General features: G+C 43.4%; 3 protein-coding genes and 4 long non-coding RNA genes across 10 annotated transcripts in view; 5 read left to right on the top strand and 2 right to left on the bottom strand.

Annotated features, from left to right (window-relative positions):
- Positions 1–6,696: 6,696 nt before the first annotated feature.
- On the top strand, positions 6,697–15,703 carry LOC310758430. The gene is made up of 3 exons (XR_014545775.1): positions 6,697–6,744; positions 7,651–7,697; positions 15,646–15,703. It is a non-coding gene; the product is annotated as an uncharacterized lncRNA (long non-coding RNA).
- Positions 15,704–16,313: 610 nt separating this feature from the next.
- Positions 16,314–32,964, top strand: LOC310758407. The gene is made up of 7 exons (XR_014545744.1): positions 16,314–16,380; positions 17,652–18,495; positions 21,542–21,639; positions 26,408–26,532; positions 26,962–27,104; positions 31,157–31,215; positions 32,788–32,964. It is a non-coding gene; the product is annotated as an uncharacterized lncRNA (long non-coding RNA).
- Positions 32,965–77,633: 44,669 nt separating this feature from the next.
- Positions 77,634–122,397, top strand: STUM (stum, mechanosensory transduction mediator homolog). Of its 2 annotated transcripts, none has more exons than XM_083604644.1 (3): positions 77,634–78,175; positions 111,110–111,298; positions 114,743–122,397. In XM_083604644.1, exons 1-3 carry the CDS (start codon positions 77,968–77,970, stop codon positions 114,781–114,783), a joined length of 438 nt encoding a protein of 145 aa, XP_083460770.1. In that variant the 5' UTR covers positions 77,634–77,967; the 3' UTR covers positions 114,784–122,397. The 2 variants fall into 2 exon arrangements, with proteins under 2 accessions (XP_083460770.1, XP_083460771.1); XM_083604645.1 differs by having other exon boundaries at positions 77,635–78,175; positions 114,643–122,397.
- Positions 122,398–133,496: 11,099 nt separating this feature from the next.
- ITPKB (inositol-trisphosphate 3-kinase B) lies at positions 133,497–216,462 on the bottom strand. Its single transcript, XM_083604486.1, has 8 exons — positions 215,525–216,462; positions 208,008–209,902; positions 148,324–148,423; positions 147,222–147,435; positions 142,997–143,201; positions 140,667–140,768; positions 137,014–137,085; positions 133,497–135,856 (listed from the first exon to the last, which is right to left on the bottom strand). The coding sequence occupies exons 2-8, from the start codon at positions 209,703–209,705 to the stop codon at positions 135,641–135,643; spliced, it is 2,607 nt and encodes an 868-aa protein (XP_083460612.1). The 5' UTR covers positions 209,706–209,902; positions 215,525–216,462; the 3' UTR covers positions 133,497–135,640.
- Positions 216,463–239,556: 23,094 nt separating this feature from the next.
- The window catches only part of PSEN2 (presenilin 2), a 27,660-nt gene continuing 16,715 nt past the window's right edge, over positions 239,557–250,501 (top strand). The window contains exons 1-4 of one of the 3 annotated variants that reach the window (XM_083604571.1): positions 239,557–239,749; positions 248,485–248,658; positions 249,699–249,931; positions 250,245–250,386. In XM_083604571.1, the coding sequence (XP_083460697.1) occupies positions 248,515–248,658; positions 249,699–249,931; positions 250,245–250,386 (519 nt within the window). In that variant the 5' untranslated portion in view covers positions 239,557–239,749; positions 248,485–248,514. Of the gene's footprint in view, positions 239,879–248,484; positions 248,659–249,698; positions 249,932–250,244; positions 250,387–250,501 lie in introns of all 3 variants that reach the window. The other 2 variants (XM_083604572.1, XM_083604573.1) reach the window with 2 other exon arrangements.
- On the top strand, positions 249,941–250,221 carry LOC310758437. Its single transcript, XR_014545782.1, has 2 exons — positions 249,941–250,098; positions 250,145–250,221. It is a non-coding gene; the product is annotated as an uncharacterized lncRNA (long non-coding RNA).
- LOC310758422 overlaps positions 250,402–250,501 on the bottom strand; it is a 39,834-nt gene continuing 39,734 nt past the window's right edge. Inside the window, exon 3 of the long non-coding RNA XR_014545767.1 lies at positions 250,402–250,501. This exon is cut by the window's right edge and continues 2,648 nt beyond it. This is a non-coding gene — a long non-coding RNA (uncharacterized lncRNA).

Genomic DNA, 250,501 nt, shown 5'->3' with positions numbered 1-250,501 from the left:
CTTTGAATCCCCTGACTTACCTCCCCTCCCTCCCCTGGTTCCTTTGTATTATTTTCATTTATGCATGTCAACAAAGAATCTTTATCTCTAATTACCTCCTAATTTAAACATTGTCCATAGCGTTACAAGTCTTTTTAAAATCCTTCTAATGTATTTCCTTACATTGCTTTTGTATATATGCAATAAACATTTCCAGTTAGTTTAGACATTTTTGCATATTCCATTAACTAAATTTGCCAGTCTTCCTTAGTTGGGATATCTTCTTCTTTCCAGTGCTGGGCTAGCAGTATTCACACAGCCGTTTTTGCTATACTCTTTATGTAGATCAGCTCCTGTAATTCCTAATAGAACAGCTTTTGGTTTCTTAACAAAGGTTATTTTAAACATTTTTTTTTCCAATTCATTATATATCATTTCCCATTTTTTAAAAATAACCTTACATTGCCACCACATATGACACGTAAATTTTATGATTTTTACGAAACATCTCAGTGCCTTCCAGTGGCCTTCCGGATATTGCTCGACTACAACTCCCATCATCCCTAACTATTGTCCCTTCTGAATGGAACCAATAGGAGTGGAGTCTAACAGCAACTAGAGGGTTACAGGTCTACTACCGTATAGAACAGCCCTTGATTTAGCACCAGCTTCAGAAAACTTCCTGCAGAGACCTTCAGAGTTGTTCTCCCACACTATTAGGCAGAAGACAGCAGCTTTCAGTGCTAATGTCACAGGCTACTGGTTTTTGTATGTACACACACACACACACACACATATATATATATATATATTGGAAAGCAACCAAAATGGAGACAATGGAGTGCACCTCCGGGGGTGACGTCAACGTGCTGCGTTAGTAGCACCAAAGTAACATGCCTAGGGCACAAGCCTGGGCAGAGTGTATGAAGGTCCAGACAACAAGACTCACCTCTCAGCCTTGCTGATGTAATCAAAAGGAAATCAGAACGGTATGTTTGGCACCAGCTTAACTGCAGGAGTTGCTGGGAGGAGGCATACAGGGTGCCATCCAACCATCTTGGGGACTCTACTCCGGATTTGTGTAGGCTTTCCTTCTTGGCCTCTTGAAGGGATCACGTGAGGTAGCAGAGGTTAAGGATGAGAGTTCCTTCTAGATGGGCTACCTTCCCAGGTTGATAAGCCCCACCTGCTCTTCACTTAAGCATGTACAGAAACCATCTTCTTGACCTTGGGACCCACTGTTAGTCTCATCCTTTGGTCCCCACCCTGCACTCAGCTCTCACTTGTGGCTCCTGGAATCAGTCGGTATGCAGCAGCGGTCACTCCCCGACAATGGTGTCAGCTGGCCGGCTAAACTAGCTGAGGGTAGCCAATGGGTCTCAAACCTTTGGTGAGTTAGGGACTTCCCCTGCATGCTTTTGGATAATATAATTGTTGTAGCACCAAATTATTATATGTATTTGTTCAGGAAATACATGGATTAGGGAATTGGAAACTTTCTTTACAATCACCTTGATTTAAACCAGTCTGCTGAGGACTTGATCTAAAATGCATTTCTTATGAGAGTAAAAATGGACAAAAGAAAGGCAAAGCATGCAAGGCAACTTAAAATTACATGTTCTCACTCCCAGTGAAAAGCTTCAGTTCCCAAAGGTGCTTGAACATAACTTGAACTGATAAGGTGACCTAAATTCAGCAGACGCAGGCTGCCCTATTTATAAAGATCTGTCATTGAGAGAGAACCAGCAGATGAGTTTTCATGATGCATCTGTTAATTCAGGTAGGAACTGTAATGGACTCTTAACAGAGGTTTTATGGATAGAGAATTATTTGGGGGTGGGGTTGTGTTCATTGCTTAAACTAACTAACTAATGAATATTATAAATAGGGAAATGCATTAGCGGATTTGTTTGATTTGGTATTGTGAAGGTAATTGTGTATTAATGCAAATATTATAATGCAAATATGCTACTACTGCAAATAACAACAGTAACAGCCTGTCACCAGTATACAGGTTATAGGATTTGGGTGAAGAACAACTTGTAAATAATTGAAGTAAGTAATAAATAAACCTGACCGTGATAAGCACACCAGAGGGTCATCTCACTCCCTTTCTCTACCATGAACTGATCAGTCAGGTGCTATATAGGAGGCTGGGAACCATTCTTGTGGAATCAACTAAGCATCAATGACAGATGGCCATCCAACCTCTGTTTAAAAACTTCCATTGCAGTCCCTCACCTTCCAAGGGAGTCTGTTCCACTATCAAACAGCTTTTACTGTCAGAAAGTTCTTCCTGATGTTTAGTCTGAATCTCCTTTCCTGAAACTTGAATCTATTGGTTTGGGTCCTCCAGAGCAGGAGAAAATAAGCTTGTTCCATCCTCCAAGTGACAGCACTTTAGATATTTGAAGATGGGTATTCTATCTCCTCTCAGTCTCCTCTTTACCAGGCTTCACATACCCAACTCCTTCCAACGTTCCTCATAAGGCTTGGTTTCCAGACCCTTGATCATCTTGGCTGCCCTTTGCTACACATGTTCCAGCTTGTCAATATCCTTCTTAAACTGCGGTGCCCAGAACTGGACAAAGTACTCCAGGAGTGGCCTGACCAAGGCAGAATAGAGTGGTACTATTACTTTCCTTGAATATACATGAAATAAATACACCTGCCATCCCCTGTATGAAGAGTCCTGTGACACTCCAGAACCAAAGAAGCATGCTCTGTTTTCCTTATCTGAAGAACCCCATAGGGCAGGCATAGGCAAACTCAGCCCTCCAGATGTTTTGGGACTACAACTCCCATCATCCTTAGCTAACAACCAGTGGTCAGGGATGATGGGAGTTGTAGTCCCAAAACATCTGGAGGGCCGAGTTTGCCTATGCCTGCCATAGGGCATACTGCAGGCACTCCCTAATCTAGATATGCCTGAACACGGAGCTATTTGGGACACAGAGTCTGGCTTGATGGCATCTTCTGCAAAATCTGCCTATGTTGGGAAGCGGAGAAATTTGATTATCTCTGCACTAGATGGCACCACAGCTACAGTTAAAATGTGGCACATATAGGAAACACTCCATGGTGAAAATGGAAGAGAGTCACTCTTGTATTCACATTCCTTCCTAAGGGCCAAAGGACCACCTTTGTTGAATATGACTTTGCATTGGCAGGTGTGAGTTTTTCTAAAATGATAGCAGGGCAGGAGCTGGAAGGAGAGAAAAGAGGGGCAGAAAATACCCATTGCAGTGCAGAGGAAAATGGTCTAATGGTATTTTCACTTTTGCCATGTTCCAGATCTGAACTGGCCCCTCCAAGGATGTGATTTAACATTGATAGACACATGCACAATATGTAGTTTGGCCAAGGACATAAGTTCCAGGACGTCATTTTACAGGGATGGATTACTTGGGATGCAGGAGTATACCTGTGATGCGTGGTGTTTTTGTCATTTATTTTTATGTGTAAATATACAAACCAAGTAAGGGGAAGCAGGCAGACTCCCAGAGAGGCATCTGCTAGTCTTTGAAGCTACATCAGAGGCAACAGCATATGCCTGTATCTATCCAAGGCTACGTCATGCCAACCAGCAGCAAGCATTCAATCTGTTTTTCTCATCATTGCTTTTTAAAAATCATGCTTTGTTTTTTTTAAAAAAAAGACGTCAAGGCAATTCACAACAATTAGGTGAAAAGTTAAATAAGAGCTATCAAAAATACCAACACTACATTAAAAAAACACCCTCAAATCATCAATGTAAATCAATGAAATATCCTGACGTTAACCTGGAATCTCTTGTAGCTTGAAGTTATTGGTTTGGGTCCTACCCTCCGGAGCAGCAGAAAACAAGCTTGTTGCATCTTCCACGTGACAGCCCTTAAGATATTTGAAGATGGCTATCATATGTCCTCTCTGTCTCCTTTTATCCAGGCTAAACATCCCCAACTCCTTCAATTGTTCCTCATAAGGTTTGGTCTCCAGACCCTTGATCATCTTGGTCACCCTACTCTGCATATGTTCTAGCTTGTCAATATCCTTAAATTGCACTGCCGAGAACTGGACACAGTATTCCAGGTGTGCTCTGACCAAGGCAGAATAGAGAGGTATTATTGCTTCCTTTGATCAGGACCCTATAGTTCTATTGATGCAGCCTAGAATAGCATTAGCCTTTTTTTACTACTGTTTATTCATTTAATCTTGTGGTCTGCTAAGACCCCTAGATCCTTTTCACAATATACATCAGGAGGCTTAGTTTGGTCAGAATTGAGTCTACACATCCAGAGTTAACACTAAATACGACTAAACAACAACAACAAACTTTACTTCTGGTCAGTGAGCCACAGTGAGGCACGAAAATTTGTGTCCTGGTTTTTTTTAGACTTGTCTGCCCATGTACTATATGAAACCAAAGGGGCACATTGGTTGCCAGATGTGATTTTTTTCAGATCTCCTACCCACTATTTCTCCTCCAGCTCCAGCCACCTGAGAGAATGTCAGAGCCTTAAAGGGCCAGCCCTCTGGCCTGAAGGTGAGCCCTACTCTACAGCCTTCCTTCTGGTGTGTTCCTGTCATTGCTGGACTGACAATGTGGCGTGGGTGGCATCTGGTTCTTCAGGGGGTCTCAAGGGTGCAGGATCTGGCCTTATAGGCCCTGGTGATCTGAAAGGTTCCTCTGAAAATTCTTAACCAACTGCCTCAGGTGCAGTGGTCTTCCTCAGCCAGCTCTGAGCCCTGACCCAGACCTAGCTCCCCATCTGGTGCCCCTGCAGCTTCCATCTCTGTGCCCAAATCAGTGCTGGGTACAGGGGTCATGGAGCTTTGAATCATTTGCTCCTCCATATAGTCGTCTTCAGCCCATATGCGCAAAACATTTTCATTATATTTTTGTTATTTGTCTTGGGAGGCTCACTTTAGTGCCATATGATGCCTCTTGTCTTCCAAGTGTGTTTTTTGCAGAGGACATCGCTGCCCTTCCACAAGGGACTTGTTATATTGATGAATAAATTAGGCATAAAGATCTGTTTCTCCTGCTTCCTAATTATAGGCATACAGCTGTTTCCTCTCTGTAGACATGCACATTCTATGCACATCAGATTTCTGAGATACAACCACCCCTCCTGTTTGTAAATTTAACTGCTAAGAAGTTGTAGTGAAGGCAGTAGAGTTATTGGCCTGTATGTGGCGTTAAAACCCATGATCCCAGTGTCAATAAGGCTGCTCCGGGTCGGAGGGTCCACAGTATCCCTGGTGAGAGATGGGGTAGCATCCCTGGATGTTTCAAGATTGTGACTTGGATCCAAAATATGTGTACCATCTGGACATAGCTGTCAACTTACAGATTTGAAAATAAGGGACCAGCAGCCTTGAAAATAAGGGACCAGCAGCCAAAATAAGGGACCTGCAGCCTCACCTGTTCCAGGCACTCCAGTCTTCCTGTCCTCCTGCAGTCTGGTCAAACTCATGCTGGTAGCTTCGAGAACACTGTCCAACCAACTTTGTAACCAGAGGTTCCACTGAATAGAATCTGAATCACATGCACCACAAGGCCTATGCAGCCTCAACTTAAGATGGCTCCCCGGCCTGGCTTTGCACTGCAAAGTTTGCAGCAGCACGTGCAACAAAATGGCGTCCAACATTCAAAAAACCCCTCAGCTTGCATTAACTAGCCACACACAAGGCATGCAAGCTCCACCCCCCAGTCGTTCTTAGACTTCTTATTGGGTGAGCAACACAGCCAAGCAACACAGTTGGAGCCTCCCTCCTCCCTGGCCGGCAGGGAGGGAGGGAGAGGAGCTGCTTCCTTTGAAATTTAAGGGACATCATTTAAGGGACATTTAAGGGACATCCATCAAGAAGGGACAGCAGCGGGACATGGTGCTGGAATAAGGGACTGTCCCTTCAAATAAGGGACACTTGACAGCTATGCATCTGGAGCATGTGGGTATTTTGTATACTATTTTTTTTTATTACTGTGTTGGGTATTACTTTCCTTCCTGTTTAGTTCTAAGCTGGTTTTTTTAAAAAATTGTTTTATACACATTTGAATGGGCTTTTTTTTTTTTTGTTTCTAATATATATATTTGAACTGTTAGTTGTTCTCTTGAGATGTTGTGAGCCTCTTTGGGCACATTTTTGTGGAAAAGTGGCATATAGATAAACAGATGATAATGAAAAATAAGCACAATATTACAAAATGGCAACCAGTCTCCAGTGAGCTCTTTTCAAAGGAAACCAGCCATTGGTAAGCACTGTGCTCATGGAACTTTTTCAGCACTATTAGAATTGGGGTGTACATCACAAATGTCCCTATGGGAAAACAATACCATATAGCAGGGCTTGGAGAGGCAACTTTTTGGATGTCACCTCTCTGGGGTTACTAACTGATCTGGGCTCCTCTTGTATCTTTAACAGTGTCTTTAGCAGCAGTTTCTGATGGAGAAACTAGCCCCATTGGCCGTCACTGACAATTCCCATATTGTGCTTTCCTGTAGTTGAACTGTGGCTCATTCTTGGTCCTTGTCTAATCACCCACTATATGACTAATCTGCATCATTCATTAAAAGGGCCATAAATTACTGTTGACAGGGGTGGGAAATGTGTGACAGCGACACTAGCTTCTGTTGGTTTTCAGTGACAAGCTTTCGAATCTAGCAGTCAGTGTGATTCTCTTCATTCTGGTTCAGGAGCTGTTGGTTGCATGGAATGTCAGACAAATCAAGTGAAGATGAACTTTTCTGCTGGCAAAAGAAGCTGAACTTTGGGGTGGGGGTAGAGGAATACAGAGTTCATGTTTTATAACTCCTTCTTCACCTCGTATCCTATAGTTTATGATATTTGAGGTGCCTTTCTATAGACCACTGAACTCCAGTTTAATCAAACAGAAGCATAGGTGACTCTTTACAGGGACCAGTTTGAAACAGAAGACACCCAGAAGTATCAGTGGATCAAAGTAAGAAGATCTAGTGATGGCTTGTGGGACTTCAAATAAAATAAATGAAAATAATAACATTGGCTTTCTCTGAATTTAAGCAGGGCTAACCAGGGCTGACTAGGATCAGACACACACAAAAAGAAAACTTACAGGATCCCATAGAGTGGGTTTGCCTGGCCTTCAGTCTGGGCCCAGTTTGACCCCCTTCTATGGGACCCTGTAAGTTACCTCTTTGGCCCTTTTATCGGCTCATGTGGGACCAACATGGTTAGCTGGTCTTGATGAATACTTGAGGTTCCTGACCCCTATGGTTGTAAATTGGTACCTCAGGTTACATACGCTTCAGGTTACAGACTCCGCTAACCCAGAAATAGTGCTTCAGGTTAAGAACTTTGCTTCAGGCTGAGAACAGAAATCGTGCTCCAGCGGCGTGGCGGCAGCAGGAGGCCCCATTAGCTAAAGTAGTGCTTCAGGTTAAGAACAGTTTCAGGTTAAGAACGGACCTCCAGAACGAATTAAGTACTTAACCCGAGGTACCACTGTAATGGGCAGTCATTTAATTTTATCCTCATTCTACTTTTTAAACTGTATTTTAATCAATTGTTTGCGTTTTAATGTATTTGATATTTGATGTTAGCTGCCCTGAGCCCAGTCTTAGCTGGGGAGGGTGGGGTATAAATAAAAATTTACTTATTTACTTACACTCCAAGGAATGGTGTGAAAAATTCTTCCTCTCTCATAAGACTAGGACTAGAAGACATCAAATGAAGATGAATGTTGGCAGATTGGGGTGAGACAAAAGGAGACGCTTCCTCCCACAGTGCATAGGAATTTGCTCTTGCAAGAGGTAGTGAGGGCTATTGGTTGGATGGCTTTAAAAGGGGATTGGACAATTGAATGGAAAATAAGGCTACTAGACACAATGACTGAGTTGTACTTTCACTGAATACCAGTGACAAGTGGGGAAGTGCATAAGAACTAGATGGGTCATTGGCTGATCCAGCAGGCTTCTTGATGTTCTTATGAAACAGTAATAAATGCAAGCATAGGAGGAGACCTGCCCGTACCTCTGCTTATATTAAGAGGTGAAATGGTGATGATGATGATAGCAACCACTGTGACCCACCAGAACAATTCTCTCTCTTTTTTAAAAAATAAATTTTTATTAGATTTTCCCACCATAATAACACAAACCACAAAGCAGATAAATACACAAAAACAGAAAAGGAAAAAGAGAAGAAGAGAGAGAGAAAAAAGGGAGGGGAAAAAAGGGGGGGAAATAAACAAATAGACAATAATAACAAACTTAATTCTTCACAAATCCAACTTTTTAAACATCTTGGTTGACTTCCTCAAATCCCTCCCTTCTGAGTTTCCTTGTAATTTAAAAGTAACAGCTTTCCAATATCATTATTAAACTAAAACAATTTCCAATTATAGTCATCTTATTCACTTTTCTTGACATTCTGAACCCCATTTATTTAATTATAACTTAATTTGTCCTAGGCCTATTTGTTTCTTTCAAGTAATTTCTAATTTTTTATATTACAATATTTGTTCAAGTAGTCCTTGAATTTCCTCCAGTCCTCTTGAAGCTCCTCTTCTTTCTGGTCGCGGATTCTTCCAGTCAGGTCAGCTAGCTCAGAAAAGTCCATCATCTTCATCTGCCAATCTTCCACTGTTGGTAGTTCTTGTGTTTTCCAGTTTTTAGCAAGTAATATTCGAGCGGCCGTTGTGGCATACAAAAATAATTTAACATCTTTCTTGGGCAATTCTACACCTGTTATTCCAAGGAGAAAGGCCTCTGGTTTCTTAATAAATGTATATTTCAACATTTTTTTCAGTTCATTATAAATCTTCTCCCAGAAGTCTTTCACCTTGGGACAAGTCCACCACATATGGAAAAAAGTACCTTCTTTTTCTTTACATTTCCAACAATGTGATAAATCTTTGCTAATTTTACAGGGGTCAAGTACCATCTATACATCATCTTCATAATGTTTTCCTTTAACATCGTACATGCAGTGAACTTAACCCCTTTCCTCCATAGCCTCTCCCAGTCCTCCATCATTATATTATGTCCCACATCCCTTGCCCAATTAATCATGACCGATTTAACTTGTTCATCCTTTGTATGCCACTCCAACAACAAACTGTACATTTTAGACATATTCTTATCATTAGTATCTAACAACTCCGTTTCCAATTTGGTTTTTTCTGTTGCAAAACCATTTCTCTTATCCATCTTATATAATTCGTTAATTTGATAATATTGCAACCAATTCACTTTATCTTTCATTTGTCCAAATGGTTTTAATTTAAAACCTTCCTGATTCTCTAACAACAAATCTGAATACCTGAAGCATTTGTTTTCCATATTTAACTTTTTTTGAGCCTGTGCTTCCATTGGTGAAATCCATTTTGGTGTTTTTCTTACTAAGAGATCTTTGTATCTAGTCCATACATTGTATAATGCCTTTCTAATTACATGGTTCTTAAAACCCCTGTGGGCCTTTACCTTGTCATACCATAGATATGCATGCCATCCAAATCGATTATCCAGTCCCTCCAAGTCTAACACATAATCATTCTCTAATTGAATCCAATCCTTGATCCAGCAGAATGCAGCAGCTTCAAAGTATATCTTCAAATCTGGCAGGGAGAAGCCCCCTCTTTCTTTTATATCTGTAAGTAATTTATATTTAATTCTGGGTTTTCCCCCCTGCCAGATAAATTTAGACAATACCTTCTGCCATTCTTTAAAACATTTGACATTATCAATGATTGGTAAAACTTGAAATAAGAACAACATCTTCGGCAATACATTCATCTTAACCACCGATATTCGGCCCATCAATGAGAGTTTTAGATTTGACCATACCTCAAGATCTCTCTTGATTTCATTCCATAATTTTTCATCTTTGTAAAGATTCAAGTTCTTTACTGATAAATTCACACCCAAATACTTAACTTTTTTCACCGAAACAAGGCCTGTCCTTTCAAAAAGGTTTTTTCTTTCCTCATTATCTAAGTTTTTTTCTAAAACTTTGGTTTTGCTCTTGTTTAATTTAAATCCTGCTACCTGCCCAAACTCTTGAATCAGCTCCAGTGCTTTCACTGCACTGGTTTCTGGATCTTGTAAAGTTAAAACCAAATCATCAGCGAAGGCTTTTAATTTATATTGCTTGGATCCTACTACAATGCCTTTAACCTCCTCCTCTTTCCTCAACATGTTTAACAAAACCTCCAGAACAGAAATAAATAGCAGAGGGGAAAGCGGGCACCCTTGCCTGGTTCCTTTCTCAATTCTGATTTCCTCTGAGACCACATTATTAACTATGATTTTTGCTTTTTTTTTCCAAAATAGATCGCATTAATACCATTTAAAAATTCCTGGCCAACCTCCATTCTTTCTAGATTTTTCATCATAAATAACCAAGAAACATTATCAAAGGCCTTTTCAGCATCAATAAACATTAACATTGCTTTACAATTTCTTTTCGCTTCCAACCTTTCTATTATATCAATTATATTTCTTATGTTATCTTTCATATGTCTCCCAGGCAGAAATCCGGCCTGGTCCTTATGTATATACTTTGATAGAACCTTTTTTAATCTATTGGCCAAAATGTTTGCGGAAATTTTATAGTCCATGTTAAGTAATGAGATTGGTCTATAATTTTTTACATCGGATCTATCTTGATCTGTTTTTGGAATCAGAGTGATAAATGCATCTTTCCAGGTTTTGGGAGCTTTGTCCCCTCTTAGAATCTTATTACACACATCTGCCAATGGTTGAATTAGCCAATCTTTAAATATTTTATAATATTTTGCAGAAAGACCATCCAGTCCCGGGGCTTTGCCTAACTGCATTTTATTTATTGCCATCTCAACCTCTTGTCTCGTAATCATGCCATTTAGTAGGAACGTTTTATCCTCGGGAATTTTCTGCATTTCATTCGCCACAAGAAATTGCTCAATTTTATCCTTATCTTCTTTACCTTTTTTATACAGCTGTTTAAAGTATTTCTGAAAACATTTTCTTATATCTGCAGGGTTTTCCATAGATTTTCCATCAGATACAATGTTTGTAATAGTACTTTGCTTCTGTCTCTTTTTTAATTGCCAAGCCAACAATTTCCCACATTTATTTGCAGATTCAAAATTTCTCTGTTTCATCATTTTAATTTTCCATTCTATTTCCTGGTTAATAATTTGAGAAAATTGAATCTGCAATGCTTTAATTTCTTTTGGAATCTGTTGACTCTTTGGCATTAATCTTAAACTTTTCTCTTTGTCTTTTATTTGAGACAGAATTTTCTCTTTTTTCTCATTCTGTATCTTTTTCCTTATTGAGTTCTGTTGTATGAGGAAACCTCTCATTACTGCCTTACTTGCATCCCAAATGACTCTTGTTTCAACCTCTGTGTTCATATTTAGTTCAAAATAGTCTTTTAGACTCTTTTGGGCCTTACTAATCATCTGTTCATTCCTCAACAACTCATCATTCATCCTCCATCTAAAGGAACCCTGCAGGTATAATTTCATCTCCAAAACCACTGCATTATGATCTGAGCAAGTCTTAGGGCAAATTTCTGTTTTAGTAACCTTAGGAACCAAATCTCTGGATACCCATATGTAGTCGATTCGCGATTACAAAGATTGATTTGAATTTGAGAAAAAAGTGAAATCTCTCTCCATTGGGTTTCGTAGCCTCCATATGTCCGATAAATCGTATTTATCAGTCATGTCAAAGAAAATCTTTGGTAGTCTGCCGGAACTTGGATTTTTCTGTCCCTGTGTTTTATCCATTAATGTTGATGCTACTCCATTCAGGTCTCCCATTAAAATCAATTTGTAATCCATATAATCCATGAGTTTTAAGTCCAGATTCTTAAAAAATTCCACTTTGCCATCATTTGGTGCATAAATTCCCAGCAAAAGAAATTTATCGCCTTGTGCCGTAATTTCAACTGCAATGTACCTCCCTTCCTCATCTTTAAACAACAATTTGGGGTTCCATTTTTCTTTAACATAAAAAACCACGCCTCTTTTTTTCACTTTGTCGGATGAAATAAATTCCTGCCCAAGTTTCTTATTTTGAAGAATTTTTCTATGAAGTCTTATAACATGTGTTTCTTGTAAACAAATTATATCCAAATTCTGTCTTGCCAATATGTGATAAACTTGGTTCCTCTTAAAACGTGAATTTAGACCATTCACATTCCAGGAGTAAATTTTCAATGACATCCTGATTTATTAGGGGCCCACTGCCCCTACCCCTGATGAAGGAGAACTTTCCAGTCCAAGCTCTTTTGCGTTTTTCTCCAAAAATCTTTCTTTCTCTCCGACAGTTGTTATTCTTTGTTTCCTTCCTTGAAATTTAAAAGATAGTCATTCCGGGAACTCCCACCTGAAGAAAATGTTCTTTCTTCTTAGGGCACTGGCCAAATCCGTATAATTATTTCTCAGGGCCAAAAAGTATGTTGGGATATCTTTAAACAGAATTATTCCCTTCTCATCTATCTTTAAACTTTTTTTATAATGGTGGCCTAAAATAATGTCTCTCTGCTCTTTAGTTTTAAAAATCACCATACAGTCATGTGTGATCTTAGTATCTTTTTTAGGTCCAAATCTGTAGGCCTTGTCTATCCAGAAATTTAATTCTTCTTTTGAGAGGCCCCAGTACGCTGCAAATTCTTCAATTAACCAATCCTTCAAATTATCCCGCTCTTTCTGTGGTACGCCCCTCAATCTCAGATTACATTCCTTCTGTTTTAGCTGCAGAGACGCAATTGAAATTTGAGATTGTCGCTGATTTTCCTCTAAGTAAGGAATTCTCACAGTTTCCAAATGCTCCAGTCTTGAGTCATATGCTGATACATCTGAATTAACTTGCGTCAAATCTTGCCTTAATTGAGCAAAGTCACTTTTTAATTCCTGTATAGACTTTTGATTTCCTCTTACTTCTGTTTTAATTTCCTGAAGCAATTGCAACACAGAGTCCTCAAAAGACGGTGACTTAGAATCCCTCCTTGCTTTGGTTCTTGTTTTCTCTGTCCTCTCTCCTTTCTCTCCCCCATCCATAACTTGCAGTTCTTTTGTTCAAGGTCAGTCTCAAACACAAAGGGGGGATAAGGAGACAGACAGTTTCTCTTCTCAAGCCTCTCCACCAGTCATAGAATCATAGAATCATAGAATCATAGAATCATAGAGTTGGAAGAGACCACAAGGGCCATCGAGTCCAACCCCCTGCCAAGCAGGAAACACCATCAGAGCACTCCTGACATATGGTTGTCAAGCCTCTGCTTAAAGACCTCCAAAGAAGGAGACTCCACCACACTCCTTGGCAGCAAATTCCACTGTCGAACAGCTCTTACTGTCAGGAAGTTTCTAATGTTTAGGTGGAATCTTCTCTCTTGTAGTTTGGAACCATTGCTCCGTGTCCGCTTCTCTGGAGCAGCAGAACACAACCTTTCTCCCTCCTCTGTGTGACATCCTTTTATATATTTGAACATGGCTATCATATCACCCCTTAACCTCCTCTTCTCCAGGCTAAACATGCCCAGCTCCCTTAGCCGTTCCTCACAAGGCATTGTTTCCAGGCCTTTGACCATTTTGGTTGCCCTCCTCTGGACACGTTCCAGTTTGTCAGTGTCCTTCTTGAACTGTGGTGCCCAGAACTGGACACAGTACTCCAGGTGAGGTCTGACCAGAGCAGAATACAGTGGCACTATTACTTCCCTTGATCTAGATGCTATACTCCTATTGATGCAGCCCAGAATTGCATTGGCTTTTTTAGCTGCCGCGTCACACTGTTGGCTCATGTCAAGTTTGTGGTCAACCAAGACTCCTAGATCCTTTTCACATGTACTGCTCTCAAGCCAGGTGTCACCCATCTTGTATTTGTGCCTCTCATTTTTTTTGCCCAAGTGCAATACTTTACATTTCTCCCTGTTAAAATTCATCTTGTTTGTTTTGGCCCAGTTCTCTAATCTGTCAAGGTCGTTTTGAAGTGTGATCCTGTCCTCTGGGGTGTTAGCCACCCCTCCCAGTTTGGTGTCATCTGCAAATTTGATCAGGATGCCCTTGAGTCCATCATCCAAGTCATTGATAAAGATGTTGAATATACCAGTCAACAGTCTCTGTAACTTGTAATCCTTTCTTAATTCCCCAAAAGTTAATAACACAGTCACAATTTACAATTTATATCTGGGGGTAGAGGTACTGTTTAAAAGAGAAAGGGAGAAGAAAAACCTTTGAGTTCGGGCAGCTGCAGTTACTCCCCCCCCCCCAAGTAGGAAAACGAAAGTTGAAAGTGTCCTTTTCTTTACGACGTCACAATGAAGTCTAGTCTTCCCGACTGAGAAGTCTGCTTCCACAAAGAAAATACCTCGTAAATCCAAACTGTCTGCAAGGATTAAAAAAGTCTGAAAAGTATCTCCCCCCTGCTAGAAGGAGGAATACAAAGGTTAACTTGAAAGTCTTTAGAAAGTAGTAAATTTTAGATCACGGCTTCGGCTAATGTAGCTGTTTTGTCTCTTAATCAGAGGAAGGGACTGACCTCCGTTGTTTTTTTAAGCCCCTGTCCATTCCAAATGAATGTCCAAATTTTTAATATATTACTCACTCTTTTCCAATCATAGTTGCTTGGAGAAATTGGCCGCTCACGATCGCCGGACTCAGAGCTTCATGCGATGAAGGAAGCGAGTCTGTTCCCAAGTGCCTCCGTCTCCAACCCCACCCGCTCTCCGAGCCCTTATCAAGAGCTTACTGGGGGGGGTGAGGGAGTCGTTCCAGGCACCGCAGGAATACCAAGTACTCGGAATGCTCAATCCAAGGTTTTTAAGGGGTACCGCGTCGCTCTAGCGGTTTCCCCAACCTTCAAAGCACCGGTGCTCTTTCCAGCGAAAGAGCTCACCCTTCCAGCAGAACGGGCAGCCAACACGGAAGTCCCACCAGGACAATTCTCAATAATAAAATAGATTTTCAGGATTCAAATAGCTTCTCAATTCTTTCAGAGGAAGATCCGTCAGTCTTTGGCAGGGTGACTAAAAAACAACAACCCATCCATAGTGGATAACATTAGCCTTATGGTTTATTATTTCATTTCTAATTAAACAAAAAGTCTCTGTTGTTCCAGCACAGACTTGAATGGGTCACAGAGATTATTTCTTTGCAGCGGGGAGAAAAACCATCAGTTCCATTATTTGAACATGGCTATTATATCACATCTTGGTCTAAGCATACCTAACTTCCTCAACCGAGCCAGTGTGGTGTAGTGGTTAAGAGCGGTAGACTCATAATCTGGTGAACTGGGTTCGGGTCTCCGCTACTCTACATGCAGCTGCTGGGTGACCTTGGGCTAGTCACACTTCTCTGAAGTCTCTCAGCCTCACTCACCTAACAAAGTGGTTTTTGTTGGGGAGGAGGGGAAAGGAGATTGTTAGCCACTTTGAGACTCCTTAGGGTAGTGATAAAGCAGGATATCAAATCCAAACTCCTCTTCCTCTTCCTCTTCCTCTTCCTCCTCCTCCTCCTCCTTCTCATAAGGCTTGGTATCCTGACCCTTTCATCATCTTGGTCACCCTCCTCTGTACATGTTCCAGTTTGTGAATACCCTTCTTAAACTGGGGTGTCCAGAACTGGACACAGTAGTCCTGGGTGGGAGTGTTCCTACATACAAAGGTGCATGGTTCTTGGTGACAAGACTTGTATTCTGCACCTCTTGATTTTAGTTCTGCCGCCTCCTCTTCCTGCGGAGTCTCTTCCACTGGTTGGTTAAAGACTTCCTCCTTGTGATGGCCTGGGAATCTGATTCAGAGGCTGAACCGGAGGAATCCCAGCCTGCACAGGAGTCCCAGCCTCCAGGGCCGGCTGAGCCGGGGCAGGGCCTTGAATCTGAAGCGCCTACACCTGTGCCAGATCCTCAGGAGCAGACACCAGATGAATCCACTCTGGCTCCGGAGGTGATTGAGGACCCATTGCCTACAGGTGCGCCTCTCCCAGCCCTGTCAGGGGAAGGTGAGCCTCCCCCTGGGTCCAGTAACCCTCCAGCCTCTCCTGAGCTGCAGAGGCTCAGGGCAGAGAGGCGGAGGGAACTGGGTTCTCTCAGGAGGAGTGCTCGCCTTAAGGCCAGGAGAGGCTGGTCACCTGTGGGCCGGGACTGCCCCTGGCCTCAGAGAAGATAAAGGCCAGTCAGCCCGGTCCCAAGTTGCGGGAGCAACGACGTTGGAAACCTGTTGCTGCCAGCACCCAGACCTGTTTTTCTGGAGTTCCTGACCACGCCCGGCTTCTTGCTTTGGACCCCGCTTCCCCCTTGGTGGACAGTCTCCAGACCCTCGGCCCAGGACCGGACTTTGACCACGCCTCACAGTAACCCCCCCCCCGGGACCAGACACTCCTCCTGCTCTCTGCAGGAGAGGCAATGAAGAGAGCCATTAGTTCTGATTCCCTCTCTTTAGTGTCATAAGGTGAGGACTTCTGTCCTCTTTTCCTGGTCACCAGCCTTCAAGCCCCTCTCATTCTTCTCCTCCTCCTCCCCTATCCGGGGCTGCCTAAGTAAGTCAGATCCTCACAGAACCCAGGGGTCCATATCATTATCTGTCCTGAATTGATCCTGTCATTCTTTTATTAAAAGGGTAATGCTGTGTTTTGATTGATTTCCCCCAAAATCAACCTTGATCCAAATGAAGGGGGAAAACACAGTCCAGACACATTTTAAGCCAAAAATCTGTACATAGCCTTAGTTGTGCTAGAACAAGTGAGTTAAATAAGATCACGATTTAATGAGCAGGAAGCAGAATATCTCAAGGAGGTTTCCAAAAGTCTTCCTGGAAGATGATACCATCCAGAAAGGTCATGTCTGAGATTATGAATCCCAAAACCCTGTGAAAATTGGGTTGGAATGCCGGTTTTTATTATCTTGTTTATATTAATGCTGGAGCTCTGAACTTCACTGGTACAGGTTATGGAGGAGGCAGGGAGAATTGTTTCCTGAAAGAAACAAAACTTTGGCTCCCTATAGGTGCTGGGAATGGTCAGTGTTTCTAATTCTAAGGACAAGCTGGCATGAGGCACATGCAACGGGGAGGCCAGGGCATGTAGAAAATAATGTGCCCTATAGGGAGAGTGCTTTGGTGTGGCTTACAGGCTCACAGCCATTTTGCAGTTTCCATAGAAACACGGAGGAGATTTTGAAACAACTTGCTGTGAAAGTTGACAAATCCATGAAGCATTGCCTGCCAATGCCCTTGTGGTGTTCGAGTGCATTTAACTCTCTTGTTTTCATGTGAGGTGAATGGATGTAATACAAACTATCAATTAAAGCCTTTTGAAAGTTGGAAATAAAGAGACTAAGTGGTTTTAAAACAACAGAGGGGCGGAATTGTGGGACGGTATCTTTACTCTCACAAGAGCAAAGAACGGCTGTATTCACAGATCACGTTAAACCGCAGTTAAGCTGGGTTTAACTGTGGTTTGAGGTAAACGAGCAGCATGCTCAGGAATTCCTGCATCACTTCTCCCCAGAGCTTGGCCTTGGCAGGAGCAACAAAGTACAAGTCTTGGATTGTAGTATCATAGGAAGCTGGGCTCATGGTTTGTCTCCCCCAGACAAACTACATACTGTTAAGACAAGAACAAGTGTTGATTACTGTTTACAGTTCTTTGGAGAGAAGCAAACGACAGCTGTGAGTATGGACGACATAGTAATCCAGGGCTTGTTGTGTTTTGTTCCTTCCAGTGCAGTGTGGTGTGGCCGGGAGCTAAGAAGAGTCTGTCATCGCTCTCCCAAGCCAGTCCGCTAGCATTACCATTTCAAATATAACCAGCAGTGTGCTTTATAGTAATTGCAGCCTGTGTTTTTGATCTGGTGAACTTCAGGGGCCAACAAGGCAGAACTATTTATTTGCTGTTTCAATGTTTTATGAGTTTTCTTTTATTATAATGAAGACAGCAGGAGGTTGAGTGGCTGGCAGGGTCTAGCCGAGAATCCATATTTCCAAGTCTATTTTTGAGCAGACACAAAAGTTGGATTTCATCTGAAGCTGCAGGCGCAGTTATTATGTCTCTGGAGACATGGCAGGCCTGCACCTGCTTGACGTTAAACAATGCAGCTTGATTCAGCGGTGTTCTAGAACTTGCCAAACAAAGAGTCTGGCGATCTCTATGGAGAAAAGGAATACTGTTGGCTACACACGATGGCTATATACTATCTTCCAGATCAGCAGGCCTCTGAATAATAACAGCTCCTAGGGAGCAGTTAAGACGATTGCCCTCATATCTAGCGAGAGAGCTTTTCATGCTCTTCCTCATCTCCAGAATCCCAGAAGCATCTCTTTGGCCGCTATAGGAAACAGGATTCTACTCAAGTAGACAGACCTTTGGTCCAGCAGAGTTATTCCATTTTCTTAATCCCTCTGTACTAGTTTAAGAGACCCTCTCCTCCTGTGTATAACATACTCCTAAAACAGCCTTGCAGATAAATAAACAAACCCACAAAAGGTACAAACTCCACCTAGCAGGCTGGAATGGATTACTCTGCACTGGTCAGACTTTCCTTCCTCCATGTCTAGTATAGAAACCAAGTAGGCTGGTGAAGGAAGAATAGAATGATCCACACCTCTTCTGCCAGGCTGTTCACTCGCCTACATGGATTTTTGGGTCGCCTAGGGCTACCAAGTACAGGACATGGGTGGCGCTATGGGTTAAACCACAGAGCCTAGGGCTTGTCGATCAGAAGGCCGGCAGTTCAAATCCCTGCGACGGGGTGAGCTCCCGTTGCTCGGTCCCTGCTCCTGCCAACCTAGCAGTTCGAAAGCACGCCAGTGCAAGTAGTTAAATAGGTACCGCTCCGGCGGGAAGGTAAACAGCATTTCCGTGCACTGCTCTGGTTCGCCAGAAGTGGCTTAGTCATGCTGGCCACATGACCCAGAAGCTGTACGCCCGCTTCCTCGGCCAATAAAGTGAGATGAGCGCCGCAACCCCAGAGTCTGTCACGACTGGACCTAATGGTCAGGGCTCCCTTTACCTTTACCTTAGGGCTACCAAGCAAGTTGTGCAATTTGAGGCTGCCCTGATCTATTCTGTGCCCCTGTGCAGTTAAAGTTGCTGGCTGATATACTGCGCTTGAGCCAGATGGATGCAGAAGACAATACAAACCTTTGATGAACAGAATACAGAAGTGGATATAAAATGTCAGCAGCAGCAATAGCACTAATGCAATGCAAAAGAAAACTGTTGAACTGGATTAGTTTGGGGGGGGGGCGGGGAGAGAGACAATGATCAGGCAGTTCTTTCAAAAACTCTCCTTTGTGGTTACCTAACATACCTGGAATAAACTCCCAATTACGAGCTATTGCAGCAACATCTACAGGACCTCAAGAGGCTCCCAAATGACTAAACTACAGCCAAGGTCCCCTGGCAAACATAACAACAAAAACAAGGCAACAAACCAGAGGCAGAAATCTTTTAAGAGAGTTAAAATAGAAGGCTGCATTTTTCTTGCCCCTCAAGGGTTTCCAAATGCTGCCCCAGCAGCTTCCTAACACTTTATTTCAGCAACACTTTGAAGCTCTTTAAGAAAATTGGGATAAATAAGTGGCGCTGTTTTTTCAAGATTGCAGCCAATAAGCTAGAACTTTTCCTACTTCCCTGCAGTGATTAAAGCCTGTAACCACAGCAAACGAAATGGCTATATAAATCCAGATTGCAAGTGTTACCTCCCTATAGGCAAGAAAATTAGAAAGGAAGAAAATCCCAGCCTAGTAACCCCTCCTCTGCAACCACAAAACATTTCAGCCAGAAAAACATAAGAAGTAATGAAGCTGTTGCACATGTTCTCTGAGCCGTTGCTTTATTTTCATCTGGCTGAACTATTAAGCGAGATTACATGACCCCCCTCTGGGCATGGAAAGATGTGGAGGGAATCGTGAGCAAGCTCTGCTCCCCTGTCATCACCTGCACATTCAAGCCAGTGGCAACTGATGCCCATTGGAACTGGTGAGCTGGAAGGCAGGGAGCCAAACAGTAGGCAGAGCCAGAGCCAATGGCAGGCAGAAACCAACTAATTCTAGCAGACCCTCCAAGTGTCCCTATTTTCCAGGGACAGTACTGGATTTACTTAAGGCATCTCAGTTTCTGATTTGATCCCAGAATGTCCTGCTTTTCTTTAAAGGTAAAGGTAAAGAGATCCCTGACCATTAGGTCCAGTCATGGCCGACTCTGGGGTTGCAGCACTCATCTCGCTTTATTGGCCAAGGGAGCTGGTGTACAGCTTCCGGGTCATGTGGCCAGCATGACTAAGCCGCTTCTGGCGAACCAGAGCAGCACACGGAAATGCCATTTACCTTCCCGCCAGAGCGGTACCTCTTTGACGTGCTTTCGAGCTGCTAGGTTGGCAGGAGCAGGGACCAAGCAATGGGAGATCACCCCGTCACAGGGATTCAAACCGCCAACCTTCTGATCGGCAAGTCCTAGGCTCTGTGGTTTAACCCACAGCGCCACCCATGTCCCATTTTGCTTTTCTTTAGGATGTCCCTATTTTCATTGGAGAAATATTGGAGGACATGGAATTATGCAACCCCGTAGCGGTGGAGATAAGAAACTATACAACCTCTAGAAGACATCTGAAGGCAGCTCTGTATAGGGATTTTTAAAAAAATATATTTAGTTATGCTTTTATAACTGTGTATGTTGGAAGCCTCCCAGAGTGGCTGGACAACCCAGTCAGATGGCTGGGGTATAACTAATAATAATAATAAATAATAATAATAATGGGACATCCCTATTTTCATCAGTGAAATGTTGGAGGGTATGTTCCAGTTTCTGCCCCCCTCCTCCTCCCTGTTTAGTTCTATAATGGCAACACTGAGTGCCACAGCCTGGACTGGATGCAAATAAGATGGCAGGTGGTGCCTGTCTGGAGGCAAAGCAAGTTTGGTGGAACAATACCCAATTTGCCCTAATGGACTAGGCTCCATGTACTGTAGATGCATGGGTGGATGGATGTGCATAGAGACCATCTATTTGAAGAGTGACCGTTGGCCAAACGGTCTTCCCCTGAGTGGAAGCCACACCCCAAGCAAGTTTTATTCCCTTTGTTGTAGCTTCACTGCATGGATGTCAGGAGGCATCTTGGAGATGCAAGGAGATGTGGCAGTGCACAGCGAAAATGGAGCTGGCCTGCCCAGCTCCGCAACCCCCTCCATACGTTATTTCAACACATGGAAGAAGTTGTGTTCTCCCCGCATCCTGTGTTATTAAAGAACACCCATATTAGACTCCCCAGACGATATGGCATATACATTTTGTTTTGGTCGGGAGACGCATTATGAATGCACCAAGTAGGAAAATCTGTAATACATCTCATCAAAGCATTGAAGGAACAGAAGGACTCTATTGTCTCTCAGATGGCTGCATAGTTTCTTAAAAAGCAAAGGGTAACACTTGTCTGGCTGACACACTAAGCAGGGAATATTTCCAGCTCAATTAAGCTTTAAGGGTTGATTAAAAAAAAAGTTATGTGGGACATGATTTCAAATGCAAATAAGGGCACTTGCAAGCTGTCGTAAAATTCTGGACATTAGAATGTCTGACTGCAGGCAACTTGTTGTTTAATGCTTCCACCCTCAGTGGTGGTTGGTGTTCCTCGTGGGGCTGCTCACAGGGTTGCTGCCAAGTTGTTCTGGTTTTCTCTCCATCCTTCTCCCTTGCAAAACTACCGTGGGCACGTAAGTATTGCGATTTAAGAAATAGCACCTAACTAAACTAAGAAGCGTCTTACTCTGGTGTCCCTTACAAGGGGTTCCTGGTGTCACAATTTCTAGGGTTGGTTCAATGCCAAAGAAACTGTACGTTACTCAGAAATAAGCCCCACTGAATTCCATGGGGATTGCTCCCTTAGAAGTACAGGATTGTAGCCTAAATTTGTTAATCTTCAAAGTGCCACGCAGTACTGTTAACAAGGGACCTGTCATCCCATAGATTTCCAGATTTATGGAAAAGGTTATTGTGCTTTCCCATCTTACTCACTTCTACATCTTTCGCTTCTAGAATGTGGACTTGATTTAGAGATGATTTGAGAGTTATTAATGAGGGCTTTGGGGGATTAAACTGATTTGGGGCAAGATCTGTTGAGAAATTAAATGGGGGCAAACAAATTGTAGATCTGGAGCAGGATGCCAGTTAATTGAAGATTAATTGAATAAATTGCTGAATTGGATGCAACTGTCCGGCTGCCTTCTATATAACCTTTACATTCTAAATATTCATCTATACATATAAATTAGCACTTGCAAATTTGTGTCTATACCTCTCCCCTCCCAAACTTTGAAGTGCTTAGCAACCTCCCTGTTTAAGATAATTTAAAAAATCTACTTTGCAAGATAAAATATTCTATGGTTCTAACACCAACATGAGTAGTTAAAGCCGCAATCCCAACCCCACTTACTTGGGAGTAATCCACATTGAATTCAGTAGGACTTATTTCTGAGTAGATGTGGTTAGGATTGCATTTTAAGTAGTTGGCCACATCCGTTTTTCTCCTGCATTGACAAATTTGTCTTTTCCATCACATTTTGGGAATTCATAGCCATAAAATTAAAAATCAAGCTTTTGTCCTGTGAGTCAAGTAAAACCTATATCAAGGGTGTTGCAGAAAATAACAGTTCCTGTTTGGGTATATTTTTAACATATCCAATGCTTCCCCCACCTTCCTCCTAGCAACTACTTGATGAAAATGAGCTGTGTTGGAAACACACTGTGGAAAATGACTTTCTGGAGATTGAAAAAAAGCCCCTCTCCTGGAAAAGCATAGTTATTATCTAAAAGTAGTTTTGTTACACAGAGTGTGCCTATAGAAATTTTAACACAAAGGTCGTCAACCGCCCGTACATTGCCAGCATGTGAACAATTTAATTGCAATAATGACAACGTGCTTTCTCTAAAGAATAAATTGTAGCTGCAGTAAACGAGGTCTTGCAAAAATAATGCAACTGAGCAACCATAACAAACAACTATTGTGGCAAGAATAATCAGGTGACCCTGTAGTTAATTCTGAATCCTGCTTATGTGACCTTTCAGGGATGAGGGGCTGGGGGTGGATTTGACACCGAGAAACTGAGATCATTATTCGCGGCTGGTTATTAGAGTGCAAAAGCAGGATTCTGCCATCTGCTTGACTAGTTTGCTTTCCACCTCGATCCTCCTGTGGGGATTGCGGAGTTCCAGCCTTTCCCCCTCTAGCTTGCTAGACACCAAATGGACTGCAAAGTTGTAGGCTGAGTAAAATGAGGACTGGCCCTTGTCTGATGGCATCTCAAGCTTCTGTTTGCTATCTTTGTTTATCACAGTTGCCCCCTTGGAACAGGGAGGAGAAGAGAAGGTTCTGTGGCAGCAGAGAGGGGGGAGCAAGTGGCTGTTTTTACAGATCACTTTGCTGATCTGGGGAGCCAGTCCAAACCACTAGGCTGAGGTTTTCTGACAATCCAAAGGAATACATGTTATGCTATAAATAATTAAACAAACAAACCACACATATATGATTTCTTTTTGTTTAGTCGTTTAGTCGTGTCCGACTCTTCATGACCCCATGGACCAGAGCACGCCAGGCCCTCCTGTCTTCCACTGCCTCCCGCAGTTTGGTCAAACACATATATGATATAACACCACAAATGAACAACAGATAGAGTACAGTGGAACCTTGGGTTACAGACGCTTTAGGTTACAGACTCCGCTAACCCAGAAATAGTACCTCGGGTTAAGAGCTTTGCTTCAGGATGAGAACAGAAGTTGTGTGGCGGCAGCACAAGGCCCCATTAGCTAAAGTGTTACCTCAGGTTAAGAACAGTTTCAGGTTAAGAACGGACCTCTGGAACGAATTAAGTACTTAACCTGAGGTATCACTGTACACTTATTCAAAGACAGGAGAATAGTGACCACTGTGACATCTCTTTCTTTTCTTTTACTTTCAGAAGAAAAATACAAATACTTTCAAGCAATGCAAGCAAGTGTGGGATCACCTTAAGAAAATTTATTCTCCCTTAGAGGCAATGGAATTGATTAATAATGTTTAAAATGAACCAAGAACTGGAGCTACCCCCATCCTGCATGTTTAACTGATGCACACATTTGTCACTGCGGGAACCCTCTTATAAGATGCATTCTTTCCTGTGTCTGAGGGTTCCCGCAAGGACAAAGGTGTACCTCAGTTAAAAACAAAAGGAAGTTTCCTCCGCTTCACAATAATTTTCAAAATTATTAATTTGCAAAATGCTGTGGATTCAATTAATTAATGTAGCACCCATGTGATTAATCAACTCAGCTTTCTTTGTTCAGGTGTCAGTTTACACGTGTGGCTTGACAGCTGAGATGTGCATTTTCAAGACCCACCTCATTCCTCTAACTATAACTTGTTTTAACTGTTTTTAATTCTGCATTTTAAATTGTCATAGTCCACTCTGGGACATGTTGTTGAAGGGCTGGTAATAGGTTTAATAATAACAACTAGAGGCTGTTGTCCCTGTTTGCTCTGCTTGCCAGACCCACCTACCTGCCAACCCCTTTCCCTCACACCTGGCCAACTCCTACTCCCTTTATAACTGACCAAACCCTACTCCCTTTATGTTTTGCCCACTCCCTGCCTATCCCCTCACAATTCACTCCAAACCACTTCCCTTCCCTCATAGCTTGCCTCAACCCACAGTGCCTCACACTTTTAGAGGAAGGTGAGAAGCGCTTTTTAGAGGAAGGTGAGAGGACTGTTTGCCAAACCACTCTTTGAAGTGCCTTCCACCCTCCTTTAAACATCACTATAGTGATATTTTCCCCTCTGGACTCTGCCTGCATTGTTTAAGTGACTTTGCGGACACCAATGTAAGCTTAGATTTGATGGTTTTGTGGGGATCCATTGTAAAAAGCATGCGAATTCAAGAGAATCCACTTGAGTTCTATGGGATCCCACTTTTATCCTAACTACGTGGAAAAGCAAAAGGTGTTTGTCTCTGACTCATGAGCTTGTTTCCTCACCCCCATCTTTCTTTCTGCAGGGGCTGCTTTCTCTCTGGGTTTTTGCTCACTCTCTGTCACCTTATTTTTTCTCTCACACACAAGCACCTCTGTCATTCCCATCATTTTCTCCCAACTAGCAGCCAATCACGCCATCTTCTTCCTCTACCATCCTCCATTAGGGAGATTTTCGGGCTGCACTAACTTCCTCCCCGACTCCCTTGGTTGTCATCTTAACCCCGTACTCTGTTGCCCTATTCTTCCCCCTACCCTGTCATAAGAATTGTCTGCTGGATCAGACAAACAACCCATCTAGACCAGCATCTATTCTCACAGAAACTGACCAGGTGCCTATGGAAAGCCCCAAACCATGACCTGGGGTCGACAGCACTCTACACACTTGTGATTTCCAGCAACTAGTATCAAAGGTGCACTGCCTCCGACAATGAAGCAGAACATACTCAGTGTTGCTAGAAGCTCTTTATAGACTTACCCTCCATGAATTTGGTCAATCCTCTCTTTAAAGTCATCCAAGTTGGTGGCCATCTGCTCCACCCCCATCACTGTGTCTTCCTCTCCCTGGTCACTTCAGACACTGCCTGTTCCCACTCCCACTCGTGAGGCAGCTGCAGCAGTATCCCTCTCCTCTCTCACAATTTTGCTGAATGTGTCAGCCACCATCTTTATTTCTCAAGAATGCCTCTGGCCCCCATTACTTGCCTCTTTAATATCCTCTCTTAATTGCCTCAGTGTCAGTTTCTGTTCCCGCAGGTGGGGGGTGGTGGCAGTTTTAAGTACTGATTTCCTCTTGTAGTTTCCCCCCTTTTATTTTTATAACAAAATAGTTATTAAAAACAGCACTTTAGTTGTTTTTATCACCTATAACTGAAGCACTTAAAATTACAGGAAAACATCTGAAAAGGAACCTAATATCAAAAATGTGTTCACTCAATTATCCTTGATTGTATTTTACTGTGATTGACTGGCGTATGACTCAGGAACTTCTGTATTGCTCTGCATTTATTTGCTGTGACATGATGTTTTATAATAATATGAATGTTATTTATTCATTTATTTGATCCATTTCATTCCAGGCTTTCCATTGTCTAAATGTGTTAGACTTTAATTATGGCTTCTATTTAAGCTGGTAAAACGGCAATACATTACAATACAATGACTAATGGAAACATAGAATCACAGAATTGTAGAGTTGAAAGGCGGAGAGTTTAAAAGCTCTTTTTGCCCTGTGAGATCTTACAAGAGCATCCCAGAACTGGTGCTGGGTCCTTGTCGTGGGTATGTCTATTTTTATTATGAGTAAAGATTATCTAGTATGTCCCTAAGGACAGCCAATTAAACCTTTTACTTCATAAGCCAATTTCTTGGTCTTAAAAAATAATTACCATAGACACCAATATTTCTCTTAAAATTATTTAAGATTTTATTGATTACAACAGGTTAATTCTTTTTGGTTTGTTTTTGCTCTATGTCTAGGATACTGAATATGGAGCAAGGTTATTACATAAAGATAAGATACATTACCAGAACCTGGAGCAGGAGAACCTTCCTCAGACGCAGCTGAGTGCTGAAGGAGTCTGCCCTTACAATCTAAACATAGGGTATATATACTCATAATTCACTGAGAGTGAGAAAGGAGAGTGAGCTTTGAGAGTGGTAAATAACATTAAAAGAGGCACCCCCACATTCCACAGTGCAGAATATTAACTATGGGATGCGGATAGGAGCCTACTTTACCCAAGCCCTTGTATCAGAAGAGAAGTATATACTGTATGTTCATGTGGTTCTGTCTAACCTACTAGCATACAGTAATTCAAGGTGAGCTATTAGAGGTTAGGGTATTAAGCATTGAATATATCTGTCTATAATATGCAGGCAGGGGCATGCTCCAGAGAATATGAACTGAGAATGTGAACTGAGAATATGAACTGAGAATGTGAACTGAGAATGTGAACTGTCTTCTTAGCTTGATACTGCATGAGGCAGCTGTTCTATGAGTCACACTAATTTCCGGTGCCTTTTTTGAACAGACTGGGCCATCTGCGCAGACGCGAACTTCCTGGAACAGAGGAAACAGCCGGGCCAGCCGTAGGTGGGTGAGTGTGACGATTCATCGGTCCCGGAAGGGAGGACAGAGGACCAGCACTAAAGTGTTGGATGCGGTATCCCTCAGGTAGGCGAAGGATAGTACCAGGGGGAAGATTGTGCTCAACCCACTGTCGTGTGGCCGATGGGTCGGAGAAATCGGTAGGCCAACGCTGTGTGTCAGGGACCGGATCAGGACTAGAGGGAGCAGAAGGTTGTTCCTTGGATTGATCCGAGTGATCTGATGTCTTGTCCTGTGACATCCTATACAGCCCATGGCAAGTTGGGGAGCTCAAATATAAAATACAAATCTGTTGGGCACCCTTCCTTGAGGGGAAGGGCCATGGCTGAGTGGTAGTGCATCCACTTTCCTTGCTGATGATTCCTGGTTCGGCTCCTAGCATCTCCAAGTAGGGCTGAGAGACACCTTTTTTCTGAAACTGAAGAGTGACTGCCAGGCAGTGTAGGCCAGGCACAGGGAATCTTTGGCCCTCCAGATGTCACTGAACTGCAAATCCCACCAGTCCTGGTGGGGAGAAGAAATACATCTGAGTGGAATTTTCTGGTCTGTGTTAGCGAAATTATTAGAAATCCCTAAGCCCTGACACCAAATGCCTCCTTATCAGTCCTACAATGCCAGTTCTGGTGAGAACCAATGAAATACACTCATAGTCGAGTAGTGATTTCAGACTCAACAGACACCTGAGTTTGGGATTATTTTTAGAGGTTTACCGAAGGTTTCACTTTGAAAATAAACAAAATCTGAGCCTGTCGGTAAGGAACCTACTGAGAGCCTGAAGGAGACTCAGGAGAGTTCTCCAGGTAGAAGAGAAACCAGGTCTGAAGCAAAACACAGTGTAGTGAATACTTGACAAGATTACTTCAGCTACACATGTAGTGTTAGAGAAGCTATTCTGTTTGAAGAACCCAAAGGGAAGTGGTGCCTTTCTGTGAGGATCATCTTACCTCTTAGGACATATCCACACTACAGATTTGAATCAGTTTAACAGCCATTGCCTGTCCCCAAGACAAGGGACAAGGGGAACCAATGGCCCTCTAGATGTTGTTGGTCTCCAGCTTCCATCAGCTTCAGTTACCAGGATGATGGGCACTTTACTTCAGCCACTTCTGGAGGAGTTTAGTTCAGCTACTTCTGGAGGTCCTCTTTCTCTGAGCTAAGGATCTCCAATAGAGGATTCTCAGCATCAACCTCCCAAAGCTCCCATTCCCCACGTTTCTTGATGAGGACAAGCCGTAATTAAAGGTGGGGTAGAAAGAATATAGGGTGGTAGCATAGACAAGACCTTTGGATGGAAAACGTGCGCATAGAAGCTAAGCCAGGGAGAGGATAATAAGGCTCGTCCTCTGCCTTGCCGCAATGACAACACAATAGCCTTGCAAGAAAATTATGTTTGCTTTGATTTATGCCACAAGTGTTATTTGTCTTCCCCTTGTGCCTCATAATTACTAGCAGTATTACGACAGCTTACTGGGTTCTCTTATTTAAAAAAATTAATGTCGAAGTGGGGCATAAGCTCTGTTGATTGTCAATGCAACATGACAGAAAAGCCACCCAGGTAACCGAATGCTGAGGGCACAATTGATTTTCTGCCAGAGAGTCTACTGTTCTCTCGCTGTGTTCTCTTTTAAAATGAAAAATACAAGGCCTCTCCTCATGTTTTATTGTTGCTGCTTTTCCTCAGAATTGAATTTAATCCTGATAACTCAGATGTTAGGTTGCATATACTCCTTTGCTGGAAGAGAGCTTAATAAGTCTGTTGGCTATGAGCAGGATGCTCCCTTCCAAAAATCCAGATTAACTATAGCTCTGAATTCTTTACAGAACTTTTAAGGTTATCATTCATTTTTATGTATAACCTTTCCCAAGTGCAAAGTGCTGTTAAGAATTTTTAAAAATGGAACAGCACCGACCTCATTTCATGCTGAAATTCGCTTGATGATGATGATGAATGAGGGCGAAAGCCTTGCTGGAAGCGTTTTGCCTCCCCTCCCCAAACGTAACACTAGAACTCGTGGCCATCTAATGAAGCTGAATGTTGGGCAGACAAAATAAAGTATATGGCGCGTGGTTAAGCTATGGAACCTGCATCCACAAGAGGCTTCAAGCCTAAAATTAAGAGGACTGAGAAAAATCCTTTACAGAGAATGGACACATGTTGCAAAATTTGTTAAGAAGAAGAAGAAGAGAAGTGTTTGGATTTGATATCCCGCCTTTCACTCCCTTTAAGGAGTCTCAAAGCGGCTAACATTCTCCTTTCCCTTCCTCCCCCACAACAAACACTCTGTGAGGTGAGTGGGGCTGAGAGACTTCAGAGAAGTGTGACTAGCCCAAGGTCACCCAGCAGCTGCATGTGGAGGAGCGGAGACGTGAACCCGGTTCCCCAGATTACGAGACTACCGCTCTTAACCACTATACCACACTGGAACCTTAAGAGGTTCCATAGCTTCATACAGTGTGTGGATGGTGGAAATATTCAGAGATAGTAATTTTATTTAGTTTCGGTGAACAGGCTTGCCAACTGCCAAAAAACCCAACCCATCCTGGCATGATCCTGTAGCTTTAAAGCCATCCTGATGTGCAGAAACAATCGGGGACGTTTTTCATAGCATTTAGGTAGGCATTATAATATCCCGGAAATAATAATGAGTGCCAACTGAGCTGCTGTTAAAGGCACAGGAACAGAGACTAGTTAAAATATTGGCTAACTGTTAGTGAAGGTGGAAAAAACCTCTTAAGGTGAAGAAATAAAACTATTTTTTTCTGAATTGCTCAAGAACACATGACTCAGTCTAGAAAGGAACAATGCTATTCCTAATGAAGCATTTGTCTAGTTTATGATATATACCCCTATGCAAAGGGCCAATGTGGGAGGGAAGGCACCACTAAAATCCCATTTAATACAGGATTTAATATGGTTTAATAGTGTTATGCTTTGAGCTGCGATAAACAGTCTCCCTGAATGAGCCAAAACAATAATAAACTCACAGGGTCTTACTCTGAGCGGGAAGCTCAGTGGGAATTATTTTTTAATTAAGGAGAATTTGTTTCAGTTTAGCATGGAGCAAATACTGGTGACATGTTTCTGATTAATAAGGGTCAATGTAGTTGTAAGCAGACTCCACCTGCCTGCATTAGCTTGCTTTGGAGAACATGAACATGCTGATTTGTCAGTCTTCTTAGATATGCTACCAGCATTATTTTTCTGGCTCATTCGTATGCAAACGAAGTGTAAAGATGAGCTGCTTAGTGGATTGGCAGGAAGAGGCAGGAAGGGAGACCTTGAAATGTAATTGTTGGTGATACCTTCCAAATAGGGAAGTATGGCACCTTATGTGGTGGTGGAAATATGGTTCACTAGTCAAACTTTCTATTCATACAAGGTTGTAAATAAACCTTCAGTGCAAAATATCTGGGAGCTCTGTCTAAAGACACAGCAAAACAAAACACAAGCTACATATTTTCATAGTGCATCAAAAGTGGTAGGGAAAAGAACCTACACCGGAATATTTCTGGTGTGAAACGTTTTGTGATATTTGCTGGAAGCTACAGACCATGCAGATTGCTGCTTATGCCATGTGACCACCCCAAGGGTGGATAGATGCAAATCAACTTAAATGTGGAAGTGTGTGTGACAATCCTGATAGCGTCAAGAGCACAAACCATCCTGAATGTATATAAAAAGCTCATCTGGAAAGGCCCTATAGCTTTAAAACTCATTCAAACACATCATCCACCCAAGATTCCTGGCCACTCTAGTTTGCTTAGAGTTTCTGGGGATGGAAACTCTGAGAGAGGTAAGTTACGCTCCCCAGGATTCCTGGAGGGAATGAATGTGCTTCCTAAGTCAGGCATCCTAAGGCAGGTATGATTTTTCAATGTGAGTATTCATCTAGGCTAGGTGAATGGAATGTATGGCCTATCTTTAGATTCAACTTTTAACCCATCTCAAGTGCTTTATATTCCTTGTACCTGAGTTATTCCTGTCTTAAATTCCCCAGTGTGATATAATCAATTATAAACTCTAAGAGCATGAAGAATGGATGACTGTTGGAATGAATGCTGATTCTGCCTAAACTGTTGAAAATAGAGCTGTAGATGTTTTTTTTTTTTCAAATAAGAACTGTGCCTTTTACATCATCATCATCATCATCATCAAGTAGCAGAGTAAAAACATTAGGTAAGAGCAACCTTCCTTGCAAGTTGTAGGTTAACAGACATGCCAGAAGAGGTGTGATTGGCTGAAATGGCACATTCCAAGGCAGCTGTCTCCCCTGAAAGGACAGTAGCATTCTGGTAAGATCCCTGCAAATAGGTAAGATCCCTTGCAATCTTGTCACATGCCAGGGAACTTTAGACAAAAAGGAGGAAGCCTTGTCCTTCTGAGTGAAACGTTGGACATTTCAGGACAATAGTGACTTTGGAAAAGAATGGGAACCTTTTACAACTTATTTGCAGAAACAAAAAACAACAACCATGGACTCGTTGGCAGGATTTAAATATACATTTACAATTTTATTTACGGAGAAAAAGAAATATAACAGGTGATAACATAGTATTATGTACAAACAGCAGAATGTAACATTTGATGTAATAAACCAGAAATGGAAGTTGGGGGAAGTCACAGGGAGGGGGGGAAATTGGAAAATGAATGTTAAGTAATGACACTGGATATTTGTTATGAGAAAAGAAAATCAATAAAAACTATTATTATTATTATTACTTTTAAAAAGAAACTTTGGACATTTCAGCATTAATTAAAACAAGGTAGGCTATGTGGGAGTCCACTTAATTGCAAGCCAATCTGGGATCATCTTCTATGATGAAGGGTGAGATAGAAATGTTATAAAGGTATTATAATAATATAATTAAATTGCTTGGGGTGAGATTTGCCCTATGGGCTTCAAGCTGGCCAGCCCAGCCCTAGAACATTTATCGCTCACAATATGGCTGTGCTGGAAACCCCAAGCAACAGTGAGACTCAGAGAAGCACAGAGGCACTCCAAAGAGCTGCCAAACACGCCGTGTGTGCCACTCATGATCCACCAGGACTCTGTGAGCTGCTAAGGTTCCTGATGGTGCTGGCAGGCTTGCCAGGTCCCCCATGAGTCATCAAGCAAGTGCGGAGCAGCTGCTTGGGGAAGAGAGTAATTCATGGGGAGCCTGTCTCTTGATGACAAGCTGTGCTCTTGCTGTTCCTAAGGGCAAGCACCGCCTCGCTCAAGACACTGGGGATTTGGCAAATCCTGTAGCAAGAGAAAAGGCAGGACAGTCAGGGGCAGTGAAGATACAATTGCCCCGTAGTTCAGAGAATCTCTTAAGCTGTTTCTTGTTTTGGAACAGGACATAAAACTGGCTCCAGATTCATGTGGACCTCAAGGAAAGAAGCTGTTGGTAGGGACAATCAGTCTGCTTTTGCAGGTTATTTAATTCATGTCTATTTTATCCCATTTCTAGGTTGATCTGCCATTTAAGAAAAAAGTTCACACACAAAATCACAATAGCCTTGAATGCATTCTTCGTAAAATAGGCATTTTTGTATGCACACACAAACACACATTTTAACCTCAAATACTGATTTCAACATGTATTTTACTACTTTGTGGAACTGAGAGTTGTATCACAGAATCCAAAGAAGTATACAAAAATCAAAGGACAACTGTTTAGTCCACGAAGAGTGAATCAGGTTGGTTCACTTAAAAATGAGGAGAAAACCCTGTAGCTAACAATAGTTCTTCCTCTTTGTCCCTAGATATGTGAGAAAATAAGACTGCCTCTGAGAATGTACAAAATGCTTTTCCTACTGTGGTGTAGCCACAACTGGCCTCAAAACATCTAAGAATGGATAAGGGAAGATATTTCCAGGGATAAGGCTGGTACTTCTAGACAGCACCTGAAATTTCTTATTAAACTGATACTTGTAGACCAAGCTAAAGATTACTATTGATAGTATGCATGGAAATCTCAGCCCAAGCTTGCACGCTAGTAAGGAAGAGGGCAGAGACCCATGGTGGGTGCTGGTAAAACCTTGACCTCGCTACTGCATGGTGCTGGGCATGACAGGTCAACTGCAGAAATAATAGTATAAAACAATTATTTGAAAAAGCACCACATAATGGCTATGCTCCACCCTCCACAGTTGGAGACAGCTTCTGAATACCAGTTGCCACAGGAGGGGAGAGCGCTCTTGTGCTCAAAGAGCCAGTGTGGTGTAGTGGTTAAGAGCAGTAGTCTTGTAATCTGGGGAACCGGGTTCGAGTCTCTGCTGGGTGACCTTGGGCCAGTCACACTTCTTTGAAGTCTCTCAGCCCCACTCACCTCACAGAGTGTTTGTTGTGGGGGAGGAAGGGAAAGGAGAATGTTAGCCGCTTTGAGACTCCTGAAGGGGAGTGAAAGGCGGGATATCAAATCCAAACTCTTCTTCTTCTTCTTCTTCTTCTTCAAATCCTGCTTGCTGGTTTCTCGCAGGCCTCTGATTGGCCACTGTGAGAGCAAGATTCTGTTGTACATTATACTCTTATTGACTGATTTTACATGTGTTGTCACCCAGCTCAGCCATCACACAATCCACCTGTAAAATTTTAAGCTGCATTTCCTATACTTTGCAGTACCAGCCGGGTCAAATGTTGGATTGAGGCAATACGGGTTCAAATCTGTACTTAGCCCATAAACTGTGTCTGTTGCCACAATAACAGGGTTATTGTGAGGGTAAAACTGGGAGCCCCAGGTGTCACCCTGAGGCCAAGCTCCTTAGCAGAAGGGGGAAGAGAGAAATATACACAGTAATGTACTAAAAGTGGGATATGGAACACAATGCCTCAGATGGCCAGCCATTGTTTTGGGTTTTATTTATGGCCTTTGAATGCTGCTCCTAGGGTTGCCAAATTCCTGACACCCGCAAAGTTGTTGAGCTTTTTAAAGGAAACCTAATGATTTTAAGCTTTTTGAGCTGTTTCCATCGTGTTGCCATACATCTGGGTTTTCATTTTGCCAATTCGGCAAAATTCCCCCTGATGCCATTTTTACACCTGAAAACCAGGACCAGTGCTGGCTTTACATATAAGCTAAACAAACTATAGCTCAGGGCCCCACTCTCTTGGGGCCCCCAAAAAAAACTAAAGGGAAAAAACCTGGATGTACATTTCCAAAATATAAGATTTTAAAAAATGGAATAAAACCTACATACACCGACAGTGTTTTGTGTTGTGTAGGCTCCTATGATGTAAGTAATGGGCCCCGCCTGCTAGCCTGCTCCCTAAAATATCACTGGTTTGGTCATTTCTGTATATAAGGTGCCTACATTCTACTTGGACTAATTGCGTGTCAACATGTGCAAATGGCTTTAGATACCTATTAGTTCCATAAATTACCATATAGCATATATTCAACACAAAAACAGAGATAATTTGTTGTTGACAAAGGACAGCTGGACATATAAAGGGCCCCATTACCTTCAGTAGCTTAGGGCCTCATCAAACCTGACCAGGACATGTTCCTGATCCCGTAACACAATGTTCTCTGGGCAGCTTACAATAGATAAGCATGAAAGCAATTTAAATGCAAAATAACATATAAACCCATCAAATCCAAAGCAATATAAACACATCAAAAGCAAAACTCCACACACTCTCAAACTTAAAAAAACAAAGATTTGACCCACAGATCCCTAGGCATTCATCCTTTGCCCCCCAGCTGCTGGGTGCCTCATTGTAGGCAGATGGTTACTCTGGATAAGGAACACAGGAAGTGGCCTTACCCCAGGTGTGGTGTGGCTGGGGAGGCAAGGGAAGAAGGGTGTGTGGCATTGGAAGAGTCTGCATTTGAATCCTCAGACCTGAGATTCTGCTCCCTGCCCCCCCCCACTGCATTAGTGGAAGGACAGATCGGTGATAACCTATCACCCTCTAGTATTTGAACATGTTAATTTTCCAAACAAGGGGTATGCAGGAAGGGATCTATAAGTCCTAATTTCATTGATGATATATAATTTGTCCTCTTCCTCCTTGGAGCGGATCGTTGCAGTCGACGACGCTAATGCGAATGTGTCTCTTGTTCAATAGAAGGATTCCTTTTGAATAGCAAGTAGGCTATTCTTCCTTCGCGTTGACCTTGTTTTTGAAATACTGATAAGGTCTGGCATGTTTCTAAGCTCCTCCCAATCATTTCAGGATTCATTTCTCCCGTTTCGCTTGGGCTTCATACATGCTATTACTTTAAAGCGCATTTAAAGCATCTTCTGCCCTCCACCTGAGTTCTGGGCACTGTCATTTGTTAAGGGTTGATGTGAATTGTAACTATGAGAGCGGTCAACTACAGTGTCCAGAATTCTTTGAAATGTACTTTGAACGTGCCGTAAAATTACACTTGACTACACAGCCGTCCTCTGTAGCTACTGTATGTCAACAGAATCTGAAAGGGCTTTATTATGTTTCCCTTTCCTTGACATCTACGCATGTGCATTGTTCTTCATGGCATTTGTTTCTTGCCTAGTCCTTGCTGTAGCCAAGAGCTCTGAGCCTTGCTCCAGTGCAAACATTTAAGGACTGGGATTTATTTTTGAACAAATAAAGCCTCCCTTTTTGACCAGCTTCACATTTACACCAATGGGGTCTCAACTGGCAATGGCTGATCAGGAAAGAGAGTTTGAGGTCATGGCAGATAGCTCAATAAAAATGTTAACTCAGGGTGTCACAGCTGCGAAAAGGGCAAGGTCTGTGTTAGGGGAAGAGATTGAAAACAATACGACCAATGTCATAACAATTTTATACATATCTGTGGTCTGGCCACAGTTGGTATACTGTACACAACTCTGGTCTCTGCATCTCAAAACGGATAACGTTAGAGCTGGGAGATGCATAAAAGGGCTACCAAAATGATGCAGGGACTGGAGCATTATCCCCTTGGAAAATGCACAATGTTTTAGTTTGGAATAAAAGGTATGTAAATTGGGACACGAAAGAAGTTTATAAAATGTGTGATTTTGAGAAACTGGACAGAGCTGTGGTTCTTCCTCCCTCCCTCCCTCCCTCTCATAACAGTGTTGTTGTTTAGTCGTTTAGTCATGTCCGACTCTTCATGACCCCATGGACCAGAGCATGCCAGGCACTCCTGTCTTCCACTGCCTCCCACAGTTTGGTCAAACTCATGCTGGTAGCTTCGAGAACACTGTCCAACCATCTCGTCCTCTGTCGTCCCCTTCTCCTTGTGCCCTCCATCTTTCCCAACATCAGGGTCTTTTCCAGGGAGTCTTCTCTTCTCATGCGGTAGCCAAAGTATTAGAGCCTCAGCTTCAGGATCTGTCCTTCCAGTGAGCACTCAGGGCTGATTTCCTTCAGAATGGATCAGTTTGATCTTATTGCAGTCCATGGGACTCTCATAACAGTAGAACCTGCTTTTTATGACGATAGGCACGAGGTGACTCAGAAATACAACAAACAACACCCCGCCCAATGATAAACTGATGGTGTGGCCTTCAGCCTCTCAGCCCACTCTAATGATTCTTTCTCTACATTACATGGTCATTCATAACCTGTCCCATCACCTGCCTGCTCCACCTTGTCCTGAGATGCCTTTTTCCTCCTCCAGATCTCTATCTCAAGGCCATCACAGTAAATGTGGGCAGGTCTTCTGGGGTGAGATGGAGGCAGGGCAGGTGGAAAAGGCAAGCGTAGGCCCATGGTAGAGATCTGCCAAAGCATCTGAGCAACAATATTTCACTGAAGTCATCTTTCCATGACTCTCAAAGGACAGCAGAGGCAGAACATGCTGTACATTTGTACGATGTGCTGAGCTATTAGCAATATTTATAAAAGGATTCCAGAGGGGAAGAGGCTGATTAAAGACGATGTCGCTTGCGGTGCAGCTCATTGTTTTGAAGGAAGCCTGCAGTAGGTGGGTGGATGTGTGAGGGGGAAGGACTGATTGATGCAAAATGTCCCTTCTTCCCAGGGTAGATTCTCCTCCACACTCACACACCGATAATGCACCATGGAATGTGCATTTGATTTTGTCCTGTACAGCACAATCACTGTGTGGTGCTTATTATTCAGTAACAATAGCCAACTAACGGTCAAGGTTGAGAGAAATGACTTTCAGGCCAGAAGAGCATGGGAAAAGTGGGATCAGATTAAGGCCTCTCTAGCTTAGTCCGGGTGGCGCTGTGGGTTAAACCACAGAGCCTAGGACTTGCCCAGTCAGAAGGTCGGCGGTTTGAATCCCCGCGATGGGGTGAGCTCCCGTTGCTCGGTCCCTGCTCCTGCCAACCTAGCAGTTTGAAAGCATGTCAAAGTGCAAGTAGATAAATAGGTACCGCTCTGGCAGGAAGGTAAACGGCGTTTCCGTGTGCTGCTCTGGTTCGCCACAAGCGGCTTAGTCATGCTGGCCACATGACCCGGAAGCTGTACGCCGGCTCCCTCGGCCAATAAAGCGAGATGAGTGCCGCAACCCCAGAGTCGGCCATGACTGGACCTAATGGTCAGGGGTCCCTTTACCTTTACCTTTAGCTTAGCATATTGGGGGTGGGGAGGGCTTGGCCCCCAGGAGTTGGCACCCCCGTCCACAATCATCTCATAAATTCATAATACTAGAACCTAGGATTATGGATGCTAGGATATTGCAATGAAGCTGAATGTTGAAAGATTCAGGATAGACTAAATACTGTAAACTATTTCCACATGCAGTGCATAGTTCAACTATGGAATTCACTCCCACAAAAAGTAGTGATAACCACCAACTTGGATGGCTTAAGTAAAGGATTGGACAGATTCATGGAGGGTACAGCAATCAGTGGCTACTAGCCACGATGGCTATGTTCTGCCTCTGCTGTCGGAGGTAGGATGCCTCTGAGTACCAGTTGTTGGGAATCACAAGTGCTGTTGCCCTCAGATCCTGCTCAGGGGCTTCCTGTAGGAGCATCTGGGTGGTCACTGTGACAACAGGATGCTGGGCTAGATAGGTCTTTGGCTGGATCCATCAGGACTTTCGTCATGTTCTTCCAGATTTCTGTGCGGACGTCAGCCCCAGCAATCCCTTGCTTTAAATGCAAGTTCTGCTCAAGAGGACTCTTCTGGGTTCACTGGGACCTCTTCGCTGTTCTCCCTGTTGCATGTGAACAATACTTGAAACAGAATCTCACTCCTAAAAATGAAGTGCTCTCAACAAATGATGCTCAAATCTAAGGACTTAACCAGACAAAAAGTTTGTATGTGTAGCCAGTGCTTTTTCTTTCTTTCTGAGGGGACGCAGGGGTACTCATACCCCTAAACATTTTGTGAATGTAAGTTTGGCCTCATTGAGGGGCAGTATTTCAATATGAGTAGGAAAATGAGAGTACCCCTAAACATTTTTTTAAAGAAAAAAGCACTGTATGTAGCACTATAACCCAATACACACGATCTGTTAAATTTCTGAAGTGTAGGTTAGAACCAACAGAGCTGTTAACCTAATGGTCATGGCGTTCCATCCAGTTTTTAAAAAGAGTTGGCCTGTTGATGCAACGTTGGTAGCTAGAGAGAGAGAGGAAGTGGAAGTGGAAATGACTTTTTTTTTCATACATTGCTTTGATTGTGTGGTTAGATTTTAATTGGATCATCTGGCTGACTTGGATTGCTTTCAGGAGCTTTAGATGTGATATGATATTTTAAAGGACTGTAAGAGCACTTCCAGACGGCTGCTTCCCCCGCGATGGCAGAACGAAACAGGAAGGGAGGGGAAGAGATGCACTTGGGTTTTGCACCACAGTTGATTGTGTCACCTCTGTGGATCTTCCATTCCATTTGGATTAGTAATAAGCATGGGGATTACAGTTGTCTCCTACTGGATTGAAAGTGCTAGACATGTTGATGCGGTGTTCCTGAAGCTGTTCTTCCAGAAGCTTCTATGTAAAGGTCCTCTAACAGAAGAAAAATGCAAATGGCCATTGGGACTTCCTTTCAAACCCAGCTTGCATCAGCTCCTTGCATGGCAAAGCCTGCAGTTGTTGCCACTACAACTCTGAACTAAACAGCACAGGCTCCCTTGCAGGACTGAGTGGGAGAATGCAAAAAATAATAATATTGCAGCTACTACATCTTCAACCAAACTGCGGGAGGCAGTGGAAGACAGGACTGCCTGGCATGCTCTGGTCCATGGGGTCACGAAGAGTCGGACACGACTAAACGACTAAACAACAACATCTTCAACCATGGGGACAGATGTGTCTTTTGATGTGTACAGGCATGCTCATTTACATCCGAAGTCTATTAGTCATTACATGGAACAGCAGTTGGATCAGGACCTTAGCTCACTGTGGGTTGTTTTTAAATATTTGGTAATTTCCCATAGATTCTAGAGCAGGGGTGAAAACCAGAGTGGCCCTTTAGATGGTCACCAACTCCCATCAGCCCCAGCCAACATGACCAACAACACAGTCAACAACCAGGGAAGATGGGAATTGTTGTCCAACAATATTTGGGGCCCAAGGGTGAAGAGCACTGTTCTAGATCTTCTAAATCTTAGACCTGCTTTCCAGAGGTAATCTCTCAACAACTACGCCATCTTTTTCCTAACATCTCTCCTATCTTCCAATAGTTAACCATCGTTGTCTACCAAGTACCATTTTAAGCTCCCCTCTTGCTACATGAAATGCAAACTCACCCTAGGCACTATTCATTCTCCATTTGAAATCCTGTTTCAGATAGGCACCTCCTTTCCTTTACAGACCCAATTCCTGTAGGGTGAGAATGTTATAGCTATGAAAAATGAACCAGCTCATGCCAGGTACCCTGTGAGAGTTGTGGAAGAACTGACAGAAAAACACTTTAAATCAACACTGCAAATGCGGGATTAGAATGAAAAGGTGACTAGAAACTGTATTGATTATTGCATAGGAAAGACGAATGTTTGTGATTTTCTGTTTGTCGGAGGCGTGTTTGTTTTTCTGCCAAAATTTATATGGGGATTTTCTAGGCAAGTATCCCTTTAAATCAAGGTTATGCTCCTCACACCCTGCTTCCCTGTTAATTGACTATAGCTCTACCAGCTTGGCTTCAAAAGACAGGGGAAATGAGCCAACCCCCTTATCACACCATAGCCTAGGCCTCTGCAGGTCTATGCAAGTTTTCTAGTCTCATTTTACCGAACCTCTGGGAAAAAAAAACCATTAAGAGATTGAGCCATTGCTGCAGAGCTGCTGCCATCCTCCTTCCTCTGCATCTCCCCCCTCTTTTCTCCCTAAAAAACATTTTTTTAAAGAAAAAAGTTTGAAGTTACTACAACTTTAAACTCCCCCACAGCAGATCACGACAGCGGCACGGATGCTGTCACAACTGCCCTAATCAGAGTGTCCCACTCTGAGGGAAGGACTTTCCCCCTTACAGGTTCTTCTTAAAGTGAGGGGGGATGAGGTGAGTTTTGGCAGGTGGGAGGAGCTAAGAGACCAGCTAACTGAGGCAAGTGTTTGGCCCGAGAGGAGAACAATCTACCTGTAGCACTTGCCTCGCTTTGCCTAATGGAAGGGCTGGTCCTGTCTGAAAATATAGATGCAATGTGGCAGTTTCATGTGTGGAAGTCAACTTTTGATGATGATATCCGCCGCTGAAGCCCTATCTGCACTATACAGTGGTATCTCGGGTTAAGTACTTAATTCATTCCGGAGATCCGTTCTTAACCTGAAACTGTTCTTAACCTGAAGCACCACTTTGGCTAATGGGGCCTCCTGCTGCTGCCGCACTGCTGGAGCACGATTTCTGTTCTCATCCTGAAGCAAAGTTCTTAACCCGAGGTACTATTTCTGGGTTAGCGGAGTTTGTAACCTCAAGCGTATGTAACCTGAAGCGTATGTAACCCAAGGTACCACTGTACATTTAAAACCGTATCATATTGCTTTAAACAATCCTGGCTTGCCCCAAACAACCCTGGGAACAGTAGTTTGTTAAGGGTGCTGAAAGTTTTTAGGAGATCTCCATTCCGCTCACAGAGCTACAATTGTCTGAGTGGTTTAATGATCTGCGAATCGTAGCTCCGGCATGGGAATAGTGGTTTCCTCACCAAAATGGATGGATTCACCTGCCCCTTCTTGCCAGGTCTGCAAGCACCTTTGCTCTTGAGTCCCAGGTGACAAAGAGGGAGGATTTGGGTTCAAGGCAGAGATCAGGATATGGTTGACAGGGTTATGAGGAGGCCCAAATGACTTTAGGCTGCTCTTGGGATTATTGCAGGTTCTTCCAGGTCCTCAGTTGAAGTGAGGTTCTCTCACACCTCTTCCTCAGAGGAGGCCTCTTGAGGGTCTGTGTTGGGTGGGATTCTGACAACAATCCTTTGGAGACTTGAGATGTCTTTTTAATTATCCCCCCTGTCGATATAGCTGGAATTCCTAGCAGCCTTGTTGTAGGACCTGGGGAAACCAGCAAAGGATACCTCCAGAACCTTTGCATAGAAAACAGCACCCCTGAGCTGTGCGAAATTTGCCTCTGGACAAGACTTTCTAATTCTGAACAGAGGGAGCCATGGAAGCTCACATTTAATTACACAAGTCATTAAAATGGATTGAAATCTGCTTATTTTGAATGCTCTTACTTCATTTGCATGCTTTTCATCTGAGCCCGGTGTTTGTGCAGAATCTTGGAACGGTTTGATGGCAGTCGAAGTGCAAGCGAGTGGGAGCATATGGTAGGAGAAGATGCCATGAAGGAGAGGAGGAAGAAAGGATGGCTCATCCTATTTTTATGCTCTTCCAGGCCCAGCAAAGGCTCCACCAGACTGACTAGATTCTATTGCTGTTTTGCAGTGGTTCTATTCCTTCCTAGAGGGGCAAGCCCAGAAGGTGGTGCTGGGGGGCTCCTGTTTGACGCCATGGCCATTGGCCTCAGGCTTTTGTTCTGTCACCCATGCTATGTAACATTTACATGAAACCACTGGAAGAAGTATTCCAGAGTTTCAGGGTTCAGAGTTATCCGTATGTTGATGGCACCCAGCTCTAGTTCTCCTTTCCACCTAAATCTAAGGAAGCTGTCTCGGTCCAGCTGGGAGCCAGCATGGTGTAGTGGTTAAGAGCGGTGGACTTGTAATCTGGTGAACCAGGTTCGCGTCCCCGCTCCTCCACATGCAGCTGCTGGGTGACCTTGGGCTAGTCACACTTCTCTCTGAAGTCACTCAGCCTCACTCACCTCACAGAGTGTTTGTTGTGGGGGAGGAAGGGAAAGGAGATTGTTAGGCGCTTTGAGACTCCTTAGGGTAGTGATAAAGCAGGATATCAAATCCAAACTCCTCCTCCTCCTCCTCCTCCTCCTCCTCCTCTTCTTCTTCTTCTTCTTCTTCTTCTTCTTCTTCTTCTTCAGTGAGGGTGAACAAACTGAAACAATCTAGGCATAAGTGCTGTTGGTCAGTTGGAAGGCAGAACAGGGAATAATAATTCAGCCTGTGCTGGATGGGGTAACACTCCCCCAGAAGATACAAGTTCACAGTTTGGGCGTGGTCCTGGACTCAGCCCTGAGTATTGGATGCCCAGGTCTTCCGTGGTGGTCAGGAGTGCATTTGCACAGTTAAAGCTTGTGCACCAGCTGCACCCATTTCTTGAGAAGCCATTTCAATGGAGCCCAGCGGTGGAAGAGTGCAGGGATTTTGCAGAGATAAGAAAAGAAGAGTTGTTTCTGTCGTGTGTGGAGGAGGATGACTTAAACACATTGCAGAGTTCCCAAAAAATAGACCAGAGGCAATTGCCAGAGGCAAAAGCAGAGCTTTTTGAAGGCAAATGGGCATAATGGTCACAGATCAAATACATTCAGGATTAGCACAGTTAATAAAAAAATCCAGTTGCAGTACTTACAATAAAACTTACAATGACTTATAATAAGACTTAAACTTAACACTAAGCATACAGAACAGAACACCAGAACAAAGAGACAGAAGGAGAAAATGAGTGAAACCCAGGATCCTTCGAGTCTTATTATTATAGTCAGTATGACCTTGGCAGAAAGATAACAGAACCAGTTTAAACCAGCTGTATTCAGCTTCTCAGAAGGAATAACCCAAACAAGAACCTTCTGCCTGTTTCTTTCACATGGATAGAAAACTTCTAGATTATGGTTGCACGTCGAGGTCCCCCAGGCCACCCCAATAACTCACACTTCACATATCAATTTTTGTTTAAGGTTTTTGGCATGAATTTGGCCACAACTTTATTTAAATATACACACATGAGTGGTTGCTTAGGCATTGGTTACAACTATCTGTCCTTGCCCCAGGGACAGAACTGACCTCCGGATTCCAGCGGAAGCCAGTCAGGGGGACAGAACTGACTTCTGGATTCCAGCGGAAGCCAGTATAGGAGAACCATATGGGGAGAAATGAAGCTGAGCACCAGTCCCTCATCTCTCACCCACATGCCCCCTGGGGCTTGCACGGCCCAAGTCCGATGCCAGGGACTAGGACGAAAGGGATGGCAAGCCCCTGGATTCCTTTAACGGAATTCCCTTTCCGCACCCCTCCACCAACCAATTTTAACCAATGCCTAACCACCAACCTTACAAGTTGTGACTATTTTCTACGCAGTAGCAAAAACCAAATGGCAACAGCCAATCAGCCAAATGGACAAAATTCCTACCAGGCCCCTGCCCCAAGGCAGACGACCCCATGACAGGCATAGCAAGGTCAGAGGACAACGAACCCCCCCCCCTTTACAGGGAGGGTGGGCGGGTGATCTGGTGCACGCAGTCCAAGAGAAGGCCTCAGGCTGCGAGCCCTGCATTTAAGACCTCTGACCCCTCCCACACTTTAGCAACATAACATTCTCCCCAGCAACACTCCCTGCCCAATCACAGCATGTGGCCAATTTGCCGAACAACAGTGGGGTGGCCTTTTTGGCCCCCACCGCAACACGTGCCCTCTATTATGGAGAACATGCTTTACCAGATGTCCCCGTTCCCGGGGACAGTCCCCAGATTTACAAATCTGTCCCCTGACAAATCCATCCCCGGAATGTCTCCGGATTTCATTTAATGTCCCTGGATTTATATTTTAAGTGTTGTAGATTTATTAGTAGGGAATGAATGTTGCATGATTGGTTCAACGGCACAAGACACATCATATGGGGACTTCCAGTGAGGCAACATGGTGGGCGCCACGGCAGTGAGCAGCTCCTGAAGCTACCAGGCTGGCTCCAGGCTGCTGAGACTGCCGCTGTCACCGCCACTACTGAAGGGGAACCAGGGATGGCCAGCATGTCAACTGGGGGAGCCACTGACTCCCCCATGACCCAAATCAAGCCGGGAGCAAGAGCACCCGGCCACCTGGCAGACTGCCCAGCAGTGCTCCGGGGCCAGGAAAACCCCGGAGCCAACACAAAAGGAAAGGGGATCAAAGAAGGAGGACAGACAAAGAAGAAGGAGAAAAAAGAAAGAAGCCCTGGCCTACCCATGCTGCTGCACCACTGCTGAGGAGGAGAGGTAGGAGAGCACTGGGAGGGCAAGGGCAGGTGGCCGAGCACAGGCCCAACCTGAGCCTACATCCACGGTGACTAGTGCTCCGAGAGAGCAGGGCGGAACCCAGAGGAAGGCCATGTGACAGAGGAGAAGATATTAAAAAATATATGAAGAAGTAATAACTTTTTTTTCTCTTTTCCAATAAAAAAAAAGTATCCCCAGATTCATTTAAAAAATCTGGTGACCTTATTCTAGAACATTCTTGAATTAATCAGAATAGGAAAGATATCTACACATCAGATCAATACTTTCTGTACTGAGAAATGCAAACTGACAGTTCCGTTGTCCGGAGAGGTTACTTCTTGGTTCGCATGGAGAAGCCATTTTCAGTGGAGCCCAGTGACTGAAGCATTCCCACTCTTCCCCCTTGCACAAATGTGGGGACCCTCAGGCCCAAGAGTTCAACCCTCCAGAATTGGCCCTCAGAATCGCCCCAGGCCATAAGCTTCATTGGCCCTGCTTTGCACTCTGAATGTTTTTCATTGCTTAGAGGTTTTTGAAATATCTTGCCAGATAGGAAGATCCCTCCTCCCCTTCCCCTGTGCATTGGTCCAGGGAATTTCCCAACCCCTCCAAGACAATTTTGGGGGTGAAGGCGGCACACAGAGGGAGGGGGGAACCCTGTTGCACAGGGGCTTCCACTGATGGGACCTCGTAGTTGAATTCATCCTTAAACAGTATATCAGTGCTTTGAAATAAATAAGCTCTTAAATAAACAAATGCTTTTTCCCTGGCTGGAAAGAGTCCATGAATGCTGATCATGCTTCTTGCTTCTCTGGATGGATGGAGAATAGAGAGTGGTGTGTGAAAATGTGTAGAAACTAGGCTACTGTTCACATTAGTTGCTCTGCTCACCACTGGCATGTGGCCCTCAGAATGTTACCCAGAGGGAAATGCGGCCCTTGGGCTGAAAAAGTTCCAACCTCTCCCATTATGTGTCATTTTAGCCCAGAAAACCTGAATAAGGCGAAAATTGCCTTTGGAATTAGTTTGCTGTGCTTCAAGAAAATCCTTGGGGCATCTGGGTTTTTCCCCAGCTGGTGTTTGTATGAGTCAAGATTTCCTTTATGAGTAGATGTAGGAAATTCTGAGCCTGACATTAAATATTCCCTTAAAAGGGGGGGGTGCAGTGGGAGCTGGATTTGAGTGACGATAGTCAATTAGAGCCTTTTACCGGAAAAAGTCTATTAACTAAAGCAGTGACATTTCCTTTTGTTGAAAGCTGGTATTTCCAAGACTCTGCGATAAAGGCTAATAGGCAGTAATCTAAGAACAAAGGAACAGAGCCTTATGCAACCGTGTTCCTATGTATTTATCAAAAATTTCTTCTGCCTTATGGCTGAATAGTAGTATTAAAGTTCATCTCACCTAGAAACTGTGCAGTAAAGTGAAGGAGTCTGGTCCAAGTCTAAAGTGCCCATGGCTGTTATTTCCAAAGGTTTCTGTTTGTTCATATGCGTAGTTTTGCTATGACTTGTCCTGACAGTCACCTGATCTTGTGTTGGATACAGGTGCAGAGAGCTCCATCACACGAGGAGGTCAGGGTTCTAGTCAAGCTAGGATTCTTTTCTCCTGTGGAGGAACCCTGTGCCCATACTTCATATGTGCGTGCATAGAGCCTCTTCTCATACATGCCAGGCAGAGAGGCACATTGGTGGTGGGGGTGAGGTACTGCAAGCCCCCCTCATGCACTGGATGCATGGAGGGGCAATCCAGGGGCGGATTTGGGTCTTTCAAATTTCAGCGGCACTCTGCACAAGCCCAAAATTTGGCGCCTCCTGCCTCTCTCCTTCTGTTATGCTCAGGTCTCTATGTCATAGTTGTGATGCCCTGCAGTGCCCCCTAGGCTTGGCGCCCAGTGCAGCAGGACCAGTTGTGCTGTCCTAAACCTGCTTCTGGGTAATCTGAAAATTACAATACTACCTGGAGATGCTGGAGATTGAACCTGGGAACTTCGACATGCACTCTGCCTGCCTCTGGTTTACAACATCTATGTTACTGAAGCTGCGTACACACTACACCTTTAAAACACATCCCAAGCACAGTTTCCTCTGCAAAGAATTCTGGGTAATGTAGTTTACCCTTCACAGAGTTACAGATCACAGCAATCCTTAACAAACTACAGTGCCCAGAATTCTTTGAGGGAAAGAATGTTCTTCGAATGTGCTTTTAAATTATAATGCTTACATTGTCTCTGATTGATCTCGGATCTTGGGATAAGTTGAATCAAAAGAAAAGAAACAGAAACAGGAGTATCTGCAGAAGCCAAAGGCTATGTATTCCCCATGACATTTCACCATAATGCCAGAAGCCTCCTACTATAAGCAGAAGATTTAAATGCCAGAAGCAAAGAAGCCAAAATACTCTCCTTCCTATGTCCAGTAATACTTCTGCAGCATCCTTGTGCATCAGTGCCACTGTTATATCAAAATGTTAATTGGTCAAGATTTCATCTTTGCTCATCAGTGACTGGATTAATTAATCCTTATCCAAGTTCCTCTGCCAAGTTGCATGGGCAGCCAGCCAGACTGTGCAAAGCAGAGGCATCATTATCAAGCATGCAATGGGTCAGAGACCGCAGGAATTTTGTGTCTATGGCCTACTTTTCTCTGACAGACTTTAACATACATTAGGCCATGGAAGTGGTCCCACAAGATGGAGAGGCAGCAACCCACTAGGATGGCTATAAAAGGGTTAGACAAATTCATGGAGCTATCAATGGCTACGAACCTTGATGTTATGCGCTGTATTATGGAAGACCTGAGCTTGTTGTGGGTCTTCCTCTGAAAACATGTTTCTGATAACAGGTGGTTCTTCCTTGAGACATGAATAAAAAGATGTCTGAGTTGCGTGGAGTTATGGCATGAACTCCCAGTTTTGCCCAGTCTGTTGCTAAAACATCTAGGGATTTAAGGACCCCACTAGAGGAAGCCCTGCACAAGAACTTCCACTTGTACAACAGGGTTTTCCCACTGTGCCCCCCACAAAATTGGCTCTGGTGGGCGGGGGGTTCAGGAGAACAGAGGGAGGAGAGGGGGGAATCATTCCATCTGGCAAGCTGAGCTCCTTGCACAGACAAAACATTCATAATAGCTGATGCCGAGCTCCCCCTGTATACTGCAATTTTTGCAGGGACGTTATCCACAGGGCATTTTTCGTGCGGAAATAAGAGGTGGCAGGAAAGGATGGGAGAAGTAAAATGTCACATTTTACAGAGCAATTTTTTATGAGGATTGCTCACATGTTAGACTGAACATAGTCACAATCTGTAGCTGCCCAGGCGCAATGTGTAGTGTAGTGTAGTGTAGTGTAGTGTTAAAGAGCGGTAGACTCGTAATCTGGTGAACCGGGTTCGTGTCTCCACTCCTCCACATGCAGCTGCTGGGTGACCTTGGGCCAGTCACACTTCTCTGAAGTCTCTCAGCCCCACTCACCTCACAGAGTTTTTCTTGTGGGGGAGGAAGGGGAAGGAGAATGTTAGCCGCTTTGAGACTCCTTCCGACAGTGATAAAGCAGGATATAAAATCCAAACCCTTCTTCGTCTTCTTCACTTGTTGATCTGCACAGTTCAAATGGATACGTACACAAGTGTACAATATGCACATTGCATGAGACCTGTGAATAACGGTATGAGTGCACAGCTTAACTATTTGTGTGGACAGGTATGCTGATCAGTTTAATGTGACCTGTGAACACACACACCGTTCTCTGCATAAAGAGGAGAAAGTGTTCACTTAAAATGACAATGCCTTCTAAAGCTACACTTGCAGAGAAAGCAAATGACTAGTATAGGGCTGTCTTGTTAGGCACTAGTAATATCTTGTTCTCTCTTATTAAGAAAGAAGAAGCTCTTTGCCAGACTTGAACATTTTGTTCTTTTCTGGGCACAGTAAATGTGACAGGTATAAGATGTGGCTCCCATTTTGCAAGATTTCTCCAAGGGGTGGGAAAGAAGGCCTGTTGGGATGACTTTGGTCTCAATTTAAATAAATATTCCTTGCTAAGAGCCTTGAAATCAAGTTGAGAAAAAGCAACAAAAAGCAAACAAATAACAACGGAAAAGGGCTTTAAAAAAATTGTGCCAGGTGAATCCTCTTGAGGTGTCTATATCACTCCATTTCCATTCTTTATGTAGTTTTGGAATCACTATGCAGAATATGCTTGCGCGTAGGCACACATATTGAGGATTGCTACAAATAAAACCAGAATGTTTGGTTGTGAAAGGGTTTTCTCTTTTTCTTTTTAAAGGCCGATGGGTAGACTTAAAGGATGGGCTTTGCTCAGGTTGGAGGTCCGATTGATTGCCAACTTAGGGTCCAGAGAAAAATTTATTTTAGCTCTGGGTGGCTTGCAATTGTGGGTTATGGCTTGGCTTTGTAGATCTTCTGAGATCTTGGAGGTTTCAAAGCAGGACTCCCAAGGACTAGGCACATGGGTAAGCAAACTAAGGCCCAGGGGCCGGATCCAGCCCAATCACCTTCTAAATCCGGCCCACGGACGGTTCGGGAATCAGCATGTTTTTACATGAGTAGAATGTGTCCTTTTATTTAAAATGCATCTCTGGGTTATTTGTGGAGCATAGGAATTTGTTCGGTTTTCCCCCTTCAAAATATAGTCCAGCCCCCCACAAGGTCTGAAGGACAGTGGACCGGCCCCCTGCTGAAAAAGTTTGCTGACCCCTGCTCTAGCACATATCTCCTGCACCACCATGTCTGCTAAAGGGATCACAAGCTACCTTGGATTACCCAGAGGTACCACTTAGTCTGCATTACAAGTATTGCTCACAAGCTGACTTAGCTATACTTCTAGCCTGTTGCTATTTTGGGAGTGGGGTTCAGCCACATGCTGGTACATCCCAATTGTGAAATTTCAGTTGATTGGGAGGTCAAACCAGCAATGGACCTGCTTCTCCCAAAAGATCAAACATTTTGTGATAAAGAGAGTGATGAGAAAATGCACTCCATAGTGTTATAATACAAATCTGCTTGACAATTTCCCTTGTTCATTTAGACTCTAAAACATGCCTGCCTGCCTGCCTTCCATAGCATCTTTTAGGTCAACTGCTTAGCCAACCTTGTGTCCTCTAGATGCTTTCGCTTTTGAGGTCCAAAACATCTGGATGGCATCACTTGTGCTGTTTTAGATATTTGAAAACTGCTGTCACGTCCTTGTCTGCATCATATTTTCTCTCTGCTGTGCACACTTCTTAATTCTAGGATTTCCTTTCATGTGTACACCCTAGGCGTTCAAAACCTGGCATTATCTTTGGGCCTTCTGTCTGAATTCTTTCAGTTTATCTATATTGTTCTTAAAACATAGTGATCAAAACTGGACACAGGATCCCCACAGACTGCTTTCTTCTGATGCAGATACTCTGGTTTTGTGAAAGTTCTGAGACCTCATAAAACGATGTTCCGAAGGCAGGCGGGAGTCGGGGAGGGAATCCATTTTGCAAGAACTGAGAATCGCTGGCCACTTTCATCCTTTAATCTTCTGAATGAAAGCAGATGGGGTTCAGTGGAAAAACAGACAGGATTCAGTTTGGCCCTTACAATGGAAGCTGGATGTACTGCCTGTGATCAGATGCCTACCAGCACTGTGGGTGGTGGGCACAGAGATGAGTGATTAAAAATTATATCCATTTCAAAGGGTCGAAAGCCCTGGTGATGATATTGAAAGAAGCAAAGCCAAAAGGAGAAAGAATCTTACATCAACCAGTTAAGGGGAGGGAGCTGAGGGACCTTTTCTGCTGAAGATCAGGGTAGAATCAGAGAATCATAGGACTGTAGGGGACCTTGAGGGTCATCAAGCCCAACCCATGAAATGCAGGAATCTTTTGGCAAATGCAGGGTCTGAACCTGAGATTAAGTGCCTCATGCTCTAGCGACTGAGCTATAAATAATGCTTTAAATGAATAAATAAAAATGGTGCCACAGGAGAACAGGATATTGTAGCAAATGCAGGATCAGGTGCAGGAAGAACAATGGAAAAGGCATAATGGGGGGGGGGGGAGAAGCTACTTTTCGTTCCCTAGCAATATGCTAAGCATTTAACTTTCTATTGGGTCAGCTGCTAGATCACAGGTTATAGAGACATGCCTGCTGTGTATGAATGAATACCAGGGATGGCAAATGCCTGCTGGTTTTCTTAAGGAACCATTTACAATGGTACTGTAGAATAGATTCTGAGGAGCAGCAGCCTCCAGTTAGCAATTTTAAAGGATTAGTATGAGGCACCTGTAACTACAGAAGGAGGCAGTCATAAGTCCCCTCTGATGACACAGTTAAACTCAGCAGTTCCCCATTTGCAGTGCTCAAATGACCAGCCTCCTGGCCTTTTGCCAGAGCTCCCTTTTCTGCGGAGGACACAATTTAGCTAAAATTGTAGGGAGTAAATTCTGAGTCCAGTTTCACCCCCTCCCCACAACTCAGTCACAAAAAGATGGCACAGATTTGCATAAAATTTGCATATGCTTTGTGTCACATGCAAATTTGTGTCCCCTTTTGCAAGTGGAAGGCCATACACATAGTAAAATGCCTGACGGACAGAAAGTGAACAGGAAAAACCTTTGCCATATATATGTTAGAATTCCTGCTCCGTGATTGCAGTCATGGGATTGTTGTCTTTCACATGACATGGTATGTTTTGACTCCACAGAGTGGGAAGTGACGGAGACAGGATGTTTGTGTTACTGTGTTCCATGAAGTGGGACTGTTGGCCTTTGTTCTTTCTCTTTGCTGTCTGATGCTAGAGAGAGAGGGAGCCATGTTGTAGTGCTCCATGTGTGCTTATATGTAAATAAAGTAGATTAGCCAAAATGCTGAGTTGCTGAGGTCTGTTACGCAAGCTGCAAAGACTCTGTGGATCCCTAATTGTGCTGATGTCTGTTGGCATCAGTCACTGTGATGTTCGGGCAGAAGAAAGCTTTTGACGCTCCCGAACGAAAGACCAGGAGGGTGAGAACATGCCAGTCGGGCATGTGTCTCTGTCAGGGTCCTACTCGAGAGGAGGCTGAGCTCCTGACAATATATCCATACTAGAAAAGGGGGGTGTATGGAGTGTTAGGGGAGGGGAAGTACCTCTGGTGAGGGACACATTGTGCTCCTTCTGAAGTAGTCTGCCCACCTTTTGTCCCCACTTGAGCAGATAAGTCCAGTAGTGGGTCCACCAGTCAAGAAGGTGTTTTCTGCACATGCTGTAGAGGGAAATGAGGGGTCGATGGGGCTCATCAACCTGGGAAGATAGCCCATCCAGGAGAAGGAAAATCTGATATTAGACTTCTGCTGTCTTGTGGGATATCCTTGGGAAAAGAAAAGGCTAAGGAGTAAACCCTACACAAATCCAGAGTGGAGTCCCTAGGAAGGATGTACGCCAACAACTCCTGCAGCCAAGCTGGTGCCAGACATATTGCTCTGCTTTCCTTTGGACTACATCATTGAGGCCAAGAATGGGGGTCTTATTCTTTGGGCAGCCCAGGACCTCCATGCACACTGCCCAGGATTGCACCCCGGGGAAGTCACTTTGGTTTCACTTCTCCCCTGGCAGCACACTCCATTGTCTCTTGAGACAGATAGATGCCAACTAGAAAAGGCTTAACCTGTTGAATTTCTGCCTGCCACACAGCTATATGAGAATGGTTGGTTTCTCCAATGGCTCCTAAAGGAATAATCAGTAAATTCCAGAAAAGGATGTACTGTATCCGTTTGGTACCTGCACTTATTGTGCAGTAGTATATGCAGAAAATAACTTATAGGGAATACTTGATCTCAGATGAATGCCACCACAGGAAAGATGCATCCTAATTGTTAGAAAAAAAAGGAAAATGAGACAGAAGCTGGGAATGTGCACTAAGGGGAGGAGGAAACAGCAGCTCTTTATAACCATAGACATTCCTATTGCCTACTGTCCAAACGCCTCACACATCACTCTGACTTCATGCATTGGCAAAATACACCGAAAGGAGCAGCCAGGCTGGCTTACGTCACAGTACCTGCACATTTTGCTTCTTAACTTTATTTCTAGGAGGGCTAGAGACTAACTTTTTTAAAAAAATAAAAAGAAAACTCATGGGAAATCTGTACCCACCTCTTGGGGTCCCTGATGTTTGACATGGCTGGAGGCTACTTGCAGTCTTCTGGCTTTCCATGTTGTTAGAAGAGACGTCGCAAATAGCTGTAATTTTCTGCTCCTAGAACAAAAAATGCTGTAACTGTATCCCAACAAGCAGCAGGACTGCATATAGAACAGGTTGTGTGTTTGTAGAATGGGTAACAATGTATAATCAAGACCTGCCTCTATAATGGTTATGAACTCGCTGATAATTATAAGGAGGCTTATATATGGGAAATCTTATTTTACATGGCTCTAATCATTTAAAAGTATGCTTAGATTTTTTTATTTTATTTTTTAAAAAAGAACAGATCTAATTTCAGTGTTTTCAGTCAGGTTACAATTGATATGTCACTACTTTTAACAATACAAGAGAACTGGTATGTGAGATGTGTTCTCCTGGAAATAAAACAGGTTTTATGTGTGACTGGAGAGGTTCTTTTTCTTTCTCATGTAAATGTGGCAGTGGAAAGGAGAAAGAGCTATACGAACACCAAAGAAACAATATTTCCTTATTGAAAGCACTTTAATTTGTCAGCTAAGTTACTGTGCGAATAGACTTCACAAAAGCTACAATAGTTTCTGTGCTATCATGATTCACAATTCTGTAATGGGTTAACACAATGCCTTCCCTGCTATATAAAGATCCAAGTGATGCATTTTCAGTGTGGGGTGAGGGGAATATTGTACCTGATGGCAGTAGAAACATAAAAGATAAGCCAAAACTTTGAAAGCACAATTGCTGCCATGGGTAATAATCCACCTGCATTTTATGCATGCCTTCCCAGAGGTTATATTTTATCTGGGAAGGTCAACTAGAGTGGGTCTAGCAAACTAGGATGAAGTACACTTGAGGTTTCTGCTGAAACCTGTTGAGATGAGCAAGAGAGTGTCACCATTAACACTGCTGTGAGACCTCCTGATATAGTTAATGCTCGATTTCACCTCAAGCTCTGACCTTATCAAAGCAACACTGTTGGGGCATTCTGCTCTCCTGTAAAACCTAAGCTCACTTATGGCTTATGTGTGTGGTACGGAAGCTGTACTACCCAGGACAGGATGGGGTTGTGCAGAGTTGTTAAGGCAGCAGAGAGCATTGTTGGCTGCCCACTTTCTACCTTAGTGCAGATTTATGCCACAAGGTGCCATAGGAAGGCACTGGGCATAGTAAAAGATCCATCGCATCCTGGCCACTGTCTCTTCGAGCTCCTGCCGTCGGGACGGAGATACAGGACGATGAAGACAAGAACGAGCCGTCTTAAGAACAGCTTCTTCTCCAGAGCGATCTCAGCCCTGAATGGGAAGCCTGGACTTTGAAAGTCATCTAATCTTCCTTGCTGTACTATACTGTATTGTTTTAATTAGTGTTTTTATGGAGCAGTCAAGTAATTTCGTTGTCCCTGAGAGGGGGCAATGACAATAAAGATATTATTATTATTATTATTATTATTATTATTATTATTATTATTATACACAAGCAGGGAGAGTGAGTGCCATGTTCTCTGGCCTCAAGCTCCCGTCTGGCTCAGACGAAGACTTGGAGGAGGAATCGTTCCCCACTCCAGGATCTTCCAGCCTAGAGGACATGGCTTTACCCAACTCCTTAGGTTCAGAACGCCCCCACCCACTTTGGCTGCTGCCGCCCCCACAGTCTTCACCACTCCCCTGTGCTGAAGGAGGCAGTGGTTGCAGAATCAGACAATGGCCCTTTATAATAATAATAATAATAATAATTTATTATTTATACCCCGCCCATCTGGCTGGGCCTCCCCAGCCACTCTGGGCGGCTTCCATAAAAACCAAAAATACAATAAAATATCACACGTTAAAAACTTCCCTGAACAGGGCTGCCTTAAGATGTCTTCTGAATGTCAGGTAGTTGTTTATCGCTTTGACATCTGCTGGAAGGGCGTTCCACAGGGCGGGCGCCACTACCGAGAAGGCCCTCTGCCTGGTTCCCTGTAGCTTTGCTTCTCGCAATGAGGGAACCGCCAGAAGGCCCTCGGCGCTGGACCTCAGCGTCCGGGCAGAATGATGGGGGTGGAGACGCTCCTTCAGGTATACTGGACTTTAAGAAACGCTCCTTCAGGTATACTGGACTTTAAGAAACACAGATAGCTCCTAAGAGGGAGTGGGATTAACAGCCAGTTCAAAAGGCCACAGCATGCTCCTGAGACAATGTTCAAGTTCCAGTTAGCTCCTGCCACAGTGATCTGTCCATGGTCCTGAAAGGCGGTGCTGTGCCTGTAATCCCTCCTGCATAGTTTACCTTGATTTTGCTTTACCATTGATTCTGTTGGACTTTGTTGGACTTTTCTTTGGGTGGTCTTCTGGATGTGTTCCTGCCTTTTCAGTATGTGGCTGTGCTTCAACCTAGCTTTCCCAGTTTGGTGGGAACCTTGAGCTGAGCTAGGACAGGATAGAAGGGATGAATGTGCTAAGCTCCAGCACCATCACAGTCCCTGTCACCCTACAACTCAGGGATGCTCCTTGCTCAGTCCTATATAATTGGTCCAGGTATTCTATGTAGGAACAACCAGCCAATGCAGGAGAACAGACAGCAAGAGTCTGATCAGTTGCTTATGGTGGGAAAATTAAAGCAGTTCTAAATGCAGAGAATACGGGGCAATATAACAAATAGCAAAATGCCGCCCTGGAGCAGAACGTCACCTGCCAACTTGTCTCTGCTGCTGTGCCTACATGCCTCGCTCCTTTCCCTCTAAAGATCTGGCGGTGATGCTTGGTGTTGGGAGAGCAGGTGAGCAACCACACCCACTGACTGCTACTGCATATGCATCATAGTCAGGAAAATCATAGACACCTGTACTTGGCTGGAATTTGATAAGAGCTTGAAATACTTTCACACAGGAAATAACTATTATGGATACCATGATGCCACATTATCTTTTTTATATTAAATATGGATTCTTTACTCATTTAAGTTTATACATAATTATAGTGTCCCAGATTTTATTAATCCGCAGCTGTTTAGAGGGTAGCTTTGGAGACTTCCAATATATGTGTGGTGTAGTGGTTAAGAGCGGTAGACTCGTAATCTGGTGAACCGGGTTCGCGTCCCCGCTCCTCCACATGCAGCTGCTGGGTGACCTTGGGCTAGTCACACTTCTTTGAAGTCTCTCAGCCCCACTCACCTCACAGAGTGTTTGTTGCGGGGGAGGAAGGGAAAGGAGAATGTTAGCCACTTTGAGACTCCTTCAGGTAGTGATAAAGTGGGATATCAAATCCAAACTCTTCTTCTTCTTCTTCTTCTGTATACAGGTTTGTCACTGTATAAATTGCTTAACAAGGTCTTGATAGAGGACTAAAATGATGAAGTAGGATAATTTTGGACGTTACCTGCATTTTAATGTGGAAAAAATCCTGGGAGTAATCAGTAACCATGTCCCAAAGCTGCTGTACTATTCCAGCCAAAGATGAACGTATGAACCAAACTATGCCTCTTCCAAACTATACTGACTATAATTGGTCATTCTGGGTGCTCTTTCTGTTTCAAATGCATTTTTAAAGCTCGTTATTGTTGTCAACTTTCTCCAACTCTAGCAGAAGTCCTTTGCAGATTCTTCTGACCATCTGTCCTGGAACAATATGCCAGATTCATATATATCTGAATTTTGAAAAACCTCTTTACTCTGATCACATAAGAATGTTTTTAACACATTTACTACTACTTGAAACAGCTCAACAGGCAGATTGTGGAGCTGCATGAAGCTAGAAGGTGATGCCAAGGAGTTACTTATGCAAATATTTAAAAATAACTTGTATTTTGTCCAACATTCAGGGATGGGGCACTTGTGGCCTTGCAGATGTTGTTGATACAATGTCCATCATCCCTGACGATTGGGATGGGACTGATGTTGTTGAGTCCAACAACATCTGCCCCATCTTTGATGCATGGCATAAGCAGTGTACCACTAGAGGTTCAATGACACATCCAAAAGCTATAGTACTAGACACACTAATCTGGGAGTAAGTCCCATTGAATGTAATGGAATGCACATCCAAGTAGAAATACGTGAGAGTGCACTGTATGTCTCAGGTGTGAAAATGCCTTGTGAAACAAATGCTTGCAGGTTGCATTTAAATCCAGGTCTTACAGTGTACACATTATCAACTACATTAGTGGCTTTTCTCCAGCGTCTATAAGATGCAGGAACCACATTTAACAAATATATTTAAAATATTAGGAATTTAGATTTCTTGAGTGAATATGATCTGCAAAAATCCAAATCATATAAACAGGATGAGGTAGGGCTATATACAAATTGCTTAGGTTAAGAAGCTCGCTGAAGAATTAATGCTTTGTCATTTGAGCGACGTAAACTATAACCAGTTGCAATTTATACCCTCACCTATTCTGTGTTAGTGACCTAAAATGGTAGAGAATGTGAAATGCATGATTTCATAATGTCAGCATACACATTTTACCATGGTGGGAGAATCCTCAACATATAAGCATGCCATTTTTGCTTTCAGCCCCATGTTTCTTGCAATGTAGTATTTGCTCATATAAACCATATAGTATATAACTATGCTACATCCCTGTAGCTTGATCCTATGCATGTAAGGATTACAGACTCAGACTGGTGCCTGTTCAGGTGAAAAATTATTGAAATTAGGCTATAGGAGGGGGAAGCAGTTGGCAATTACTAAACCTGTAAAAGAGTGAAGAAATACTCAGAGGAAATTAAAATCACCAGGAGGAAATCTGCAGATATTTCCAAGGCCTACATATATGACCTGCAAAACGAATGAGACAATTAATTGTGGAATAGATGCATCCCAAAGGATGCACGGTAATTCTCAAGAGTAATAGAAATTTCATGAAAACTAATTTTCCTGGCTCTAAGGGTAGTAAGCAAAAATAAGTCAGGATGAAATGCCACTAGCAATTACAGAAGCTGTTCATCCTGAAGAAGAAAGTGGAAGAGTGTGTCAGTAAACATTTTGGGATACAAATTGGCAACAGGAGAACATAATTAATACTTCCACATAAAGAGGAAGTCGTGACAGGGGAGGTGCTTGAGGACACTTGATAGAATTGGTTTTCCTGGCTTCCTTTTAAAACCTATTTTAATCTACAGTATGGAAAAAATACTTTGTTTAAAATGAGTTGCATATAGCTTGAAGCCCCATTTGTCAGTTTTCATTTACAGTGAAAAGTAATAAAGGCATTTTACCTTTTGGTCATTGGTGAGACATTTAGTTGTGAAACTTGGAAGTTGGGAAGTGTGATTGCAGATGGGAGCAAAAACACAGAATGTGTTAGTAGCAGAGGAGTTGTCTGCCTCCTTTTGAGATTAGATGTCCCTGAGCTCTGGGGTACACAGCAGCTCATCAGCTCCCTCCACTGAATCCTCACTAGTCAGTCAAGCAAGCAATCTCCTTTCTGAGGTTCACTGCTGTACCTTCATTCCCTGGCTTTCCTAAGTAATTCACTCCAAGGAGAAAGATTCTACATAGAGCTGATGGGAGCAAAAGTGCTAGTGGGAAAGGGGGGGGGATGTTAAGTGGGAAAAAATGCTTCCCGGTCCCAAAGAGCCAGGGCTTTTTTCAGCCAGAACTCACAGGAACTGAGTTCCAGCACCCCTTAGGTAGACACCACTGCCATTATAAGAGAACAAGGAAGGCATTCATGGTGAGTTCTGGCACCTCTTTTTCTAGAAAAATAGCACTGGAAGCATCCAATTCCAAATCACAGCATATTTATTATAAGTCTATCTATTTCTAGGCCTTCTCGTGTAGAACATTATTAAAGCCTTTGCTCTCCTCTTTTTCCCCCCTTTAAGGTGCAAAAATGCAAGGCCAAAAACAAACCAGTTATATATTTAGCTCCAAGAGGACTACACTAAAAGTCTACCACACTGACACCATGTTTCATTAAGAGAAAGCACCTGCAGCCTTTAGATTAGAGGTAAGGCCTTTACTGGGTTGTGAATGAGATCACCCACCATTTTGATCCAATCAAGCCACAGGGAGAAAATGGGTGGGGTCTTCTCCCTGACTTCCTGTCACAGAGCTTTCTGTTTCCTTTCTAAGCCCCAAGTCTATCCACCTTTGGGGAGAGAGGAAGTAAGGCTTATTTCCTGTTTTCCCCGCCCTCTCCTCTTTGAACTATGTAACTAACCTAGATGCATGAGGTTGGGGCTCCATGTCCATACTCCATGTTTGAAGATACTTTCTGTTTTTTGTACTCAATAATACCTTACCTGAGTTGTTTCTGCTGCAGTACTGAACAATGCATGAGTGAGACCTCTGATTACTGTAAGTAAAGCATTTAAACTTACTTAAGGTCGTAGTCTATTCACTCTGATAGGGGCAGAGATGGGGGAGCACATTGTGAGCACTTAATACTAGGCTATTTAAAGGTCTACCAACCTATATTTTCCATGCTTTGCAAATGCTGAATAGATTTCTGTTGCTGGGAGCTCTTTTGGCTAGAGAGTGAGTCAAGCCACTCGTTTTTGAATTCAGGCAGCCAGCCATTTTTCTTTTGTGGGGCTTCATGGGACATCAGGATTAATTGGTATTCACCAGTTATTTCCCAACATATTTGGAGCCACAGCCTAACAGACACCACCACCTTTGCAGAGGTGCAGTAGTTTACAACTAAATACACCCCACCCTTCACAGTATGCTAAAAGCACATTTTAACCTCTCTCACATGCTGCTTGTGACATATATAAATGTTCATGTGGGATGAATTTTAAAATTAAATATCCATTTCTAGCTGATTTTAGCTTCTGCATTGCAGGCTGATTTAAGCTAATGTGTGAAAATGTTCTAATGCTCACTTCCCCTTCCTAGCCTCTCCAGATCTGGCTTGAAAGCAAAAACATCACTGACTTTTCTATTTCCTATTCCAGTTTGATAGAGGACTCAAGTTTCCTCTTTGGTTTAACTACCAGGCAGCTGGCACCAGAACATCTGTACATAAATTACCTTCGTAATGGTTTTCAATTGACGTGAACTTGTACAAAAATGGAGCGAAGCACATGTTCTTCAGTTTCAAGGCTTTCTTAAGTGGGTGCCAAATAAAATGCAGCTTTTCATCTTGTCTGGATTGTCTTTGCTTTTACAATAGAAAAACAATAATTTATAACTATAGTTGTGTGCATTCTGCATTTTAAAAAGGCCCCCAACGGGAGAACTCACAAGATCCATCTGACTTCTTGCAGTATGCATTTTTTGAGCCACCAGGAATGAAGCCACCAACTGACTGTCTTCAAATTGGTTCAGTGCATTTTCCTTTGAGCTGGAGGTCAGTTGGGCAACCTTTTATGTCCTCCAGGTTCTTAATGCCATAGGATGCCTTCTTCAAGGGGCAGTAAAGGATGTTGTAGAACATACCTACAGGAGGAATAAGATTTCCCCAGAAACGACTTCCGGAGGCGGCGCGACCGGTAATGGCTGCCTTCTCCGAGTAAGGAGAAGGGAGCTCCGCTGTAAACGGGTCGTCCGCTACGGCGAAGCGGAGACCCACTCAGGAAAACCACAGGTGGCAGAAGCCTGTGGTCTCGGGACCCGGCGGGCGCCAGAAGCAGCCCCCAAAACGTTGAAGGGACCCCGTAAGGGGCTCCGGATCGCGGAGGGGGTAGCGGCGCTGTGGGTCGTTGCGCAAACAGCGAAGTGAAGCCGCATTGCTGTTGCCGGTCAGCGCTGTCCTTTCTTCCTGCAACTTTTCTGAACTTTGGAAACTACAACCCGTGAGTAAATTTGGACATTGAAAACTTTCTGAAACTTTTGTCAACTTTCTGAAACTTTTTGAGAACTTTATGAAACTTTTAAAACTTTTCTAAAAAGTTGAAATCTGGCTGAAAACGGAGTGAGGATAAGCAGGAAGCCCATCTCCCGCTATACTGAACTTTAAGCAAAGAGCAGGAGGAGTGGAGACAAAAAGTTATGCGTTAACTAAATGCTGGCACCCTGTTAAAGCAGTTTTCTGAGTGAAAGACTTTGAGCTATTGACTTTTGCTGGTCATATTCGGGGTGCACTGATATCCTTCTTCTGTGGCACCAGTGGATTATAAAATAAATAAGAATCTCTGGTGCTGGAGCTGCCTGGATGAGCACCAGTTTGCAACTTTGGATACATTGAATTCAGGTTTTGAAACATTCTGAGTTGGAACTGGATACTTTGAAACTGTTGCAGTCAAGGCACTGTAAGAAACACTGTTTTGCTTTAAGTTTTACTCTGCTAAAAATAATACATTGTGGAGGCGATAGACATGGATTTAAATTTATAAGTTTAACTTGGATTTGATCTTTTCCCTGAAGACGTATTAAGCTCCCTCTAGAGGATTTTGGACTTACAGCAGTGACTTTGTTTTACTTTCCCTTTCCCGGCTTCTGTTTGACTATTGCATCTGGGACTCTGCTTTCTCATGGGAACAACTTGGATTGACCTTGGATTACAGATAACTTTGGAATGAGTGGCGCAAGGAGAAGAGGAAGGACTAAACAAACAACTCTAACTTTATCTGCAGCCTCACAGCGTAGATCTTCTGTGCCGGCCTTGCCTTCCACTTTGCCTCCAGACATAGAGGCGGCCTCCCTAATACAGGCAGGGGAGGGTGAGACAGAGGAGCTGCACCTGGGAGATATGGCTTCAGGGACAAGTAGCTCTGTCTTGGAGAAAATTTTGGAGAAACTGGAGGCTCTGGACAAGAAGGCTGATTTGCATACAGCTAAAATTGAACAGAACACAGAAAGCTTGAATAAGCTGACTGGACAAGTTGCACAGAATGCCCAGTCTATTGGAGAATTAAAGGAGGCTGTAGGTGAAAATCGTAAACTGGCTGAAGATACTAGTCAAAGATTGGAAGAACTTGAGAAAGAAGTAAGACCACTCAGCAAACAAGTTGGAGAACATCAGATTTACTTTTTGATGACAGAACTGCGAAACAGGGAGACCAACTTGAGGATACGGTCAATACCAGAGGTGGAAGAAGATAATTTTATTGAATTTCTAACTAAGGAATTTGCCAAGTTTTGGAAGTTAGAGGAAAAAGACTTTAAAATTGTATCTGCTTTCAGGCTTGGCAGAGTCAGAAGGACAGAGAAGCCCAGAGATTGTTTGATAACACTGAGATCAAAGGAGGAAAGGGACAAGATTTTGGGCCTGCACTACGAAAAGTCACTAGACATTTTGGGCAAGAGAATTGAAATCTACAAGGACATTCCTAAGCAGTTGCTCGACCTTAGATCTAACTACACGGAATTGGCAAGACTGTTGAGAAGCAACGCAATTATCTTCAGGTGGGAGTTTCCACAAGGATTATCCTTTACCTACAGAGGGAGAAAGATCAAAATCAAAACAGTGGAAGATAGAGACAAGTTTTTGGGAGCACACGGAGAAGACCTCCACAAAGGACTTGGATTGCCAGCGCCAGAACTTCCAGGGGAGCCCGCCCCCTCGGATCCTCAAGGACCGGAGAACAAGGTACCACCCCAGAAAGAATAACCAGACCTATCCAGGATGTCTCTGCAGCTTTTGAGTTGGAACATAAATGGCTGTAACAGTCCCGAAAAAAGGTCTAAAATTTTTCATATTTTAAAAAAGGAACAATTGGACATTATATGCTTACAAGAAACACATGTGATTAGGCTCCATAGAAAGGTGTTAATAAATAAAAAGCTTGGTCAAGAATTTATATCATCGGATACAGTTAAAAAGAGAGGTGTAGTGATCTATGCAAAAGAGAGCCTTTCACCAAAATTTCTCTTTAAAGATGAAAGTGGAAGAATCCTCGCAATAGAAGTACAGTATCAAGGACAAAAAATTTTGATATTAGGAATTTATGCTCCAAATGAAGGAAAATCGGATTTTTATAAGAAGTTGCACGAGATCATGCTGGATTATCTGGATTACAACAACGTCATCATGATGGGGGACATGAACGGGGTCGTATCAACAAATATGGATAAGTCACAGAACCAGAACATTACTAAAGAGGGAAGACTACCTAAGACCTTTTTTGAAATGACTGACAATATGGACTGGGTTGACATCTGGAGAGTTAGAAACCCCCTGGGAAGAGAAGGAACATTCTTTTCTGAAGCTCAACTGACTTGGACACGAATCGACCAAATATGGATAACTAGAAGTCTGGCACCTAAGGTGAGGAAGGTGGAAATCTGCCCCAAAACATGCTCCGACCATAACGCCTTGAGAATGGATATGACATTGATCCCAATCGGCTCCTTTAGATGGAAGATGAATGATGGCCTGTTTAGAGATCAAAGAATTGTAAAGAAGGCCCAAAAAACCTTAAAGGACTATTTTGAGATTAATTTGAACACTACGGTGGAAAAAAGAACTATCTGGGATGCAAGTAAAGTTGTGATGAGAGGGTTCTTGATTCAACAGAATTCCTTAAAGAAAAGACTGCAAAATGAAAAGAAAGATAAAATTCTGGAAAGTATCAAAGAGTTGGAGAAGAAGTTAAGATCTAACCCGAAGTCCCAACCGATTCTGAGAGAAATCAAACTTTATCAGGCGCAATATTCCAAGCTGATAAATCAGGAAATAGAATGGAAGATTAAAACAATGAAACAAAAAACTTTTGAATCGGCAAATAAATGTGGGAAACTGCTAGCTTGGCAGTTGAAAAGGAGACAAAGATTAAATACAGTAACAAACTTAGAGGTTGAAGGAAGGAACATTCAGAACCCGGGAGAGATTAGAAAGTGCTTCCAGAGGTATTTTAAAAAGTTATATACTCAAGGGCCACAAGATGAAATAGAGATTACACAATTTTTGGAGAGAAATGGATTAGCAAAGCTGTCAGAAGAAAATAGAACAATTTTAAATGGCAAAATAACACGACAAGAGATTGAACAGGCCATCCTGAGTCTGAAACAGGGCAAATCACCAGGGCCAGATGGACTGACCTCTAACTACTATAAGACATTGAAGGATTATTTGATACAACCTTTGCTGGAGGTCAGTAATGAAATAATGGAGGGGAAGAAGGCGCCTGAATCGTGGAAAGAAGCATTTATCACATTGATTCCAAAGTCAGAAACTGAAAAGACACAACTTAAGAATTACCGTCCCATCTCCCTTTTAAATGTGGATTACAAAATATTTGCAGATGTTTTGGCACGAAGATTTAAGAAAGTTTTAAGTGAGATAATCCATAAAGACCAGGCAGGCTTTCTCCCGGGCAGACATATGTTTACTAACACAAGGAACATCATAGACATATTGGAACTTTTACAAACAAACATAAACACTAAAGCAGTTTTAATTTTTATAGACGCGGAGAAAGCCTTTGACAACATTTCTTGGAAATTTATGAAGGGGAATTTAAAAGAAATGGGAGTGGGACGGGGGTTTGAGAACGGGATTGAGGCAATATATTCAGAACAAAAGGCTAAACTGATAGTTAACAATGTGGTTACAGAAGAGTTTAAAATTGAAAAAGGTACACGACAAGGCTGCCCGATTTCCCCATTACTGTTTATTTCGGTTCTGGAAGTGCTCCTGAATATGATTAGGGGGGACCGGTTGGTGGAAGGGATTCAGGTCGGAGCGAAACAATATAAACTTAAAGCTTTTGCAGATGACCTAGTTCTGACATTACAGGAGCCGGAGTCTAGTTTGAAAAGAGTACTACAATTGATTCAAAACTTTGGTCGAGTGGCAGGATTTAAGTTAAATAAGCAAAAAACTAAAGTTTTGGGGAAAAACATGACAGATATTGAGTTGGAACAGCTTCAGAAAGAGACAGAACTAAATGTGGTTAAAAAAGTTAAATACCTAGGGGTAAACATAACAGCAAAAAATCTGAGTTTATTTAAAGATAATTATGAAAAATGTTGGTCAGAGATTAAGAGAGACTTGGATAGTTGGTCAAGACTAAAACTTTCTTTGTTAGGCCGAATAGCTGCCATCAAGATGAATGTATTGCCAAAAATGCTATTTTTGTTTCAGACACTGCAGATTGTAGACAAGACAGAGTGCTTCCGGAAGTGGCAGAAAGATATTTCTAAATTTGTCTGGCAGGGCAAAAAGCCCAGAATCAAATTTAAAATATTAACAGATGCGAAAGAAAGAGGGGGCTTTGCCCTGCCAGATTTAAAGTTGTATTATGAAGCTGCAGCTTTCTGCTGGTTAAAAGATTGGTTACTTCTTGAAGATACGGATGTCTTGGATTTGGAAGGTTTTAATAATGCGTTTGGATGGCATGCATATTTATGGTATGATAAAGCTAAGATAAATAAGGCCTTCAAGAACCATATTGTCAGAAAATCAGTTTTTAATGTCTGGACAAAATATAAAGACTTACTGGAGAATAAAACTCCGAGGTGGCTGTCACCCCTGGAGGCTAAGGCTCGGAAAAGAGCCAATATGGAGGCCAACTGGCCAAAATATTGGGAGATAATAGAAAAGGATGGTGACAACTGGAAATTGCAGAGTTTAGAAAAGATGAGAGACAAAGTGCGAGACTGGTTACACTATGCTCAGATTAAAGAAGTGTTTAAAAATGACAAAAAGCTAGGATTCCAAGTGGAAAAGTCAAAGTTAGAAACTGAACTGTTAGAACCTAAGACTAAGGTACTTTCAAGAATGTATAACTTGCTGCTGAAATGGAACACACATGACGAAATGGTAAAATCAACAATGATAAAATGGGCGCAGGATATTGAGTATAATATTATGTTTGAAGATTGGGAAAGGTTGTGGACCTCTGGGCTGAACTTCACTGCATGTAATGCGTTGAAGGAAAATGTGATGAAAATGATGTATAGATGGTACATGACCCCTGTTAAATTGGCTAAAATATACCATTCGTCCGATAGCAAATGTTGGAAATGTAAGGAAAATGAAGGAACATTTTTTCACCTCTGGTGGACCTGCCCTAGAGTGAAGGCCTTTTGGGAGAAGATATATAATGAATTAAAAAAGGTGTTTAAATACACCTTTACTAAGAAATCAGAGGCCTTTCTCCTGGGTATTGTCGGCCAGAGTGTGTTAAAAGAGGACAGAACATTCTTTTTGTACGCAACAACAGCAGCAAGAATATTAATTGCCAAGAATTGGAAAACTCAGGAGCTACCCACTGTGGAAGAATGGCAGATGCAACTGATGGACTATATGCAATTAGCCGAGATGACCGGCAGAATTCGAGACCAGGGAGAAGAAAGGATGGAAGAAGACTGGAGGAAATTTAAGATTTATTTACAAAAATATTGTAATTTGGCTGAGTGCTGAATTGGATGCCAGTGCAGACAATTGTCTACCATTAAATTAGATTTAAGGCTGAATTATATGTCAAACCAAATTAAGATTATTAATTAAGATGAGTTAAATGATAATTTGTTTGAAATTAATTTAATAATGATGTAAGTGTATGCGGGAGGTGTGGGGGAGTCCCATGTAACAATTGAGAGATGTTAAATGGACAATGATAAGTGCTTATCTAATATATGCTTTATTTGAAAACTTTAATAAATATATTATAAAAAAAAAAAAGATTTCCCCAGAAACTAAGTACAGTCAAACATTGGTTCCCGAGTGGTTTAGTTGATGAACAAATCGGCTCCCGGTTGCTGCAAACCCGGAAGTGTTCGGGTTTGCAAACGTTTTCCGGAAGCTGAAGTCCAACACGGCTTCTGCTTGAGTGCAGGAATCTCCTGCGGCCAATCAGAAATCGCACCTTGGTTTTCGAACAGTTTCGGGAGTCGAACAGACTCCCGGGACAAATTAAGTTTAAGAACCAAGGTACCACTGTATTTACAGCGTATTTTGGTGTACTGGGAAAATGGTATATCTCAGCAATGAAAATGTTGTCTTGGATACAGAAGCCTGGATCCCCTATTAAAATCAAGAGCAAGTGTGCATTTCATGTGCTAAAAGCCAAACAATAAAACTTAAAACCCATTGCCTTTGGAAATGTGTTTTGTTTAAAAAAACCAAAAGGGAAAGGTAAAATACTCAGCCCCAAACTAAATACTGCGGCATCAGATCTGTCCCAATGAAATACAAAGTGGAGGCACAGTGGATGTCTTCCAAGTTTCATAGTTCAATTTTACAGCCATGAAAGTGCAAAGGCACCTTTGGCTGATTTTAAGGACAGGCAGGCAAACTGAATATAATTTTCAAGTGGGGGAATTTACCTTTCAAATACAACATAGCTCAGGCAACTTATTTCACTTTTGTTGTTGTTTAAATTTTTGCCAATGTGACAAGCAGTGGCAGTGTTCCTAGATGGCTCTGGGGCCATTTCTCTCCACAATGTGTCATTGCAAACAGCAATCTGCCGCCTTCCCCAACAATGCCAACTTGAAGGATATAACATTGTAGCATCCTTCTGTAAAGGTATTGTGGAAAGTGGGGGGCGTCGTCCTGGATTGGGCTGGGAGTGTTACTGGGGCTTGTTACAGCATCAAAAGGAAAAGGAAAGAAATCAACTTTATTTTCTCTGAAAATAAAGTTGATTTCCACCAGCTAAATGAAGACTGTTGCTATTTTATTTCCCCTGCTTTTCATTCCCCCATCCAGTTCAATGGAAATGTTTAAAAAGCCAATGGCAGTGGCAAGCCAAGGCACTTGGCTGCTAGAGACAAAGGACCAGTTCCTGGCTCTAACCTCTATACAGGCAAGAGGACAGTGCCCTCTGATGCATTTGGAGAGCAGGGTATATGTCTATCCATCTCTCCCACCTCACAAATTCTGCTGCCTGAGGCAGCTGTATCATTCTGCCAAATGGTGGAGCCAACCCTGACAAAATGTTTGCTCCAGTGCCACAAGCAGATGGGAGCTGACCCTCCTGTAAATAGAGTGGTACCTCAGGTTACAGACGCTTCAGGTTACAGACTCTGCTAACCCACAAATAGTACCTTGGGTTAAGAACTTTGCTTCAGGATGAGAACAGAAATCGCAGGGTGGCAGCGGGAGGCCCCATTAGCTAAAGTGGTGTCTCAGGTTAAGAACAGTTTCAGGTTAAGAACGGACCTCCGGAACGAATTAAGTTCTTAACCAGAGGTACCACTGTAAACCTATAGAAGTGGTGAAACCTTGTCCAATGCAGCATAGCTCCCCTCCCCTTTCAGTCTTTACTCAAGAGTTCTTAAAGGAACAGAGGCCTTGTATCAGATGGAATATGACAATCTTAGTGGTCTCATTTTATTTATGGACAAGTTATTTGAACCTGTGCTGGCTTCTCCACAGTGATGAAATGCAGAGCCTTCTCCTCAACTAAGAACATCCATTTCTCGAAGGGCAAAACAGAAGTCCCTAATTTTAGTTTCTCTCCAGGGCAACTACATTTGTTACTCACAGCTGATGCTGTAATGGCTATGTTACTATATATATCTATAAGATTGCCTTGCTCCCATGTGAACAGAAATAATTAACTTACTGCAGTAAAAGCAATCTAAAGTTATGGAAATTAGATCACTCATGTAAACAAAGACTGAAAAATACTAGCAATGGGGTGACTCCGATGTGCAAACGAAGGTGGGATATTATGGGATATGTAGCCCCCTAAGGGTTTGTCAGCAAATATGCCACTTACTGGTCGTCCCCCCCAATAGCATTCCTAATTTGTTATGTGCTGCATTTTGGTCTATTTTGGTCTTTCTCAACTATGTAAATCTGCCTTGGAAAGAATTAAAGATCTTTGTATGATATGTATGCCTTAAGAGGGCTTGCCCTTTTTGCGCTCTAGTTGCGCTATGCAGTTGTTGCTATTTTGATTTGTATCTAGCACTCCCTACATTCCTGAGCAATAAGAAATTCAGAAGGATTTCTAGTGATTAGTTTCCTTTAGAAAACAGAGAACTGAATACTTATGGGATGGTGTTCAACTATGGCTTCCCATCAGTGCAAGGATTTCCACTTGCACAATGAGACTGTACCCCCCACTCACCCCTGCATGGACCCCCATGTCCTCCCCAAATCAATTTTAGAGGGCTGGGGGAACCTCTAGAACAGATTTGGGGGGGGACGACTGTCATTGCACAAGAAGAAATCCTTGCACTGACGAAAGGAGACACTTAGCATTATGTTGGATTCCACCCATGGGGCCTTTACCATGCCTATTTATTTACAACCAGAGGTTATTAGGAACAAATGAGCTCCTAAAAAGCAGACAGATGAGATTTCAATTCTGCATCAAGTTCCCAAAAAGAGTACTTACATCCCATAGATGCCTGTTTTAGCCTGCTCCAACTAAAAATTATCTGCCTCTTATCCCTGCTCTCAACTGAAGATGTAAACTGCCATCTTTTCTAGAAGAAGTAATTTCATACTTAACCCTACAGGTAAGTTGTCCATTCCTAGAAAACAGCTTGACAAATTATCTCCTATTGGGGGAATGCTGACCAGTTTGCAAGCAACTGGCTTAACAGAGGATGGGTGCTTACCTTGTGCCTTTAACAAAAAGGAAGGCACTTCACTTCTTAGATTTGGATTAGCTGTTATTTGCATTTCCTTGCAGCTCTTATTTTGGGAAATGCTTTTACCTTAAGCTTTGCATTTAGTGTAATTTATTTGGTTTGCTTGCAGTTTAAAATCATATCTGTGCAGCAAGCAGTCTTGCTTTGGTTTGGTGCAGTGATAACTGTGCTGTCCCAAAGGACATTTAGTTGCAATGTTCAGTTTCTATCATCTTTGAAGGTTTCCTTCTTCCTGTAAATCACTAGGGGCCGTATACTTACCATTTCTCAGATTCTAGAGGTCAACACCTTACCTCCTGTGCCATCAAGGCAGAATTTACAAGGTGAACCAAATTACTGTGTGGGTAACATAACATTGCAAGCCGAAACAGCTTACTCAGTATGTGATCAGATCTTCTGGGGAACCAGTGCAGCTTCACTAGGCTCTGCCAAGTCTCATCTTATTGCTATCTCATCTTCCTTCGTGATGTTGCCACTCTCATACCTAGAGAAACCTAGAGTTCTCTTGAAGCCTAGAAAACTCTAACATCTCTTGAATTATAATGAAAATAAAGCCAGTTGCAAGACAAACCAAGGCCTTTACTATACTGACACACACTCCCGAGACCTAAGATTTGTTAATGGCATAAGCCCCATTGAACACAGTTGAGTTTACTTTTGAATAAACATGCCCAGGATTGCACAGCACATGTGACAATTATATGAGCCTGGATCGGGCTAGTTTATTAAAAGGCAGGGAGCTCTATAGTAATACAATATGATTTATTAACATAGCCAATAATATGGAATTCCAGATGTCATTTACTTTTGGGGTGGACAAAATTTTATTTAATAAAAATAAAAAGGTAGCTCTCTAGATAATTTGCAGGTGACTGGCAAGGCTTTCTGACTCCCTTTTGTTTAAAAATGACAACAAAAGGCTTCATTCAACCCCTCCAAATTGGTCTGCTGAAATGAAAAAAGCAGGGATAGGATGGGACCAGGAATAGATTTTGGAGCAAAATAATTGTAAATCCAGTTTATGATACTAAAAACTAATTCCTGAGCATGTGCTCAGAGACAATGTATATCTTTTGCACCAGGCTTCTATTAAAAAAAAACAAAGTAGATCCCAGAATCCTAAAGTCTGTCTAGGCCTGTTTTACTTTCTACATATTGAAAATGCAACCGATCATATTGAATGGACTTTTAAAAATAGCATGTCCTAATGAATTATCTCATTATATAAATATCAATCTGCTGGAATATTAATAAACAGTTGTCAGAATCATTTAGATTGCCTTATGGCACGGGTGTCAAACACAAGGCCCGTGGGCCGAATCCGGCCCGCCAGACCTCGTCATGTGGCCCGTGTAGCCGCCGCCGGCCGCCAGCCTTCACCTTTTATTCTCGCTTTTTTTTTTTGACACAAGAAAGCCGCCTCTTCAGCGCATGCGCGGCAGCCTACAAGCCAGAGAACGTCTGCCCTCTAGCGGCGCCGGACGTTCTACACAGGAAACCTCTACTTTACAGATACAACCGGCCCTTTGAGGGTGACCAAACTGCTGATGCGGCCCCTGATGAATTTGAGTTTGACACCCCTGCCTTATGGGGTCCAGGAGCCTATACATTTTAGTCACTGTTATTTGTTGTCGTGATTGAACCCTTGGCAATTGTGACAAAAAACACTTTTCTTCTGTCATGGCAGGTTCAGGAAGGGACAGAAGAAGTCAAATTTAACGGTGCTTGTGGATTACATCACAGTTTCCACCCAGAATCCTCTAATTTCAAAACTAATTCCATATCATTCAACTGTTCAGACACATTTCTACTACAAATCAGAACTGCTTAGAGGGGAAGTCCATTTTTATAATTGCATGCTCTGATATAGAGAAAAATCTAGTTCCATATGTATTTTTATGTATTTATTTTACAAAATAAGTAATACTGCTTACTTGATAGAAGACCTCTAAGCAGCTGATAAAAAACCCTAAAAATAAATTAGTCGCAAGGCTTGGCTGAATTACACATTAATTATAAACTAGTTCTCTAAAAATTCAATTCTAATTCAAGCTAAGACATGATTAGCCATTTTTCAGTCTAATTTATTTCAGTGAGAGACTTAAGTATGCACTCTCCCTTCAATCAATGGGACCTAAAATGGGTTAATTTTGGATGGATCATGTACAAAGTCTGCTGTGGTTTGATAGAACATCTGCAATTCTGTCACCAAGTCTTTAAAAAAAATTCACAATGTTGCTATTTACAGTTTTTAAGCCAATATTTTAACAGCTGTAAGAATATTATTATAAAATGTAATCAGAGCAGGAAAAGGGATATTTATGTGGGGGTAGCTAATATATCTAATTTGACCCTGAATATCAGGGCTTACCCTATGAATGCACATTAAGACAAAATGTGCACCACAGACACTGTTTAGAGTTGGTTCACACACCGGCTGGAATGAAGAAGCTAGACATGGTGAGGGACAGAAGCAGGACTCAGTCTTGTGCATGCCTCATGCAGTAAGGACATTGTTGTGAGACTGGGCATAAAAGCGAATGATATACGGTAGTTAATATAGCTTTAATTTATTTATAAGATTTATATACCATCTTTTGTTTGAATGACCCTCAAAGTGGCTCACAATAAATTGTAATAACACACACACACACACACACACACACACACACACACACACACAAACACACATACAGACCCCCCCCAACTCAGCAGTGAAGTGATGAACCCAGTGTTTACTTCCCTTCAGCTCTACAGTCCCGGGGCAACCATCAGTTGGAGGTAAGTGTCCTTTATGGTTAGGGCAGGAGAAGAAAGCTCCCATCTGCCCTGCCAGCATGGCCAAAGGTCAGGGTTGATGAGAGTCCAACAACAACTGGAGGGTGCAATTTTGGCTATCCCCAGACCAGAGTATGTTTCACTTTTGCTCTGCATTTGTAGAGCAATAATCTATTATCTGTATACTCTTCCCATCCTAGAAGAAATGGATGGAAGGGTTGTCTGGACAGAGTTTAGGTTGACATGGATATACTCAAACATATGCCTGCTGGCTAGAATGACACTCTGTAATGCCATGTGGTAGCAGGGCGGGCACAGTTGTTAGGCAAGGTGAGGCCGCTGACTCAAGCAGTGCCCCTATGGGCACCCCAGCACCACTGCTGTTGGTGGAGAAGGAATGCCAGCATCAACACCTATTTCTGGTGAGATCACACCAATTTCCAGCAAGATCTCACTGAAATTATGTGATGTTGCGGAGGGGATGAGATCTCATGAGATCTCACCAGAAATTGACATGATCTCACCCCAAATCAGCACTGATGCTGGTGCCACTTCTCCCATGGTGGTGAAGGCACATGGCAGGGCAGGGCAAAGAAGGATGTGCAGCTACTGTGTGCCTAAGACTTGTTCCTGCACCGCATGGCATGTAGATTGTGTACAGCACTAACAAAATCCCTGTGACTTTACCATATCAAAAATTAACTTGAGCACAAAGCCTCTAATTTCTGTAAAATTGTTCCCATCATCACACTCTTTTGTAAATTAATCTTTTAAATTGGTTAAACGGATTCACAGCAGATGATTTAAGTCAAAACTGCCTTGAGCTGAATGGAGGGCCTGAATTCATTTTGCACTGTTTGCTACCAGAGAGGTTCAAAATTTGTGTCATGTATACACAATTATTCATGTTTGTGATTAATGCTTGTAATAATTCCTTTGATTTTTGTTTTAGAAGTTCAGCCACATCTTCTGCGACCAACATTGTCACCATTTCAAATAACATACACTTTTGTCTTCTATTAACATTCTAGACAGCAGGCAGTGTAGTGAATTATAATTATCCATCAAGTGGGAGGATTCATTTTATATCTCATGATACCAATAGGTGTGCCTAGTGTCCATAGATGTTGGGGAAAGCAGCAAAAGCACATTTGGTAAGCTGAAGGGGAGTGCTTCATCAGGTTTAAGTCCATACATCAAAGCCTCTATTCCCAAAGAGGGGCTGCTTTCATGCATTGCAATCACTTTTCACGTACAAAAACAATGAAATCACATAAAATACCTTCCTATATTTTCCTGCTTCCTCTCCCCAAGTGTAAACTTTGCATAAGACATTATTCAGTGTCTTAAAAGTGTCACTATTATAATATACTCACTTATTGCAATGGCAATAAACAATTTAATGAGGAATTCCGTACTCGATAATGTTCCTGTAGCTAGACACACAAGGAGTGGGGAGGAGAGAGGGATTGGGAGAAACAATTTAATTATTGTTTCTTTGTATACGCGGTACTCTTGAAAATTAACCAACAAATACATTAAAATCAAGGGAATTCATAGTCCTGCTGTATTCTGCCTTGGTGAGACCACACCTTGAGTACTGTGTCCAGTTCTGAGCACCACAAGGGTCTGGAAACGGAGCCTTATGATGAATGTTTGAGGGAGCTGGGTATGTTTTGCCTGGATGAGAGGAAACTGAGAGGAGATATGATAGCCGTCTTCACATATCTAAAGGGTTGTCACATGGAAGATGGAACAAGCTTATTTTCTCCTGCTCTGGAGGGTAGGACTCAAAGCAATAGATTCAATTTACGGGAAAGGAGATTCAGACTAAACATCAGGAAGTACCATATTTTTCGCTCTATAGGACGCACCCGACCATAGGATGCACCTTGTTTTAGAGGAGGAGAACAAGAAAAAATATTCTCCCCCTCTCTGCTCAGCGCCCCTTCGGCGAAGCGGCAGGAGAAACGGAGCCCCTTCCATTTCTCCTCCTGCTTCTCTGAAGGGGCACTCTGCAGCTCTCCCTCTGAAGGGGCGCTGAGCAGAGAGGGGGAGAATTTTTTTTCTTGTTCTCCTCCTCTAAAACAAGGTGCGTCCTATGGTCGGGTGCGTCCTATAGAGCGAAAAATATGGTACTTCCTGATGTTTAGTCTGAATCTCCTTTCCTGTAAATTGAATCTATTGATTTGAGTCCTACCCTCTTGCTCTCCCGGCTTCAGCAAAAGGAACCCAAAGCCTTTGGAGCGCAGCGTGAGTTTCCGCTGCACTCCAAAGGCTTCAGGCAGCTATCCCTGAAGCCTGGAGAGCGAAAGGGGTCGGTGCGCACCAACCCCTCTTGCTCTCCAGGCTTCAGCGAAAGCAACGCGGAGCCTCCGGAGCGCAGAGGGACCGCTCCGGAGGCTTCGCATTGCTATCGCTGAAGCCAAGGAGCCTGCATTCGCTCCATAGGATGCACACACATTCCCCCTTAATTTTTGGAGGGGAAAAAGTGCGTCCTATAAAGCGAAAAATATGGTACTTTCTGACAGTAAAAGCTGTTTGACAGTGGAACAGACTCCCTAGGACTTTGTTGGAGGTTTTTAAGCAGAGGTTGGATGGCCAACAGACACGGATGCTTTTGTTGAGATTCTTGCATTGCATTGGGTGGGACTAGATGACCCTCAGAGTCCTTTCCAAATCTACAATTCTATGATTCTAAACATCCTCTATTTGAAGAGCTGTTAGCTCCAAGTCCAGTTTAACCGTAAAAAAAAATTAAGAAGGGAGAGCAGAGGCGTTAAAATTGCTCATCAGCTGTTGGAAACACAACAACAGACTGAGCAGGCACAAAGATCACCTGGTGACAGTCTTCCTTACTGTGATGAGAGCTATTGTTTTTCTATTTACATTACAGTAATTATTTCTGAATCTGCACCTATAGATATACCTTTAGCACATACACATTTCATGCAAATCTGTGTCCTCTTTATTGCATTTCCTTTCTTTTTCTACAGTGCTTAAATGGCCACCTTACCACTCCGGGAAGCCACCAGTGCCTCTGCTAAACCTGACACGGACTCTTCTGTGAAGCTAGAGTGAGGTGCAAAGGACTGCATAATTTGTGCCTACTCTTAAGGTTGGAAAAGATGCGTTTTCAACAATCTGTGCAGAGGACTCTCTTTTTGCAACAGGGAGCCAACGGTTACAGTTGCATGGAAAGAGCTCTGTGTGTACAGTGGTACCTCGGGTTACATACGCTTCAGGTTACAGACGCTTCAGGTTACAGACTCCGCTAACCCAGAAATAGTACCTCAGGTTAAGAACTTTGCTCCAGCATGAGAACGGAAATCATGCTCCGGCGGTGCGGCAGCAGCAGGAGGCCCCATTAGCTAAAGTGATGCTTCAGGTTAAGAACAGTTTCAGGTTAAGAACAGACCTCCGGAACGAATTAAGTACTTAACCCGAGGTACCACTGTATACAGTTGCATGCATGCAAGCTCTACTTCAGAACAACACCTTAAAATTGAGGTCTGAGGCTGTCAAGTTTAGACTCTTTTATTGTTTTAAGATACAGTGGTACCCCGGGCTTCGGGCAGATATCCGCAAGCCTCTGGAGCCCGCGGGAGTTCCCCGCCGGGCTCCCAAGGCTTGCGGATAGCAGCCTGTTCTGGGGGCTGGGGTCGAGGGAAGCTCGGGCTTCCCCCGCCCTAGCCCTGCGCCTGGGGGGGGGGGAATAATTTTTTTTCTTTATCCCCCCCCCAAAAAACTAGGTGCACCCTATGGGTCGGTGCGCCCTATAGGGCGAAAAATACAGTATATATATTAAAAAGATGAACATATGAAAGTTTGGCGTGTGTACAGTGCATGTGATCCCACTCCACCTACATGCACATATACAATATCTGAAAATGGCTCAAAGGATTTAATAATACTGGTTAGCTAGCCCCTGCTCTGAGTATGGGCGCAAGGATGTGCTTGCCAAACAGCCCTTTCCCCCAAATGCATGTTCTGTTGAGCCTAAATAGAGGAATCAAATTTTTTTTACACATGCCTCCATATCAGAAAACATCTTCCATTACATCATTGGTGCCTCGGGACCAGTGGAAAGCCAGTTTTGCAGTGGGTTCCTGTAGGTAGCATGTGCTCACAGTGAACTAGACATATGTGCACTCATCACACATGGCTGCACACATATGAGGTAACAGTAATTTTTATGCAAATATGAGATTTATATAGGAAACCCACCTTGTGTGAAACAGCCTTGAGAGAGCCCTTGTGGGTGTATATGTGCATTGAGATGAACGGCTGTGTGGGAGAAAAACCAAGAAAATTCATGTGCAAAAGTGTAGGTGGGCCACGCTTGTGTTCTAATATGTGCCAGGGAAAAAAGCATGTGCGCGACTCCAGAGCAAATAGTATATTCTGGGACATCTTAGCTAACATATTAAATCCTTTGATGAACTTCAATTCCTTTTTACTCACCCCATGCAATGTGATGCCAACAGCCATTATCCTATGTTGCTATAAGGAACACAACATTGCTCTGTGACTAAAAAGCTGCCTACAACACTATAATGACAAAGACACCTCTAAGGTGCTTGCATATCCAGGCTCAAATTCTTTCTCTCCACCCTAGTTCAGAATACATGCACATGCTGACCCATTACCACCTTACAAAGGACCGCTACTTTCAGTAATTTGCAGCACAATCAAAAGCTTGTTTACTCAGATGTCAATCCCATCCCTAGGATATCTGTTTTACTGTGGCAATTTTGATAGCTGTCCACATTTTGCTGCACCTTAAGGTGTGTTCCCATTTGTTGCTTCAGACTGCAGCTTTCATTTACCTTGTGGCATAGCCATACCCTACTTTTTATTTTGCACACTGCCATACTAGCAATGGGACGGTGTCTTCCAGCACACCCAAGGGAAGCAGTCTAGCTTAGGAGGTACAGAAAAGGCTGTGTGGCACACATGGCTCTGTCCTGCAACAGAGAGGGGCGGGTGGCAGTTTGAATCCGCATGACAGGGTGAGCTCCCATTGCTCTGTCCCAGCTTCTGCCAACCTAGCAGTTTGAAAGCACACTAGTGCGAGTAGATAAATAGGTACCACTGCGGCAGGAAGGTAAATGACATTTCCATGCGCTCTTGCTTCTGTTATGCTGCGCCAGAAGCAGTTTAGTCCTGCTGGCCACATGACCCGGAACGCCAGCTCCCTCAGCCTGAAGCGAGATGAGCGCCACATCCCATAGATGCCTTTGACTGGACTTAACCATCCAGTGGTCCTTTACCTCTGCTTGAGACGGTCACCTTACTCTGGTCAATGGTTGGGCCAGCCCTGTTACTACTGTCCTGCTTTGCTCCAGCAAACCCATGCAAGGAAGTAGAAGCTGCTTAAAATACCTGCTGCCACATGGAGACTGCCCTGCAGCAAGCTCTATGTTTCCTATACGCCACTACTGCAAAGTTCGTCACATTATCTATATGTACATTTAGCTATTAATACCTATACAAATTTTGTGTATATCTGAGCCCTCCTCCTGGTGATGGATTGCCTCTCTCTTTCGGCAATGCTTAGGTAGCTATGGCGGGAAATGTATTAAAGTTGCCTTTATGAAATCCATAAAACCTCCCCTGACTCCCTCCCCTTCTTTTTTTAAACAACTCATGGCTCCCCTGTGGCTTTTTAAAAAACGGTAGCGGGTGGGTATCGCAAGATGTTTTCTATCATTTGAGCGCTGGATTGAAGGAAAGCGGGGAGAGCGCGCGCGCGCTAGTGAGTTTCTGTGCGGTGAGGCGCCTGAGGACTTGGCGGGAGGGAACCGGCGGGCGAGGCCGGCACCGCGCGCTTTTCGCCGGGAAGGCCAAGCGCGTGCGCGGTGGCGCCGGCCAGACCCCTCGGCGTGCTCGAGGCGGCGTGTGTGAGAAGGGGGAGCGCAAAGTGCGTGAGCGAGGGAGACGGGGAGCGCGCTCGCGCCGTCTCTTTAAGCCGCTCACTTGGGAGCCTGGGCGCGTGTTGAGCGCGGCGCCTCGCCTGGCGCGCCGCTCCGCTCTCCCTTCACTCGCGTAGGGGAGCTTCCTCAGGCAGCTCCGGCTCCTTGCTCCGGCAGAGACCCTTCGCGGGGCGCGGCTCTCTAGCCTCTCCCTGCCCCCTCCCTCCCTCCCTCGCTTCAACAGGCGTCATGGACCACGGCCCCAAAGAAGGGGACTCGGCCGGGGCAGCTGCCGGCGACGCCGCTCGAGGGGCTGCTGCCGCCGCTGCCTCCTCCTCCGGCGGCGTGGTGGTGCAAGTGCGGGAGAAGAAAGGACCCCTTCGCGCCGCCATCCCTTACATGCCTTTCCCGGTGGCCGTCATCTGCTTGTTCCTCAACACCTTCGTGCCAGGGCTAGGTAAGCAGCCCCTGCGCGGGGCGCCTCAGCCGGGGGGGGGGTGCGCGCCCTGGGCGGGAAATGGGACGCGCCCAAGGCGTGGGAGGGTTCCTGTGGCTCGGGGGAGATCCCTCTTCGGGCGGGCTGGGATCTGGGCGAGCGCCATGTGCCAAGGGGCTGCCCTTGAAGGCCGTCGGGGCGGCTGCTTGCCTCACAGCGCCTCGGGAGAGCGGAGCCTGGGAGCAGGCACCCGCCTTCGCGCCCTCGCGGCTACTTTTCTTGACGAGCAGCGGCCAATTAATTCCCTGCAACCTGCTGCTCTCGGTTACTTGGGAGATGTGAAAGTGGGTCGCCGATGTTAGATCGCAAACAAGTTGCTCGAGCGGCGGGCAGAGGGAGACGCAAGTAAGCTGGCGGGAAGAAAAGTACTTAATATGGGCAAATGAACCCACATAGGGATAGGTTAGCCTCCTTGGACAACGTTGCCTTTTCGCAGCTTGGGATCGGGGACAGGGTGGGCTTCTTTGCCCCTTCTTCAGCCTAAGATGAACCCTGCTGGATCGAACCCAAAGTCCAAATCTAGCATCCTGTTTTCCCAAAGTGACCCAGCGGATGCCTTCTGGAAGCCCACGATCTCATTTTGTACAATCTCATTTTGTTGCTCTTTGCCACCTTTTACGCGCACGCACACTCACTCGCGCGCGCATTACTCCGAGGTACGTTGTCTCTGGACACGGAAGCTTTCCTATAGCCATCCTGACTACTAGCCATGGATAGCGCTTGCCCTCCATATTAGGAATAGGTCTTAAAATTCTGTCCAAGGCATCGAAACTGGTGGCCGTCGCTGCAACTTGTGGCGCTGAATTCCACAAGTTAATGATGCGAGCGCGTGTGAAGAAGTGCTTTCTTTTGTCTAGCCTGAAGCTGCCGCCGATCGGTTTCTTCTTCTGCCTGCAGCCATGGTAATGATCATCAGTACAGTATTGGTGTTTTGAGTGTGAAGCTCAGGGCTGCAGTCTGCATTCCAGGACATAATCCAGAAACCGCAAGGATAACATTGGTGATTCTGCATCCCCATGTCTGCCAATCTTGTTGGGACCTTTGCAGATAAAGAGAGGCGGAAGCAACTTTGGGTTAGCATATCCCCTACCTGCAGGACAGACTGCTCACTGTCGGCTTCCCCGCTTGTTTTGTTCGCTGAATTCTCATTCAGGAAGGGGCCGCTCTTCCAATGATAGCCTGCAAGGTTTTATGTATGCAAGGAGGAAGAGGTAGAACTTTTTCAAGGGGTGAAACATACCGGTATTCCTCTTGAGTGGGAAAAGGAGCCGTATAGCTTCTTTGATCAGCTCTGAACAGAAAAAGAAGGGCTGAGGGAAGAGCAAAACTGAAGAATCTACAGAATGTCTCATGGGTGAGGCTACTGAAAGGAGCTACAAGCTTTTATAGGAGCAAATATTCAGTGAAAACTAGCTTTCCTGATATGGAGCTGCAAAAGGGGATTTCTATGGATGCAGTAAACTGCATTTCTACCTGTGGTTGGAACAAAAGTGACCATCTGACAACAGGATTAACTGTTTTCTTCCCCCAAACACCTGTAGGCATTCAGTTTCATACAGGTGAAACTTGGAAAATTAGAATATCGTTAAAAAGTTCATTTATTTCAGTAATTCAACTTAAAAGGTGAAACTAATATATGAGATAGACTCATGACATGCAAAGCAAGATATGTCAAGCCTTTGTTTGTAATAATAGTGATGATCATGGCGTAAATGAACTTTTCCATGGTACTGTATTCTAATTTTCCGAGTTTCACCTGTATGTATTTTCTCTCAGCTGGGATGCCTTGACTTGTAAACCCACTTGTATATACTTTTGGGGAGAATATATGGTGGGGAATTAAACAGTACACTGAAAAGGATGCTGCGTAGTGGGGCAGGGTCATGGTGGCTTAGCGGCAGAACACATGCTTGGCATGTAGAAGATTCTAGGTTCAAGCCCCAGCATCTCCAGGTAGAGCTGGGGGAGACCCTGGTCTGAAACCCTGGAGAGCTCCTTCCAGTCAGTGTAGACAATGCTGATCTAGATTGACTCCGAATAAGTGAGAAATAAATTATAGTGATAGTCAAAAAGATGACTGAATGCATAAATGATAAATAACCCCTTCTAAACTGAGAGCTGGCAGAGCCCCTTCTGATTGCGAGGTGACTAGCTGTCATTCAGTTGTACAGTGTTGAGTGAAACGAGGTGTTAACAGATGTTGCCGTTGTTAAAATTACATTATATATATATTGTGTGTGTGGTGTGTTGCCACCTTGTAAATTGCTTTGTAGCCGGAGGATGTTGCTGCAGAATAGGCGCTGTGGGTGGATTTTGGAGGACTCTGGACTTACTGAGATATCAAATACGTTCTCCTGGCTAACTTTACTGGTCTCTGAATGGTGAACTGAGAGAAAAAAAGAAACTCTCACTTATCCAGTTTGTATTCTACAGAAGCAATACATGTAGCAGTAACTGGTTCTCCACAGCACCCTATCAGCAATAATATTAGCAGCCCTGTATCGGGAAGCTTTTTAATGTGTGATGTTGTGTAGTGTTTTGTATATTCTGTTGGATGTCACCCAGAGTGGCTGGAGCAACACAGACAGATGGGTGGGGTACAAATATTATTATTATTATTACTAATTGCTGGTAGTAGCAGTATTAAAGGATTTTAACCATTAGGTCTTTAGCTTGGGATGCACCTATCAATGCAAGTGGCTAAGACCCTATATGGGTCTTAGTTTGTTTCTCTTTAATCCATTGTGCACTAGCACCCATTATCCCTTTTATCCCACACCACCCCCTTTGTTCTCACAATGACCCTGTGATGTAGACTAAGCTTGAGACAAATTCCATTATCAAGAACTGGAGATGTGCCCTAGAGAGCCAGTGTGGTGTAGTGGTTAAGAGCGGTAGACTCGTAATCTGGTGAACTGGGTTCGCTTCCCCGCTCCTCCACATGCAGCTGCTGGGTGACCTTGGGCCAGTCACACTTCTTCAAAGTCTCTCAGCCCCACTCACCTCACAGAGTGTTTGTTGTGGGGGAGGAAGGGAAAAGGAGATTGTTAGCCGCTTTGAGACTTCTTAGGGTAGTGATAAAGCAGGATATCAAATCCAAACTCTTCTTCTTCTATTTATTTGTTTGTCCTGCTTGAAGGGTCAAAACAGTTGCATTCTTCCATCACAGTCTAAAATCTGTTTCTGTATGGTTTTTTTAAAGGTTAATTTTCAGGGATATTTAAAGGTTTATATTCTTGTGAGGGGGCATGCTCCCTCACCCTGTGCATGGTGGTTTAGAAGTAATCTCCATTGTGTTCACTGAAAACTCACTCCTAAGAAACTAGGCATAGGATTGCCACCTTAAATTAGTGTTAGAAACTCAGATATATTAGCTAGGCACCAAATTGTTCCTGTAAGCAAAGTTACAGTCACCAAAACGGAATGTCTAGTTGCCATTTGGGGATAAGACAGCTCTAAAATCTTATTTTTTAAATGATGGACTGACTGTGACTGATTATCGATTAAACATCTGGCTAGTTCAGATGACTACTTGATCCAAGGACAGTCCATATATATATACTGTGAGCAGGGGAGTGGGTTGGGGTAAGCGAAGACAAGCTGTAACAATTAACTATAACATTGTTCACTGCTCCTACTCAGGCTGCACAGAAAAAGCATTTAGGTTCCTGAAATTCATTCCAATTGTGCAGATAAAATATAACTGGTAGAATTCTCCAGGATGTGATATTGGTGTGTGAAAACCGCCAAGATCCAATGATCCCCAGGCATGAACCTCCAGATGGTGGAGATATCAGGCACAATCCTGGCACCCAGGCATCTTCACTTGGTCGCAAATGGTTGATAGCCAGGTGCAAAATGCACCTGACACCTGGCTGATTTCAAACACTGCCTTAAATCCTTGCCTTCTTCAACATGACTCACCTTTTGTTTGATCTGGCTTTTTTCTTAATTCTGTTACAAAATGAAACACTGTTGCTATTTTGTATGTTTACAAAGGTGTCCTTAAAACACACACACAAACACACACACACACACACACACACACACTGCACCATACAGACTGAATCAGCAATACTTGTTTGCTTTTCTGTCATTTTTCACCTCTGAGCACAGTCACAGGGAAGGAAGCAACAGAATGTCACTTTAGTTGCATCAAAATTTTCCGCCTCTTGGAGTAAAAGCACATTTATGCTCCATATGCTGAAACAGGAATTAATAGCTTGTACTTTACTCAATGTCTTTCACTTGTTTTTAAAAGTAATGATGGAAATGCCACAATGTGAATATTTAAAGCGTCTGGGAAATGAAGCCAAAGCTCTTCTCATATCTAGCTACCTCTCTTGTGCATTTGTACCAATACAATAACCCAATTGTGGAAGCTGTAGTCATTTAAAACAACCTTTGTGTTCTAGCAGTATGTTTTTGTACTATTTTAGCTGCTTTTATCATATATTTGTAAATCACCTCCAGATGCATGTTAGATAATAATAACAATGTTGTTGTTTAGTCGTTTAGTTGTGTCTGACTCTTCGTGACTCCATGAACCAGAGCACGCCAGGCACTCCTGTCTTCCACTGCCTCCCGCAGTTTGGTTAGACTCATGCTGGTAGCTTCAAGAACACTCCAACCATCTCGTCCTCTGTTGATAATAATAAAAAAATAATAGAACAGTAATAATAATTTAGAAAGTATATAGGAATTCTCACATTTTCTTTTCAGTGTGCTCTAGCGTCAAACCTGTACTAGAACTGTATATAGAACTGTAAAGTTGGTAGGGATCTCAAGGGTCATCTAGTCTAACCCCCTACAATGCAGGAATCATTTGCCCAATGTGGGGCTTGAACCCGCTTTCCTGACATTAAGAGTCTCATGCTGCACCAACTGAACTATCCCGAGGAATGGATTGTTCGTTTCAATTCTTCATTTGTGGTATCTCTGCTAAGCCACTGAAACCAACCTTTTACAAAATGGTAATCTGTTAAAGTATGGTGTGTTTTTTTAAATATGCAATGAACTAAACCCACTGTGCTCTCTGCATCTTGAAACAAGAAATCTATGAGAATCTGATCGCACATACTTTGGATATTAAAATTGAGGTGACAAGTCATTTCTGAGAAAGTTAGCTATTGGGAGGGTTTGCACATTCGCAAAGAATGGCTGTGCTTCTTGTATAATGGACAAAATAGGGACACGTGACTCCCCAATCTAAGAGCAAATTTCCTCAGCAATGCAGGAGGGAGGAGGCAGACGAAGAAATCATCAGGTGTTTGTTTGAAGTGTGTGGCTTCTAATGTATTCAGCTCCATTTTATTAATGTTGTGAGCTGCTTTGAGGATTTCAGATGAAAAGTGAAAATAGAATCTAATGAATAAACCCACTTCATCCCCAAGGGCAGAAGTACACATAGTCTACGTAGCTCCCAGTTGGGAGGTGGTGATTTACGAACTTGCTGCCCAGGGCTAAGAATGTTGAGTTGCTATTTCTTTGGAACTAGGAAGGCTAGTGGCTGTCTGAACACTTGACTAATAATCCCTTTCAGGGGTGCCAACTTGAATAAAATAGTAGCGGGGGGGGGGGAGGTAAGCCCCGCCCTGCACAATCGATCACATGATGCGGCACTTGCACACCATTTGAATGGCAATGCTCATCAACTTTGAGGGCCCTGACCCCCTAAAATATTTTATTGCGGGGGCAGAAGGGACCTTGGCCCCTGGGAGTTGGCTCCTATGATCCCTTTTAAAAAGGTGTGTGTCCCAGTCTTAATATACCTCCAGGGTGTAATCTTTTATATGCTTACTTGGTGGAGAGGGTTGTGGTGGGGGAGCTGCATATATTCTTGGATGACACGGATTAGTTAGATCAATTCTTCGCAAAGAGTGGAATGTTGACATGTGTTTTAATCTGGTTTTTATCTTACTGTTGATTTTAATTTTTTTAAAAAACCATTGTAAATAGTTGATGTTTTTATTACACTCAAGCAGTGAATAAATCTTGTGAAATACAGAGATAAATACACACTCACATCATAATTTGTTCTGGCAATGATTTTAACGCCAAAGCTCTTGTCTTTATGAAAGTAAAAGCAGCCACCCATGAATTTACATAAAATTATGCATGTACATATAATATGACTTGAGTGTCTTGTGATGAAAGATGCTCAGCAGTGTGTAGTTATGACAGAATGTAACGTTAATTAAAATTATTTCAATAAAAAATGTCAACTCCAGGGATGAGAGCTTTATTTTATTCTACCTCTAATGGCATAGTGGTGTGAATTTAAATGACTCAGTGGTGTGACCTTCTCCTCAGTTAGTTTAATTACTTCTGTTTTAAACAGAGCCCTTCTTAAAGTTTTTTCTGTCCCCTGGCTAAATTTGAAATCTCTTCCATTATGTTGAACACATCATTCTACGTTTGGGGCGGGGGAAAGAATCCTGACCTGGGAGAAAACGTAGGACACGCAACATACCCTATATATGTTCTTACTATGCTATATACTATGTAGAATTGTGCTAGTTATACAATTGGCATATTTTAACATCACTGCACATTGAGCTGACATTTTTACTGTCCACCATGGATTGAAGGTCTCTTGCCTGATTGAGGTTGCAATCTTATACCTACCTACTTTGAAATAAAGCCCAGAACTCAGAGGAACTTCTGAGTAGTCATGTAGGGATTGCACTGTAAGCCACTGCCAGCCCTGGACCCCATCCATTCATATGTGAAATGAGTTTTAGTTTGTACCCAGCTAGGAACTGAGAAGAAGACTTGACTGTGCCCAATAGAGATGCTTTGTGCCAGTCATTGTGGGAAGCAGATTTGGCACCCTAGTATGCTTCTGAGCCAGTACATTACCATTTTTGCCTCCTATCCCACCCTCCTGTTCCTTGAAGTATGTTCACCCATGGACACATTGCAGACAATGCCTTTCAAAAATATTGTAACTAAGCGGCAACTTACTTTGCAGCATAGAAGTTCTCTTTGGCTAGGGGTGGCAATTTGTGTACCCCTCCTCAGTTTTTAAACATAGAACTGAATTAGGCCATCGTCATGAGGTAACAAGCCCTCCTCCCCTGTGGTGTTACAATCGCCTTCAGCAGGAAAAGCTTTGATCCATTTGACTCTAATCAAGTATGTAAGGGTTTAACTTCACTTATTGACCTACATGTATAAAAGGGCTTTCTTGTTGTCTTCAGTGAAGAATACCCTGTTCAGCTATGAGTCTTTCTAGGTAGGCATGAGGGAGTCATAATAACTCAGGCTAATCTTCCTTGGGCAATGTTATGGGAATAAAATTACAACAACAACAACAATTTTATTATTTATACCCTGCCCATCTGGCTGGGTTTCCCCAGCCACTCTGGGTGGCTCCCAACAGAATACTAAAAACAGAATAAAACTTCAAACATTAAAAACTTCCCTAAACTGGACTGCTTTCAGGTGTCTTCTAAAAAGTCAGATAGTTGTTTATTTCCTTGACATCTGATGGGAGGGCGTTCCACAGGGTGGGCACCACTACCAAGAAGGCCCTCTGCCTGGTTCCCTGTAACTTTGCTTCTTGCAGTGAGGGAACTGCCAGAAGGCCCTCAGCGCTGGACCTCAGTGTCCAAATATTGCACCCTTTACTGTAGATAGGCAAGAGCCAAACTTTGAGTTTCAGATAACCAAGTTCCTGCTTTATGATGCTGTAAAACCTATGATATTTACTTGCTTGTTACTTTCCAGGCTGAGTTTGTATAATGACTTTTTAAAAGATCAGTTCCATGCCATGTTTTTGCATAACCTGAGTATTGTAGTTGTTTCGCTGCACATTGTGCAGAGATTGTAACTATAACAACTTTAAATCTCTGGAAATAAAATACTAAATTGTGAATTTTAATGAATGGAGTGCTGTTGATGTGGATTAGAGAATGAACACACGTGGGAAAAGACACTGCTGGGTATCTGTTAATCTAATTCATCCTTTAATTTAATTGAGCCAGATGCATTACAAAGATTAAAGTGAAGGTGAAAGAGGATGAATAGTAGGGAAAGGGAGGATTGTTTTATTAAAGTTTGGTTTTGAAAAATGTTCACACATCTGCCATGGCCCAGTGGTGCTCATATACTCTAAACTAAGAAACGGGGTTCACTTCAAACACAGCTAGCCTGGAAGCTGAGTAGGCTTGTGAAGGAGGAATGGAGAATTCTGTCCTTCTGCTAGCCTTCTTGCTTGTCTTTGTGGACTTCCTGGTTGCCTGTGGCTACCAGGCAAGCTGTTAAAAATAAAACTACTATAGCAATCTAGGAATCTAGTTACTAGATTCTAGTACCAGGGATGTTCTGCAATGAGAGCCACATTTGGAGTACATTATGAGCATGGTGCCTGTTCTGTTTTGCAAATCTGTTTGTATAAATTTGCTGGCTATTTTCATCAGTATGGCAGATTGCAACTACAAGTCCTTGATATGTTGCAATTATTACTAGAACTAGGAACAGTATCTTGACAAGTTCTTGAGGATGGTAAAAGTCAGCATGCATTTGTAACAGTCACGAACTCTTAGCTGCAGGATTATAAAGCCACTGGCTAACTTTAGGATGAGCCAGTCTTCCAGTTTGAATTATCTCATGAATGCAAGTATCTTTTAAAAACAAAGAATTATAAGAACATTCTAGCCTAACCTATGTATGTTGACTCAAAAATAATATGTATTTGGAAGGGCTTTTTGCAACATAAACATGGATAGGATTATTGGACCTTCTCCAAGAACTGGACTGGGTTTGTTAACTGTTTTCAATAACAAAAAGGGCTGCTAAGCAGAAAAGTGTATCCCACTGCAGATTTATAGGACTGTTGAAAAACACAAAAACTTGGGTTTTAATGGAAATTCCCACATAAAATTTCAGGACTAATCAATGTGAATCACTATTCTAGACTAGGCTAAAAGTTAGAATAGTTATAGTTTTGCAAACTATTTTACATAATGGTGTGAAGATATTTTGTAAACAAAATAGGTCTAATGCAATGTGTTTTCTAAAATTTACTAACAGTTTAAAATGATCTCAGCCAGAGATTTGATAAACTGTCAATCCAACCCAGTTTTGTGTTTTTCTGCATGCAGGGGGGCAGGCAAGTGTTTACGTGTATTCATAAAAGAATGGATTTCGGATTTCATAAATGGGTCTTGTTAATTTGCTATTTTTAAAATACTTGTGAGACCTTTCCTGTTGCCATGACAATTTCCTCTCCATAAACATGATTCTGTGTATCTCTTTGTGCACCTATCTTACATTCCTTGATAAGAATACAGGCACCCTACTGAATCAGACCAAAGGCCCACCGTTGGACCAGCATCTTCTTCTCACAGTGGCAACCAGATGCCTATAGGAAGCCCACAAACGGGACCTGAGTGCAACAGCACTCTCTTTATCATGCTCCCCAGCAACTGGTTTTCAGAGGCATACCATCTGCAGTTCTGGAGGTAGTAGGCTGACATCATAACTAGTGGCCATTTGATAGGCTTATTCGTGAATTTGTCCAATCCCCCTTTAAAGCCATTGAAAAAAGGTAGCCTTCACTATATCTTCTGGGAATGAGTTCCATAGTTCATGTATGCACCATTTGAAGAGATCATTTCCTTTTGTCTGTCCTGAATCTTCCACTGGATGTTTCCAAGTCCTAGTATTTCTTCATAAAGTTATGCATTCAATTTACCTCCACCACCATCCCACAACAAAAAAAAAAAACAGGTCTGGGGGAACTTTTTGGTCCAGTGGACCAGATCTTTATGTCCCCATCCTGTGGGCCAACTTTGACAGCATGTGTCAGCGAGTTCCTAGTGGGAAACTTGTTCTGGCATCCAAACGAAGCAGGATTTAACTCCTCTCTCATCAGTTCCAGCTGCAGGAACCTGCTGTGTCTCCATTTCTCCCACAGCTGACATCACATGTTATGTCAAGGGTGGGGCAGGTATGTGGGGTTTGGGGAAAAGGCCTTATGGGCTAAATTTGGCACACGGGGCCAGAGGTTCCCCACCTGTTCTAAACAAAAAGGCCCAGATGTTACAACCATTCCTCATAGGGGAGTTGCTCCAGCTCCTTGGAGAGCAGCAATCATAGCTGTGCCCAGTATTCCATGTGTGGTTGCACCATAGATTTGTATGATGGCGTTGTGGCATAAGCAGTTTTATTTTCATTCTCTTTCCTAATGGTCACTCGCATGAAATCCACCATTTTCACAGCATTTTTGTCAAGCTACCAATTATGACTTCAGGACCTGCCATCTGTCCAGTCACTGCCAGTTGAGTATATGTGAAGTTAGGAATTTTTTTTGCCCCAGTATGTGTCACTTGGTGTATATTAAACTGCTCTTGCTATTTAGCTGCCCATTTACCCTTGCAATTCTGTTTTTATTCTTGCCACAAGTCAATAAAATTGGCTACCTCATTTCTCTCCTATACCTTTCAAGTGATATATAGGAAAGAAGCATTACATAGTTCAGTGGGTGTGGGGCATGAGTCCATTAATCTTTCAGAGATTAGTTAGAGTACCTTATATGCCTATGCTTGGTAGTAGCTCTTTGCATCTGGATTGTAATATTGTTGAGTATGAGTGGTTAATGTATGAGTGGTTGATAGAGACAATGTTTGAGGTAGTGAATGTTTGTAGTGGCTGTGTGAAGTAGATTGTGATGAGTTTGGGATTGTATCTCCCTCTCAGCCTCTAGGTTCTCACCCAGTAACTCCAAACAAGCTCTCAGCTCATCCACAAAAGTCTCACAGCAAGGAGAGTTCCCAGAAATGGCAGACATCACCCTAGTCTCCCTAGACATCAGCCTAGACTTTCTTTTTGTGGACAGGCCCAAGGTGGATGGCACTTCCTCAGGCTGTGTCCTATTCAGCTGCACTCTCCACACCCAGAGTCTGGAGGGCTGCATGAAATTAGGCTGCTGTGGGTTCCCTGCCGCTGTTCAAATTGTTCACAATTCTAGATGTTCTGATGAGAATATTTCAGGCGAAGTATTCAGAAATGGCCTATAATAAGCAGTGATGTGAACAAAGTTGCATATGAGTAATATTAATATCTCAAAACTGTTTCATAAGGATACCCCAGGCAACAATCCATCAAATTCCATCATTGCTACCACCTCCTCATATACTTAATACCTGTCTTGGATTTGATTTACTGTGTCACTCATGTAAGCATTGAGGCAGCTGGAAAAGTCCACCCTTCTATTTTCATAGCAGAACAGTTTAAGTGTATAGACTCAGGGCAGGGAACCACAGGTCTGGGGGGGGGGGCACTGCCTCTCTGTCAGGTCCCTCTCCACAGGCCTCAACTCTCACCAGTTCTGCCCTGCACCCTGCTCAAGTACTTTTACTGATTTGGAATGTGATAATGGAGATATGTGTATCTGTAGAAACCCCATGGCTGGAATGCAGCCTGGGCAAAGAGTTGCATTTGTTTTGTATGCCTATCCAAACCCATTTTTGCCACTGTCCCTGACCCCCACTAGCATGCCCCCCCCAGCATGTAGTTCATGAGGGAATGTTGCCCTTGGTTTCCCTACTGCTGCTGTAAAGAGAAAGCTAAGCCTTGTTAAATGTGACGAGGTGCAGTGCTCAAAAACCAGAGACACTCCCGTCTCCATGAATTAGCAGAGGACTGAAAGCTTAGCCGACGCATGGAGAGCTTTTACCATGCAAAGACCACACAGAAACAAAAGGCTTTCTTCAGCACAGTTTACTGAGGTTTAAAATGTACAGCTCATGTTGAGATACAGCAGGGTCCAAAATGTAGCTCTTTAAAGCCCCTTGCCCACACACAACTACATTTGAAATAATAGCCCTTTTAAATATGGTGGGACATCTTTACCAAGGGTGCCAACTTGAATAAAATATTGGAGGAACCAGGTAAGCCCTACCCCATATAACTGATCACAAATTGGGGCACACACACACCATTTGAATGGCTATGCCCATGAACTGGAGGGGAGGGCTGACCCCCTCAAATATTTTATTGGGGGGGCAAAGGGACCTTGGCCCCTAGGTGTTGGTTCCTATGGTTCTTAGCATATTCTGTTTACCATGGTGATCTCCCCCTCAGGTCCCCCTCTGGAGTGTAAGTACTAAGTAAGGGATGGGAAAAATTCCCTTGCAGAGAGACACCGTCCTTTTTTCATTTGTAAGTTTTTAACAGCTGCCTTATCTTAATAACAGTGAAAGCCAGAAACTTGTGGTTAGCATAAACCAGACTTCCTTGTGTATGCATTTGTAAAGAAAACAAAACTGTACCAAGATTGGAGGAATGGAATCTAAAATATTGCAAAAATGGAAAACGGCTGAGCAAACTCCATCTGGAGCTGAGGCAAATTTACCACTTCATGAATTGATGATGACCATAAAAGGGGGACGGGAAAACCCTATTCTAGAGAGTCATCTGTTCTGGACATGAATATGACCCCAACACAGGAGGAAATAGTACTTGGGTCTTGAGAAATATGGAATGGAATGAAAGAGAAGGGGAAAGCTCTGATACAATAGTTTGTTTAAGTGGTTAGTCCCCCGGAGCCATTGTTTGCTAAATAATGAAGATGCCTGTCTTAAGACAAACATAATGTGAAACTGTAGTTTCTCACAATAGAATAGTTTAATGATAGAGCACATACTCAAGTCCCAGTTTCAGTCGCTGAATCTCCCAAGTTATAAGAATCATGTAACTGATGATGGAGAAAGTGTATTTCCGGCAGGAATCCTGGAGAGCCCCTGCCAATCAGGGCAGCCATAACGGGAGTGAGGTGGTCGGTTTTGCTAACACCTTTGTACCAGTTGCAATAGTTTCCTGTGGTTTTCTGAGCACAATTTAAAATGCTCAATTTCAGCCTTTAGCACCTTAAACAGTTTGGGCTCAAGCTATTTGTTGAATCACTTGCACATGTACCAGGTTTCTTGCACATAGAGGCCTAAAATGGAGGCCCTTCTTGTGTATCTATAAGGTTGGTAGCCACAAGGAAGCAGAATTTCTTTGCCTCACATCTTTGGCACTCCCTGCCAGTGCATCTACCATAGGCTGCCATGCTTCAAGGATTTTGGACTAGCTGGCTTATTCTTTTTGTTAGCTGAACTATGGTCGCTATTGCTGTGGGGGAGTGTTGGTTGACTGTATTGGCTTTTACTTTGAGAGGTTTTGATGCTTTTCGTATTTTTATGGTTGTGAGCCACCTTGGATTTTCATTGTCCCGAAAGGCAGCCTAGAAATATTTTAAAATAAATTAAACTGAATTAAAATTAAATTAACATTGGGCCCAAGTTGAGCTGAAGGAATTAAAAAAGAATATACTGTATGCTGCTACTTCTTAACAGAGAACCTGATTGTGAGTTGTGTTTTCCAAGCGAGCAAGTAACTAAGCTTGGAAATCCAAAAATAATGTACTGCAAAATTTACTCTATTCTTCACCTAACAAGAAGAGCTTAATTTTTATTATTTTAGGTACCTTGCATTGAAGTTCTGTAGAATAATTTGTGTAAAGGAGGTTGGGTGGGGGAATAAAATCTTAGCAACGTTAGGCTTCTACCAGTGATTGACAGGAGGTTTGCTAGGTAGTGGGTAGAAACTGCCAGTTGCAAGTCGTGAGTTACAAAGAAGGTGGATTAGTAGGCTTCTACTATTGATAATTAATCTATATAGTAGCATATGACGGTCCCAAGTAAGTGCAGATACCTGCAGTGCTTAAAATTAAAATAGATGGGGGCTGCAATTCTAGACACATTTATCAGGGAGTAAGCCCCACTGAGCATGCTGAATTTACTCTGAGTAAATTTTGTGCTATGGGGATTGGTAGTGGAGAGACAAATGAGCTAGATATTCTGCATAGAACGCAGTGTCCTGAGAAGCTTAGGTTTTGGAACCCTTAGGCCTGCAAATTGGCAATCAGTAATATGAAATCCAAATATGGAATAGATGGGAGGTTGGGTCTTTAGTGTTAAGACCAATTTATGTTTTATTGATTGTTAAGAAAATTATGTGTATATGGTTATTCCTGTGTGTAATTTGGTATTTGTGTTTTTTCTTTCTTTTTTTCTTGCTGTATCAGTAATAATAAAAAAGACAGAAATAAAGACAGGGCAGCAAATAATGGCTTGGAAAATGGTGATATCTAATTAGAAACACAAAATCTAGATAAATCATTTATTTGCTGGCTACATCTACTCCTAACTTCCACGCTTACTAGAAACTGCCATTTTGTGGTAGCTGTTTCTGATAAGCACCTGAATCTAATTTTGTTCCTTTAGGGCAAACCCGAGGCATTACTTTTCGTACTCAGGAAACGAAACCAAGATTCCTCTACGCCTGTATTTGTATTGCGAAAATCATATACCACGTGTTAGGTATTTCTAATACATAAAAATAAATGGGTTGGGGGGGAGTTAGCATGAGATGCTAGGCTGATTAGTGTGAGTGGTCATTATTCGGGGCTGAGTTCTCTCCTCAAGGTCCCCAGAACTTAAAAATTTATGCAGCGAAAAAGTGGGGTCCATCTTGTTTTTAGGTCATGAGCATATAAATGCATGCAGATAAACTTGTATGTCACCATGCAGTACACAACATGCCATTTCATACTCTCTAGCTGCTGGGACATAATCTTGACTTTTAAATTGGTGGCAGACAGGTTTTTGCAGAATAAATGAATAAAGTAGGCAGGGTAGAGCCTTCAGCCGTGTATAATAATGAGTCTTGGGAAGCTATATTTACAAAAACGGAGTTTCAAACTTGTACCTATTTTTATCTAAGGAGAGTAGTGGTCAGGATGTTAGAGTTCAGTGCTATGCCTTAGGCCTTTGCCCATCTCTTGTATAACAAAAGCAAAATAAATTCTGCAAAATAAGCAATTATTTTCTCAGTTTCTTGCCTCGGGTTTTTTGTTTTAATGCAGAAGGTACCTACTCCAGAGTTTAGACTCTGTGGGTAGCAGCTACACCAACTACTTTTGTTTTCTGCTTGATCAGGTAGAATGGAGCATGGATACCAGAGCCAAGAGATGCAAAGCATACATGCTTTGCTCAAAATCCCCAAGGGCTTAATCTGCAGACTATTGCAGACCTTATCAAGGTGCGTAGAATGGCAGTGTGCCCAAGCTCCAGTTTGTTCATGAGATCTGTTCACCAGAGGTAAGATGGCAGAAGTGGGTCTCCTAAGGCGGGCAGTGCTGAACCGCAGTCACTCTTTTAAAATGGTTCTGGTTTAAGGAGTTGCTTACCCCTACTCCACTTACCAGAAGCCTCATGTTCTTCTTGCCTTTCCCCACCACACTTCTGAAATACTGGGAGGGGCCTAGGATGGGCAACCACTAGGAGCAGTGTGCTACATTCCACACTGGCTGTCCATGCTCTCCCGCACTGTCTCCTTTCAAGGCTCTGACAGAGCCCATTGACAGTGTTATGTACTGAAGTTCTCACCCTGGGCCAGCAGGGGGATACTGTAGATAGTTTTCACTCAGGTCCACATATGCAAATAAGGGATTGAAAGTGATGTTCAGCGATTGGATAGTTACAGAAAGTTGTTACAGTTGTGTGGTACTGGAGCTCTATATAAGCAGGCTGGCTGAACCCTTCAGTTCTGTTCTGGCCTGTGAATAAACAAGAGCTGTTTGAAGAATCGCTGTGTCGTCTGATATGTTCACCCACAACTTAACAGACAGCATTGGTAATGTGTCCATATTTGTAATGGCTTTAAATTAAAAAGGCCTGTTTGGGGCTTTAATTGACAGCAACCCATAAGCAAGTAGGGAAAGGGGAGCCTTGCTTGACTCCTTCCATCCCTGCCCTGCTTGTTTATGAGCGTGGCCCCAGTTACTAGGCTATTAGGTCAAAAACCCTGGTAGATTTATTTTTTATTTATTGCCTTTGAATCCCACCTTTCCTCCAGGGAGCTCAAAGTGTGAACAAGTTTTCTCTTTCTCCCCATTTTATCTTCACAACAACTCTGCAAGGAGGGTAGGTTAGGCTGGGAGTGAGAGACTGGCCCAAGGTCACCCCATGAGTTTCATAGCCAAGTGGAGAATTGAATCCTGGTCTGCCAGGTCTTAGTCCAACACTCCAACCCCACTGGCTCTCTAGATCTGCTTCCTATTGTCATAACAGTTTAGCCCTGGAAGAGGATCAATGAACATCATGCTTTTGCAAAAAGAAAGGGGAAGATTGGGATAAAGAAGAAGAAATAAGCTCTCAAGGTAATCTTTATTCTCCTTAACCTGTACAAGAATCCTACTGAATGGGCAAATGGAGCATTATGGGGTTGGGGTAATATTTTCCCCCTCCCTAATTATAATTCTGGTGGCTGTTCCTGTGCTGTGTGTGACATTGGTGTGCACAGCAACGTGCAGTTAGCCCAAGTAATAGCAGGCCCTTCACTAGAAGGCTGCAAAGTCAATGCAACCTTCAGCCTGTCTAGTGAGAATAAAAATGAAGCTTAGATAAATGTGCACACACAAAGCATTTTACTGGAGGGGAAAAAAAGTAATAATTTTAAACGCAATGTTTAAAATTTGAGTTTTAAAGGCACAGTTGGGACTTGTTCCCTAGCAACGGTTCGCATCTAATCCTTGTGAATGATGCCAACGTTGTAAAAAAGCTGCCCTGAAGAATAAAGCGAAGGGAAGGAGGCTAGGAAAAAAGCTGGCTGGGTACAAGGAATTGTGAGAATCTTTCAGAGTTTGACAGGCTCTGCCAATGCAGAGAGGACAGGAGTATTACTTGTTAATAGGCAGCTGAAAGCCAGTTCACACAACCATTATGGCTACTAGCCATGAAGGCTGTGTTATATACCTCCATTGCCAAAGTCCATTTGCCTCTGAACATCAGTTGCTGGGAAACCCATGTGGGAAGAGTGCTGCATTCAGGTTCTGCTTGTGGGCTTCCCATAGGCATCTGGTTGGCCATTGTAAAAACTGGAAGCTGTGCTAGATGCGTATTTGGCCCCATCTTTGGCTTTTCTTACCTTCTGCATTGAACTGCCCCAGTTGGCACCTGCTTCTTATTTGTTGGCTGCAAGCCGTGCGACTCCTTCTCCATGAACAGCAGCTTCCATGCTTCCCACCTCACACCGAAGTTGGCTTGCAGTGGTGCAAAGAGCCTGCAGCTTCTGTTTGTGGTGTACATTTGTGCCTCAAGACTGGAACTGCCACTGGCGAATATTCTTTGTGTTGCATTCATTTATCTGGGGGAGAACCAAGTTCACCACTTTGAGCTCCTTGGAGGAAAGGCGGGATATAAATTGGAAAAAATAAATAAACGTACATAGCACTGTTCTGCCAATGTGTTCAAGGTGGTTTATAAGCTAAAATAACAGCATGCAAACTGACAGCCACAATGCAAAATGGGAAGCTACCAGAAAACTCACAAACAACAGAAGGCTGTGTGTTTATTTCAGTTAATACATATATAATCACAATTACAGGGTGTAGGTATTAGGGGGTTTGCGTTATGGCTTCATGGAAGGCATAAGCTTTGAGGAGGGAGTTAAAAGAAGCAAGAGGAGCAAAAGAAGCATCACGTAATTTTTCCAAATGAAAGTGTGGAGTCATTTGAGAACAAGGAGAGCTTCAGAGAGCTGAGGGTGCTGGGGCTTGAAGAGAGAAGGCCATGAGAAGAGATAGATCTTGATACAAAAGTAGAGAACAGTGCTGTGAAGATCTTACAGCTCAGGTGTTGCACAACTATTATATTATCACCTTTGTTAATGGTTATAGTTGCATGACAGTGATTGAAGAAGGCCAGCTATCAAAGGGTAAGGGTTAGGATTGATCTGTGAAAACCAAGTAGAGAGCTCCTTGTTTGCAGCGCTGTTCACGTTTCACTGCAGCTATTGCAAGTGTACGGTGAAGGGGTGTACGAAATGAGAATTGAGTTGCAAACTCCGTGGGAGGTAGGGATGTGGGAGAAATTCAATTCAGCTCATACTTAAAGGCGAATCTCTCAAATCTGAACTTTCCAAAACAATGTGAGAGCTGAAATGCAACCATCCTTCCAAATTCACCTACCCTGTGGAACACCCTCCCACCAGATGTCAAAGAGACAAACAACTACCAGACTTTTAGAAGGCATCTGAAGGCAGCCCTGTTTAGGGAAGCTTTTAATGTTTAATAGACTATTGTATTTTAATTCTGTTGGAAGCCGCCCAGAGTGGCTGGGGAAACCCAGCCAAATGGGTGGGGTATAAATAATAAATTATTATTATATTTTTATTATTCCTGTGTGGCCAGGAGAAGCGCTTTGCTAGCATTCAGATTTATTCCTGGCTTGCTACATACAAACCAGAGATTGACCCAATTTTGTAATAAACCACCGTTTTTAAACAAGACAACTTCAAAACATGGCTTCTAAATCTGGCTTATTTAACTCTGATAAAGCATGATCTCTGGTAACAACTATTTGGGATTCTTTGAAAGTGAAACCAAACACTAGCAAAGTCCTTGAGGCTGAGGCATTGTTCCAGCTTGTGCCTGAAGCACTAAACCAGAGATACCCAGGTTGGTGCCCTCCAGATGTTGTGAACTACAGCTCCCGTCAGCTCCAGCTAGAATGACATGGTCAGGTATGACAGAAGTTGTGCGTTAGTTTAGTGATGTATAATTTCATGGTTCTTCCTAATGGGTTGCTCTGCACACCAACTGTTCTCTGGTGTATGCTATGAATTCAGAAGGAGAGGTCCAGGAATTAAGAAGTGGGTGTTGAGCTATTGGTAATTGCTTCCTGGTGACTGATGGACTAGCCCTTGAGTGATGTTCGTTGTCCTCTTTGTCTCAGAAGCCCCACTGACATCAACTAAAATTTAGTGTCTTCAGTCCCATGTTGTCAAATATTCTTCCAGCAGAGGTTAAGCAGGCATCTTTGATGCTAATCTGAACTGACATTTGATCTAATTAAGCTTTAAAAATTGGGTTTGTGAGGAAAGATTGGGGCGGGGGACCACATGCTCGGACACGGAGCGTTAAGACGCAGACCTCTGCATGGAAAGAGCAGAGGACAGGTAAGTGTGGATAAACCCCAAGGAAAGTTGCAGGGGCATTTGTAGGGGGTGGCTCATGAATAATTCTTAGTTATTTTGTGGTGCACTTTGAGTGTCTGGCCCTTCCCCCTGTGTTTGGAAATGTTTATTTTTTAAAGCTTTGTTTAAAAGGCTGGGTGTCCTGGAAAACACAAAACTGCTGAGACCATGGCAGCCCGCAATCTTGATTTCCTAGAGGTATCTATACATATAAATTAGCACATACAAATTCTATGAAACTTTATGTTATTGGCCTATGACCCTGACTCCTTAAGTACCCAGCAACACCCTAGGCAAGCTGTAACACAATTTTCCATTTTCGCCCTTGAAAGTATGAAATCTGAGTGTGTTCTAGTCTGTACCAAAGCCAAGACACTTTTATTGGTGAAATTGTCCTAGTAGCACTGGTGTATCTATGACCCTTACTTGGAACAGGCAGATTTTTCTGTAGAACATAATGTGCATTAAAATCAAGGTAACATTTCAGAGCTACATTTAGGGATTTAAAAAAAAAAAAACTTTTGAATGACAGCTTTTGCTATCAGATCAATCTTTGTAGCAGATACGGCTAAAAATACTTGTCAGCATGTGTGTAGAATTTTACAATGCAGGGATACAATGCTGCATCTAATATAACGAGTAGAAGTCTACTTGGTGTGTTTGTGTGTGTGTGTGTGTGTGGTTGTGGTGGTCAGATGGGAAGAAAATACCTCTTTCTGTTCACAGAACAACAAAGAAAATGCAGTTGAATTAACTTCAGCGCCATGGTTATTTGATATTTACATTCAGCCCTAGAGTAACTGCAGAACAATTCCAACCCGCTTACCCACCCTGGAACCTTAGAGTGAAAGGCAGGTTATAAATTAATAATAATCATCAGTGCTTTTTTTCTAAAAAAAAATATGTTTAGGGATACTCTCATTTTCCTACTCACTTTAAATACCGCCCCTCATTGAGGCCAAACTTAGATTCACAAAATGTTTAGGGGTACGCGTATTCCTGCATACCCCCAGAAAAAGGACTAATAAGAATAATAATAAATATTCAAGTTGCAAAGTATGTAGGAAATTAGTCAGATTCACATGTTACCCTTGGTATTTGTAGCCACATCCTTTCTGATGCTGCCTTACCTTTCACACCCATGTGTGTAGATCTGAGCCATAATGGGAGTCCATGCCACACCTTTTTTTCATTCTCCCTGTGAAATGTGTCCTCTTTTATAGTGACTTCACACATTCCTTTTGGAAAGGACGCAAAACAAATTGTGAAGAGGCAGGTGTCTAAGGGTAGAGAAGGTGGAATGTGTCCCCATCGTTGATGCAACTAAGCTGATTCTCCTTCACCTTATTTAGTTGTATTTAGTTGACTAGCTGAATCAAAATGAAAAGGGGATATACATCTGAAAGTTGGTCATCTGCACTGCGTTTCTTTCAATGGGATGTGCATCCTCATTTCATCTAACTTGTCACTGGTTGATAACTATGTGTGACTAGAGTAGGTGGTGAAACTGCCTCTATAATCTAGCATGGCAGGGAGCACCAGCCCAGTTTCTTGGGCTTTGGGAATTCATTCCTTCTGCTCTTCCTCCCATACTTGGACATGAGGGACTGTGGGAGGGTTATTGGTCTACATAACTTTTTGAAGACATCTGAAGGCAGCCCTGTATAGGGAAGTTTTTTAAATATTTGATATTTTACTATGTTTTGTATATGCTGCAAGCCACCCAGCCAGATGGGTGGGGTATAATAATAATAATAATAATAATAATAATAATAATAATAATAATAATTTGTCCTCAGTGACATCATTGTATAGCTGCCAAGCACTATGCACTATGGGCAGTCTGGCCAATTGGATTTATTTTGGTAACTTTGACCTAAGTCTAATTTTCATATTTTAGATAATGAAGAGGTTAACGAATGAGAAGTGATATCAAATATTAAAACACATTTGCCCTGGAGTATGCAAAAAAACCAACAACCAGGCAAATACCATTCAAATGAAAGGAAGGTAAACCAGGTACATGAAAGTTGTATATCTGTATTTCAGTCTGCATCCTGGAAGATGGATTTCTATTCCACACATTTGTTTTTACTGCTAAACAGTTGTATACTGTTAAATGTTCATACAAATGGAACATTCCTATAGCTGCGATTCTTTCTTTCTTTTTAGCATGCCCAACAATGGATCCTGAAGCATATCTTAATTTTTTCATTAATCAGTTTCCATTCAGTGTTGAAATTCTTCCAGTAAGCCAAGCCAGATATATTTATGAATATGTACAGTTTGTCTGGTGATGCTGATAAAGGTCAGGCTTATAATGACCTCTGGCTTTAAATAAAGAAAACAACTGATAAATATCTGCCCCCTCTCTTTTGCTTGAGTTTCCTTAACCCTAATAGGAAATCTTCATTTCAGGACAATCCACTAGAATGGGTTGTCCTTTTTTTGTTTGTTTATATTGGAATATGTGGCATGGATTAGTTCTAGACTGGGCTGCCTAACAAGCAAGCATATACTTTCCCCATGTGTGTATGTATGTGTGGGTGTATTTTTGTACATTAATATTTTTTTCTTAGTCTCATGTTTTACTATCTGCCTTGCCTTTCAAGTGGCCTGGGCAGGATCCTAAAGTTGTAAAGCTTCTAGTACGTTTTAGGCACAATATAAAAAACAATGCATATATAGGTTTTTCTAAGATAATGTTTGTGCAGGTTCCATAATTTCTGAGCTTCCAGTGTAGTGTGTCCTTAGGGGGAATGAGGTACACACTGGAATAGCCAGCAGAAAAAGGGTTCTCAGTGCACAGGATAGACCTCCTAAAAAGATTGCATATATAGGTTTTTGGTTTGGGGGTGGAGGGGAAGCTTTGTAGGCAAGATGGAATCTTTCAGTACCCTATAGGGTATTTCACAGTCAGTAATTAATTCAGGCAACCTTAAAGCAGATCCTTCATAGGAAGAAACATAGGAATTCCAACCTTATTTTTTGTGTTGCTGATTCTTGAGGCTGGGGGTTATTTGCAGGAAAGACTTCCTGGTGTAGAAACGATTAAACATCTTCTCTTGCAAGCCCCCATCCCCAGTTCACATGACATTTCTGCAAACACAGCATGAGTTTGCCAAGATATAAAGTTCTGCCCTTGAGCAATTTCTTAAATCTACACTTTAATGTTGATCCTGTATCCTTTTCTAAGAATGCCCTTTTCCAATGCCCTTTTACCTTAGAAATTAACTTTCACTTTTTAAAAAGTACTTGCATAAAATAAAAGCCTTTATAAGATCAGTGGAACTCCAGAACTGATAACGTAAATGAATGCTTTACAGTTTTGAAGGACTGGGACTACAGTTCCTAGTATCTTGCAGAATCAAACTGATGTGACCCAGATAATGCATTGAGATTTTCATCTCTAAAAGTTGATCCTCCTAGGCTTAGTCACTAAGTCTGAGGCTGTTCACTTCCAAGTCTTTCTGGTCTTACAGGCCATTAGGGTTGACATGCATCCAGAATTTTCCAGACATACCCAATACTGCAGTTGGAAGCAATGTCTGGGCAGAAAGCGACAAAAATGTCCGGGGAAAATCCAGACATATGGCAACTCATGTCGGCAGTGTCGTTTTTGCAGATTTTCATTTAAAATAGCTCTAAAAGTCAGTTTTGTTTGCGATTTTGCCAGAAATCAACAACTTTTGCGTTCAGATTTTCACTTTGTGAAATATAGCAACCCTAAAATAATGCATCTACTCATACTTCTTAGGAATCAAAAGTCAAGAGGTGAGTTGCTCAAGAGCAGAATGCTTCTGCCCACCTTTCTTTTCTGACCCTTCCCTGTAAAAGATGAAAACCAATATTGGGGACAGAGAATCTAAGATATAAAAAGATTAAGAAGTTTCATGGGGGATGTAGAAGGTCTTGGAAGGTCCACACAAAATTGGATTGCTGCACAAATTAAAAGTAAACGTAAGCTAGCACAGTGGAAGCATAGGTCACACCCTGTGTGTATGAAACTAAAGTGTGTATTGATATTCTTTATATTAGTGAGTTGACTTTTTCCCAGCCAGGGTGGGTTGGGGCATTGTGCTGGTTGTCCACTGCATTGAAAAAGCCTCATTTAAAGTGCTTATCTATAAAGTATTTCTAGGACTGCCTTTACCCGCATGAACCTAGATGCAAAGATCTTCATTGGTAGCACTCCTCTGAGTCTTCCCATCTTCTGACATTAGACAGGGCAGCACTGGGGAGACGGCCTTTTCAATTGCGGTGCTCTGGATGCAAAATGCCTCCCTAGGGAGGCTTGACTGGTGCCAAACTTGATGTTCCTACAGTGCCAGGTGAATGCTTTTTGATTTCCCCAGCCCTTCCAGCATGCCATCCAGTTATACCTTGAGACAGTTCAGTTCTAAAAGGCGGCCTGTAAATATTTCAAATAATAAATTAAATATTAATGTTGCTGGCAATTTTTTTTTTACTGGCTCTGCTATTTTTTTTGCTAATATTTTTGGAAGTTTTTTTTTTTAAATGGCTCCTACATTATTTTGGGAAGCAGCTTGGAGCATTATTAAATGGAAGGGGGCATGTAAGTGTGGTTGTTTTTAAAGCAAGTAGGCTATTAGAGCAAAACTGTAAAACTGTGTGCTCATAATCAGAGCAGTGGGATGTCTGTCAGTAGAAAACGATTGAGGTCTGTGGGCTATAAAAAGGGAGAAAATAGAAACAAGCTCCTTTATCAGCAGTGAATTGTAATAGGACAGACATTTTGGGATCTGATGGCTGTGATGGGCTATAAGCCATAGAATGTCATCTGGGCTGTTAGTTTCATGAAACAGAGACATTTAGATGGCTGATAATAACCACAAAGGGGCTGCAGGGAAGGCATTGCTCTCATGCAGAAAAGCAGATACAGGAACTATCCTTTAGATTACATGCTCTGGAAATGGATCTCCTAACATTAATTCTTCTGTGTTTTATTGTTGCTGCCAGCTGGGCTGTTGACTTTTGGGAGAAGAAGCTTTGCTTTAGCAACATACTGATGCGGGTTCTCTAAAAGTCCATGGCCGTGCCTGATACCCACATCTTTGTTGTTTTCCTTTTAACCCATGTTTTTCCTTGCTAACGCAGAAAAAAGGAAGAGTCACTAGGCGGCATATTTTGGCTGGAAGTTCTTGGTGTACTTGTTTTTGGACTTGGAATTCTCCCACCACATGGATTTGAGATTTATATCAAGTGAAGAAACACAGAACATTGTAAGGTTTTAAGATAAAGAATTGCATCTAGAAATCACTGCCATGGGGGTGAGGTACCTCAAGGCTGGGGGCTGAATGTGGCCCTCCAGATTTTTCTATCTGGCCCTTGGGGCTCTGCCCCAGCAGCAGCCCTCCTCTAGGGCAGCCCACATTGGCCCTGCCTTGTTCAAATGCTTTTTCCTGTCATCATGTGCCCTTGCACTGTCATAATGTATTTTACTTACCCAGCTGCGTGTGTGTGTATATAAACCTCTGGTTTGTATTTGGGTTTTTTTGCATGGCTGGACTGTAGCCTCCTGAACAAAAGTACAGTGGTACCTTGGAAGTCGAATGGAATCTGTTCTGGAAGTCCATTCGACTTCCAAAACGTTTGGAAACCAAGGCACAGCTTCCGATTGGTTGCAGGAAGCTCCTGTAGCCAATCGGAAGCAGCAGAAGCCACATTGGATGTTGGGGTTCCGAAGAACGTTTGCAAACTGGAACACTCACTTCCGGGTTTGCAGTGTTCGGGAGCCAAAACATTCGAGTCGCAAGGCGTTCGTCAGCCAAGATGTATGTGTCACTTTGACCTTCAGACACAGCTACCCCTGGCATGTGATCACCATGTGGTCCTGGAGCTGAAAAAGGTACTCCATCCTGCACAATCGGGTTAAATGTATTTGTTGGAAGCCAACCAAAATAAAAAGATTTTGTGGCACTTCTGGAAGAGATACAGACTTGACTTCAGAGGGAATCTAGTCACAGAACTGTGCCCTCTCCATTCTCAGTCACCATTCAACAGAGGTAATCAGTCAGCCACACATTAGCAGTAACCAAGTCTGCTGGACAACACAGCATGCTGCTTTTTCATACAGTACCAACATTTTATTTTAAATAATGTGGTATTCTATTGGCATTTGAAATATACTCGGAGTTGAGTGTGGATTTCATGCTCTTTATTCAGCTCATAGTAGTGAGGAATGAAAGTTCCCCCACAATATCTGCTTTATATACATTATTTACACAATGGGCCGCACGTGATTGGCTAATTCCGAGATTCTCCTGTAGGCCAATCAGGTTGCAGATTCACTTCCACCTGGAGCTGGATTGGGTGGCTCCTGCAGACCAATCAGACTGCTGCATTTTGGATCCTATTGTTCTAGGACCAATCAGACTGCTGCATTTTGGATCCTATTGTTCTAGGACCAATCAGACCGCTGCATTTTGGATCCTATTGTTCTAGGACCAATCAGACTGCTGCATTTGGATCCTATTCAACTCAGTACATAAAAGCATTTTAAAATGAATATTGTAGCATTGTGGGGCTACTCTCAAGGCTGCCCCAGAAGCTGCAGTTAGAACAAAATTTGGCAGCAAAACTGCTCACTGGGCAGCAAAACTGCTCACTGGGGAAGAAAGGGCTAAGGAGCAAAGCCTACACAAATCTGTAGTGGAGTCCCTAAGATGGTTGGATAGCGCCTTGTATGCCTCCTTCCAGCAATTCCTGCAGCCAAGCTGGAGTATTGCTCCGCTTTCCTTCGGACCACATCAGCAAGGCCCAGAGCGGAGTGCTGTTGTTTGGGCTGCCCAGGACCTCCATACACACTGCCTAGGCTTGTGCCCCAGGGAGGTCACTTCAGTGCTGTTAGTACAGCAGTTTGACTTCACCCCCGGAGGTGCATTCCATTGTCGCTCGAGACATGGATCGCTACCACAGCAACAACAAAGAACTATCTCTCTTCGTGCCATTTTCTTTCAGGGATGGATAATTTGCTGACTCCAGGACTATTTAGATGCTCATTCTTTTCCTGCTATCCTACTCTCTCTCGCTCCTTACAACTCTCTCTTCAACTAGAGTTGAAGCTCTGGGATAGGCTGGAAGCCGGAGGTCATGATGAAAAGCGATGGCTGCTGCTGCCGCACTATCCTGCGCATCAGCTGCTGGGCAGGGAGGCTGAGCAGCCTAAACAAAGCCCCGCTGTGCCTTTGGTGTCTTTGAGGCTTCCTCCGCTCTCACTGAAATCCTCTTTGAGCTCTGTGGAGGATCTCCTCGTGAGCCACAAGGACTCTCCAGCACTCTCCTGCTATTTCCTGGTTTGGATCTATTAATTAATTCATTCATTCATTCATTCCCCAGTGCCACGCATATACATGATCATTGTGCAAGTCAATCGCACGTAAGTGGGGTGGATGCCTGTATTCAGTATGTTCAGTTCTGACATTTAGTGTAAAGGCTTCTGCGATACAGCTTATATTAATAGGGAATTCAAAATAACTCAATATCAATATTTGCTTTTTGAAGGGACATAGGGATGAAGCCAGCAGAAGCATAAATTCTGAAATCTTTATTCAAACTTTGGATTATTTATTTTAATTCTTTCTAGCATTTCTCTTTCACCTTTACATTACATATTTATTTTAAAAAGTGCTCAAGGCTGCTTGTGTGTGAGGAGACAATGAGGCACAGGGTACGGCTCCATTCCAAAAAAAAAAACCCACTGTGCTCTGTTTACTTTTGACTGATTTTGTTTTAAGAAAGACACCTAGATTTATATCAAACAAACCCCCGGAAAGAGGTTTTAGTATCAACACCTGGAATCCATCACATCTTTTCAGGTACTTTTTTCTTCTTGGGTTCCTCCCCACTTTCCACTTCACTTAATAATTTATTTTTATCTGCATTTCTTATGGCACTGACTCTTAGAGATAATAGAATCATAGGATTGTAGAGTTGGAGGGGACCACCATGGTCATTATTCCAACCCCCTGCAATGCGGGAATCTTTTGCCCAATGTGGGGCTTGAACCCATGGCCCTGAAATTAAGAGCCGCGTGCTCTGCTGACTGAGCTATCAATGTTTTAACTCAGTTTGTGATGTGCTTTCCTTATGCACATCCCTGTGCCATTTATGAAGGCCTGCTAAGTGATTTGATAGCAATCACTGAAAAGAGCAACTCCAATCAAGCCCTTGACTGAGAGTTTGGAGTACAAACCTTGGACCAATCAATAATAATAATAATAATAATAATAATAATTTATTTATATCCCGCCCTCCCCAGCCGAAGCCGGGCTCAGAATGTCTAACAACAGTAAAATGATACAACATTCTAAAATCATTTCATTATAAAATTAATTCAAATCAGATTAATGGCAACCATTGGGCTAGAGTTCTGTGAGGATTGCCAAAGGAGGGGGTCAGGCTGTGCCCTGGCCAAAGGCCTGGTGGAACAGCTCTGTCTTGCAGGCCCTGCGGAAAGATGTCAAGTCCCGCAGGGTTAACTCAAGAGGAGTTAACTGTTGCAAATAACCTTCAGCCACCAGATAGACTACTTTTAGTCAAGAGCATGGTCAGTTTTGGAGTGACTCTGTCAGTGCCTCACAGTACAGTGGAATCTCGGGTTACGTACCGTCCTCCTTATGAACGCTTTGGGTAACGAGCTCCGCTAACCCGAAGTAGGTGCTCCTGGAAGCAAACTTTGCCCTGGGATGCGAGTGGAAGTCATGCGGCAGCGGTGTGGCAGCAGCGGGAGGCCCCATTAGCGAAAGTGCACCTCAGGTTAAGAACGGTTTCGGGTTAAGAATGGACCTCCGGAACGAATTAAGTTCATAACCAGAGGTATCACTGTAGATGATACCTGAGAGATCTGTTTGTCAGTGCAGTGATAGTTATGACATCCTTTTTCAGCCATAAGTGGCCAGGAAACAGCAACCATAGGGAATGTTCCTATATGGTAAGTTAATAAAAACAATAATAATACTGAGGCAATTCAGGACAGACAAAAGTAAGTGTGGCTTCACACAGCACATACATCTTGCTACCACAAGATGTAGAGGATTAGCCAAATTGATAGGAAATAAGGCTACCAATGACTGCTAGTCGTGACAGCCATGTTGCCTCCAGAATCAGAGACAATATGTACTATATCTATGGAATATGGCTACTTTGACTAGTGTGCCTCTGAGTACCACTTGCTGGGGGGTGGAAGTCGTGTTCAGCTCTTGTAAATATTAGGTTAGCCACTCCGGGAACAGAATTCTGGATGTGATGGGGAAGCAATCAGTTAATGGAAAGCCAAACAACCCCCGTGTACACAAATCTAGATGAATGCTCCCTGTTGTATAACCTCCCTGAAAACAAATAGGAACAGGTGCTCAGAGAATGGGCATTTCTGCAAGCAAATAGGGTTGAATGTTCAATAAACAGGTCATCTTAAGGGGCCCTTACCATATCATTACAGCTGATAGTTGAAAGAATCTATCCTGGGGTGGGCTCATCTGTGATCAGGTAGTTCCTAGAAGTTATTTTTTTTGCACAATATTACACAGTAAACGTGGGTGAGTCCAACCTTTTGAAAGATTACTTCTTCAGAGGCTAAGTGTGGCTCATCTGTACCACACAAGTGTGTGTGTGTATGCTTATGAAGCTATGTTTTTTTAGTGCTAAAACATTTGCAGGTCTACTCTCCAGCGTTATGTGGGAATGACAGAATGCCCTGCTTGCCTCTGGATTAGCTAACGTTAGTATACCAATAAGAATAACATTTGAAGTGCTGGTGTCTGAAAAGTTCATTAGAGCTGGAGCCAGCATACCCAAGAAAATAACTCCTCTTGGGAGGGAGTCTGCTTACATGAGCTGTGTAAGGGCGACACTCGTGGAAGATCACTTTTCCTTCTCTGTGATTTGTGGAGGTTAGGGGAACAAACATTTATTTATATGAGTGAAGCCTTTCAGAAGAGTCTGCACCAGCGCTTGCCATTCTAACCTGCTGTGACCGTGTGGGGAAGCAAGAACACGAACATTTAGAACAGCAATATAACCAAACATGGTATCAAGTAGAAACTGCAGCACTGGGTCAAAGAACCAGAGAGTTGGCTCACTGCCAGTGGCTGAGTCATTCAGTAACACCTACCACTACGTTAGCAATTAGGTGTTGCATTTTGCATCTCATTTACCTCTTTTCCCAAAGGTATAACCTTCAGTTTGTGAAGTAGTATGTTGCCTAACTGGAACCAAACAAGAACATGAATCTTTTTAAACTTCCACATGACTTTCCCCCCCCCCCTTCCCTCACTCCAAGGTATAAAGAGATGTTTGTTTATGAGGTTGGTAATAATGGGACACATTTTTTAAGACTGAATTTCTATACAGGGATCAACAATATTTTTGGGCCAGTAGGTATATCTCAAATTTTGATTGAGTGCTGTGGGCATCAGTCACAAAATGGCAGCTGTGGGGGGCATGAGAAAAACTATGAACCTTGCCTTCTGCAATATAAAACTTATTCAGCAACTCTTCTGGTTTATCCACAACAGGAGACTCATGGCTAAGCCTCCTTGCAAAGTTTTCACATTTGCCTTTTGGTGGTGGTGGGGGGGTTCTTTAACCCACCCAAACTTACTGTGTAAAAGGTAAAGGTAAAGGGACCCCTGACCATTAGGTCCAGTCGTGGCCGACTCTGGGGTTGCGGCGTTCATCTTGCTTTATTGGCCGAGGGAGCTGGCATACAGCTTCCGGGTCATGTGGCCAGCATGACTAAGCCACTTCTGGCGAACCAGAGCAGCGCACGGAAACACCATTTATCTTCCCGCCAGAGCAATACCTTTTTATCTACTTGCACTTTGACGTGCTTTCAAACTGCTAGGTTGGCAGGAGCTGGGACAGAGCAATGGGAGCTCACCCCGTCGCGGGGATTCAAACCGCCGACCTTCTGACCGGGCAAGTCCTAGACTCTGTGGTTTAACCCACAGCGCCACCCGCGTCTCTACTTACTATGTAGTATTGTGCAAAAAAAAACAAAAAACAAAAAACTTCTAAGAACTACCTGGTCACAGCTGAGCCAACCACAGGAAAGATGCGTCCTTGTCGATAGAGGAAAAGGAGCAAGCTATGGAGATGTCAAGGACTTGAAAATAAAATGAAAGCCGTGAAACTGCACTAAAGCGCAAGGGTGGGGGTTTAGCTCTTTAGGACCCCTGTGTTTCCTATTGCCTGATGTCCAAACAATTCACTTACCAAACCCAGCTCTGATTTCACTCACTGATCACTGAATTTCAAGTATTGTTGTTGTTAATAATTTATATGCTGCCCATCTGAGTGGGTTGCTCCAGCCACTCTGGGCAGCTCCCAGCAAAAAGTAGTAAAAACACAATATGACATCACACACTTATAAACTCCCAGGCTGCACACATGGTCATTTAGGGGCACAGTTTAAAGCAGCTTGGTCATCTTGAATTCCTGATTCTGCCTTTAAAAATTCTGCTTTTTGTTGTTGTTTTTCTCATGAAAATTCACCTGCATTTTAGTGCACATTTCCCCTTATATACATGTTTGTGTGCAATTTTGCCTACTTTTGCAAAACGATTTTGACAATTAACACATTCCTATGTATATTCTGCTAAAACACGCATTTTTATGCACACTTTACCCTAGTATGTGCATTTCTTTGTACACATTATGTGTCTGGAGAACTGCACCGCAAAATTGGGAGATGGGTGGAATTCAAAGAACGGCTGTGTTTTGATTCGCTTATTGTTTCGGGAAGTGCGAATTAAGTAAATTCATATGTAAATATTAAGTGAATTGAATTTCTTCCTCCCACCCCCCACCCCCACCCCCGCCTACAAGCAGGCACTGCTTATAAAATGCATCATCTCACCCATGGGCTTCTACAGCTGTTCAGTCTTGTGAAAATGAAGCCCTCAAGGATATTGTCTCATTAAAAGAAGAGTCTCCCCATCTTTTCTTCCCACTACCACCTTCCAGCTTCAATACAGAGTTGCTTTCTTCGACCTCAGCGGCTCCCACCCACTCTTTTTCTCTGCAGTGCTTCTAAACTAGCTTGAGGAGAGTTTGGAGTAAGTGGGAGTTGGAAATAAAGGCAACAGCAGGAAAAGAGGGGGGGGGGTGTCTTGAGATATTATACAATAGAAGAAAGCAACTTAATTTGAGTTTGCAAAAGGTTTGAGGTTTTTTAAACGGGCAGGGATAGCACAATTTCCCCCCTCTCACTGGTGGGAGTTCTTAGGTAGGTTGTCTTTCTCAAGAGGCCTGGGAGACGAGCATCCACCTCCCCCAAAATTAAAGTGCTTGAAGCTTCACATCCAACATTGCTTTCACCTCTGCCTGATCACCCACCTGCCTCTGTGCTATATTAGGAAATGAGCACTAGAAGATTGAAGTCTCCTCTAATACTATTTTTCCAGGACAGTTGAATTAAAACAACAATAACCGAAAGTCATAGCAGCAATAAAGAACCTAAAGCGCTAGATTAGTCCATGTCTTCACCCTAATGTTGTGTATGTTCCTTGGATGCTTAGATATTTATGATATCAGTAGACAGTAGACTGTGGATTTGATGGGTTTGCCATGGCTGAAATTTATGGAGGCAGAGGTGTCCCTTCCAGTCCATTGATTCTGCTTTTCCATTTCCTTTCCCAAAAAGTTTAAGGTGTCCCAACAATTCCTTCAGGGTTGGTTTTTTTTTTTTTTAAACCTATTGTATGTTTTGTACCACTTGTATCAAATGCACCATATCAAAAACATGTTCCTGTAAAATGTATCTTCTACGGGCAGAGTATTAACCTTTGTGAAGGAACAAAATAAAAAAATTCCTTCCAGTAGCACCTTAGAGACCAACTAAGTTTGTTACTGGTATGAGCTTTCATCTGCACGCACACTTCTTCAGATACTACTTCAGATAAGTGTGCATGCACACAAAAGCTCATACCAATAGCAAACTTAGTTGGTCTCTAAGGTGCTAACTGGAAGGAATTTTTTTAATTTTATTTCGACTACAGCAGACCAACATGGCTACCTACCTGTAAAATTAAAATTGATTGTGACCAAGTGACAAAGAGTTCTTCATATAACACAACTACAGAGCCCTGTGTTTTATTAACATGATCAAACACATTTGGGGATTCAGTTTTACCTGCAAAAGAGTTATCCATTCCCTGTACCTGCCAGCCTTCCCTGGTAGAGGAGGATAGCCAAGCTGATCAGGGGTCTGGAAACCAAGTCTTATGGGGAACAGTTAAGGGAGTTAGATATGTTTAGCCTGGAAAAGAGGGGATAGGAAAACCATCTTCAAATGTCTAAAGGGCTGTCACATGGAAGATGGAGCAAGCTTGCTTTCTCCTGCTCTGGAGGGCAGGACCCAAAACAATGGCTTCAAGTTACAAGAAAGGAGATTCCGACTAAACATCAGGAAGAACTTTCTGACAGTAAGAGCTGCCTGACAGTGGAATGGACTCCCTCAGGAGGTTGCAGAATCTCCTTCCTTGGAGGTTTATAAGCAGAGGCTAGATGGCCATCTGTCATGTAATGATCTGGTTAAGATTCCTGCAGTTCAGAGGGTTGGACTAAATAACCCTTGGGGATCCCTTCCAACTCTACAATTCTATATAGTTTTATGGTATGATTTTATTACACACACTTGATCTTAGCCAAAAGGCCGAGAAGCGATTTTATGTACCACTGTTGTAAACTGTGGTGGGTTTTTAAAAAATAAAATAAACTAGCAGTATGTAAATGAAATAATGAAATGAAATGACGCTGGTTTGATATGTTCTCGTTTTGTTTGGCATGCATGTGACCCTCTCCTGCTTCCTTCCACATCCTCACTGATGCTCTTTCTTTCCACAGGGACGTTTGTGTCTGCCTTCACGGTGTTGTGTGGCGCTCGGACTGACCTCCCCGACAGGCACATCTGCTGTGTGTTCTGGTTGAACATTGCAGCAGCTCTGATTCAGATCCTCACAGCGATTGTGATGGTTGGCTGGATCATGAGTATATTTTGGGGAATGGACATGGTCATTCTTGCCAGTAAGTACAGTTGCAATAGCCTCTTTTTTCATTCTTTTTATGGGCATCCGCTTGCAGAAGTTCACCACTTTGCCATCTGGCAACAACAAGCTAAGGCTATTATCTTGTGGTTTGTCCTGTTGGTGGGATCTGATTACAAGGGCTAAATATAGGATTTGCATCCTTGCCCCATCCACTCTTCCTTCTCCTTGATAAAAGGCGCACGGTTTGAGCTACTCTGCTCTCCCAATCGGGTGCAACATCAGGATTAACAGAACTGCTTTTGAGAGGGACATACCCCACCTCAAAGTGGGGCCAGAATTTTTGAGTGGGAAGAGTTCATGCTTGGAGTTCCCCACTATTTAGAGCAGGGTTTCCCAAACTTGGATCTCCTGGTGTTTTTGGACTACAGCTCCCATCATCCCTAGCTGGCAAGACTAGCAGTCAGGGATGATGGGAATTGTAGTCCAGAAATAGCTGGAGATCCAGTTTTGGGAAACACTGATTTAGAGTGTCAGCTAGGTGCTAACGGGTGGCAGACTCCTGATATAAAGGATTTGTTCGGAACCGTGATGGCTATGCCTGCATTAGGGAGTAGTAATTAGAGGTTAATTTGCAATCTTGCAGTCCACTTTTCAGCCCCAGAGTAATCGCAGGTCTCTGAACCTGACAGCTATTACAGGGCTGCTATATTTTTATGATTGTACGGAGCTTCAAAAAGCCCATGCCCACGTTTGTTCTTCCAGAGAGCCACGGCAACACAGGTCTGCCACCTTTTCATGTGTGAAGGTGGGTGGACAGCAACTTTTGATAAGAGACACACAATGAATTAATAGAACCAATTATCTGTCTAAAACTGTGCCTGACTAAGCCTTCTGTATGCAAGCAGCTCGTGTATCTTTCTTTTTCTCTTCTTAAGAAAAAATGTTCATTTTGTATCACTCGTGTATGTCAGCTGGAAAGAAACAGATCAGAAAACAAATTTGGCCTATTAGTGAACCCAGTTTCTGCCTTCTTTCTAAGTATTTTGATCATTTCATTGGACAGGAGCTGGAAGGCCTCTAGAGGGCATGCAAATGAAGGGCTTTGCCATGCCTCTGTGCATTCAAGCATTCATTGTTGCTATTAACAATAATGAAAAAATAAGAATAAAGGACTTCTTACTCACTTTATACAATAAGGTCTCCATGGTGGAGTACAGCAATATAAAAATACAACATTCAAATCTTGTTAAAGTAATTTACAATCAGATGCACCTTCAGGAAGGGAATTCCACAGTTTAGGAACTGCCACAGAAAATGCCTTCAATGGCATCCACTACGTGAGGGCACGCAATGTGAATCTATGTGCTGATGTCCATGTGTGGAAGCACCACACAATGAAGTCTTCCTGTTACACTACCATTTCAGAAGGAAAATATCATGTTTCAATGACTTTTTAATTTTTCATCTGCCCCTGGAAAGCTAGCAAGAAAGATGACCTTACCTTTTTTGCACATTCTAGCTTTCTGCTTGCAGGAGGTTTCTGAAATGAAGGAGCATTGAAGCTTGCTACCTACCTCACACCAACCTTCTGAAGAGGCACAGACCCAGAAATGATGCATTGTGTGAATTTCCAACCACATGCATTTGTTTTCACTTTCTGTCTGAGAGGTAGACCTAATGTTAAGAGAATGTGCCTATTTAAGAGCTGGGAAAAGGCAGCTCTGCATTGGGGCTTAAAGTTCCGCTTGATGAGACACCTGCCATTTAAGGCACCCTCTTTTCCCAAGGCTTTCTGTGATTTCAACTCAAACCGTGTTGGATACTGTGACATACAGCCCTCCACTTCTCGGTTATTTGCCCTTTTCCCCAGGTGGTGTTGCTGTCATTGTTCTCTGTTTACAAATGGGAAGAAGAATCACACTGAAGTTTGCAGTTTCTGTACTAGCAGAGAGGGCCAGTCAACACGACCATACCTCCAATATTTCTTGGGAAAAAATTGGGGCACCCCATAGCCACCCCAGATGGTGCCCCTGCTGCCAGCTCAGATACCATCACTGTACATGTGAAGTTATGTTTCTTTGCCCTGATGTGTATCACTTTGCCCTTGCTTCCAGTCAAGTGTGCTCAAGGTCTTAAAAGTGAACTTTGTGTAGTACTGTTCTATACCTTCTGCTTTATGTCCACTTCTCTTAACTAAAATGCATGCGTGACATAGTTGTGCTGCTAAGTAAAGTTGTGCTCCATGCACCAAGTCTTATTGTCTTAGCTTGAAGTAGGCACAAGCTTTTAAATTTATAATTTTGTCATGGTTACTTCATTCATAAAAACCAAATGTAAGTTCTTGCAATTTATGGAGCTGGGGGGAAATCCTCTATTAGTTTTGCAAGCCCATTCCTAATAGTAGTAAATTTCTGTTTAATTGCTTATCACTTTACTTGCTTGTGTTTTTCCATTATTGATGTGCTTTGAATATTCCTGATAGTTACGTCTTTCCTTTTCTCTCTTTTTATGTTTCTTTCACGTTCTCTAAATGAACAACAAAAGTTTCACAAGGTATGTTTCTCCCACACACCTCTTTTTCTTATTTTTACTGTACACTAGGAACTTAGTATTGTGTTTTCTAAGGTAAAATCCATCAGAAATCTAGAGTATAAGATGGGCTCCTCTTCCCAGTTTATAACTGGGATGTGCATGTTCTACATGCTCAAATTTCTGACCCTGTGAAGTAATTTTGCTTTCCTTCACTTGGTTATATTTTACTCCCTGGTAGTAATGCTTACGTTTTTGTGGGATAATGTAAAAGCTATTCTAATATGTTCAAGTGTTATACGACCAAAGATTTTCTCAGGTTTCAAATGTTCTTGTTGCAGACTAGTTTTTGTTTTGTTGTTTTGTTAGGAAATCATTAGAAGTGCACTGAAAGACTCTTATCATGTAACATTTGGCTCACTTGGAATGTATTCCTAAGTGGCCCAGTAACCACTTGCGTATGGAAGAATTATGCTGGAAATAGTTAGCCGAAATAGTAGTAGTCATGTTTTGCTCATTTAGCCTTATGTGAATTTTATCTGTTTAGTCTTAATACAAAACTTCGTAAAGAAACAAAAACATGCAGATAAAAGCAAAAAAATTGTGCACTCATTGCAGTCACAGAACTACGCAATGCACACCGTCTTGCACAATGATCCCTCTGAAGATGCCTTCCACTTCCTCTGTTTGATTTATACCTTCACACCAGCTCCATGCAATCCCACAGGCGGCTGGTCCCTTGGAGTCTTATGGCTCAAAGGGACCACAAGAGTATTACTGGTATTATTTTGCATGATGGCTTTCACTTGAGTTTCAACTACAAAATAACCTGTGGGAACATTCTTCTTCTGCCTCTCACAGGGTACAACGAATATAGGATCCCTCAGCACTTGTGATGCGGTTTGGCACCAACGAAGCACAAAGATAACTTCGTTTTTGTCCTTCTTTTTCCTCTGTCCAGCGGAGCGGAGGTGCAGAGCGGCAGAGAGTGACCTTCACTGATCACTTTGACAGCCAACTCCACTGTGAAGGCGCTGCCCTGTGGATTTTCGGACTAGCACAGCCAATGCTCCGGCGTGACAGGCAAGCCATTCCAAAAGCGGGAGGGGAGCCATTGGCTAGGCTGAGATGTCACCAAGGAGGATGGCAATGGAGCAAAACATCAAAGGAAAGGGACCTGCTAGCTAGAGATGTTACCATTCTCTCCATCTGCAGGTGGGGAACACTTGGAAGCATTTCGCCTCCTTTGTGACTTGCTGAGGAAACGGCTCTGGTGTGAATATCAAAGAAGCAAATGAAATATTTATAGATACATTTATAGATGTAAAAGCAAAAGTTGGATGGGACAACCTGTTTCCCAAGAGACAACCCTTGACTATTTCTTGGGTGCAGGAGGGTTCAAGCTGAGGCCTTTCTTGCTCTCTTGAGTGTGTGTGTATGTAGTTTTTAATGGTGCTCGTTGACAATCAGTTTTCCTCAGCCATCCTGAGATTTTGCTTGCTGCTTTTGTACGTTCTATGTCATTGTTAAGGTGATTCAGGCTCAGCTGTTTCTGCATCCTGCCATCTTCTGCCTGCTGAATGCTGAAAACAAGTTTGGATCTGTTGTCAGCCAGGACGGGAGAAGCTGGCTCTTGCCAAGATCCATCATCACTCCTTGGTTTTAGGAGGGTGCTTTGTTCTGTGGTGGGAGTGGGAGGCACAGTTTCTCAGATATTCTAATAACAAATCTTTCAGTCTTGTTGTATAGTAAGTGGAGAAAGAGCGAGTCTCCCCCTACCAGCTCCCTGAGAAGACACTGCCACTAAATGTTACTGTACTCTGGAAACGTGTATATACAACAGATTGCATTCTGTAGCCCGTGTGCAGTAGAGCTGTGGCTTCTGTCTGTTTCCTAGCTTATGTGCCCAACACTCCCAGGGTGCACACAGATAGTCTTACATATATTCTAAGCATTAATTGGGAGAAAGGAATCAACCCTGCACCTCAACATTCCAAGATGAGAAAAGGAAGAAGAAGAGTTTGGATTTTATATTCTGCTTTATCACTACCTGAAGGAGTCTCAAAGCGGCTAACATTCTCCTTTCCCTTCCTCCCCCACAACAAACACTCTGTGAGGTGAGTGGGGCTGAGAGACTTCAGAGAAGTGTGACTGGCTCAAGGTCGCCCAGCAGCTGCATGTGGAGGAGCGGGGAAGCAAACCCAGTTCCCCAGATTACGAGTCTATCACTCTTAACCACTACACCATGCTGGCTCTCAAAAGGAAGTTAAATTTACTGTCCTTAAATCTGTGAACCAATGCCATCACTGTTTAGAGCTTCTTGGGCATTGTTTGCCCTCAGTCACCTCTAGCCAGGGCTGATCAAAACCCCTGATCTCAGGTTCAGGCTCATAAGGTGTAGATTGGTTGCACTGGGGAGACCTGGGTTCAAATCCTTGATTAGCCATGAAGGCCATTGGGTGAATTTGGGCCAGTTAAACTTTCTGCAGTCCAGTCTTTGTCACAGGGTTGTTGTGAACACAAGATAGAGGCAAGGGCAGTGTATGTGTGTGCAAACCATGAGTGCCACCTGAGATTTTGGAGGAAGGACAAGATAAGCATGTGATTTGTTAAATGGCTCCATGTTTTTTCCTACGTGTTTTTCCATTATGAAAATGATTAAATGAAAGGATGTTCATTTATATGGTGTTAACTTTCCTGCTGGTGGGGAAACATACTTTTTGCTTTCAGCAACTGGAAATCACTATTGGCTCTAAGAGAAAATGTAGCCAGAGTTCTGTGGGGGTTCTTTGACCGCTCAGCAATGACACTTCTGGTTCGCCCACAAGCCAGCCAACAAGACCTACTGTGGTGCAATGGGTCAGTGCATCTGGCTATTAACCAGAAGGTTGGTGGTTCAGGCCCACCCAGGGATGGCTGTGGCCACGATTCCTGAATTGCAGGAGGTTGAACTAGACAGCACTTGGGTTCTCTTCCAACTCTACAATTCTATGATTCTATACTTCTAATTGTAGTTCAGCAACATCTGGAGGACCAAAGGTTCCCCACAATGTAAATTCCCCACAATGTAAGTTCCCCACACCGTAAAATCTGGCTGGGTTTCCCCAGCCACTCTGGGCAGCTTCCAACAAAATATTAAAAATACAACAAAACATCAGACGTTAAAAGCTTCCCTAAAGAGGGCTTCCTTCAGATTGGAACAGGTACAAAACAGACCGGTTTCTCTGACTGATTCAAGCAAGTAAATCTAAGCCACAGAATGATGGGAGGAGGAGAATGTGTGTGTGTGTGTGTGTGTGTGTGTGTGATGTCAGTAGCCAGTCAAAGGGGAAACTACTCCCTGCCCCGAAATGCAGTTATTACTTGGTCCCCGATTATGAACCAAAGGATAGTGAAAGTATCCTATGTTAGGGTTGCATTCACAGGCATGCACAACACATGTCATTAGAGCGTGCACCCAGGTCACATTTTCAAGGAACCTCTGCTGCTCCCTTTCAGGTCCAGTTGGTAAGATCATCAGCACCAGTGCCATTACAAATAATTACTGAAGGTAATCTGTTTCAAAAGGCGTAGAATATATCATTTATATTTATTTAAAATATTTTTAGCCAGCTTTTAAAGCAACATCTAGAATTGAAATGTAAACCTTGCAGAGTATATGTAAACTTTGCCAAGTATCTGTTTCACAGGGAAGAGTTTGCCAGCTGGGATTCATTAGACACTGGGCAATACTCTTTCCCCCCCAAGGCTTGGTTTCCCTCTGCCAAGCTTAGGGCAGCTCATCTGGCAGCAGCCCCACTCCTGAATCGAGTTTGGATCTGGTGTGCTTTACTTCACCTTAAGTTAAGCCTGGGTAATTTAGGCTGGTTTCCCATACAGTCATTCCTTGGTTGTCAAACGCCTTGGTACTCGTCCATTTTGGCTCCTGAACGCCGCAAACCTGGAAGTGAGTATTCCGGTTTGTGAATGTTCTTTGGAAGCTGAACATCCGATGGGGCTTCCAGGGCTTCCGATTGGCTGCAGGAAGCTTCCGATGGGAAGCCACGCCTTGGTTTCTGAACGTTTGGAAAGTCGAACAGACTTCCGGAACGGATTCCGTTCGACTTCCGAGGTACCGCTCTACTTAGGTTTGATCCCTAAGAAAGGGGTATAGGACAACTTGCAAACAATGGCTGGTTTGGGACTATTGTAGACAGAATGGGCTATCAAAAGCCATCAGCCAGCATGTTTACTACGGATGGGGAAATATTTTATATTCCTAGAGGGCAGCCCTGCACTGCTGAAGCAGGAATCTGAATTCCAAGTTAGCAGCAGAATCCAGCCTCTACCTTGCGTTCTGAAGTGCAGTGGGTTATTGTCACTGTTATTGTTCTCTTTTTCAACATGATGCCCTACAACGAATTAATGTATCACAACCAGTTATTGTTTGGTATATGTGAGATATATGAAGCACTGCTTCATTAAAATAAAAAAAAATGAATGTTGATTTCCATACAGTTTTAATGCAATTAACAATAGGTTGGGCAACAGCACAAAATTAGACAGAGGGGGGAGAGAAGGAAGGAGAAGGGGGGACGCCTTAGAAAAGAGGGGATGTAGGGAGTCATTGCTGATATAATCAGCTTCAGTAAGGATGGAAATGCCTTGACTTCCTCTTCAGTCCATCTCCACCACCACCACCACCTTGGCTACTGCTGTACATGTCTGCTGGTGACATCAAACCCAGGCATCTACTGCAAAGGCAGAACTTGCAGAAGCTGGCCAAATTCTCTTGGCATGCTGGGTGCTGCTTTGAGGCTGCCTGTTGGCAACCCCTGCCTTGGATGCATTTGCCAATTCATGTGGCCACAGCCCAAAGGCAGGTTGCATTAGAGCATGAGAGGGAGTAGGTTAAAGGCTAAAAGCACTGTCAGCACAGTAAGCAGGAGGCTCACAAAATGTAACTGGGCAGGTCTACGCTGCTTAACAAGGCCACAGAGCATAGTGTTGGGCATTCCAGGTTTGCTGATGTAAAGATAGCTGTGGAGGGAAGATACTTGAAACAATGCCAGAATATGTGGGTGTAGTTTTCCCTTGAAAAAAACAACAACCTTCTCTGTCTGACTGACATGACAATTACTCGTGGAAAAGCTGGGAAGGCTGATGTCTAAGCCTTTCCAATGTGTTTTGAGGATAACCATTTGTCAATGAATATGGACATATACCTAGATTCTCTGAATGGATGTTTGGGGCCTGGCTGGAGTGCAATCACCAGAAGACAAGGATGGTCACTGGTGCTCCTCTGTATTCAGCAACCGTGCAAAGATGAACACTAAAATGTAGAAGTTCTAGCTGGTTTGGTTTATTTTTAAATTGTACTCAATGTTTTTCTGTAGAGCCACCTTCTTGCATTTGATAGTTTTCTCATATGTTTAGTCCCCACTTTTATTATTATTATTTATTCATTTCTATAGCACAGATTCATAATGAACTATATCTATGTGCAGAATCTCAATTAAAACCAAAACAATATAACAAATAAAATCAAAGCAGAATGCATTAAAGAAAGAGAATTAAAAAATGGGTCATCTGACAAGAAGCTTATGAAAACAACAAATCAGTTTAATAAGAAGGCTGCCTCACTCAAATACTGATTGGTGCCTGGAGCTCATTATTTATTATACTGTCTTGATTTCGTTAGGTAGAGAGTTCCATAACCCCAGTGCCACCACACTTAACTGCACAATTTCTCGTGAAGGACAATGTCAGGCACTGGCAAACATAGGGCAATATGGTGATCTCTTAATTACATTGGCTATCAGTGCTGTAAAGAGTGGAATATTTAGGTTCAGTTTTTTTAATTGTTAGAACAACTCTACAGTAGAAGAAGAAAAAATGAGTCTGGCGATATCCGAATTGGAGACTTTCAAAAGGGTTTTATCTACATTTAAATTTTATAGGCTGCTTTTTGAGCTCAAAAGGCTTACAAAAAACATCATTAAAAAGTCATTAAAAACACAACACAAACTCATAAATGACCATCAGTTTATATTGTATTAGAACAGGAAGCAGCTCCAGTCCCCAGATGTTTCATGTCATTTTTTAAAATACAGAGTTGAAGTCATGCAGGCTTTGTGACTTTCTCGGGAGAGGGAATTCCATGATATAAGTGCTGCCACTGCTTTAGGAACTCGGTAATCTTGTCTTCTGCCAATGAGCTGGCCTCAATCCGTTGGTCCCTACCTCTACGCCTTTCGACCCCTCTCCTACAGCCAGTAGTACAATTCCCTTGTACAGTATTATTTCTAAAATTCGAATGTCAAAGTTTCAACATTCAGAATATCTATGGTGCTTTTTGCATCATGATCTTCAAATATTAAAAAACTGGCTTTTTAAAAAAGAACCATTAAACACATTGTGTCATTCCCAAAGGCTATATATCTGACAAGGGAGCTTTAGGGCTCACCCACACCTTCCACTGTGCCAATTTCTGCTTGTCCTGTGCTTTTGAGGCATGGGACCGAGCCGTTTTGCCTTTGCTCTTCTGCTTTCCCATGGAAAACCCACGCTTTAGTGCTAATTTGGGGCAGGGGGAGCCCAGCAATCTGCAGGAAACCCAATTGCCATTTGTTCCAATTCATCGCTGGTTTTCCCAATGGAAAGTGGTGGGGCAAATGGAAGTGTGACTGAGCCTTTACTCTCACAATTACTGAGCCCTTAAAGGTAAAGGTAAAGGGACCCCTGAGTCATGAATGACTCTGGGGTTGCGGCGCTCATCTCGCTTTACTGGCCAAGGGAGCTGACGTTTGTCCACAGACAGTTGTTCCGGGTCATGTGGCCAGCATGACTAAGCCACTTCTGGCGAACCAGAGCAGTGCACGGAAACACCGTTTACCTTCCCACCGGAGCGGTACCTATTTATCTACTTGCACTTTGACGTTCTTTCGAACTGCTAGGTTGACAGGAGCAGGGACCGAGCAACGGGAGCTCACCCCGTTGCGGGGATTCGAACCACCGACCTTCGGATTCGCAAGTCCTAGCCTCTGTGGTTTAACCCACAGCGCCACCTGCATCCCAACTGAGCCCTTACTTACTTTCAATTGGTTTCCTAAAAGGCATGAGATGGATCTACATAGGAAGAGCATTGCCGCATCAAGCCAAAGGCCCAACTAGGCTAGAATCCTGGATTAGATGCTTAGGGGAAACTTGCAACTGGGACTTGAGTGCAACAGCGCTCTCTCCCACATGTGATTCCCAGCAACTACTATGCAGAGAGAGGCTTGCTGCCTCTTGACAGTGGAGTTGGAACATAGCCATCACCCCCCCCCCACATACACACACACCTGTGGAATTTCCTGGCAGTGTGGACCTTGAGAGATCTACATCCTGAATGACCCAGGACAGCACAGGAGTACAGAGTTTGGCTGCCTTCAGAAGAATTGGGTGCTTTTTTTTTTGTCATGTGATTTTGTATGTTCTAGCAAGCAGGATTAATCAGGGGACAGTTGCTATGGAAATTGCGAACTCTTAAGGGCTGGCTTGCATCTCCCAAGAATGCATCCTTTTAATTATGCTTATGTGTTGGCTGCTTTTATTGCTTTTAACAATGTTGGCAAAGAGTGTGATGCATAGTACAAACTGGTACGGGGATGTATAATTTGTATGTAAACGCTATTGTTTTGGGGTTGTTGTGGGTTTTGTTTTTTAAGAACAAAGCCCAACTGTGTTAATTCAGTGTCTCGACAGCTTGACTGAAACACAGAACGAACCAAAATTCTACAGAATAGTTTAGCCTAATGCATATTGGATTTTGCCTGTAGTTCTTGGGTGGGGGTGGGGGGAATTATCAACCTGAATTTGAGTGTCCAATCAAGTTAAATTAATGATGCCTGAATCTTTCCTCACGCTGTTAGCCATTTGAATAAGGATCTAGAGTTGCCAAAGGAAAATAACAGAATTAGATTTTTCCCCCTTAGAGCTCCCACAATTAAGACATGTAAGTGGAGTTTGGGGAGGAGTGCAGAGAGAAGAAAGGCTGTGGTGCATCTGCAGCAGCACAACCAGACGCCTTCATCTGCCCCAGCTGCAACAAAACATGTCTGCAGCCACAGCAGGCGCTCCAACCCTCCAACAGATTGACTTCACCCCCAAAGGCGCACTCCTCCATTGTCTCCTAAGACAGACAGATGCCAACTGGTTCTATATCTTCATCAATGGAAAAGTCTTCATTCAAAACCAGAAGAGCAGAAGGAATAATGCTGAGTCCAGTTTATTTATACAGTATACCACATTTTCCACAACTACATATGTGGCCAAAGTGATTTACAGAAAGCAAGAAAAATGCATCTGTACAATAACCATAATGCACTAATTATTTTTGTCCATTTGGGGTATGCAATCCTATTCCACCCTCAGCCTACCCAAGAAAGCCCTCCAGACTTATTACAAATTAGCTTTCTTTCCTTTAAATTATTTGAATTATTTTGCCTAAGCAGGAACCACCCAATCCATCTTGGATTCTATTACAATTCCAGAAATATACCATATGCTTAAATGGGAATTGGAAATTCACGCTGATTCTTATTTTATTTTTACATTTGTTCCCTTTATGAATAATAAATTTAGCTGTGACCTTTCTGATGGTCTTTGGTCTTTGGTGGTTTGATGTTTTCTCAGGGGGGTTGTGATGTGGGTTTCTTTCAAATGGTTTCAGTCTCTTATTTTTTAATCTCATAGCTGTTGCACTTTTTAAAATATATATATATATGTTCGTTTCAGTAGGTGGGATCATGCCAATTAAAAAAAAAAAAAGTCTAGAAGTATTTGGTCCTGAACTTGTCATCAAGTGGATTCCTCAGCTCGGTATGAAATGAAGTTGTCTCTTTCCTAGTGGCAAATACAGCATAATGGGGCTAGGGAACCCTTGGAATTATCTGTCAGAAAAAGCAGCAGTAATACTGATCAGGAAGGAGGGGCAGAAAGGGCAGGAACCAGATCCAATCCCTACCAGAGGTGGCTTTAGAGTGATGCCAACCATGCAGTTGTATTGGACACTGCCCTGCAGGGGGTGCCAAAACAATTGTGCAGAACAGAGTGCGAGAGGCGGGGGACATTGCATAGAGTCCAAATTCCGCCACTGCTGGTCAGCCCCTATCACTAATTTTCTGACAGCAATGCATAAACATAGGTAAAGTTAAAGGACCCCTGGATGGTTAAGTCCAGTCAAAGGCAACTATGGGGTTGCAGCGCTCATCTCTCAGGCCGAGGGAGCTGGCGTTTGTCCACAGACAGCTTTCCCGGTCATGTGGCCAGCATGACTAAACTGCTTCTGGTGCAACGGAACACCGTGCTGGAAGCCAGAGCGCACGGAAACACGGTTTACCTTCCCGCCGCAGCCATACCTTTTTATCTGCTTGCACTGGCATGCTTTTGAACTGCTAGGACAGAGCAATGGGAGCTCACCCAGTCATGGGGATTTGAACCGCCGACCTTCCGATCGGCAAGGCCAAGAGGCTCAGTGGTTTAGACCACAGCGCCAAAGCAGCTAGAGACGGGGGAGGCCTGCACATGGGGAACCACCAGATGCTGTTGTGCTCCAGTTTCCATTAGACCCAGCCATCATAGCCAATGATCAGGAACGATGGCTGTTAAACAGCAGCTGGAGAGCCCCCCATCCTGGATTTAGAACATACCTTAGACCAGCTCCGATGATTAACCCGGCTCAATATTCCCTCTCTGACTTGCAGTGGGTCTGCAGGGTCTCTTTCTCAGCACGTGGTACCCAAGAGTCATTTCTAACTGCAGATGTCAGGGATTCAACCTGGCGCCTTCATCATGCAACGCTTGTGCTCCACTACTGCGTTAATGTGCCTCCTCACATGCCATTGGTACCACCCACCCTCACTTAGGTTGTGCACCCCTTAGTGGCTTAAAATGCAGCTAAGGTCATTCTTTTCTACAGTTCAGATCCAAACTGGTTTGAAGGGAAAGGTATAAATGGACAGTGGACGCTCAGGTTGCGAACGTGATCCATGCGGGAGGCACATTCGCAACCCACAGCATTCGCAACCCACGGCGCCGCGTCTGCATATGCACGGGTTGCGATTCGGTGCTTCTGCACATGCGCAAAGCGCGATTTAGCGGTTCTGCACATGAGCAACCGCCGAAACCCAGGTCCGTAACCAGAAAAAAGTGTCTGTAACCCGAGGTATAACTGTATTTCATAAGAAAGAGCAGGATAGATACAGGATAGACGTGGATTGGGGCTAACATACGTACACCAATTCCCAAACCAGTGGGGGAAACTGAATGCAGAGTAAACAGGAGTGTGAACACAACTTCTGCCAGGGATGCACATGCTGAATCCTTTTGCATGCAAACATGCCTCCTAGCTGGAACGGAGCTGTATGTTTTAAGATCATTATTTTACCTGTTTATACTTAATTTCCCCGGTGCAAGTCAAACTGTCACATCACTCTTTCCTTCTTTAAGCAAAGGATTTGTTCCTTTTGCTTGAATATCTAGTACCTCAAAGCCATTTGGGTGTTTATAGCATTAATTTGTGCAAAGCTGACTAGAAATATAGATGCTTCTGCTGAAAACTCACCTCTCATGAAAAATTCACTGAGATTGGTGAACAGAGTATGGATCAGCATTAGAATGGAACTCTGCATTTCAGGCTGTGATGAGCTGAATATATAGACCCGGTGCTGGTGGCAATTGAACTATGCCAGGCATCGCAATGGAGGGGTTCTATCTCCAGCTATGTGCCATGTTTGTTAAAATGGAACAGTTATTAGCAGCAGGAGTGACATTTATTGAGCTCTGCCTAGTTATATTATGTTGTTAATGTCTCCCTGCTGCAGTCCTGCACTCACACACAAATGCCACAGCCTGCCTCTTTTAACTGCCATATGGCATTATATCGTCTTCTTTTTTATGTGCTTGGCAGCTAATGTACCATTTTTATGACTGCGTAGAACTGTTTTGATTTGTGAAATCAGATGTGACATGAGACATCTTTTGCTGCATGGGCAAAGGTTAATGAATGCACTAATTTGCAAAAAGGATAAAAAGAGTGTGCATGTGTATGTTTGTGTGCGTGCGCCAGAGCCCTAATGCCTCCTTCCCATAGCCGGCCAGCCCTCCTTGCCCACTTTTGAGAAGGCAGCGCGAGGACGCCAAATTTTGGGCTCACACAAGGCACCATAATACCCAAGTCCACCACTGGCAAATGTTCCATGCTCAGACTATACTACTAATAATTGTGTCTGGCATTTTGTGCCCCAGATTCAGTGTTCTGTTTGGGCTAGAAATACCTTAATCACTTGTGGGTCTTGGTCTTGGATGTGAACATTAAACACACACACACACACACACACACACACACACACACACACACACTGGAAGGGTGGGATCACACCTACTGGAGCTGCCCATATGCATTCAGCAAAATTTCAGCACAGAGCCTATAGCTGTTCAAAGCAATATCTTTTAATGCACATATATAGTACAGTGGTACCTTGGTTTAAGAACAGTCCGGTTTAAGAACGATTTGGTTTACAAACTCCGCAAAAGCGGAAATAGTGTCCCGGTTTGAGAACTTTACCTCGGTCTAAGAACTGAATCCGAACGGTGGAAGGGCACCAGTGGCAGGAGGCCTCATTAGGGAAAGTGCGCCTTGGCTTAAGAACGGTTTTGGTTTAAGAACGGACTTCCAGAACAGATTAAGTTCGTAAACCAAGGTACCGCTGTATAGGCTTTCTGGCAATGTTCTGCTGAACATGTGAAGAGGGGTATGTCCAGCAGATACAGTGCTGCTTCTCCAATGCTAGCATTCATGGTACGCAAAGGTCAGCGCAGGGCTTTTGCATCACCCCATTTTGGAGTATGCTCTATTTACAGATCTTTTTGGTAATCAGGTTAAATCAGAATGCAATTAACCCATATTTTAGGGCTCTACTGAATCAAGAAGTAGAATAATAATGTTGATTCCATTCCCCACCACCACCCTGGTGTGTGGTTTTGTGTGTGTGTGTGTCTTTAGCAGTTATTGGCATCATTTAGAAAAGCTCAAGTATTAGTTAAGAAATTTGTGGCGCTCAAACAGAAAAGGATCAGCAGGAAAAGAAAGACATTAGCAGGAGGGCCTGACCCTAGAAAAAGGCAGAACTGAGAGGACTTTGATTGCGCAAACTTTATACAAGGAAGTGAAATGAAAAGTTTTGCATTCATGGCTGATACTCTCTAGGTGCTTTTATGCCTCCTTTTATACCCTAAAAAAATAAAAATTGAGCTATGAACCTCAGCAGACACTAATTTTAGTAAGCAAGTACAATTCTCCCGGCTTCCAGCTTCCTTGTAAAGTCTCCCACTGTTGTGCCCTGTAACATCTACAAAGATGTTGGCTTTCTGCCTCTTCCCCTCTTTGAAACCAAACACGGAGGGTTTATTAAAAAGAACGTCATGGGGGAATGTTTTTGCAAAAGAACATAGGAAGCTTAGCAAATTAGATCTGGCTGCCATTTTACAAAGGAGCGTGCTTTTTATCAGCTCTAAAATTAATAAGCTGGAATTTAACTCAGTTTATTTTGTTTCTCCTAAAGTGTACCGGAGGCTTTCTTTCTTTTTCTTTCCTTTTTCTTTTGCATTTACTAATGATGCATGCCGAGTTGCCAACAACAGCATTCCTTGTTTTCTTAGCCTGGTGCACAGTTTGTTACCAACCCTCCTTTTAAAACTTTTGTGTGAAAAGTAGCCCATCTAACGTTTCCATTTGTTGGCGAACTGAAGCCGAGAGACTCTTGACCTGCCAGCCATCAAATTTAAAAATGGCTTTTTAACCATTTATCGGGCCCATTTCAACAGAAAATGTTCACTTATAAACAAGCACCACATTGGCTACTCCTTGGCAGCATTCACAAATGTAACATTTTGTACCACAAATCTTCCAGTTTATTGTTTATTTTTTGCCCACGTTCGTTTTGCTCTAGTGCGAGAGTGCTTCCTGCCTTCCTGATAGCAATAATATAGCAACATCAGGGAGCCTTGGCAGAACAACTAATAAAGCAGAATAAGTCCACCACCAGGACACTGTTGTTGTGTCAATGACATGATCCAGAATACACCTGCAAAAATAACCCACACCAATCTGGAGGGGCCCATTATTCTGGCGAAAGCCCCTGTGGTTTCAGAACTGCCACAAAGCAATGCCTGTTGCCTTTCTTCCTGCCACGAAGCTGTGACAGGAGGCTTGTCAGGAAAGAGACTCTCATTAAGCCCCGATCTCAGGTTTTGTTTCTGAATGGAGATTGATCACCATGTAGGGAAAAGTGACGCAAAGCAGCCTCGAAGCTGCCACTCTGCATTTCGGCGCACTGAACGCTCCCGCCCCCTTGTGTGCCCTTTGTGGACCCCTTCCTTCCGACAGGCAACCTCTCCCATCAATCACTGCCACGCATGTGAAGCGTCCACACCAAGAAGCAAATGGAGGCATCGTTCGCTTCTGGTGTAATCTGACCTGACAGAGCTAAGACAAGCTGGTGAAGACGTGCTGAGCCTGAATGAAATCGCAGCCACATTCCCTCTGTGAGCGAGATGAGGGCTGCCTGTGGAAAGGCAGGAGGCTGGGGGGGGCAGAGAGGGAGGGATTACTGCTCTCCTTGTGTCACTTTTTGGGCCTAATTCAATTTATTAGCAGCGCACGACGCCGTTCCCTATTCAGGAAGTGTTCTTTGTCTGTGGCACATTGTACAGCCGTGATTCATCTCTGGGGAGTGAGAGCATATTGCATGGCAGGGGCTTACTGAGTGGAAGCAGAATTAGCCACTTAGTAACTGCACCCTTTGAGCAACACACACACACACACACACACACACAGAAAGAGAGAAAAGCCGCCTCTGCTTCCTCAGTCACAGGCTTCATAACGCTGCCCCATCACTGCGCTTTCTCATCTGTCCTTGTCCCATATTCACAAAGAGTTGGAATCAGGCAAATAAAAAAAAAATGCGAGCAACCAAGTCTTTTGTTACATGCTACTCCAATCTACGAGCAATGAAAGTCTCCTGGGGTTCGACATGCTTCCCTAAGGCTTGGACGGATGGTCAGCAGAGACTGTGGTGCCTTTAGGATACACTGGGTTTATTTACATGTACATATATGCAACCTGGGACGCGGGTGGCACTGTGGGTTAAACCACAGAGCCTAGGACTTGCTGATCAGAAGGTCGGCGGTTCGAATCCCTGCGACGGGGTGAGCTCCCGTTGCTTGGTCCCTGCTCCTGCCAACCTAGCAGTTCGAAAGCACGTCAAAGTGCAAGTACCGTAGATACGGCAGGAAGGTAAACGGCATTTCCGTGCACTGCTCTGGTTCTCCAGAAGCGGCTTAGTCATGCTGGCCACATGACCCGGAAGCTGTACGTTGGCTCCCTCGGCCAATAAAGCGAGATGAGCGCCACAACCCCAAAGTCGGCCATGACTGGACCTAACGGTCAGGGGTCCCTTTACCTTTATATGCAACCTGGGCATAGGCTGGAGAGGCTCACAAGAAGGTTGTGCTTCTTCATTTGTCACAGGTTTGGATCTAGCACAGAGCAAGTCATGGCTCTGTTCTCAGCTCTTGCAGCAGCAGCACCCAGATTCTAGAGCACTCATCAAAAGCAACTCTCCGGCCTGCTTCATGCCCTTTTTGTTGCTTCTCGCTCAGATTGCAACCCAGTTCATCCCTTTGAAATGCTCACCAGGGGCACTAGCGTGGCCATCTGGTCTCCATCTTCAAAACAACTTGCCTGGCCAGTTCCCCAACCTCCCTGAAAGTCTTAACACCAGAATTCCCTGAAGTGGAGCATGCAGGAGGCTACAAGCATCACTTGACACTTAGCAGCAATCTATGCTTCTCTCTCTTCCTCAAGCTCACATTTTACCATAGAGAGAACTTGACAAGCAAATGAGATTCTATCTCATTTCCATTTACTGCTTCAGCAGAGTAGATATTCACCACCACAAAGGCTTATCCACATTTACCTTTCCTCCGCTTTTTCCAGGTGTGGTCTACACTTAAAAGCTGCATGCCCAATGGCATGAACTAGCAGGACAATAGAGAGGAAGAAGAGGATTGTAGATGTAGATGGTACACACTGGGGCAAGCTGGGGATAGAGGAGAGGTTGGGGGCGTAGAAAGTCGCTCACAGGGTGACAGAGGATGGCGAGGGGATGAGAGTCAGTGCAGAGGAACAGGAGATCTGGACCCATCACCAGAGCCAGAGGGGCACCCGTCTCCATGAACACAATGGGATCTGAGGCATCAAGAGTGGCTAGAGGAGCAAGGGCTCTCTAGCTGGCCAGGTGGGGCTCACTAGCTCTGGGAGGAGGCTTGTGATTCCTCAGCCGGAGTAGGCTTTGAACAGGTGAGGGTCACCTGCCTCATAAAGCCCAGATGCTGCAATCAGCATGCAGAGTATAAAAGGGCAGCAGAAGTGAGGGGCTGCGTCTGCTCAACTGCCCGTGTTGAGGGACCTCAGCTTGAATGCTGCAGCATCTCTGTGGGACTGTGCTTTGGACTGGATTTAGGATGAGTGGATTGACCCTGGACTGGGGGCTTGACATACTGACTTGCTGCCAGGTAGGCCAGGGGTTCAGGACACTCTGATTGGCATCCGTCTGTCTCGGCAGACAATGGAGGAGTGTGCCTTTGGGGGTGAAGGAGAGTTATAGCACCTGCTGCTGTGGCTGTAGAGACCAAGGAACAAATTTAAACAATTGGGCTGTTAAATGATGTTGAGCAGAGGTGTAATTGGCAGGGAATTCCTCAAATGATGTGTGAATATGAAATTTCTGGGTTTAAACCATTTATCCAGCCCGTAAACTCAGCAAAGCATAGAATGGAGCAGAGGGAGGGCATGATGCAGGCTTCAAGATCCGAAAGTGTGTTGCCTAAATTGAACGTGGGCCACAGTCAGATTAAAGGGAAAGGGTGGCAATTCACTGAGTCTAAGTTTCACTCCTTACAACCTTAAATTACTAAGAGAAAAGCCTTATTTACCACAATTGTGTGTTTTACCAACCTGACAGAGCCATCTTGGCATGTATTGTGCTACCACCTTCCTCTGTGCTTAGATGTAGGGAAAACAGTTTCATAACCTAATGACTACATTTGAGCCACCACTTTTGTTCTCTCCTCTCTCTTCTGCGAAGCTCCTTTGTTTTCCCCCCAAAAGGTCTCGTCAGAACTGAAGTTTAAAAATAGACCAAATAGCACCAGAGCTTCAACTGAGCAAACAAACATGTTGCCACACTTGAAACATTGTCAGAGACTTACATTAGACTTTGGATCTGCTACCTTCCTTTGTTCTTTATATATTCTGAATATAAATTAAAGCAAATAAAGAGGTATTCACAAGATGGCCTGGCTACCATAACCATCTCCCTTGCTCATGATGTTAGGATCTCTAACTAAGGGATGGTGAACAGAATCCAGAGGCATTCAGCACTGGCCGGTCAAGTTTGACAGATGAGTGAGGTTGTTGTTCTGTTTCTCACTATACCGCTGTTGTGCCTTGAGAAAATCTGATCTTACTCGCCAAATTGAAGCTTGGTTAAGCAAAACTTCTCTCCAGATTTTTCTGTGCAACTGATAAGATCCAATTCAGCAGGTAAAATTGAATTCTTGCAAGGCACAGCTGTGGAACAACAACAAAAAGCTCTCTGACCCAGGGAGATTAATCAGTAGACAATACAATCAAAATATGGGTCAGGTTTCCAGTAAAACATTCAGCAAACTTAACAAACTACATTTCCCAGAATTCTTAGGGGGGAAGCCATGACTGTTAAAAGTGGTGCAAGTGTGTTTTCAATGCATGGTGTGGCCCAGGTCTGCAAGAGGACAGAGTCAAAGGTGCTTCTACCTGTAATCCAGAGAGCTGCAATAGCCTAGGTCAAAAAACTTTGTCACCCAACATAAAGCTTAACTCTGTTCTATTTTCTCCACTTCAGCTTTCTAGGGTCTGCTTTTAGTGCTGCTGTGCTTCTAGCATTTCAAGTCAAGTTGACTTAACCCCTGTGTACGTCACACCAAGGAAACTCTTAAAATAGAAACATTATAGCAACAAACAGCCCAAAGCCTTATGGGTTCCCACACCAAGTCCTGCAAGGAGACAGATGTTTGATTGCAGAAGTGGGCTGGCTCAAAGGAGGCTTGGAAGAACCTTTGCAAAAACTAAACAGTGTAATGCATCAGTGGCTTGGCAGTTGTGTAGGAGTAGGGCTGGGGAAATCTGGGTTTCCGCCTCAGGGGAAAAAGTGGAATACAGCCACAGGCCCATTGACATGCATTCTAGGCTCACTCATCAGCCAGCATTCTGTGACCCCAGAGCATCCTCACTGGGCTATTTTGGAGGTCCCGCTTTCTTAGCCTTCCCTTCCCGAGATAATTTTTGAACCAAATTCTACACAAAGCACCCCTCTCTCAGCCTGCAAGGATGGAATACAAAAGAAATCTGCATTTGGCAATGAAAGGGGAAACGGTCCGTATGAAAAGAAATAGAAATCATTTCTCAAGAATGGAAAAAATGGCTACTATGTTCCTAATCTTTGGGCTCTTGTTTGTGGCACTGCCTCAGTCCTGTCAGAAGAGTGCAATTGATTCGGGATAGGAGTTACATCTGCCATCCCAAGCAAATTTCACATCTGCGAGCAAGAGAGAAGGAATTAAGAACGGCAGCAAGCAAGCGGCTAGCCAAGTGCTGCCACCTCTTGGCTGCTGTGAGTACCACAGGGCGTCAGCTAGCACCACAGAGCTAGAGAGAGACTTCAAAATGTGTGATATTTACTGCCTGGTCCCTCCCTGTCACAATTAAAATGTTGAGATAGCTCTCAAATCTTAACTAAGGGGGTTGGGGGTGTCCAACAGGTGCAGCCAGGACCAGAGTCAGGAGCTGGTACCCTCAGGCACTTGTCAAGGCCCACAACCCAGCAAGGGGCCTACTGTTGACCCCAAGTCCCGCTGGTCCTTATCCTCTTTCTCCTCATTGTTGCTCCGTTAAACTTCCCTTTCCAATCTTCTGAGAAGTGGCAACACTATTACTACCTCCTCCTCCTGCTGCTGCATGTGTAGACAAGGCTGCTCACCTGTCTTGTTAACAGTTTCGTAGGCAGTCTTAGCAATTTCTGGGCTATCAGCTTAGAGAGGGAGAACCCAGACTCTGAGATTATCCTGAGGCCCTTCTTTGTGTGCTTCCCCAGCGTGAGCTTCCGGAGGGTGGCAACACAAGAACAGGCCTTTTCTGCAGTGGCCCCCATTTGTGCAATGCTCTCCCCAGGAAGGTTTGCCTGGTGCCTTCATTGTACACCTTTTGGCACCAGGAAAAAACGTTCCTTTTCAGCCTTTGGCTGATTAGCATCTCATACCCCCTTTAAACTCTTTTTTTGGGGGGGGATTAATGATTTGTTTATTCTTGTTTTTAATCATGTATTTAGTGTTTTTATATTGTATTTTTAGTTTGTGAACCACCCTGAGAACCTGCGGACAAAGGACGGTATATAAATTTAATAAATAAGAATAAGCAAGGCACATACAGCTGTACCTTCGAAGTTGAACAGAATCCGTTCTGGAATTCTGTTCGACTTCCAAAATGTTTGGAAACCAACGCGTGGCTTCTGGTTGCCTGCAGGAAGCTCCTGCAGCCAATCGGAAGCCCCATCAGACATTCAGCTTCCAAAAACAGTTTGCAAACCAGAACACTCACTTCCAGGTTTGCAGCGTTCAGGAGCCGAAATGTTCAAGAACTAAGCTGTTCAAAAACCAAAGTACGACTGTATTTCAGTTGAGAAACCTTGATGAAATGTTGTGTGCAGCATGCAACACAGTTCGAATTACTTCTGAAGAAAGGATTGCACTGGTAAAAGTAATTTCAGATACCTCCTAGACAGGGTAAGGCAGAGAAAGAGCATGAAATTGACTCAATTACGTTCAACAGAAACAACATGTCATGTTCCTTCTAAGGGGAATGCATTAGCTTCTGAGGAAGGAACAGTCCACATGTTTCTCTACTTGGTGAGCTGCAACAGGAAAATACAGGGAATACAAAGGGGAGATCAATTGCTCTTTAACAGCCTCTCCCTCCCCAACGTAGCGCTGCACCTGAAACTGCTCCAAATACAGAAAATGTATTATTTAAACATCCCTGAAAATGTTAGGTATTGCACCAGATAATTCCTTGAAAGGCAGGTTAACAAGACAACTTGTTTTCTCAAGATCTTAGCTGTCAGAAACTAGACTGACAATATCTGAGAGCAGGGGTGGGGAACCTCAGGCCTGGGGGTCCAGTGTGGCCCTCCGAGGCTCTGTCATTGGCCCTTGGAACTCCCCACAGGCCAAGGACCTCCCCAGGTCATGCCGTTCACTGGAGCTCCTCCTCCACCTCCTTGCCTGTCTGGAATGTGCCCTCAAGTGACAATAATGTCCCTTGCTAACAGCTACATCCATTGCTATGCCCACTTTTGAATCTGGAAAGCGTCCCCTACATTGTGGAAGGTTGCCCAAAACAAAGGTTCTCCCCCGTCTCAAGAGGTTATGGCTTTAACTCGTCTTGCACAGCCAAAACACTAGTCCTGGTTTCTTTGTGAAGCTTCCACCTGCCACATTTTTCAGGATCAGATCTCCTCATGCCAACTGGTTCCATTTAAATCAGTCTCTCTGGCTCTTGGGTAACCTCAGGACAATGACAGAGAATCACAAAAGCAGCCATTTTGTATGCCTTTATTTTGAGTTATTTGACTTACAGGCACTGTGCATAGGTGGAGTTTTATAACTCGGCAAGTTCTTCGTGTCATCGCTAATCCGGGAGAAATATGTGTTGGGAGAACTACCTCACAGCAAGAGTTCCAGTCTCCAGGGGGGCCTTAAGAGACATCTGGAGAAACAATTCACTTCTTTGAAAGCCACAAAGCAAGGAATCTTGTTTTACAAACAGGCTTAAAAAAATAAAAATGTATATATAATAGAAGCAATTTAAAAGCTAAATACAAGTTTAAAAATGGTATAAACTTACACTGCTTCAAGGACTCGCTCCCTGCCCTCCACAGACATGGAAAAAAATATGTTTTGAAAACTTAACATTATTATTTAAAAGATTCCATGCATTAAGACTTAGTGTTCTAGGCAACTAAAAAAAGGAATGGCAATAAATAGAACTTTTTTTAAAAAAAAACAAACCACTTTTCCATGACACTAATGGAACAGAAAGTAGTCCATAAGGCACTTCCACACAGGCTATTATTAAACAGCAAAGGAAACCTGAAGGGGAAAAGCAACCAAACAAAGCAACTATTTACAACAGCACTGAAGGTTGACAGATAGGGGCCTAGTGAGATACAAATGAAGGAATCCCCCGAGGAGTTTGCATCCTTGAAAAAGGAGCCATGGGGCATCATCCCATCCTGCAAAACACACACACTTGTTGCAGCGTTAGAACCAACTCGAGATAAGAAACTGCAGCCAGCACATTGCAAGAGCAAACAGAGTTGCCACAGGACTACTGGGAAGAGTGGAAGCAATGGGTTCTGGAAGCATCTGGGATGCATCGTGAACATGGAAAGGTTTAAGGATTTGTCGGTATTGACACCATCCAGAAAAAAACAACTCTGGAAAGTCTGTGACCTCAACTGAGCAGTCCCTCTTCTCAAGGTTTCTGCAGCACTCGTGAATTCCTAGAGGGGAAAAAAGCAAATGTACTGTCCTCACCTCCTGACATCAGTAAATGCCGCCCTTTGAGATGTGAGTACTGGAATGTTTTGCAAGAGCACACCTGAGACGTTGCTTGCCACTTTAAAAGGGTCTGCAGTGTTAACAAAGAGAAACCTGAACGGCAGGTATAGCCCTTTGCAAGCCAGCCCTTCATCTGACAGGCTACTAGGTCACTCCAAGACAACTAAAGTCTTGGCAAAAGCAGGAAAACTGTGGACTCCCATCAGCCCCCAGCCAGCACAGCCAATGCTAGGGGATGATGGGGGTCGCAGTTCAGGAACCCCTGGCGGGGGTTAGAGCCCCTGGCTTAGAGCAAGGGATCGGAACTTTTCTCGCCAGCAGTCCAAACCCAACCCTAGTAGACAAATGGATGCACTATCAAATGTAACCCTCAGGAGCAGACAGAGCTTTGCTATTCATTCAACTAACTACTCGGCGATTGCGCAGCTGCCGTATGCCAGCAAGAAATTGCTCGAATATATTGAAAAGTAGACTTGATATTAAATTATTCCAACAAGCTCCTGTATGCTGATTAACTACACTGAGGTTAATACATGTTAAAAGGCCGCTGTTCAAGAATACCAGTTATATTTCTCCAAGGACGTTCTCGTTAAGTTCTTGATTCCAAAGACTCCGAAGCTTCTCAGGAGGAAAGAGCACCTATAATCCCAGCAAACTGCCTTTAAAATCAGCGGCCCAAGTAATGTACTAACTTTGGGCACAAGAGGGCAGCAGATAATTACAACTCAGTCTCTCCTTCGCTCTGCAGCTTTGAACTACCTGTAGATAGAATTTAAGCAAGACTAGGGCACTGTCTTAATTCAACGGAGGTGTATGAGAACTGTACAAACGCTTACTGGTTAAACACAGATTGCATAAGAACTACCGAAGGGGGAATTTACGCTATCCTTAACTGCTAAAGACTAAAAAGTCAATATTGGTATGCACTTCCATCGTCCCAAGCTTGGCTTCACGTCCAGCATTTGTTCTGGCAAATATATAACTGCATATTTACACCTTAAATAAAAGGAGCTTCTAACTTTTAGAACTGGGAAGGAGAGGGTGGGCAGAAAGTGTCTTGTAGTGCAGTTCAGAAAGTCAGTTTGAGGGGCTGGCTTCTGAGTAGTGGCAGAGCTGGACTTTAATGCAGGTCTTCACTCTGAGACAACTCCGTTAGGATCTCGATGAGGTTCTCCAGCCCCCAAAGGTAGCCGTCCTCCCGATTCCCTTCTATCCAGGGCACGTTGTGCTGGAGGACCTCTCCCTCTGGCAGTGGGGTGGTTTTCCCAAAGTCAATCATCCAGACTTTGGCCTGTTCTTTCTTGTCGTGGATGAAGAGGAGGGAACTCCCGATTACCTGTGACAGGAAAAAATAAAAAGGGGATTATCACACAGGATTCGAAGGCACGTGGTCAGCATTCGCCCAATACTAACTGCTCCCTTCCTTAACCACTTTCTGAATTCCCTGCCTGTCTGGCAGCAAAACTGGCTGGTGAAAGACCTCCCATCTTTGTCAACTTGCTGAGAGGGGAGGTGTTACACAGAGCTTTGGCGCTGGTCCCTCTCCGGTCCTTATGTGGTTTGCTTCCGAGGCGGTAATGGGGCGCTTGATGCAGTGCCACCTCTTCTGTTACTGCCACCTGAGGCAGCTGCCTCCCCCTGCTTCATGGCTGGGCCGGCTTTGGTCTAAAGGCAGAACTTGGCATTCTATGGTGTTGGGCCTGCTGTGTCTATAGCACTCTTGAGGTTATATGAAAACAAGGCTGCTAGCTCTCAAGGTCACAGGGAAGTTAAAACATGCAATGTGAGAGGAGTAGAAACTCTCTTTGACAATTAAAAAAAAAGCAGTTGTTGAATATCCGCTCTCCCAAGTCGCAAACCCAGTTAAAAATTCAATTTTTAAGCAGCAGTTTTAGGAGAGTTAAAATAAGTTCTGCCACCCAGTGCCAGCCTAAAACTGAAAGGCCTGAATCTCCAGGGATAAGAAGCTCCCCAAATGCACTGGGGGCGAAATCCCCTCTCTTTCTGTCCTTAGTCAGGGAGAGAACCTGGTCACTTCTCACATTTATTCAGACTTTCAGGACCAAATGACACACAGGACTTTTCATCACATAAATGGCAGCCGGGGTGGGGGGGCAAGCCAGATTGGGAATATAATGGGGTGGGGGTGGGAGGGGGTTTCCTCCCTTCAACGCCAGCCCTGATCAAAATTGGGGGCCCTGCACTTGCTATTCACACTGGGAGCATTCTACTTAGTGTGAATACCAAGGGGGTTGGGTAGAAGTGGTTCTGGTCAGGGCTGCAGTTATGTTCCCCCTGCACTATGGTCCCCATATAGTTTGCCACCCCACCCCCCATGAACATCAAATTATTGAATATCAAATAGTGATGCAATTCCAAAGCTTGTGGAAAGATTCTAGTCTGCTAACTTGTTTAGGTAAACCGAACTTTGCTTTGACCAGAGTTCTAACCTTTTTAAAAAAAGGGATCATAGAAAGGCGGTTTAGTTTTTACCTCGTGGCCCCTGAAGAATGGTGACAATTCCAAGGTATCGCGGATTCCCTTCAACCGGTTAAGGTAGCCGTTCTGTAGTGGCAAGAACAGAACATTTTTAAGAGCTTTGAAAATACTTCTGAAGCACCCAGTCTCTGAGCGTTGACCTTGCTTAGCAAGAGGCTGCACATTCCTCACATAGTTTGAACGGAAGGAGTTGCAATTTGTTTTGCACACACACACACACACACACACACACACACACACCCTCTGCCTGTAAGCTAAATAACCGCTCCTGTATCAGGACTGCAAGCTGGGTGAGCTGCACTTCCAAGCAGCAAGCACAGACTTCCCAGCGCTTTACAGCGCTGCCAGCTATCGAGAGAACCCTGTTCCTTTGCCCCTCTCAGTAACTGGCTGAATAAGAGCAGCTGGGGCCCAGAAATGGAAACAAGAAGAATTACCGACAAAAGAAGAATGGCAGATGAAATTAATGGACTATGCAGAATTAGATAAGATGACAGGAAGGATTCGAAACCTGCGGGACCAGAGATTCTCAGAGGACTGTAATAAATATGTGAATTATTTGAGAAGCAATTGTAAGCAACAGATTACGCTAGTAGGATTACAAGAAGTTTTGTAAGGAGGAATATATGAAATATTGCAAGGAAGATTATGAAGAGAGTTATTAGTCAAGATAATTAAAAGTAATAGTGAAATTAAGAAATGTAAATTAAGTGAAAAAGACTGGAAAATTTTCAGATGTGATTGATGGAAGTCAAAATGTATAAGATATGAAATTGTGTTAAATGAATGTTGAAAATTATGTTAAAATTTTATATGAGCAACTGGGTGGGGAGGTGAAAAGTTTTAAAGGCAGTAGCAGTAAAAAAAGAAAAAAAGTAAAGTAAAACACAAGCAGGGTCCAGAGCCCACAAAATGCCACGCTATCATGCACTGGTGTTCAGCTACTGGGTCCTGGCCTGATCTGAGATGGGCCACAACAGCAGCACTGCCATCTTACCAACATATGCTTAAATATTAAGAGAGTCTCCAAACGCTTGTTTTGCATTGAAGTTGGGTCCTGGGTCTGCAAACAGTGGAATACTACTGTGCATATACTGGCATATACTGTACATGTGGCTTTTCTTGGAAGTGGCTGAGGCTACAGGGCAGGATTAAAGAGGCAAGCAGGAGGGCAGACAGACCCAGACACTACCCTGCACCTTCCCACAAATGTGGCAATCTCTCCTGCCTGTGTTACAGGTTGGTCACCCAAGACTGAAGACCAGGGGGCTCTCCAGATGTTCCTTTTCTCTGACCACTGGCCACGCCGGCTGGGGCTGATAGGAGTAACTAGCTGGTGTGTCACAGGTTCCCCCAACCACGACGTAAGGAGTCACGGTCACGAGAACCATTTCACTTTTAATTTTTTTCCAGACCTTTCCGGACTGCAAGCAAAATGATTCACATAGCAGAATGGCTCAGCAGTGAGCAACGTAGCAGCTTTCTTCATTGGCTCCAGAAGAAGCCCCCATTAACTACCATCCATTGTAAACTCTCTCTGCAAACCTGCAATGGGTAAAGAGCCAGGTTCAGAGATGCTCGTCTGAGACTGTACGTGGTGGGATCTAAAACTGAGCTCACTTGCCCAACTGGATGGTTTGAAGAGAAAATGCAGAAATGCATTCATTCTCATGTAATAGGAGGTTGAGAGAGAGAGAGAGGTGGAGCTGTACATCACCTGCATATTGAAGGCACTTAGTTCAAACCTTCATACAACTTTTCCCACTGGTTTCATGTAGCTGTTAAAATCAGGACAAGATGAGACACTCCAAAGGCTAATCAGAAGTCCTCTAGCTTCACTTTCTGGGTCTCTCCCTTCAGAAAGGACTGGCACCACCATTATCCTGGACTTTCCTGGTCCGTTCCTGGCATGACAACCCAGACGGACACGATACTCAACAATACTGAAATCTACTGACGAGGTCAAAGGAAGCTAACAGGGTTCCTGCCACTTCCTGCCATCAGGTCACCCACCAGGGTGACATCGTGCAAAATATTTAGAGCTATTTCACCAAGCAACAGGGTTGGGTGTGTGTGCGGGATCAACTCTTTAGGAGAGGTGATGGGATTCCCAGCCCTTGGCTTCCAGGAAATAAAGAGGTGGGGAGCTTCAGCGCAGTTTCCAGGTATACAAAACTCTACAGTTTACTTGGAAGGGTTGCCATTTTCCTCAAATCACAAGATGCACCCACCTTTCCTCCTCCCTCAGCAACGGCATTGTTCCAGGATTCAGTAATGGTGCAGGGTTGCTCACTGCAAGCTAAAAGGCCTTCTCCTGCATGTATTTGTGATCTTTTCAGTTTGCAGAGGGTACTTGCATTTCATTTGTAACTAGAAATTTATGAGCAACCCCATGTGGCCTAAAATTATGTGAGATGGATACACCTATCAATCTTTCCTCGTCCCCTGACAGGCTTCTCTAAACAGTTCGCTTGCCCCTTCAAGCTCCAGCCACCACCAAGGAGGAAGATTTGTCAACTGTTACAGCAGGTGCCCACCTCTGGACCAAAAAGCAGTAGGTAGATTGAGTGAGAGCAACAGGATTGTAGTTTCCTTGTCTCTCGTAGTGAAATAGAAGAGGTTTTGTAACCATGTTTGAACATTGGAGCTCTCTCCATTATGCCTTGAAGGAAAGATGCCTTCAGCTGTCAGGAAAGCCACTAAGAATGGGTCACTACCGGGGCCGGATTTAGGTTTGATGAGGCCCTAAGCTACTGAAGGTAACAGGGCCCTTTATATGTCCAGCTGTCCTTTGTCAACAACAAATTCTTGCTGTTTTTTGTGTTGAATATATGCTATATGGTAATTTATGGACCTAATAGGTATCCAAAGCCATTTGCACATAACAAAATATGTATTTTATCAAAATAATTGTTAACTCAAATACAATTAAGAAGAAGTATATTAATAGTGAAATACAATTAAGAAGAAGTATATTAATAGTGAAATAATTGCACAACACAAAACACTGTTGCTGTATGTAGATTTTATTTGATTTGTTTTTTATCTTATATTTTGGAAATATACATCCAGGTTTTTTCCCCTTTAATTTTTTGGGGCCCCCCAAGAGAGTGGGTCCCTAGTTTGTTTAGCTGATACATATATCTGGCAATGGTCACTGCCACACTCATAGACCCACTTGTGCTGCCAACCAGGCACCATAAACTTCCAACTTTCTGTTTAAACTTTGTGTGTATGTGAGAGTGCGAGAGACAGACAGACAGACAGACAGACAGAGAGAAGGACAACAGTTCTTGCTTCTTTCCCCTGACATGACCCACAGCCAGTCCAGGACTCTTTCCTTCATCAAAGTGCTTAGCAAAGAAGATGACGCTGTCAAGGGTGTAGGCCTGATAGGTGGGCCTCATAAAAAACAAAAACTTTCTACTTCCCTAGCATTCAAGGAATCCCATTTTCAGTGTTCCATTACAGACAGGATTTGGACCAGCTTAACCAAGAATCTGAACTAGCTAAGATATTGTGCATCTTCTGGATGCATAACATAAACTGCCGAGGAAAGAGAGCAGGTTTCACATTAGCATGTAGCTGCGGATATTAAAGAAACCTGGGGTACTAAACTAATAAGGAAACCAGCTGCAGCGACTCACCAGAACGTTACGATTTCCTTTCGTAAATTCTCTGAAGGCCTCCATGACTTGTTCCTTTGTCCTGGTCTTCTTGAAATCCCTGTTCACGGTGCCATCTTCCTTCTGCAAAAAGCAATGACGAAATCCAAGGCTATTACTCAGAAGAATGCATTTGTGTCAACAGACAGCTTTGCCGTTCATTAAACAGGATGTGGAATAACCTACAACAGGGCAAAGGTACAAGATGGCCATCGTTTAAATAACAGCCATGGGGTGGGGGTTGAATGACTTGCAGACTGTCCAGAGAAGACTTGAGATTGGTTTTATTTTGAGGGGTTGGGGGTATTTGCAACTTTTGAACACAATACATTATTCTTTCTTCAGCCGTGGAAATTACAGGAAGGGATCTGAATTGTCCAGTCCAGCCCTTTGTCCCACATGTCAACATGTGAAATGGTTTGCAAGTATAAAGATCTGTGCTACACAGAGGCTGATGATCAATTCATCTCAGGCATGAACCTTTCCCAGCACTACTAACCAAACTCCTTGAAATCCACAGGGTTTGCAAACACCTCTAAACATATAAATTAGCCCACATCTTTTAGTATTCTGCAAAGAGGAGACTACAGTAATTCAAAGCAGAATGGACTACCTTGGAAGGTTTCTAAGCAGAGGTTGGAATCTTTAGCTGTGATTCCTGCATTGCAGAGGTTTGGATTAATATCCCTTGGGGATCTTTCCCAACCCTACGATTCTATAAGCCAGCACAATTCAAGTACTAATTTGAGCAAGTCCATGTGGTTTGTTTGGGACGCGGGTGGTGCTGTGGGTAAAACCTCAGTGCCTAGGACTTGCCGATCGTATGGTCGGCGGTTCGAATCCCCACGGTGGAGTGAGCTCCCGTCGTTCAGTCCCAGCTCCTGCCTACCTAGCAGTTCAAAAGCACTCTTAAGTGCAAGTAGATAAATAGGTACCGCTTTATAGCGGGAAGGTAAACGGCGTTTCCGTGTGCTGCGCTGGTGCTGGCTCGCCACAGCAGCTTCGTCACGCTGGCCACGTGACCCAGAAGTGTCTCTGGACAGCGCTGGCCCCCGGCCTCTTAAGTGAGATGGGTGTGCAACCTTAGAGTCGGACACGACTGGCCCGTACGGGCAGGGGTAGGTACCTTTACCTTTACCTTTATGTGGTTTGTTTAGAATCAGACAGAATGAAGACACAGCACCCTTTTGCACCCATGGTTCTCATTTCAGCACATGTTCAGAACCTGACATCCATGAATGCATACTGTAGTGCCAGGGGACAATTTAACAACATGTTTTTTTTAAAACAACAACAACTTGTGCAGTGTGGAATCAGACAGCTATTTACTGCTTTGTGGCTGCTTTAAGACTTCCTGTCTGGCAGCCTAGCTGTATTGAGAGCTGGTATCTGAAGCCTCCAGCCACGGACTCAGCTGAAAGTCGCAAAAGGGTGCTATGTTTTCATTCCAATTCATTTCTCCTGCTTCCCCAGATATCCAAGCAGCTGTAAGAGTGTGGTAATGCCTGCGGCCTCCAGCCATGGGGTGAGCCATGCATCACCAAGCTCCCATAACTGCTCGGATATCCGGGGAATGCTGTAGGGCTAGAGGCTACAGGAAAACCGAGCCTCAAAACAAAACTGGCCACTTGCATCCAAACAGAACTTCTTAAGGCTTTTTCTTTTCTTTTTTCTTTTTTTCGGCTGGCACACAACCTTCTGCTTCTTCTGTTCACAAGTTTGCTCACTTCCATCGGCAAAGCAACCTGCCTAAAGAATAACTTTGCAACCTTACATAAACCAACGTGGCAAAGCTCCATGCATGCATAATATTTATTTATTGGCTGATAGCAATTAAAATGGCAGGCAGCAGGAACTATGGCAGGTGCCTTCTATCTTTGTCCACCTATCTGTATCTACTTAGGTTGTTCATACATAGGGAGGAGAAAGGGTTATGCCTCAATAAAGGGATTACAGGATTTTCATTTTTAAAAATTTAATTTATACACCATTTTATATAGTTAAAGTATATCTCTATTCAGTGTGCAAAAACTTGACTCACAGCTCTTTCTTCTCCCATGCACTCTCTACAATGTACATTCAAAGACTGCCATTTCAGCTTGACAGTGAAATATCTCGTTTGACCTTGGTGGAACTAGAACTTCATTACAATGCACTCTGCAAAACTGCTTAAACATCTCGTTTAGCTGCGGATTCAGTTGCAGTATATCAGGAATTCTATTGACAAAGGCAGAACTCCCGGCAAGCACCTTTCTCAGGAAATATTCCACCTATTATCTCTGTTATACACCGGATAGATTCGAAACCCTCACCTTGATTCCTTCAATCCTGAATCCGAGAGTCGCTGTAGAACTTATTGTTTCCCTCCACTGCATGTATCGGGGCTTGGTTACGGCACGCTGGGTGTTCTCCTCCTCAGTCGGAGCCTCCGGATCCACTTCAATCATCTTTTGATACATGTCCTTCCGTAAGCTTGGCTTCTTCCTGGCCTTTGTTAGTTCTTCCTCCAAGTAGGTTCTGCAGAGAGGACATTAAGTGTTACTCTCACCATCTTCGGAAACTTATCTATCACAGCCACCTGGGGGGGGGGCAAGTTTTCGGCCTCTCTCATATTTTGATCCTCTAGGATTTCCAGAAACCTCAAAGCGATGTCAGAAACCTTCCACGTACTGCTAGTTAATCTCCTACCAAGACACAGTGGTAGAAAATTGCAACTAACTAGGGCAAAACACCCTAGAAAGAGCAATATCTGGAATGGAAATACTGATACATGTGTCGATTTGAGCTAAGAACTTAAGAGCAGTCTCTGCCCTGGATCAGGCCAAAGGCTGATCTAGTGCACTGCTCAAACACTTTATATTCTGGAAACCAAACACATGTATTTAACAACGTTTATGGAAGGTGACCATGAATAAAGATCACAGCCCTCTCTTTCAAACAACATGTGGTAAGGCAACCATGAAAGGATAAAATAACTGCATGAGAAGGCCATAAATTATACAGGTGGGTAGTTCTCATGAGCAGTTTGCAATTCAGCATCCTTTCCAGATATAAGGGACACCTGGAATTGTGAATCACTCAGAGGGCATTAATTTGGCAGTATTAATATTGATCGCCATCCCCCATTATGATGATAAAAGTAATGAGTGAGCCACTCTGTGCATCCATTGCCTTCGTCAAATGCTGGGATCCTACTGATTTTTAATTCCATTTGTGATGGGGGGGGGAAAGGATTCAGAAAAGACACTTTTCCTAAGCATGTCTTCCCCATCTGGCCACTAGAGGTCTCTGCTTTCTATTAGTAACAGCCGCTTGAAATGGCACTGGCTGGGGCACTCTTGGGTCAGCAAAATTTATGCCAGTCACCCTGCAGCGCTTCCTCAAGTTACTTTTTTTGCTGCCCCAAACAAGCCTAAATGTTAAGTTCCTGGCTCCAATAACGTCTGCTGACTTAGTAGAGATAAGGCTGACTACAGATTTGTAGTCAGTAAATTTGGGAGCTGTCAGGGAACTGCCATCAGTGCCGGAGGGAGAGAGCAAAATCCAGAGAGATTCCAGAGAGCGTCCCGGGATTGGGAGAGGCAGCCCATCTTCTGGGGAAGAGAATCAGCATAGCACCAGTGGAGAAGGGGGGCAGATGGGGGAAGCGGCGAGGTGGTCCCATGACTCCTTGCCGGGGACCAGCGGGGAGAGTAGGGGTCCTCCGCTGCCTACGCCCTAGGAGGAGACTAGGCGTCAAAGAGCTTCTTTGCTGGAAGAAGTTTAAGAAATGCCCACTGACGGATTATGCCAGCGATTGAGGCAGCCACGGGTGAGTGGCTGTCCGGACAGAAAAGGTTCACTTAGGCAACCCAGCCAGGTGTTTGCACCGGCTTACGCACGAGCAACCCCTAGAACCATTACAGGAGCCAAACGCATATCCAGACTTTAATGCAAATCTGCTCCCAGCCATGAAAGTTACTAAGCACTTTGCAGCAGGTTTTGTGTCTCGGAAGAAGGGGAAGGCCGAACGGTTGCCTGTAGGCCTTCTGAACAAGAGGAGTGTCAGATATAAAACCATATTCCAAATGTTTCATACAAGCCAGAGAGGCGAGTGTGGTGGGCAGGGCTAGATTAAGACCCTAAGCACACAGGTTTTTTGGTGCCTCCATGTATATATCTAATTTAAAATATAAACAACAATAAACCATAAAATAAAATTGCATTTTTTGAAATGAAACAAAACCTGCAATAAGATAGAAAATAATGTGGTGGGGTTTTTTGTATACTTCCACCTTATATTTGAAAAAAACCTCTCCTTTTTCTAATTGCAAAGTCTTTGATCAGTTCCTCAAAACTAATCTTACATAACACATCTGTTTCTATACTTAGTAGAGATAAGGCATCCAAACCTGTCTTGTTGCATAGTTGTTCTGTTGGGTTTTTTAATATCTGAGAAAACTGAGAAAATGAACACTCAGCTGAGCAATTTGTGACTAATAATGTTAAAAACCCAGCAACCAATATTTGAAATAAAATTCCAAAGCTGACTCATTTCTTCTCAGCATTCCACGTGCCACACAACAGAGCTTATTCAGTATATACAACGAGAGGCTATATTTCTTTGAATACTAGCCAGAGTTATCACCAACAGGTGTAATCTCCAGTTCCAGATCACCCCCTCTTCCCTCCACAATATACCAAGTCACTGAACTTTGGCATAAACTGAAGTAGACCTTAATCCGTGAAATCTTATGTCATGGATTGGATAGGGAGCCTCTCAATCTAATTCTGTGGACTCTCCTAGGCCCTCCCCGTCCCCAGGTCACACCCCTCATTGACTCCATGCTCTCAACTGCTAGACTCTGCCCTTGACCAGTAATACTGCCTCATATTTGTCTGAATGGAGAATTGTGTGCATGTGAAGGCAGCCCTGTATAGGGAAGCTGTTAATGTTTGATGTTTTATTATATTTTTATATTTGGTAGAAGCCGTCCAAAGTGGCTGGGGCAACCCAGACAGATGGGTGGTGTATTATTATTATTATTATTATTATTATTATTATTATTGCCTCTGGCATCACCCATTTCCTGCCATAATAATCTTGTCTGACTCTTTGCTGCTGTTTGTATATTAAAAAGGTATCCTTTGTACCATTAATGAAGCATTTTGGCTCCAGTTTGAATTAGTCGGCCAAGGGTTCTCAGAAAGAATTCAAGTTTCTGTTCAGTTGCCACCAGTTTCAAAGTACTGTGCTAATACACTCTTGTATAGCAGACCTACAAGTTGCTTCTAGGTCAAACAAACTGTGAGGCAAAAATCTTCCGCTATCTCCTTGAACAAGGATGTACTTTTTTGGGGGTTAGAATGTTTTTCCATTTGTTCATGCAGTTAATTTGAACTTTGCTTTCCCTCAGCGCAAACAGATTCCAAGCCAAACAGAGCAAACAGCATTTTTCCTCACAACGAGTAAACTCACGATGACACCGGACAGTGAATTTCTTTATCCTGGAAAGGGGGCTGGGAAGAGGGTGGCTCAGTATCTAAACTGCCACTTCAGCTAAAGTTTCTTCAGATGTGTGGCTCACTGAAGACGTTTTCTTCACAGGTAAACATCAAGACTTTCATTTTAATCTCCCACACTTAAATTAATTTTTAATAAGAAGAAGGAGGAGGAGGAGGTGGAGGAGACCTCTTTTGCATTTTGTCATGGTCATGTTCAGGAGGAATTTGAGACTGAATGGCAGAATTATACATTTTAGTTTATGAAAATAACCTGACAGACATGATATAGCCCAGCTTATCAGGAATTCCCACAGCCAACCTGGTTTAAATAACCTTGGGTGAGGACTGCACAGTATTCACCCTCTGCTCCCAATTTACAGCTTACCCACATAACACTATTCAACTGAAAAGTACGGTCTTCTAAGGACATCTTTATTACTATACTCACTTCTGAGCCAAAAGGCCTAGAAGACAGAGGAAGCCCTGCCATTAGGGAAAGTTATTTTATTTATTACTTTTGTATTTTTACTGACAATTAGCGGGAGAGCTATTTGTGGGATTTTCTGCCTCAAATGCCAAAACAATATCGCGGTATCGTGCATTCTGACCTGGTGCGGAGACAGGGTGCCCTAAGCGGATCTGCCGTCAGGCGGCAAAATGCATTGGAACAGTCCTGCCTAAGCTTGGCTTAGTGGTCAGATCTGCACCATTTTTTAGGAAACATATGAAGTATGGGGGTTTGGTTTCAAAGTGATACAGCAATTTAAAACCAGCCTTTCTTTCTACCTTAAATCCATCCACCCAAATGGCTGGGAAAAGGCTTCACCCTTAGAGCCTAGCTAGGTATTATGGAGATGCATGGCTGCCGCCATCTTCCACGTAAATGCAGTAAAAGAAATGTGTGGCATGATGACCTCATGCTCAGCATTTTCCTGCCTCCCATGGGGGAGCAGAAAGGCATTAGGCACTGCAAGATGAAATCATGCTTCTGTTGTTACTGGATGAAGCTGGAGAAGAGGCAGGTGGTGCCCTTAGCTACCAAGGAAAACTGACCTGACTCCCATCTTGCAATCCATGACACAGGGAGAGTCAAAGTCAGCCAGGAGATCTTCCATCTGATTGTAACGCTCCCCATCTTTCACTATGTCCCCATGGTAGGCAGGAACATATGGCTTAAGGACATCATTCATCAAGCGGTCCAAGCAGCGCTGTTCAGACTCGCAGTGCTTCTTCAGTATCCTCCCATTAGCTGCAGCTTTGAAGCTACCTGAGAAACAGAACAAAAAGCAAAGGATAACATTGAGTTTTCCACTGGGTACAGAAAAGGCTTCACACAGAAAAGGTTTCACTTGTTCCCTGCCTCTAACAAAATGGTTAAGTGCAGTGGCGTCAAATAGTATTTCCAGGCACAACGCAGTCATGTTTACTTCAAAAAAGATCCTAGTTAGCAACTCCAGATCATTCAGGGGCACATGCATGTGCACATGTTCAAAAGGGTGTGGTGCTAGAAGATGCTCAGATATGCAAGTGCTAATACATAATGGAAAACTTTCAGGTTATCTTTAGTGTGCCCTTAAACATCAGGCTGAAAGGCTAGGCAACTGGAAAGCCTGGGAAACAGCAGGGAAGTCTGGTTCCTAGGTTAAAACTCTAGGTGAATTTCTCCATTCTAAAGCCAACTCAACAGTGGAATAAGCCTCCTTGAGGGTTTTCAAGGCAAGGTTGACAACCATCTGCCAGGGATATATAGTCAGGCTGTTCTAAATAAGAGAAGAGTGTTGGCCTGGACTGGATCCCAACAGATTTCAAACACTGTTCGTTTCGGAGCAAAGACTTGCTCTGGCAAGGACATCAGAGCATTTTGGTGGCAGAAGTTATGTGTCCTTTTTCTGTGGCTCAGACATTAGCATTCATCCTTGGGCCATCTATTACAGGTGCCACAGATTTCCCGAGGTTTGTACACACCCTAGCATTTGGCTCAAGCCACCCCCATAGAGACGACCTAGCGCAAGCACTTATGTTTCCATTTCCAGAAACAATTTGTGTTAAGGTAGCTAATTATCTTAAATCCACCAAGAGACTTCCGAAACACTTTCTCTTTATTAGGCGGGAGTTTCCCTTTGAGATTACACAGCACAACGTAAATCTTCTGTACCTGCGTGCCCTGCTAGCTGGATCCAAGGGTATTTCTTCTTGAAGGACATGACGAAAGGAGACCAGTGCACCATGTTCTTGATCTTCCGCCATGACTTGCTCTAGAAAGGGTGAAAAATAATTAAGTAGTTCATGCAAACTGTAATCCCAGTAATATCTGAGCTAGAGAAAGTGGTTAAATGTGAAAGGGGAAATACTGCTGAGGAACAAGCTGAGGCAGGACACTAAGTCTATGTTACAATAAGCAGCTATAAGCAGCTAAATAATCCAAGGATTGACCAATCATCTGTTGTGTGCCCCACCGTTGAAGATATGTACAGACGGTCAGCCTTTCATAGAATCATAGAATTGGAAGAGACCACAAGGGCCATCGAGTCCAACCCCCTGCCAAGCAGGAAACACCATCAGAGCACTCCTGACATATGGTTGTCAAGCCTCTGCTTAAATACCTCCAAAGAAGGAGACTCCACCACACTCCTTGGCAGCAAATTCCACTGTCGAACAGCTCTTACTGTCAGGAAGTTCTTCCTAATGTTTAGGTGGAATCTTCTTTCTTGTAGTTTGGATCCATTGCTCCGTGTCCGCTTCTCTGGAGCAGCAGAAAACAACCTTTCTCCCTCCTCTATGTGACATCCTTTTATATATTTGAACATGGCTATCATATCACCCCTTAACCTCCTCTTCTCCAGGCTAAACATGCCCAGCTCCCTTAGCCGTTCCTCATAAGGCATCGTTTCCAGGCCTTTGACCATTTTGGTTGCCCTCCTCTGGACACGTTCCAGTTTGTCAGTGTCCTTCTTGAACTGTGGTGCCCAGAACTGGACACAGTACTCCAGGTGAGGTCTGACCAGAGCAGAATACAGTGGCACTATTACTTCCCTTGATCTAGATGCTATACTCCTATTGATGCAGCCCAGAATTGCATGGGCTTTTTTAGCTGCCGCGTCACACTGTTGGCTCATGTCAAGTTTGTGGTCAACCAAGACTCCTAGATCCTTTTCACATGTACTGCTCTCAAGCCAGGTGTCACCCATCTTGTATTTGTGCCTCTCATTTTTTTTTTGCCCATTTTTTTTGCAATACTTTACATTTCTCCCTGTTAAAATTTCAGAAATGTGTTATATACATACACACTCATTCAACTTCCTGTTCCTGTGTGAATGTACAGAGATGAGAGAGATGAGAGAGAGAACAGCTTGCTTCAAAAAGAAAAGGACACCGTCCTATTAATACAATAAGGGGGGGGGGAGGAACACTTAAGAGTGTTCACCTCTTCCTCTTCAGGCAAGAACTGAATTACTGTGCACACGCCCTTGAGAAATTCTCTGCCCTTTTGTATTTGACATTTGTTTTTGACATGTCCCTGAATCCAGGAACCTATTTTTGTTCTCCTGAGAAAGACATCTGCTTTCGCCATTAGTTCTGAATGTCACTTTGACCAGAGGAAGTACTACCCACAATGATAACAATTTCACCTTTGATTGTGTCTCTCATGTGTGCACATGAGCCCAATTTGGGGTACGGCGGGGTGGGGGGAGGCAGAATAGGGCTATGCGCTGCATGAAGAAGTACTTTCTTTTATCTGCCTCAAATCTTTCAATATCACCTTCATTGGATGTCCACAAGTTCGAATGCTATTGGACAGGGAGAAAAAGCATTTCCTTGGTAACAGAAAACAGGAATAAAATAAAATAAAGTTTTAAATTATACTCCTGTGATTGGGGATGACGACTATCAGATAGACAGTGAAAGAGACATATAGTTCAAACTTGGAAGGATAAAAAATACCCACCATTCATTTCTCAAGAGGCTGAACATCTTACTGCCCTTGCTACATTTGAACATATATCTTGTAATCATCAATCAATCTCTTCTGGATATCTATTTGGACATATGGACTCTGCATGTTTGAATTAGGATTGATGGATTATTCTTACTGTTAGTGTGAGCTGACGTCGTTTCTTTCTTTTTTCTTTCTGTTATATTTGCAACAAAACATATATTTAAAAAGAAACTAGACAGTCTTAATATTAACAAAAGTTGCAATTAATTTTAGGTGGTGTGTAACGGTTCCTTGCAACCATAAAAGGTGCATGCCCAAGATATTTTTAACTGATTAGCTTTTTCTGTCCTAATTTTAGCAAGATGAAGAGTAAAAGGGCAGATTTCTCCCCCCCCCCCTTTAAACAGAGATGTTGAGTTAAAGGTTACAAGTATGAAATCATGGGATGGTAATAACTGGAAATTAAGATTGCAATCCTATACTGCACAGACTTAGCTGGGCGTAAAGCTCGCTTCAGGGGAGTCTCCTCTTACGGGCAAAGTGGAACATAGCCCTGCCATGATTCTGTCCCCCACAAACCCCCCAGACCCACAGTTCAGTCTTTCTCCTGTCACTCACAACCATATTTATACATTTTCAGGCCTATGACAGCCCAGCCTAAGCCAATCAAAACCATGTATTCTTCCTATGGATGTTGCTCTTTCGGCATCTGAATAGTTCATTCGCTCCCTAGCTTGTTGCAGTGTGAGTGAGAAAGAGAGGGGAAGAGGGGAAGCAATTCAATTTTATCTCATTTTTTTGGCCACATTGCAGAGGACAGAGAAGAACTCTCCACAGGTTTCCCTGGTTTTAATTTAATCTCTGGAGCGACATGCATAGTTCAATCCTATTAATTTGCACCATAACACTCACTTTTTTCCTCCTAGAAAGTAAGGGGAAATGTCTGTGCGTGTTATGGAGGGAATGCCTACGGGTGGCATGCCTACGGATTTTCCTCCTCTAAAAACTACGTGCGTGTTATGGTTGGGTGCGTGTTATAGAGCGAAAAATACGGTACTTGGAAGTCGGTCCCACAGTTATTCAAAGTTTTTTTTAAAAACCAACCAACTACGTAGGGTCAGGTACCAAGTTAGCAAAGTTTACAGAAGGAAAGTTTTCCATCCCCTCTCCTCCTGCCACAACCACCTGTGCCCCTGGAAAAGCGTCTCCCTGGAGTCACGAGACTCCACACAACAATTTGGAGTGCTCTTGGCAAAGAAGAGGAGAATCACCCAAAATTTGCCCAGTTCTGAGCAACTCTATCCTTCTCCATCAGCCCACATTATTTAGGAGGGGCTGTTTGGAGCAAAGGAGGGAGGAGGAGGAGGAGTTTGGACTTGATATCCCACTTTATCACTACCCTAAGGAGTCTCAAAGCGGCTAACAATCTCCTTTCCCTTCCTCCCCCACAACAAGCACTCTGTGAGGTGAGCGAGGCTGAGAGACTTCAGAGAAGTGTGACTAGCCCAAGGTCACCCAGCAGCTGCATGTGAGGAGTGGAGACGCAAACCCGGTTCACCAGATTACGAGTTGACTGCTCTTAACCACTACACCACACTGGCTACACTACACTCACACTGGGAGAAGAGGGCAGGCTATTTTTTCCTTCTGTGAGCTTTCTTAAGTGAACTTACTTCAGAACCCAAGCCGTTTAGACTCAAGGAGCAAATAATATTGAATCAAAGGGCATTATCTATGCATGTGTCACAACCTTCCACAGGACCTTGCAGTCTCCTGGTCCTTGTGCACATGGGACCACCTGAAATGTGCCCATAAACATTTAGGAGTAGCGATGGCAGGACCAGGGGAGATCAGCCTAGCAATGGGGTTCTTTTACAGAACCAAACTGGCAACTTGTCAGCAGCCTCTCCTTTCCCTCTACCAAGTCCAGGTTTAGTCAAAAGTTGCAGCCTTGCCAAATTGCTGTCAAATGTTTCTGAAGGCATCTGCCTAGACCAACATGTGTGTTTCCAAGAAGACTGCCAGGAGCACTGTACTTTGGCTCTTTTGTTCTATGCTGGCAGAGAGCACAGTTGGATTCCCCTTTTGCTTTTTTGTTTTGTTTTGTTATTTAAGCAGCCCTTTGCTTTGACTGATGTAAAAAAAAAAAAAAATTCTCAAAGGAGAGTCTCCAAGGGAATTTGGGCTTCACATCAATAAGACTCAACTTGCCCAGCAGAGGAATCCTCCTACAAAAACACAAACATAAGTCACTCAGTCCCAGGATAAAAGTGACTGCCAGAGCAGTAACTGTTCTGGAGCCAAGGTTTTGTTTCCTCGGTGGTTAGCAATCATATAGCAAGAGAAAACCTTGAAGCACTTCAAAGCCAGACTGAAATGAAGCAAAGCTACGTCAAGGATAGTACACAAACCATCACGGTACGTTTCCTAAACAATATTGTAAGCAGACTCCTTGCAAAACCAGCCCTTCCCATTCGAAGTTAATAATGCCCCAATGATGAGTTAAGAGTCCTAGTGATACCTATGTTGGGAAACTCTACAAACTATGTTGTCAGGGAACTGCCATCGGAACTAGAGGAGGAGGCGAGGCTCCACAGCGATGCTGGAGAGGGGCCAAGCAGGGAGAGAGGCAGGTCTCCTGTTGGGGAAGAAAATCAGCGCAACACCAGGGATAGAGGGGGGCCAATGGGGGAAGCAGAGAGCAGGCTCCGGGACTCTTCACTGGACACCAGCGGGGAGAGCACAGGTCCTCTGCTACCCACGCCCTCCCTGCGCAGAAGACTTCCGCGCAGGGAGAGTAGGAGGAGACTGGGCGTCAAACAACTTTTATGTTGGAAAAGGTTTAAGAAACACCCACTGACGGATTCTGCCAGCGACTGAACAGCCACGGAGTGGATGGCTGTCCAGCGAGAAATGGTTTAACCAGCCAACCTAGCCCAGAGCGGCGGCAACTTACACACAAGCAACCCCTAAAGCCATTACACATGTGTTAAAAGATGGGGGTGGGGGATGAATGGGATCTTTGTGTGCAGGACACTGAAAAACTCTTTCCCACAGCAGAACTATGTGTGGAAGAGTAACATTTAAGGATTTCTTATCTGTGCGTCGCCCAATTGTGTGTGACATATGCACACCAGAGCTCATTCCCTGGGAACAGCGGCATTGTGCGCACACAATTGGGCAATGCACAGATAAGGAGTCCTTAAATGTTAACATTTCAGCATATGCTGCTGCCACACTGAAGGATTTTTAAGGCAGTGGCCTGCACACAAGAAAGGTCAACTTTTATATAATGGTTGTGATGAGCCAAAAGGGTACACCCATATTATCAAACAGGGCCAGATTCAATGAGTGGCTATCAAGTTTCCTCAAAAGAAAAGACCAGATCTTAATGGATTTTGAACTTAGGGGCTTTCCATCGGGGGATATTATGAACAACAATAGGATGAAACTTTTGCTTCTTCAAGGCTCAGGCTTACATGGCAGTTGACACAGTTCTCTAGCAAGAAGAGGGTGTTTTGCTTCACCAACCAATGAATTGTGCTGAGTTTTCTTAAGTCTGAGTTCTTAAGGGCTGCCTCCAGGGGAAGAATTCAGTGCCATGCTTTTCTGATTGTTGCATCCGTGTAAGGCGTTTCAGCTTGTCAGACAGAACAATCCCCCTTCTCCTCTACCTGTGCACTCTTCTGGGGGTTCTGGGGGTTTTCCTGACACCCCGAACCAATTTCGGGGGCATGGGGGGGGAGAGAAGGAGATAAAGCATTTCGTACAGGCTTGCACCGATGTGACTCATTAGTTGAATCCTGCCCTGGGCATTTCTTTGCAGGTGCATTCTGCAACATGTCACCGATGCAATAATAGTGCATTAGTAGTGTATTTATACTGGACTATCCACACACCATTCTGCTTTATTAGTTGTTCTGCAACACTTCGCCAATGTTACTGCATTATTGCTGTCTGGAGGGGTGCTCTTGTATCGTAATTCAACAAAAGCAGGGCAGATGACCCCTCCCCCCATGGAACGTCTGTGGCATAAAAAAGCATGCAGGATTTCAGCAGGACAGCATGGGGCACACACTCTGACTGGAAATGGCCGCATGTCCACCACAGGTGCAAAACACTGTTGAATACAGGGCCATGTGCATCATAACTGCATAGCATCAGTTATAGCATCATAGCTGCAAACCGATAGCATCATAACTGCAAATGATCATGAATGCACATTAAAAAAGACACCTGGAGGGAGCCTCTAGGTCAGCCTTTCATACAGCCCTCCATCACGAAGCTGTTGGGCTACTGTGGCTTCATGCGGAATTCATCTATTGCATCCCTATAAAAGGGAACTGTGCATTTCAACCAAATCAATGCAGCAAGATTGTGAACTAAAACACACGTTTGCTATCCCTGTGTGTTCCTCATTCATAAACAAGGAAGCTTATGAACTTTCTCCCTTCTGAATTTTTGCTTGGATTTGGGGATCCCAAATTAGCTAGTTTTGTTCCTGGAACAGCTCCAAGGAGTTTATGACTTGCTTCTCTTGTAATGCTATAATCTCCTTATGTTGCGGCTGAGCTTCTCATGTCATCTTCAGCTATGCTGGAAAGCCACAAGGAAGCAATTCTCTATTACAGACAGTTTAAGTTCATACATAAGGGAGCGGTGTGCAATTCTCTATTACAGAGAGGTTAAGTTCATACATAAGGGAGCAGTGTGCTTGGGAATTCACCATGGACAATTTACAGTCAATCATGGCTATGAAAGCTTTAGGGGGCCGTTAGTTCTCAGAGAAAAAAGCCCTACATCAGCCCATTGTCCTCAACAGCTTCATTTGTTAAGATTAAAACAAGGACTTGTCACTTGCTCAACTGGTGTCTTTTGAGAGGGCAAAATGTAGCCAAATTTTGAATGGGTTTTTATCATTTCGTTTCACAATTTATACAAGAATAACCTTTCATTCAAAAGCCCTATGAAAGAAATATTGTGCCTGCCTGATAAGAGGTAACACCTCGTTTCTCCTTGTCTTTCCAGAAGAATTTACAGAGAGCCCGTAACTTTGTAAGCTATCAAAAAGTTCTATCTGTTGGCCATGATATATGAACCTCTAAGGTTAGAAGCAGCAATTTGCTGTGCAAACACTTTGCCCTATTGTGTAAAGCGAAGAGATCTAAGAGCATCCAAGAGAGTCCTAAAGGAGGAGACAGAATGTTTGCCTAGAAATGAGTTGACCTATTTTTGTGAGACGACATGGTGCCAGTAGTCATGGCGAATGGGGGAGTGAGGAGCAAGACCATTCCATGCTTATTAATGAAGGTGGGGGCTTTTTAGGAATGAGTTGAGGTTTCTGCAATGATAGCATCCTCTTTCTTCCCCCCCCCAAAATTAAAAAAGCAAAACATCTTCCCTTCCCCGCCAAGCAATAAGTTTTGTTTATTGGCTAAGGACATGGAACAGCAGACTACTCTGCCCATTAACAAGCCTTGGCAGGTAGAAACATCTGGCTGAACAGCTCATTGCTGGAAGCACAGCTTCAAGCCTGGCTCCAGTCCTTAGGAATGCTCTCGTTCTGGCACATACAGAATAGCCCTTACAGAGGCTTCAACCCAAGTGGTACATGACCCCAAGGGCGTGAGCTCCAGTTGACAATTGCTCTCTTACAGCAAATGTTTGTTTTTCCATTGTCCTAATATTGGGCCCCAGACTAGCCATCATTCCTCCATAAATCAGGAAAGAAAGCTCTGCTCTAGCTTTCCAAAATGAAACTTAGAAGATTTTGGTAAATGATAACACAACCAGCAAGTCCAGTCCTATTTTTCATCTGAGTGAGCACTTCAAGCGGCTGATTGCGGGACATGAGACGGATTTGCTGCCCTGCCCCAAGCAGCAAAATGTCTTGGGGGCAGCCCTAACAATCAGTCCATGTGTGCCAGTATGCACACACAGTTACCCAACATCTGGGAGTCCCCATACCAAAGAGAGGAAGAACCACCACCATATGGACTTCAAGCGTCAGGATGAATTCGACCGTGCTGTGGAGCAACCCACAATCTTTCCTTCAACACAGCAGAAAGGCCTCACAGCTGTCTGAACTGCCAGGACTGAACAAGATGCCAAGGCTTCAAAAGTTCACCTCCTGGCACACATTTCCTTGTAAAAAAGGGGGGGCAAGAGGGAAGGGAGGTGGAATTTTAGCACCTCACTTGCATCTCACATATGCCTTTGAGGGACAGGAAAAGCAAGCATAACTATGCCCTATGTTGCCATTCCTCCACCACCCTCCAAAGCTACTTCCAGCTGGTGAAAACATGCAGCCGCAAGCCATAAAGCCTGGACTGAAGTTAAATCCACACAGATAAGGATGCTTTACAAGCTCATAAGATGTGATGTGTCCGACTTAACTTGCTGGTTCTTTCACCTGGCCTTGCTCCTGCAAGAGAAGATGACTGAAGAACATAAGAAGAGCCTGCTGGACCACTGGACCATTTAGTTCAGCATCCTGTTCTCATAGTAGCCAACCAGATGCTTGTGGGAAACCCACAGGCAGGATCTGAACACAAGAACATTCTCCCCACCTGCGGTCTCCGGCAACTGGTATATGGAACCATTACTGCCTCCAGCTGCAACTTCTGACAATCTTCTCCTCCATGAATTTGTCCAATTCTCTTTTAAAGCCACCTAAGAGCTCCTTGATCTGAAGGCATTAGTAGGTGATAAGGACTGTCTCCATGTGCAAAAATCTCTACCTGCTGACTCTGCTATGCCAATTAAGTACCAACAGCGCATGTGCGGAGGCAGTTGTATGCACGCTTTGTATAATTTTCAAAAAAATAAAAATCCAACCCAGGAAATGCTCAAAAACACACAGGCAATTATAAATTTTCTCGTGTAGTTTTCTGGTTAGGAGTCTGTCCGGAAGAGAAAAGAAAGCAATTGTAAATTCTCAGCAGACACTTTTTTGGATTGTTGCAACAAGTGCTATAGAAATTTTTAATGTGGTTTGCTTGTGGAGTTTTCTGGGATGATCAAAAGAAAGTTATATACGTGTGTGTGTGTGTGCGTGTGTGCGCGCGCGTGTGTGTCGATATTTATAACCATGCTCCCCCATTCAGGAAGGCACCAGAAATAGTTAAAAGGACCGACAGAAAATAAACGAAAGCACCGAGGAAGTAGTGGGTGTGTAAAGGGGAGTAGCAGAAAGTGACAAATGATGCACCCAAAAATTTCATAGAATTGGAAGGGACCATGAAGATCATCCGGTCCAACCCTCTGCAGTGCAGGAATCTTTCACCCAACACGGGGCTCAAACCCACAACCCTGAGACAGACAGCATGCTTATCTCTCTCTCTCTCTCTCTCTCTCTCTGTGTGTGTGTGTGTGTGTGTGTGCGTAAACAGGGAGCTCTTGTACATCTTATTTAATATATGGGATCCACTCAGCTCTTCCTAGCAAGCTTCCATAAAATAAAAGCTGATCTACAAGTACAATGGTACCTTGGGTTACATACGCTTCAGGTTACATACGCTTCAGGTTACAGACTCCGCTAACCCAGAAATAGTACCTCGGGTTAAAAACTTTGCTTCAGCATGAGAACAGAAATCGTGCTCTGGCGGCGCGGCAGCAGCAGGAGGTCCCATTAGCTAAAGTGGTGCTTCAGGTTAAGAACAGTTTCAGGTTAAGAACGGACCTCCGGAACGAATTAAGTACTTAACCCGAGGTACCACTATACAGAAGAAGTGTGTGGGGTTGTACCACTTCTGTCATGTATGCGCCACCCCCCTTACCCAGTGAAAAGGGGCTAATGTCATAATCTAACAAGGATCTTGAATTTGTCCAGCGCCTTTCAGGTGTTGTTGGGACTCCCAAACCCCAACAGCCCCAGCCAGTCTGCCCATAGTTAGGATAATGGGATTTGTAATCTAGCAACACCTAATTCTAGCCTATTTAAAAAGTCAGAAGTTTGCACATTCTACCACCTCCAAAGTACTGAGTCACATTCTTGGGTTAATTTGAGATGATGCATAGCAATTGGGATATTGTTGTTGTTTAGTCGTTTAGTCGTGTCCGACTCTTCGTGACCCCATGGACCAGAGCACGCCAGGCACTCCTGCCTTCCACTGCCTCCCGCAGTTTGGTCAAACTCATGTTTGTAGCTTCGAGAACACCATCCAACCATCTCGTCCTCTGTCGTCCCCTTCTCCTTGTGCCCTCCATCTTTCCCAACATCAGGGTCTTTCCCAGGGAGTCTTCTCTTCTCATGAGGTGGCCAAAGTATTGGAGCCTCAGCTTCAGGATCTGTCCTTCCAGTGCGCACTCAGGGCTGATTTCCTTAAGAATGGATAGGTTTGATCTTCTTGCAGTCCATGGGACTCTCAAGGGTCTCCTCCAGCACCGTAATTCATATGCATTACCTTTCTAATTATGTGGGTCTTTATTTCAAATGGTTAAGTTTTCAGATTTGCACTAGGTACTACATTAGTAACAAAAGAGATTCTACATTTTAGTGCGAGCAATAACTTTTCTGCAGCTAATAGCCTATCCAGTCTTAAAACTGAGGCATTCCACTTTACTGACTTATATCTTGAACTAAGCAACAGACTTGTGAAACTGATACTATCTCCGCTGTAAAAGTCAATTAGTATTTTAAGAGTTTATATTTTAAATAATTCAAGGAGTATCAGTGTTTGCTCTCTCACATTCCCCCAGAAAGAACAGTTCCAAAACACTTCTCAGTACGTATCCATACAGATTATAACAACCGGTTTTAGAAATATGTCTGTATTAATTTTTTTACAAATAAAAGAGACTCTTAAAACCAAGTACTGCTGAGCAACCTTGACCTTTTAATTCCTTTCAAGGCCTTTTAATTCCCTGTGGTTTATATTTGACATTAGCTACGTTAGTGTTTGGACAGCACTTTAATGATTTAAAGTGCTATTTGAAGTTTTATTGTTTTGCAAACTTCAGGAATGGAAACTGCAAATGCTGGTAAGTGTGCTAAAGAGCTCGTCATGGCCACTGGAGCTTCTGTTAAGTCAAACAGATTGTCTGCTGAGCTTCTAACAGGGATCTAGCTCCAGATATTGCTGGTCTACAGCTCCTGCCATCCCTCTTGGATTTCCCATCAGCCTCTAGAGGACCACAGATTGCCCATCCCTGCTGTATATGGACAAGGCAAAAGAACCCCATTAATTTTTTTTCATTTTCATCCAGATCATCAGTTGGAAGACTTGTACAACATTTAAAAATATAAACACAGTGGAGGGGTACACAAACATCTCTCTCTTAATATACATCTCAGAGTTTGGCTGCAGGTACCATGTGTAAATACAAGCGACTCCCCATTTATTCAGTGGTTGTGTTCTGGGCCCCTACATGCATAAGCAAATACCACATTAAGTGGAGCGCACCCTCTAAACCCCCATTAAGCAACCTCTCTGCCACTCTTTCTCCAATCCATATAAAAAATACTGTATCCAAAAGTACCTACAACTAGAATTGAAGCTCTGGGGCTGGTTGGAGGATGCACAGGAAACCAGCGGTTGTACTACTACTGCTTATCATTGGCAGTTCATCCTCCTAAAGAAGAATACTCTGAAGAAGGCTCTCAAGGTCTTACAGGCAACTAGACTCATAAGGGGAAGAAATGGTCTTTTAAGATGGTGACCTAGTACTGATCTAACAGCCTTTGAAAAGGTAAGGAGAAGCACCGCAAGAGGACCCTAGTACAGTGGTACCTCAGGTTACAGACACTTCTGCTAACCCGGAAATAGTACCTCGGATAAAGAACTTTGCTTCAGGATAAGAACAGAAATTGTGCGGTAGTGGCGCGGCGGCAGCAGGAGGCCCCATTAGCTAAAGTGGTACCTCAGGTTAAGAACAGTTTCAGGTTGAGAACGGACTTCCGGAACAAATTAAGTTCTTAACCCGAGGTACCACTGTATCAGCACAAAACTAATATATTCTTGCTTTCAAATACTCTCAGAACAAACCAGCCAGCATTCTTTACTGGCCACAGCTACAAACCAACATTCAAAGGAAGTGCTAATATAGTCCATGAGGTCGCAAAGGTGCTGTAGAGGTTAGGGTTCTCCACAAAGGGACACAGCTGATGCATTAGATATAACATATAATGAAAAATAATTCCTGGCCATTGCTGTCACACTTTTCTCCAAATACTGCAGTGGATTCAAGAGGGCACTTAAGCTGCATAGCTGCTATGATAAGAGTAATGCAAACACACACCTTCTATTGCAAGCAGATTGCATAGTTCCAGAATCTCTAGCCACAACTATAATCATTTCCATCTTGCCTGGATTAAAGTTAAACTTGTTAAGGCACATCTATCCAACCACAAGCTCCAGTTACTAATTCACAAAAGATACAGCTGCTGCCAGCTGCTTTGCTAAAAGAAAAAGAAAGGTGGATTTTATTATATTAATTACATCAAATCTCAAATGTATGGACAATCTCTTATTGCAGCTTCTTATGGACATTAAAGCATAGGTGACACAATTTGATTCTGTCCCACCTGCTACATTGGCCATGAGACAGAGCAAGTCTCTCTGCTGATCACCTTATGTGCTTGATTTAAAAAAAAAAGGCAACACAAAATCAGTCCAGGGCCAAACCTTCAACCCTGACCCTATCATATGTTCCAGATGCTACAATATTTCCTTTTTTGATAGATTTACAAGCTTGGTGGATCAGGGGAATGCTGTGGACATAGTGTATCTTGATTTCAGTAAGGCTTTTGACAAAGTTCTCTATGATATTCTTGTGAAGCTGGTAAAATGTGGACTGGACAAGATAACTGTTAGGTGGATTTGTAGCTGGTTGGCTGACCAACCCCAGAGTGCTCATTAATGGTTCCGTGTCATCCTGGGAAAAAGTGACAAGAGGGCTGCTGCAGGATTCTAGACTGCTTTATATCTAGGCTGCATCTAGACATGATAGGCATCTTCAAATGTCTAAAGGGCTGTCGCATGGAAGACAGCGCAATATCCCCCCCCCCATGTATAATCTAGCTGAGATTCCTGCATTGAAAGGAGTTGAATTAGATGGCACTCAGGGTCCGTTCCAACTCCACAGTTCTATGATTCTATGTCATGTTGCACAGTGTCAAACTCTAATGAGCTTTTTAAAAAAGGCTTTCCTCTCTCTCCTCTCCCTGTGTGCCCCCAAATTGGCTCAGAGGGGTGCCAGGAGAAACCCCAGAACAGCAGGGGAGGAGAGAAGGGCTCATTCCATCTGGCAAGCTGCAATGCTTGCACACAGAACTACTGGAAAAACGCAATGCTGAATTCCACCCTATTACATCAGTCCCTTTTGGCACTGAACTATCATTGGCTGTGCACTAACAAGCTTTCCCAGACTCCCTGGTTTAGGAACAGTCCATCAAGTATGAAACAAAGTTGTTCTAGCAAGCTTTACACTAGTGTACAGAAAAGAGGAACAAAAATCTTGCACCCCTACCCATAATGTGGTGCAAATAGAACCTGTATTGTAATAGAAAGTTCCTGCTCAGTTGATCACAATAGCACAGGAGAAGTTAAAACATTTCTGTTTCAGAAGTGGTGCAAGTTGTCTTAGGAGAACTGACAGAACTATGACTTGCATGGATTATTTCTAGTTAACCTTACATACAGCAGAACTCTAGTAAAAACAAAAGAAACTATTATTCATCAGTTTATATCCCATCTTTTGGCCTGGTTCAAAACCACAAACTTGTCTACAGGTGGGACTCAGGTATGGTGCTCTCATTTTTGCGCACTCCTTGGGTTAACTACATCCTATATTTTTAGGGCTTAATGTATCAGAACCAGTACCTTATATTGTGGCTGAAAAGCTAAGTGACACCCAATAAAATTCCTTTGGAACTGGAATGAAGTGAATGTAGAAGTTAGTCCTGGCCAATAGCCAGGATGCCACATTTATAGCCAGTTGTCCAGTTGATGTATAATTGTTGTCAGACCATCTTAGGACAAAGGTAGTCAACATGGTGCTCTCCAGATGTTGTCAGACTACAACCCCCATCAGCCCCAGCCAACATGGCCAATGGTCAGGGACAATGGGAGTCGCAGCACAACAACATGAAAGGCCCTATGTTTTCCACCTGTAGAAGACAGAGCTGGCAAACCAAGGCTTGCAAAAGACAGTCCTAGCAACAGATGCCATTTGAGCATCCAGATGTAATGCTAGGTCTAGGAGCATATCACCACCACCAACAAATTATACTCAAGTCGTATCAGCAGTAGCTCCCATGTATATCTGCATGGATGGTAAGCTGAGAAACCATAGCTAATTATGAAACACCTAGGTGCAGGCATGCAGTATGGTTGTATGGTAAATCCATAACAAGGAAAGCTGCCTTTACTTTGCCCCTTTGAGTCATCCATCTCTTGAAAGTAAACAAATCATGTTCAGAAATTCTCAGCACAAAGCAATTTGATTTGATTTCTGGAGTCTTAATCAAGACTTCTGGGAAGTCATCATATGTCAAATATCTACCCAAAATATTGGGGGGGGGACTAAATGTTCTTGCATACAACAGGAAATTGTAGTTTTAAAAATATGAAGCTGTTCATGTTGTAAACCTGAAACAAGGAAATCATTTACACTTTTGTATATTCAGGATCTCCCCCAAGGCATTTACAAGGGGGACAAGAGTACATTTTTCAGCTTTAGTAGATCTTATGCCGACCCATTAGATGTGGTAAAGAAATTATTCTCTAACCTAAAGAGGAAACAGTCACTGGAAACAAGAAAGTGGAATGCTTTAGCATTAATAATAGAAAAGCATTCAAAAGACGTGCAGATGCCTGCAGAGTTGCAAAACAATGCTGAGATAACAGTCCAGGAACCATTCTTGCACAATCTATTATTCTGCGTAGGGTGTGCCCATTGTTATTTATTTATCCATTAGTATCTGGGCCTTCCGCTACAGAGTTTAAGGAAAGTAACATGGAATTTTCCCATTTTATCATCTTAGCAACCCTGTGAGGTAGGTTATTGCTGCGAAACAATGACTTGCCCGAACCTACCAAGAGAGCTTTATGGCTGAACAAAAATGTGAACACAGTTCTCCCAATAGACTAATACATCAAAAGCACAACAGAACATCTGAGCCTCACTTCCATTTTCGGTCAATTTAAACATGCAGCAGGTAGCCAGTTAAATTTCTTAATGTTCCCCCATCTAATCACTATTAATAATGATAATAAATTCACCTCATTAAAAGCTGAAAGACAGCTCACCAGGAGGAAAGGCCCATCTGAGCCTCTTTCCTGCTGTATTATTTTCTACTTGTGGAGAGTTCTTAAAACTTTTTAATGCTTCCATATGTAATCTGCCAACCTGATGCAGCGTAACTTGGGCAAATGGAAAGAGAGCAATGTGTCTGCATATAGTGACATGGCACTTTCAAAGTAGTGGAGCAATTCCTTTCTATCATACTAAGGCTGTACATTTGTGAAGACATATGGAAGAAGATGATTATCAAAAGGATACAGCCTTAGGGCTTAGCTACTTACAGAAAACATCCTGTCTGCATTATGCCCTCATAGCTTTATTGGGGCAGTATTTTGGAAACTCCAGCATATGACTGCTCAGTTATTATTGAATCATAAAACTATAGAGTTGGAGGGGATCCCAAGGGCCATCTCACCCAACTTCTGCAATCTCAACTAAAACAGGTGGTCATCCAACCTCAGCTTAAAAACGACCAAGGAAGGAGAGTCCACCATTATCTGAGGGGGACTGTTCCACCATCAAACAGCTCTTACCAACAGAAAGTTCTTCCTGATGTTGAGTTGGAATCTCTTTTCTTGTAACATGAATCCATTGACTCGAGTCCTACGCACTGGAGAAGGTGAAAACAAGCTTGCTCCACCTTCCATGTGGCAGACCTTTCGATATTTGAAGATGGCTATCATATCTCCTCTCAGTCTCCTCTTATCCAGGCTTAACATAACTCCCTCAACTGTTGCTCATAAGGCTTGGTCATCTTGTTCACCCTTCTTTGCACATGTTCTAGCTTCTCAATATCCTTCTTAAATTGTGGTGTCCACAACTGGCCACAGTACTGCAGGTGTGGTCTGACCAAGGCAGAATAGAACAGGACTATTATGTCCCTTGATCTGGACACTATACTTCACTGGACACTATATTGTCTATGGATTATGGTAGCAGGATAAGAATGGGATGGGTTGCATGGTGTAATGGACACAGCATCAAGTTTGGATGTGAAAAAAAGATGTTCTGCTCACCAGTCACTGTCTCATCGTAGTCTCTCATTTTTGTGAGGCTAAGGGTAACCAAAGCACTTTATCCACTAGAAAATCAGAATGAAAGGAATCTGAATTCTACACTCTTTCTTTCAAAAGGGAGCTAGAGATGGATGTCAAATGCAAGCAACTCTGCAGTTACGGTCAAAGCATTGTATGTGGAGATGTCTGTTTTTACAAAAATAGAAAGTCACAAACTACTGAACTCCCCAATTGTTTCCAGCTTCCTGTTACTGGAGATTTACTACAAAACAATTTAAACAACTCTTCATCTGCATTGTTAAGCTAGCAACAGGAAATGCTACTGCCGGTTGTTGTTTTTTAAAGAGGCTTAACCCCTGCACCAACAATCGGCTGTTGAACATTTTCTGCTTTGTTTGAAAAGCCAGTTAAATTCTTGGCATAGCTTGTAAAGTGATCCCCTGCTGGCACAGAGCTAGCCACAGCGACATCAGGAAGCCCTGGTATTTCCCTGTTCTCCGGCATCTTTCGAGGGGGACACGAAATCGCACCATCAGGCCTGTGCAAAAACTGACAGGCAAACTTGCCTATTAAGAAGTTCTGTGCAGTGACCGGTTGCTAAGCTACCGCATGACGTCCAGGCAGGCCCCGTTTCTACATTTTTCCATTACATTGTCCTCAGTCAAGCTAGCTAGCCTGAACAGGAGGAGTCCCTCAAACAAGTTAGCGCTCTATAGAGATCAGCAAGAGATTACAAAAGCCCTGCAGGGCATTAGCTGCCTGATCACATGAATTTAAGCTTAGGAGTATGACTTGTGGGCACAGCGTGACAGACAATGCACTTGTTGCGTTGTACCCAACTTCTGTTTCCAAACGTGTAGTAAGTGGAACGATGGGGGTCCTACTATTAACTCCAGTGTTAACAGAAGCAGAAGGAAAACATATTGTTGGGATTTCAGAAGTACAAGTTCTCCTAGTGAGGAGCTCACAACAAGGGATGAGGGTAGGGTTGCCACCTGCTCCTAGAAAAATGTGATCAGTGTTTTTTGGGGGGGAGGGGGGACGTTTTGAGGATAGATTCTAAAGCATCTTTGGCATGCATTGTGTATAGACAAAACAAAGGGATGTTACAATCTGGGTTTGGACGAAAGAACTCAAGTTCTTCCATTTTATACGGACTGGTCCAGTATAGCTTGCCAGAGCTCAGTAAAACTTAAGACAGATGGGAGAGGAGGAAGTAAAACAGCGAGTCCCTTTGAAGTCATGCACAATACACTTCCTTCAACAGCTGTTCACATCTGGGATGAGGGCAAATGGTGTCTACATCAAAATGCACGGCATCCATGCAACTCATGTATTAAAATAAATACGTGGTTCTGAATGCCCAGACATACAGACATACTTGAAAATTTGAGTGAAGATCTGCAGAGGAAAAGATGTTCTGCCTCTCATATGTAAAGCAGTACATTTTTAAAAGCTGGAAATTAAAAGCTATATTTGCATAGCTTTTCCCCAAAACACAGATTTGAATATGCTGTTTGTCCAGCTGTGTAAACACCAAGGCCAGAAAGCCTTCCCCTGTCCGGCTGCTAATATACCTGTAAGATAGGATGTATATCTTCTGAATGGAGAGAGATTATAGCAAGAGGTATTTGAATTATAAATACTACTGCAGCAATATGAATTACAAATATTCCTGTTAAAGAGTAGGCAATATTGCTTAGGAATTGTAAAGCAGGCAACAGTGCCTCTCTCTCCAAATAAAATCCTTTAGCTACAACGACAATGTTATGAGGATTGTCTTGCTGACTCAGACAAAGGGTCCGTTCTTCCCTCACTGGCCTCCACCACACTATCAGTGGGAAGCTCCCAAGCATGGCACAAAGTAGATATGTCCTGCCCCCAGTAATCAGAAGTACATGCCAATGTCAGAAAGGGGGGCGGGGACTGGTGGCTGTTTAAGTAAAAGGATGGAATAGAAATGGTTGAATTGAATACTGCATTTATTCAGCCATTACATTACATTCTCTCTTGCTTGCTGCATATTCCTCACTTCGTAATTTATCCTTGTGATAAAGGTTCATACAGTCAAAACACATTGGATTCAATAGCAGGCGGGATTGCCAAAGTCAATTTTCCTGGAACCTCACACTCTCTTTTCATTTATTATTTTTTAATTGCCAAGTACATAAAACTGGATGTGCACAAGTTAAATGCATGTTAGTTGTGAGTTACCTCTATTTTCACAGCTACATGTTTCAACAAAATATACTTTTCATTTGCTTTAGACTTCCTAGATTTCTCATGCCGCAATATCAACACATCCACCAATGTATTTCCAGTAGAAAAAGAGTCAGCTTGTCATGGAACAGTATATATAATTTTTAGGCAGTTGAAGCAGCCCCCCACAGGGGCCACTGCTAATCCACTAAAGCATTTGCCTTCTACAGATGAATAAATCAATATACACAAATGAACTGACGGCATACATTTGCAACTGAAACTGTTGTAAGTTTATTTGCAAGTTAACTCCAACAATCAGACACCTGGAAGCAAATCACCCATTTTGTCACTTCAGAGACTACAATGGAAGGCTACACTTCAGTAAGACTTTCAGAAGTCATTAAATACTTGCTTTTTTATTATTTTTTATTTTACAAATTTATAAATGGCTTCACAACCTAAAGTCATCAAAGTAGTGTACAAGTTAAAATGACAATTAAAACCATTCTTACAAACTGTAAAAACAATAAAACAATTTGTACAGGTGCACAGTTGATATTCCATAAATGACTGAGCCACACCTCAGAGAAAACCTCAGAAGGCTGGATGGATCTGCAATTTGAAAAGTCTTGTTTCTAGTACAGTGGTACCTCGAGTTACAAACACCTCAGGTTACAAACGCTTCAGGTTACAAACTCCGCTAACCTAGAAGAGTTACCTCAAGTTGAGAACTTTGCTCCAGGATGAGAACGGAAATCGTGTGCCAGCAGCGCAGCGGCAGCAAGAGGCCCCATTAGCGAAAGCATGTCTCTAGTTAAGAACAGTTTCAGATTAAGAAAAGACCTCTGGAACAAATTAAGTTCGTAACTAGAGGTACCACTGTACAGCTTAAGTACCCCTCTAGGACATGCAGTGCTCTCAAAAGTTCCTCATCTGAGGAGCACGGTTGCCAAACAGGGATATATGGAGCAAGCTGATGCCTTAGGTAACATGGACCGGAGTGAGAAGGCTCAAGAGTTTCCTGGGTTGTTATATTCATCAGCTGTGGTGTTTGTTAGCATTTGTCTGTCTCAAGAGTCAATGGAGTGTGCCTCTTGGGATGAAGTCAAACCACTGGAGAATCACAGTGTCTGCAGAGACTGGGAACTTGCAACTGCTGCCTCCTGAGCTGTTTTTGCTGCGTTGGCAGAGCCGTAGTGACCTCCTCGGGGCACAAGTCTGGGCTGTGTGCATGGAGGTCCTGGGTTGCCCAGATGACAAGACCCTCCTCTCAGCCTCACTGATCTAATCCAGAGGAAAGCAGAGCAATTTGGCACTAGCTTGGTTGCATGAGTTGCCGGAAGGAGGCGTTCGAGAAGCCATCCTACCATCTTAGGGACTCAACTCCACATTTGTTTGGGGTTTGCTCCTTAGCCCTTTTAAGGACTAAGATGTCCCGCAAGGCAGCAGGTGTGGATTTTTCAGGTTTACTCCCAAAGCCTTTCTCACGAATGAGTATAGGCAGCAGAGATTTAGGATCAGAGTTTTCCTTCTCTTAGATGGGCTACCTTCCTAGGTTGACAAGCCTCACCTGCCCCATATTTCCCTCTACAGCACATGCAGTACCAGCCTTCTTGACCGTCAAACCCACTATTGGTCTCATCCATTCAATCCATCAGAGCCTATCTTCCCATGCAGAAGAAGTCCCTAACTCACCAAGGTTTGAGACCCATTGGCTAGCCTCACCTGGTTTAGCTGGTCAATGAAAGCCCGTTTCTCAGGGTGTGGCTGCTGTTGTATGCTGGCAGCTACTAGGAGCCACAGTTGAGAGCTGAGTGCAGAGTAGGGACCAAAAGTGGACAAACTACCCCAGAAGGAGCAAGTCCCAAGAGAGGTTCTACCCCTCCCCTAGCACCTGATACATTGGGGACATTAACATAGATATTTTTTACAGCAACACCAAGATGTAACTACAGTATTAGAAAGAAAATTTAAGAATTTTATGTCTTAAAAAATAGTATCAAGCAGAACACTTGATGAGCAGTTCTGTACATCTTTATGGGCATGCACAATTTATGTGGGGCTTATTTCACAATAGCAGCTCAGGGCCACTTCTGTTGCATGCAATTAGCTATGGTTATTGGTAGATGAAAGATTGCAAGCACAATTAAGTTCATGCTGAAAGCAATGTTTAATTTTAGTTCAGGCTCAGCGCTTTGCCTCATCTGTTTTGGAAACACATAGCTCAGCTCCAAGAAATGCAACATAATGAAAAATGCCTCTGATTATGTGCAGAATGCCTTCTCCTCTCTGTTGAGTAACCATACCAGCCCACAAGCATCTGGGAATAAACTTTCTAAATAATAATTTGAGCCTTTCAGGCAATATAAGCCCTGGAACACCGTATAAAGAAAGTGCTGCTCAGCATGACTATGATTCAAGACTGTGCACAGAGGAGGAAATGAGGATAAGGTTGCAGAAGTACTCAGAGGGTAGAAATTTGCAATGTCTGGAGCGGTCCTGACCTTCCTGAACTTGATCTTTGGTCTTTTACCAGTCTGCAGTATCGTGAACAAAAGTGAACCATTATTAGGTGCAGCTCTATCTCCCAGCAATGTCTGAAGCATGCAAGGCAAAAGCGGTCCGTTTTCACCTTGCATACCCCAGTTAATTCATTCCTCATCGGGAGAGCAGGGAAATAAAGCTGAGACATTTTGCTGAAGGTACTAACTGAAAACCTTCATTTTAGAACAGTACATCCAATGTGTTAATTTGTGATTAGGAAGACAAGAGCCACAAGGCACAAACTATCACATTTCCCAAACTGTTAGAAACACCAGAAAAGTAGTTCAGAACATCTTACACTGACTTTCAAAGAGAGGTGGCCACATCCCACAAATGGAGGAAAAAGCCCAAAGTGTTAGGTTTCAGCTCATTGCCATCAGTAGCCAGTGTCCTTCCAGACAAAGCACAATAAAGCTAAAAGAATTAGATCATTATCATATTTCATACTAATTTGCACCGGGAATGTTTATGTTGAAAATGTACTGATGGGGGGGGGGGCGTGTTAAGCAATAGTTAAAGTTAACCCACTGAAAGGCAAATGTTGTATCAGCTCAAGCATTGCAGGTTGCATCTTCCAGACACAAAAGGCATCTTCTAGCCCTCAGGCCTTCAACGAGTAAACGAGGCATGTACTCCGTATTTCTAGAACATCTGGCTATACACAAATGTCACAAACTACTTCCAACAGTGGTGATGTTACGTTGCGAAGCTGCTGTCAAGAATCCTAAACTAAAGCAAGTTCAATTCACTTAAGCAGCGAACCATCTGCTGCTGCATTCCTAGCCAAGATTAATTTGCGCCATGTTTGTCAACCATGCCTAGTGGTCGTCATAGGTCTCCTGCCCTTGGATCCAAGCAAAGTGCCTTTACTCGTATTCTAAGAAGCCTTCCCTCGTTGGCTCTGCCAGAAGCATGGGAGCCAATTGTTACAGCATGGCTTGCTTTCAACATTATCACGACCCTTGCCAGTGTTCCAGTTGTTTACCCTTTTATAGGGAGAATTGAATTCCACATTGTAACCAGGTCAGCATGAGACTGCAGTACTGGAAACAGATTTTCCAGACTCCTAGGTAAAAAGGAGCTTAAGAAGGCAGTTTCATAGAGCAGTGATTCCTGGGGACTTCATTAGTAGAAGTGTTATGGCCTCCTTCTGGACATGTCAGCAAGTTTTTAGAAGCCTGTTTATTATTCACTGTCTTTTCTATGGAAGAAACTTCTGGGTATCCATAAACGGGGTATGGAGGGGGGTGGAGTTTTATCTACCATGTCTGATCATTGCCCAAAAATCTCTCAATGCAAACCAATGCAGCAGCTTTCCATCACCAGCAGGAAACTGTCCTGTGCCTATGCTTTGCATTTTGCCAATTCCACTTTGATAGACATCGTAACTAAGCCTGGGCAATATATCCATATATTGCCCAGGACCGGTATTAGGCGCAGATTGTGATGACAGCTTCAAACAGTGGTATATCGCTGGTGAAACCACCTCCTCCTGAGTCCCTCTACCTCCAGCGCCCAGCGGGTTGAGAGAGCAACAAACTGCAGCCGGCGCTGGAGGCAGAGGGACTCAGGAGTGGTGGCAGTTTCACCACCGATCTGCCTTCATACTGGTGCAAAGGGAGAAACAAGCTACATCGGTGAGGTGTGATACAGCTTATTCCTCCCTCTGCTTCAACAAGCCCCCTGTTCCTCTGGCACACACACGCACCAGTGGGATGCGGGGCTTGCTCAGCCAGGGGGCGAGAAGGCTCAAAGAAGCCCGCCTGCCCATCTGCCAGCTGAGATTCGCCATTCCCCCTTGCCCATCTCAAGGCAACAGCGGATACTGCCTCAGCTGCCACCGCCTTGGGACAGGTGGTGGGAGGTGTGAGCGGGAGAAGCAGGCCACTCACCCCACCCCGCTCGTGCCAAGGCAGTGGATGGGTCTGCCTCGTCCGCCACTGCTTTGACATGGGCTCCATATCGTGGTGCCTAGCTGGCAGTATATGACTATGTTGCAAAGCAGTTAACGCCCAGCCCTAATCTTAACTCTTGTTCGCTTTGCTGCTGTATTGGGTGGGACCCTCTACACCTCTTCTTCTGCACTGAAAAGTTCCAGAAGCACCACTAGTGAAGCAGTAGATTCACGACTGTGGGGCGCAGAACAACTGCCTCATCTATAAACAGTGGTTAACAGAGCGCCATTTGAAGAAAAATGTCAAGATGAGTTTCATGGTGCCAAGTAAAGCAATTGTCTATAGCTGCAATCTCACCCCTGCCCTCAAGCTGCTTTAGAATATGCATGCACAGAATATTTTTCTATAATTTGTTACGTTCTTTTAAAGTATTTGGTCTCTGCAAACCACACACAGTGTCCAGTGCTCAGCAAACACTTATAGCCTAACTGCTTGCACTGCAAAAATCAGTATGTAGCAAAGGACCATTGCAGAAGGTGAAGCAGAACAGTTCACACGGATGAAAGGGGTATGGCAAAACTGGATAGGAAATAAACTGTACACCATGTTCTGCTCTGTCCTGAGATGTATTGTGCCTTCTTTGCTCATGTGGTTCTGGGACAGCATGAAAAGAATGGGAACCGAGACTGTGAAAAATGCTGCATATTCACATTAAGAACAATTCCGATCAGATTGTAGCCATACAAGCCAACAGTACAATGTATGTTAGAGGTACACATAATGTGGACATCTTCCTCACATTCCCCCCACCCACCAATCATCACACTACAATCTGTCTTACATTAACGGGAGTTTCAGATTGATGCTACCGTGAATGAAGTAAAAAAAGAGTTATCATCATTCTCACACAATTGCTACCAGCCAGTGTTAGGACTCTCTTTCTCCAATACAAAACGTAATAATCAAACACACTACACACACACACACACACACACACACACACACAGTATACAGATTTTAAAAAGAATCAATTATTTACCACCAGTATGTGCATTGTGAGAGTCCCATGTACTGCAAGAAGATCAAATCTATCTGCAAGAAGATGAGCCCTGAGTGCTCTGAAGCTGGGGCTCCAATACTTTGGCCACCTCATGAGAAGAGAAGACTCCCTGGAAAAGACCCTGATGTTGGGAAAGATTAAGGGCACAAGGAGAAGGGGACAACAGAAGACGAGATGGTTGGACAGTGTTCTCAAAGCTACCAATATGAGTTTGACCAAACTGTGGGAGGCAGTGGTAGACAGGAGTGCCTGGCATGCTCTGGTCCATGGGGTCACGAAGAGTCGGACACGACTAAACAACTAAACAACAACAACAAATAACATAACTGCAGCTTTGCCAGTTAACTTTTAGCCATTACCCTGGTGTAACTGATCTCCTTTAGGGGTGCAGAATGATTGTCAATTGGGCCAGCTTCCTACATTCCTGCCCCCCCCCCTGGTGTGGGGCAGGACTGGAGTTCTGCTTTTTACACCACATGCTGGAGGAGGAGGGTGAGCAGGTAAACCAACAGAGGAATGGAAGAAGGTACACCTGCACCCATTTTTTCCTCACCTGATGTGTTTCTCTACGGAACTGTGAACTCCACCACCGCAGATCACTGGGCCAACCAAGTCTCTTGGCCTAACTCACCTCAGCCTGTTATTGTCTACATGGTTATTTCTCCCAGAGTGATAGAGAGGGTGTTAAAGAGGTCACTGAATCAACATCTCTTCAACTTTTGATCAAGTGACTCCAAGGTTGTCATTTTTCGGATGACCCAATCTGCAGAAAGGTCCTCAAATGCATGCGGTTGTGCCAATATAGCTTGCTATACCAAAGTCAAATGGAACAGCAGAGGGTTATGTGTGATGTCTCCAGAACCCAAGCCTAATGTGATCATACCTAGCTGCCCAGTTCTGGCAGTGTGGCTCTGTAGCAGCTACAGCCCACCTTGCTGCAATAGTTATGTTCGCAACACAAGCACAACAGTGCTGTTTGTGACCTTATTGTGTGTTTTGCATTTTTATTTTGTATTTTGATGCTGTCAACTGCTCCGAGATCTTCGGGTGAAGGGTGGTACACAAATTTAGAGAATAAATAATGAAATAATTTATGCTCCATCTATAGCATGTATTCAGTGACAAGGCAGTTCATAGGACTGGGTCGCTAATCTCAAACATAATCAAGAAAAAAAATCAAAAATATATATTCTACTTTGATGCCAGAAGCTTTCCGCAGCCGATAATGTCTGCCCAATACCTAAATCTGACAATAGTGCAAATGCTAAAAAATTAGCAGTCACAGAAAAAGTAGCTGCAGGGCTGTTCTTCACACAGTACCGCAGAGGCTCACAGTTAAATTATATTTTTAAGGTGATTGTGAGAGTCACAGCTTCGGAAATATCTTCACTAATTATAGCACAGAATAGAGTCTAAGCGAACTTGAATCCACTCTTACCACTGAGAAGAACTTTACTTTCACCATCAGCTTGAAAGCACATGGTTCATTCGCACAACGCAACACGTCCTTATTACAAACAATTTTGCACGCTATACTAAAACTTATAACCAGATGGCAAGTCTTTCATATTACAGATTATATTGCACATATGGTTTACCAGAGAAAACAAGCTTGCACCGAGGAATGGACACCACATAGTGGAAAAACTTCTTAATGAAAGTGGGTGCTGTCAGGTGCTCAGACACTTTTCAAACCCAGACAGCATCCTCTTTTTTGAGTGTTGTCCTTTTCTATTCAAAGCCCTTTTTGTCACATGTTTCCATGTACCCCATTCATATATCCGTCTCGGGTGCTGGTCAGGACTTACAATGCCCAGTAACTGAGGATAACTCCCTTACCTTGGATAAAATGCCTCTTGGGGATTGCTTCTGTCCATTTCTGCTGTCCCACCTTGGCGCCTCCGGCACTGCCATGCAGCCTTCGTGGACAGTCTTTTTCTCTGCCCAGAATATAATGCACAGCCTGGGGAAAACACTGCCAGCTCCACGTTGCCCCCTCTCTTCTATTAACACTCCAAGAAGCAGTGCAGAAAATGCAGTGCAAGATTTGTGCTTCTTGAGTAGTAATCTATCCAGGCTTTCATAAAGGTTTCCCACATCTGCTGGAAGCCGATTGGTTACTGCGACTCATCAGTTCTGCTGCTTAGTCACCTCTGTCACTCCAACCTGTGCCAAGTTGGAACTATTACTTCACTTCACAGCACATGCCGTACCAGTTAGCAGTCGGTTCCTGTAAACTAGTTGCTCCATTTCAAATCGAATGCTTCCCTCTCTTTCTGGACGAAAGCAACAAGCTTAAAGTTGTACAAATGATATGGTGAAATGCCCAAGATATGGAGACTGCTGACAGCAGCAAGGGGATGATGAAACCTTGCAAACATCTGGAGAAAGTCCCAAACTAAATAGAGACATTTATCCAACAGGCGCTAGTGTAATTATCTTTCTGAACATTCTCTGGGCAACAAAAGAACTCAAAAGAGCATGTTATCACAGCGCAAAGTGACATTTTGTTAGAAAACTGCTTTTGTTTTGATTACGTGACGTCTTCAGATTACTGGATGCCTTTTGATACAAGAGAAAATTTCCCAGGAAGCCAAAAGCAGTGGGCTGGTTCAAGAAGAACACGCCCACTCTTCCTCCTTTTAGCCTGACCTTACAACCAGCTTTGGAGGGCATATCAGTAGCTGTGCCACCGCCACCTCCCAAAGCATGACATTATACTGAAACTTTAGCAACTACATACCAGTCAGAGGCACATTGGCACAAGTGCTTACAACTGAGTTGTTCAACATAAAAATATGAAAAAGGAGCAATGGGTTCATCTTCAGTCATCGGCAGTTTAGTGTAAGGCACCTTCATGCATTCCTAATAAGGCAGCAGCAAATTGGTGGAGTTGCACCAAGGGATGTGGGTTGCCCATTATAAATATTTGGGCTACCACACATGAAAAAGATAAAAGGCATGGAGGAGTACTTCTCTGATGGTTATGCTTTGTCTTCTTATAATGGAACTTCAAAGAACAAAGGAAAACAATTAAAATCTGTGAAAACTACAATAGGCTTTTAACGGTAGGAAAAACTTTTAAAGACTAAAAACAGCTAACAGATGTTTGGCATTGGTCTACCTTGGTACAGATAAACTATCACAGCACAATTCCATGTTTTTTCAGTATTGTCTTCTTTGAATTTCGCCATTGTGAGAAGAACACAATGAAACAGTGTTTTTCAGTAAAGCACAAACCATTTCCTTCATGTTTCCATCCATTATGCAGTTGCAGAAAATAAAATACCGTATATATCCGTGTATAAGACCAGGTTTTTTCCCTTTAAAATAATGTCAAAAATTAGGGGATATACACGGATACATCTCCCCACATTTTCTTAAATCTGAGTCCCCAAAAATAGGGGGCGTCTTATACATGGGGGGGTCTTATAGAAGGAAAAATACGGTAATTTATAAGCTTGGATCCACAGTAGCTCAACAATCCTAAATAAATATGTGCACCCCTTGATTTTGCAACTTACTTCCATGTAAGTTCACCTGGGGGTGCATCCTTAGAATAAATAAACTACCCAGTTGCAAAATTTATATTCAAGACTTTGGTACATTCCTCAAGGCATCCATGAGTCAGATGTTTGTGAGTGATTATGAAATCAGTCCCCCCACCCCAAGCGGGGTGATATGAATCCTGGGTTTGCATTGTTCTATGGAACAAAATGACTGTCTAAATGAGCACATGGAAAGGCAATTGGGGTCATGCTCCTACAAATACAAGGAATCTGTGTGAATAGAAACTATGTGCCTATAGCACCATGGATGAGTGAACACACAGAAACTCTGTGCATGAAGGAATCTTGAACACATGCAAGTCAAAGGAAAGGCTAGCAGGTGTGGCCCAGGTCCACACTCCATGCATTCAGTTAAGAAGATAAGAAGAGCCCTGTTGGATCAGCCTTATCAGGTCCAGACTCCTATTTCCCACTGTAACCAACCGGATGCTTATGGGAAGCCCAGAAGCAGGCCCAGGGTGGGGTGGGGGACAACAGCCCCCTCTCCCTGTTGCACTTCCTCTGCTTCCGATCATGGCAGGAACATAAAATAATCATGACTTGACCAATTATCATTTTATCCTTCATTACTCTGTTAACTACCTTTTAAAGCCATCTAAGATGAAGGACATCACCACATCTTGTCGTAGTGTCATAGTTCAATTATGCACTTCTTAAAGAAGCACTTCCCTCTGTCCTGAATATCCCACCATTCAATTGCTATGTTTATATACGAGTGAATGGGAGCATAATTTTTATAATCCAAAAGCCTGACCCGATGCATTTCCGCAAAGGCCAAATGAAAACTGGGCGCATAAGTGCCATTTTCACATAATGGATAATGCACATATGCTTCCTGACAAAAATAGAGGTTGCATCTTAATATACTGTCCATAGACATTCAATGCATGCAAGACTGAAGAAGTGTATCATTTGTGAATGCGCAGATTTCTAATTCTCCTGGTACTATCTGTACAGATCCTTATGTTGTTCTCTATTCAAAGAGAAACTACTCAGCAAAAGCATGTGTAGCCGCAGAAAAACAACATCCACTTTTGGTTTTCTAATGCCCTTCCCCTCCTCTTCATGCCGCTTACAGTTAACCGTGTGGGTAGAAGGCTTCCTTGCCTGCAATTTGGGTCAGTTCAAAGGGCTTCGAGACTAATGCAAATCTGAAAAGGAAACCCGTAACGTATGCCATTGCTAGGGGGATTGCATAAAAATGGCTTTATCTGTGTTGACGTGTTTGGCTTGGCTTGCTGCCACCAGAAAAAGGAAACACACGGTGCATCCCTGGCTTTTCTTTCGTAAGAGGAAATCACCTCCCATGTATGCAAAGCAGTGGAAATGCTCCCTCGCAGGCATTATATGGTAGCACAACACTTGCTTCCCTTAGGGGCCAAACTAGACACCACATGGGTGATGTAAGGCCAGGATCTGTAATTTCAAGTAATTAGTGGCACCACACAGCTGTTTTGATGATCATGGAAATGGCAAATTAACCTTTTCTCACTCTCCTTTTCCTTTCTACCTCTGGATTTTGAGAGACGGCTGTAATTACACCTGCTGGAATACCGAGACCATGTTCATGTGCAGAGGATAAGCCAGTTCAGCACTGCTTTCATGCCTTCAGATTTCTGGCTGGGATGAAGAGTTTTCTTCCATATTAAACAGGATAAAGATCCTGCACCTTCCGTAGTAAACATCCGACTCAGTTTCATTTCTACAGCTATCAGGACAGATTTTACAAAACCTGACAAGTCTGGGCTACGTATTAAGGACATTAGGATGGAAGACGGCCCCCAAACTCCACAGTGATGAATGGCAGTGGTACATTCCATGATAACGGAAACCAGAAATGTGGATGCCAAGAAGGAACAGCACAATGGCAGCTGAACAGCCCCTAATTGAGAAACTGAAATCCTGGGCCTGCTCCAATAGAAAATTTATAACAGAAAAAGCAAACTATCTTCCTCCAGATAAACACACTTCTTATCATGCCTTCTAAAGCCTCTAAGCCAGGTCTAACCCATCTATGCTTCTGTCCTGATGCTCTCTTATCTGCCAGCTGCGATCCTGGATGGTTCTGATATAAAATTAAGGCCTCATGCACACTTGGTTTACTATCCCCCTCACACATTTGCTTTCGTTACATAGGATAAGAATGCACATTCTACTGTGAATTATCACAACAATTAAGGAGCTTGGCTTCTATCAGAGCTCCTGTGATGCGCTAGCTATTGCATGGGTCACAGACTGGGGAGACCAAAGTTCAAATCCTTGCTCGGCCACAGGGCTTCTGGGTGATCGTAGGCCGCTCACTAGCTCTCAACCTAACCTATTTCACGGAGTTACTGTGAGGAGAGAGTAGGAGATTCATGTATGACACTCAAGGAAGTAGCAGGACAAATGCAAAAAAAAAAGTATGGAAAGTTCACATTTGATTACAGGATCCACAGCTTAGTGCAGTGCTTTGCATGCAGGAACTCTGAGGTTCAATCCCCGACTTCTCCAGGTGTTTGTTTGTTTTAAAACAGAGTAGCAGATAATGTGAAACATCTCTACCTGAGATGTAATACCTGCAGCATTTTTCAAGAACCAGTGGTTCTCCAGATGTTGGAGCTACAACTCTCATCATCCCTGACCATTGGCCCTGCTGGCTGGAGCTGGAGTCCAGCAACATTTGGAGGGCCAAAGGCTCCCAGTTCCCACCCTAGAGAGCTGCTGCGAGTCAGAGTAGACAATGCTAGGCTAGGTGGACAGTTACTCGGGCATGGTATAAGGCAGCTCTCAACGTTCCTTTGCATTTAAGAGATAACAACATTTGACCTTCAATAGGAACAAGCTGTTCAGGAGGAATAATGCAGCAAAGCTTTTGAAAAGGGTTATCTTGGCATGAAAAAGCTATATACAGAATTGAAATTACAAATTGTTGCCATTGACCCATGCTTTTACTCACATGACCTTTGACTACAACTTTCCTTCTCTCTGATCTTTAAAAGTAATCCTATGCAGCCATTCCCACAAGCCAAACTCTTTCTTTCTTTGTTTTTAACATCAAGTTAGTCATATACGTGAAACCAATCTACTGTTTTTTAAAAGCCCCATCGTTTCTTACTGCTGCCACTCAGTTCAGCTTTGTTAGAATGTCAGGCTGATGATTAGTCAAAATCAGCAGGCAAAAACAACTAACACTCAGTAGTAGCAATGGCCCATGTGAGCATGACCAGTCCCTGGTCAACACTTCCTGTTGAGCTGCTCCTGAGATAGAAACTGCAATTAAAACAGTTGACTAGAGATTTCAAGTTTGAGTCATTATGACAGTTTGGGATTCTTATTTTTTTTTAATTTTTAAAAAAGGAAGAAAAGTAATCACAACCTCAATTCCTTCCATGCTAATGAGTCAAGTGTGCAGCAGCCAAGAATGTGAGGTGTAAAGGAAGGAAAGTCCCAAGGAAAGTTCAAATGTCACCTCAGCACAAGCTCACTAGAGGTGTTTCCAGATCATGGCTAATCTCTTCTGCCTGTAAACTGCAAGAAGAAATGAAATTAACTTCTTGCACTATTGAGGGCATTATATTTTCAGCGTTCTGTGGGGCTAACACAGCTGTATAGACAGAGAAGGTATAAGTAACCTGAACAGCCATTCTTTAAATAATCTGTTTTAATTCTTCTCTTTGGTGCTCTAATGGTTAGGATTTGCTGTGCTCACTGCCCAGTCAGGGAATCATTTTTTTGGGGGGGGGGCTACCTCAGTGGCAGAGTGTGTGCCTTGCAAGCAGAAGGTTGCAAGTTCAATCCCAGGCATCTCCAGGTCTGATTGGGAGAGGCTCCCACATGAAATCCTGGAAAAATGCTGCCAGTCCGTGTAGACAATACTGAGGTAGATGGACCAATGGTTTGACTTGGTATAAGGCAGTTTCCCATGTTCCTATTGGGGTTTTTTTTTTTTTTCATTTTTGCTATAGTGCTTACTTGTTGCAGCCACAGTTGTCTAATAACTGACATGATGAGTTTTTTTTAATTATTATTATTATTATTAGCTGCAAAACAAAGTGTTGGTTTGGACCTGAATAAATCATACTGAGGGTAGACTCACTGAAATCAATCAACAAGTTTTTAGACTGGAAAAAAATAGCTATTTTTTAAATAGGGGGGAAACCCCCAGTTTTCCAATCATTTATTTAATTAGCATGATAACACTCTTCAGTTTAAGCACTATTATTTTAATATTTTTATAGAAGACATTGCCGGAGTGCTAATATTTAGTGCTACTTTTTTTAAAATAAAGAATAGAATGGTGTCCACCAAAAAAGTGGCCAGTTTCACACATGAAAACCACATCTCCTGAAAAGACACAAAAATAGCACTAAGGATCATGCGTATTAGTTGAGAGTGCACCGGCGTTCCATTTCCCCTCTTCAAACAAGGCAGGTTTTCTGTGGTTTAACTAAGGTGGGGCAGTTTCACACTATACATCTAATGTGGTGTCAGCCTAGGGGAAAAGATCCTGGTGTACACACCACCATCCTGCCCTCAAAGATGCATTGTTCCCATCCACCAATCTGGAGAGGCCTCTGTATCATCTCTACATTCCTCCTGCACAAGTATTCATGGTGGACCCTCCCCGTTTGGCAGAGGTTTTGGGCAGGGCACAATAATAACCACATAAACTCAATGCACACTTACTTGGAAGTTAGTCCCATTGTACACAGCAGATTACTCCCAAGTAAATATGCATAGGATCGTGTGATCGGTGCCTCAGCCAGATGCACACAGTAAGTAAGGCAATGCATTATTGTAAAATTTGCTTGGAACATCTTTATCAGTGAGGAGGAATTTGCAAACACTGTAATACCAAAGAACTCTATCCTTGATCCTCCCTCAAATGGAGTCACTAAATGTAGTCAATGCACAGAAGAAATTATTTAATGCTATTGACTTCCCAGTGTGAAAGCTCTTAAAAGTAGAGGAAATGAAGAGAGAGAATGAGGTAAGTTGGAAAAAAAGAATTAACTTGAGAATAATATATTGCACATAGCTGAACCAGCACATTATATGGAATTGGCAAGATCATAGCTCCTACATCTGAAACGAATCATTTTCCACTTATATAATAAGTGAGGCACTGAAGAGTGAAAAGCTTCATGATCTATGCCCACAGTAATGCTAGACTGAAAGTGTTTGCAAATGCATTTTCTCCATTTAATGGTTGGCATTTAATTAAAATTCCTTATAAAAGAACCATGGTACCGCTTTACCGTACCATGAACTTTAAATGAAAAGCAGGCTGTTCCCAGAGAAAATCAACAGAGATTTTAATAGTGTATATATTAGTAGTGTTACATTTACTGAAGCTGGACTGTAAATGCAAGATGAATGGAACAGAAGGGGTCAGTGCTAGGAGTGAGGCCAGGGAAAGCAGACTGGGGGAAATTACTTGGTACAGCTTGGTGGTCATTAATAACCGGTGCAGTCTGACAATGCGGGGTTCAAACATGGGGCTCTCAGATCCATGTAGAATCAGAATCATAGCTCCCATGATTCTCAGTGTCCCTAAATGTGCACATATCATTCAGAAATGTTGGGAACCACAAGAACTACATTTCCCACAGTTCCAAGCATGCTTAGGTTCCATTGCAAATGCTTAAGGAAAGGTCCATGGCCAATGAGAGATCTCAGCAAGGAGCTGCAACTTCTGTTTCAGGGGTGTTTTCATTAACAGAAGGCAACTGATAATGTTATGCCCTGAACACTCTTAACATATATTTTGAAAAGCTGTGAGGGTGTGCAGGCAAATCCTGAGATATAAACTGATGTGGCAACCCTCACCTGGGAGGGTGGCTCAATGCACACATGCCATCCCAGCTCAGGAGCTTCTCAACAGCTGTTTTTCAGCCACTTGAAAACACTTCTTCTGCAGACCCTGTACAACCATCCAGAAAAAGAACCTTGGTACTCTCTGGAAGCCCAAGCTGCCATGCAATAAATACCACTGGACCTAAGGGATAGTTTTACAAAATTGCAAGTGACTTAACCTTTTATAAATCCAAATCACACAATGAGGTCAAGGTGGGTCAAGGCAGGTGCCATATGCAAACACCCACCAGATTGGTCTTCCCTTCTCAGATATTTTCATATGGAAATCAGGGAAATATTATGAAAATATTTGTGTATGTCAACTTTCTAAAAATAAGATCCAATGAATGCATAGTAGATGATGCCCAGCAAAGAGATGTTCTAGAACACTAGTTTTACGTAGCTTTTTTAAAGTTTTATAATATTGCTTCACCTTTTGTCTACTGATGTTTCTTCTATCCTTGTTCCATGGAGAACCGTATTTCAGTTTTTCATCCTATATTCCATCTTTCCTGCACCTTATTTGTACTTGTCATTCCTTGAATTTGTCTTTCTTCCTTTGTATTTTCAGTGAGTGTTCTCTCTCTCTCTCTCTCTCTCTGGCACAATCTCAAGCTCACTTTTTCTTCAACCATAATCCACCTGGACTACCCCGCCAGTGCAAGAACTGCTTTTGTTTACAGCAGCTGTTCATTTGCCAAAGAGGTTTAATCAGAAGTTCTAAACTTTTGACTTTCTACTTTCTGAGCACCAGAAGTGACTTTGCAGATGAACGCCATACAAATCATTGTAATAAATGCTAAATTCCTGGACAGTCCTCACCTCCCTCTCTGTTTTCTTCTCATTCTTTGCTATCCAAAGCTTTTACTAGCACACTGACTTAAATGTACACCCACACATTCAAAGGGGCCAACCAAGCATGCACTTGCTCCAAACCAAACGCACCCACACACTTCCCTTCCTTCAGCTATAATCTTGTGCACCTACCCACATGCCGCACGCTCCATCTTCCTCTCTCACCCCCCCGCCCCCCCCCCCCCCAGTATGCACAGGTACCATGTGATGAATGGAAATTTTAAGGCTGGTAGTTTGCTAACATGGTGTTCTTTTAGACTATTCCCAACCACAAGAAGTGCTAATGCGGAATCAGAAAATGCCGCAAATCCCTCCTCAATCAAACACCGATAATGTGTTGGCACTCCTTCATTTCACAATACCACTCAATCCTTAAGGTAGCTTTAAAATATTTTTTAAAAACCAAACCAGGGGTTTTGTCACACAAGACTTCAGAACACAATCCTGTTTTTAAACCATTATAAATGTAGACAGAGACATCCCAGTTGAAGCACGGGACTGGGTGTGATGCTTTCTCACACTGCAACACAGCAAGGGAGCTTGTAAGGACAAATGACTAAGCAGGAAAAAGAAGTGATTGTAAGAAAAATGCCGTTGCTCAATTGAAGCACAAGCACAGCAGATTGCTTCTGTTCAGACCAAACTGTATTTGGCAGAGACACGGAAATGGTCAAGTCATATCATGCCAGCTATACTCACATCAAGCCATCCTATACTTGTTCAGAGGGACTGCAAAGTACACCTTTCAGACTCCCCTCCCACAAATAAACTTTCTGAACTCAGTAAGACTCTTGATCCACAAGGGAACTTTGTGACTGTATTCCATAGCATCCCAGTTCTCAAAATGGGAGGGAAGCATACCTGAGGAACTGACAGGGCTGCAAGAAAGGGCTGCAGTCTTTTTCATAAGGAATGCCTTGGCCTCTATAACCTCCACAGTTATTAACAGAGGAAGCTCTGCTAGGAGCCTCTTGTCTTTTGAGCTGTGTTGTGCAGCCCCCAAAAGCAGATTCTTCCCCGCCCCTTTCTTCTCTTAGCACCCTTCTTATTTATTTTATTCATTTATGAATCACCTTTCATATGAGTCTCAAGGCAATTTACAAACATACAATAGCAGCACCTGTACAAAACAGCAAAACAACTAAAGGTAGGTTTTTTTAACGGTGCAAAATAAACATCTTCTATAGAGAGACCTTTTCATCCCGCTGAAAAAGCTCACCGGACTGAAAATGTCTTCAATTGTTTCTGCAAAGTACAAATATTAGGTGCCTGTCCACAGCAGGGATGCTGCGCCACAGAACAGGGGCAGTCACACTGAAAGCCCTGCTCTGCGTTGGCGTGGAGTGTGCTTCTGATTGTTTTAGCTAGCTTCAAAGAAAAACTCTGGCACACAACACAGTGAGCTACTGGGTATGTAAGGTCCTGAGCTTGTGGAAGTAACTGTCATGGCCAACGCTTCAGAACTTTGGAAAAGCAGCTTTATTCACTGCGGCTTGTTAAAAAGTCTGGAGGCTGGTGGTGATTATTATCTGAATTTTCACCTGGCTGCTTTCTATTTGTATTGTGTGCTGTTTTGACAATAAGGTGTGGTCCTTTCCTCTGGAGCAAAGTAACCTCTCTGGAATGGAACTAAAAACAAGCCTGTAAATCGTGGAGAGAGGTAAGTGCCTCAAACCATTTTCCTGTACGCTTAAGGAGGATCCCAGAAGCAGAAATTGTGTTCCTTTCTCATTGCAAAAAGAGAGAGAATCCCACCGTTCTGCCACCACGGGATCATGGATTTCTGCTTCTGGGATACAATAGCTAGCCAAGTTCCAAGTGCTTTCCTTTATTCAGAACTCTTCACCAGAACTCTTAGTCCCAGAAAGAATTAGGATGCTCAAGTCCCAGGCTCAGCCTCTTCAATATTTTAAGTTACCCTCTGCCCTCAATTTGACATGCAGAAGAGTTGCTGCTCACCCATCCTCACCTCTCCCCGCTCCAATCACCCCACTGGGATCCCTTGTCTCCCATTAACAATAAGTCTTTTCTCCATCCTGTAGCTCTACTGTTTCTGAGCACCAGAAGTGTAAAAACAAGGGCTGTCTTCTGCAGTTGTAGAGTTCATCACTACAAAAGGTCCTCTACACTAGACATCATAAGACAACCCTCTCTCCCCCCAAAAATTCAATCTTTGGGCTATACTTGAAAGTGCAGTAATTTTGAAATATCATACTACGGCTATGTTGTTTTGAAATGCCCTGAAACCATTTTTTTCCACTAAGTGTCATGCTAGATGGTTTCTTAAACTACTTCCTGTTCCAGAAACAAGAGGAGCAATTACGAATGAATTCAAAGCTTTTTTTAGAAAGACAGAAATATCTTAGAGAGACTTTTTTTATTTATGTCCTTAAAATTATGCCTGCACATGAATTTGGGAGGCATACCAGAACATACCCACAACGTGAACTGCAGCGAGGCAAAGGGATTGCCAGATCCAGACTCCCAAAACACTAGAGTACTCAATACGTGCATTGTTGTGGTTCATCTCCGCTGTGCAAACATGTATATCCCATCATTACACAGCCTGCCCTTTCTCTCCATGCAGTTGTCTGTCATGAGCATGTGTGGCATGCTCATGACAGACAACTGCATGAGTGCAAGGGCAAGAGGCCAAAGAGGTTTCCCCTGTAGCTCCAAGGACTATTGGAAGGCAATTCACGAGGAGCAAAAGGATGGCTGGTGGCCTTTCCCCTTTGGTTTGAGACCACAGCAGGAAGTCTACTGGTGGGGACCCTGGCCCCAATCCAGACACTTTCCAGATTAAAATATGTGACTACTACTAGCATGGAAATCTAGCATGGAAAATCTAGCATGGAAAATATTATTGATATTATCGCGTAATATTATTTATCCAGTTAATTATAGCAAGCAAATGTTCTAAATGTGCTAATTAGATTTGTTGTAGGCAGTGCTATATGTCTGCACATCTCTCTCTGGCTCCTAGGAAAACACTAGCTATTCCAGATCAGCATCATCGGTCGTTATAATTCAGAATCATATCTGAGCTATTTAATTAAGTGTTTTGCATTTTATGAAGCTGCTAGCACAGCGTTTTGCATTTCAGTAAAAGTGTATCCAATGGGTGGCAACCTTAAATTCCGTTCTACACATGCCAACTTGGGAGTAATGTCATTGGGCAAAACAGGATTTATTTCTGGGAAAACATATTCAGAATCACATTGGAAGGAGTATTATACTGCCTGCACTGAACGCTACCAGGCTGCAGAATGACAAGGTAGGCTGTAACGGAGACACTTGCACAGGGCTTCCACTCTTTGTCGTAGGCTGGTTGAAAAGAAGACCTATATACCTTGCTCTATGCCCAATATCTTCAAAACTAATGAACTCTAGGACCTCTTAGTGTCTTGGTGTGACCGGTGTTTTGTTTTGTTGGGCAACTGCAGACAAAGTGTGTTGAACTCAGCACATACCAAGCAATTTCCAAAGGTCAATTGGTGCTGAGTTCATTAAGTTCACATGGCAAGTTTAGCCTGTGGCAGTGCTACTGAAAGCATAAGTGAAGGATGCAGAACAGCAGTTACTTTGGGATGAAAGAGTCAGATGACTAGAAGGGCTGCAGCTTCATAGGCAGAGTGCATGGTTTTTATGCGGGAGGTCTCGGGTAGGCCTGGGGAAGACCCCTGCCTGAAATCCATAGCATGGCACAGTTGGAAGGGACCACAAGGGTCATCTAGTCCTACCGCCTGCAATGCAGGAATCTTTTGCCCAATGTGAGGCTCAAACCCATGACCCAGAGATTAAGAGTCTCATGCTCTACCAACTATTCATAATCCTACCCTATAGTGCTTTTCTAGAGCTTTCCAAGTCTAATATTGCCTTTAAAAATTAATCGCCACTTGGTCTTCATAGGTCATCATGCTAGCTGTTTAGTCTCAAGATCAGGACTTCTGCAAATATCTTATCATCTACACCCTGAAAGAGGTACTGGGTAGTAGCCCCAAGGACACTGTTTTCCTGTTCTATATATTACCTCTATAAGAGGTAATATAAACAGAGCTGGTCTCCCACTCACTCTTTATTTTAAAATACAGTGGTATCTCGGGTTAAGAACTTAATTCGTTCTGGAGGTCCATTCTTAACCTGAAACTGTTCTTAACCTGAAGACCACTTTAGCTAATGGTGCCTCCCGCTGCCACCGCACAATTTCTGTTCTCATCCTGAAGCAAAGTTCTTAACCTGAGGTACTATTTCTGGGTTAGTGGAGTCTGTAACCTAAAGCGTCTGTAACCTGAAGCGTATGTAACCTGAGGTACCACTGTAGTAATTTTGGAATTTTTTTCCCTCACAGCAGGATTCTTTTGGTGAGGGGAAACGAACACATAAAGCATAGCCAGTCTGTCCCAGTCCTCCTATATTTTCCTTAGGTATGAACCTCTCACCATGTTTCATTCAGAAAATGCTCTGTAAAATTTTATTTTCCATACAGTTATCACCAGAGCCTAGATGATATGGCCAACCCTCCCCTTCAAGTGAGCAAACAGGAAGGCAAAGTTTGTTTTGTTCATCGTTGGGCTCTACTTTTTTTGTCACCTGTTTCCTCCCTGGGCCCTGAAAGAGCAAAGCAAAATCTGCTTAATATGTGTATGTCCTGTCTCTCCTTCTCAATCAACAAAATTCATAATTTCCATAAAAGGCCACTTAGCATATAATTTTAATTATATTTTAATTCCATTCCATACTGTTCCAAAGCATAAGGAGGACAAATAGGTGTCAAGAAACACTTTCAGGCCAATTCTAATTAGTTCAAGGATAAGCCCGTTAAGTCTGATTCTTAAGTTTAGTTAGATGCATCTCAGGGGAACGCTTTTTGGACAAGTTACATTCTGTAACATTTTCCACAAGTCTTTCCATAAGAGTCAATCCAAAAAGCCACCCATGGATACAAATCTGTATGTTGGAACAGGTCCTCAGCGAAGCTGAACAGAACAGCAAATACTTTCAATTTCCTCTCCCTCTCTTCCTCCCTCTCTGTAACTGGAAAGTATGTTGTTTGCTCAAGTTATGACAAAGCACTAGCTCACTGCCTGGTATTGAATGTCCATCTAGCAAATCAGTTGAATAGCCCTACTGTTAGTGTCTGAAGGAATGAATGGCTTGCCTCCTGGCCACATGCAAAATTCAGACCTTCCTGCAGATTTCTAAAACTGATGTCTGGCTGCTGTGAGTTAGGGCAATTATTTTCTCTAAATGTGCATGTGTAGTTCCACTTCTTAAGGAGCTGTTCAAGTCATCCAACACCCCACATCCACAACTATTTATTACTTCATGCCACAACATGATTCAGTTTCAACGGTAGTCAAGCTTTGTTGTCCTCAGTTTAAGCTGTAGCCCTTCAGTAATAATAATTTAATAATATTTTATTACTTATACCACACCCATCTGGCCGGGCTTCCCCAGCCACCCTGGGCAGCTTCCAACAGAATATTAGAAACACAATAAAACATCAAACATTAAAAACTTCCCTAAACAGGGCTGCCTTCAGATGTCTTCTAAATAATAACAGGATGGCATTAGATCAGAGGTATGCACTGAGCAGCCTTTTATGTTGCATCTTAAAGGTTAACAACCTTATTGGTCTTGTGGGCACCTTTGCAAACTGGAAAAACTGCTTGGGACACAAGACAAACACACTTTTCTTTGAAGACCAATTTCAGCAGGGAGGGAAGAGAGAACAGGTACCAAACAAACCCTGCTAGTAGGCCAGAAATTTACTGCCTTTTCCAGTGGCCTTTCTTATGTCTGTCTGTCTATCTATCTATCTATCTATCTATCTATCTATCTATCTATCTACTATCTATCTACATACAGCAAGAGAGATGCTAAAAGGACCTTATGTGTGCACATATACCATCTCAAACCGCAGGAGCTTTTAGATTATAAAAATAAGCTCAGGGCTATAACAGGCACATGGTAAATCCATTCTGACCCGAAAGTACTGAACCTGAACTGCCAACCTACCACTGTCTGCCTCCAATAGAATCCATAGAATTATAGAATCGTAGAGTTGGAAAGGATTCTGAGGGTCATCTAGTCCAACCTGCTGCATTGCTTGAATCTCAATTGAAGCATCTATTGCAGCTACAACCTCTGCTTCAATACCTCCAATGAAGGGGAGTCCAAAACCCCCCAAGGGAGTCCGTTCCACTGCTTCCGTCCAGCAATTTGTAAGAAAGGGGGACCGTTTCTGCTTGAAAAATCAACGTATATACAATATGTCAATCATCTGGTGAAGTACAATTTGTCTCCGTGCCTATGACTATTTCTCCAATTACACAACAGGATAATATATATGCAAAGGGGAAGCTGTACTATGCAAGGTTCCAGCATACTGCACAGAAAGGCTGCTATGTCAAATATTTAGAGCAAGCACTGACAGGTCTGTTGTTGTTTTTAACCACGAACATCCTTTTCAGATGTTGACAAAAGGATTCACTTTGGTTCCTATATTGGGGTGTTGACATGAAAGCTTAAGAAGAATGCCAAACTTTTCCCCTTTTGCACTGGCACACACATGATAAGATTTCAGTGTGCACACAGGCAAACGTGTGACATGCTTACAAAATCTGACGTGTAATGGTGTGGCATCAGATCACCAAATCTAATACTAGCTGCAACATTCTGGACAAAGCGTGAAAGCACTGGAGTTGTTTAAACTACTGTACTTTTTCATTTGGCTTTTAAAAAAGTTGTTTCATTTTAGAATCTTTTAAAGTTGCTTTGAAATCATTATACGCAGTTGATGTTGAGTGCACAGGCCTTTGGAATGGCAAAAAAGGACCACTTGGGCTGAAATAAATCAAAAGAAGCCCAAACCCATGGATATTCACTCCAGAGTAAGTCCCACAGTCTAAACTGGGGCTTTCTCATACACACCTGTACATACAGTTACAGACTGAGACAACATTTCATATGGTTCTGCATACATTTCTGTAAAAAAAAAAATGCTTTCAGAAGCAGCTTGGGCTGCAATTATAACACCACTTAGCTGGGAATAAAACTCATAGAATCCAACAGGACTAACTTCAAGTTATTTAATATGGTTTTATTATTGCCCACTGCAAGCCAGGGTTTTGTGAGTTTTCCTCATGTATTTTCCAGACCTTCTTTTGACATTTTAAAAATGGGAGCACAAACCTACACAGAGTAACAAGGCAAAGGGCTCCTGTATATTTAAGTTAAAGCTTCCTTCTTGCAATTTCTGTCCTTTTATTGCTTCCTGTTAAGGTCAGGAGTAGGATTACTGTTGAATAGCCTGCTAATTGCCCCTTGCACAGTTCCTCTTACAAAGCAACCCTAAGTGTGTCCTCTCAGAGGTAAGTCCTACTAAATTAAATCTGGCTCACTCCCAAGAAAGTAGGTTTAAAATTACAGCCTTCATGTTAGCTTTGCTAATTAATTACTAAAATTAGTTTTACTAATTTTCTCTCCTATAGATATATATAGATATTCTGCTTCCAACTGAGGAAAAGCAACGCTTCAGCAGTAAAAGGTGCTGGTGTTGAAGCAACACGAGACTCCTCTTCATTTATATATCTTATTATTTGCAGACTTCTCTTGTAATCCCTTCTAAAGTCATGGTTATTGTTTCTTGTTCCATTTCCATGCCAAATTGCTGTTTGATTTTCCATGTGAAATTATTAAAGGATCAGATTGTTTATCTTATCATTTATCTCTCCCTGTTTGGTTTCCTACTGGTAGGCTCTGATGGGACGGGAAGGAGAATCGTTATTCAAGCTCCTTTCTGTATTATCATTAAAGACTGTTTAAAATTATTACTTGCAAACTGTAAACGCTGCTGACTCTTTGAATCTGAGATTTATTACAGAAAGCATAAAATGCTACAACATGTCATTGGATTAAGCAGCCCTGATTCAGCTCCAGATGTGGAAGAAATACATAACAAGAAATCCTACGGAATTAGGCATTTTCAGACTGAGGTCATCAATTGCCATAGAGAAGATAAAAACAAATGTAGTTGAGCCTGGAAAGAATGCTGCTAAAATTGGAAAAACATTTAATATGAGTAGCCTACGGGTACAATAACACCACACTGTAACTTAAGAAAATCCCGCAGCACAAAGCATACCAAAAGGATTGCAGACTTAGCTTTTTAGTTTCTGGATCTCCAGGAAAGCATAGCTTCCCTTCTTTCTTTCCTCCTCTGAGATTTGCCTTCCCAGTTCCATAGGGTCAAGCACTTCTGCCAATGTGCCCTATAGAAACTATTGTATAAATTGGCTATTACGGCTTCATGGAGGAAGAAAGCAGCATAATAAGTTTATTCATTGCCCCTCTTACCAAAAAAAAGTTTCTGGCAATGATAAACTATAAAAAGTACAACTGAAACTTAACCAGCTGTTACTATTAGTAAGTGGTAGTTATATATTTGCATAGGTGGTAGGAGCGTGTCTGAATCACAATGATAGATCATGGATTTCCATTTGCAACTTGTCAAACAAGCTGCACTTGCTAGAACAGGAAGACATTTTCTTATGATGTACATAACCATTTTGGAGCAATACAACCATGCAGTAAAATTGCTTCTTACGTTATCTCAGTGGTGTTCCGTTTCCAGAAAACAAGACACCCAGTTCACAGGGCAATTTCTTGATATGGCAAAAGTCACCAGCTGTGAATGGGGGGACAAGGAGAACTGAAGGAGAAAGAAACTGCCCGACAGCATCACAGAGCGCTTGCAAGAGGGTAAACAGAGAACTGCAGAAGGAATGTGTCCCTTTCCTCAAGGCTGCTGGCACTTATCAAACTGACTGGAAGACTCAGCACCGTGTCAGCAGAGCAATGTGTTGCTATAGGAGGAGTCTTCCCTTGTGATTGTGGGGATGGCTGCTATATTGGCCACGTTCAAGCAATAGTTATATTGGGGCACACTATATTTTCAAGACGTTTTTGGCAACCACGACCAACCATTTTGTTTAGAGATGGCGTGGCAATTGTGCATAGCTTTGCAAAGAACAGGCTTGGTGGTTCTGGACAGGGGTCTTTTTAACTTATCAAATGTTAAATGGAAAAGGTAAATCCAAGCCAAATGGGGATGGCGGCATATTGATGGGCACTGCAAAGAAACCCAACAACAAACAAACCCTGCCTGAGTGAACTGCACTGATTCCATAATGAGCAGTTATGAACTCATTTGCACACATCCCTTGTCTAGGCAAGGAGTTACTGAGCACAGAACAGGGTCTCTTTCTTTACCCCATTAGCTTTTATAGGAACCAGCTGCCACTGAAATTAACCCATTTAAAATGTAAGGATTTGACTCCAAGCACAACACTTAGTAAATATCACAACATGACCAAACTTTACTTTAGTTCCTATTTGGCAAATGTTGATCAGAGGGCTATTTGCAGTGGCGTAGCGTGGGTTGTCAGCACCCGGGGCAAGGCAAGTAATTTGGCCCCCTAACCCGTGGATTTGCGCCCCCTAACCCGTGGATTTGCCCTAACCCCAGATGTTGCGCCCGGTGCGGCCGGCCCCCCCCTGCACCCCCCATGCTACGCCACTGGCTATTTGTTGTTGCCTTTCCAACTAACCAACAGTGTTTTATTCTCCTTGTTATCATCAGAAGCATTATAGACCATAATAAATGGGAAAGCAGCTTCTCTGCAGGCATGATGGAGGTAGCCTCTTCTTTTTTAAGTTAGAGGACTTGTTCACATTCTGAGTGGTGGAGCATGCACTTCCTATTAAATTCTCTGCATCTCCAGGCAGAATCAGGGAAGGCGCCTGTATGAAACACTGGAGGGAGAGCCACAACACTGAGAAGGGAGACCAATCTCATGATCGGTATAAGGCTGATTCCTGTTTCTAGAGTGCAACAAATTCAAAGAGCTTTAAAAAAGGAAGGGTGTTCAAGGCAAGTCTGCTGCACTGATAGAAATTTCTTCCTGGGTAGGATCTCGTTGAGACGGAGAGGTCTCATCGCACATGCTAGGAGGGTGGGTTGTTCTTAACACAGCTGGCTACATATGTGGACATATGTATTCATCTACATGTTATGTGCCTTTTTTAAGTTACAAAAACTATTGCGGTGGCAAGGAAGCATAAACACACCACTTGTTATGGGCACTGTCCCAAAGGACCCTGTGCCAATCCCACTAAAATGCACACATCTGTAATTGTTTTGGATTTTTCCTAGTATTCTTTGAAGAAATGTAGAAACCTCTACACAGCCAGATTTTCACATTAGCCGTGAACCGTTTTATGCACTGCTCCCACAAGGCCCTGTTAGCTTGCATCCACTCTGAAGGCTCAGCTTTATGGCTGACGTTTATGGGCATTTCTGCCAACATGAAGCAATCACAGCCAGTGGCCTACACATTCATTACTGCACCTGATATATGCTGTAGTAATTGGCTTTAATAAGATGGCGGATGGCAAGCAGGGTGCTACTGCACTTGTGTTCATGGCAATCAAGCAGAGCTGGCCCTACTGTTAGGCAGAGTGAGGTGGCCGACTAAGGCAGCAGATGCTGAGGTGGCAGGGAGCAAAAGTAAGAGGCTGGTCAACAGATTTCCAGCCATATGGTCTGTCCACTACAGCCCTCAGGTGCAGCAGAAGCCACCATTCCCTCACTAGTGTTGAAGTAAGACTCAGTTGCCAGTCTCTATTCTACATTGAATGGGAGGGGAGGGGCATCTTAACATTTACCTCAGGCAGCAAAAATGTCTTGGGCCTGTTGCGAAGTCATAGTTAACTATATTTTTCATGATGTGGTTTTGGTAATGTTTGGGCCTTCCTTTTAACATCTCACCCTCAACATGTTGGCTCTCCTACAGGAGGGCAAAGGCTTACAAAGTAATTTCTAGAAAACAGTAAATTTCCCCACAGTGACTGCTGAATTCTAACACGTGTGTGTGGAATCTTGTTTGGGCTCCATCCATCTAAAACTAGTGAGAATAACTTGATGTATTCAGCCACCAGAACATAAACATGAACTTTGAGAATTATGCAAGACTGAGTTAGGCCACTGTGGCATTTTATAGCACATCCAGGTGCCAAGATAATCAAGAGTGTGACTTCACTGCCACACAATGACTAAACATTAGTACTGAGCTAATGTTTTCACTAAACATTTAGAATATAAACCTGTTCTAAAACAAGATAGCAAACTGGCAGGCATGGAAATTATGGTACCAGTGCTCAGTGGTGTTTTATGTCTTCACTTATTCTAGTGTACAAAAGAAAGATTGAGATTGTAATTTCAGCTACTGTGTATTTTAATTCTCTGAAGTTTCTAGGTTGCCAACTAATAACAGCTGGTCTCTATTTTAAAGAAATGTTTTCTTTATGGTGATTCCTTTACTGAATTCCTAGCAACTTGTGTTACTTACTTTAAGATGTTGGGGGGGATTAAAACGGTAATTTAGAAAGAGATAACTCTTTTTCAGGGGCATAACAACAATGCACATTATGAATGGAAACACTGGCTGCCAAAGATCAACATCCTGACCCAAATGAGTTCCACCCTTTATACTGAGCCACCACCCTAGATGTGTTTTCAAAATGCAAACTTAGGAAGTCTTCTCTCAGTCAGTCAGAGCTTCCTCCAACTCCATTTCCCCCGAGATACACATTGATGACCATTTAAAAAAATACAGAGGTTACAAATCAGAGCAAGGCCCCCATCCTCAAAGTTGCACGGGGCTCCTTCTGAGATATATCACCACAACCTTATTTCCAAACATTGCTATTTTTATCTGGAGTAGAGAGGCAGGAAGCAGAGGCAGGCAGCAGCCAAAACTTCCCCAATTTGGTGCCCTCCAGAGGTTTTGAACTGCACCTTTCACTATCCTTGCTCACTGGCCCTGCTGGCTGGAGCTGATGGGAGCTGGGAATCCAAAACATCTGGAGAGTACTGGATAAGGAACACTGCATATACTTTAAAGTTAGCCTAGCAACAGTGGAAATTGAAAAATGGCCCCCATTGGCTGACATCCTTATGATGCCTTCTCTCATATGCCTCTGTGACTGTAGCTCACTATTGGGTTTTCAATCTCCTTTCTGCCCTTTCTTTGTTAGCTGCCTCGGCTGTCATCTATCAGGTCCTAAAATTCTGCCAGGCCATTAAGGTGAGCGGGTTCAAGACTTTTCGATGGGAAGAAAATGTGGACTCTGTTCCTCCGGCTACTTTTACTGAGCTGGACAGCAGTCTGCCTGCCCCAATCAATCTGCTGTCACTTTTTTTGCAGACCACAAAAGTCTTGCCTTGACACAGCAGAGCTTTTGAGGAGGGACAGTTGCAGCCCTTATTTTGTTGGGAAGGGGAGCGGTATACTGAATAACTCTCTCTTTCTACTGGAAGCAGATCTCTTGGAAAAGCAAACTGTTTGCATCCACTCTCTGAGTGTGTGTCATTCAGGGATAGGGCGTTTGATCCAGGGAAGTTAAACCATTTCCATTGTTTTAGACTGTACGCTCTTTGGGGTAGAATTCCTTATCTGAATTGTGTACAGAGCAATGTACACTGATGGCACTATATAAAGATATGTTAAAAATAAGTGGCCAGAGGAGATGCTCACACAATAATCCAAATGCCCTACACAGGCTTAAAAAGGTTGGCAAACTCCTGTCTAGCATTGGCTGTCTTCAAACCGAACAGCCAAGAGAAAAAGATGCTGTTGGTTGCTTATCCTCAGCATTTTCTTATGATTTCAGAGTTAAACGGGCAGCACCTGACTCATGAACAGCTTTTTTGGCTGTGGTTCTCTCCCTCTGGAACCTTTGCAACTAGAATTCCTTTCGCACAGCTTTCATCAGCAGCTCAGTGCACTTTTATTCTCTAAAACCTTTAATGGTAAGTGTTGATTTACTCTTTGGGAATTTCTGAAACTTTTTTTTTTTTTTTTTTGGCTGACAACCGTCGTTTTAATTTGCTGTTAAGTGGTTCTAGCAGTCTGCTATTATAATGGAATTTTATGTTATTTTAAAATATTTCTGTGTGCATTGATTTGAATGCTCAGGCTGGAAAACTGCACCAGTAAACGCACAAGCATATACAGACATGCAGATACAATCCATGTTTTACTCTTGCTTCTACCCAGCCTCCTGCCAATCCCTTTTCTGAACCTTCCCTCCAAAGTCTTCAAGGAGATATTCTGGATATGTCCTCTAACCCAATTCTGGTGGGCATATCCATTTTTTCTCCTGTTTTTATTCTGGTATCTCCCCCCATATGATCTAGACTGCTATGACAGCCTGCCCCACCATTCCCCAAACTTGAATGAAAAAGGCTTGCAAACCCTTATCTTGAAGCCAAGCTCAGCTTCCCTAGGCTCAGAAGGCAACATATACTAAGCTCCATATTGTTTAAGATACCCTAAATAAAACATTTAGGATTCATTAATTTCAAGAAACCTGGTCTGCACCCAACCTATGGTAAATAATGTGAAACTACCCCATCTGTGAAGGGACATGGGTGGCGCTGTGGGTTAAACCACAGAGCCTAGGACTTGCCGATTAGAAAGTCAGTGGTTCGAATCCCCGCAACGGGGTGAGTTCCTTTGCTCATTCCCTGCTCCTGCCAACCTAGCAGTTCGAAAGCACACCAGTGCAAGTAGATAAATAAGTACTGCTGCGGTGGGAAGGTAAACGGCGTTTCCGTGCGCTGCTCTGGTTCGCCAGAAGCTGCTTTGTCATGCTGGCCACATGACCCGGAAGCTGTACGCCGGCTCCCTCGGCCAATAAAGTGAGATGAGCGTCGCAACCCCAGAGTCGGTCACGACTGGACCTAATGGTCAGGGGTCCCTATACCTTTACCCCATCTGTGCCACAATCACTAGCTCTGTTTCCTGATCCTGAAAGCTCCTGCTGAACCGGACCAAGAACACACAGTCCCAGTCACCCAAGAGTGTCTGGGATAATCTCAGTTCTAGCATTACTCTTTCACAAGGCATATCTCCCACAAACTGAGTTTCTCTCACTTCTCATTACCCAAATACAATTGCACCCAGAGAAAAAATGATTTTTTAAAAATTATGGCAAATTAATCAGAAGTGTGGTTGGTTTTTTGGCTGCGTAGAACAGGAAAAACAGAAGCAAAGGGTCTGACTTGCACTTGGCTACAACGTGTCATATATAAACAAAGCTCACTTCAACTTTATTTCACAGTCACTGCCAGTCAAAGGAATGAATAAGCTTTCGCTTTCAATAGCTAGCAAACATTACACACTCTTATACACTGGCTTCCCAAACAGTCATGCTGTTTTGCTAATGTTAATAGAGGCTTGCACTTAAAAGCAGACAGCGATCTTAGGATCCCTTGCATTGTATGTGGAGACACAGAAGTCTGAAACCAAATGGCAACTTGAAGAAGAGTTTGGGGGCTGAGCATCCAAGCCCCACCCCAATATTCCTGTGTGCTCCATGCAGGATCCCTCACAGAGTTATCAGGGGTCTTGAACATGAGGAGCCTTCTAAATGTGTTTAGCTAAATACACTTTGAATCCCCCTTAAGCCTTTGCTACTCAGCCCAGGAAGATCAGGAGTGAAGTGGGGAATGGTCAGCTCTCCCAGAGACACTGCAGGTGGTGCGTGCAGACTTGCGGTCCCTGTTCAGGTTGCCATTATTGATTGTTGCACATGAGTGCTAAAACCCTTTCACAGTTATCTGCACTTAGCAAAGGAGATGCTGGAACAGTAAATCTTAACAGCAGCTTGCATATCACATGAGACTTCCAGCAAGAAGGCCTTCACTTTCATGGAATGTTTTGAATGCCTAGCAAATAGTTCCACATTCCCCAGCTGCTGGGATGCTCTGGAAGCCACAGATACGGAGCCCCAATAAAGCTTTCATAGCAGGAATCTGCTAGCAATGAGTGACAATGGAGGATTAAAGTGTTGTAGCAATTATCTTACATTTTGGGCCACAATAAAGTATTGCACAACCATCAAGAACTGACCTGTTTCAGGGCAGGAGCAACTCCAAATGATTTTGGTGGCACTTTCCTCTGGCTGGAAAGTGTCAGGCAAACAAATTGCAAAAAAATTAGCAAATGCCAGTGGTATTCTGCTCTTCAAAAAAACCAAGCAACCTAAACATTCGAAACTCTTTGCCAAATACAGAATTTGTATTTATTGCTCTCGCATGAAAGCTGAAGGAAGTTCACGATACGAAATCTTGAAGCATAGATTTTTATTCCAATGTCTGCTTTAAACTACTTCTATGTGCCAAATGAGTTCCAATCCTCTAAGAAGGATAGGACCTGTATATGGGTGAAATGATAATATCGCCATGCCAACACCAATGAAACCAAGTAGCACCACAGGGAAAAAATAAAGGGCATTTTGTATCATATGCTATTTAGAATGCAGCTTATTAATGACTTGAGGATATGTCTGGTTGACATGCATAGACTCCAGAGAACAACTATAAGCTGAAGTCTTGGCGAGTAAAAGTTCCAGGTGTGAGAATTTTAATCCAAACTGAAATGTTCCTCATTATTCGACAGTTGATCTGTAAAAATAACTAAATCTTAAGATGGCCCCTTTAATTAGCTTCATGGTATTATGCCAACTCCAGTGTCTTAATTTATAATATGATGCCCTGTCCATTTTTGTTTTGATAATCTTGTCGTTGCTGTTTCGTTGCATTTTTCAAATTGATTTTACAAAGTTACCATTAGAATGTTATATTGTTAGGGGGAAGGGAAAGGTAGGATATAAATTATCATCATCATCAGTGCTATTTTTCCGGAAAAAAGAGGTGCAGGAACTCACCATGAACGCCTCCCTCGTTCTCTTAAGAATGGCAATTGTGCCCACCTGAGAGGTTCTGGAACTGAGTTCCAGCCAGTGCCGGCCGGAAAAAAAAGTCCTGGTCTTCAAAAATAAATAAGTTTTCATTTTTGGAAGGGAAAAAAAAAGAGAGCAAATTTTTCACTTCACACAGCTGTAGCATTTGATAAGGTATGGGCACTGTCTGCTGAAGGCTTATGGCATGTCTAAAGCTACTAATGTAGCCGAAAACAGTGCACAAGGAATGCTTGCAAAAACAGTGAAAGAGGCAGTGTGCCTCAGGGAAAGTTTTTCATAGAAGGGCCATGATATCTATAATTGTTCTCATTCAACGGAAAACTTTCCCTGAAGCACACTACCTCTTTCACTGTTTTGTAAGAATTCCTTGTGCACTGTTTTCGGCTATATTAATAGCTTTAGACATGCCATAAGCCTTCAGCAGACAGTGTCCATACCTTATCAAATGCTGCAGCTGTGTGAAGTGAAGATTTTGCTCTCTTCCCCCCCCCCCCCGCAAAAAATGAAAGCTGATATTCTCAGAGGGACACTACATTCTGCAAATTCCATTTTGCGTGGGATGGGAACACAAGAACTGCCTTGCTGGGTAAGACCAAGGGCTCATATAGTCCAGCATTCTGTCTCCAACATAGCCTAGGAAGATACTTCTGCAGGGTTGTAAGCAGGGCATTAAAGGGATGGTCATTCTCTGCTTGTCCTTGACACCCTGTGCTCAGATATGCACGACCTCTGAACATGAGAGACTTCGCCCTTAGCTGTAATAGGCAACAGCTATGGATGGATAGATAGGCCTATTCTCCTTGCCTACTGCTTGCTCTAAGCTACACTACATCAACATATCTTGTGCCAGGGATTTCCATCATTTGTCTAACCATGTGCTATGTAGAAAAAGTACTTCTCTGTCCTGAACCTACAGGCAATCAACTTTATAGGGTGAACCCCAACTTGGGACACGGGTGGCGCTGTGGGTAAAACCTCAGTGCCTAGGACTTGCCAATCGTATGGTCGGCGGTTCGAATCCCTGCGGCGGGGTGAGCTCCCGTCTTTCGGTCCCAGCTCCTGCCCACCTAGCAGTTCGAAAGCACCCCTAAGTGCAAGTAGATAAATAGGTACCGCTTTATAGCGGGAAGGTAAACGGCGTTTCCGTGTGCTGCGCTGGTGCTGGCTCACCAGAGCAGCTTCGTCACACTGGCCATGTGACCCGGAAGTTGTCTCCGGACAGCGCTGGCTCCCGGCCTCTTAAGTGAGATGAGCGCACAACCCTAGAGTCGGACACAACTGGCCCGTACGGGCAGGGGTACCTTTACCTTTACCTTTATGGATGGATAGATAGGCCTATTCTCCTTGCCTACTGCTTGCTCTAAGCTGCACTTCATCAACATATCTTGTGCCAGGGAGTTCCATCATTTGTCTAACCATGTGCTATGTAGAAAAAGTACTTCTCTGCCCTGAACCTACAGGCAATCGACTTTATAGGGTGAACCCCAACTTCTAGTGCACAGGAATGCTTACAATACACCAAATAGAACTTAGTACCTTGCATATGTAATGCCTGCTCCCTAACAGCCATTCCATCAGGCTGCAGAAGAGGGAGGGGTGAGAAGCAGAGCTATTTCATCGGCTCTGCTGAGTCACCAGCTGCCTTTGGTCCTTTTTCTCCCTCATCTATCACCTAGCAATAGTTGTTCCATCAGACTACCTGAACTGTTTCCATCTAAATTAGTCATCCTTAGAACTTCAGAACTAGTGACTCAGTTTGCTTTTTCCTCCCTCTGAACCCCTTGTTCTTTTTGTGTCATGCCTTTTAAATCGTAACTCCAAGGCCAGGGATGATCTTGTTTTCTTTTTATTGATCTGCAAGCTTTTCAGCTGATGAGCAAGGTAAAAAAATACATGCTAACTAAATAAGAAACCTATTACCTTCATCACCATAAATCTGCATTGTTGTCCGAGCCCTACTCCATATAAGGCTTGCTGTGTCACAGCCTATAACGTTGCAGCCTCTATACAACATAAAACATCTAATCAGTAAGGGGATGAGAACTGGATTCAATGCTACAAGGCAAAAAGCAGCAGAAATGCAAAAAGCTAAAGCAACAATAACAATCCGATCTGGTCTTATAGCAATGAAATAGAAGTGAGCTTTCCTACAATACCTAGAAAAGATGGAACAGATATTCATAAAGCACCATATAATAGGAATTAACTTCCAGTGTTGGCAACTAATGTGGTACAATTGATAGTTCAAGGGATTTGGAAGTGTCTAATCAAGAGACAGCTGAGCAGGATGGAAAGGCTGGGTGGAGTAAAGGGTTAACATGTGTGATTCTGTCTCTCTCTGTTGATTCTTTGTGGTTCTGGAATGTAACCCTGACAGTGTTCCAGAGGAGTAATGGGGCCTTTGGCTCTAAAAGGGTTCTCCATGCCTGGGCATACAACATTATAATATTAGAACACATTTATGATGACTCATGCATGACAGGTACACCATGTAGTCAGCCTCAAGGGCTTCCTCCAGACAATTGCACTAAGCAACACCACTGATGTATTACATTCATGGATCACTCTGTCCTCCATCCTTTCGGAGCTGAATATATTCCTCTCCAGCATGCAAAACACAGATTTAGTAAAGCCCCACACTCTGGCCAGACGGTATAAGCAGCCAAGCCTGTCAAAGATGTCAAGCTCATCACTCTGATTCGCCTCCTCTTCCTTTGGAATAACTGTTACAACATGCCCTTTCCTATGCTTATGTGCTTTGGAGCATATTTCAAGTTTCCACAACAAGATGACGCTGTGACTTTCCACAATGCCGGATTGCCGTTTGTGTATCCTTCCACCCACTTTTAGATCTCTAGACTGCTTCCCTATTGAAGCAAAGTGGTGTGCAACACAAACATTTGAGCTCAACAGGTTTCCCTTTCATGCAAATAGCCCCAGGTTAAATCCCTGGCATCTCCAAGGAGGGGCCAGGAATATCCCCCGTCTGAAACCCTGTGGAAAGCCACTGCCAGCCAGTGTAAAGTAAAGGTAAAGGGACCCCTGACCATTAGGTCCAGTTGTGACCAACTCTTGGGTTGCGGCGCTCATCTCGCTTTATTGGCCGAGGGAGCCGGCGTACAGCTTCTGGGTCATGTGGCCAGCAGGACTAAGCCGCTTCTGGCGAACCAGAGCAGCGCACGGAAACGCCGTTTAACTTCCCACCGGAGCGGTACCTATTTATCTACTTGCACTTTGACATGCTTTCGAACTGCTAGGTTGGCAGGAGCAGGGACCGAGCAACAGGAGCTCAACCCGTCGCAGGGATTCAAACCGCCGACCTTCTGATCGGCAAGTCCTAGGCTCTGTGGTTTAACCAGCCAGTGTAGACAATGCTAAACTTGAAGGGCCAATGGACTGATTCAGCATAAGACAGCCTTCTGTGTTCCTTCTCCATTTCAACAAAATGACAATAACTACAGTCAATGCTACAGGATTGTTATGCAGGAGTAACGTAGCAGCTGCATACCAGTTTTTATATGAGTATGGTTGGGCTGAACAACTTCAGAGGTGGCTACGAAATACTAGACTGATTTAATCATGTATTGTCTCTCACAGTACAGCAGCAAAAATGGCATCTTCTTCAGGGCTTGAGGATATCAAGCTAAAGTTGGGGGCAGGGAGATCAACTATACATCGCCTTTTATCCGAGATACTTGCCTAGCTAAGACACTTGGTGCTGTGGAAAACAAAATAGCTTTAGGTGATACTGTGTTGAAATGTCAACACAAGGTCTTCCCCAGAGAGAACATCCAGGAGTTAGTATAGACAACCGGATGTTCCTGAAAGGTTCCTTAATCAGGCAGTATACGGCCTCAGAAAAAGGTCAGAGCAAGCCTTCTGTTGACTGAGCACTTAAGTGTACATCCCAGAAAGGTATTTTCCTAATGCATATCACCACCTCTCCTGTGTAGGTAGTAGCCTACCCCAAAGTAGAATAACAAACAAATTTTCCTCCAGGGTTAGAATGGAGAACAGTGTGATTTCCAAAGTTTTAGTAGACTAAAAGATCTCACAGAATAAAATAAAATATAAACACATTTTGACAAAAGAGTTGTTAAAAGGCTGGCAACAAACTTCCAAGCCACAAGCCAGAAACTGATAAAAAATAGGTTGCTGCTTTGCGAATGTTGTTCATGCTGCCATGTCTTCAACCTTTCAGGATCAAGATACATGAAGTTAGCTGAAACAGATACTTAACTAGATTACAAGCAGACCGTGATGGTAAGGTTTCAAGTTACATAAAGGCCCTTTCAGGACAGAAGTGCTGTATTAAATATATGTATGTTCCCTTTGGAAATAACACAAACGCAAATAAGACATGTTTGCAACTTCAGAACTATTGGGAATGCACAAGGTCCCTGGAGGGGGCAGAACATATTGTAAGGTTGGGGTCAGTTTGGTCATTCAAGGTAGCAGGATTACATGGAATTAATAGGCTGCATTTGGGCTGCCAGGTTTGAACTACTGAAACATTGTTTGCTGTCAATTGTATACAGAGCTGTATGCTCAAGATGCATTTTGTCATATATTGTCAGTTTGGCTTGCAGTCAGATTTTATGATTTCTCTCCTGTTGTACTCACTTCAACAAAATCTAACATTAAGAGAGCTCATAAAGTGTGTGTGTGTGTGTACATGCATATGCCAATAAATATGTGCCCACACTTGCATTCAGACTGTCACAGGAGAGACCCGCAGGATTGCATTTGCACATACAGGTAACTTGCCCCATATGTGGGGGTTATGCTCTCAGGGTGCTGCATATACGCAAAAATGTGTATACTCAAACCACCCCCTGGAGGACACAAAATTGTCTCCACATGAGCAGTCCTACCTTTCAGAGCTGGCACGTTGAATGGGTCTTACCAGCAGCAGCCCAAGCAAGGTAGAGAGATTATTAAAAACTCTTTCCAGGCCAGGAAAACCCTGAACAAAGAGAAGTTTTAAGCTCTTCACCTTCCATACATTTAATTTCTGTGATTTCAACTGGCTAGCCGTGAACCATGTACAATTGAAATAACACATGTTAAACGTGCTTAAGTTGCAAGTTACCTGTATTCAGATACTCACTCCCTTATACATTTTCAATGGGCAGGAACAAGGTCAAGATATCCATGAATTCTTTATTTCATGAATGAGTCCTGCTGCTCTTTTGACTAATCAGGAAGCTGAAGAGGATGCTAGATGAGGTGGGTTAATCTAGTGAAACCTTGTTCTTGAACGAAGGAAACCTGCAAACCAGCTTACTTCCTAGTGTTAACTTGCCCCTTCCCAGTGTCTCCTTACGAACAATCTCTCTGCCCATTCCATGCACCATAAGGGGGGGGTCCCACTCTCTAAGGACAAAATAGTCAAGGTACTAGACTAATAGGGACACGGGTGGCGCTGTGGTCTAAACCACTGAGCCTCTTGGGCTTGCCAATCGGAAGGTTGGTGGTTCGAATCCCTGTGACAGTGTGAGCCCCGTTGCTCTGTCCCAGCTCCTGCCAACCTAGCAGTTTGAAAGGACGCCAAAAAGTGCAAGTAGATAAACAGGGACCACTCTGGCGGGAAGGTAAATGGTGTTTCCATGCGCTGCTCTGGTTTTGGTGTTCTGTTGCACCAGAAGTGGCTTAGTCGTGCTGGCCACATGACCCGGAAAAACTGTCTGCGGACAAACGCCAGCTCCCTCAGCCTGTAAAACGAGATGAGCGCCGCAACCCCAGAGTCGTCTGCGACTGGACTTAACTGTCAGGGGTCCTTTACCTTTACCATTTTACTAGACTAATCTTCCTTATGTCCTTGCCTTGCCCAGAATATAAGGGTAAGAAATCCTACCTTCTGACACTGATAAAAAGATAGCCTTCTTCTTGCTGTTGTTCAAGTACTGGCAGTTAGTCCTTGTTGTTTATCAGAAAAATATCAGATAATCAGCCAATCTTGCACAATGTGGCTGGACCAATAATTAAAGCACGAAGAAAGGAAGAGAGTTGAATACCTTAATGCTGCTATAATCACAAATTCCCACACACAAAAGTTATTGTGCCACAATGCATTTCTGAAATTATTCCAACACTTGACAAGATCAAGGGGGTCCAGGGGAATCTTTCCTCAATATTTGGAGAAATCTCACACAGCATGTATTCATATTTTACAATAAGCACATATTAGGCAATTTACTACCCAACAACTGCAGCTAAGCTAAGAGGTAAATTACAGTAAAATTAGTTGCAACAAAAACAAGTATTGTGGACCCTTAATAATTAACAAACATATTTTGTTATGAGCTGTCACATACTGAAGTCTGCTCTAACGAAGTGGGCTTTAGCCCATGAAATCTTGCACCACAATACAGTTGTTGGTCTTTAACCTAGGAGGTCATAAGCCTAACAATTATTGCCATTTGCTCCTTTGCATCACACCAACACTAAACTGTCTATTTTCCATTGATATTTTGTTTATATCTATTTTATTTAAGAAACTATATCCTGCTTTTTCACCATCTAGTCCCAAAGGGGCTTACAACAATAAAATATACAACATACAAAATTTAAAGCATAACTTAAACCACCAGAAGTTAAAAATCTAAAATATTTTTTAAAACAAAGAAAAACATCTAAGAAGCATTCAGGGTGCAATGGCCTCTTGAAATAAAAATCTTGGCTAGGTATCTGAAACTCAGCAGAGACGGTCCCTGTCTAACTTCTTGTAGGAGGGAGTTCCGCAACACTGAAGGCCCAATTGCTCATTTATACGATTCGTGCTTCTGACCCATGGGAAACCACTAACACTGCTCTCCCCAACGATCTCAGCGATTGACTTGGGGTGTGAAGGGTGATGTAATCCTTAAGGTATCCTGCGTCTAAGTTATTCTACACTAGTAGAAGAATCTTGAACCTGGCTCAGTAGTGGATGGGAAAGTAGTATGGGCTTTTTAACATTGGCATCATGTATGCCTGTCACTAGTCTAGCCGCAGCATTCTGCACTACTTGAAGCTTCTGGACCAGCAGAGGCTACCAAAGGCAGCACCATATGGAGCACACTGCAATAGTCCAGTCTTGAGGTTACCAATGCATGAACTACAGTAGTCAGGTTATCCCTGTTCAGGAATGGCCACAGGTAACATACCTGTCAGTGCTGATAAAAGGCACTCCTAGCCACAGGGGCCACCTGAGCCTCAATTGACAATGATCAAGAAACTTGATGAAGACCATTCCTGGAGGACCCACCCTGCACTGACATACAGCAGCTGGCCTTGACCCTAGAATTCAGCAGCTGGCCTTGACCCTAGAATTCTGGGTACAGTGGGTAGATATAAAAATCACAATGTTGACATGAATGATTTTTGGACTAGGGAGGGAGGTGTCCATGTTGAGCTTTAATTTTTTTATGCTGGTGGATTGGAGTATTTTTTGGTTTATTGTTAAGGTGTTGCCAATGTTTTCCATCACTGTTATGGGAAGTGGGTGTTTTAGTTTTTTCCTTTTTCCAAAATGTTGTATGGAATATGAATGTGTTATATGATTCCTCCACCTTTTCTGTGATATTTATGTATTTTTAAAAATGTAATTCATTTGCAGACTGTTTGGGTGACAAGCAACTACTAAGTTTAAATAATAACAATAACAATAATAATAATGATTTATGAACAATCTGCTCATCTTATGCATGTCTATAAAGACGGACACGAGTATGATTTAATATAGTTAAATGATAGGTTTGCTAAAATATTGTAATAGAATCCTTAAAATCAACAGACTACCATATATTTGCTAAGCTTGTGGATGTTGCCCTTGAACACATTTGAAGATGAAGACATTAGTTCGGTTAGGTAAATGTGTCAAAAACATTATTTTCTCCCTTTCAGATACTTCTTGAAGTCTGTATGGAACTTCTCTTATAGTCAAACAATTTTCAGGTTATGAGTGGCTATGACTTCTGTGCAAACAGCTAAGTCAGACAGAGGGAGCATGGTACTTGCTTTGTCTTTTACTTGAGAATAAAAGCATGAAGCATTCCTGATTAATAACAGCTGAAGGGGTCTTAGCAATGAAACAGAAGAGTCTGGCAAGCTAGAAAGTTTGGCTTTTTAAGAAGATGACAAATAATGATTTTTTCCTAATCATCTGGGACAAGTGTTAACAGCTGAAGCTCTCTCAGCTCTAACAAATGCCCTGAACTATTTTTCCCACTGTGAGATGACTTTCTGCCCTCATCTTAGGTTGGAAATCCATATGGAATTCAATTATGGGCAGCTGGACACTTGGACTCAGAGGCCCACAAGAATCTGAAAACCATCAGGACGGGTGCAAAAAAATGCATCCCCACCAACACCCCGTCTGTATTTCCAGTCAACAACTGCAGTCACTGTTGTGGGATTCATATGAAACTAATTTGATCATACTGAAGTAAGTGTCCTGTGTGTGCTGGGGAGATTTAAATGGAAGGTGTGTATGTCTTTTTAAATGAAAATCCTATTTTTGAAAATTCAAACAATAGGGTTTTTTTTTATTTCAGAAGTAATTAATTATAGTTGTCTCTCCTATATAAACAAACATGTTAAAGTATCTTAAAATATCTTAAAACCTAATTATGGCCATCTATCAAACAGAGTTAATGAAAGGTTTGTGTAAAAAATAGCACTGGGTGAAACTATTTCAGTTATAATGCTAAGCATTATAAATGACACAAGGGAAGCATGTATTGAATTTATTATTGCTGATTTCCTCCTGGACCCAGCGTCTAACAAGCCGTCACTGGTACTAGGATCCAAAAGATGCCATCTTGTATACTGCCAGGATCATCCACAGAGCCCATATGGGTGATCATGTACTCCTAATTAAACCCTTCAACTTCCTGAGTTCTGCAATATGTTCAGTTCTCATGTTATGAATATTTATGAGCCTACTAACCAAATGCCATGGACATTTCTCTCAATCACATTAATAAACACTATTTTGCTCAATAGATAATAGCCCTTATGGTCTCAATACTTCAAAGTGAAATTCTGTGCAATATTTTTTCAGAAGTTCCACTTTCTTCAGTGGGGCTTCCTTCCAAATAAATATACTCTTACTTAGCCATCAAGTAAGAGATGTTGTTTAATATTCTTGAATGTGTAAAGAGAGTGCCAAAGAGAAATGTGTCTCTTGACTCAGCTATGCATAAAGGCTCTATTTAATTAAAAGCTAATACATTTAAATTATTATAGTAACCAGTTAGTAAGCATGCCTGTGCAAATTTACAGGAATTTCAAAATAAGAAACTGCATTTAAATCAATCATTTTAATTTGTTCTTTTTCCTTAACAATTCAAACAATTTAAATCACCTTTGTTTAAATCAAACCACTTTGAGTGTATGGTAGTCTCTGTCATACCGCAAGAAGCCCTGCTGCCCACTGCCCTCTGGCACCTCTGGATTTACCCTCAAAATGAGGTGTTACCACCCTGTTCTGGTTCCTTTCCCCCACCAAACTCTGTTTCCATTTTCCAGATTTCCCGCACAACATAATGATGAACACACCTAATGGAAACATCAGTCGTGTGACTCCTTAGAGTGAAGATGCGGGTTATCTCATTTCACTCTTAGCAGAATGAAACTTGATGGAATGAGCCAAACACATGAAATATTAAGGGAAGGCAAAAGTAAAAGTAAAGCGATCATAAGCACCAGAACAGAAACAGATCAAAAAGTGAGTGAACAACTTATTCCTCTTTAAGAGGATTCCCTTCCAAAAGGGGCAGAGGAGACACCCATCACCTGCAGAGGCAAGCTATTGAAAAACCTCTCTTATTGCCTGACACTTGCTTTGCTCAGAACTTACCACTCTTGGTTTATCCAGGGTTTGCAGGAAGGCTGGGCTCTGGTCCAAGGATCTCTCGGGATCGCTGGAGATGTCTTCCTCAGACTCTTCCCAGGATGAGGAAAAGCCAGTGGAAGAGGCTGAGGAGGAAGACAACTTCCTGACAGGCATGTTCTTTCGGGGGCTTCCTCCTGCCTCTTCCTCCTCCTGAGCACCCAGGTCAGTCACTATGACAGCAGGGATGCTGCTTCCTCCTCCGCAGCAACTCTCAGCTTCCATCAGGGGCTTTCCCTGCTCCTGCTGCTCTAGGGCTGCCGAGGTCCCAGGCAGAGGCTGCTGCCCCCCAGGATGCTGCTGCTCTTGCAGCCCAGCTCCGTTAGCTTCAGCCATAATGTCTGGGGAAGGCTCGGGCGCCGACGGCAGCTTCTTCGCCGAGCACTCCACAACTAGCAAGCAGCTGCTGCTGCTGCTGCTGCTGCTACCCTCCTCGCCGTCAGTCTTGGCAACACAAGGCGGGTCTCCTGCCGGGAGCGGCTCTCCAAGGGGCTTCTCCGTCGCGTCGGAGCCCTGCCCTCCGCGAAAGCCGCTCCTCCCCTGCACGCCTTCGAAGAAATCTGGCGCCTTGGGGGACCCGCTCACCTTGGGCGGCCCCCGGGCACGCCGCGCATCGTCTTCCAGGAGTTGCCTCCCGTTCCCCGTCACCCCTTGACATCTCCTCGCGCTCACCACGTCTCTGGAGTCCTGGCATTCAGAGGAGCCGCTTCTCTTCTCCAAGTCCTGCCCCCCACCGGACCCCGGCCTCCTCTCCTCCTGCGTCCTGGAAGCCCCATTCGCCCTGTCCATCGCGCCCCGAGGGTGCGCCTTTGGCGAGGGGTCCCCTTTCTCCCTCTCCTCGGAGACGCGCGCCGGAGGCGACTTGCTCTCCAACTCTTTGGGCTCCTGCGCTCCAGTTCTCCTGCCGCCCATCTCCTCCTCCGGGCGCTGGGCTCTGAGAAGGGGTCCGTTCTCCGTCTCCATCGCGCCTTGCGCAACCGGAGAGCCCGTGTCTCTCTTCTCCGCCTCCTGCTCCGGCGTCCTCGCCGTGTTCTCTAGCCGGGCCAGGGGGCTCTCCGGCCCCTCGACGGTCGCCTCCTCCTCCTCCTGTCGCCGCTGCTGCTGCTTCGACCCCGCCTCCGGTGCGCGCCCAAGCACTTGCGCGGCCCGAGCCGGGCTGGGCGAAGGCGACCTCCTCCTCCTGCCCGCGCCGGGGCTCTTGAGGAGGAAGGTGCCCGCGGAGCTCTGCGCCTGGATGTGCGCCTCGAAGAGCCCCACTTTCTGAGTCACTTGCACGTTCTGCCGCTGCAGGAGCCGCGCCGTCCTGCGCGCCTCTTCCAAGCCGGGCGAAGGCGAGCGGCCAGGGGGGCTCGCCCAGCTGGGGCTGCTAAGCCGGCGGCGGGGTCCGCGGGGCGCAGCCTCCTCCTCGCCCCCAGCCTGCAGCAGCAGCGGCTCCGCCGGCGGGAACAGGAAAGCTGGGGTGGCGGCAGCAGGAGCGCTGGAGCGCCCGGGCAGCGGGCAGTAGCTGCTGTGCCTCTCGGTTCCCGGGACCAGAGCAGGCAACACCTGCCTGCGCGTGACGGGCGGCGTCTTGCTCCTGCCGCCTCCACAGCCGCCCTTCTCCTCGTCTTCCTCGCCGCTCTTCATGACCACTAGGCTGTTGAGCGTATAGCAGGACACGGCCATAGTAAAGGGTCCGCTTCTTCCTCCTCCTCCTCCGCCACCTTCTCCTCCTCCCAGGTCAGCCTCTGCCGAGCAGCCCACGTCCTCTCAGGGCCGGCGGTGGCGGCGGCAGTAGTAGTGGCGGCTGCAGCATCGCCCAGGGAGCAGCCGAAGAAGCGCAGAGGCGGTGTGCTGGCCCCGGCCCGCCGCTCCATAAACAACTGAGGAGAGAGGGAGAGAGAAGAGGGACAGTGAGCGCGGGAAAACCGAGGCGTCTTTAGCCGCGCGCGCTGATTGGCCGCGACGTGCGCGGCTCAGCCAATGGCGGCGAAGCTCGCGGATCATGGGCCGGGCAGGCGGCATGAGGGAGTAGCTGCGGCTCAGACTCTCCTCTTAAACTATGGAGAGCGTTTAAATGCCCGCACGGCAAACCAGAACTCAATTTAATGTGCCTTTCCACAGACAGCGGAGATATCAAACGGAACCTTATTTCAAATCCGGCTGGGGGGAAAAACCAAAAACCCTCAGCGGCGAACAACCGACCCATTATTTCCCACCCACCCCCTCTACCGCAATGTTTAATGCACTGTATTTAATGTAAGGCGGAGAGGGGAAACCCATGAGATACCGTACGTTGGTCAAATCCAGCATTTCATCCATTAAACCCAATATTAAACTGAACCTATGGAGACCATACTAGTCCAAAATCATAGCCCCTCTGATTTCAACGCCATGGCACAGCCTCGGGGATATATAAATAATGGAAAAGAAAAGAGAAAATAAAAGAAAGCACTTATATCGGCTGGATGAGTAACTTTCCCTAAAGTAAGCACAGTCACAGGCATACTGAGAGAAGTGAGATCTGAGGACACATGAGTGCCTCTGGACCAGGCATATTATTATTATTTATTGAATTTATATACCGCTCTATACCCAGGGGTCTCAGGGCAGTTCACAGAATAAAATCAAGATATAAAATCACAATATACATAATAAAAATAAAAACAACAACCCAATAGCCCCACCCTTCCACAGAGCAGGGCAGTCCAGGGAGGATGCTACTGGAAGAGATCAAAAAGATTGGGGCACAGTGGGGAGCCATGGGCAAATCTTATTAGCCCCCAGATCTTAACTCTGACATTAACGTTTGGGCAAATAAAAGTCTTAGACTTGCTGGTAGGGCGGAGGGATGGTAATAGCTCTGGCCATTGTTTTGAAGGAAATTATAGGTGAAGATGTATCCAAAAGGGTGGAGGAAGTGAGGTGGTGTGACTAAAAATTGAGTTCTCTCCTCCCCATTTATTTAAAACAAATGGAGGCAAGAGTTGTGGGATAATGTGCAGTGGGCAGCCTTAGATGTAGGCCTGAGAGACTGGTGGGGATGCCAAGAGATTCACATATCTAATGGGCTTAATCATGGGCGTAGTCAGGATTTATGTTAGGAGGGCAGGATTTATGGGAGGGGGACAGAACCAAGCTACCTGTAACACGATTGGTCAGTTAAGCATTTTTTATTATTTACTTGATGGGGGGGCAGCTGCCCATGGCCATGGGGCTAATCATTTGAGGGCCTACTTGAATTGGAAAATTGAGCTGTAAAGACAAAAGGCATGACAAGACTGAGGGAAGGAGAGCTACTGACACGTCTCTACTGACTGCGAGCTATCCTACTTCACACCATTCCTTTATTTTATACCATACTACCTTACACTGTACCTGTGCATACCGTCAGTTGCTATATACCTTGGCATATGCTTTGAATTCGTGGGCAATTTGCTGAAACCTTGGCAGAGTTACTTCATGTATAAACGAGCTACCCAAGGATGCAGTCTTAGGAACTTTTGTGAGAATAAGCACCAACTGAATTTACTGGGATTTATTTATGACTAAATATGCATAGGGTCACACAATACGTAGTTACTTCCTCCTATACCAGAATTGGTACAGGTGCATATATTATTATGTATGGGTGTACTGTTGTGTTTGTAACTTGTAATGCCACCAAATCTTTGGGCATAGAAACACTTACAGCTTTTAAGTCTTATACGCATCTGTGTGGTTTGCTCTAGTCCCGATTCAGCAGCGCTAAGTTGTGTGATGCAGACCTTTATTGTGTGCATTTAATTTCTTTTACATTGTGACTACCTCTGTGAATTCAGCTGCCCATTTATTTATTTAACAAAATTTGTACGCTGCTTAACTGTAAATAAAACTTCTAAGAGGCAATTTTATGTGCCTGGCTGCATGAATAAGCATTTGGGTTTTGCATCTGTCTACTTACAAGGTCTCATAAGACACAAATTTTAGATGAGCAGTTACCAAACCATGCTACTATGCACCACTGTACCTAAGCACATTTGTAGTTGCTACATAGCTTTGCTCAGTAGTTTACTATTCTGAATTTGTGAGATGCTGGACAGCATGCTGAAACCTGAGTGAAGTTACTTCATGGAGGGAATCTAGTCTTACACACTTTTCTGAGAATAAACCCCACTGAATTTCATGGGAATCACTCCTTAGTAAATATGCATAGGGTTTGGCTGCAAATGCAGTTACCAGAATCCCATACCAGTGCCACTTGGCCAAATGCTTCTATCCCTACATTAGAGGAAAAGATGTGACTATTATTATTGATGCCTATATATTTCAATAAGCACATGCAATTAAAATATTCTAGGGCAGTGTTGCTGTGTACACCTATTTTTGTGATGCCTGTTCAAGATAATCTAAAACAGAACAGTTACTCCTTGATGCACTTATAAGCTGGGCAAGTGCATATTTGCCCACAAGCTGTGCAAATATAAGCTGAATTATGGTGATAGAAGAATATTTAATCCTATCTCTTTGCATTGTTTTCCCAGTTCCTCACCAATACCTGTATGCTTTGCCACATGGTGCTAATAACAGCTGGAGAAGCAATTTTAATCAGGAAAATTGCACAGGCGAAAGGGCTCACATCCTCTCCCTCATCACTGAGGTCCAGATCGGAATTCCTTTACCCCACCCCACAGCTATTAATAGCATTTTTAAAAAATGTAGGCGTTCCTATTCATAGATCTCCTTTGCCTTGTCTAGTTTAGTCCCAAGAGCGACACTTTACGTAACTGATTAAGTGGACTCTTCCCCAAAACCCAAAATAAATTTGTTCATTTCAAGTGCCACAAAACTCTGGAAATTGCAACAATATTATGATTGTTGTTAATTAATTAATTAATTAATTGCATTTCTACACTGCCCTTCATTCAAGGATCACAGGGCGGATAAAAATATAAAGCACAGAAATACACACCATAATAACAAACAAAAACAATACCTCCCTCCCCAGTTTAGAAGGCCATAGATTGTTCAATTAACCAAAGGCCTAGGAGAAGAGGAATGTTTTTGCTTGGCACTTAAATATATGTAACGCAGGCACCAGGAAGGCCTATTGAGGAGAGCATACCACAAGTGGTAAGCCACCACAAAGAAGGTCTATTTTTGTGCGGCCACCCTCCAGACCTGTCACAGAGGAAGCACACAAAGAAGGGCCTCATATGATGATAGCAGGGTCCGGATCAGTTCATATGTGAAGAGGTGGCTCTAAACATATCGAAGTCCTGAGCCATTTAAGGATTTGTAGGTCAAAGCCAGCCCTTTGAATTGGGCCTGGAAACTAATAGTCAGCCAGTGCAACTGGACCACTTTTGGTGTTACATGCTTAAACCAGAGATTTTCAACTTTTCTGAGTCCACGGCTCCCTTGACCAACTACGTTCTTTCTGCGGCACCCTTGTGGGGCTCAGGAGCCAGATTATGTCACCCCTTGTTTGCAGAGCTGGCGGCCTCTCACCCTTTATCGAATACCCTCCCTTGTGGAGTGTTCACTTAGCCTCCTTTCCTTGGGAGTCCTCTGGGCAGTCGCTGCTGCTGCCCCTGGTCTCTGAGCTGCGCCACCCCAAAGAGAGATGCCTCCTCACACTGCCACACAGGGGCCTAGGACTTGTCTGTCCATTCCCAACAGCAAGGGCTGGGGGACTGGCTGGCTGGGCTGCTTGCTTGCTTACTCTGAGGCCGTCTCAGCTCCCGGCAACCAGCACTCCCTGAGGAGCCCCAGAGGCACCAATTTGCCTGTGGAGCTTGTAGCCAGGGCTGCTGCAACCAACAGCCGCACAAGTCTTTGGGAGGCAGAGATGCAAGGAGGGAAGGAAGGAAAGAGGGACAGAGGCCAGTGTTGCCCACGGCATCCCTGAACATCATTCAAGGCACTGCCAGATTCCACAGCACCCTGGTTGAAAACCGCTAGCTTAAACCATCTTGTCCCAGTGAGCAACCTGGCTGCTGAATTTTAAATATTCACACTATTTTTTAACATTCCGTAACTGCAAATCATAATGACATAAGAAGGGCCCTGATGGATCAGTCAAACGCCCACTTAGTCCAGCATTCTGTTCTCATCATGGCCAGCCAGATGCCAAAGGAAATCTCACAAGCTGGACCTTTCTGCCAGAGCACTCTCCCCACTTGTGATTCCTTGCATTCTAACTCCACCCTCGCAAGGAAGGCAAAGCCCATGTTGTTGCTACAAGATTTCTAAGGTTAAAAGTGGCTTGTTCAAGTCCCCCAAATATCACAACTAAACTAGATATGGACTCCTAAAGCCGAGCGCCACGTTTAGTATTAGCAGCACGGCTTTTGTGAGCGCAATTAATTGCTTTACTAAACCCACTGTGCATAGCTACACATATTAGCATGAGTTTGTTCTTAGGATTGTGTAACCCTCTGGACCAAGGCTATGCTTATGTTCCCTGTTTTTTTTTCCTTGACATTGCTATGCACATATGCTACCTCTCCCCCTCCCCTTGTCGCCTATGGCTTCTCAGAACACCACAAATGGCATGCCTTGTGGCTCTGCTTTTATACATAATGTATGCATATTTGCAATTCTGCTTTTAAGCACTTTTCTTGCAATTCCACATTTCCGAGCAGCTCCATGTAAAACGACGCTTGTATAGCAAAACAAAACCCACAGCTGTGGACCTGAATGCACCCCTGTGGGGACTCCCTGTGCATCTGTGTGTTTACATATACCTTACTTTGCAGAATTCTTGCATACACTGTTTTTGTACAAGCAGTACTGCAAATACCTCTGGTGACTCGGTTAAGTACAAGGCACACTTTACTCCAGTGTTGCATCTATGGGGGGAGGCAGGAGTCAACCGTGGCGTACTAACTCTCTGTGCTACCTGAACGGCTCATTAAAATTACAGCTCCCTTTATGGAAACTCTGAGTGCGTCCAAATGCCGAAGGAGAGGAAAGGAGGCGATGTGCATTAAACATGCTGGACGTGGCCATGTGTGTTTATGCGCAGTCTAAACCCCGTGATGGATGCCTTACCGTCACGCTACACAGGGCAAACAAATGTTGGCGATGTCTACCCAAACAAACAAACAAAGGTGAGTAACTGCAGATCAGCATCGCAACGCCCTCCACCCCCATCGCAGATTTAACTCCGTTGGCTGAACCGCCTCTCATCGTAACGGATACAATTCGCTTCTCTGGAAGTCTCCGCATAACTTTTTGGGGTTTTGTACTCCAAGCGGATCTTGCCCCAAAAGGCAGCTTGTCGGAGGCTCCCTCTGCCAAAGGAACCTGCAAGGACTCGGAGCCCCATTGCCAGTTGAGCAGAGCGCAGTTCGGCAACCTCTTGAGAAATAGCCATTGTGAAATGTGTGCGCCGTTGCCCGCCCGCGCACCCAGCCTAAAAATCTCTTCTGCTCCTACAGGGTCTGCGAAAGGAGCGATCCCCTCGGCCGAGCTGGGGGGTGGCGGTATGCAGAGAGCGAAATAGGAGAGGTTGGCCTTACCTGTTCCGCAGAGAGGCTGTTGCACCTTTAGTTCACATCTCCTAGCATCAAGGCGCGCAGACTTCCAAACACCCCAGAAATTATTTCCAACAGTCAGATCGCAGCTTTTTTCGGCGTCCGTTCACTGCCCCTCCTCTCTCTCCCCGCAGCCGAGCTGCAAAAGAGCGAGTGAATGGTTTGGTCGGCGGAATCGAGAACTTTTGTTTTGTTGGCCGATCTGCCGCCGTGCTCAGCGCTCGACTTTTGCAACACCGCCCTTGTCATTGGCTGCTTCTTCAACGTTTGTTGAATGTGCGGGAGAGAGAGGGAGGGAGGGAGAGAGAGAGAGAGAGAGTAGGGAGGGGAGGGGGTCGGAAAGCAGGAAGGAAGTTGTGAGCCTGTCTGGGGTTGAACTCAGCGGAACAAGTTTCTTTTCATTTTTTTTCTCTCTCTCTGGTGCTTGGCAGGACCGATGGAGGGAAACACTTAAAAAAAAAAAGTTTCCATTGTTAACTAGCTCAGAACAAAATCTGCTCCAGCCGTTGTGGGTTAAAGATACAGCATCCGTTTTTCCACCCCTCGCTCGCTCTTACTATGTATAACTTGCTGCAGCTATTTAAAAACCTTTTCAGCTCCTTTTGACAGAACGAGATCCCAAGCTGGGGCTGCTGCAGCTTTGCAGCCGGGGTCTCCATTCAAAGACACCCGCCAGGCAATAATAATGCAATGTGCCCACGTAGGAGCGTGCACGCATGCAGGAACAGCACTTGCTTCCCCCACCAAACCCGCCCTGGAGCCCGTTTCCTTTTTCAGTCTTAATTTCGTGCAGGGAGGTGCGGCCTTGACTTTGCTCACTGAAAAGGGAAAACGGTCCTTTGGGAATGTGCTCTGGCAAGATTAACCCAAGCCTTGAGGCCTGAAGTATATTTTTATACACAGGACCAGACCAAACATAAGAAGAGTCCTGCTGCATCTGACCAAGGGCCCATCTATTCCAGCATCCTGACTGGGAGTGGCCGCCAAGACCATATAAAACCAGTCCTGAAAGACCTACATTGGCTCCCAGTAGGTTTCCAAGCACAATTCAAAGTGTTGATGCTGACCTTTAAAGCCGGAAATGGCCTTGGCCCAGTATACCTGAAGGAGCGTCTCCACCCCCATCGTTCAGCCCCAACACTGAAGACCAGCTCCGAGGGCCTTCTGGCGGTTCCCTCACTGCAAGAAGTGAGGTTACAGGGAACCAGGCAGAGGGTCTTGTTGGTAGTGGCACCCTCCCTGTGGAACACCCTCCCATCAGATGTCAAGGAAATAAACAACTACAGTGGTACCTCGGGTTAAGTACTTAATTTGTTCCGAAGGTCCGTTCTTAACCTGAAACTGTTCTTAACCTGAAGCACCACTTTAGCTAATGGGGCCTCCTGCTGCCGCTGCGCTGCCAGAGCACGATTTCTGTTCTCATCCTGAAGCAAAGTTCTTAACCTGAAGCACTATTTCTGGGTTAGCGGAGTCTGTAACCTGAAGCGCATGTAACCTGAAGCATATGTAACCTAAGGTACCACTGTATCTGACTTTTAGAAGACATCTGAAAGCTGCCCTGTTTAGGGAATTTTTAAATGTTTGATGTTTTATCGTGTTTTTAATATTCTGTTGGGAGCTGCCCAGAGTGGCTGGGGAAACCCAGCCAGATGGGCAGGGTATAATCAATTATTATTATTATTTATTCTCACCATGGTCAGCCCAAAACCAGGACCTGAGCACAACAGCACTCTCCACACCTGCGATTCCCAGAGACACTGGTATTCAAAAGCATACTACCTCCGAAAGTGTAGGTACAGCATAGTCATATTGAGTAGTTGCCACGGATAGCCTTATCCTCCATTAATTTGTCTTTTAGAGTCATTCAAGTTAGTGGCCATCTTGACTTCTTGCGGCAGTAAACTCCCTAGTTTAACTATGCACTGTGAGAAGCAGCCATGTGCACAGGTGTTGCCAAAGAGAGAGCCAGGGATGCAAATGTCCCATCAAGTCCAGTTGCTTCTTAAACCCCCACCCCCCCCCAGCCGCCCATTGCTGGACCCCCACAGTGACATGAAGAAAATAAGGTTTTCACCTACACATGATCATTGAATTAATAATGGGAGATTGAAATAAGGCTGCAATCATAAGCACACCTAAAAATCAACTCTGTCACAATCAAGACACTTTTTTCAGCCGGGACTTGCCAGGACTCAGTTCCAGCACCACTCAGGTGGGTTTCGGCACCTCTTAGGTAGGCGCCATTGCCATTCTAAGAGAATGAGGGAGCTGTTCATGGTGAATTCTAGCATCACGTTTTCTAGAAATAATAGCACTGGTCACAACCAATAGGATGTACAGTACTTCTAAGGAAATATTTTTAGGATGGGAATATCAATGTATGTTCTCATTCAGAAATCTAACATGTAAGATATATTGCCCTTGTCTCCCTACATTGCTTTTTCTGGTGCTACAAACTGCCTTTGAGTAACGCCTCTACAGTACTTTGCTGCTACAGGAGAAATATGAGTCAGACCAGCTACCTTTTGGCTCCTCTTTTCCTGGAACCGTGTTCTCTAAGTTCTGGTACCTGTGTTTGCTTGTTTTCCTCTTCCCTCCTCATACCTTTTCCCTCTTGTATTGTGTCTTTTAGACTGTAAGTCTTAGGTCAATGTAATTTTTAAATTTTTGTACAATAGAGTATGGAAGTGTCTTGCAAGAGCTTTTGAGCACAGCTGAAGGATGCCAAATAACATGCTTTAGTTATTAATACAAACTTATTCGGTTGTATCTCGCAGCCCTACAGACATTTGACTCTTCTGCATTATTCCTGTCTATTCATTTTAATGTTATCCTTTTTTAAAAGGATGCAAATAGGAAGCATATCAAATTATGCTATTGACAACATGGGCGTAGCCAAGGGGGGCATGGGGGCAGCTCCCCCCCCCCGCAGTCCAGTAAAACAATAGAAATACTTAACTAACCGACCAATTACATCAGTTCTGCCTCCCCTAACAAAAGTCTGTTCCCCAAAAAAGTCCTCCCCCCACCAAAAAATAATAATCCTGGCTACACCCATGATTGACAACTAGATGTATACAATTTATTATAGGGGCTCCATTTCTATTGTCTGCACTGGATACCAAAATATCTTGAGATTACTCTGCTTAGTCTGCAATCCTAAACTCCCTTACCTGGAAGCAAGTCCCACTGGATATGCATAAGATTCTGCTGTTGTTTGGTAAAATTTCTGCTGATATTTTGTCTCCATTCAGGATCAACTCATTTGTTGTCCCCAATCTGGAAGACTATAAGCAGTCTGAGGTCTCAGGGTCATGCAATTGATGAAGAGGGCTGCAGCCTATGAAAGCTAATGTCCCAAAATATGAATTGCCGCATCACTCATTGTTGTTGCTATGTCTATCTAACATGACTTTTCTTCTGATATATGATGTACTACTGATACCAAGCCACTGTTTGGGGACCAGTAATTTCAGAATTGCTCTGAGCCCATAGTACATTGTGGTTTTATTTTTTTTTATTGGATTTCTATACCACCCTTTATCTGAGGATCACAGGGTGGTTTATAATATAATTTAACGGAAACACTTAAATAATGCCCTTCAACTCAAAGTTTCCAACGTAATTTACATTTACAATAGGCCATAAAATGCTGTAAAACAGCTTGCAGCAGTAAAAGACAGCGCTCAAGAATCACAGCAGTCACAATCACAACACTCTTTTTTTAAAAAGCAAACCAGAATTTAGAAATGACAGCATGAAAAAATAAATATGTTGCACAGAAACACAAAGCTCAAAGTAATCAACCTCCCAGTTCCTCTTAATCTTGTCTTCAGTGCAGACTCCATGATGGATGGCTGAAATTATAGCAAATGAGGTTTCTTTTGCTTCCGTTGGGCAGAGGTAGGTACTCCATAGAGGGAAAAAGCAATGTAGGAGACTGGGTGAAAAGGAGGGTACAAGGAGAATAAGCATTAAGATAAGGAAGGAATAAAGTGGGGGTGAGGTTTCTTACTCATTTTATTTTTATACTAGAAGAACTACTGTGATTAGTTACAGTGTCCAGTTAAGACATGATAGAACATGGTTCAGGTCCTCAATTCAGCCATAGAGTTGTCCTCATTCCAGTCCCCATCCCTTAATCTATAATTTACCTCACAAAACAGCTGTGGAGATAGCAGAGTCAGGGGAGAACCTTGTGTGCTTTAAACTCATTGGAGGAAGGCTGTGTTAAAAATATAAAAATAAACATATAGGTTTCTTAATTGCATCCTGTTGCTTTGTTCCCATTTTTGGTTCCTCTCCTTTTTCGTGTGCCCTTTGATCGGCGGAGCCCTTAACAGTACATAACCTAAAGACAGCACATTATACTGGAAACATGAAAACAGGAAGTGCAAATCACTCACACTTGCTCTGTCACTGCTTTTTTGTAACATCCAAAGCTGTCGTCCCACACCCATGGAACAAAGTCTGCGCTCAAGCATTTTGAAGAATAACTGTGAGAGCTTCTTGTTTAGGCTTGGCTGGGGTCAAGTACATAGCATTTTTCTACTTTAATTACTGCTTTGTCTATTTTAAAGGTTATTGGCTGGCTGGCAAGGGTGCTTGCCTAAATTACTAAAGTCTTAGGAAATGTGGTATGTTTTACCTAAATGTCAGCACTTAAGGGACCAGTCACATTAACGCAGCACATCTGATCTCTGCATTGCCAAGTTCAAACTCACAGTAATGTATTGCTCCTTGACATGGCTGACATTTTCCTAGTGATATGAGGCCACAGCAAAAGAAATGGTCACTGCCATTAGGGATGGAAGAATGTGTCAATTTCGGTTTCTCTTAGAGTCTCATTCTTCCAATCTTACATTCAGTTCTCCAATTTCTGCAGCAATTGGCATTTTTTAAAAGAATTCCAAGGAAGCTTTTTTTGTGTTGTTTTCACTAAGATGTGTCTGTGTGTGTGTGTGTGTTTTGTGCAAATTTCACATGAATAAATGCCTTAACTATGCATATTGTCTAGCTGAAGAACTGCTTTGCAAAACTCAGAAAGGAGTAAATTTCAAAAGATACCGGTAGTTGTGTTTCACTTTGTGTTCTGGTTCAGAAGTGCAAATTAGGGTGTTTCTCGTTAAAATGCAGACAAAAAGAGATTCATCCTCCATCCCAACCTGCCATTCCTTTGTAAAGATGTTGTGCACCTCTATTGCAGGGTGTCAGAGCAACCAAGCAGGAGCACAGAAAACTGCCAAGCAGACGTTTCTTGTATAATAAAAAGAATGTATCACATTCTTGTATTATAGCTGTTACCTACCCTGCCTGAACTATATAGGGAGGGCGAGCTACCAATGATTGTAAATAAAACAAATTGTTTTCCTGCATTTAAATCCCACCATTCTTTCATCATGGAGCCAAAGGCAGAGTACATCTGGCTCACATGCAATCCAAGCACTGACTGCTCAAACCCAGACATACATAGTTTCAGCAGGGTGTTAGTCTTATGTGTCCCAGGACTAACTTTCAACTTCAAGTGGTCCTAATATTACATAAAAGCACACATTCACTGGTTTAACAGGACAGTTCTAAGCACAATCACTCAGATGCCTTTTCTATGGGGCCTGCTCCCACGAAAGTATACGTAGGATTGCAGCAAAAGATGTTATGACAGAATCCAGGGCTGAATAACAATACACCTTAATTTATCACATTGCTATTACATCTGTGGTTTTCTACATGTGTCTAAGAGAACCTGTCACTGCTTGCACATCCCTCTGCTGCTCAAACTGACTCTCCAGCGCTTCTTTCTACATGACTGGAATTGTTCCACGTTTGAACATGCAAGTTTGCTGCCAGGGCATCTAATCTGTCCCTCAGCTTGAACTTTCTGTCGTTTGGCAACAGTTTAATCAGATGGTGAGAAAGCCTATCTGTGCCAATCGATAAAAGAAGGGAGTAGTAGCAAACAAAGTGAAAAACTGTGCACATGTTGCCACGCCCACAGCTCAGACTTGCCTGGTTTGCAAACAAGTGCCATGTGAGAATCCCCATGATGGAAGGAAGACAGGCACAAGATGTAACCCTCCACCCTCCACCCTCATGCAAGAGACTTTTGCACACCTGATCCAGAAGACCTAGGTATGGAAGCCTATTTCAGCATGTGGATTGCATGTAATGAATCAGTATTTTTCATTCATCATTACTAATGGCTGTGATCACACACTCATTAATATGTCCAGTTGCTCTCAACAGTACAGTGGTACCTCGGGTTAAGAACTTAATTCATTCCGGAGGACCATTCTTAACCTGAAACTGTTCTTAACCTAAAGCACCACTTTAGCTAATGGGGCCTCCTGCTGCCGCTGTGCCGCCAAAGCACGATTTCTGTTCTCATCCTGAAGCAAAGTTCTTAACCCGAGGTACTATTTCTGGGTTAGCGGAGTCTGTAACCTGAAGCGTCAGTAACCTGAAGCATTTGTAACCCCAGGTACCACTGTACCTGCTTTTTAAGTTGTGATTTAAACAGGACAGTTAAGTTGCACTGAAATCAGCAGGACTTAAAAAGTGCTTGACTTTGACTGGATTGTGCATTTATGAATATGACTAGTGCTAAGCTATGCCCCGGCTTCCCTTTCTTACAAGGAACAGAAAGAATGAAATAACAGTAAGGAAGTTTCCATATAGGATCTTCATATCACAAAGGAGTTATTCTGTGCACATGATTGGCAAGTTAGCCTTCACACATTCTTGGCCTGTCCCCTGGCAGAATATTTGTTGCTCTTCCATCATTTGCAGTCTGCACCAACATGCAACGTGTAGAGATATTTCTGTACCTGTGTGTGCATGCATCTTTTAAGAAAAATATCACCAAAGCAAATGTAACCCAATCTTAGTTACTATGCTTCACAATGGGCAAAATGAAGGTATGTACATTTGATGTGGGAGGGAACAATATCAGTTTCTATTGGGTTTTTAAAGAAATGAATTACGAGCTCTTGCAAAAGCATCATATTTAGCCGTATCAATCGGCTCTTTTATTTGGTGGTAAGGTAAAGATTTGGTGGTAAGGTAAAGATGGCCAAATTTCTGCTCAGGTGGGGAGCAAACAGAAGTAGGGGCGTGGCAATAGAAAACACCCACCAAAACATCTCCACATGCAATAATCATAATCTTAAACACAATATTTACAGTAAGGACCCCTGGCCATTAGGTCCAGTCGTGACCGACTCTGGGGTTGCAGCGCTCATCTCGCTTTATTGGCCGAGGGAGCCAGCGTACAGCTTCTGGGTCCTGTGGCCAGCATGACTAAGCCGCTTCAGGCAAACCAGAGCAGCGCACGGAAATGCTGTTTACCTTCCCACCAGAGCAGTACCTATTTATCTACTTGCACTTTGATGTGCTTTCGAACTGCTAGGTTGGCAGGAGCAGGGACCGAGCAACGGGAGCTCACCCTGTCGCGGGGATTTGAACCGCCAACCTTCTGATCGGCAAGTCCTAGGCTCTGTGGTTTAACACACAGCGCCACCCGTGTCCCAATATTTACAGTACCTATGCTTTATTCTAAGGTCCAGCATGTTCTCACTCCTGTCTCAGTGACATCAACGCTGGCTTGGTCATGCCCACATAATGGAATCCGGCAGGATCCCCAAGGAAGTGCTTTACAGTGGGTTGCCTACTGGCACCAGGCCAATTGGCAGATCAAGTCTGTGTTACAAAGATGTCTGCAACCATGACATGAAGCCTGGCAACATCAATCCTGCTGTGTGAGAATCCCTTGCAGATGATCACAATGCCTGAAGCACGCGGTCAAGTTGTGTATCCACAGCAGTGACCAGAGGAGGAATGATTGCTGCAAGGAGAGCAGAGAGAAGAAATGCCAGGGTGCATCTGCAGCAGCACAACTGAACGCCTTCATCTGCACCAGCTGCAACAAAACATGTCTCTCCTGCATCAGTTTCTACAGCCACAGTAGGTGCTACAACTGTCCAACAGCTTGACCTCGCCCCCAAAGGCACATTCCTTCATTGTCTCACAAGACAGATGGATGCCAACCCAGGGTGGGTTACAACATGAAAACACAGTATTAAAAACAGTTTAAATCACAGAAATAAAGTGGGTCCTAAAAATATGCGGCTCATCTCAAAAGCCAAATACAGTGGGTACCTCAGGTTAAGTACTTAATTCGTTCCGGAGTTCCATTCTTAACCTGAAACTGTTCTTAACCTGAAGCACCACTTTAGCTAATGGGGTCTCTTGCTGCTGCCATGCGCTGGAGCATGATTTCTGTTCTCATCCTGAAGCAAAGTTCTTAACCCGAGGTACTATTTCTGGGTTAGCGGAGTCTGTAACCTGAAGTGTCTGTAACCTGAAGCATATGTAACCCAAGGTACCACTGTAAAGACGTGCATCTTCAGCATTCACCAGAAGCTGTATAATGAAGCTGCCGGACTCTGTGGGGAGAGTTCCACATTACAAATGGTGTATAGTCTTACCTTGGTTCTCGAATGCCTTGGTACTCATACGTTTTGGCTTCCAAACTTTGAAAACCCAGAAGTAAGTGCTGTGATTTTCAAACATTCTTTTTAAGCCAAAAGTCCGACACGGCTTCCACAGCTTCCGATTGAGTGCAGGAAGCTCCTACAGCCATTGGAAGCCGCGCCTTGGTTTTCAAACGGTTCCGGGAGTCAACAGACTCCCAGAACGGATTAAGTTCAACAACCAAGGTACCACTGTACCAGGAAAATGCATTAACAAGCTTCCACACCAGTGATGGTGTTGATAGGTTGTTTTAACTAATCAGATTTTCCGCAGGAAGGAGAAATTCAGATTAAATGTTGAAAAAGTATAGGCTGGCATTTTGATAACAAGAGTGTTTTGTGTACCCAGCCCCAAACTTGCATGCACAATCTGCACCGATTCCACAGGAAACTCCCACCTGGAAGCACTCTCTGAATGGGAGAGTGCAGTGTGTTTCTCAAAGGCACAAGTGAAATCACTGGGGACTTAAGCTTAGCATCGGGACATAGTACACTATTACCCAACTGATTTTAGGAAGAGGAAGAGGCAACAAGTCTTCAAATTCACTATTAAGAATGGCTGGAAAGATTCCCCTTGTTAACCTGGCACACTTATTCCATTAGGCTATAATTACATAACCATAATTGGACAGGTTTGTGTTTGCTTTAAATCATTTTTATTGTAGCAGTAAAAGTTCTTTTGTTTTCTGAAATGTGACATAGAAGGTAATTTTCTTTTTCTCCCTGTATTCTCTGCACTATTTTTTCTTGGTCTCTGTTTTCGTAACCCGTAATAGATGTACATTTTGTGACATTGTTGAGATAATCCACAGCACCTTTATAGGGATGAGATGAGCAGGAAGTTACAGTATATGCTGTAAAAGTTTCCACTCCATGATGCGTGGCTTAAACTTTAGAAAAATAGGGAGGTATTCTGGGCTTTGGGAGGAACCACTTTATAATTTTAGAACCGAAAAGGGGAAGGTGGAAATGTCATACGCCTCAGAACCCAAACCTCAGGGCATGTGCACTAAAGATTTAATAGAATGCTTAGAACATGGAATAACTTTATCTCAAGCTTCTAATTTGTTGAAAGGACAGCTTTGAAAATGTGCAGCAGATGTTAATAAATTGATAGGTTGGAGTTATCATTAATCTTGAAAACTAAAGCAACAGAGTTATGAAAAGAGCCTTAAATGAGGTTGCTGGACAACAGTTTATTTATGATCTGTATACAGTACGGTGCTTCTTATTGCCATGCAACATATTACAAAAGCCAGTGGGCCTCTCTTCTGAAATTATTACTGTGTGCATTGCAGTTTTCATGGCAAGGCACCAGCCCTTAAATGTCAAGCGATGGTTCTGAGTGATTATGTCTTTAGAGAAAGCTCAGGGCCTCTCTATGAAGCACTAAAGGAGGGAAAACCAAATGGAAGTTACACACCAACTCCCACCAACCCCAGCCAGCGTGACCAATGTTCAAGGGTGCTAGGGGTTGTAGTCCAACAATATCTGTAGGGCCACAGGTCCCTCACCTCCTGCACTAGAAAAAAATATATTGGCAACAGAGAATCTGCTTTGCACACACAAAAGTAGGGTTGCCATATTTCCTATTGCCCAAAAATCAACACCTCCGATATGGGCTGCCATAAGACCAGGTTTTCCTGGACATTTTAGCCACTTTTCGAAAATTCCCACCCAGAGGCCATTCTTGATAGATGAATCCTGGCCATGTCCAGGAAATTCCAGATGTATGGCAGCCCTACGGAAAAGGTTCCCAGGTTCAATCCCCAACATCTCCAGGCAGAGGTGGGAAGGAATCCTGCCTGAAACTCTGCAGAGAAGCTGTAAGTTAGATGAGTCCCACGATACTGAGGTACATGAGGCCCATGATCTGACTAAATATACAGCAGCTTCCTATGTGACTAAAGGTAAAGGGTAAAGGGACCCCTGACCATTAGGTCCAGTCGTGGCCGACTCTGGGGTTGCGGCGCTCATCTCGCTTTATTGGCCGAGGGAGCCGGTATTTGTTCGCAAACGGCTTCCAGGTCATGTGGCCAGCATGACTGAGCCACTTCTGGCGAGCCAGAGCAGCGCACGGAAACACCGTTTACCTTCTCGCCGGAGTGGTACCTATTTATCTACTTGCACTTTGACGTGCTTTCGAACTGCTAGGTTGGCAGGAGCAGGGACCAAGCAACAGGAGCTCACCCCGTCACGGGGATTCGAACTGCCGACCTTCTGATCGGCAAGCCCTAGGCTCAGTGGTTTAACCCACAGCACCAGTTTACAACTAATATGCTCCCATCGATGTTTAGAGGCCAAAATGGGACAAGACAATTGGAGGTCTGTGACTGGATTTCCCATAGGTTTTCATTGCAGCGGCTACAAGGGTCCCAGTCTGGACTGGTGTCACTGTGCAAAGTGAGAAAGGCTTGAGTCCGTCCCCCCTTGTCTTTTTCCTTATAAAAATCCCCTCCCAAAGCTGCTGTTTGCCAAGCTGAGCAAAACATACTGGCACTCCCCCCTGCCATCCAGTGCTGCTGCTGCAATTTGAACCAGGGAGGGGTGCTTTTTGACTGTTTAAAAAATAAAATCGGTTGGCTTACAGTTTTTTTATTATTATTAAAAAAGATTAGCAGAGTAAAAACAGCTTGGAAGCTGGAGCTAACCTACTACCCGTCGGCTATCTCGTTCACCCATCGCTAGCACTGCTATAAAGTTATAATAAAATACACTGGAGTCCCATTGCTGAAGAAACAAATGTTCTGCATTGTGACAGGTAGTGTCATGGCTGCCTCATTCAGAAGAAGGGTCAAGAGAGGAAAAAGAGAGAGAGCAGAAGGCAGGGGCAGAGCTTAGGTGTTTAGTGGGAAACCACAAAGACTATTTTCCCAATGTGTTGGTCTCAACTCTGCCCTCTGCTGACTGGAGGCATGCAAGGCCGCTTATACCCAACATTTTTGGCTGTGGAAAAAAAGGAGGATCGTTGATCATCTTGTTTGGTTTATCAGTAGAAGCTGCTCAGCATGAATCACATGAATATGTTAGCAACCCTCCACCATCATTCCAATTGCTGGGCAGCCTAGACCTGGATTAAAGTTACTTGTACAAGAAATTGTTAGTTGTAGGGATGTTAAGCATCCTAGCATGTATGGTGACATCATTTTTAAAGAGATGGTCTTGAGATTTTGTTTAGAGATGATCTAATAACAAAGAGCTATTAGACCATTGTGAAGGCAGCCTGTCGGGTGTGGAATTAGCAAGGAGTGCCTGTTTTGCCCTATATGTAGGGCCTTTGAAGAACAGTATATTGTTAGTTCAATATTTTAGGTTAAACAGAGTGCAAATTTGGATCTGGCAAAAAGGAAGTGTAAAATGAGTGCAGTATGGGCTTTAAAATTAGACCAGGAGGAGACAAGTGTATAGTGTTACATAACTTTCAGTCTGTTGCAGCAATAACAGCAGTCTTTGATTAGGATGCTCAAGTATGTTTAGTAGTAATAGAACTTTTCCTTGTTTGCTGTTTTCCTTGTTTGCTCTCCTTCCTTACACCCAGAAGGAAAAACCCAAAGGACTGACTGCATTTTGGTGGTACTGTACTCCTTTTGGGGCCAACATGAGAGCAGCAACTCACTGCCAACAGTGGCTTCCTCATAAATAGGGTCTCCCCTTGGAAATCACCCGCAGGTGGGCCAGTGTTTTTACTCTTCAGGGCTAGCTGGCCCAACATTTTTCAGTGCAGTCCTATATACATCTACTGAGAAGTAAGTGTGTATAGGTAAGTGTCTCAGGTTTGCATAGGGTTGCAGCCTTAGTAGACTGTCTAGTAGTAGTTAGGATTTAGAGGTGATACGAGGAGAAACAGGTGACTCCCAAACCATGTGGTTTCCTGAGCCAGTGCTGACTTGATCCTCAAAGTGATATGGGCAGCAAATTAATTACTTCAGGAGCTAAATCTCAATATGTTGATGTCAGGCAAACACTCAATTTAATTTCCTACCCAGGATTAGAAGTTGAGCAGGGAGATTTAGAAAATACTTCAAAGAAATTGGATTGAGACGATTGAAGGATGACTGTCCACTGCTAAAAGTTCATGTACATTTGATGAACACCTCTCCAAGTCACCGCACAACTGATATCCCATACTCTGAATCCACGTTATCCAGGGACTGTCATGACTAGGGAATTTGGCTCAAAGCAAGAGAGGGCGGCGGGGGGGAATACTTTAATTTCAACAACATTTTGCTAAGCACAACTTTTTCACGTTGCATACAGGTTTGCTTGTATCCTTCAGGGGAAAAAAATTCTATTCTGATTATTTTGTTCTTTTCAAAATACTTCTGTCCTCAGTCCTCACTTTTGAATCCCATTTGGTCAACCAAACTTGCATTACTTGGAAAGGGGGAAGCAAAGTGACATTATTCCAGCGCTACAATTAATTGTCATATGATTCAAACCAATGATTCAAACCTAATTCAACATCAATCTGACCATCCATAGTATTGAACCAGCAAACTAGAACATGACAGCTCATGCCATCAATTTCTGAAGACCACAAATGGCCTGTGATTGGTGTGTCATTTCATAACATTGCGTTTTCCAACCTTGATGTTTAGTTTTAGCATTTTTAATAGTCAGCCACCTTGAATGGACTTCTCATTCAGTAAAGAAACAACGACAAACCACACACATGATTTGGGCTGTGTGGGTAAGTAAAATGCCAAGAAAATAAGAGGCTTGCTCCTTTAAACTCACCATCTACATTTGCTTTTGTATATAGTTCTCATGGGATACCAAACACCCACACCCACATTGCATTTACCAGTAGTATGTTCTGCAATAAACAAATTCCATTCACCAGTGGAATTCCCCTTCATTCTATTGGAAAGGAACCATCAAGTATAAAGATGATTTGTCCTTCTATGGTTTGTTAAAATGTCCATAGACAAGTCATTACCATCCTTTTTTACATTTTGATAAGAACCCCATATAATTTTGAGGCCTCTCTCAGGATCAATGTAAGGGGTTTTGAGTAACAGTCAAGAAGCTCATATGAAGAGTGCTTTGCAATGGAGTAAAATAAGATCCTATAAGATCCTAAGGAAGAGTTTCCTAGAAAGAAATTATAAATTTTATGTTTGTTCTTGAAGGAGATGTGGGGAACTTATCAATCTAGGGCTTTTTTCAGCCAGAACTTGCCAGACCTCTCAGGTGGGCACCATGGCCATTATAAGAGAACAAAGGAGGTATTCGTGGTGAGTTCCAGCACCCCTTTTTATTTTTTAAAGAAAAATAGTATCCTAGAAAAGTAGAATACATAATATAATATATTATATTGTACTATAATATAATAATATAATAAATTTTAAGAGGAAGGACATCCCCAAAGGACACATTTCCAGTCAATTTCTCCACTTTTTTTTTTTTTTTGTAGGCAGCACTACTAACATATCCAAATGTCTTCATTGTGCTGCCAACCAGATCGACAAAGTACAGCTATAGAGTAGGTTCCAGGACTTACACCCATAACCAGAGAACAGAAATCACTGTTAAAACCAGTCCTTTAAAGGATGGCTACAAAATGCTGCCTGAAGATGAATAGCTGGACAAGGAGAAGGAAAGTTGGAGTCGCTTTAGGGGTTTGACTTTATGGGAGTGTTATTTGAGGGGGTGGGGCGGAATTGTACAGATCCTGCCAATTGCATGACATTTTCTCCTTTTCATTATTCTTAATGAACAAGATCCTCCCACATCTACTAGGATCCAAAGCTGAGCTGGATCTGCTGATCAAGAGCAAGCAAGCAAGGGAGGGAATCATGCACAGCGAACAAAGCATCTCAGAAGGGCAGTATGATCCTGAACAGACTCACTGGGGAGGGAGAACAATGTGTACCCTTCTCTTTCCAAACCTTTAATGGAAAGGGGGGTCTTTTTGCTAGAGAGGTGCCATCGTTAGAAATGGCATGGAAGGTAGGCAGAATGTACTGAATGCCTTGCAAATGCTGCTGTTAACAAGAAAGTAGCTTATATCTGAAACTGGTTTTAATACGTGTTTTTTAATCAATGGTTTTACTGTTAAATAGCTTCAGGAATTCATTCATTAATGAAATGAAATGAAATAAATAAGAACAGAGGGCTGCTCCTGAAAAACGTGGCTTCATTTCTCCTCCCTTAGCTTTGTCTGGCGTGCTCTGGTCCATGGGGTCACAAAGAGTCGGACACGACTAAACAACAACCACAAGCTTTGCTTCCTTCTGTTTTAGGAATCTGACATTTCCACAGAAAAAACTGCATGCCCCTACAGCTTCTTAATAAAGCCAGAGTTAACAACAGATGCCAAACTGCTGATCCAAACTTGGTTCAGTGCATGTCTTGCAGTTTCACTTGACCATTTTTTGTGTGTGTGCTTGTAAATATTTTTATTTCAGCTTTCAGTAGGTATAATGCAAGAAAAATGGTCATAACCAAGCAATAAAATCAGGAAAGAGAAAACAAAACCTGTATCTGTAAAATAAGTACATTTGTTTGTGATGATTTTGCTTGACTTTTGAAGCCCATGTTAGCATACAGAATTTGGCCAGGACTAACCAAAGTATATGGCTTTGCAGTGTTCAGAAGGGTGCATGAATGAGTTCAGGTTCTGTATGTTCCATCAAAAATGGCAGCTGTAGCTATGAAAGAGGTTCCCCCCCTACACTTCCTATTTGTGGTGATCCTTATGATTAACAAAGAATGACAGTAAGGAATAGAATTTGCTTCCTGACCAGCACATGGTTACCATAAAATGATTATCTACTCTGGAAGTTTTGAAAAGGAAATTGGTAGGCAAAACATAACATAATAAAATTAAATTGAGCAGAACCAATTATAACAACACATGGGGTGAAGCAAAGCAGGTTCTTCCCCTCCATTAAAAAAAATAAACCTTGAAAAACACACACACTGATACGGGTAGGTCTTTCATGCTGCTCTCCTCCATTTTTTCCCCAAGTTTGGGTTTTGATGCAATGGCAAGGCTCAGTTAGGCCTAAAGCAGAAACTGAGCCTTTTTTTAATTTAGCTCCCTCTGGTGGTTTCATTTTTTTGCTTCATCAACAAGAAAATCCCACCTTCAAAAGGATAATTTGATTGTCAGACATTTATAATTATGGATTTGTTTGGCTTTTAAATTATTATTATTATTATTATTATTATTATTATTATTATTATTTAGGGTAAAGGCATGCCCTCCAACATTTCTCTGATGAAAATAGGGAGTCTTATTCCATAATGACGACAACAACAACAACAACACTTTTATTATTTATATCCCAATTGCTGCAGCCACTCTGGGCAATTTCCAACATAAATAAAAACATAATAAAGTATTAAACATTTAAAAACTTCCCTATACAAAGCTGCCTTCAGACGTCTTCTAAAGGTTGTATAGTTATTTAGCTCTTTGGCTCAGAGGGTGGGGTGCATCACTCCGTATCCTCCAACATTTCTCCAATGAAAATTTGAGACATCCTAAGGAAAAGCGGGACATTCTGGGATCAAATCAGAAACCGGGTAGGCTTCTGTAAATCTGGGATTGTCCCTGGAAAATAGGGAAAATTTGAGGGTCTGTAAGTGGAAACTTGGGTAAATGGCTGAGAAAATATATGTAAGGTAAGGGTAAAATGTAAAGGACCCCTGGGCGGCTAAATCCAGTCAAAGGCGACTATGGGGTGTGGCGCTCCTCTTGCTTTCAGGCCGAGGGAGCCGGCGTTTGTCCACAGACAGCTTTCTGGGTCATGTGGCCAGCATGACTAAACTGCTTCTGGCGCAACAGGATTCGAACTGCCGACCTTCCGATCGGCAAGCCCGAGAGACTCAGTGGTTTAGACCACAGTGCCATCTGCATCCCTTAGAAAATTTATGTACATGTTTGCATCAACAGTTTCTGGGAATAAGATGAGGCCAATGCTATTGCTTGCTGTTCTTATATTTCCCTTATTATAGTGGAACAAAACATTCTTACCAATAGGAAATAAAATAATACGAGATTATTATTATAGTTATTATTAAAAGAATTTGTAATTTCCTTTCATAAGGCAGAGATAGGTCTTCTTTTTCTTGACAATACTGGGACTGCTGCCGAGTACTTGAGGCAGTTGCTTTGGTTACCACTCTGCGGGGCACAACAATCATCCTGACCCACCCCACTCTACCCCACCCACTCACCCTTTGCTTGCCTCGTATCCAAAGAGAGAAGCAGAGGCAGATGCTATTCCTCCTGTTCAGACAGACTGTAATTGTACAGGTTGCTCTCTCTTCTCTCTTTCTGAGAACCAACTTGTGCAGCCAGCAATGAGTAATGTATTGTACTGACTATAAATGGCATGAATTGTGGGAGCTCTGACCATCCACTTTCATGCTCCTGGTAGCATCCTGAACAGTTGAGGGAGGAGAGTCATATACGGGTGATATGTTTTCAGATAGTTTTAATTTATATATTATTTTGCAAGCTGTTTTGAGACCCAGAGGTGGTTTTTAAAAATTGGGGTACAATGCCGACTAATTAATTGGTTAATTTGTTGCCTTTTACATATGTCTCACAAGGCTGGAGGAAGAGAAGAAGAAGAAGAAGAGGAAGAAGAAACAATAGAAAATAAACACTAATATAAAGGACTTTTTATCCAGCCATAAGAGACACAGAAATGATTCTGTTCACCTCTCATTGTATACAATATGCAAACTAGGAGGGATTCTGTTATCATCATCATTACTCGTTGCATTTTTATACCACTTTATATTTTAAAGAAAAAAAATCAAAGTTGTTTACAACACATTAAAACGTCAAATGACACAATCCATAATGAAACAAATTCAAGTATCAAGAAAAATATTTCAGATCCATCTCTAAGTGACATTTTCATCCCCCATATTGATTTACCTACTTAATTTATAGAGTGCCCCATATCAGAAGGACTCTAGGAAGCCATTGTGGTGTAGTGGTTAGAGTGTCAGATTAGGACCTGGGAGATCAGGGTTCAAATCTCTATTCCTTGTCATGATTCTTCATTCTCATGAGTTCCTCTGTAAGGGAAGCCCAGATCCATCTCCTTTGATTGGATGTTTTACTTGCAATATTGGTATTATCTCTTATCTATGAAATGTGGCAGCTTCCATCATAATTTGTTTGTTAGGCAACTTCTAGTAAAATCCAGAGCTAATGACAAGCAAAACACAGCAGCCTGCAACGCGGCAAACACATCTCCCAGTGTGTTCTTCTTTTTTGCTGTGCTGATCAAAAAGTCAGACAGAGGATTTACATACACGCCAGTAAATAGATGGCTTTAATTCAAATTAGTTTCCACCAGTTAGGCAACCCCCACCCCAATCTGAAGTTGTATAGCCGTATACAACTTGTAAAAGCAACTGCTGCATCTGCAAGATTGATTGAAGATACTTAGTAGATACAGTCTGAATAATAATACAGGGCTGTTGTAATTGCTCACAGAGGCAGGACTGCAAAATGCCAAGTCTCAGGGCCTCTGCCCTCATTACGCATTGCTTGGGGAAGCCCTTAGTGGCACAATGGCCATGTCTGGCAGCTGCAACTGTCAACAGCAAAGATATTTCCCTACATTCAAAGGAGAAGATTCATCATTCTCCCTCTGCAAACAAAACAGGCTCACTGCATCTTCAGGGATGGAAAGGCAATCCCAGAAACCATCAGGAAGGATTAGAGGTTCACAGGGAAAGTTCCAGGGAACTGTGAGCTCCTTTTCCTGATGCATAAGAGATTTAAACTAAATGTGTGTGTGCATGTATGTGTGAAAGTCCCTTTGAATTCTCTCCCATTTAGGATTGCCTTCCTTTTGAGAGTGAATCTCATTCATTTAGTACAGCAGTGTGGGAACTTGTGGCCCTCTGGATTTTGTTGGACTGCAACTCCCACCAGCTTCATCCAGCGTGGCTAATTGTGAGAGGTTGTGGAATTTGTAGTCCAGCAACAACTGGAGCCTCAGAGGTTCCCCATCCCAGATTTAGAGGTTTGCAAAGTTACAATAATACACACGGAAATGAAAGAAGGCCGTCACTGAATCAGGTTCATGGATCCAGGATTGTACATCACCAGCAAATTAACAAAGCTCGAGATCCAGGATTATTCAAAGATCAGTGCACGTGTATAAGAGTTCCCACGTTACAGCACGTTACTTGACTTCAATGCAAGAGATGAAGGCCGTTTGGGCATTCAGGCAACACATTCCTGTCCAAGAGCAATGCCCTGATTTTCCCACATTAGGCAGGGAGGTCTGAAAGGGTCCTTTCAGTGCATTCAGATGAGCACACTTTGCCTCCATGTGACTGGGAGCCCTGATCTCTTGGATGATTCGATCTATACCTAGCTGAACAGGGTTAGAAGCCCCCTTCAGGTCTTGGTGCTCAATTTGATAAGCTGTCCTGAGGGAATGAAGACACTGAGGGCTGGGCTTGTACACTGCCCCTTATCGCACATCACTTTGAATGCCTGAAGAGGGCTGTCAACAGATTATTAAGCCTCAACAAGGAAGGCATTGTGTAGACCAGGGACTTTCCACCAAAGTTTAGCTACTATGAAACTTAACTGCTGCTCTAGAACAAATTTCCAGACTGTGGGTTCACGAAACCAGTAGTGGCTGGTGACTATTTTATTAAGAGGCCTAGAAAGGTCTTCATCTGGCCCTCCAAACCTGGCACAGTTTCACACAGAAAGTCAACAAAAGGACATTTTATCCATGTTCCAGTTTTAAAATAGAGCAAGATGAGTTTTTCTACACACCTTAGAAAGGTTAGCTGAGCAAATCCAAATGCTTGCCATATCATGAGTTGCTTTGACTTTTAGCTTACAGGCACTAAAAGGGACAGAAGGTTACAAATGTAATGGAAGTAGATAACATGGTGGCCAAGGATATGGAGCTTTCCCTCAGCACAATACTTATCTGTCCTAGAAATGACTGCAACACTAAAATCAGAAACAGATGCAGAAGGCACACTTGCCAAGAAATCCCCTGTAACAAACTCATTTGGGTTTTCAAATCTTGCTAGAAGGCATAGTGTGTGCAAAGAGAGCCAGTGTGGTGTAGTGGTTAAGAGCAGTAGTCTCGTAATCTGGGGAACTGGGTTTGCGTCTCCGCTCCTCCACAAGCAGCTGCTGGGTGACCTTGGGCCAGTCACACTTCTTTGAAGTCTCTCAGCCCCACTCACCTCACAGAGTGTTTGTTGTGGGGGAGGAAGGGAAAGGAGAATGTTAGCCACTTTGAGACTCCTTAAAGGGAGTGAAAGGCAGGATATCAAATCCAAACTCTTCTTCTTCTTCTTCAAAACCTTCAAATGATAGAGAAAGTAAAAGGGCCTGCCTTGGGGAGAACCTCAATCTATATTTCAGTCTTACATGCCTTTCAGAAGTCCACTAGTCTATGGAGACTAGTCTATTGGGGAAAACAGGGCACTGCCCCACCAACCTCAGTCTGCTCTCAGCTTGCCTTCTTACTTGCAAGCAATCCAGAGAGGGACGCAGCCTGTCAGCTTCCTCCTCTTTGGACTCAAGTGTCACTGTTTGGGAACTCAGCAGGGACAAAACTAGAATGCGTTGGCTCCGCCTGCCATTAACTCTGAGGACCATCCACCACTGAGGGCCTTTCTGTGCCCTTTTCCCCAGCTTTTTGTTAATTTAAATATTTATAATCCACACTTTCATAAAGTATATCTGGTTGGCTTACAACATACAAAAGGCAATAAAGTCAGACCATAAATACCCATAAAACACAAGAACACCAATAATGTTTTAATGTCCTTGGCTCCCTGTTTCCTTTGTATCCTGCCTCTTAGCACCCTAACCTCTCTGAAATCCTCTGAATTATGTGAAGACATAAACATGGCAAGCATTAGACCCTGTCAAAACTAAAACAATATACTGTATACAAAATTGTGCTTTGTATAATTTATTTTGAATGCTGGAGATTTGCTTTTTCTGTTATAAACATCTATTTTTAGATACAGTGCTCCAGCAGACTTGCCAACAATACATTGTGTGTGCATGTTTTCCTGACTGGCATAAATAATTTTAATAAAGGGCTGTATGCTTTCTACATAAATCAATGTAAACCTGCTGAAATGTGGAGCACTCCAGCTATGATGCACCAAAACATGTAATTATTCTGTTTCAGAACCCAGCATCTGCTTGCCTACGTTTACAGAACCTGAGCAAAAAGGAAGAGCATGTAAGTTATTTTACACACTTCTGTGGATTTCTACAAGTCTCTAGACCTCATGAGGCAGCCAGGGTGAACTTACGAGGGCTTGAAGCAGAAGTGAGAGATGCTTTTGCAAAACATGCTCCCAATGCCTCCATATGCACTGGCTCTACTTCAGACCTTCCTAAGGTTCAGTACCAAGTGCTGAGAACACACACAGAATCCTCTCTGCAATTGTTATCCCCTTATGGGGAGATTCTAAACACACCTAGGAACCATTTTGCAACAGAAACTCTGTTTTGTTAGGATACAGTCTCCGCTTATTGGCCTGATCCTACATATGAATGGTGCTTCTGATTTAGAATAGAACTGAAAGATGGAGTTGGGCGTCATATTCATATGGGTGATACTGGACACCAAATCCCCAGCTCCTAACAATTTCATATAGGTATTAAAGAACGTTAGAGACATGATGTTGCCTTACAGAACCCCATAGTAGAAATACCATGGGGCTGTGCAACAAGGACATAAGCAAGGAGCCTCACTGTGCAACACTCTGGTCCTGCAGATAAGAAAGGAAGCTTGCAATGCAATCTAGAAGGACACTACAGTGGTACCTCAGGTTAAGAACTTAATTCATTCTGGAGGTCTGTTCTTAATCTAAAACTGTTCTTAACCTGAGGTACCACTTTAGCTAATGGGGCCTCCTGCTGCCACCGCACCGCTGCTGCACAATTTTTGTTCTCAACCTGATGCAAAGTTCTTAACCCGAGGTACTATTTCTGGGTTAGCGGAGTCTGTAACCTGAAGCGTCTGTAACCTGAAGCGTCTGTAACTCGAGGTACCATTGTATAGTCAATGACATCAAATGCTATGAGATCAAGGAAAATTAATAGGTTTGGCCTCCCACTCCCCTTTTCCCAATAAAAGTCAACAAAAGGGAGTTATTTATTTGTTAAATTTGTAACCTACCTTTCCACTGAATGGTACTGGAGGTGGCTAACAGCAACATTACAAAGACAGCATAATACAATACAAGAGCAATGAAATTGACAGTGATAAAACAAAGGCAGGTAAAACATCAGTAAAAAAACCAAACCCAATTATAACACATTTTCAAGTGGGCCAAAAGCCTATGTAACAAGAATGTTTTTTTTTTAATACAGCTTTGTTGTGTGGTCTATTGTGTATGAGGCTAGGGGGTTGAATTCAATGGGCTTCCCAGGAATACAATTTCACTTCAAAGTAGTTTTTTTACTAGATCCTGGAGCCACTCATTATATTATACATTGACATAATATTTTTAATGAGTTGAAAACTTAGAAAAACTCCTATAATAAATATGTTCATATGGAACCAGGGGGTGGGGGGAGGGAATTGGTGTCCAAATACTCTAGCAAGACTTTTAAAAGTGTTGGCTCTAGCAGGGTGGTGTTACTTCAGGCAACAAAATATCTTAGCCTTGTGGTTGGGTGGAGATTGGAACGAGAGTCCCCTCAGGTTTAAATCTAACAGTCTAACCACAACACTACACTTATAATTATTTCCTCAGGAAGCTTGACAATTATGAATCAAAGAATGACTAGAAACAATAATTAAGTTTCCTCCAGGGTCAGCTGTTTGGCATGTGATCTATTTAGAAAAGTAGAATGTGAAGGGAGATTCCGCCTGCAGGGTTCTTAATAGCTGCGGTTAGAAACAAAATCCTGAAAAATATATATCCCTTCTCACAGTGTGAGCAGGCACAGGAAACTGTTCAAAAAAGTTCTTAATAAAACGTAAGCTGGTAGAATAATTTGTTCCTTGGCTGGTTATTTATTTATTTATTGCATTTATATTCCATATTTTTTCTCCAAGCTCAAGGTGGCGTACATGGTTCTTCCCAGGGGGGTTTTCTGCCAGAACTCAGTTCCAGCACCTCTCAGGTGGGCACCATTGCCATTACAAGAGAACAAGGGAGGCGTTCATGGTGAGTTCTGGCGTTGGTTCTTCCTTTCCTCATTTAACCCCCACAACAACCCTGTGAGGTGGGTCAGGCTGAGAGGCAGTGACTGGCCCAAATTCACCAAGTGAGCTCCATGGCTAGGTGGAGATTTGAACCCTGGTCATCCAGGTTCTCGGCTGGCACTACACTATCAGTTGATTTTTTTTAAAAAATTAAGACAGATAGATAAAACAGAAGTCATGCCACTGTGTAGCTGTAAGAGCGTGTGGGAAAATTAGTTTGTGAGTGAAATCTTCAACAAACTTGCAAGGAAAACTCATTGTAACGCTCTGTAATTTACTTCTGAATATGCATGTTTAGGGCTGAGCTGTTCTTCTGGGGAAATAAGTATCTGCCCAGTTTTTAAGGAGCAGTGTTTTGGCCTCTAAGGCCTCTAGATTCAAATGCAAACTCAGCTTGCTGTCCTAAGCATTATTACTTGGAAGTGACAACATACCACCCTTTTAATTCAGTCCTCTGGGCAGTTTAAACTTGTCCTTAAAATACAAAATAGAATGTACAGTAAACATGCGGCTTGCTTTTGAGCAAACATGGTTGAGATTTGCCCTGCATCCCTCACAAAACTGATATCCTCACAATTAGTTTATTACATATCTTTAGGACCGTACGTTCAAGTGACTTTGTGACTGGATGCACTACACAGCTACCTCAACAAAGACATCTCTCTCAGCCACATGCATGTTATTAATAGCGTGGTGCAGTGGTCAGAGTGTTGAACCAGGCCCTGGGAGATCAGGGTTCAAATCCGTCAATGCCTTTCCGCCCAGCCTACCTCACAGGGCTGCTGTTGAGGACACGAGGTGGGGGGGGGCAGAACAAGGTTTTCCACCTTGAGCCCCTTGGAGGAAAAGCAGAATAACAACAACAACAACAACAAAATAAATTTTATTTATACCCCACCCTCCCCAGCCAAGGCCGGGCTCAGGGCGGCTAACAACCAATAATAAAAACCAGTTGATTGAATACAACTTAAAAACAAGATTAAAATACAACATTAAAATGCAGCCTCATCACAGGAGAAGAAATGCAATCAACCAGCAGTGCAGATTTATAGACAGGAATTGCAGAAGGTGACAAAACTATTGCATTCCCTTCTCATGCATCCGTAGCCGCGAGCCACAGATTCGACCTCATTTCCCTACCGGGCTCCCAACGCGTTGCTGTTTATTTGCAGCACAGACCTTTAAAAAACACACACACCCAACAGAGGAAATACTGACGAGGCTTGCTTCCCATTGGTCGATTGCCGCCCTGCCCATCTTCCTCATTGGGCAGAAGGCTGGGCATTTCCTGAGCGGCAGCCGCCTGCGTCAATGAGGAGACGCGGCATTCCGAAAGCAGCCTTTCGAGAAAGAGAACGCGCCGGAGCCAATCAGGAGCGGAAGAGCCGTCGGAGGGGTTAAGGAGCCGGGCGGCCAGGTGAAGAAGTCCTGGAACTCGTGGCTTCGGGTCGCGGCAGAATCCGGCCGGCCGGGCGGCGCGACCCAGCCAGGTGAGGGTCTCGGAGGCGCGGGGCAGCGAGCGCTTTCTGCCCGGCAGCTCCCGACTTCCGGGCGTCTTTCTGGCTTTCAAGGATTACAGCCTTGGACTGAATCCGGTGCAAAGGGCTGCGGGCAGCAAAGTAAGACCGCGATGCGAGTGGGTGGGAAGAAGAGGTCACCTTAGGTAAGAGGGGAAAAGGGGAATCTCCCAGGACTCTCCCCCTGGGGGTGGATCCCTGCTATGGGCCTTCCATGGAGGACTGGAGAACGCCGGAGGGAACTGTGCCCTGCAGACTTCCTCTTTACCAGGGAGTGGTAAAACATTTAAAATGCCTCCCTGATTTGAATATACTGTACTGTAGTTCGTGAAAGATGCCCAGCAAGCTCTTAGTGCAGGAAGATCTTCAGTGTGGGTGTTATTATTTCTGCCAGGCATAGGCAAACTCGGGTCCTCCAGATGTTTTTTGGGACTACAATTCCCATCATCCCTGACCACTGGTCCCGTTAGGTAGGGATGATGGGAGTTGTAGTCTGAAAACATCTGGAGGGCCGAGTTTGCCTAATCCTGATTTCTGCCATCAGTAATATTTTGGGCGTTTTTGTGTTTCCCTTTTAAATGAGCACTCCCAAATTCATCCTTTTATGTTTCTGTTTTCCTACCCAAGGAAAGTGAAAAGTGTATTGCTGGCTGTTGTCTTAGAGGCACTTAGCTGATCACAGTTATGGTACACTATAGAAAGTGTGGTCTCCAGGGTGGCGTATGAGTTTAATTAATTAATAGCAACAACAACACTGAAAATGTGAGCTTAGCTGCTGCTAGCCTATGACCAGGGTGGGTTATATCATTAGGCCAACTAGGGTGCAGACTTCAGAGGAGTGCAGTACTGACTTTTGAGGGGCACAGTTTTCTACAAATTAGTTTTTGTTATAAATTTCTGATAAGATTTTCCTTTTACATTTTGAAGAATTTTATCATCTTTGAAGTAATTCATACATTAGATTTTTTAAAAAATGTATATATGAAATAGATACAGTATATAGTATCAACTAAAAATCTACTGAAGGTGTACTTGAGGCTTGCAAAAATTGCAGAAATCATGGATGCTCAATGGAAACGAAGATGCTGAAGAACTGTGTGGTGAACTTACAGCAATAGCTTGAAGTCTTCCATAGCCTGTGCTGCCATAAAGAGTTATGGATGATGTGTCTAATGTTTCTTTTGTTCCAAGGATCCTTCTCAAAATTCCATTGTCAGTGGCAAGTGGTGAACATAGTCTCTCATAGCTCATACTTATAAAAACTTACATACACTCAACAATGTTGCAAAAGAGTTGGCTTGGCATGCATCAGCGCTTGACTGAAGGAATTAGTGACAAAATGTGCAAAGAAAAAGGTGTTCACAGTGAGATTTTGATGTGCCTGAAATCAAAACTTTTAAGAGACATAAAATTTTAAACTTTAACATCACAATTCACAAGTGTATTCAAAATGATTTGTGTGCTAAAACATTTTCTTTTGTATTTGAGAACGATAATCAAAAGATAGTTGTATTGTTTATTCTTGCAATTTAAATGCAGGTCCTAAGGCAGCTTCACACAAATTCATCAGTAACTGCATGCTGAGTTTGATTGTCATGGGATTTGGTACAGGGAATGATTTCTATACTGCCTTTCTACTCAGGCATCCAATGTGGTGGTTTATAATTTTAAAAATATTAAAACAAATATATAATGGGGGAGCTAAGGGCACAAGCTCCCTGACCTCAGCTTTCTTGCCTCTGGGTATACAGACTTACTTCCTTAAGCAGCCCCAAGGAAGGTTGTAGGACTCAAAAGGTGTGGGGAAAAGCCCTGGGATATGTTGATGCTTTGCCGTAAAGGTAAAGAGATCCCTGACCATTTAAGTCCAGTCGTGACCGACTCTGAGGTTGCGGCGCTCATCTCGCTTTATTGGCTGAGGGAGCCGGCGTACAGCTTCCGGGTCATGTGGCCAGCATGACTAAGCCGCTTCTGGCGAACCAGAGCAGCACACGGAAACGCCATTTACCTTCCCGCTAGAGCAGTACCTATTTATCTACTTGCACTTTGACGTGCTTTCAAACTGCTAGGTTGGCAGGAGCAGGGACTGAGCAACGGGAGCTCACCCCATCGTGGGGATTCGAACCGCCGACCTTCTGATTGGCAAATCCTAGGCTCTATGGTTTAACCCACAGCGCCACCCGCGACTGGTCCCTTAATTCCATGGCTTCAACTGAAGCAGCTGGATGCTTTGCCTTTGTCATTTACTCTAAACAATCAACAAGGGAAAATTGCATATTTAATCCTTACAAAGTAAAATAGCTTTAGTTCTAGTATCCTTTTGTTAGAATAACTAATTGTGCTTAATTGTTCCATTTTTAACTGAGTAGATTTCTATTTCATCCTTTTAAAAACATAATGACAACTGTGCATGTATAAGCTACTCTGCTATTCAAAAAACAAACAAAGCTGTTTATTACAAGAGTGAGCATGCACACACACAGAATACAATAAGCAATGTTAATACTATATAGCAAGACTTCAGGATTCTTCCTTATTTAAAAGGCAATAGGTCTGTGGTAGAACATCTGCTTTGCAGATACTCTGATTCAGTCACCAACATGAAACGTCCAAAATCCTGGAAATGCACTGCTAGTTAGTGTTGACTAGGGCTGGGTGATATTTGGTTTTCAACATAGTGATATATCAGCAGTGAAACATCACAATATACCTATATCTCACAATGACTGAAATACCGTATTTTTCGCCCTATAGGACGCACCGGCCCATAGGACGCACCTAGATTTGGGGGGGGGGGAAATAAAGGGAAAAAAATTATTTCCCCCCCCAGGCGCGGGGCTGGGGCGGGGGAAGCCCGAGCTTTCCCCGACCCCAGCCCCCAGAACGGGAGCTAGAACGGGTCGGAGAGTGATGGCGAAGGTGCGCGCACCTTCGGCATCGCTCTGGGAGCTTGCGCGGCTGGGGGCAGGGGAAGCCCGAGCTTCCCCCGACCCCAGCCCCCAGAATGGGTCCCAGAGCGATGGCGAAGCTGCGCACAGCTTTGGCATCGCTCTGGGAGCTTGCCGGGCTGGGGGGATAGCTTCCTGAAGCCTGGAGAGCAAGAGGGGTCGGTGCGCACCGACCCCTCTCGCTCTCCAGGCTTCAGCGAAAGCCTGCATTCGCCCCATAGGACGCACACACATTTCCCCTTCATTTTTGGAGGGGAAAAAGTGCGTCCTATGGGGTGAAAAATACGGTAAGATGGAGTTATACAGAGGCATTGGCTGGCTTTCACGTAATTCCCACATTGTGATTTTTGCACAACACACACGCACATCATGATTCACGATGCAGTCGTACCTTGGAAGTCAAATGGAATCCGTTCCGAAAGTCCGTTCAACTTCCAAAATGTTCGGAAATCAAAGCGTGGCTTCTGATTGGCTGCAGGAAGCTCCTGCAGCCAATCGGAAGCCCTGCCGGACATTCGGGTTCCAAAGAACGTTAGCAAACCGGAATACTCATTTCTGGGTTTGCGATGTTTGGGATCCAAAACATCCCTAGTACCAAGGTGGTCAGGATCCAAGGTACCGACTGTATATTGCCAGGTCCAAACTTAACAAACCAATATCACATTATGGACTTCAAACTGGTTTCCGGCTATATATCAATATCTCACCCAGCCCTAGTGTTGACAGTGATGAGCTGGATCAACCAATGGTCTGACTTGGTGTAAGGCATGTTCTTTCCCACAGGGCAACGTGGGGTGGGGGGGGAGGTGATTCAGCTTGTGCAGGTTGTGATAATTTCCTTGCTTGACCTTCATACTCTCATTTTCCACCTAACCTTGAGAACGTTTCCTTGAGTGTCAATCCTAACCATTTCAGGGAAAGCAAAGTACCTTTTAGAACAGTAACCTTGCTCCTGACTCTCTAAAGATTGCATTGTTCTAACCTGGCACATTGTAAACAAGATGCCTTTTTTATTTTGTAATGATATGCCAGCTGCTGTTGTGGGTAAATTAGCAGCTCACAATCCCAGCTGGGGACATAGCACAAAGTAGGGCTAAAAGTATGTAGATATAAAAGTTTAGCAATGGTGTGCGAGAACACCAGAAATTGCAAGTTGTGCAAAGGTTACCAAGAACAGATTGTGTCATCGGGATTCTGTTAATAATAATAATAATAATTTTATTTATACCCTGCCCTTCCCGATTCAGAAAACCGGGCTCAGGGCAGCTAACAACAAATTTAAAACACTTAATTGCTGCAACAAAAACAGCATAAAACAATTTAGATGGAAAATCCATCCAATAAACATTAGATGATCACCAGAGCTAGCTGGCTAAATTAGTCCTATTTGGGCCAGCGAGGAGACCAGGGGAGAATTAGCTGTGGGATCCCAGAGTGGGTAATCTTCATAAAAAGGGGAGAGGGAGGGAAGGAAGGGGAATAAAAAATCAGGCTAAATTCAAATTGAAAGCCAGGCAGAATAGCTCTGTCTTACAGGCCCTGCGGAAAGAAGTTCAATCTTGTTCTTAAAATTGAAAGATGCTACTGTTGAGGATTTCCTGGGAGCCTTGTCACCTGCCCTAGGGGGAAGCCCTGTTCCTTAACTGTGTGGGAGTAGATTGCAAGAGCTCAGTGTGGAGAAAAAGGACTCCATTCATGCTCAGAGATACTCATTTAGTCATACACGTTTTTTCTTTTTTAATGATTCATAGTCAAAGATGAGAGAGGGTAATATTAAAGGAGCAGTGGAGAGAACTACAATATATTTTTTTCTGTTAAAAGTACTGGTAAGAAATATGAGGACATGCCCTCAAAAAGGCCTATAAAGGAAGTTGGAAGTGCGTAACTGTACATTCCATGCTTGTCTCACAGTTAGACCTGTTTGCCATGTGATTAGAGAAGCACAAGTGCTGGAAGAAACCCCCAGAGCCTGTAGATTTAAAGGACCATGTAAGTGCGCAACAGGAGCAGATTGTGTCTACTTCTAAAATAACCACTCCCTGGATGTGCCCTTTTCATGCTCCACTTCTGTGCTAGTGCAGCAAATCTTGTCATGTTTGTTTCAGTCAACCTGACTCCAGTGTGCCTGATAATCACAAGCCACATGGGAGCTTGTTGGTCCCCTTGCCAATTGCTGCTAGTCCAAACAAACGCGCATCATCAGCAGTGCGACACAACACACGCTTGAGCTCTTTAAGCATATGTTCTGTGGAGATAGCATCTCATTTTTTGTTTTCCAAAGCTGAAGAAGACACAGTGATAGAATTGTAGAGTTGGAAGGGACCCCAAGGCTCACCAAGTCCACCTGCAGTGCAGGAATCTCAACTAAAGCATCCATGCTTAGAAATCTCCAAGAAAGGAGAGTCTGGAACCTTCTGAGGGAGTCTGTTCCACTGTCAAAGAGCTCTTGCTGTCAGAAAGTTATTCCCGAGGTTTAGTCAGAATCTCCTTTCTTGTAACTTGAAGCCATTAGTTTGGGTCCTACCCTCCGGAGCAGGAGAAAATAAGTTTGCTCCATCTTCCATGTGACAGCCCTTTAGATATTTGACGATGACCATCATATCTCCTCTCATTCTCCTCGTATCCAGGCTGAACTCCCACAGCCAGTTCCAGAGCCTTGTTGATCATAAGATATTGTGAACGAGAGGGGTGCCCTTGTCCAACTTTCCACAGTCCAACTGGAGCCAACAGTGGAACAAAATCAAATGCGTCTGGACTTGGGAAGGCAAAACTGACTCCATTTGTGAATTAAATGTCAAGCTTCACAACCTAGAAACCAGACTTTGCCAGCTGGGCGCCTTCCCATTGTTTTGGACTATATATCTAAAATAACCCAACACGTGCTAGCTAGGGCTGATGGGAGTTGTAGTCCAAAACATCTTGAGGGCACTCATTGGTAAAGACTGCCCTAAGCCATACACTGACATACACATAAAAGTACAAATTTGCATAGGGGTTAATACAGATTGGATTTGTATATATCAAGTTCTAAAACTGGCCAGTAGTCAAGAGCAGCCAGTTCGTACTCTCCTACAGCAGAGGAACTCTTGAGGCTGAGAGAGAAGCAACTAGCACAGGGTCAGCCATGGAAGAGATTTGTTTATTTTTATTTGCTATTATTGAAGTAGTCAAAGTTGGAAAGTCTTGCTGGTCAATGCAAATCATCCCAGTTTCTCCCCATCTCTTCCTTAGAGGAAGCTGAGCGTGAGTTGGGCTTATCAGATAACAGGGAACAAGTGTAAATATTTCATTTTGCTTGGTCTAGATTACAACATGAAGCAAGATAACAGGTAGAACTTAGAACACAAGTTTCCTAATTCTCGGTAGATTTCAACCTCTGAGGCCTGGATTTCAATCTTGGGAGGCCCTGCTCAATGTTACAAAAATCTGTATCGAAGGATAGCATCCAGAGATTCAGAACCACTTTTAGCACAGGTGATATTTCCTTCCCTTTGTGTGTGGTGATTATTATGTTCCAAAGTGTTTTCAGAAAGCTGTTATGAAGATATAGCCACAAATCAGTTTGGGCAGGGTGGATGCTGAACCCTGTGATGGGGTGAGGAGCGTGTATGTTGTTTCCCCACTGGCTTCCACCCTATCTTAGGCTTATAGGCCACTCAGAAGCTGGATCTAAATCCATTGGTGCAGTATTGTGCTTCTTTCAGGAAACAAAAGGGAACAGCAATCTGGCATGACTGTGACTGTGTATGGCAGGGATCAGCGAGGTTTATCGGCCATGGGCTGGATCACTCCCATGGAAATCGTCCATGGGCCAGACTGGCACAGCACAATGCCGGAAATTGCATCTGTGCATGTCCACCGTGCCAGAAATCGCTTCTGCGCATGCCCAGGTGCCGAAAATTGCACCTGTGCAGAAGCAATTTCTGGCGTCTGGACATGTGCAGACGCGATTTCCGGGATCTGCACATGTGCAGACGCAATTTCTGGCACCGCTCGGTGAAGTTCCCGCGCCGCACTGCACTGGTTTAGTGCAGCACGCGGGGGACTCGCTGAGCGGGCGGCTCAGTTTGGGGGCGGCTCGTGGACCAGTAAAACGGTCTTCATGGGCTGCATCCGGCCCATGGGCCGCACGTTGCCAACCCCTGGTGTATGGTTCTGTCCATGCTGATGCCCTTCAGTCCTGGAGGGCATGTTACCACTGCTTATGTGTATGGAAAATGTGACTGTGAACCATTCTAAAAGGTCAACTTTCTTTGCAGTTTACTACTTTTCAGTGAATGAAGGTTTCCTTTCCCCAACCCTTGGTTTAAGTGTATTTCTTGGATTGCAACTCCCCATCCGCCCCGCTGCCACAGGCATATTTAGATGAGCATCAGTGATTTTTCAGCAAAGGATCTTGCTTTTCTCTGAAAGGCAGGTGATCGGGGAAGGGAGATTAGGTGGGTAGTAAAGATAAAGGGACCCCTGACCGTTAAGTCCAGTCACTTACGACTCTGGGGTTGCGGCGCTCACCTTGCTTTATTGGCCAAGGGAGCTTCCGGGTCATGTGGCCAGCATGACTAAGCCGCTTCTGGCGAACCAGAGCAGCACATGGAAACGGCATTTAGCTTCCCGCCGGAGCGGTACCTATTTATCTACTTGCACTTTGATGTGTTTTCAAACTTCTAGATTGGCAGGAGCTGGGACCGAGCAATGGGAGCTCACCCCATCGCAGGGATTCGAACCGCTGACCTTCTGATCAGCAAGCCCTAGGCTCTGTGGTTAGACCACAGCGCCACCCACGTCCCTCTAGGTGGGTAGTAGTTACCACATATTCCCCATCAAGACACTTGGAGCACATCTTGAACCTCTGGGATGTTGTCTGGCTTTCCTTTCTTTAGGAGTTGGCTTGTAAGAGCCACAGAGAAACATCGCAGTGCAGAAGTGCCATTAATCCTTTTCCAAACCAGTCGGTCTATCTTTGGAACTGTCTATCTTCCTATATTCTTTTGCCTCGAGGCTTTTCCAAATTGTGTTCGACTACTTCTGCCAAAAAATGAACACCTCTCTCTCTGTGTCTTATATTTACAGTGTATGTATATATGAATTTTTAAGTGGCACAAAATACAGTTCCAGAGTGTGGATTAGTTTAGCATAAGGTTCACAAGATACATGGATGCTTCCCTGTCTTAGTGCCTCTGACAATGGAAAATATAATTTGGCATTGCTAGTTCTCGCTATATCTAAAAGAGTTTTAAAATCCTTTTTGTTTAGGCTGACCTCCTATTTTAGACTTTCAGTGAATGAGCTTAAATTTAGAACGATTTTGTATTCAACTAAGTCCTAAGAACAGGTTCATTAATTTTGGTGGGTCTAAGTTAATCACATTCATGAACTTCAGTGAGTCTACTCTGAGTAGGACTAACATTGAATATCACCCATAGGGTGTTTTTTATGTTTTACTCTGCTGAAACTTACACAGGCATCTTCCAACTTCGCTGACAAGCACACCAAAAACTGTGTGAGGGGGCGGGCGGAACAGGGGAACCCCCACTTGTACACCTCCAGAATGGAACCCCTGTGTAAGTGGGGATTCCCCTGAAGCTTTGTGCCGATACGTATAAAATGCCTAGTTTTTCTTTGTTTTAAATTGTATTGTGCTTTGATTATGTGTAAGTAGCCTTGTGTGGGCTGTGCTCAAAATAAGTTCGTAGGTGTCATGATTTTGACTTTTTCTTGCCATTCTCCCATGGCTCAACCTTTTGTGGGTCTCTAATATAGCACTGCAAGGTTCTCTGTGAAGGAGGAAGCATGATCACCTTCATGAACAACTCAGACAGCGAGGAAGAACCCTGCAACGAGAGAACGTCCTTGATGTCGGCCGAGAGCCCCCTTCTGCCTTCTTACCAAGATGACACACAAACACCAGAAGCAGGAGAAGCACTCACGCACAGGGTAGGTGTATATTCCACTTCTGGGAAGAAGGAACACTTTGTAAAACCCTGATCTTGCCCTCTGTGCGGGTTCTTCTTTCATATGCCTTCCTGAGTCACTTATCTGTGTGGGTTTTTTTTGCTTGTTTTTAAGCCTTAGAATGAGTGACTTAAGGTGGAGACCATGTTCCTGTTAAGAGGCGCTGGTGATGCTCAAATTCTCTAGAACAGAGATGGTCTGGAGACCAAATGTAGCCTTCTGGACTCTCCCCAGGTCACAGCCTTCCCTAGCACCTCACCTTCCTCAGGTGCTTTTTTCTGGCTGGAATGTCACATTCCGAATGTGTAATTAAACTGAGCAAAAGCATCTTGCTTACCTGGAGCATCAAAATTTGTGTGTGTGTGTGTGTGTGTGTGTGTGTGAGAGAGAGAGAGAGAGAGAGAGAGAGAACCTCTGACTGTAGCGCGGCTGGAATGTAGCTTATAGTCCAAAGGTAAGAGTTCCATCTGTGTATTGCCTATGCTTCTGCCTGCCGCTGTCATGTGACACACACCCCCTCCTCAAAAGATAGCCCACTAGGGAATATGGACCTTTGTCTGAAAGAAGGTTCCTCATCCCTGTGGCAGAACATAGGCAAGCCCTGTGCACACCAAAGTCTCCTCAACCTCCAATCATTTGGGTGGGTTATTGAATGGAGGGATTGCTGAGGGCAAGGAGCACTGCCTGCTCCTTCCGTTTTCCAAGTTGTACCCTGTAGAACAGGCATAGGCAAACTCCGGCCCTCCAGATGTTTGGGACTACAATTCCCATCATTCCTAGCTAACAGGACCGGTGGTCAGGGATGATGGGAATTGTAGTAGAGCTGTAGAACATGCTTTTTATTTTATTTTTTACATTTTGTGGGATAAATGAACTTGGGTAGGTTGGCAATTAAGCAGATGAGCAGAGTGGGATGGAGGCAGGGTAACTTGGGCAGAGAACTGGTGATCCAGGTATAGGACCCTCTCAGGAGGGCAGGACCTGCCAGCTGCTAACCCCTGTTGCATGTTCTTCCTTTGTAGAAAGGGCGTCCCGGCAGCAGTGGGAGCTCCAACAAAACTGCTGATGGAAACGCGGCCGACACGGAAAGAATAGCCAGAGTGCTCGCTGCCGTGGATAGCGAGGAGGAAGAGCTGACCTTGAAATATGGAGCAAAACATGTGATCATGCTGTTTGTGCCTGTCACGTTGTGCATGGTTGTGGTCGTTGCAACCATAAAGTCTGTGCGGTTTTACACCGAGAAGAATGGACAGCTGTAAGTAGTCCTTGTCTGACTATGGGTAATGTGATTGCCTTTAAGGCTACATCCAAACAAGCCTCCTTTCTTTTCATTTGATCTTTTGCCGTCCTCCTTTCTTCAATTGACCCTTTGCTATTCCAATACAAATCTCAATCCCTACTTACTGGAAGGGTCGGCTCTGAGTCTAGTTGATGCACCTTGTTTCTGCCACCTTTTCGTCAATTAGAGTTGGGGATTTGCATTGGCTTAAGTATATTGCTGATCGATTTGTGCCAGAGCAAAACCACTTTTTCTAAAAAAAGAAATACATGCTATGCTTTTCTTGCAGGATTTATACCCCATTTACGGAAGACACGCCCAATGTGGGCCAGCGTCTCTTGAACTCTGTGCTGAATACCATAATCATGATCAGTGTCATAGTAGTAATGACGATCTTCTTGGTTCTATTATACAAATACCGCTGTTACAAGGTAAGGCGATGGCCTAAGATTTGCAAGCAATGAAAACAGACATACCATTTTAGCAGTCCTCACAATGGATCTTCTCAATTTGCCTTGTATACCCTTAAGTCAGAAACCGGTCATG

This window comes from Podarcis filfolensis (assembly GCF_964270895.1).
Source record: "Podarcis filfolensis genome assembly, chromosome: 3".
NCBI classification, from domain to species: Eukaryota; Metazoa; Chordata; class Lepidosauria; order Squamata; family Lacertidae; genus Podarcis; species Podarcis filfolensis.
This window is presented reverse-complemented; position numbering and strand designations above follow the sequence as displayed.

Bases quoted from the DNA above. Each gene is read 5' to 3' on its own strand.
- STUM (XM_083604644.1), top strand. From the start codon at position 77,968: ATGGACCACGGCCCCAAAGAAGGGGACTCGGCCGGGGCAGCTGCCGGC. The intron at 78,176-111,109 runs GTAAGCAGCCCC...TTCTTTCCACAG, and splicing joins CACCTTCGTGCCAGGGCTAG to GGACGTTTGTGTCTGCCTTC. The intron at 111,299-114,742 runs GTTGCAATAGCC...TCCTCTGTCCAG, and splicing joins CATTCTTGCCAGTAAGTACA to CGGAGCGGAGGTGCAGAGCG.
- ITPKB (XM_083604486.1), bottom strand. From the start codon at position 209,705: ATGGCCGTGTCCTGCTATACGCTCAACAGCCTAGTGGTCATGAAGAGC. The intron at 137,086-140,666 runs GTGAGTCGCTGC...TTGCCACTACAG, and splicing joins AAGGAAATCGTAACGTTCTG to AACGGCTACCTTAACCGGTT. The intron at 135,857-137,013 runs GTAAAAACTAAA...TTCCTGTCACAG, and splicing joins CATTCTTCAGGGGCCACGAG to GTAATCGGGAGTTCCCTCCT.